Source organism: Mytilus californianus, unplaced genomic scaffold, assembly GCF_021869535.1.
Source record: "Mytilus californianus isolate M0D057914Y unplaced genomic scaffold, xbMytCali1.0.p SCAF_1, whole genome shotgun sequence".
NCBI classification, from domain to species: domain Eukaryota; kingdom Metazoa; phylum Mollusca; class Bivalvia; order Mytilida; family Mytilidae; genus Mytilus; species Mytilus californianus.
Genome location: NW_026262581.1, coordinates 85,982,444 through 86,270,801, shown reverse-complemented (window position 1 = coordinate 86,270,801; position 288,358 = coordinate 85,982,444). Strand labels below are relative to the sequence as shown.

The 288,358-nt window shown below is 31.6% G+C and overlaps 8 protein-coding genes and 1 pseudogene across 13 annotated transcripts in view; 6 read left to right on the top strand and 3 right to left on the bottom strand.

Moving 5' to 3' along the window:
- Nucleotides 1-12,360, top strand: part of LOC127738249 (uncharacterized) — a 14,633-nt gene extending 2,273 nt beyond the window's left edge. Inside the window, exons 3-15 of the mRNA XM_052249435.1 lie at nucleotides 561-647; nucleotides 1,311-1,345; nucleotides 2,098-2,188; nucleotides 2,559-2,639; nucleotides 3,031-3,118; nucleotides 3,894-3,928; nucleotides 4,164-4,251; nucleotides 4,640-4,983; nucleotides 5,273-5,449; nucleotides 6,888-6,989; nucleotides 7,647-9,326; nucleotides 9,789-10,367; nucleotides 12,337-12,360. Coding sequence (XP_052105395.1) covers nucleotides 561-647; nucleotides 1,311-1,345; nucleotides 2,098-2,188; nucleotides 2,559-2,639; nucleotides 3,031-3,118; nucleotides 3,894-3,928; nucleotides 4,164-4,251; nucleotides 4,640-4,983; nucleotides 5,273-5,449; nucleotides 6,888-6,989; nucleotides 7,647-9,326; nucleotides 9,789-10,367; nucleotides 12,337-12,360 — 3,411 coding nt within the window. The remainder of the gene's footprint in view (nucleotides 1-560; nucleotides 648-1,310; nucleotides 1,346-2,097; nucleotides 2,189-2,558; nucleotides 2,640-3,030; nucleotides 3,119-3,893; nucleotides 3,929-4,163; nucleotides 4,252-4,639; nucleotides 4,984-5,272; nucleotides 5,450-6,887; nucleotides 6,990-7,646; nucleotides 9,327-9,788; nucleotides 10,368-12,336) is intronic.
- An 11,191-nt stretch (nucleotides 12,361-23,551) lies between these two features.
- LOC127738240 (uncharacterized) lies at nucleotides 23,552-37,078 on the bottom strand (annotated as a pseudogene).
- Nucleotides 37,079-53,168: 16,090 nt separating this feature from the next.
- On the bottom strand, nucleotides 53,169-98,642 carry LOC127725400 (guanine nucleotide exchange factor subunit RIC1-like). Its single transcript, XM_052232342.1, has 32 exons — nucleotides 98,440-98,642; nucleotides 87,843-87,950; nucleotides 87,500-87,588; nucleotides 85,213-85,320; nucleotides 84,426-84,568; nucleotides 84,078-84,211; nucleotides 82,459-82,550; nucleotides 81,564-81,652; nucleotides 79,728-79,872; nucleotides 78,725-78,773; nucleotides 78,250-78,396; nucleotides 76,907-77,074; nucleotides 76,209-76,319; nucleotides 75,420-75,509; nucleotides 74,861-75,026; nucleotides 69,663-69,770; nucleotides 68,583-68,713; nucleotides 68,160-68,288; nucleotides 67,851-67,947; nucleotides 66,460-66,584; nucleotides 65,899-65,945; nucleotides 65,342-65,466; nucleotides 62,410-62,552; nucleotides 61,376-61,462; nucleotides 60,377-60,461; nucleotides 59,739-59,994; nucleotides 58,750-58,923; nucleotides 58,125-58,243; nucleotides 57,550-57,726; nucleotides 55,500-55,671; nucleotides 54,986-55,174; nucleotides 53,169-54,279 (listed from the first exon to the last, which is right to left on the bottom strand). Exons 1-32 carry the CDS (start codon nucleotides 98,578-98,580, stop codon nucleotides 54,048-54,050), a joined length of 4,176 nt encoding a protein of 1,391 aa, XP_052088302.1. The 5' UTR covers nucleotides 98,581-98,642; the 3' UTR covers nucleotides 53,169-54,047.
- Nucleotides 98,643-98,950: 308 nt separating this feature from the next.
- Nucleotides 98,951-125,289, top strand: LOC127725573 (dynein light chain Tctex-type 5-B-like). Of its 5 annotated transcripts, none has more exons than XM_052232657.1 (5): nucleotides 98,951-99,058; nucleotides 115,330-115,443; nucleotides 117,173-117,217; nucleotides 121,467-121,680; nucleotides 122,659-125,289. In XM_052232657.1, the coding sequence occupies exons 2-5, from the start codon at nucleotides 115,346-115,348 to the stop codon at nucleotides 122,860-122,862; spliced, it is 561 nt and encodes a 186-aa protein (XP_052088617.1). In that variant the 5' UTR covers nucleotides 98,951-99,058; nucleotides 115,330-115,345; the 3' UTR covers nucleotides 122,863-125,289. The 5 variants fall into 5 exon arrangements, with proteins under 5 accessions (XP_052088617.1, XP_052088627.1, XP_052088599.1 ...); XM_052232667.1 differs by lacking the exon at nucleotides 117,173-117,217 and adding an exon at nucleotides 116,658-116,672; XM_052232639.1 differs by lacking the exon at nucleotides 117,173-117,217 and adding an exon at nucleotides 116,075-116,134.
- Nucleotides 125,290-132,139: 6,850 nt separating this feature from the next.
- On the bottom strand, nucleotides 132,140-158,274 carry LOC127725483 (sorting nexin-30-like). The gene is made up of 11 exons (XM_052232496.1): nucleotides 158,140-158,274; nucleotides 155,816-156,007; nucleotides 152,792-152,902; nucleotides 151,391-151,552; nucleotides 150,834-151,029; nucleotides 148,757-148,887; nucleotides 148,205-148,273; nucleotides 144,926-145,012; nucleotides 140,195-140,299; nucleotides 137,291-137,443; nucleotides 132,140-136,591 (listed from the first exon to the last, which is right to left on the bottom strand). The coding sequence occupies exons 1-11, from the start codon at nucleotides 158,263-158,265 to the stop codon at nucleotides 136,490-136,492; spliced, it is 1,434 nt and encodes a 477-aa protein (XP_052088456.1). The 5' UTR covers nucleotides 158,266-158,274; the 3' UTR covers nucleotides 132,140-136,489.
- Nucleotides 158,275-158,395: 121 nt separating this feature from the next.
- LOC127725598 (SOSS complex subunit C homolog) lies at nucleotides 158,396-164,388 on the top strand. Of its 2 annotated transcripts, none has more exons than XM_052232695.1 (5): nucleotides 158,396-158,489; nucleotides 160,693-160,789; nucleotides 162,452-162,497; nucleotides 163,162-163,218; nucleotides 163,988-164,388. In XM_052232695.1, the coding sequence occupies exons 1-5, from the start codon at nucleotides 158,474-158,476 to the stop codon at nucleotides 164,081-164,083; spliced, it is 312 nt and encodes a 103-aa protein (XP_052088655.1). In that variant the 5' UTR covers nucleotides 158,396-158,473; the 3' UTR covers nucleotides 164,084-164,388. The 2 variants fall into 2 exon arrangements, with proteins under 2 accessions (XP_052088655.1, XP_052088648.1); XM_052232688.1 differs by lacking the exon at nucleotides 158,396-158,489 and adding an exon at nucleotides 158,498-158,617.
- A 5,574-nt stretch (nucleotides 164,389-169,962) lies between these two features.
- Nucleotides 169,963-178,522, top strand: LOC127725614 (putative amine oxidase [copper-containing]). The gene is made up of 4 exons (XM_052232707.1): nucleotides 169,963-170,260; nucleotides 174,278-174,371; nucleotides 174,717-176,836; nucleotides 177,920-178,522. Exons 1-3 carry the CDS (start codon nucleotides 170,213-170,215, stop codon nucleotides 176,261-176,263), a joined length of 1,689 nt encoding a protein of 562 aa, XP_052088667.1. The 5' UTR covers nucleotides 169,963-170,212; the 3' UTR covers nucleotides 176,264-176,836; nucleotides 177,920-178,522.
- Nucleotides 178,523-210,909: 32,387 nt separating this feature from the next.
- On the top strand, nucleotides 210,910-253,978 carry LOC127725413 (putative ferric-chelate reductase 1 homolog). The gene is made up of 16 exons (XM_052232351.1): nucleotides 210,910-211,060; nucleotides 234,323-234,517; nucleotides 236,831-236,964; nucleotides 237,788-237,885; nucleotides 238,214-238,427; nucleotides 239,596-239,799; nucleotides 240,264-240,359; nucleotides 243,463-243,634; nucleotides 244,879-244,992; nucleotides 245,457-245,572; nucleotides 246,285-246,371; nucleotides 247,544-247,624; nucleotides 248,806-248,905; nucleotides 249,462-249,611; nucleotides 249,937-250,037; nucleotides 250,679-253,978. The coding sequence occupies exons 2-16, from the start codon at nucleotides 234,328-234,330 to the stop codon at nucleotides 250,769-250,771; spliced, it is 1,950 nt and encodes a 649-aa protein (XP_052088311.1). The 5' UTR covers nucleotides 210,910-211,060; nucleotides 234,323-234,327; the 3' UTR covers nucleotides 250,772-253,978.
- Nucleotides 253,979-270,094: 16,116 nt separating this feature from the next.
- Nucleotides 270,095-288,358, top strand: part of LOC127738233 (putative ferric-chelate reductase 1) — a 19,263-nt gene continuing 999 nt past the window's right edge. Inside the window, exons 1-6 of the mRNA XM_052249412.1 lie at nucleotides 270,095-270,223; nucleotides 273,748-273,817; nucleotides 277,970-278,083; nucleotides 279,041-279,156; nucleotides 283,281-283,367; nucleotides 287,742-287,822. Coding sequence (XP_052105372.1) covers nucleotides 270,095-270,223; nucleotides 273,748-273,817; nucleotides 277,970-278,083; nucleotides 279,041-279,156; nucleotides 283,281-283,367; nucleotides 287,742-287,822 — 597 coding nt within the window. The remainder of the gene's footprint in view (nucleotides 270,224-273,747; nucleotides 273,818-277,969; nucleotides 278,084-279,040; nucleotides 279,157-283,280; nucleotides 283,368-287,741; nucleotides 287,823-288,358) is intronic.

The window sequence follows — 288,358 nt, the reverse complement described above, 5'->3', positions numbered from 1 at the left end:
ACGGACATGTTTCAAAAACGTACTCGCTATTATCCTAATAATTTCTGATAATATCAATAAAATGTCATTCAAACTAGTTTTACAGTTGTATCAAACTTGTATTCTGTCACTTCAAGTTTGTTATAATTGCATTCATTTTATCACAGAATGGTACAGAATGCATACAGTATTAAAAAAATGGCGCCAATTGTATTCCCAAATTCAAAAACATTATAAAACACTTCACATCAAATAAATCACACTTATTTTGGTCATTTTATATGACAAAATATATCTACTTTATGATAAAACTTGTATTTATTTACGATTAGAATTATGTGATTACTTTATTGAGCAGTTCCGATAAATTTTCAGTCAGACGCCACCAAAATCCATAAATCATGCGAAGTCTTGAGGAGTCCGAGATTTTATCAATTTTATACTGGAAAGCCTATCCGATTCATTTCCCGTTAGATATACTGTTCCCAGGTTTATGTAACTGCTGATTTTATATGATATGTACATGTATTAACATTTGTCTTTGATTGATGTTGAGAATTACATTTGAATGTTTATTACAGGATGCTGAACATCAGAATTCCTCAAGAACCCCTTCTAAGAGGAAGAGATTGTCTTCAGCTGGGGCAAGAAGATCAAATAATAAAAGAGTAAGTGAAAAATTAAAATTTGTACTATTTAAAATAGAAAATATCATTTTATAATACAAAACAAAGATAATATCATAAAATCATAGATTCTCTATAAGTTCATAAGCAGCTATGATAGACCCTAATTTAAAGTTATAGGATAAATTGCTAATAGATAAAAAAAAAAATATAGGGCTGCTAACATGCATTTTATTGACATTTCATGGGAAAATATACCTGTCATATTTTATATATATTTTGAATTAATAAAGATGGGATGTTAACAAAGTTCGGTGCTATATTTTTTAAAAGACTTATAAATTTATAGTATATAAATAAGTTAAAAAAACATAACTGATTAAAGGTTTGTGTCCTTGTTTTTAAGATGTAAGCCATTTAAAATTTGGTGGGAATTTATTCTCTCTAGATTTTCCATACATTTAACATTAGCACCTTTTTCTTTTAAAAACTATGTAAAATAAAAATAAAAGGCTTTTTAAACTATATGTTATAAATTAGGAAAAGAATAGACGGAGTTAGCATTCTAACTTTTTGATGGAACTACATGTGAATAAAACCAGAGGATTACCAATATCTGTCAAAAACAAAGACTAGCAAACATCCTTAAATGATTTGAACAAAAATTATATAACTTTATTTGTTTTCATTACCTTCTTAATTTAGTCTCACAGAAAACCAAGAGGAACTTATAAAACAGGGTTTGTCATCGTTGCATTATTGTGTTACCTTTTAATGTGTTTTTGTTATTGTAATTACTTGAATGAAGAAGTTTTTTGATTTACAACTCCATTGATGTCTTACTAACATGAATGCATGATGTTGAACAAAACTTTGAAAGTTAATCGTTATAAGTTGAAGTATTCTAATTAATTTTAAATGACCACTAAATACCATGGCATGCCTATAAAAAGTTGATATTTTTTTTCTTTTTGTAATTACTTGAATGAAGTATTTTTTGTGGTTTAAAACTTCATTGATATCTTACTAGCATGAATGCATGATGTTGAAGAAAACTTTGGAAATTTATCGTTATAAGTTTAATTATTCTAATTTTATTTTAAATGCACACTAAATACCATGGCATGCTTTTTAAAAGTTGATATTCAAGTGTTTTAAATGCTTGCATGTTAAAAAAAATTGCAACAAAACTTCATGAGGCAACAACAATTTTAGTGTTTCTAATTTTAAATACTATCAAGGAGCTTTTACTTTAAAGGATAGGTTATCTAGAAGTCTGAAAACAAGTACACATATGATGTATATATAAATACTATAGCACATTTGAATTTATATTGTATTGCAGAAGATTCATTTGTACATGCTTAAAAAAAGGTTGAAAACAATGAAATATGAATAACAAAATCCTTTAATCCAAGATTGTACCACAACTTAAATCTCTTCATAGTTTTAAACTGTTATATTTTTCTAATTCTACTTCCACTTCTTATAGATACAGTTTAAAGAGGAATGAAATAGTCCTAGATGTTACTGAGGATCTGGCTGTTATCTTGTCATCCTCAGTCATTCATAGTTTCTATCAGGTATTGTTTTGTTTACTTAAAGACTTATGCTGATATTGAAATGCAGAAAATTAAAATATCATTTATCTTAACATTTAATTTTTTAATCCCTACAAATTATATAGAAAGATTAATGAGACATAATTTTTGAATTCAAAGGCAAAAACATTTAAAGAATACAATAAGTCGCAAGTACAATGTTTCTTGAATACATTTGTTACTCTATCCTTAATACTTTCTTGTGCTTGATTTTGTTAAGTTACTATTTCTATAAAGCTTAAATTATTCAATTACCCTGTAATATCATAGGAAATGTACTGAATTATTGGACTTGAATATTCATTTTATTGCAAAAAGGAAGATATTTGAATAATTATTGCATTTATTTTAGACTGACACGAAAAAGCAATCTGTGGAATCCTTACAAGTGAAGCAATCAAAGAAAACAGCTGTGACTAAGAAAGAAAAAAAAGTAATCTTGTTACAGTTTCTATTCAGTTCAAATATTTACACCAAATAATAACATAAGTTAATTAGAATTTTTTTTAAATAATCTATGTAAACGTTTTGAATTCGGTGTATTTCTATCTTGCGTCTATATTAATTTTTTAATAGATTGAACAGAAAAGGCAGATACAATAGTTTTTGTACTGACATGATTATTTTCTGCTTTTAAACATTATTTTACTGTCAGTATTTTGTTTTTTGTGGGTGTTTGATTTTTTTTACCAGACATCCAGAGGAAGGTGGTATTTAATCTTGTTTACCTACAGATATTGAAATTTGCAAATCATACCAGATTGATAGATGTATGATATATCAAAAGTTGTTCATTTAAAGTTCAATATGCAATATTGTTTCAGAGCACTTATAATTGTCCTGTTTGTCCAGTAATATGCTCAAGAGAAGATTTTCTGATAGACCATGTTATTTGCTGTCATGCTAAAAAAGGTTTGGTATTAAAACTTCTTATAATTTAAGTATTGTGCTTTTCAGTTATGATATTTTTGGTATATAGAATGATTTTTGAAATCACACAATAGGCATTTTTACATTATAGTGGTCAATATTAGGATTAATATAGGATTGAATGAGACTTCTCAGGACCAGTATGAGCAGTATTAAAGTGCCTTCCCTGGGTATAATGTATTATAATAGGAACAGGAATGAGTATATATTAATTAAGCACATTTAAAAATGTATTTAGTCCTCACAGAAATCCGTTTGTATGTTTTCAAATATGCAGATTACTTCAGTCCGTTTATTTTACTATATTATAAATATTCAGTTATCACACATTCATATGATATAACAGGAACTATAAAAACAATTGTTACAAGGCAAGCAACACCTCACAGAAAAAAGACACCTCACAATTTTAGACAATGAACTGAACATACATGGACTAGATACCCTTACAGTTTGTTTTTATTACTGTTTTTTTATATTGAGATAAAAAAATAATTTACTAAACTGAAAATTCTGTATTTCAAGAATGAATATTATTTAATCTCAAAAATATGGATTAACTTTGGTGATCCAAAAGAGTAAACAATTTCTCGTAGGCACTTTCTAAGTTATTTAAGATATTACTGGTGTTAAATATATTTAAATTTCCTATGCTTGCACACCTCTAGAAAATGAATGATATGTACAGTCGAATAGGATTGCTGAATGCAAATAGATATGTATATGTTAAAACTTATGGTGTCTTTTTTTTTTCCAGGCAAAACTCACTTAGTCAAAGATCTTTCTCTTCAGGTTTGTAATGTTTGGAATTCATTATTTCTGGTGATAATCATTTGAAAATGTGGTGAATTAGTTTTTGTAATTATTTTGTGCGGTATAAAAGAAATGTTTGAATTATTGGTTGTTTCTATATACACAAGGAAAAAAGAGAAGAAATGCATGTACCAATCTGACAATTTATTACTTATAGATACCCTTTTACAAATTTATTTAGGTTTTTGAAAAAAAAACTTTTTTATTTTGCTAGGTACCAATAACTGAGGAACCTGTAGAGGAGCTTAGGAGTTCCTATGACGAGAATGATAAACACATAGCATATGGTAGTGTATACATAGGTAAGAGTGTTTTAGGAATTTTAATGTATTGGATGACATAATCTTTTCCACTATATTTAATATTGCAATAGACTTATTACAAATGAAATAGTATGGGCTTCACTCAAAAAGATGCGTCTTTTTTCCCCTTGTGCATTTTGTGTATCTTACCTTTCAAATTAGGGTGCTATTTTATTTTTTCCTTGTCTACAGTTACATTTTAAAGCTAGATTGCAACATTTATGCTCTATTATTAATATATTATTTGTGTGCTATGTCCCTATTTAAGCTTAATTTTCGAAATCACACCACTTCCAGTCATATATTGATTATAAAATTCTGAAGCCAGCAAATCAGCTAGGTCTAGGTCAATTGAACAAACTTCTAAGCAAGTCCTTTATTGTTACAGAGGGTTATGAAGTGGATTGTATTATTCCATCACAAACAGAGTTTGCAGAGAGTGATGAAGTGGAGTGTAGTATTCCAACAACAATAGAGTTTGCAGAGAGTGATGAACTGGAGTGTAGTATTTCAACAATAGAATTTGCAGAGAGTGATGAAGTGGAGTGTAGTATTCCAACAACAATAGATTTTGCAGAGAGTGAGGAAGTGGAGTCTAGTAGTCCCACAAGAATAGAGTTTGCACTAACAACAGTGAAGGTTTTGGCAAGCAGATGTTGGAAGAACTTCAAAAGGTTTATCCTGCATCTCTGTGGGGATGTTGAAGAAAATCCAGGACCTACAATGGTAGATGTAAAATATATTTATATTACATGATTTTTTAACCAATATGTCCACTTATGACAATTTAATTAAAAACCCTATTTGACTTTAAAATGTACAGGATAATAACAATGAAGAATACAACAACTTCCTAAAAAAAATCAGACAGCGTATGCCCAATACATTTATGTTTTTTTATGATATAACAGATATATGAAATACATGTTGTATAGGTTCATATAATTTTTATGAAGTGATTTTCAGGTATATAAACTTCTATAACTATTTGTTTATTATATATGCTTTTATTTTCTTTCAGCTGAAGTGCAAGTGGGAGCAGTGTACAGAGGACAAGTTCGCTGATATTCGTCTATTAGCCCAGCACGTGATTTCGCACATTCATCCTGGAATTCTTTGCCAATGGGAAGAATGTGTATATTGTTGTCCAAATGAACAATACAAACTGGAAATTCATGTGCTACAACATATATACTTGGTACAGATTTTAATTGAAATTATATATAAAAATAAAAAAGATGTGGTATGATTGCCAATGAGACAACTCTCCACCAGAGACCAAATGATGTGGAAGTTAACAACTATAGGTCACCATACGGCCTTCAACAATGATCAAAACCCATACCGCAGATGAAGCTATGAATGAAAGGCTTGAAGTGAAAAGTATATAACAATTCAACAAGAGAACTAACAGCCTTATATATGTACAAACAATAAATGAAAAACAAATATGATATACAGCAACAAACGACTAACACTGAATTGCAGGCTCCTGACTTGGGACATGCACAAATACATACAGAATATGGCGACGTTAACCAGTTGTTGGCATGACACGGGTTATGTTCTTCTCATATATGTTATGATGGTATGATACTAAACCCCTAACGGGAAGGATTGTGCCTGATATTCATATGATGAAGACATAATCTTTCAATCAGTTTAATTGAAGTCTGGAGCTGGCATGTCAGTTAACTGCTAGTAGTCTGTTGTTATTTATGTATTATTGTCATTTTGTTTATTTTCTTTGGTTACATCTTCTGACATCAGACTCGGACTTCTCTTGAACTGAATTTTAATGTGCGTATTGTTATGCGTTTACTTTTCTACATTGGCTAGAGGTATAGGGGGAGGGTTGAGATCTCATAAACATGTTTAACCCCGCCGCATTTTTGCGCCTGTCCCAAGTCAGGAGCCTCTAGCCTTTGTTAGTCTTGTATTATTTTTAATTTTAGTTTCTTGTGTACAATTTGGAGTTTAGTATGGCGTTCATTATCACTGAACTAGTATATATATTTGTTTAGGGGCCGGCTGAAGGACGCCTCCGGGTGCGGGAATTTCTCGCTGCATTGAAGACCTGTTGGTGACCTTCTGCTGTTGTCTGTTCTATGGTCGGGTTGTTGTCTCTTTGACACATTCCCCATTTCCATTCTCAATTTTATCGACGTTAAACATGTTTGCTGGAGACAAACCCCACCCAACCCCCTCCACTTTAACCTGGTGGTATAACAGTACAACATCAGAACAAGATATAAGTAACAGTTGAAAAGGACTTAACTCATCTGATTGATACAAAGCGCCAAAAAACTGACAAAAACACAAAAGACACAAAGTATAGATTTGAGAGTACTCAGAGTTACTGAAAACTAGATCAAAGCCAAAAATAACTAATAAAAAACATGTATCTAAGACTATGTGCAATTACTAGTTTCACAAGTTATTTAGGGAAAAGAAAAATAGATTAAAGAACATCATAATTTCACCCAAAAGAAAAAAAAAAAGTATCTTTGTATTGCATGAGGCTAATTGTTATGTCTCAATCAATGGAGATCATATCATATATATTACCATGTAAATTGTACCAATTTTCTTTAAATAATGCGGAGACATTGATTTTAAAGCATTTTTATTTGTAGGAACAGTTTACTTTTCAGTCAATTGAAGAATGGGGAAGAGCACTTCCTTCAGGACAGTTTTCAGAGAATTGTACTGATCTTCACTTGTGTCCTCCTAATTTGGTGAGGTTATGTCCATTTCAGCCTAATATAAAAATAAAAAAAAACACTTTTGTACAATCATTCAACATTGCATATTCCATATCAATTTTTATTTATTAGTATTTGAAATATGTAGTATGATTGACAATGAAACAACTATCAAACAGAGTTGAAAGAATGTAGATTTTAGCGACTAAAAGTCACTACAATCTTCAACAATGAGCAATACCTATACCATATAGTTAGCTTTAAAAGGGCACAACATGAAAAATGTGAAATTAAAAAACAGTCTGATATATTTTTAAAAAAAATAACGAAAAACAGATATGTCTTGTTTACAGAATATAAAAATAAGAAGATGCAGTATGATTGCCAATGAGACAACTCTCCACAAGAGACAGATTGCCATAGAAAATTTAAAACTATAGGTCACCCTACAGCTTTCAGCAATTATGTTCATTATTTCAGCAAATATTATATTTAATTTATCATTGGTATGCCTAAATGTTCATTAATGACCTTCACAATAGAAAATAAATCTGCCATCAAGAACCTACATGTATTAATTCAATATCAGAAATTTGCATTATAAGATGTCTCAAATACTAAAAACAAATACGATATGTTATAATGCACACACATATATGTAATATATATTTATACTTATTTTTGTTGCAGAAAATTAAGTTAGGCCTCCCATTGTTAGATGAAGAATTTAGTATGCCATCTCAGTACCCGTATACTGTTAAAGATCATCAGCTTTATGTACTACAATTACAGACAGAGAATCCCGAAAATTATGAAAGATTAGTATCTGCCTTTCAACAAAAGGTTGAAACCATGAGTGATACTACAGCTAGTCAATCTGGAACTGAACCCTCAACTTCTACTAGTGGTAATACCACAGAGCTGACAATCCAGGGAATTGATCAATTGGCTGTCTTGAACTCTAACATGACACGCTCAAGTCAACAGGTTATTGTCACAAACCGTCCTGAGCTGACAGGTACCAATCAGAGTACAGTAAAATTTACACTCAGAGATGAAACAGAAATAGTAACAAGGAAGTATATCTCAAGCAATTCTAAGAAGAGAAAATACGTAGCCTCCAGCATTCAAAACCTTAATGATAGAAACATGACCGAAAATGATCTAATAACAAACTTAAATATGTGTAGACAGGCTATTTTGGTGGAACATAATATAATCAGCAAAATGCAAGATATGAAATTTCTTGATCCAAATAATTGTCTATTTTTATTTGAGGAAGCTGCTATTAATATGTCAACTTATCCAGACTGCTCTGAAGGAGTTTTCATTTTTTCAATCTTTGATATTGAGATTGAAAATCACAATGCACCTGTACATTATATACGATACATAGAATCAGGATATTACAAACATTTCATGGAGGAGACTTTTCTGGATGTAATATGTCAAACGTTAGGAATTCTGCAAGATAATGTATTCTTATGCAACATCCTAACTGGTGGAGATCAGCAGAAAATGCTCATCGAAAAGAAAAACAAGGACTCAAGAAAATCTAGAACACGCCCTGACAAAATTTATGCCAACAATTTAAAGAGCTTAAAATCTAGAAGACAACAATTGTGTGAAAAAGTTAAAGACTTTTGTGACATTGAACTAGCTGCTTGTTTTGTGCACACTGCTAGACATGGTTATAAAGTTAAGATAGATTCAGATGCCAGTGATGGTCTTTACTTTTCATCTAACAATGAACTATTCCACACAGAAATCATACAAAACAAGATACTTCATTACCCAGAAGTGAAAAATGCAGAAGTTAGTGACAAATGCTCAGATGACTTTATGAAGCCTCTCCCTGCTAGTAATGTTAATAACCTATGTTACAAAAGTTGCATGATTAACTTTCTATCAAATGATCACAACAGATTCCTTGGAAAAGATAATTTGCGCTATCATTACAGATTTTCAACAAGTCCAAAGGCCACCTCTTTGAGAAATCGGGTATTGTACTTGTACAAAAATCATCAGCTGAATGAACTTCAAACCATTTACTCATCTTTCCAACAAGAAGACCAGAATCAAGAAAACATAAATAACCAAAATATGAATGATCCCACTGGAGAACCTCAAACAAAAAGAACCAGGACATTTATTCATCGGAAGAAAATTCTGACAAAAGAAATGGCTTTGCAGACTATTTCAGGACAAAATGTGGAAAATATGTTCAAAAAAGTAAATTTATATGATAACTACAAGAAAAATCTTTTACAGAATCGAAGTTTTATTATCCAGGTTTACGATGAAGAGAAAGTTATTGCAATTATGAATGATTATGATGATGAAAGTGGGGAATTTAGAAGCTCTGATTATGTAAAAACATCAAGGGATCTTTTCGAGAACGGTTATTTTTACACTTGCAACTGTCGTATCTATCGTACCTTGTTGGAATCCCTGGATAACAATATGGAACAGTTTGATGCTCTGGATGAAAATGGTATTAAATGCATGCATTGTCGTTTTTTGCATCAAGAGGTATCACCAAATTTGGAAAGGAATGAGCAAGCAACGGTAACAAACATTCAAGTAGTCATACAAGATGCTCTGTTATACAAGGATAGGAAAATTATTGAATTGCCAACTACAAGACCAGGAACCAAAAAATTTTCAATTTTGATAGATGATGACATTTCATTAGTTCATTTGACATTCAATTCACGTCTTCAGCGCTATATAGTTTCCTGCTTGAATGGATTATGTAAAAGTAAAAAAGGTTGCAAGAAAAATGTTGACTGTCTTAATACTGATCAAAATTTATGTGTTCATTTGTCTGAGCTGAAGAATGCTCCTCATTTTTGGACAGAATTTAGCAAACCTGAAGCTGCAGTGAACACTGAAAATGATGAGAATATACAGCTTATTGACCAGGAAATTCAAGAAATTACTGGCAATGACATAGAAGAAGAAATTCCTACTATGAATTCCTGTGACTCTAATTTTGATGTGACTAGTGGACTTTGGTCATTTCCATGCATAAGTAGTCATAAACCACGAAAACAACAAGATCCCAATCTAGTTCAGAATATACAACATCGTTATATATTGGGCGCTCTTAACTTAAACAATGTTGAAAATGGATGCATTAAAGGTCCACATCTTATTCCAGATATTCCAACTTCAGTTTGTCCATGTGGCGCAGGATGGACAAGTAATCAGCAGCTAAATGGTGTAACTACATTTTCCAGAGTACTCACTATCTATACAAAAATAGCACCAGTACAGTGTCAGGTATATAGCAGAAGCTGTGCTAATGAAGAATCACCATGTAAAAAAGCCTGGGATGAAGGAGATAAAGAATGTTTACATGTAGTTACCCGAGATACTGCAGCTGGAGATGAAATTGGTTGGGCATTTGTAAACCAGGTTTTGTCCACTAAAATAACCTTTTCAGCATTCTGTGATTTAAAAACTAAAGACTACAAAGAATGCAATCCTAATTTCAGGTCATTTATGGATTCATCTGTATTCATAAAGTGGTGGTTTAGTTGGGCATCTAATATGAAGATTGACTTTAGGAAACCTTGTCCTATCTGCAAATTTAGACCTAAACAACTTGCTTGTGATGGAACGAAAGTTGGTATTGGATTCAGACATGCTTCTTTTGATGAAATAAGTAAACCAGATAATCCTGACAATATACTTCCTACATTACATCGTAGAATGGCAAGATGCTTCCTTTTCGACAGAGTTGGAGATAAAGAACAACTTAATACTGCCAGACACCATTTGAACTACTTAGCGAAGTTAAACCTTGATAAAGTTCCACCTCAGGAAATATTATCTGATGAAGAAACTCAGCAGAGAAACAACATACTACTAGAAATATTGGACAACTCAGTAAGGCCTTCTTTCGAACGCTTTCTTAATAACATGCCAGATGTGGAAAAGATATCTTATGCCTTCATATTGCATATGCTTTGCACTACTGCACCAGTTATCAGTTTAATTCCCTATTCGTACTTAAATAATCTGACTGAGTTATTAGACCACATTAGTGGCCTTAATATAAATGCTGCTGGAAATGGCTTTTACAACAGAAAAATGTATGAAATGAGAGAGTATGCTCCAGAATTAAGAGATTTGATTGCTTCATCCATGCTTAGTCATGCCAATCCTCAAGGAAATAATTTTGTTCCTGATGATGTCATTACATTTATTCGATATTTGATCAAATGTGTTGCAGATATGGAGATCACTCAACCGGATCCTGCAAATCCACAACCAGGAACATATAACCCAGCTAAGTATGGAAGAGCTTACTACTTTTCAGAAACTGGTGAAAAATTGCGCCCCGTTAGAAAATTTACCATTGACGGTGAGAAGAGAAAAAACCCAGCATATGATGACCCACCTCTTCCCCATGACAACTGTGAGAAATATTTTTCCAAAACCCAAATTTCAGCAAGAGGTACATCAACATTGTTTTTATGGTTTTGTCCAAGTCATGGTCACTGTTATGGTTTTCATATGACCAATGCAGAAGGCAGAAAAGATCCATCAGCCTCCCTTTACTCACATCTGGAGCATCCACCCACGGATATCTTCTATGATTTTGCTTGTAATCTACAGGAGTATTGCCTGAACAGAGAAAGTGGCTATTACCGATGTGTTCGTTTCTTCCATGATATTTTCCATGGGTATTCTCATAAATGCTCATGTGCCTATAGATCTTCAAGACTCCAAGGATTTGACACAATAAACTCTGAAATATGTGAACAATTCAACAGCTTTATCCAGTGTATTAAGTCCTCAGCACGCCAAATGACCCAGGAACATTTTTGTTTTTATCTGCAGTTTTTTTTACATGAATGGAATGAGAGAAAAAGGGAAAAATATCAGAAACGAATTGCAGTGGCAGTTGCTGGAGGTCCATAACTACCAACAATACCCATAATTATTCTTCAAAATGTAATACCAAATAATTTTTCTTGCACATGGATATTTTACTTAAATGCAATATAATTCTCGTCATTTACCAATATCATGAATATACATGTAGCATATATATTTATATATATATAGATATCTCAAAAAAAAATTCTGAATGATGTAAAAATTTATATTAATTGCCTTTTGCCTCTTATAATGGTATAATTAATGTGTTTTTTAACAGGTAAACCTTGTCACAAACAATACCTCATTGAGCAGATTTTTCATAATTCAGTTGTACCGGTAATTAGTTGAATGTCCATTAGTGTTTTAATTGTTCATCAAGTACATTTTTTTAGTAAATACAGCACATGATTACAAAATTTTGGTCAGCATTTAATTTTTGTTTGTTTGTTAAATGTCCTTTAGTATCATAGTATCATATATTTTTGAGGTTGAATGTCCATTTGTATCATAATGTTATATATTGTATTGGTAAAATTTTCCTTTGTTTGTTAAATGTCCCTTAGTATCATAATGTCATATATTTTTGTTGTTCTTTAAGTACATTCTTTGGTAAATGCAATGGTAATATAGTGTTAAATATTTTTTGGTTAAATGTCCCTTTGTTTGTTAAATATCCCTTAGTATCATAATGTAATATATTTTTGTAATTCACTTAGTAAGTTAGTGGTTGTTTTTGGTCAGCATTTCAAAGATTTGGGTTTTTTTTATTTAAATGTCCCTCCGTATTAAAATGGTTAAATTTCTCTTTGTTTGTTAAAAGTCCCTTAAAATCATAGTGTCATATATTTTTTGGTTAAATCTCCCTTAGTATTATAAAGTAATATATTTTTTGGTTAAATTTCTCTTTGTTTGTTAAAAGTCCCTTAATATCATAGTGTCATATATTTTATGGGTAAATCTCCCTTAGTATTATAAAGTAATATATTTTTTGGTTAAATCTCTCTTTGTTTGTTAAAAGTCCCTTAATATCATAGTGTCATATTTTTTTTGGTTAAATGTCCCTTAGTATTATAAAGTAATATATTTTTTGGTTAAATCTCTCTTTGTTTGTTAAATCTCCCTTAATATCATAGTATCATATATTTTTTGGTTAAATGTCCCTTAGTATTATAAAGTAATATATTTTTTGGTTAAATCTCTCTTTGTTTGTTAAATCTCCCTTAATATCATAGTATCATATATTTTTTGGTTAAATCTCCCTTAGTATCATAAAGTAATATATTTTTTGGTTAAATCTCCCTTAGTATTATAAAGTAATATATTTTTTGGTTAAATCTCTCTTTGTTTGTTAAAAGTCCATTAATATCATAGTGTCTTTTTTTGCTTAAATCTCCCTTAGTATAAAGTAATATATTTTTTGGTTAAATCTCCCTTAGTATTATAAAGTAATATATTTTTTGGTTAAATCTCCCTTAGTATTATAAAGTAATATATTTTTTGGTTAAATCTCCCTTAGTATTATAAAGTAAAATATTTTTTGGTTAAATCTCTCTTTGTTTGTAAAAAGTCCATTAATATCATAGTGTCTTTTTTTTTGGTTAAATCTCCCTTAGTATCATAAAGTAATACATTTTTTGGTTAAATCTCTCTTAGTTTGTTAAATCTCCCTTAATATCATAGTATCATATATTTTTTGGTTAAATCTCCCTTAGTATTATGAAGTAATATATTTTTTGGTTAAATCTCTCTTTGTTGGTTAAACATCCCTTATTATCATAGTGCCATATATTTTTTGGTTAAACTCCCTTAGTATTATTTTTTTGGTTAAATCTCCCTTAGTATTATAAAGTAATATATTTTTGGGTTAAATCTCCCTTAATATCATAGTATCATATATATGTTTTGGTTAAATCTCCCTTAGTATTATAAAGTAATATATCTTTGGGTTAAATCCTTCTTTGTTTGTTAAAAGTCCCTTAATATCATAGTATCATATATTTTTTGGTTAAATCTCCCTTAGTATCATAAAGTAATATATTTTTTGGTTAAATCTCTCTTTGTTTGTTAAAAGTCCCTTAATATCATAGTGTCATATTTTTTTTGGTTAAATGTCCCTTAGTATTATAAAGTAATATATTTTTTGGTTAAATCTCTCTTTGTTTGTTAAATCTCCCTTAATATCATAGTATCATATATTTTTTGGTTAAATGTCCCTTAGTATTATAAAGTAATATATTTTTTGGTTAAATCTCTCTTTGTTTGTTAAATCTCCCTTAATATCATAGTATCATATATTTTTTGGTTAAATCTCCCTTAGTATCATAAAGAAATATATTTTTTGGTTAAATCTCTCTTTGTTTGTTAAATCTACCTTAATATCATAGTATCATATATTTTTTGGTTAATCTCCCTAAGTATTTAATATATATATATATATATATATATATATATATATATATTGGTTAAATCTCCCTTAGTATTATAAAGTAATATATTTTTTGGTTAAATCTCCCTTATTATGTTTATGTACCACTTATATTTTTTATTGAAATACATGTTACAATTTACAGGTTATTGAATAAATAACTAAAACCCCTTAGAATATTATGAGTGGCTGCTGTTATATTTGATCAGTATACACCATATGTTTTTATGGGTTTTGGTAGAATCTACAAGCTGCATCTAATTTTAGGATGGTTCAACTGTCCAAGTAAGTTTAGAGAAAGGTATTCTAACCAATAAATTGGTTGATGTTACATGTATGACAATTCTTAACGCTGGTCGTGATAAACCAGTATGAAATATGAAATATTCAAATACATTCTTGAATATTTCCAGAAATAATGAGGGAAAATATTAGTTGTTTTTAAACAGAACCCTTACATGTACTGTTACTGGAGTAGGGTCATAATGTTTCAATTCAAAGTCTATCTAAAGTGGATTGTCAGTAAACCTGCTACACAAACAAGCTTCATCTTTTCAAATCAAATGCAATAACAGTATATATATATATATCAGTCTAGGTGGCAGAGTGGTCTAGAGTGATGGACACACCTAGATACAGTCTGTAAGTATTGTCTGTGGTACTTAGATACAGTCTGTAAGTATTGTCTGGTTCTTACGTACAGTCTGTATTCGATGGGTATATACCCTATATAACGTTCATACACCAATGAGACAGAGTTATTCGATGGGTATAAACCCTATATAACATTTATACACCAATGAGACAGAGTTATTCAATTGGTATAAACCCTATATAACATTCATACACCAATTAGACAGAGTTATTCGGTGGGTATAAACCGTATATAACATTCATACACCAATGAGACAGAGTTATTCGATGGGTATATACCCTATATAACGTTCATACACTAGTGAGACAGAGTTATTCGATGGTTATAAACCCTATATAACGTTCATACACCAATTAGACAGAGTCATTCAATTGGTATAAACCGTATATAACGTTCATACACCAATGAGACAGAGTTATTCGATGGTTATAAACCCTATATAACGTTCATACACTAGTGAGACAGAGTTATTCGATGGCTATATACCCTATATAACGTTCATACACCAATGAGACAGAGTTATTCGATGGGTATATACCCTATATAACGTTCATACACCAATGAGACAGAGTTATTCGATGGGTATAAACCCTATATAACGTTCATACACCAATGAGACAGAGTTATTCGATGGTTATATACCCTATATAACGTTCATACACCAATGAGACAGAGTTATTCGATGGGTATAAACCCTATATAACGTTCATACACCAATGAGACAGAGTTATTCGATTGGTATAAACCCTATATAACATTCATACACCAATTAGACAGAGTTATTCGGTGGGTATAAACCGTATATAACGTTCATACACCAATGAGACAGAGTTATTCGATGGGTATATACCCTATATAACGTTCATACACCAATGAGACCGAGTCATTCGATGGTTATAAACCTTATATAACGTTCATACACCAATGAGACAGAGTTATTCGATGGGTATATACCCTATATAACGTTCATACACCAATGAGACAGAGTTATTCAATGGGTATAAACCCTATATAACATTCATACACCAATGAGACAGAGTTATTCGATGGTTATAAACCCTATATAACGTTCATACACTAGTGAGACAGAGTTATTCGATGGTTATAAACCCTATATAACATTCATACACTAGTGAGACAGAGTGATTCGATGGTTATAAACCTTATATAACGTTCATACACCAATGAGACAGAGTTATTCGATGGGTATATACCCTATATAACGTTCATACACCAATGAGACAGAGTTATTCAATGGGTATAAACCCTATATAACATTCATACACCAATGAGACAGAGTTATTCAATGGGTATAAACCCTATATAACATTCATACACTAGTGAGACAGAGTTATTCGATGGTTATAAACCCTATATAACATTCATACACTAGTGAGACAGAGTGATTCGATGGTTATAAACCTTATATAACGTTCATACACCAATGAGACAGAGTTATTCGATGGGTATATACCCTATATAACGTTCATACACCAATGAGACAGAGTTATTCGATGGTTATAAACCCTATATAACGTTCATACACCAATGAGACAGAGTTATTCGATGGGTATATACCCTATATAACGTTCATACACCAATGAGACAGAGTTATTCGATTGGTTTAAACCCTATATAACATTTATACACCAATGAGACAGAGTCATTCAATGGGTATAAACCATATATAACATTCATACACCAATGAGACAGAGTTATTCGATGGGTATATACCCTATATAACGTTCATACACTAGTGAGACAGAGTTATTCGATGGTTATAAACCCTATATAACGTTCATACACTAGTGAGACAGAGTGATTCGATGGCTATATACCCTATATAACGTTCATACACCAATGAAACAGAGTTATTCGATGGGTATAAACCCTATATAACGTTCATACACCAATGAGACAGAGTTATTCGATGGGTATATACCCTATATAACGTTCATACACCAATGAGACAGAGTTATTCGATTGGTATAAACCCTATATAACATTTATACACCAATGAGACAGAGTCATTCAATGGGTATAAACCATATATAACATTCATACACCAATGAGACAGAGTTATTCGATTGGTATAAACCCTATATAACATTTATACACCAATGAGACAGAGTCATTCAATGGGTATAAACCATATATAACATTCATACACCAATGAGACAGAGTTATTCGATGGGTATAAACCCTATATAACATTCATACACCAATGAGACAGAGTTATTCGATGGGTATAAACCCTATATAACGTTCATACACCAATGAGACAGAGTTATTCGATGGTTATAAACCCTATATAACGTTCATACACTAGTGAGACAGAGTGATTCGATGGTTATAAACCTTATATAACGTTCATACACCAATGAGACAGAGTTATTCGATGGGTATATACCCTATATAACGTTCATACACCAATGAGACAGAGTTATTCAATGGGTATAAACCCTATATAACATTCATACACCAATGAGACAGAGTTATTCGATGGTTATAAACCCTATATAACGTTCATACACTAGTGAGACAGAGTTATTCGATGGTTATAAACCCTATATAACGTTCATGCACTAGTGAGACAGAGTTATTCGATGGGTATATACCCTATATAACGTTCATACACCAATGAGACAGAGTTATTCGATGGGTATAAACCCTATATAACATTTATACACCAATGAGACAGGGTTATTCGATGGGTATATACCCTATATAACGTTCATACACCAATGAGACAGAGTTATTCGATGGGTATAAACCCTATATAACGTTCATACACCAATGAGACAGAGTTATTCGATGGTTATAAACCATATTTAACATTTATACACCAATGAGACAGAGTCATTCAATGGGTATAAACCCTCTATAACATTCATACACCAATGAGACAGAGTTATTCGATGGGTATAAACCCTATATAACATTCATACACAAATGAGACAGGGTTATTCGATGGGTATATACCCTATATAACGTTCATACACCAATGAGACCGAGTCATTCGATGGTTATAAACCTTATATAACGTTCATACACCAATGAGACAGAGTTATTCGATGGGTATATACCCTATATAACGTTCATACACCAATGAGACAGAGTTATTCGATGGTTATAAACCATATTTAACATTTATACACCAATGAGACAGAGTCATTCAATGGGTATAAACCCTCTATAACATTCATACACCAATGAGACAGAGTTATTCGATGGGTATAAACCCTATATAACATTCATACACAAATGAGACAGGGTTATTCGATGGGTATATACCCTATATAACGTTCATACACCAATGAGACAGAGTTATTCGATGGGTATAAACCCTATATAACGTTCATACACCAATGAGACAGAGTTATTCGATGGTTATAAACCATATATAACATTTATACACCAATAAGACAGAGTCATTCAATGGGTATGAAACCCTCTATAACATTCATACACCAATGAGACAGAGTTATTCGATGGGTATAAACCCTATATAACGTTCATACACCAATGAGACAGAGTTATTCGATGGTTATAAACCATATATAACGTTCATACACTAGTGAGACAGAGTGATTCGATGGCTATATACCCTATATAACGTTCATACACCAATGAAACAGAGTTATTCGATGGGTATAAACCCTATATAACGTTCATACACCAATGAGACAGAGTTATTCGATGGGTATATACCCTATATAACGTTCATACACCAATGAGACAGAGTTATTCGATTGGTATAAACCCTATATAACATTTATACACCAATGAGACAGAGTCATTCAATGGGTATAAACCATATATAACATTCATACACCAATGAGACAGAGTTATTCGATTGGTATAAACCCTATATAACATTTATACACCAATGAGACAGAGTCATTCAATGGGTATAAACCATATATAACATTCATACACCAATGAGACAGAGTTATTCGATGGGTATAAACCCTATATAACATTCATACACCAATGAGACAGAGTTATTCGATGGGTATAAACCCTATATAACGTTCATACACCAATGAGACAGAGTTATTCGATGGTTATAAACCCTATATAACGTTCATACACTAGTGAGACAGAGTGATTCGATGGTTATAAACCTTATATAACGTTCATACACCAATGAGACAGAGTTATTCGATGGGTATATACCCTATATAACGTTCATACACCAATGAGACAGAGTTATTCAATGGGTATAAACCCTATATAACATTCATACACCAATGAGACAGAGTTATTCGATGGTTATAAACCCTATATAACGTTCATACACTAGTGAGACAGAGTTATTCGATGGTTATAAACCCTATATAACGTTCATGCACTAGTGAGACAGAGTTATTCGATGGGTATATACCCTATATAACGTTCATACACCAATGAGACAGAGTTATTCGATGGGTATAAACCCTATATAACATTTATACACCAATGAGACAGGGTTATTCGATGGGTATATACCCTATATAACGTTCATACACCAATGAGACAGAGTTATTCGATGGGTATAAACCCTATATAACGTTCATACACCAATGAGACAGAGTTATTCGATGGTTATAAACCATATTTAACATTTATACACCAATGAGACAGAGTCATTCAATGGGTATAAACCCTCTATAACATTCATACACCAATGAGACAGAGTTATTCGATGGGTATAAACCCTATATAACATTCATACACAAATGAGACAGGGTTATTCGATGGGTATATACCCTATATAACGTTCATACACCAATGAGACAGAGTTATTCGATGGGTATAAACCCTATATAACGTTCATACACCAATGAGACAGAGTTATTCGATGGTTATAAACCATATATAACATTTATACACCAATGAGACAGAGTCATTCAATGGGTATGAAACCCTCTATAACATTCATACACCAATGAGACAGAGTTATTCGATGGGTATAAACCCTATATAACGTTCATACACCAATGAGACAGAGTTATTCGATGGTTATAAACCATATATAACATTTATACACCAATGAGACAGAGTCATTCAATGGGTATAAACCCTCTATAACATTCATACACCAATGAGACAGAGTTATTTAATTGGTATAAACCCTATATAACATTCATACACCAATGAGATGGAGTTATTCAATTGGTATAAACCCTATATAACATTCATACACCAATGAGACAGAGTTATTCGATGGGTATATACCCTATATAACGTTCATACACCAATGAGACAGAGTTATTCGATGGGTATATACCCTATATAACATTCATACACCAATGAGATGGATTTATTCAATTGGTATAAACCCTATATAACATTCATACACCAATGAGATGGAGTTATTCAATGGGTATAAACCCTATATAACGTTCATACACCAATGAGACAGAGTTATTCGATGGTTATAAACCCTATATAACGTTCATACACTAGTGAGACAGAGTGATTCGATGGTTATAAACCTTATATAACGTTCATACACCAATGAGACAGAGTTATTCGATGGGTATATACCCTATATAACGTTCATACACCAATGAGACAGAGTTATTCAATGGGTATAAACCCTATATAACATTCATACACCAATGAGACAGAGTTATTCGATGGTTATAAACCCTATATAACGTTCATACACTAGTGAGACAGAGTTATTCGATGGTTATAAACCCTATATAACGTTCATGCACTAGTGAGACAGAGTTATTCGATGGGTATATACCCTATATAACGTTCATACACCAATGAGACAGAGTTATTCGATGGGTATAAACCCTATATAACATTTATACACCAATGAGACAGGGTTATTCGATGGGTATATACCCTATATAACGTTCATACACCAATGAGACAGAGTTATTCGATGGGTATAAACCCTATATAACGTTCATACACCAATGAGACAGAGTTATTCGATGGTTATAAACCATATATAACATTTATACACCAATGAGACAGAGTCAGTCAATGGGTATAAACCCTCTATAACATTCATACACCAATGAGACAGAGTTATTCGATGGGTATAAACCCTATATAACATTCATACACCAATGAGACAGGGTTATTCGATGGGTATATACCCTATATAACGTTCATACACCAATGAGACAGAGTTATTCGATGGGTATAAACCCTATATAACGTTCATACACCAATGAGACAGAGTTATTCGATGGTTATAAACCATATATAACATTTATACACCAATGAGACAGAGTCATTCAATGGGTATAAACCCTCTATAACATTCATACACCAATGAGACAGAGTTATTCGATGGGTATAAACCCTATATAACGTTCATACACCAATGAGACAGAGTTATTCGATGGTTATAAACCATATATAACATTTATACACCAATGAGACAGAGTCATTCAATGGGTATAAACCCTCTATAACATTCATACACCAATGAGACAGAGTTATTTAATTGGTATAAACCCTATATAACATTCATACACCAATGAGATGGAGTTATTCAATTGGTATAAACCCTATATAACATTCATACACCAATGAGACAGAGTTATTCGATGGGTATATACCCTATATAACGTTCATACACCAATGAGACAGAGTTATTCGATGGGTATATACCCTATATAACGTTCATACACCAATGAGACAGAGTTATTCGATGGGTATAAACCCTATATAACATTCATACACCAATGAGATGGAGTTATTCAATTGGTATAAACCATATATAACATTCATACACCAATGAGATGGAGTTATTCAATTGGTATAAACCCTATATAACATTCATACACCAATGAGACGGAGTTATTCGATGGGTATAAACCCTATATAACATTCATACACCAATGAGACGGAGTTATTCGATGGGTATATACCCTATATAACGTTCATACACCAATGAGATGGAGTTATTCAATTGGTATAAACCCTATATAACATTCATACACCAATGAGACGGAGTTATTCGATGGGTATAAACCCTATATAACATTCATACACCAATGAGACGGAGTTATTCGATGGGTATAAACCCTATATAACATTCATACACCAATGAGACGGAGTTATTCGATGGGTATATACCCTATATAACATTCATACACCAATGAGACGGAGTTATTCGATGGGTATATATTGTTCAATGTGGTATTATGCTAATCTGTAGTTGACGTTTTGCACCTGGTACAATATAGTTTCATTTGATACCATGTCATACATATAGAATATTGGCATTTTTGTTTCATGCCCCACTTACGGGCATTATGTTTTTCGGTCGTTCGTCCTTTCATTTTTTTGTACCGCTTCAGGTTAAAGTTTTTGGTCAAGGTAATTTTTGATGAAGTTGAATAATAGTAGGTTTGACACCTGTCAAGTGAAGCCATATAATTATACTGAGTTCTTTGCTTTACAGATAAATATTAACTTCATCATTGACACAAAAACTTTATTATGTTGACATCGATGGGTATAAAAACAAGAGGCTCTCAAGAGCCTGAATCGCTCACCTGTATTTCAGACGAGAAGATTTTTAAATGTTAGCAAACTTGATGAACAAATTGTGTAAAATTGTCTTTAAAGGGCAATAACTCCTGAAGGGGTCAATTGACAATTATGGTCATATTCACTTTTTTGTAGATCTTACTTTGCTGAACATTATTGCTGCTTACAGTTTATATATATCTATAATAATATTCAAAATAATAACAAAAAACTGCAAAATTTTGTTAAAACAACCGATTCGGTGGCAGCAACCCAACAATGGGTTGTTCGATTCGTCTGAAAATTTCAGAGCTGATAGATCTTGACCAATTGAACAATTTTACCCCATGTCAGATTTGCTCTAAAAGCTTTAGTTTTTGAGATATAAGCCAAAAACTGCATTTGACCCCTATGTTCTATTTTTAGCCATGGCAGCCATGTTTGTCGATGGATCAAAACTTCGGATACAATTTATAAACTAGATACCCTAAGGAACATTTAGTTAAAGTTTGAAGGTATTTGGCCCAGTAGTTTCAGAGGAGAAGATTTTTTAAATAGTCTACGACAGACGACGGACGCCAAGTGATGGCATAAGCTCACATGGGGCCCTTCGGGCCACGGTGAGCTAAAAAGGGACTGACAATTTTTTTGGGGCTAAAATTTTGAAAAAAAAAGAAGATTTGATTTACATCTGCTTAACTGTAGTTTTTTTTTGGTTGAGAATATAAAGTAAAAAGAAATGGTCGTTTGGTTGTATGAATGAAGTTGCATGCATTTCATTGATAAATTGGTGCGATGAACGCTTAAGACATGAATTTGATGCACTGATTCATGAAGTCATTGGCTTTTATTTTCAAGTATGGAGTCCTGTCCATGTTCTTAAGAATATTATGACATGCAGTATTTTAATTTTGGTAAATACATGTATATTTACCACCATTTTTGGAATATTTGGAGCGATCTGCCAGTTTGTAATTAAAAACAGCATATCATTGATAAACTTTTGATTAAATCAAAGTTCTGAAAGAACAGATGAAAAAGATATCTGTAAATGATGTTGCCCTTTTCATAACTTATTATGTAAAGTTATCTTCTTTACATTTGGATACATTTGCAGCACAAATAATAAACAAATAAATTTTAAAAATATTTATTCATAATTATAAAAAAAAAAAAGTTAATACATGCCCAACAGATGAACTAACAGTCCTAAACTTAAAATTCAATATTTTACAAAGAAATATAATTAATTAAATATAATTAATCAGGTTTGATGGAAAAAAATTGATTAAAACATTTCCAACAAATTTTCTTATGTTATTGTAGTTGCTGGATTCCTATTAGGAATAACAGTAATAGGATCTAAGCTTCTGATGTTTATTAATAGTAATATTATAAATAAAACAAATTTGAATAGCAATATAACATATGTAAATAACTAGTTATTTCATAAAACATTGGTGTGTACTTGTATGATATATCACTGATTGTATAATATATGGTCAATATAAATGAGATACCACTGTCAATTTCAACTATTTCAACGATTGTAGACATTGAACAATACATATTACTTAGTTAATAACAGGTAAAACATATTTTCTGTATTATTCATGGTAAAATAGTAATTAGACAAATGATTTTTACAATTAAAAAATAGACATAAACTTTAATCTATACACACACATATGACTCCTACCTTGTAAATTTAAACTGAATATGAATGAATGAATGAATGAGTTTATTTGCAAAAAACATTTACATGCTATGGCAATCAAAACATATATTACACAATGATAAACAGCAGAAAACAACACAAATGATACAATGTTAAGTAATAATTTGACATCTCATTTTCCATGCTGCATTTAGATAATTACATAATTTTATAGTCAAGAGTTTTAACAATTATATTTTTAACTATAATGGAAATCAAAGCATCGTTGATGTTGTGATCCAGCCATTATATTTATAGCTAGTCTGATATTCTTTCTGACCATACTTTTTTCAATATTTTCTTCTCTTTTCATTTTCAATCTTACTGTAAAATTTCTATGTTATTTTCCAAAGGAAAAAAAAATATTAATGCAAATATTGATATATATATTGATATTTCAATTTTAGACTCTGTCAGATTTTTTTTGACAAGAATGGAAAGGGAAATCGTCAAATAATATATTTTTTTATATGCCATTTATAATAACTGGCTTTATAATTTCCAGAAAGAGGCCTTAGAAATGCACTTTCTCAACAACAAAAATTAAAAAAAATAACTATTTTTTTATATTAATTGGTGTTCATTCTTCATTAAGAAAAAATACATTTCCTGTATTCGAATTTAAATGTACAAATACCTAATGCTGAGATATTTCCAATTACTGTTAAATAGCAATATAATGGGATATAAATGTAGAACAAACAAATAAATTTTACTGCAGAAAATGCTCAAGTAAGAGTTATGCAATTTTGTATATTATTTCAACCAAATTTCTGATAATTGCAACTAATTAATTTGAACTTGATTATTGACTTATGTCAGATGATAATGACACTCTGATTTTACAAGTGAAATAAAATTAGCTTGCATTTTTGATACATATTTTTTGAATTTTTTGTCTTTTCTTTGAAAAAAACCCACATCTGATTAATCATTCAGCTAGCTAGCATAAACTAACAGAATATTTTATTGTAGATTAAAATAAATAAATACATTTTTAGGTTTACTATTGAGAATGTGTGTATTCAGTTGGGTGTGTAATAAATTGTGTCTATTTAATTATGTAACAGGTCATGACACATTAACTGTGGTGAATTAAGGCTGGGGTCGTTTCCATTTAATACTTACACCTTTGATTGTAATTATTTAAAATTCATGACAGTTGATAATCATACTGACTCTTACTTGCCTTTGGAAAGAATTGGAGTAATACCATTTCAAAAAAAGTGTGGGAATTAACTGATATATATTAATACAGATGTTGACCTACATTTCATTGAACAACAACTTACACAAGCATAAGATACTAACATAATACTTTTAAAATTCTTATCAACTGATTCAATTGATGTACAAATACTTTTTCAAATTAATTCATAACTAGTAAATCATTATAAATTTTGATTTACAAAGGAACTATATGCAAGTGTATATCTAAAATAAAAGGGTTGTTCGACCAATCTTTTCCTGATTTAAGGACAGTTCATGATTAAAATGGTGCAGAAAATTTCTGCAAGTCATAAAAACACATAATTAGTTTAATATCATGTCCTCAACTTAGTAGTCTTCACCATCTACAAAAACAGAGTGATCGCATAGATCCAGCATGGCTGAATCAAAAATGAGTCATATATATGTTATCAATTATTGGGTTCCCAAAAAGGTTTTGTGTGAAAAATTTGAGTGACATTTTCAGGTAAGGATAAATATTTTCTAAATAAAAAAGTAGATATTAGAGATTAAAAATCATAAAACAAATTTAAACATATGGATCGTCACTTTAGATATAGGTTTTTCATCAATATGTTTTGCTACAAATATCTACAGATAAAAAAGTTTAAAAAAAAAAAAAAATGAAAATGAAAATGGAAGTAACAATGATATACAGTGGTTAGCATGATTTATGTCTCAGAAGAACCAGTTCATCCACAAGCCTGTTTACTTCTTCTTTTTCACATAGAACTTGTATCAAACCTAAAAAAAAATAACAAGAATAATATGCTAAATAAAATACGTCTAAAATTAAGCCAAAAGAAAATAATCTCAACACAATCATTTGATTTAAAATAAAATGCTCCGCTGGGGCGCAGCTTGATACCACCGCAGAGGTTGAACCCTGAACAGTTGGGGCAAGTATGGACACAACATTCAAGCTTGATACAGCACTGAATTTGGATTGTAATTAAATATTTGACACAGCATAGGTTTCTCACACAGAATGAAAGTGGTCTAAGAACTTAAAAAATTTTAATTTACCTATTCAAACCATATCATTATTATTTGCTTTTATATATAAATCAGAAATAACCAATTTAAAATGGAAAATTTTAAAGAAAAAAAAGGAAAAAAAAATCTGACGACGACGATGACGACGCCAACGTCATACCAATATACGACCACAAAAATTTTTTTGCAGTCGTATAAAAATAAGAATTTCCAATTTTAACCTAACAAATCAATTATACTTTGATTTTCCCAAAGTAACAATTCTAAATATTCCTTTAAGTCTGACTTAAAATTGAAATAATAAATGAATGTTCTAGTTTTGTATATATCAACTCATTTTGTATCTACATATAAACAAGCAAGCCTCATTTACTCAAAAGATTATTTTGTTCAAGATTTTACAATTGAATAAGAGATGAATATAATTAAAGCATACTTTTCATATGTAAAACAAATGTGATTTACCTCAGGCATATATAAATCCGGTATAAGGTGGAGCTTTTCTACTCCAACATTTGTGATCAAACTGGTATTCAGTGTCAACCTGAAGAAAATGAAAAATACAACAATCAGATTTTGTAGCTACCTCCAAATTAATTTTTTTCTCATTTTTCAGAAACATTTGAATACAATTATTATAAAAATGATTTCTTAAAACTTTTTATTGCTGAGGTAAAAACATTGTTATCAAATGGCATGACTTTGAAGATAAAAGTAACTACAACTTTTTTTTATACCATTTGATATATACTGCAATAACATTAATTACTGAAACTTACAAACTCGTCTGTAAATGGACCAAACCGACCACTTCTCAAAGCCCATTTGAGTTTTCCATTTGCTTCCCTGGAAAACTCTTTTCTCAGGCTGTGCATTTGTGCCACTTTGTCGACTATCATCTGAAAGTATCAGTTTGAAAATATCACATTTCAACATGTATTCCTCTTTGATTTAGAAGTTTACATGTCAACAGAATGTTCTAATATTGAAATTTCATCTAAAATCAGTACTCTGTGGACCTTAAAAATGCCTTTTTAAGGTGGCACATAACACAACAGGGAGATAACTCTGTAAAAATCAGCTGAACGTTTAAATCACGTTTTATTGTAAGGAAATATTAAGCTTTTGAATGATCAAAATTAGTGTATGTCAAACTGCTATAGATCCAATGAATTTTTCTGATAAACTGTGTGGTTCAGGTTTTTTGAAATTTTTATATTTTTGTCAAAGGCTCAAAGTAAATTTTTTGTCCAAATTTTATGAAAATTAAACGAGCCAAATTAATTTTAGTCAAGGGGTTTGGTACCACATTTATCTAATATTTCATCACCTGTAGAACTGTAGCACAGAAAGTATGGCATACTGTTTAAAAAAAAAAATCATATTTTGACTATTTACTAGATACAAAAGACAAAATACATAATATTTGCATAACTTGTCTTTCTTCTCATTTTAGTTTTCATTTGTAGTGGTCTGAGTCAGCATCATTCAATAAATGGTCATGTTTGTTCTTTCATAATATACACTTACATTGAAATCCATATCCAGGTCTTTAACCTGCAAAGTTGTGTAGTATTCAATGCTGAAATATAAAAAAAAAAATAAGTATGCAATGTAGAATAGCTAACACAATACAAAATACTTTTCCAATAGCATAAAACTTATCTCTAAATGGTGTACATAAAAATAAAACCAACTTACATTCAACAAAAAATATAGAAAAAACTTTTAGAAACATTTTTGTACAATTTCCGTAAAAATGAAAATACTAAGTATTGAAAACACAGAATTTTATATTTGGGTAAATTAGACCGGATAAAGGAAGAGTTTTTTTTATGAGAACTAGGTACTTTTTTTACCTTTTCAGTTTTAACTCTCCATTTTGCAGGCAATCACATTCACATGGGAAATCATCCTGCAAGCTAAAGGCTGCTGCAGTGACACCCATGCATGTGTCATGAACCCACTGTCCACAAAGGGTACATTCCACCCAGCCTGGGGTTATATCCTTGTGGTGGCTGACCATAAAACAGCACAACCCAAGGCCAAGGAACACACAATCCTCAATACTGCTTCCATAAGGTCCCAATGAGCAAACAGCTGGAACCACATGGTTGATAGATGCAAAACTGTATGAAGAAAATAATAAAAAAATTATCATACAAGTATAACTAAATTCAAAAGTAAAAAAAATATGCATTTAGGTGTCTATAAATATATTTCAATTTACTCCAAAATGCTTTTTGATGTAGTATGTAATTAGGTTGAATTCAAGTCATATAAATTTTAAAAAATTCTTCAGAAAATTTGCTGAACTCCCTAGAACATAATATATTTTTTAGTCACTCCTAAGGAACATGAAAATCACACTTTACAGCAACCTTAATGAAATTGAAAGCCTTAGTTTTGACATTAGAGATACATAGCCATTTCACACACTATATATTTATTGGTAAATGATGTGAGTGATCATGGAAATAACTTTACAAATGTAATACACAGACATTGTTAACATGATATATTTTGAGTGAATATCTTTGGAATGAGCATGATAAATATACAAAATATATGTACATTGTTGGGAAATATCAAATTTATTTGTATGAGCTTTAGAAACAGGATTAAAAGAGAGGCTCTCAGAGCTTTTCTCCGGTTTCGTACCGATTACAAATAAATTTGATATTTTCTGACAATGTACATATATTGTTTTTATCCTGCAATTTACACCGACACTTGAAACTTTAGTTGTTAAAATCCAAATCCAAATCTATTTTTTTCTAAGAAATCGCAGACTGCGAAGAGGACCCCAAAATGAACTGTTACGCCAAAAGAAATATCCCCATTACAGCTTGCTCAACATGGAAGTGGGGTAACTGTAGACTTTATTTGTACATGTACAAATAAAGCAAAAATTTATTTGTGTACCTGTTATTTGTACAATAGTTAACTGATTGCAGGATAAAGTGAGGCATACAACTTTGATATCTTACGCATTTCTTGGATTGGCAGGCACCCAAACCAAGTGTGAAAATGATGGTCTAGCTGGGGGTGTCAGCGGTGGCAGGATCAGTTGCAGGTACTGCTGGTATTTTTTTGCAGTGCTGTTGTATTGGACGTGACATCAAATGGGACAATAGATGTAGATGGAAAACAGCTGAAAGAAAAATAACAAAGCTATAGATAATATACATAGGTAGCAAAATTAAAAACAGAATACTTGGTCTACTATTACATACATTGATCATCAAAAAAAGTCACACAGTAATGATATACAGAACAGAACAATAACTATTGGTGCTAAATAAATATGTGCATTTTTCATTCATTATTTTGTACATCAATCAGGCTGTTAGTTTTCTTGTTTGAATGGTTTTAGATTTGTCATTTTGGAGCCTTTTATGGCCGATTATGCAATATGAGCTTTGCTCATTGTTGAAGATTGTGCGGTGACCTGTAGTTGTTAATTTCTGTGTCATTTGGTTTCTTGTGGGGAGTTGTCTCATTGGAAATCATACCACATTTCCTCATTTTTGTATTAATATATTTTTTAAACATTTAAATGATAAAAATTATTTTAAGAAACATTATACTTACTTCCTTCCCTGTATGGATGTTGAATAGTCGAGACCAGCTCTTTTCGGCATCCATACTCTACCTCCTCTGCTGTTGAGGCTGCATTTACCTGCAGCAGGGTAGATTTAACCCACAGATAGTTTTCTCTTTAAATTCTTCTATAATTAAAATAACTGTTTCCTATAGGCAATTCTGTCAGTGCTCAAATTTAAAAAAATAAAAGTAACATTGCCAAGCACAATCATAGATAACCCCTTAATGGTAACCTGTGATTTACATAATTTTGTTAATATATGTCCTTTTTGTCTACATTTGTATACTTATGTGCTACTCTTTTATCATACTACATTATTTTGATATTGATTGTAACACCAGATTGTGATCATATAAATGGTTTGTGAATTGCAAATATAAAATCTTTTCAAACAAGCATTCTGAGAGTATTGCATGGCAATACATGTACATAGTCCCCTACCGGTTAAAAATTAATTGTACTGGAACAAAATGCTAACTTGATCTATAACTGGTCATGGTGTAAACTATACAACAAATATCGTCAATATCTTCAAGCATGACGAAAAAAAGTGTGGAAAACTGATAATTTAAGTGATTTTTCTAAGTCCAAGGACCATAACTCTGCAAAAAATCATCAAACAGAAACGAAATTCAAACTTGGTCTGTAACTTGTCATGATAAAACAACGTACCAATTATCAAATCATAATCTTCAAGAACGACGAAAAAAAGTGCAGAAAACTGAATATTTGAGGGAATTTTTTAAGTCCAAGGACTATAACTCTGCACAAAATTATCAGACCGGAACAAAATTCGAACTTAATCTGTTACTTGTTATGATAAAACAACATACCAAATATCAAATCAATATCTTCAAGCATGAAGAAAAAAAGTGTGGAAAACTGATTTGCCGGACTGACAGAAGGACAGACAAACAGACAGACGGACGGAGTGCAAACCTAAAGTCCCCTTCGACTTCGTCGATAGGGGACTAATAAACAGGTTGAATTTTATACTTGCTTTATAATGATTTAACATATAGAACTGTTTAGCAAAAAGGATTTCCAGTAGGGAACCTCATTAGGTTGGATTTAGAGCAACAAACAATTCTATATTCTATCTGTAATAGAATGGTATAAAATGATGAAAAAACAAATAAATGAATATATTGTATTCTTACATATTTTGAAAATGGTACTATATCGTCCACCATTTTCAGCACTGAAGCCAGCTTCAGTACCACAGCCATATCTTCATTTCCATAGAGGATAATGGACACTGCATTATAAATGCAATTTCCATTTGCTGTGGACTGGTAAGCTGTACGTTCCCCTATGGAAAGTGGTATAAAGTCTTTACACCTGAAAAAAAGGACATCTCTAATATTACCTGATTTTCAAAGAATATTAACTATAAACAAAGCAAGATAAACAAGGATTTATTTCTAATCTTGATGTAGGATTTAATTAAGGCTATATTGAAAAATCATTTTAAAACCAGCACTTACATGTAGGTTATCAACTCAAATTCTATGCCCACTAGATGAAACTTGATTAATAACTTACTTTTTGTTGGTATCTATTAAGGTGTTGGGCCTCCAAGTATTTGACAGGGTGTCTGGAAAAACAGGAATGTAATCCCAAATAACTTCTGCCAAACCCCACAAATCAAACCACAACGTAATCAAACACCTCACTTTTAAACATTTTTCTTCTAATGTAATCTAAATAAATATAAATGAAAACAATTGTTAAATGAAGGAAACAAATTAAAAAAAAACCAACTGTTTGTTACTATATATGTGATCAATAAGTTTTAGCAATTAAAAACATTTCAGACATTTCAAAATAAAAACCAAGGAATTTTCTAAGCACAGCAAGAAACAAGGAAATGTTTTACAGTTATACACAAATGACTTTTTCAAATAGGTGAAGTGCTTGTAAGATCTCAGAATATACATGATACCATTTTTCAAGTGTGTCTCTTATAAACATGCATCATTTATTATATTTGTCATTTATTTTGTCATCCTGAACATGCATGAAATATTCAACACTGGATGTTTAGCAACCAATTTTCAATCAATCAATCATTTTTTTGTGTTAATGGTATATACCCAACATTTATGTTTCAACTGACCAATTTACAGCTTTCTTTGTACATTGTATTTAGTTAAAGTATAAGGCCATAACAGTGGCCTCTATGTGTAATGGTTTAAAAATAAACTTCAATTTGTGCATTATAAAAAATTTAAGTTATATTTTACCTCTTCCATGAAAATTGAGTGTATTCTTTCTCTTTTCACCTATAAAATACACTTCAATCTTTAAATGTTTTCAGTGCATATACTTTTATATAAAAAAAACACCACACATTTAGTAATATTAACAAAAACATAATAAAAAATAAAGAAAAATTTTCCTGCTACTTAATATCTCCTGTTGCTGAAAAAGTTAAAGACTTCCTTAAAAATAATGTGACTGTTCATATTGATTTTCCTACTTTACCATGTTGTTTACCGAGCCTGGAAAATTTAGGTATGCTCTGGGTGAAGTTATCAATCGTTAAATAAAAAACTTATTCTAAAAGGACAACAATTTAACACTGTAATTAGATTTTTAAATATTGTTTATATTGGAATAAATATTGACTATTCCATCAGTAAATTAAAATCACACTAAATATATACGCACATCTGTTGATGCCTGTATCGTGTTATTTCACAAGGTCATGTTTTTCTCTAAATGTTAATGACTGTTAATGATGTATTTACACTAAATCCAGTGTAATTCATTGGTTGTCGTTTGTTATCATAATTGTATATTGTTTTGTACACGAATCAGGCTGTTAGTTTTCAAATTTAATTTGTTTAACATTTGTTATTTCAGGGCCTTTTATGGCTTGATAAGCGGCATGGGTTTTGCTCATTGTTGAAGGCTGAACAGTAAACTATAGTTGTTAACTTCTATGGCATTTGGTCTCTCGAAAGTTGTCTCATTGGCAATCATACAACATATTTAATTTTTTTTTAATATATACAATGAATGACTTTAATTATATATGAAAAATTAAAAGTTCCTAAACATAAACAGACATAAAAAACACCTGTATCGAATGATCTTCATATCTAACGTGTGTTTCCCCCTCCGGCTCTTGCCCTTTCTCCTGTCCTGTCTCTTGAACTATTACTCCTCCTTGTTCTTCATCGGTCTCCTGCACTACCTTGTCCCCTTCCCCTGTTTCCTGAGGCTCTATTTGATCATGGTGGCCAGTTTCTATACATTCTTCTTCTGTACCATTTATATACTAAAAGATATTCAAAAGCAAGTTGCATTACAACTGATTGAGGAGACTACAAAAGTTGATGGATGGTGTAAAAGATAAGTAAAATAATGATTGTTAATTTTAACACTGTTCCATCAAAAGATTATGCCCATGGAATACACCAATTTTAAAATAGTTAAGTGTGTTGCTGAAAGAACAATTAAACCCAAAGAGCCTGTATCTTAAAAGAAATATGTAAATAACATAAATATAAGCAAAAGGCATTACAAAGGATTAACTGCCCAAGGGAAAAGAAATGGGTCAACATGCTGATGTTTTCTAAGCCAAAGGCTTTCAATATTACAATACACAAGACCAATAATCACTGTACATTAATAACAAAACAATGTTATACAAAATGGCATATAATACAATAATTCAACACTGTAGGGATATATATATTCAGTAATCTGATGACAAGTCCATCAAAGTTTTGATGTATGACATGTCATTTACTCTTGCGTCATAGCCCCCTTTATCAAGGTTAAATAGAAACTTACTATATCCTATCAGTAAGTTATAATGGTAAACCATTAAGAATGTGCTATTATAAATGTTTTCAACTTACAAGGATATAACAATGGAAACCATACGTTATTAATATTAAAGAAAGGAAAATACATAAAAATATATTGTGTCATACTAGATAGAGAAGTCAGTGGTCCAGGTCATGATGCCAACATCCAAATCATAGACCTGAGTTTCCAGCACAGAAGAGGATGGTATTGAAACAATATTATTATCATCTGGAGCCTGATCTGGAGTGTTGTCTGCCTCTGAAAAACAAACACTTTATCAGTATCATAAAATTATGGTTTAACAGCTTTAAGTTACAATATGCCCCTTTTCCCTCCCACTAAAAAGATTTATAAATACAGGTAAATATTTATATGTGTGATTATAAATACAGATATAACATAAGAGTTTTACTACAATAATTTCAGTAATTTTACACATTACTAATTGAGGTAAAAATACTTATCGTCCATGCAGAAAATCTAAATAAAACAATTGTATACTTAAATCTTCCATATTAAAACATTACATTATGAAACATAAGAAATATATATAAATAAAGAAAAATTACTTCCCTTTGTCAATCGTAGACTGGTTCTATGCTGGACAAAATAGGCTTTTGACCACTCAGCATAAGTTGAAAGTGATATATCAGCGTTTTAACAAATTTTTATTGAAAAATAACTTCAGTTATCAAAAGTATTTAGCTTAAAAAAATTATTAAATGATTTGAAACACTTAAAGGTTACACACATAACGCATAGATACATTTGCTCTTTCCACTAGATCTCCATTGTCATTAAAAATTAATGTCCCTCCTAAGGGAGACAACCAAAAAAGTTCTCTAATTACAGGAATTGGCAAACAGACTAGTGGTCCATGGTCTTCTGTTTCATTGTGGTATAAGAGTCTATGATGTGTTACTTACAGATATATAGGTCCATGGTCTCATGTGTAATATGCATATAAGACCATGGCATGTTTATGAGTCTAATTGGTCCATGGTCTTATGTTTCATTGTGGTATAAGAGTCCATGATGTGTTAATAATTTATGCATAGGTCAATGGTCTCATGCTTAATATGTATTAAAGAGACCATGGCATGTTACTTACAGTCTAGTTGGTCCAGGGTCTTCTGTTTCATTGTGATCCAGGATGTGTTAATAGATATATAAATTATAAGTCCATGGTCTCATGTGTAAAATGCATAAAAAGAGACCATGGAATGTAACTGACAGTCTTATTGGCCCACACTCTACTGTTTCTTTGTGGTATAAGATTCCATGATATGCTTATAACAGATATATAGGTCCATGGTCTCATGTGTAATGTGTATAAAATAGACCATGGCATGTTAATGACTGTCTAATTGGTCCATTGTGGTATATGAGTCCATAATGTGTTACTAACAAATATATAGGTCCATGGTCTCATGTGTGATATGTATAAAAGAGAAAATGATATGCTTATAACAGATATACAGGTCCATGGTCTCATGCGAAATATGTATAAAAGAGGCCACAGCATGTTAAGTTCTAATTGGTCCATGGTCTTATGTTTCATTGTGGTATAAGAGTCCATGATGTGTTAATAACATTTGTATAGGTCCATGGTCTAATGTGTAATATGTATAAAAGAGACCATGGTATGTTACTGACAGTCTAATTGGTTCATTGTCTTCTGTTTTATTGTGGTTTAAGAGTCCATGATGTGTTGATAACAGATATATAGGTCAATGGTCTCATGTGTAATATGTATAAAAGAGACCAGGGTATGTTACTGACAGTCTTATTGGTCTTTGGTCTTCTGTTTCATTGTGGTATAAGAGTCCATGTGTTAATAACATATGTATAGGTCCATGGTCTCATGTGTAGTGTGTATAAAAGAGACCATGGCATGTTACGGTCTAATTGGTTCATGGTCTTATGTTTCTTTGTGTGTTGAAAACAGATACATAGGTCAATGGTCTCATTTGTAATGTGTATAAAAGAGACCTTGGCATGATACAATCTAATTGGTCCATGGTTTTATGTGTTATTGTGGTATAAATGTCCATGATGTGTTAATAACATATGTATAGGTCCATGGTCTCATGCGTAATATGCGTAAATGAGACCATGACATGTTACTGACAAGTCTAATTGGTCCATGGTCTTCTGTTGCATAGCTTTATAAGAGTCCATGATGTGTTAATAACAGATATATATGTCCATGGTCCATGGTCTCATGTGTAATATGCATAAATGAGACCATGACATGTTACTGACAGTCTATGGTCCATGTTTTTATGTTTCTTTGTGGTTTAAAAGTCCATGATGTGTTATTAACGTATATATATGTCCATGGTCTCATGTGTAATATGTATAAAAGAGACCATGGCATGCTACAAACAGTTTAATAGTTCTATGGTCCTATGTTTCGTTGTGGTAAAAAAGTCCTTCATGTGTTTCTAACAGAAATATAGATCCATGGTCTCATGTGTAATTTGCATAATAGCGGAAATGGCAGAGTCACTCAACAATATCTAGTCTGATTAACCATTTTACAGTCTTAATAAAAAAAAAAGTGCAAGTACGCCCTCTACGCCCCCCCTTCTGGATCCGCCACTGACCAGTGCTGATTATTCCCTCTCAAGGTTATAAACTGTTTTTTTTTAAATTTGAAAAATGTTATCATCATGATTATTCACAATCCTAACCACAGCCCAGTAAAATTTTCCTCAAAAAAGCCATCATTAATTTATAGCAGACAAATTTTCTGTGTTTATTCATTCTGGATCTTACAAACATTTTTAGTTGTTGTAATTAATCATCTCAGAGTTCTCGAAACCTTTTTTTTCCTGGTGGTCATTGGGACCACCAAGACTAAAAATCTGGTGGTCCTGTAATTTTACTTGAATTTATCAAACACCTATTAGTTAAATGAAAGTCATTGCTCAATATATATAAACTCCATCCTAGTTTCTATGTTATATATTTGGTTGTTTTCAATGAAATTTTGAACTTTGCATTGTTCACTAATTTTTATACTTTGTCAGTTTGATAACATGTTTGATTTCATTTTTGTGTTAGTCTCATGCATTATACTACCTGTAGAATACCTGTAGAGTCGTTTAAGGGCTCAAGTGTAAGGAATTTCAATAAAAATTTGTAATAAAAATAATTTATCACTAAAACTGGTACATAACATCTTCCCAATGATGATCAAGTTGTATTTTAAAGTTATCAACGGTCTTTGCAGACACAACATTTTGGGTAAACTGTTCCAATTGTTTATAATTCATTAGGAAAAATGTCTTTTACGAAATGATGAATTACATCGAGACTTAATAAGTTTAACAGGTTGGGTGGACTCAAGTAAGGAAAAGTGGGGTATTCCCTGTTTTCATGTTACACCCCAGTTTTCTGGTGTTAAAAAAAAACCCAGTATACAGGGACTTCTTTTTTCCTATTTTATGGTATGAAATCTACAAAAGTGCACCTTTTACATCTGATAACAATGTTTTATGTTAGCAGGTGTTTTTATTAGTTCAAAAATCAAACTAATTTCAAGTCTATTTGGTACTCAACTCACAACAAAACAACTCCTTTGTTCACCAATTCATACCTTGATCATCAATAATTCAATTATGAGATGACAAAAAGATAGGTTAATCAATTGGGCATTTAAATTCAATGAATAGAAACTTTCAATAGAAGTGAACATAATTCAGTAATGGTCAGTTACACCTGGAGCATGCATCTTGGTCAGTTGATTCCTAAACAAAAGATTTGTATGTTTTTGAGTTCTAGAAAAAGAAAGGCCTCACTTATTCATGCTTTGTTGTTCATGAAATACTCTAAGTATTTACAAATACTACTGATTCATGCCATAAATTGAAATAGAAATTGGAAGTCCCTGTAAACTGGGATGTTCCCTGAAAACAGTGAATACCCCACTTTTCCTGACTTGTTCCCAACCTGTGTCCACTACAATCATTTACAGTGAAAAGTGCATTAAAATTAAGAAATAAAAGAAGTCTGATGTTTATTCCTCAGCTGAAATTTTTGTAATATAGAAAAAAATGTTCAGTCTCTGTCTGTTCAAATACAAAGTCCTCTGGTTTAGCACCCCCTCTGAACGAAATGAGCCATATGGATGCCATGATGACTTTTATGTCTGGTTATTTTTCAAAAGTATTACCGTAATTTTAAGCTAGAGGCTACAAAAGTTAAATTACAGTAGTATCCAGTTCAAAAACTATCTGGATACCAAAGAAACCGACGACTGGTTCTTTTTCAAAAGTAGTACCGTAATTTTGACCTATACAGTTAAAAGTTTGTTTACATTAGCAACCAGTTCAAAAGCTATCTGAATACCGAAAAGATGTGAAAACAAAAGTGAACAACCACCAAAATATTGTCGGTCATCAGGACTGCCACTACACATGCAATTTTCGGTCCTGGCTGATTTTTGGCAGTCAGGACCGACTATTTTCGAGAACACTGTCATCTTACAAGTTACATAGAAGATATATATAACTGCCCTCCATTAGTTATGCTTACTTAACTCAGTTTGTATAGCAGTGGCTTACTATGCCAGGGGTTTTAGGTTCAAATCAAGGCTGAATCAGTAATTTACTTTATCAGACAAATCATGCTTTCCGGTTACAATCGGTGTCTAACTAAAAAATTCGTAAGGGTTCCGCGGAACTCAGTGTCTCGCCTACTTTTGCTGTTAATCGCAGGCTCAACAAAAATGAGAAAAAAAAATAATAACAATATTACTTTCGATACAATCTTTTGATTGTAAGAAGCTTCTGTCCCAATTTGGTAAAAATCCAGGATAGTTTATGAATCTAATAAATGTTTTAAATCTTTAACTGCAGACTGTATGTAATGTTAACTGGAAGAAAAACTAAGTCCATTTATAAGTAAAATACTGATAAACAGGTACAAAATTTTTTTAAATTTCCTTCAAGATACTAGCTTTTGATCATAAACAAGCTTCTAACCAAGTTTGGTACAAATCCAGGATAGTTTAAGAAAGTTATCAAAATTTTAAAAACTTTAACCACAGAGTGAATGTAATGTTAACTGGCAGAAAAACTAAGTCCATTTATAAGTTAAATACGGAAAAAATGGAATTTTGTTTTTTACAAATTTACTTCTGGATACTATCATATGATCATAAACAAGCTTCTGTCCAAGTTTGGTAGAAATCCAGGATAGTTTAAGAAAGTTATTAAAATTTTATAAACTTTAACCACAGAGTGAATGTAATGTTTCCTGGCAGAAAAACTAAGTCCATTTATAAGTAAAATACGGAAAAACAGGATTTTTTTTTTTACAAAATTTAATTCTGGATACTATCTTATGATCATAAACAAGCTTCTGTCCAAGTTTGGTAGAAATCCAGGATAGTTTAAGAAAGTTATTAAAATTTCAAAAACTTTAACCACAGAGTGAATATTTGTGGACGCCGCCGCCAACGGAATGTAGGATCGCTATGTCTCGCTTTTTCGACAAAAGTCGAAGGCTCGACAAAAACCAAGGGTGTTTAAAAGTAAAACCTACAGCCAGAGTAAGTGTTGTTGATATTGCCCGTATGTCATTAGGTATGTTGACGCGGGGGAGTGTAGCCGTGCTTCCCCTTCGGTACCTCGAATGACCAAATAACACTGTTATTATCCGAATAACACTTGAAATTTTAATATTAGCACATATTGATGACTTTTAAACATTGATTATTAAATGATATTATATTATAAGTGTATTTTATAACTTAAAAATGATTTACAGAAAGCAGGTAAGTTCATAAAGATCATTATAAATATAGTGTGTACATCCAACATGGCGACCAAGGAAATCACAATGGGAAGAATAAAAGAATGATTGCATAGGATCCCTCAACGTGTTCATTTTAGACCACAAAAGTGGAGCCCTCACGCCACTTCATGGCATTACCCCTTCCCCTTAGTCTCACCTTGTCAATACTTAACCATGTGCTTGTGGATTACTCGTTTAGCTGAGTTGGTAGAGCAGCGACTTTCTTCTGTGCAATGGGTCACAGGTTCAAATCACGATTGGTTCAGTAATTCATTTTGAAAAGCAAATAATGATCCCTGGGTTACGTATTATTACTATTAATCATAGTGAAGTTAATCATATTAAGTTAAAAGTCATGTACAGCTGTGGGAGCGGTACAGCCTCTTTGAAAGGCAAATCCTATTTATTGTCGCGCGATCTTTTTATGCCTTATCCTAGTCTTTTCTTATATTTCTTCAATTCATTTATGTCATCTGGTCATTGTTAGGGGTATCTGTAGCCGTAGATAACTTCAGTAGGCGACGGTATAAAACTATGCAAATAACTTTTGTAAGGGCTTTTTAGAGAAATCCAATTAAAAAAAACATCACTGTAAGTTTCCTCTGCCACTAAAATACCTAATTGTTCTCCTTCTTCTGACTTGGCACCGCTTAAAAACACAGGGGTTTCGAGATGCAGGACCGTCGCCATCTTAATTACAGCTTCACCATAATGCATAAGTATCTGCATCTCCGATTGGCTCCCTGAAAGTGACGTATTAGATATCTTTATTTGGCATTTGCAGGATATTTCCCAACTATCTAGTGATGCGTACCTCTATTTGATTTAGTGTTTTTAAAGACAAAAAGGTTTTTTTCAACCATATTACTAGTATCCTAAATACATTCATATATCGTTATTATACTAACGACTGCTATCTTATTTGTTGTCAGGGTGAAATTTTGTAAGTTCAATAAAAAAAAAACGACCATTCATCTTTTGTTGGCGCTGTTTTTTTTAAATATAAACAGTGGAGATGTTGTATGATTACAAATAAAATAACTATCCACCAGGGTCAAATAAAGTGTATGTAAGCAATTATATACTATCGTTTGGCCTTCAACAACGAACAATCGTACCTTACAGTCGGCTATAAAAAGCCCCGACATGAAAATTGTGGAAGGATTCAACAAGAAAACTAACGGCCTAACTCATAACAAAACAATTAACGAAAAATAACAAATATGATAGAGATGAACCAACGACAACCACCAAACTACAGGCTCGTGGCTTCGGACAGACACATAAGAAATGTGCTGGGTTAAATAGATATAGGAAGATGTGGTATGAGTGCCAATGAGACAACTCTCCATCCAAGTCACAATTTATAAAAGTTAACCATTATAGGTCAAGGTACGGTCTTCAACATTGTTTATTGTTTATTTTTTAAATTTCTGAAATGAATAATTTGTTAAAAGAAAAGTGAAGAAAATACTTTGTTTTCATTGAAAATTAGGAGAAATAAATCATGAATTGTGTTTCGAATTAATTTTCTTGTTTCTTATTGAAAATAAGATTGTATTTTTTTTAGTTTAAGTAAATTCAATCAACCTTTTTATTTACAGGGAAAAAATAATAAAAGACTGTTGCTAAGGCTGTTTGGCCTAAACTTAAATGAGTAGATGGAGGGGTAGTGAAAATGAGTGTATTCGTCCGAATTTTCATTGTTACAGTAGTACATTTTCATGATTACTATGTATAATATTTCTCAGTAAATTTTAATGTGATATTGTGCCAATTAAAATTATATAAGTAATACAAGTAAGACTTGCATTTGCCTTAAAAGATATAGCAGTACGTGATTATTTGTTTTCAAACACACCTTCTCTGTTTTGAATCTTATAAAGGTATGGATCTCGGCCTATCTGTTTGGTTGAATATACATGTGAATTCATAGAGTTTCAAAATCAACAGTAAGCCCTATTTGTGTGTGTGTGTGTGAATAATCTAATCTTTAGATAGATGCTAAAATTAAAATCATTTTTCTTAATACGAAGAAAAAATGCAACTTACGCACGCCTGAATGTAAAAAGGTGTACCCGACTTATTCGTCCACGATAAGAATTTACCGATTTCGGTATTTTAACAAAACTGTTTACGAGGGCAAATAAATAAATGAACGCTATCAAATCAACATTTAAATTTACGTGGATTTTTCCAAAAGAATTTATGAGTATGCACTTTCAGGATTCAAAAATATTTCAACCTGTCCTTATTAGATGTTATTTCATTATAATTCTTTAAACTTACAAGTCGAAGAGGCTAGCTTTTGTGAATTGTATTAATAAGTATATAATATTAAGATGACAACCAAAAAAAAACTTCATACAAGGTCATCTTTATTCTCAAGCAGAAAGTTTATATAAATAGTTTATGCCGTAGCCACAGCTAGATTTGTATCCCGCCTTGTATCGGATTCTTCTTTCATTCTTTCCAAAAGTGATTACTCTAAGGTTAATATTTTTTTAAAGGAGTAGGCCCAATAAGACCCCTTTTTGGCCATAAAATATAGCAGTTAAAATGTAAATTTTTAGCTATTTATTGGAAAGAAGAATACTTCTGTTACATAAATATGGGCTGTTTTTGACAATACAATGCACATGTATCGGCTACTAGCATCATTAAGTCATGGTAAATTACCGAAATCTTCGAAATTTTAGCATTTTGGTTAATTTTTAGACGGTTTCCGTCTGAAATGGAAGTGGCCGCATTTGTGTTCATTCTTAATATTTAAATGTAAGTTATATTTGATGATAATACATAACATATATAAAGGTTGAGAATGAACACGGATGCGGCCACTTTCATTTTTGACAAAAACCATCTGAAAAGTGACATATTCTGGCACATTTAATAGATTTTTCATATTCAAGCTTGAATTTGAGCGTCTTTAATGACTAAATCAGTTCAAATCTTTCACATTAACTAGTTGAATCGATTGAAGTAGACACTTAAGTGTTTAAAAAGTGTCCAATATCTTTCATCAGATGAACCTGAATTTTGAGGCCAAAATCGGCCCTAACCGGACCTACTCCGTTAAACAGTGTTAGCCACCGAGCTTGTTCATTTCTTACTATATAGAGATGAAGTTTTTTTTTTTTAGAAAAGTAATGTTCTTTATTCTAAAATATTGGTTGTATCTGCCTTTTACGAATAAGACAATAACATTAATTGAAAAAGGAGACGTGGAATGGTTTTCCCTCAGAGGACTTTCAAACAAAGTCCAAATGAAATAGATTTGACCAACTATTGGTTACTATACACTTCACAATGAACAAAACCCATACCGTATCAAAATTGTCTGATTTATGACAAAATCATAAACAAATATGTCAGGCAGCAACTTACGACAGCCGCTATATTACATGTTCCGGACCAGGGACAGGCACGTATATATTGAGGCGGGCTTAAACATGTTTGTGAGCACTCAAACCTTCCTTAACATGGTGCCGTGGTGTAGCAATACAACATTTTTTTTTGCAGAGAATGATAATTCATTTATATTTCATTTTATCTGAAAGTTGAAAGAGAATTCATTCACTTAATGGTTCTAAATATTCAATGCGGAAAAATTCTCCTGCCATTACCTCCTTCCTTCCCTCCACCCACAACCCATCCCCGAAATGTTCATCACTTATATGCAAATGCTGACTAATGTTGTATGCTTAAAACATTTGGTTGAGGCAATCTAAAGTTTGAGAACAGAAACGACAGCTTTAGCTTTTTTTCATTTATAAAAGGGCATAACTCAAGAACGGTAACAGTGACGCTACCCAATTTATAACCTGATCTGTGTTTTGTGGTGATAAGCATTTCGTGTAAGTTTTAAAACATTTGGTTAAGGCATACTAAAGTTAGAGAACGGAAACCAATTATTGGGACTTTCTGGACGGATGGGAGAGACGGGTCGGACGGACATGGGTAACATTTAACTCTACGTCAGGGCAGAACAACAGGTCAGTAAAACAGTGACATGCCTTTCCGAAAGTTACAACATTTGCCAGCTTTTGTATATGCCGTATTCATATTGTATACATCAGGTATGTAAAAGATGTAATAGGACTGTGTTCAAGCCTTATATTGTGTATACATCTTAAATGGTGTCAAGCGAATTGTATTTTTATCAAATGCATAATTAGATATTTGAACCTAATACTTTATTTTCTTTAAAAAGACGGCAAATAAATATTTTGAAATTAGCAAGTTGCCATACAGTTGAAAACAAGTTGCCATACAGTAAATTTGTCAACATGAGCAAGTTGCCGTACCCTAGACTTTATTTTTTATGGTCTATATTCATTAAAAACGTTCATTTTGACAACAAATTTCAGTAAATATGATGCCACACTATAATAATCTAAAAAAGTGTCTGGAAAAATAATGAAAAATAGTCGAATATCTTGCCAATGGGGCGACAGAGGACGATCGACCTCGAAATTTTCAGGTACTAAGTGGCAAGTTCTTGAGTATAACACAAAATCTTGTCTTAATATTGTACTTATCGGCCTAATAATTTAAAGAATTTTATATCAGAAAATCATTTCTTAAGCGGTACCCTCGTAAAATCAGTAGAAATGCTTTAAATTGAATGAGTTCTTACCTTGTTTACTTTTTTTTTCCATTTCTCTCCGCTTCGTTAGTACCCAATTTCCGGTGGCGATGATACACAGTGGGACCACCCACAACAAATAATGACAATAGCTCTTGATGGCTCGTTGGGCCATGTTTGATAAAATGAGAATTAGAAAAGTTATACCAAACTACATATGTCTTGTCACAAAAAGACGATTATGCTAAGAATAAATAATTTTCTGATATATGCAAACTTTTTATTTCATACAAGTTCTGTGTCAGATTCTGACAATTTAAAAGAGAGGATTTGGTTATCAAACCACCCCTGTTTAAGTGTTTCTTCCAAATCAAGATCCCTTTCATATGTTATCTTTATCAATTCATCAGAAGTGTCCAGTTGCAGAATTTATTTATATATATTTGGAGTTTATATTCAGATATGACTTTTTCTATTGAATCTATTCAGAACATATCAAGAATCTGTGTAAGATATTGTTAGTAAATTTGAAGAAAATTTTTTTAAGAATAAAAAAATACATTAATTTAGATCTACATGTACATAACACAAATCTTGTTGGAATGTTTTCACTGTTGAAAAGTTCACGTATATACTCTTCAAAATTCAAGAGTCTATCCTAAATTGAGGTAAATTATATGGCCTTCCAAATACAGTTTCGATTCCTAACATCACTAAAGAGACATTAATTGTCGCAATCCAGATATGGTGTACAAATTTTTGCACCTCATGTTTGCGGTATACCATCTTTTCCGCAAGTTTATTGTTTTCTGTTTGGTATTGAATTAATAATAATTAATTGATCCATTTTGTTACATCTTGTGATCCGTTTATTTGGCAATCGCCAGTGGCAGTCAGCAGGGGTTAAGAACATCCATTGTTCGACCTGTTAGTCAAATGCGTGTTGTTTAAATATACTTTTTCACTTTTTTGGTCTTTTGGAAAATGTTCTTTGTGCTGTATTTAGACCCCTCTACCAAGAAATTTGTTTTGCATGCACACATATAAAAATTGCGGTTTTTATCCAACAAAATCATAGGTTTGAACGTTATTTTCAATTTAGACTTATTTATATATATATATATATATATAAATATATAAAAGTTTCATTATATTCTAGCCTGTTGTCATTTTTATGATTTTATTCTAAATGATATAGCTCTTACATATATTTGGATAAAAGTAATTGAAATGTAATTAATTACTTTGGCATGTAATTGACCCCAGGTCTGATTGTTACATAGTTTAAGTGTCTGTGTGTTTGCAACTGTAGGCAGTAGAGTGATTTCAAAAATTCAGAGAGGAACCCTGTGTCTCATCAGCAATTGCTGCTGTCAGAGTAAAGGAGTAATGTTACCTGCCAAAAATTAAGTTTATTTATCAGTAAAATATGCAAAAATGTTTTAAAATATAATTTTTCTTTAAATGCTATTTTTTTTCATAATGAAGAATCTTCTTTCCAAGTTTCATAACATTCCATAAGGTTTAACTAAGTTATTGAAGACTTGAAAATTTAATCCCAGACAGTATCAAATTGTTCACTGCAGAAGTCCATCTATCAGTAAAATACAGAAAAATCAAAAAAATATTTTCAACATTTGCCTCAAATATTTTCTCCTACTCATAAAAACGCTTTTGCCAAAGTTTCATTAAATTCTAAGAGGGTTTGACAATTTTATTGATGTCTGAAAAACTTGAACCCTACACTGTATTTAAATGTGAAATGCAAAAAAAAACAAACAAAAAAAATAAAAAGTTAAAACCCATTCCTTTAATTCATAAAATACAAGAAAATTTTGCTCTGGATACTTAATGTCTTTTAATTATAAAAAGCTACTGTTCAAGTTCATAAACTCCATGAAGGTTTAACAAAGTTATTGGTGTAATTTTAACCACAGACTAAACCTTAATGTTGCAGCACACACACTTTAAGATGGTTTGTCTGTCTTTCACAACAAATTGCTGCAGACTCAACATAAATAAAATTTAAAAAGACCTATACATATAGTATAAACTTTTGTATATTATTGAAATTTATGTTGACCTGTAGATGTCTTTTCATTTGTTCATGTCTTTAGACTGCCATCTGATTGACATAAACCCTGCATCTCTTTTAATTCATATTGTTTGTTTCCGTGTGTTGTTGGATTGTTGTCTCATTTAATTCAATTTTTTTTATTTCAAGCGCTAATGTGTTAGGCTGTATGTACAGATACTAGTGTCTTCAATCCATTTTTTATTAATATTTCATAAGCATAAGACAAACACCTGCAAATTTCATTTTAATGAAATCTGAATAATTTTGATATGTACAATTATTTTACAGAAACACATACATGACCTATCAATAAACACATTACTCTGAAAGAAGTATGAACTTTTCATTGAATATGCAATGTAATGAAATTATTAATTTCCATACGACTGATATTAAAAGCTATAATAGGGCATGCTTATAAAATTTTGAACTCAGTAGCTTAAAATGTTGTAAACAGTGGCGGATCCAGAACTTTTTATAAGGGGTGGGGGCCCACTGACTGACCTAAGGGGGCCCGCTCCAGTCATGCTTCAGTGATTCTCAATATAATCAACCTAATTTTTCCCATAAAAGGGGGGCCCAGGCCCTCCAGGGCCCCTTGGATCCACCTATGGTAAATCTGAGGTAAAATCCTGGCTTTAAATACATTTTTGTGTTTTATATGAATATATTTTAAAGGTTTTTGAGCATCAATCATTCCCCATATATTTCTGGATATTATTTCATGGTAATAACCACTATCTTGGTTGACAGGTGGGGATTAAATGTCCAAAATTTTGTGGTAAATTGTTCTACAGAAACAGAAAAAGTTTTTTTTGTGGTGTTTTTGTGTTTTTGTGACAAGATAGTCATCTAACCACCAAACATAACATGGTATCATTTCAAATAAAATGCTCCGCATGGCGCAGCTTGATACGACCGCAGAGGTCGAACCCTGAACAGTTGTGGCAAGTATGGACACAACATTCAAGCTTGAAACAGCTTTACATTTGGATTGTGCTTAAATATTTGACACAGCATAGGTTTCTGACACAGAATGAATGTGGTCTAAGAACTTAAAAATTTTAAATTGGACATTCACCTTTTATGGTCCAATATCCAAAATCTAAATACATGGTTAGATTCAGCATATCAAAGAACCCCAAGAATTCAATTTTTGATGAAATCAAACAAAGTTTAATTTTGGACCCCGATTTGGACCAACTTGAAAACTGGGCCCATAATCAAAAATCTAAATACATGTTTAGATTCAGCATATCAAAGAACCCGAAGAATTCAATTTTTGTTAAAATCAAACTCAGTTTAATTTTGGACCCTTTGGACCTTAATGTAGACCAATTTGAAAACAGAACCAAAAATTAAGAATCTAAATACACGGTTAGATTGGGAATATCAAAGAACCCCAATAATTCAATTTTTGATGAAATCAAACAAAGTTTAATTTTGGACCCTTTGGACCTCAATGTGGACCAATTTAAAAACGGGGCCCAAAATCTAAAAACTAAATACAAGGTTAGATTCAGCATATTAAAGAACCCCAAGAATTCAAGAATAAAACCCCATTGAAATTGGTCAAGAAATAAGCAATTTATACGAAGTATCTTCTTTTGCACAATACAGTGCAATTAAATATTTCTTGCTATTGCGCAATACTGTACAATTGACAATTTCTTGCTATTGCGCAATATTGTGCTATTGGATATTTCTTACTATTGCGCAATACTGTGCAATTGAAGATTTCTTGCTATTGCGCAATAGTGTGCATTTGAAGATTTCTTGCTATTGCACAATAATTATTATACTTATTATATAATAATTTACACATCCTGTTTGGTGTGTATCTCCTACCATATCATTATTATTTGCTTTCAAATATAAATCAGAAATAACCAACTTAAAATGGAAAATTTTAAGATAAAAAAAAGGGAAAAAAAAAAAAAAAAACCAAAATTTTTTGAACCCCCTTATGATTCATCACCCCCAAACTCAATCCCAGCCTTCCCTTTGTGGTATGGTACCTTGCAGTACAATTTCAGAGAGATCCATACACTTGAACACAAGTTATTGTCTGGAAACTAGAAAAATGTGTTTTTTGGCCCCTTTTTGGCCCCAAATTCCTAAACGTTTAGGGCAATTACCCCCAAATTCAAACCCAGCTTTCCCTTTGTGATATGGAACCTTGTAGTACAATTTCAGAAAGATCCATACACTTACACACAAGTTATTGTCCTGAAACTAGAAAAATGCTTGTTTTTGGCCCCTTTTTGGCCCCTAATTCCTAAAATATTGAGGCAATTACCCCCATCATCAATCCCAGCCTTCCCTTTGTGGTATGGTACCTTGCAGTACAATTTCAGAGAGATCCATACACTTGAACACAAGTTATTGTCTGGAAACTAGAAAAATGCTTATTTTTGGCCCCTTTTTGGCCCCCAATTCCTAAACGTTTCGGCAATTACCCCCAAACTCAATTCCAGCTTTCCCTTTGTGATATGGAACCTTGTAGTACAATTTCAGAAAGATCCATACACTTACACACAAGTTATTGTCATGAACCTAGAAAAATGCTTGTCTTTTGGCCCTTTTTTGGCCCCTTATTCCTACAATTTTGAGGCAATTACCCCCAAAATCAATCCCAGCATTCCCTTTGTGATATGGAACCTTGTGGTACAATGTCAGAGAGATCCATACACTAACACACAAGTTATGTCTGGAAGTTACAAAAATGCTTACTTTTGGCCCCTTTTTCCTTTACTGTTGGTACCATAACCCCCAAAATCAATCCCAACCTTCCTTTTGTGGTATTGAACCTTGTGGAAAAATTTCATAGAGATCCATTCACTTAAACTAAAGTTAGAGTGCGAAAACCAATGTGTCTTCGGACGACGACGACGCCGCCAACGTCATACCAATATATGACCACAAAATTTTTTTTGCGGTCGTATAAAAAGTATGGTATTCAAACATGAATATAAGTCTTTAATCATTTTAGAGTAAAAATTAGAAAATTTACCAAATAGAATTAAGAATTGCTCACAGGGACAATGTTTTTTTCTCAAATGACAGAAGCAAAAAAAATATTTTGTTCATAAAAGGCCTATCAAACATTATTCCATATCAGTATGGAAAATAAATCTTTGAAGAGTGCCTCTTGATCATCCTTCTCATGATGTGTAAAATAATCTGGTCTTGCAGCTTTAATATAACATTATCTACATAGTTTTGTGTGTGCTTATTTTTTTTGTTCTGTATGCAGTTAGAGTAAAGTATGGATAAAAGGGATGTGAGGAACAATTCAATGAGACGACAACCCCACAACAATTGACATATAGTATAGACACCTGTCTACTGTTTAATACTTTAAGTTGAAGTCTTGTGGTGATTGGTATCATTGGGTTGCTGCCTCAATGATGTCTACCTATACATATTTTATTCCTTATAAGAGTAATTGGCCAACTTGCTTATTTCATGCAAGTTGATTTCAGAGTTCTCACTTGTACATTGAGACTGGGCATGGTTTCCGAGCATATGCTTTATATTTCACCGAAAGATTGCCTGAGATATCAGGACATGTGTGAAGCATTATGAATAACCAAAATGCTTAATGGAGATATAATCTGGACATTACTTTTAATTTAAAAACTAATGTAAATAAAAACAATCTTTATAGTGAATCAGTTTCAAAAATAGAAAAACAAATCTATTAAAAATATTATAATTTAATGCAATGTTAATGCAGATTTTATGATGTTTACTTAGCTTAGACTGACAAAGTATGGGATGATTATTAAAAGGTTCCAAAAGGTTAATATTGATTTAAGTTATAAATGTAAAACTAGTATGCCCTAGTCCTCAGAGAAAAATGTTTTAATACAACTCACATAGTACATCATTACCCTGAAAATATTCAACATTAGTGTCAATTATTGGATGAATCATGCACTGGTACCTTGTAAAATTTCATCCATACACAGAACTGCTTATAAAGAAACAAATGGGAGGGAAAAATATCACCCTATCTACAAAAAAAACCAAAAGGAACAAATTTGCTAAATCATGGTAAACGTGAGGCTCAAACTGAAGGAGAAGTTTAGATTGTACAGGTTGTTCTAACATTAGCAAATAAACTTACAGCATAAACCTTTTTTGTGTTTATTTACAAATGCATTTTGTATGCACTTTTGAAAATTAAGTTCTCCCAACAATAGAAATTTCTAGAATTTGACATCATTAATATTCATACTAGGTACATAGATGTTGAGTCATCAAATTTCACTTATGCATCCAAATACTTTAGTATATCCTGTTTATCAATTAACAAATTCAGGGTTTTTCCAATACATAACGTTAGAAGTGTTGTCTCCCTTTACATTGATCCAGTTTTCTAAATATCATACTCTGGATTCATTATTATTCGTTGGATACCAATTTCCATGCATTTCGTAGGTACAAGTGTAACACGAATTAAAATGTTCAACGAATTGCTAATTTTTTATAGGGTTGTATGCAGATTTGGGCAAAACCACGAAATCAAAAATTAAACGAAAATGCAGGTTTTCCTCAGTCCATGAAAATAAATAAATCCACAGTAGATTGGTGGAAACATTAAATTCCATGGTATCTATAAATGTCTTTGATAAACACTAACGATGGTTGTTTGAATCATGAGACAATTTCATAAACTGGTAAATTCATTTAAACTGAAACTGAAAAAAAAAAATGACTTGGCTATATTCATCAATATTTATTTAAAGATACTAGTTGTATTTCATACCAGCACTTGCCCAGGTTACTTTCTAGTTCTAATATATATAATTCTGCCTCAATTGTAAGAAGTTTTTATAAATGCTGTATGCATAAAAAAAAGAAGAAGAAAGGACAAAGTCTATTAAAGTCTTTGGTATGATGCAGGAAAGAATCAAACCAACAAAGCTCCTGCACTTAAGCAAGAAGACTACCAGAAAGAACTTAGGTTGTATACATAGGCTCCAAGTGGTGATAATTCATTGATATACAATTAATGATTTCTAGGATGTGAACGAACACAGAACTTAATCATTGTATTGGATTATTCAGACAAGGGTAAATCTGTAGACACAGACAGTAGTGGTAAGTTTAAAACTGGATAAAAAGCTGAAAAATAAAATTTATTCATACTTCATTAGAAAACTGAGATTTTGACCTTTCCATTAAAATTTGTGCAAACTAAATTTTGCACCTTTTTTGGTCCTTCTCTTTCAAAACTTGGGAGATTTCAACAATTCTCACTCCTTGTTTTGTAATACTGAAACTATGTTAATATCATTTAATGAGAAAGAGCCAGATAAAATATACTATAAGGTAAGGCTATGAACCTTTGTTAGATGCCAATTCCATCATTTCAGATTGCAAATGATAGTCATAAAATTTTGGAGAACACTTAGCATACTCACACTCAGAAATCAATCAATCAACATACTTGATTTGATGTTTTGAGCACAAATTTTGTACTTTGACTACTGACTAAAGTTTGATGACTGAAAATCCAGAAGATTTATGAATTTGGAAAATGTTGATGCAAAAAAGTGATTTATTTGTGGACTTTCCATTAAAATTTACGAAGTCTATATGATTCTTATGGTATTATTTTACTTGACAAATACTGAAAGCTTTTCTATTCAAATTATTTCTATTTTATTTTAGTGAAATAGAAGGTACTATAAATTTGTCTTTTTCTGTAACAAGAAACAGTGACCTTTTTTCTATTTATTTTCTGTAACAAGAAACAGTGACCTTTTTTCTATTTATTTTCTGTAACAAGAAACAGTGACCTTTTTTCTATTTATTTTCTGAAAGCGTTTTATTTTATCATTTAGTTTTCTTTCTAGCCGATATAAAAGTGTGTTTTATTCATGTTAATCCTAACAAAACATAACATTTTGCACATCCTGTAGCTTGAAAACAAGCTCAGTGGTTTATAGTTTATTATAATTCTATTGAGAACAGCACAGTATAAACTACATTTTGGCAAAGTGTATATACAAATTCTTTATCTTTTTGTTGATTCTCCCTCCCAACATTAAGGTGAAAGAAATGAGTAAATGAATAGATAAATAAATAATAATACAAACATAATGCCTTCTAAATAACACCAGATAAATAGATAATTTGTATGGTGGACAGTGTTCTACTAATATAATGCATGCTTGTAAAGTAGCAGCAACTAAAAGTAATAATTCATTCTACTCTCGAAGCATAAAATGTAGGCCATGGCGATCCAAATGATACTAAACTTTCTTTTAATGAAAACCTTCAATAACTATATTTTTGGCTGAATACAGCTTCTGATATTTACTTCTATGTCCTTTTGGTTAAAGCCTTGGCTCATATCTTAGTAACAAGATCTCAAATTGAGGCTATTTCTTTTAAAATCAACAATTACTGTCATAAATGTTGTAACTTCGAATTCAAAATAGTAGATTGTACATAGTGCAAGTTGTTTATTTTAAAAACTGGAAGCTGAATACAATGCCATGTATCTTATGGATTTTGTTTCCCTAAAAATATGCAAGACTTACTATTACTGGTCCATTACCTGAATTATTATAATGAGCAATTTAAGTGTCATTTTCATTGGATTCCGTTAAATATCAATATCAAGATGGGAAAATTCTAAGCTTGAAAATCCGAGAATTAAAAGGGAAAAATATCTCAAATAATTTGATTTATCATAATTCTTTAGTACAAGTACCTTTTGGTCTAGTTATAACAGTTATGTAATAGCTGAACATATTTATAATACATAAAATTGTGACCTTTAGCAAGTGTTAAAACTCATATTTGGCACATGTAAACAATACATTACCTTTTTTAAAAGGTTTCATTTTAAATATAATTTTACACATTTTAAAATGACAATAAACTAATAAAATATGTTTACTTTTATTATTTATACAGAATCCACTGAAAGCCTTAAAATTGTGTGAAAGTTCCAAGTTAACTAAGCACATAATGAATACATTTCTCCATGTAAATGGTTGAAGATTGTATGAACACAACATGTATTTTGAGTTATAACACTTCCTCATATAAATCAATAATCATATTCACTTTTGACACATTTAGATGAAGTTTTTCTTATAAAACAAAAAATAATTAAACTGATTTATTTACAACCTTTTGTCTACAGGAATAATTACCCTGCACATAATAAAAGCTAATTTTCAAACTTCCCCATTTAAATTAACATTCCTCCTTTCGAGCGCCACTGATGAGTCTTATGTACACAAACACATCTCTAACGTACCAAATTATAAATGTAGTATCTTTAATGGGTTTTTAAAATAGAAACTATACAAATAGTCAATTCTACACGATATCATCTTCGTAAAAATTATTATTGAACTAAAAATTGCTATAAAACACAGTTTGATTCAATGTAAGTGTTTTCACATTCTCAAAAGAACTTTTAATTTGAACTCTTATTCATATAGGTCTATTTGTTAACACTTCATCTCCTCACATACACCTATCAGAGGCACAGAATTGTCCATATTACAGTTTTCAATGCTTGATAATTTATCTTCCATAATAAGACTACTTCAACAACAAATTTAATCCTATGTATGTAACTTAAAGATAAATGTAGATTTAGAAACAAAACAAAAGGCCTAATTTTAATATAAATGTATTAACTTGGAACTTTCTCACTCAATATCACATTTGACTTATCGTCATGGAAGAATACACTTATTCTGGTCCATAAACCACATAACATAAACAATATACATTTAAAACAATAACAAATAACTATGATACGGCACATTCACTAGGTTTCTCTTCCTTTGTTTTCTCCACATCTTTTTCTGGTGAATCTTTGTCTAAAGTCCGTATATCTTGTGGTACAGGTGACAACTGTTCCTCACTAATGGGTGAAGGATCAATTGGCTCAAGATGTAATGTCGGTGGAGTTTGTTCTACTAGTTTTGATAACACTTGAATTTGTCCTCTAATGGCATGAAAAAATGGCTTGTATCCAACACTGAAAAATGGAAATATCTCAATTGGGAAAAGATTCATTTAGCAATCATCTACAATCTTAAGTAAAATATTACGCTTAATACAATATAAACTACTTTCTTGATAATTTGATAAAATTTATAAAATAAGTAGAAATGTAAGATAATTTGTTTTGTTCTGAAGAGTGACAATGGATGGCAGTTAAATGTCCAGTGGCAAATTTAATGTATATTCAAGCTGAGAACATCTTAATGCAGTAAGAATGTGAACCTTGCTGAGTACTAGGCGGACACGCTGAACCAGATTTTTTAACATGCTACTTCTCAAGGTAACAGTCAGCAGGAATGTCACCCTTCTGGACACATTATCCTCACACCAAGCTGACCAGCCTTTGCTGTTACTCCTTAATTCCGAGTGCTTAGTAGAGAAGCAGAAAAATATCAATTTTAAAGTGTTTGGTTTGACAGAGCGGGGGTTCAAACCCACAACCTCCCATACTCAAGGAGAGCATACTAACATGATATCACTGAAGCTCTGCTAGGAATGTAGGAATACAACAGAAAAGTTTGACATTCAAATAAGGATTAATTTATATCGATATTTATTTTAGTTAGAAGGAATAACCAGTTTGATCATATAACACTTATGCCTTCTGAATGTTAAGTGTTAAGTCCAGACATTCTATAAAATTGTACAAAATGTTTTCCAATACTAATGTGATCCCTTACCATTCTGTGTCTGACCACAACTCTAGATATGAAAGTCCCTCTCTCATTCTTCCTACTATCTCTAAAGGCGTGTCTGTCATACTGGCAGTATTTACTGTCCTAACAACAGCTAAAGCATCTCGTATCACAATAGATACTAACAGACCCCATTCTAAACAACCTGCTTCTAACATGATCTGTAGCAAATATCTGAAAAGTAAACAATACCATACATGGAATTAATCCTAGACAATATCTTTATAACGAAGGATAAAAAAATGTTTAGAAATACTACATTCCTGTTTATATTGTATGCATTTTAAACTCTGCCACTCAAACATAAAAAAATAGGCTTTTGTTTTTTTGCAATGTTGGGTTGCTGTTAATTCATATAACTGAGGTATTCACATTCCATTTCTTTTATCTGCATTTGTAAAGAAACTAAAATTGTTTGTTTTTTAAATGGCATCATTATTCTTGAAAGGTTTCAGTGCTCTATTGCCTTCAAACTTATGAAGCTGCTATATTGTCTTACCTGAGTTCCAGCTCAGACTGATGTGGTCCCTTGTTAGCTATTTCTTGTGATAAAAGTTCTAACTCAGGAGAAAGAGATTCTGATTGTGAGCTGTTTTCTATCATGTAGTCAAATTCTCCTAACAATGAACTGTTATCTGATATTTCCATTGTGGCTAAACTACTTTCTTCAGCTGAAACAATTTCACAATTAATTCAAAAATACTGATTAAAGTGATTTAATGTAGACATAAAAGTCAAAATACACAAGATGTTTTCTGAGTCCAAGTATATACATGTAATTTGATAATTTTGATGAAAAAATGACATCATGAGCTAAAACAATCTTGAAAAATATTATTATGTGTAAAATTAGATATATGTATTATAATTTTTCTGTAAAAACAAAACTGTAATAAGAGTGTGAATATTCATGGATTATCAGAGCCATTATAAACCCTTTATGAACCTTTTCCTTTATATGTTCATGTAAAATAAGGTGCTGGTAGTAAGCTGCTGTTTTACTACTGATAAGAATTTATAGCTTTTTTTCAGAGAGCATGCTACTGAAGTAAAATGTTCAATTCCAACTTCTAAGTTTATGCAAAATTTCTGAACAAAATTATCAAAGAAGATATACATTAAAATACCACCATACCATCTGCAGCACAAAGGCCATTTAAAATATTTAAATGGAATCTTCAGCATATGAATATAGGGTATCAATTTAAAGATTATTATCAAAATTTCAAGATTTCTCTTGTGCATGTTTTTAACACAAAGAAGTATACCACTATATGAACAATGATAAACCATTATTGTTCGCTGGGCTTCAATCAGTGGTTGTCGTTTGTTGATGTGGTTCATAAGTGTTTCTCGTTTCTCATTTTTTATATAGATTAGACCGTTGGTTTTCCTGTTTGAATGGTTTTACACTAGTCACTTTTGGGGCCCTTTATGGCTTGCTGTTCAGTGTGAGCCAAGGCTCCATGTTGAAGGCCGTACTTTGACCTATAACGGTTTACTTTTACAAATTGTGACTTGGATGGAGAGTTGTCTCATTGGCACTCATACCACATCTTCTTATATCTAAGTAATACAACTAAAACACTTACTTCTAGACACCTGTGGCTTTAGGAATATATCATCAGTGAGTGATTGTATAACACTATATGTACAAGTAATAAGACTCAAACACTTACTTTTAGACACCTGTGGCTTAAGGAATATATCATCAGTGAGTGATTGTATACCATTGTATGTACAAGTAATAAGACTTAAACACTTACTTCTAGACACCTGTGGCTTAAGGAATATATCATCAGTGAGTGATTGTATACCATTATATGTACAAGTAATAAGACTTAAACACTTACTTCTAGACACCTGTGGCTTAAGTAATATATCATCAGTGAGTGATTGTATACCATTATATGTACAAGTAATAAGACTTAAACACTTACTTCTAGACACCTGTGGCTTAAGGAATATATCATCAGTGAGTGATTGTATACCATTATCTGTACAAGTAATAAGACTTAAACACTTACTTCTAGACACCTGTGGCTTAAGGAATATATCATCAGTGAGTGATTGTATACCATTATATGTACAAGTAATAAGACTTAAACACTTACTTCTAGACACCTGTGGCTTAAGGAATATATCATCAGTGAGTGATTGTATACCCTTATCTGTACAAGTAATAAGACTTAAACACTTACTTCTAGACACCTGTGGCTTAAGGAATATATCATCAGTGAGTGATTGTATACCCTTATCTGTACAAGTAATAAGACTTAAACACTTACTTCTAGACACCTGTGGCTTAAGGAATATATCATCAGTGAGTGATTGTATACCATTATCTGTACAAGTAATAAGACTTAAACACTTACTTCTAGACACCTGTGGCTTAAGGAATATATCATCAGTGAGTGATTGTATACCATTATATGTACAAGTAATAAAAATTAAACACTTACTTCTAGGCACCTGTGGCTTAAGGAATATATCATCAGTGAGTGATTGTATACCATTATATGTACAAGTAATAAAACTTAAACACTTACTTCTAGACACCTGTGGCTTAAGGAATATATCATCAGTGAGTGATTGTGACATGTTAGGATCACTCATTTGAGATTTTAACCTGCCAGGATGTGAACTTTGTTCATTTTCCATCGTCTTTGTGGAGTCTACTATATCATCATCTAAAAGTGACAAAGATCCTAAACTAGATGTCGAAACTGAAAAGTAAATTAAAGTACATTTCATTTTTTATTAAATCACAACCATATTGATAAAGTAAAAGCATTCTTTCAGAATACTGTTATTCATATTAGTAGAGGATATAAGACAAGTATGATACAAAATGTATCTGGGCATTATAACAATATAAAGCACAGTCTTAATCAAAACTATTTGACATATTGGTTCATATGAACTAACATCCTATTTCATTTTTTCATGATCAAGGTAAGTAATTTTACTTAGTAAATGTGTATATCAAAATTACAAATCAAAGTAAAAGATCAAATTTCAATTTATTTGATACCAAAATTAATGTTTTCCATATATATTTCAAATATATATAAAACAGCAGACAATATTTGATGAATACATGTACACATGAAATTAAGCTTACAATTCTTAAATTTCATTTGTTGAAACTGAGCATATGATAAGACAGGTAATGGCCACTGGAACTGATGATGTAGGTCTCGTAATGCTGTGACAAAGTCTTCAACTTTTCCACCTTTTAATCTGAAATGGAAATTGAATGCCTTTTAGAGCATGGTAATGGAAAATTATAGATTGGTGTGAAACTTGATGGTTAAAGTCATTACTGCCCGAACATCATTACAACCATTACCCAACATGTGTTTTTCTTGTTCAAACTTTATCTTTAGCTGGCACTGTTTAAATAATTGTTACATATTGAAATCAATGTATGTAGAATTTTTAATTTTTGTTTTTCTGTATATACATCATGACATGACTTGTATCCCAAAATACTATACTTAAGACCTTTTTTTTCTATACATTATTCTGTTAATCAATTCATAAAGTGTAATTTTTTCTACAAAATTTGCAAATTTGGACACATATTTATTAATTTTGAGCACATGCAAGTACCAAAAAAATATTCAATAGATTCAATAGCTAATTTACATGGCTGTAATCCTTATTAGAAATATATAAACATTATGGACAACAACACAGTTTATATTCACAATAAGACACTTTGCACTAACCCATTACTAAGTTACCTTTCCTGTTTTAGCCACGTAACAAAATGAAAGCCCTCCACATTACCAGCAAAGAATCCTAAATCCCTTAATCGATTTTCTTCTAGAAGTTTTCTAGCATGTCGACATAATAAAGTATCAATAAACATCTGATCTGATGGTTGTTCCTCTTTGTTTTTTGATGACTGTCGTATACTGTAAAAAGAAAAACATGAAACAAGTGATTACATATCCCATAATGACTTCTACAGTAAACCAAGCCTTATTTTTGTACTTCCAGGAAATAAATTTCACATAAATATTGTAGAACAGAAATAGATTTCTACATTCATCATAACTACTTTCTGATTCAGTTTTTAATGATTTCATTTCTGATTATATACCAGAAGCTTAACCTAATTTCAAAATGTTATTTTCTTATTCTTCTTACGAGTTTTTCCATTTCAAGATATCTTGGAAAGATGATGATAGTCCTGTAACTGCCTCTGCTTTATGGACATTTCAATACTGGAGATTTACTTCTGGAATTGTATTATTAAAATAAAAAATGGATAATACAACACTCAAGTAACTAGTGAAGACCTACAAACAATATTCAGTGGCAGCACAAGCATTTTTCTCAAGTACAAATCAAAGTCATTTTTTGGCACGCTAAAGCTTATCATGTGGTAACACAACGTTGGTATTCCAGCCTAAAAAAGAGACTCTAGAAAATTCCTGATGGTGTAAGAGGCCGAAATATACCAGCATATTTGTAATGTTGACGCAATCTGTAATTATGATATCTTATTCTTATGACTCTTTCTTTTAAAATTCTAAATTCTATTAGGGTTATGCTAATGAAATGAATGTTAGAGTTAGGGACTCGGATGTTTCATTTTTTGGACATGGACTGTGGGTCATTTAAGGTTATATATCCATTGGATGTTTGCCAAATTACTCAACATTAGTATGCTGTTGTTCCTATCCTCCCCCATCCATTTTAATGGAATAGTCCAATAATTAATTACCTTCTAAACAATGGATTATCTGACTTGGTATGTTTCAGTTTTTCTTTGCCTTTAGGAACATTCTGTACTTCAGATCCTGTCACGCTAGAACTTCGAACTCTATTCAAATTACTGACATTACTAACACTACTAAAGCTAAAGCCATCTGTATCAGGAGGTGTGATTGGTGGGCTAGAGTAACTTGAGGGGTAAGAGGAGCCACTGTTTACACGACTTAAAGAACTAGATAGCTGGTAGGACTCAACTTCAGCTGGATCTGAAATACACATAAATAATAAACTTAATCATATAAAGATACACAAATTTTCTTTTTATGGAATCTAAGCCTTACGCTGACTATTACAAGATTAAATCAATTAAATTGTATATGAAGTATTCATTTAGTATTTTTACATACATTTAAAAGATTCATTTCACATTTAATTTTATCAAACAACCTTTTTTTAATTTATTTATCAAACTGAAAATGTAAAACATAAGTGCGTTTTAATAGGACAATCGTCATTATCAAAGTTTTCAACTCTCATTTAATTGAAATAGTACTAGAATAGTACTTTTAAAAGTGTACAAACAAGTAATAGAATTTTAATTTAAGTGCACTAGAATGGTATACAAATACAACAAATGTTCTACCTTACCTATAGCTTTAAGGAATCTGATAATATCTCTGGCCAGCTCCCATTTACCATTTTCTAATGAAGAATCCAGTAATAGTGTGGCATGCTGAAAAGTTAAAGCATTATGAAATATTTGTACAAATTATGAATCAAATATAGAGGTATATCAACAATATAATGGACTGAGTCATATCAAAATAACATTTACAGGAGGAATATTTTCTTATAATAACCTATAGTGTGTTTTCTCTATAATGTTTAACAATACACCTCTCAACTGCTGTGGTACATTTATATAAAGTGCCAACTTGACAACTGATTTTGGAATAAATATAAGAGTACACATGCACACCCGTCTGTTCAATCAGATATACAGACAGTCAATCACTGCAATTGGATAACAAGAATAGTTTCTATCAACCTGAACTTTTTCTCATATAGATCAATCTAGAGTATATGAGGCTGCTAACTTTTGGGGAGAAAAATATACTTATAATCTGAGATTTATGGTACATTTATATCTATTTACATTCAAATGTGATAAATGTTACAATCTAAATGCTCAATACAGCTATAATTTTAATAAAACTTTCGATGGAAGTTTATTTTACATTTAACCATTAATTGATAGGACTGAACAGACTTATGTTGATCGTAAGAGTCAGAAAGGCATAGCAGATTTTAAATGCTTTTCTTTGGGTGTATTATATCAATATGGAAAATTCTTCCTTTCTCATTCCAAAACAGAAATTCTAAACTAATTGTTTCTAACGCACAGGGCCTAAATCTTGGTCAATTCTTAGGACTGTGGTCACTTTCCCTTTAAATTACTTAAAATGCAAATGTATTTATGTCTGCATTTCCAAGTTATTGCACTGATGATTTTCTAATGTTGTAGGACTAAAATATCATTTAGTAGGAAATACCATTCTTAAAATCTGCATTTTAGTTTCAGTGAAAAAGAATTTGTGTATTCTGTACAAAATTGAGGAATGTGTGAAGTATTTTCAGTGAACTAACCTGTTTACTTATAATTGGTCTTTCTAAGTTTTGTAATATTATAAGATAAGAAGCTGCAGTCTCTAACTGGTTATCTACTAAGCATACCTGTAATTATAAAATATTTCAAATATACATATATGGTAAACATGAAAATTTTATAATGATAGACATTTGGTTAAATTAACAGACATAACAAAACAGAATGTAAAGGACTGGTCAGAATTGAAGTGATGAACGACAAAATGCCAAATTTTAGTATACTGGGTCATTATGATTGGACAAGGTGATATAAGGATAAGTTTGTACATTACTTCAAAGCAGTATAAAAGCAGGCCATTTTCATATTCAATTCAGTAAGTCTATAAACAGTCAAACATAATTATAGTGAACTATAAACTGTTACCAAAGGCAGGACCTAAACTTCAAACCTGGGTAATATCTATATCTGTAGCCAACAACTTAACTAACTTAAGTATCTGATCTGTATCATATTGTATATAAGCGTTATACTGACTGATTCAAATAACATTTGTTTATTGTAACCTCTAATCTTATGCCTCTTTAGACTTTTGCAATTCTGGGTGAAAAGTCTGTTTTTATTTTACAGTTAAATATGATTAAGATCAGATCACATTTTGACAAAACAACACAACATATTTTTGAATTTATTCTCTGTTAGGTTGGAGTTGAACAGCTTTCTATGTTGTCGGTCAAATCTAATCAGAAAAATCATCTATTATTTACCTGTAACTGGTTGAAGTATTATCCCCTAACTTAATAGTTCACAGGGTTATCTCCCCTAACTTGATAATTCACAGGGTTATCTCCCCTAACTTGATAGTTCAGAGGGTTATGATACTATTTTGAAAACCAACACCAAGATGATAACAGCCAATTTCGTCTTCAAAATAATTCTTAAATTGTATTTCTACCAGACAACAGATGTGATTAACAAAAGTACACACATAAGCCCTTTGGTCAAGTGAGATTTACGTATGTGTTTTTGTGAAAATAAAAAATGATGTTAAAGAATATCTTAAAAGTCCACTTACTTCAAACAGATCTTTTGGATTACCAACTGTGGAGAAAAGATAAGGCCATAATGCAACTTCTGTTTTCCTTGCACAATGTACAACTGTTTGTAGATATTCTGGGAACTCTTGTATAAATGCTACAACACGTGGCAGTAATGGATCTGTAAAATAAGAAAAGAGCTGTTTAAATGTTCATCTGTCCTTCTATATGAAACAGATAAACTTAAGGCTTGGCAAGGCTACTTCAATAAAATATTTATGCAAATACACCATATCTGATCACAAAAATGATGTCTAGGACTTGCTGGATGTATACATATATTATCTTTGAATATTGTTTTTATTGACTTAATATTGATTTTGTTATCTGTAAATTAAAAGCAAACTAAATATTATTGTTATATACATATGCACTTTCATGGATCTACAATCTGTCAACTCCTGTATCTTGGCATTGCACAAGGTCACGTTTTTCTCTGACTGTTTATGACGTCTTTACACTAAATCCATTGGATGTTGGATGTGTACTGATTGATAATTTAGTCTTAAATGTATGATTTTTTATATTAGTTGTTATTGGCTTTGAACTAGCTGTCAGTAACTGCCAGTACTCTCAGATCTGTACTTAGTGTCTTTTTGTTGTGGGGATGTATAAGTACCCGGTCACATCCACATGTTTCTTTTACATGTATTTCTATTTATATCCATCTGATGAGTTAAGCCTTTTTCAACTGATTTTTATAGTTCGTTCTTATGTTGTACTGTTACACCACTGTCCCAGGTTAGGGGGAGGGTTGGGACCCCGCTAACATGTTTAACCCTGCCACATTCTGTATGTATGTACCTGTCCCAAGTCAGGAGCCTGTAATTCAGTGGTTGTCATTTGTTGCTGTGTTACATATTTGTTTTTCGTTCATTTTTTTGTACATTAATTAGGCCTTTTAAAGCTGACTTTGCGGTATGGGCTTTGCTCAATGTTGAATGACGTACGGTGACCCATCCGATGGCGATAAGCAGGTTATCTGTAATCACAACTTATAACACCTGTTGTAAATGTTAATTAGCTGAGGGTCATAAACTTGTCAGAAACAATAAGACAGGTAGAATTATAGTATTTTCATGCGAAAATTTATTTATTCTTTCCAAATTTAAGTGACGAAATTGATTTGGAATACTTTCGTCATTTTGAAAACCGTTTCGTAAATGACGAAAATGATGAGCGCTAGCAAAATCACTGTGCGGCTATAGCTGTTAATTTCTGTGTCATTTGGTCTCTTGTGGAGAGTTGTCTCATTGGCAATCATACCACATCTTCTTTTTTATATATAATTTAAAATACTCTTCTAAAAATAAACATTTAATCATCAATTTTTGTAAAATTATTCATCTTCTATTTATCATAAATTCAAATTGAATTTGAAAAAAAAAATGTGTGTCTTATTAACCCCCTCTGTTCAATGTATTCACAACGTGTTTAGACTAGGTGTGATTTAGAGCTTGATACATAGTTTAGACTAGATGTGATTTAGAGCTTGATATATAGTTTAGACTAGTTTAGACACTTGTCAATTGTTTTAGACCACCTCTAGATTTATTTTTCTTTGTATTTTCCATTTTTTATCTTTATAATTTAATAATAATTTATTGTTTTCTAAAAATCAAATGTTTTCCAAATGTTGATAAAATATGAATAATAGCTCCATAAATATTGGTTAAGTTTCTTCTGTATAATGTTATCATAGGTTTTATAAATAGTATATTATTATTAAAGTTTTAGACAAGAATGGTTGAAACTCATTTACAAAAAAATAATTGACAGGTATCTGATGAGTTAAACTTCACTCATTTTTGTTAAGCCTGTGAAATTTATTTCGCAAAAGCAAGACATAGCGATCCTATATTCCGTCAGCGAAGGCTACGGCGTCAACATTTAGGTTCAGTCTGTTGTTAAATTTTTTATGGACATCAATAATTTTGTCAAACCTACATGGAATTAGATGAAATTTGGACAGAAGCTTGTTTATGATCAAACTACAATATCCAGAGCCAAATTTTGAAAATATTTATTTTCATTTTTCCCTATTTTACTGATAGATGGACTTTTATTTTATAGTTAACATTCATATTCAGTCTTAGGTTAAATTTTTTCAGTTATCAATAACTTTGTCAAACCTTCTTGGAATTTTATGAAATTTGGACAGAAGCTTGTTTATGACCAAAATACAGTATCCAGAGCCAAATTTTGAAAATATTTATTTTCATTTTTCCCTATTTTACTGATAAATGGACTTTTTTTTTATAGTTAACATTCATATTCAGTCTTAGGTTAAAGTTTTTCAGTTTTCAATAACTTTGTCAAACCTTCTTGGAATTTTATGAAATTTGGACAGAAGCTTGTTTATGACCAAAATACAGTATCCAGAGCCAAATTTTGAAAATATTTATTTTCATTTTTCCGTATTTTATTGATTTATGGACTTAAGTTTTTTTTACATTTAACAAATAGATACAGTCTGGGGTTAAAGTTTTTTACATATCAAAAACTTTGTCAAACCTTCATAGAATTTTATGAAACTTTTTTATAATTAAGAGATAATGTCTGAAGCACACTTTTGAAAATACATTTTCATTTTGAGTATTTTTCTGATAGATGAACTTTTATTACAGTTAACATTTACTGACAGTTTGGGATTAAATTTTTTTGACATGATAAGTTTGTTAACCTTCATGGATTGTTATGAAACTTGGACAGAAGCTAATCTTCAAGACCAAGAAATAGCATCTAAAGAGAAAGTTTGAATCTTTTTTAACATTCTGTATTTTACTGATAAATGGACTCATTTTTTAAATAAACATTACACTTTTACACTGACAGCAGCAATTGTAGGCGAGACACAGGGTTCAATGGAACCCCTTACAAATTTTTGTATATAATACTATATGTACTTACCAGGAATTGGTTCTTTGGATGTAGCCTCGGCCTCTAACACTTCATGTAACAATAGCTCTAACACGTGAGGGAAATAAGGAAGCTCTGTGCAACATCTGGCAATGTCCAATGCATTTACACCAAGACTGAAATAGAAAGGAAATCTTTACAATGAAAGAACAACAATTTGATTATCAACTTTAACCTAAGAACTAGTAATTCTATAAACATGTAAAGCTTTTTGCAATGAAACACTTAGACATATCAACATATTTCTGAAGAAAAAATGCAATTCTATCTACTTCATTTAGACTTTCCATCCATGCTTTTTCCCACCAATGACCACCAAAGGATTTTCGAAAGCATATGTTGGAAACCTAATGATGTTAAGTTGCCTTATGACTTTTTCACTTTCTCTCATATTCCAAACTGTAAAGTGATAACAGAAAGCCTCCAGCAAGTGGATGTTAAGGTATAAATAAAGATACATGTGGTACGCACCATACTGTCCTTTTTCTCAATTAAGATGACAGAATTTGTAACAATAATTTTGAAAACTAAAAACCTCTAAAACTTACTTTCTTCTTAACAACTGTCTTAAGATGTGGTGTAAATAAATCTGACTCTGAAACACAAATATATCACAGTTAATTTAAAGATTTTGTTTTTAAATATATTATATTTATTATAATTTAGAAAGTGGGGGCTGATCTCAAGTCACATCAAATAATTGACATTAATAACTCTTAAAAAAAAAATTAAAAAAATGGAATTCTTGAATCCGACATCAAAATAATGCTAGGTTTTAATTTAAATTCTTTTACTAAGATACTCCATCCAAAACATCAATAGTGAAAATTATTTGAAAGGACTCCCATTCCTAATTATCAGTAAATTGAAAGAAAATAGCAACATACCTGATCTTTTAATGAGTGCAATATTTTTCCAACAGATCAACATCAGAATGATGGGACAAAGGTATATAATATCATGTACAGCATTTACGGGTATGAAAATTTGGGCAAGAATGTAAACACAGTTATTTCAAAGCTATCAATGCTACTGTCTGTGATTCATGTATACTAAGAAACTAAGACATAAAGGCTTGGGGTAGATTATGGTAATATCTGAATACTTACAGTTCGTTCAATTGTGGAGAAAGGTAAATTATGCATAGCATGTCCTGGTTCTCCAGGTGACTTGTAATTGTATGTCACAGCATCAGTGGCAGCACCAAGTATCACAGCATCTTCAAATAACACAGCTAAAAAAACATGAATACTAGAATTAATTACTAGAGTTAAAAAACACAAATTGTATACTTTACATCAAATAATACTGTGGGTAAAGAAAGTCATTACAACAATATATATATATTGAGAGGTTTTTATTAATGTGAATAATAAGATTGGGTGAGTATCGCAATAATAAGAACTCGCATTCTGATATCTGCAAGCAGATTTTTCTGCATTCGCAATAGTTAATCTCGCATTTTTGTCCATTCCTCAAAAATTGTAATAATAAATGCCTACACTAATTTCTGAATTTACAGTACTTAAAAGTTGAAACTTTTCTTCACTTGTAATAAGATTGATTGGTGTTTGCTTTATGCTGCCTCAGCACAAAAAGGCTATATTGTTTCGACTCTGGTCATATCTTTTATCTTATCCTCACTTTAAAATATTTCTATATCAACAGTACAGACATTTGATTGATTGATTGTTGTTTTTTTAACCTCCAGTGCCAAGTATTTCTTGCATATCTAATTCAGAAAATGGGTTGAATTTTAGATTTTGACAAGAGACTTATATGCATAAAGATGTCTTAAGATGACTTCAGTGTTGGTCTTTCCGAGAATCTTATCATAATCATATTACATGGAAGAAAAAAGACATGTCTTAATAAAGTTTCAGACATGCTACCACATAAACATGATCAAAGATGCATTCATTTTTTTAAAGTTTTGCTGGTCTATAAAGAAATAAGTTCTCAAATCTATATATAGTAGGCTTAGTTTATGATAAAACTATAAACGAAAAACAAATAGGACAGACAGCACCCAACAACAATCACTCAATAACAGGCTCCAGACTTGGGAAAGGCACATACAGAATGTGGCAGGGAAGTCACTTGTTTTGTACAAGATTATATACATTCTATTAGGTACCATGGATTTATTTATTTTCGTGGGTACCAATTTTGGTGGGCAGACAAAGACTTGCATTTATCATGGATATTTGCATTCATAATTTTGCATAATGTCTGCATTCATTCCCATAGAAAATTAGTAATTCATTATACATTTAAATTTGAGGTTCCCCTGTACCCATGAAATCCACTAAAAATTGGTATACAATGAATAATAATCCACAATATCGACACATCTTAAGACAGATGTTAAGAAGAACACACAGTAAGACTTACCTAGGGGGTGTATATCTACTCTGAATGGTAACATAATTCTCTTAGACATGAAGTTATGTGTTTTTGATTCATTTCTTGGGTAAACAGAACATAGAGTAAGACTTACCTAGGGGGTGTATATCTACTCTGAATGGTAGCATAATTCTCTTAGACATGAAGTTATGTGTTTTTGATTCATCTCTTGGGTATAATGGCAACCAAACCTACAATAAAAAAACAGAAAAATAAAACAAAATAAGTACAGTATGCTGACAGACAAAACAATGTAATGTAAAGTGTGACTTCCTTTTTTTTTATTTAGTTACATCAAGACAAAACTATTGCAAGCAAATTCTTATTCCTTTTTTGTTTTAAAATTTAGGAATAGAGTTTTGGGAATTCACAACTTATTTTGATGATCTTTTTATCTACTAACCTTCATTCCTTGTGCACCACAACCTAGCCATAAAGCTTCCATTAACTGAGCCTTTCCTACATTGACTCTAGATGATGTCCACATGTTTTCAACATTTGTGGCAACCATTGCTGGTGGGCAAAATGGCAACTGTTTAAAATAAATAAATCATCCTGATGACAATAAAATTTCTAGTTTTATTTCATTTATTTTTCCATTTATCAAAAACAAGAAGTAAACTTAATTATGAACACTTATCATTGTTAAACCATGGGTCCAATGAATATGTTCATCTTACAAACCTTATTAGTACTTGAACAATCAAAGGATTGAAAAAAAATCTGACACATGATCAGATACTTTTTGAAACGTACAAAATTCAAACAAAATGAGACTGCTAACAATGAAATTAACGATTTTACTATAACAACTGTGTTAACTTACTGGTTTATTTTTTGGTTGGTTGTTTTCTTTGATTTGAGGACCAGTATTATCACGTGGAAACATTAACAATTTACCAGCAACATTTAACAATAAACTTTCAGCTTCTTTGGCAATATGCTGATTCTTAGCACCTGCAAGAGAAAATCTGTTATGATGTACTGCTTCTTATAACACAAAAATCCATTGACTTTAAAGCACTTCATTCATTTTTATAACTGATGTTGGGTGTGATAATGACAAAATTTGCTTTTAAATTGACTGGTGCAACAAGTACTAATTCATCAGGGAAATAAAGTTACAAACTTTCAAATTTAATATGAATATAATTTTGATCATGATTGTTTTTTTTCTTTTTTCGACTTTCCTGTTATCTTCCATCTATAATATCGATCAAAAAGAAAAAGAAAAACCAGTTTCTTCAACATTAAGACTTTTGTTCATCCTTATAAAATGTTTCTCCAATAGATAAACATTCTAACATTGTAATTATCTTTGTATTAAGCTTGATGGAATATTACTTGGTCTTTATATGGTCAGTGACTGTGAGGATGAAGATTTGTCTGGTAAAGAGACAAAGATTTTATAACTATAATCTTATTTTTGTCAAAACATCATTACTCTTTTCTCTCTTCCTTTCTAATAGAAACAACAATTCTAACCTATGGAAATAGACAATATTCAGTAACAAGATTTACCATACTGTTTTGAGGGAAGAAAGTGCCAATCCTGTCACACAGACAGGATGTGGTACATAATTGTTAACAAGATTTACCATACTGTTTTGAGGGAAGAAAGCGCCAATCCTGTGACACAGACAGGATGTGGTACATAATTGTTAACAAGATTTACCATACTGTTTTGAGGGAAGAAAGCGCCAATCCTGTCACACAGACAGGATGTGGTACATAATTGTTAACAAGATTTACCATACTGTTTTGAGGGAAGAAAGCACCAATCCTGTCACACAGACAGGATGTGGTACATAATTGTTAACAAGATTTACCATACTGTTTTGAGGGAGGAAAGCGCCAATCCTGTGACACAGACAGGATGTGGTACATAATTGTTAACAAGACTTACCATACTCTGTTTTGAGGGAAGAAAGTGCCAATCCTGTGACACAGACAGGATGTGGTACATAATTGTTCAGTGAGACTTCCTGTCGTTTGTTGATATCTAATGCCGGATCTACAATTAAAACAAATAACAAAGCATTTTTCTTAACCATTTAAAATTTTAACTATGATTTATCTCTAGATGATCATTTCCAGTTCAGGACAACTTACAAGGATGCAGACAGATCTCGAGTAGAGTATTACTTGTTCCTGATTCTTTAAAGGACAGCAAGTTAGACAGTGTATTGTAATTAATTCATCAGAGAATTCCTCTTCTTAAATGAACAGTTTATCATTTAACTACAGAAAATGTGGCAAATTGTGAAGTCATGAAAAATATAATAAAATCAAAAATATTGACCTACTGACCCATTTCTTTACTTACCAATACACACACACATATCATTTCTAAAATCATTAATGATCAAATCATCAGATAAGCAGATTCCCTGTAACCACAAACTGTAATTGTTGTGAATCTTAAAATTATTGTAGATTCATTCAAATTTTGTTTTACTTTATATATTCATTATAAGAAATTGATCTGAGATAATTTCATTTCAAAATAATCACTTCAATAGTGAAAAGTGCTGACGAAAAACACTGACGCTAATTAATAACATTCTGTTTCTGTTCCGAGAAGTTTGGATAAATAAAAAAACCCATCATTATCAGGTCAGGAAAAAAATTCTAAAAAGGATGAGAGATATGAAGACTTTTAATATAAAGACATACTGTGGATTCATTATTATTCCTTGGATACCAATTTTTGTGGATTTCATGGTTATATGTTAACCACGAAATTAAATGTTCAACGAATGGCAAATTTACTATAGGCTTGTATGCAGACATTGTCAATAAAATGCTCCGCAGGGCGCAGCTTGATACGACCGCAGAGGTCGAACCCTGAACAGTTGGGGCAAGTATGGACACAACATTCAAGCTTGATACAGCTTTGCATTTGGATTGTGATTAAATATTTGACACAGCATAGGTTTCTGACACAGAATGAATGTGGTCTAAGAACTTAAAAATTTTAAATTGGACATTCACCTATTATTGTTCAATATCCTAAATCTAAATACATGGTTAGATTCAGCATATCAAAGAACCCCAAGAATTCAATTTTTGATGAAATCAAACAAAGTTTAATTTTGGACCCTTTTGACCTCAATGTGGACAAAGTTGATAACGGGGCCCAAAAATCAAAAATCTAACTACATGGTTAGATTCAGCATATCAAAGAACCGCATATATTCAATTTTGTTGAAATCAAACAAAGTTTAATTTTGGACCCCGATTTGGACCAACTTGAAAACTGGGCCCATAATCAAAAATCTAAATACATGTTTAGATTCAGCATATCAAAGAACCTGAAGAATTCAATTTTTGTTAAAATCAAACTCAGTTTAATTTTGGACCCTTTGGACCTTAATGTAGACCAATTTGAAAACAGAACCAAAAATTAAGAATCTAAATACACGGTTAGATTGGGCATATCAAAGAACCCCAATAATTCAATTTTTGATGAAATCAAACAAAGTTTAATTTTGGACCCTTTGGACCTCAATGTGGACCAATTTAAAAACGGGGCCCAAAATCCAAAAACTAAATACACGGTTAGATACAGCATATTAAAGAACCCCAAGAATTCAAGAATAAAACCCCATTGAAATTGGTCAAGAAATAAGCAATTTATACGAAGACTCTTCTTTTGCACAATACTGTGCAATTAAATATTTCTTGCTATTGCGCAATATTGTACAATTGACAATTTCTTGCTATTGCGTAATATTGTGCTATTGGATATTTCTTGCTATTGCGCATTACTGTGCAATTGAAGATTTCTTGCTATTGCGCAATACTGTGCAATTGAAGATTTCTTGCTATTGTGCAATACTGTGCAATTGAAAATTTCTTGCTATTGCACAATACTTATTATATAATAATTTACACATCCTGTTTGGTGTGTATCTCCTACCATATCATTATTATTTGCTTTTAAATATAAATCAGAAATAACCAACTTAAAATGGAAAATTTTAAAAGAATAAAAAAAGGAAAAAAAAGAAAAAAAAAAAAAAAAAAAAATCCCTCCCCCAAATTTTTTGAACCCCCTTATGATTCATCACCCCCAAACTCAATCCCAGCCTTCCCTTTGTGGTATGGTACCTTGCAGTACAATTTCAGAGAGATCCATACACTTGAACACAAGTTATTGTCTGGAAACTAAGAAATGCTTATTTTTGGCCCCTTTTTGGCCCCCAATTCCTAAACGTTTCGGCAATTACCCCCAAACTCAATTCCAGCTTTCCCTTTGTGATATGGAACCTTGTAGTACAATTTCAGAAAGATCCATACACTTACACACAAGTTATTGTCATGAAACTAGAAAAATGCTTGTTTTTTGCCCCTTTTTTGGCCCCTAATTCCTTTACTGTTGGTACCAAAATCAATCCCAACCTTCCTTTTGTGGTTTTGAACCTTGTGGTAAAATTTCATAGAGATCCATTCACTTAATCGAAAGTTATAGTGCGAAAACCAATATGTCTTCGGACGACGCTGGACGACGCCGACAACAAAGACGACGACGACGCCAACGTCATACCAATATACGACCACAAAAATTTTTTGGCGGTCGTATAAAAACCACGAAATTAAATATCCACGAACATGTAAGTTTTCCTTAATTCACGAAAATTGGTACCCACGAAAATAAATGAATCCACAGTAAGTATTTTGTTCCAGACATCGTTCTTTTACTTTGCATAGTAATTCAAACAACTTTATAAGTCAATAAAATGCTCCGCAGGGCGCAGCTTGATACGACCGCAGAGGTCGAACCCTGAACAGTTGGGGCAAGTATGGACACAACATTCAAGCTTGATACAGCACTGAATTTGGATTGTAATTAAATATTTGACACAGCATAGGTTTCTGACACAGAATGAAAGTGGTCTAAGAACTTAAAAATTTTCAATTTACCTATTCATACATGTGATGGACTGTGAAACTCAGATCAGGAGATTGGGAAATTTTGGTCAGGAGATTAGGACTCAGATCAGGAGGTTTTTAATCGACATTAATTTTGTTGTAAATGTAACCGTGTGCTGTAAAAATGGTCTTTTAAAGTGTGTTTTCTTCAACTTTCCATCCAATTTATTATGTTTATAGTACCCTTGTACTTATAAAGTTTCTCCATCTTTATATTCTACATGTTCAATCTAACATTGTATTTTTCCAGTATGTTCTTTAAATTTTTTACTTCATATTCTATAAAACAATCATTGCAACCAGAACATTTGTTTAGCTATCTGCAAATAGTTTTTATTTTTTTTTTTCTCTTGCAAATAGTTTTTATTTGCAAACTCAGAAAATCATTTTATCTGTAAATTTAGGGTCATAGTTATTATATAAATTTCAATTTAAGCCTTGAAAGGAAGTCTAGAATCCTCAAATAATTTTCAAATTATTATTTTTTTATTTGTCCTAAGACATTTAAAATCATTTAATAACCATCCTTGTATGATTATTTGTTCAATTTATATTTTATTTATATTCTTTTAAAAATTTTCATTATTAAAAGGAAAGTAACTTAAAACAGGATAAATCAAGGGAAGTAACCCAATAAATACACAGTTTTTGTTACACAACGGCAGTTAGCCTGAGGTAAAAATCGTTGATTACCTGTATGTTTGACACCCAAGCTGACAAGTGAAGCCATATAATTATGCATGTTAATTGATTTACAGGTAAAATATAACTTCAGGTAATGTCAGTTACACCAGATGCCTGAGATGATATGTTGGGCAGAAATTTTTCATTCATGAAAAATTTCATACACGGGATTTTTTCCTCTTCAACGGGAGGTCGGGAGGAGACCCCTGAAAACGGGATTATTGTACTCCCGTCGGGAGGTTCACATGTATGCCTATTCAAACCATATCATTATTATTTGCTTTTATATATAAATCAGAAATAACCAATTTAAAATGGAAAATGTTAAAGAAAAAAAAGGAAAAAAAAATCCCCCCCCCCCCAATTTTTTGAACCCCCTTATGATTCATCACCCCCAAACTCAATCCCAGCTTTCCCTTTGTGGTATGGTACCTTGCAGTACAATTTCAGAGAGATTCATACACTTGAACACAAGTTATTGTCTGGAAACTAGAAAAATGCTTGTTTTTTGGCCCCTTTTTGGCCCCAAATTCCTAAACGTTTAGGGCAATTACCCCCAAACTCAATTCCAGCTTTCCCTTTGTGATATGGAACCTTGCAGTACAATTTCATAAAGATCCATACACTTACACACAAGTTATTGTCCTGAAACTAGAAAAATGCATGTTTTTTTTGCCCTTTTATGGCCCCTAATTACTAAAATTTTGAGGGAAAACCCCCAAAATCAATCCCAGCCTTCCCTTTGTGATATGGAACCTTGTAGTACAATTTCATAAAGATCCATACACTTACAAACAAGTTATTGTCATGAAACTAGAAAAATGCTTGTTTTTTGCCCCTTTTTGGCCCCTAATTCCTAAAATTTGGAGGAAATTACCCCAAAAATCAATCCCAGTATTCCTTTTGTGATATGGAACCTTGTAGTACAATTTCATAAAGATCCATACACTTACAAACAAGATATTGTCATGGTCGTATAAAAATGCTTGTTTTTTGCCCCTTTTTGGCCCCCAATTCCTAAAATTTGGAGGCAATTACCCCCAAAATCAATCCCAGCATTCCCTTTGTGATATGGAACCTTGTGGTACAATGTCAGAGAGATCCATACACTCACACACAAGTTATGTCTGGAAGTTACAAAAATGCTTATTTTTGGCCCCTTTTGGCCCCTAATTCCTTAACTGTTAGTACCATAACCCCCAAAATCAATCCCCACCTTCCTTTTGTGGTATTGAACCTTATGGTAAAATTTCATTGAGATCCATTTACTTAAACTAAAGTTAGAGTGCGAAAACTAATGTGTATTCGGACGACGACGCCGGACGACAACGACGACGACGACGACGACGACGACGACGACGACGACGACGACGACGCCAACGTCATACCAATATACGACCACAAAAATTTTTTTGCGGTCGTATAAAAATTGTCACAAGCAACAGCAAGAAATTACTATAAATAAAACAACTACACTATACTTACTAGATTGAGTATTCTTTCTCTCCAAATTAAATAACATTATATGAGAGTCTATGCAAAAAACAATGAGTATATCCCTGAATATATTTAGTAATAAAATCTGTGACGGCACTTTCACTGACATGGAAAATGTATTATCTAATTTACAACTTCGTGGATAGCACCTTATCTGCAAAATGAAAAAAAAACAATAATTCAATAATTCTTAAACTAACTAAAAACTGTTGGTTGTTTGATCATTTTTTTTATTTGCTGGAATAAAATTATTAATTTAAAAAGTAATTCTGTATGGTAAGGAAACTTGTGTATAATATGTTGTATAATATGTTGAACTCTTTTGTTTTATTGTGCTGTTGAGGTTCTCTGTTATTGATGTTTTGCCCAAATTCATAAATATGGATACAAATATTAAGCATTCAGAAAAGATAAAAGTTTTTTCATAGGACTAAATGACATAATAAAATTCCTTTTATAATTATTGAGGGATTCTTGAAAATAAAAAAAAACAATTACAACTTTCATTGAAATTTTGTGTGTCAACAACCAATATTTGATAACATACTTCATCTCTTTGTCCCACAATGTTGTAACAGGCAACACATATAAAATCTTTCCACCATGACATTCCTCCAGATACTACTAAATCTCTTTCCTGATAATAAAGAGACAATAACCCTAGTTTAATAATGCAACAAGTAATTCTGATATCAAGGTTAATAAACTGTGAACAGAATAGATTGAAGGTCAGAAGGCAACAGTTCCTTAATTAGAACATCATTTCAAATATTGTGATAACAAAAAAATAAATTCTAAGTTAAGAAATGGTGTAAAATAAATGGAGAATGCGTCTATGGGCCACAGATGCCCCCGATTGTAAATATGCATGAGTCAACTTCCACATACAGGTGCAGGATTCATGTAGTTAAGACTGATTTGTGATTATAAGCATTGTGTATAAGTTTCATAACATTTGGTTGAGGCAAACTAAAGTTAGAGCATGGAAACGACAGATTTAGCCATTTTTCCTGTTATAAAGGGGCATAACTCAAGAACGGTAAAAGTGACGCAACCCAACTTGATCTGTGTTTTGTGGTAATAAGCATTGTGTATTAGTTTTACAATATTTGGTTGAGGCAAACTAAAGTTAGAGAATGGAAACCAATTTTGGGGAAAAACACGATGGACAGACGGGACGGACGGACAAGCGGCAGGGGCATAAAAATGACTAGACATTTGATTTATTACAAGAACTGTATGGTGTTTGCAATCAAATTCCAATGTGTTAATGTGCACAATCATGGTGCCCTAATGATGAACATGTAAAACATAACTTCCACTGGCATGCACATACCTGTGTTTCATTACCAAATAACTTCCATTTCCTATTAGAACAAGTATAATGTGCCAGCCCAGTCTTCCCTGCTACGGCCACACACTGACCAGTTTTATCTACAGCTGCATACTAAAATATCAAAGAAAAAAATGAAACTTCTTGCACTTCAAAGAAGTTGTCTACTTACATTTCACATATTGTGGCACAACATCAATACAAATTGACACATTCCTTTTTTCCATTCTCAATTTTAAAGAAATTTAAAAGTTCATCTATGTATAGCAACAGTAATCAAAGTAGACGAGGAGCCATTAATCATTATTTGCAAGTAACTATGAAATGATAAATTATGCCAAATTTGATTGTTATAAGCTGCACTAGCTGCAAATAAAGTGATCAGGATTCGTGTTTAACAACTACGTTCTATTTACAGTTATATGTATTTGCCCCAGTTGTTTCCCAGATCCAGATTTTCAAAAAGTTAATGCATAGAAGTCATGTAATGTAAATAGCTCACTAGCATTCTGGGCCAGGTGAAATAACCTAGCTGTGTTAGTACTCGACTAAGCCACAAACATGAATAAATTCACTCAGCTTGTTCTAACATAACATAGAACTTGAGTTTATTGTTAAAACCTGAATACCATATACTTTTATACAAAATTTTGATATATAAGTGCATTATCTTAACATCTAACGCATAAACAACAACCTACCCTAATAGGCCAATTTGAGGCAAGATAGCTGTGTGATATAGGAATCATCTGCCAGAGTTTGTTGCCAACTGACACATGAGATTCTAAATGACTAGGCTTCTGAGAGCTATCTCCCATATTTAAATAAATCTTATCTTCTCCTTGTAAAAACACATGTTCATGGTTTGCCTGCAAATACACAAAACTTAATGATTTAAATACAAATTTTAAAAACATAAACAAAAGATGTACCAAAGAGTAGTTTAAACACCTATGACATGGCTTTATGTTGTAAAAGATTCACCATATTATATGTTAAAAATAGATATGGTAAGTAAAGATAATATTTTTTCTTTACATCCTATATTCATTCAAAACAACTTGTGACATATCACTTCAGGAAGGGATTTTGATGAAAACTATTTAGTATGCAGCAACATTTAAGTTTAGAAATTTAGGAATAGTGTATATAATCATTCAAAAAGATGCACCAAAACTGCAACATTATACTTATAATTGTTTTGAGCACCAAGGGTCCAGAAATATTTCACATGACGTCAGTTATTTCAAAGGTCTGGTATCAAGTGTAGACAAGAGTTCTAACTATCTATTATTTTAAGTAAAAACTGTATCATTGTTTAAATCAAACTTGCATTTCGAATTTGGTGTTATTATATTGACCAATAATAGTGCATTCCTAAATAAAAACACCTCTGCTCTAAGAGAATTTTTTTTATAGTAGTTGTCCACGTCAGTTTATGCATGATTACTATTTTTTAAACATAGTGTTATCCTAAGATTTTTGCAAATACAATAAAAAAATACTTTTGTATTTTCAATGTTTATCTATAACTATAGCCAGTCCCTGCAATCATATATTATGTCCAGAAATTATATATCCTTTAGGTATATGTTCAGAAATTATATACCCTTAGGTATCTAAAATTTAAATCATGCCTCAATAAAAAGATGAAGTATAAAGATGCATCATAAATTAGTTTGTAAACATGATTACTTCGGGATTTTTGGTGGTGACAACATCTACATTTACGTTAATATCACAAGAGCCCACAAAATAAGAAAATTCATTATATGAAACGTTATCTTCTATCTAAGTGGATAAATATTTATGAATTGACAAATTAAAGAAACAAAACATTATTTTTTACTTTTAATTTTTTTTATTACAGAAGTTTTCATGAAAACCTAGTTTTCCAGTAATTGCAACATTGCATTAGTACTATTTTCTCAATATCGAGTCTACCTAAAAATTGGGATGACAATGAAAATGTATCTCTTAGTTTGGCCATACTACATGATCTGTAGATACTTGCTTTTTTCAAGCCTCATTAATTATAACTTACTGAACAAGGATTGACAGTGAGAGCACTTTTGACAAAATGAAGCTGCATGGCATGTGAACACTGTGTATTATCATTGTAATCAGTTTGATGAGCCTCTTTCTGGTCACCACAAACCATCCATAACTGATAACCTTCTAGACCCCACTCCTGTAAAGTGGACAATATTCATTTACTTTATTTAAAAAAACAATTGAGTAAATTATATCATAATACAGAAAAATTCAAATAGATTTAGTTTAACTAGGAAATACTGCCAAGATCCTAAGTATTTCTTCAAGGACAAACTGACCTTTCAATTCTAAAGGCAAGTTAGCTATTTTCTAGGCTGTTGTACTAACCAAGATGGCCACATCAAATTGTGATTTGGGCCTTTTATCATATTTTCATGTCATCATAACTACATTTTAAAATTTGAAATTGAAGACAAATATTATAAATGTCAGTCAACATGAATTGTATATGACTTAAAACTTACCATAGCTTTGACTGGAGGTGGAAATAAATGCACACTGTCAAAGGGAAAACTGTAAAGGAAACACATACTTATATCATACAAATCACAAAAGATGTCACTTGTCATTCAAAAATAATATTTACTTACAGTATCTCTTTAACAGATAACAGATATTCAAATATTCCCTCTTTTCCTACACCAAAATAGAAAAATGTGCTCTTTACAAAGAAGTTAATTTTGGAAACCTTGATAATGAAACAGAAATTGTCAACATTAAAACATTAATGGGGGATAAACTGTGGGGCAACATTTGAAGGTTAATTATTAGTTGTCAGCACAAACTGACAACGTCACAGCTATTATTACAATAACAATCATAAATTTGGGACAAGTGTAGTTTGACTCTGAGTTCTATGAATCTTCAATTCTTTTTTAATGAAAATTTTACATGAGTGGTAATTGATTTTGTGTCCTATCTTTGTCTTATTGTTTTAAAAAGTTAAACAGAACTCTGACAAATTTTACAATAATTTTTATCTATTATTCCAAAAGTTGCCCATAAGGTTTCTGTAATAAATATGTATAGTGCAAGCCATCCTATACGGAGGGAAGTATATTTAATGATCAGAACAGCCATTGAATTGTCACCAACAGATAATTTTTTTTTTTTTTTTTGGTGTTTTAACACCACTTTTAAGCACCGCTTTTGGGCTATTTCATGGCAGCCAACAGATAACTCATTGTAATACAAATAAAAGATCACTATAGATGAACTACTTAAACACATGACCATCAGGTCAATTTATTTTGAAGAGTTATAGAACTCAAACAGGCCATAGGAAAATTTATGAAGTTCTTGCTAAAATAATACAAATTGCTAAGAATGTTTTTCTACAATGCCCTTTGCATGCATGCAGTTTGCTTAACCAAAAACCTTCAAAGGATTGAGTGTAGTTTAAACTCTTCAATAAAAGTTGAAGAAAATATGTTCAAAGTCTATTTCAAATTATGTCAGAACACATACCTATATTCACCAGCTAAAGAACACACTAATAATGAACCAAATACACTCCATAAGGAATAACCACCATTTTTCCAACATAAAGCTAAAGCAGTGCCATCTGGTGTCCATTTCATGCAATGAACAGAACCAGCTGTTTGAGCTGCATCTACAATATAAATCAACAAAATAAAAGTACATCTTAAGTTAAATTATATTAAAATTTTGTAATTGGACAATGTTTTAATCATAAATAGCTAACAAAAAGTTCCCTTGTGAAATATTTTTTCTAAAGCCACATTGGTTTTTTTTTACAGTTTACAACAAAGAATCAAGGAGCATGTGCCAAATAAGTGAGATGATAGAGTGAAATTTATATTTATTTTTTTTATATTTTCAACGCATTTGTTAATATAACTTTTTCATATCAGCTGTTAAATGATTTTAGTGTATCAAAATTTTTCTGTCAGACAGAACATCTTCCTTCAATGTTTTTACCCTTTCTTTCAATATGGATTTTCCCTCGCACTTGCACTATGCAGTTGTCTAATTTCTAACAAGAGGTGTCATGGTTAAAGTCACTGCATACAGAAAAGCTGTCAGCGAATTAGAGTACAGGAAAACAATAATTCAACAGCAGTTTTCTAAAGATTTGGTTAAAATAAAATGATTTTCTTTTAACAGAAAGTATATGTACACGTTTTATATTAAGACTAAACCATCCAAGTATACAAAAAATATTCAACTTTTTTGTTAAATTTGAAGGATCATATGAATTTAACCATAGTAAATCTCTCTTTGAATGTATTTTCAGAAATTTTGATATTTCAGGAAGACATTTAGTCTGTCTTGAAGTTAAAGAGAGAAATGAGAAATAAAGCCAACTTCAATATTGATTAAAATATGTTTTTCTTCAATTCAGAATTTTCATAAATTGTTCTATAATATATTATTCTGATTGACTGAATAAATTCAAGAGAAAAAGCGGCATGTAAGATGTAAACAACACAACTATATTTGATGGCAACAGTTTCAATGGCCATATAAGTTAGATCTAATAAGCATTAAAAACTACAATAATTCAAACTATAAAACCCTTTCAATTATTACAGTAATAGTAGCATTTTACAAATAATCTGCAGCAAACAGCTGTGGTACATTATAAATCAGTTATTGTGTAAACAATTTGCAAAGTTGAAAGAAAAGAAAATTTTGACATCTGCTTGGTAATCAATAATAGGTAATTGTTTAAAAAACATATGTCACAAAATATATATTGACATCAAAGTCTAAGCTTTAAAAATGTCAATTCTGTACAGCATCAAATCCTTAAAAAAAAAAATTTGCTAATTGATTGAAAAATCTAAGATTGATGATAATAAATTTTTTTTAATACCTAATGAATACTATGTACTACTATATTTTTAGTTGAGTATATGTATATAATTGTCTGACAATAGTTTACCCTCGACCTCATTTATCACAAACACAACTCACGACTTACCAGGATAGTCTTTACTTGACACAGCTAAATTATATGACACTTCTAATGTACCCTTGACCTCATTTATCACATACACAACTCAAACTTACCAGGGTAGTCTTTACTTGACACAGCTAAATTGTATGACACTTCTAATGTACCCTTGACCTCATTTATCACATACACAATTCAGACTTACCAGGATAGTCTTTACTTGACACAGCTAAATTGTATGACACTTCTAATGTACCCTCGACCTCATTTATCACATACACAATTCAGACATACCAGGATAGTCTTTACTTGACACAGCTAAATTGTATGACACTTCTAATGTACCCTCAACCTCATTTATCACATACACAATTCAGACTTACCAGGATAGTCTTTACTTGACACAGCTAAATTATATGACACTTCTAATGTACCCTCGACCTCATTTATCACATACACAACTCCTGCACCACTGGAAATAATAATTTCATAAATAAAATATCAAAATACAGCAAAGAATAGACCCTGAAATTTATTTTTTCAAAATCTGCTTAAATTGCAATATGTTTTTAATCATTTTTGATTCTGTAAATTCATATCTATTTCCAATGTTTTAGATGACAAATATATTTCTGAATGATAAATGTGATAAAATAATGATGCTATCAATTTCATGTTATTATTCAGCAATTATACAAAATGTTGTGTAAAAGAACTTTTACACAAAACAATAAATTACTGCTTTACTTAATGTACAAATTTTATTTTTGTTGTTGATTTATTACAGTATACAGGTACAGGCATGCAAGATGTCAAATCACATCATTTCTCAAAACAAAGCATGGAACTAACTCTTGTTGTAGTATGAAACTTGGTCAGGAGTTGCATCTTTTTAGTATCTATAGCCAACTACAATTTCACCTTATATTCTATTCATATTTTGGTTCCAATTTATCACTTGCTGTAATCCAATATTTCTGTTTTTGTAATAACAAATCATATTTGCAAGTAAAAATATGAAAGGTCAATATCATGATGATTTAACAGGAATTAATCAGCAATTTGTGATAAGTCTCCTCAAAAGTCACAAAAACTGATATCAAAGGAAATAGCTCCATAGTATTTGTAGACAAAATATACAGATTTACAGGCTCAGTGTTGTTCACTTTTTCACCTATTGCAATTAAATGCCATAAGCTTTTACTCTGTAACTTAATCTATTGTAACCTTACAATGTATATAATCAAATGTCATAAGTCTGTATCTAGTACATATTACCTTTTACAACCAAATGCCATAAGTCTGTATCTATGGTTAACAGCCAGACATACTGCATCTTTAAGATCCTTTACCCATACACCTTGAGCAACCTATCAAAATATAATTCATACATATTTAGCATTCATATATATATCTAAGAAAATTCAAAACTAAAATACAACAAGCATTCTGTGAGTATTGCATGGCAATGCATAGTCCCCTACCGGTTACAAATTCATTGTCACGGAATGAAATTCTAACTTCATCTATAACTTGTCATGGTGTAAACTACATAAAAATATCAAGTCAAAATCTTCAAGCATGACGAAAAAAACTGTTGAAAACTGATTATTTAAGTGAATTTTCTATGTCCAAAGACCATAACTCTGCACAAAATTATCAGACTGGAACAAAATTCCAACTTGATCTGTAACTTGTCATGATAAAACTATATACTAATTATCAAATCAATATCTTCAAGAATGACAAACAAACCTACCACTAAATTCTTCAAACAATTTACCAAAGAAAAGGAAAAAAATCCAAAATATCATTTTGTCTTTTAAATCTTTTAAAAAATGAGTTATTTCCCTTTGAACAGAACTCTACTAATTAATAAGTATTTCATAAAAAATTTAATTCTAGGGAAAGGGCTTTAACTGAACAAAGAGAAAAGCTAAAATCGTGAAAATTTAACTTGACCTGTAACTTGTCATGATAAATCAATAAACCAAATATCAAATCAATATCTTCAAGCACGAAGAAAAAAAGTCTGGAAAACTGATTTGCTGGACTGACAGATGGACAGACAGACAGACGGACAGAGTGCAAACCTAAAGTCCCCTTCGACTTCGTCGGTAGGGGACTAATTATGACAGAAATAAAATTTCAACTATACATTGCTAGACAAACTAAAGGTAATATCAGTGAACTTACAAGATGAACCCAAAACACAAAGCTTTGCTCAAAATAATAGCTATGTGTACATTTTTATATTTATGTAAATATTCCTTTAAATCTATCTAACAACTGAGAAGAAAGTGCATTTACAAGAACAATATCATATGATGAATGAAATATCTGTAGCTTCAAAATTTACCCTCAAAGATGTTGGACCATTATTAATTTGCTTTATGAAAAGCTTTAAATGGTTGAAGTTGATTGAAATTTTCCAGACAAGATGGTTTCTTCATACATCCAAAAAATTTGTGTGGGGATTTACAGTAAGCTAAATGAGAAGTGGCATGTCTATGTCATGCAAAGTATATCCCAATTATTATTGTACACTGACATTCCTTGCTCATTTGTTAAAAAAAAAATTAAAAATATTGTAAAACAGGAAGTGACTGCCTGACAGATCTATAAATCCCTTACACAGTACAATGCAATGTTATAAAGTTAAGGATCAATATTAAATCATTCCTCATAGAGAAGCTAATTAATATGTAATGAAAGTAAAGGAGAAAAAATTGAACATAAATACAGAAGGACGGGCAGACAAACACAATATATCCTCCACTCTGTTAGGGTGTAATATATGTGGAATAAATTTACCTGGAGACTCCTGTGATGCTTGAAAATAAAACTACCTAATCATGAAAATTAAAAAAAAAAAAAAAAATAAGATAAAAACTTACACCATTGTCTGCTTTGGTAGAAGGTGGTATTACAAACATGGCCCTTCCGGAGGAAAGAACCATTACATAGCCTCCAATGATAGGGCTATATTCCATATGTACAACATAACCATCGGATTCTGTAAGTTTGGCAGCTAAAAAAAATATGTCAAAGCTATAATAACATAAAATGAAATTGTATTTTTGTTCTATTACTTATCACATAAAATTCATAATGTTAATGTAATATGTTACTATTTTAAAATGTTTTGGAAACGATCCATTAAATATCTTTGTCTTTGATAAAAAAATTGAATGTCATGCCAAGTATATTCCTGAAAATAGTTTTTGCAGTTACTACCATCTCACCTTTTGTGTTTTGGAAATCCATAGAGACAGGAAAATCTCTGATGAACAATGAATTCTTTTCACTCTTAGTTCCATTCCATTTGATTCTATTTAAATGCCCATCTGATGTAGCAATGACTAGATCTTCTCGAACACACAAACAACTAGAAAATATGTTACTGAACTTGTAAAATACTATAAAAAAATACAATTAGGTCATGGTCATTCAAAATTTTGTATGGTTACCTCCTTTGTCCAGAAAACATAAACATGGTCATACCTTTTTACAATTGAGATTAGTTCCATCTTTCCTATGGTTACCTCCTTTGTACAGAAATCATAAACATGGTCATACCTTTTTACAATTGAGATTAGTTCCATCTTTCCTAATTTGCAGCATAGATAAATGTAAAGCATTTTTTTCTAGGTAACTTTCAACAAATTTTCCAATACAAAAACACATTTTAGCAATTGTATGCATTCACTCTAAAACTTAAGGATATCATTGTTATCTATGAATCTTTGTAGTACAGTAATCAGTTCATATTTTTGTCTTTTGGGTGTGAGTGTCATCATAACTTTGGTTGAGGAAACATTGAACCATTTTCCTATTAGTACTATTATTGACATCAGTAATTTCAGGAAGCAGATTAACATTGTTTTTTCTCATGTTGGTTTTAAAATGATAGCCTCTAAATTCAATCCTTGACATAATTCTGAACAAGAAGTCAAATTTGTTAAAATACAGGTGCATTAGGCAAACTGAGCTAAAGAAACAACATATGCTTATATGTTACAGTACCCTTACCAAGTAATACTGGCCTCTAAATTGAGCTGAGCACATGGTCCAATCTTTATTGCTGGAACACTGTCACTATCAGGTATTCCATTTAAATCTTTCTTTGTATTATAAAGTCTAAAAATGCAAAACATCTCAATGATCTGTTTATCTACATAAAATTCACTTTTAAGTCTTATCTGAGAAAATTACTTAGGTTCAGTATTATTCTATAGCATATATTTACAATAATAGGAATACTCGCACTTAAAATCATGAAATGGTGTTTTCTGTCATTGTCTTTTAAAGTTAAGTGTGATTAAAGCTTTAGATTTTCTGAAAGAGGTGTGTACATGTATGGTGGTTTTAATATCAAATAAATATTAAATCTGATAATTTGACTTTATTTTTACCAAATCCAACAATTATAAATAATTTAGAAGACAAAATCATAAAAATACATTACTATTTTGATTAAATCAAATACAAAATAAAACTTAGACTTTCCATTGCTTTCCTTTCATCAACATGATCAATGGCTGAAGTTTATATTTACTGATATTTTTTTAGCATAAATATACTTTAATTACAGTCAAAAGCAAGTAAGACAAAAACAAGAAGCTCAATCATGTCTAAAGATCTTATTTAAACAAACAGATTTATTTTCTTTCTTTCTCATGCATTCATGTTCTGTATAAATAATGCTTCACAAGAAAAGAAAACCAAGTATAAACTACAGCATTTTTTCGTATAGTAAACAAGTCATAATCTTCTTATTATGAAATCAATTAGACGACATGATTTGCAAAATAATACATGTAATGATCCTTTGAAACAAACAGGTGTCTATTGATTTTGCCACCGGTGACTGATGTACCTATACCTGATCAAAACAGCATTAACTACAATGACTCTAGCAAAGCAACAACATCTTCATTACACAGTACGTGTAAATTCTTATATCAGTGCACCAAATTTTACCTGATTCTAATTTTGTTTTTCCTCAGTCTAAAATTAAGAATTGAAATTAGGATACAGATGAAAAATTTTCTCCAACAATATAATGATATAATTTTCATTCTCTAACGATAAAAATGATGATCAGTAAATAAATCTTTTCAACATAGGATTACAGAAATTATTGATTGAACTGTTACCTATTTTAAGCTGGATAGTTTATGTAGACATATATATGACATTGAAGTACATGATTTCTAAAACACAAACTTCCTGAAAAACTTAGATGTGATTAAACTTAAGCTCAGTCAATTAACCATAAATGTAAACTTTTGTGACCAAATTTTAATAGCAGCCACATCCTCTAAAGATGCACACCATTAATTTTTAATGCAAAACAAGACAAGTTAAAGTTAGTGAATAAATAGACAGAGTGTACTGCAACAGCACTATTCTGCACTATAGATACTAACAAATAAAATTGAAAGTCAAGTGATACTCATAACACAATAGGAATTTTACTGGCAATGAACTAGGCATAATTGTTTCATTTATAGCTATGACAATTCAGTTCCAATGAAATGTTGGGAATCTGTATACTTACTTTCCCTCCTGCTGTACGTATAGACAGTGATGATTTGGTACAGATATATCTAAATCTACTTACTTTCCCTCCTGCTGTACATATAGACAGTGATAATTTGGTACATATATATCTAAATCTACTTACTTTCCCTCCTGCTGTACATAAAGACAGTGATGATTTGGTACAGATATATCTAAATCTACTTACTTTCTCTCCTGCTGTATGTATAGACAGTGATGATTTGGTACAGATATATCTAAATCTACTTACTTTCACTCCTGCTGTACGTATAGACAGTGATGATTTGGTACAGATATATCTAAATCTACTTACTTTCACTCCTGCTGTACGTATAGACAGTGATGATTTGGTACAGATATATCTAAATTTACTTACTTTCACTCCTGCTGTACATATAGAAAGTGATGATTTGGTACAGATATATCTAAATCTACTTACTTTCCCTCCTGCTGTACCTAAAGACAGTGATGATTTGGTACAGATATATCTAAATCTACTTACTTTCTCTCCTGCTGTACGTATAGACAGTGATGATTTGGTACAGATATATCTAAATCTACTTACTTTCCCTCCTGCTGTACGTATAGACAGTGATGATTTGGTACAGATATATCTAAATCTACTTACTTTCTCTCCTGCTGTACGTAAAGACAGTGATGATTTGGTACAGATATATCTAAATCTACTTACTTTCTCTCCTGCTGTACGTAAAGACAGTGATGATTTGGTACAGATATATCTAAATCTACTTACTTTCCCTCCTGCTGTACATATAGACAGTGATGATTTGGTACAGATATATCTAAATCTACTTTGAAGAATATCACATGGTGTTTACTTGTCTGCAAAGAGAGAGCAAAAATACATGTCTATGAGGCATAATGCATCATACATCCCAAAATAAATATTTGTGCTAAAAACCTAATGAGCATTTGACACAAAGACAATCAAAAACCTTAATCTATGAAACAGGCATCAATTTAAGGCTTGTTCCTAGGATAGAAAAAATTGTTAATCTATTATACTGCCATTTTTTTTAAACAAAAGAAAACTTTAATTTAGATTAACTTTATTCAAATACTACATTCCTGCTTACCATGACAGCTATCATAGACGAGTCAGGTTTCCATTCTGCTAATGTGTATGCCCCAAATTTGTCTAAATCTCTCTGTGACTGTGTGTAATTTACTATCTGAACTGGTGGCTGAAATGTAAAATACATCTGTATGTAACATTAGAAAATGTTCTATTATAATGTTGTGGTTAATTTGTTACTTGATGTCCAGTCAGCAACATAACAACAATGTCCTGCCAAAATATTCTGATGAAACAAAAATGTTCCAACAAAATTCACTTATTTCTGCAAGGTTTCCGTTTTAAACCATTTCTGTGACACCAAATAGTTAGCTTAATATGTTCAATTAATGTGGTATAATTGCCAATGAGACAACTATTTGAGTTGAAATGCAGCAGATTATAAAAGCTACCATAGGGGTCTGACATGACAAAACGCTATACAAGTAAAACAAAAAAATCAACAGCCTCATTTATGATAAAACAATAAAGAAAAACAAATATGACAGACAGCAAGCAATAACAACCAATGTAATCACCTTCAACAATGAGGAATTAATTTAGATTTTATCAATTTTATCTTGTATCATTGGGGTTGAAGTATTCTTTAATCGTGACTGTTTGACATGTTGCTAAAATCTCTCGGCTATCAAATGAGTGAGATTAAATTTAGATAATTTTATGAAAATGCTCAATGTTGGCCTGTGAAGATTTCATTTTATATTTTAAAATAAAAGAATAATTTGTCTGAGGACACCAATGCCCCCGCTCAAGCTTTGCAATTTTCCAAGTAAAAAAGGGGTATAACTCTGGAATGGTAAATGACTCACTGCCCAAATTTGAACTCTGTTTTGGCATTGTGGTTCTTAGCATTGTGTAAACAAGGGATCCTAAATTTTCGATGAGACAAACTAAAGCAAGAGGATGGAAACGAAAAAAATTACCAATTTTCTAAGTTATAAAGGGCATAACTCTAGAACAGCAAGTGACTCAATGCACTGTGTATGAGTTTCATAAAATTAGGATGAAGAAAACTTAAGTTCTTTTCTTTTATCAAAAATGTATGGTCAATCTCACACACAATTACAGTTACTTTTGTTTACATGGTTACTTCAAACAGTAGAAAACAAGTCAATCTAATTTCCAGGTTAGCTAATAATTCAAGCAAATACAAGTTACAGTCTAGGTATTTTGAACATTTTCTGTGAGTACAATATAAGACTTGACTTCATTAAAAGCATGAACAAAGATTGTTTAGTAATCAATTCCTAAGAATTAGTCTTGAAATTTAGTTGAACCAGGACATCATTTTAGTTTTATATACATATTTCAAGTAAGTAATAATAAACATAAAAAACAATGTAGTTGTACCAGTATGATCATTTCCAAAAGTAATATCTACTTCTCACTTTCAACCTCAAATTGTGGTTTTAAATTTTTTACATTTATATATTTCAAAAGTACAGGTTTTTATCCATTTTCAACATAAAAACAAATGTTTTGTATAATGAAGTATGACAAATGTAACTCCATCTGTCAAAAACCTATGTAAAGACATCAATCATCTACAAAGGGTTAAATGTGGCAATAAATACTGCTCAACATATAGCTATATAGTATGTTTATATGAAATGAACATAAGGCTATACTAAAATAAGACAGAGACAATATCAAAATAAACATATTCCAATCAAAACTTATCCATGTAAACCAGAATTAGTACCCCAAAAAGGTCAACAGATCTGATCCTGACAATAATTTAATCATATAGTAATTTGATTTCTTCTCTAATACAATTGTGAACATAACAACTTACATATTTTTGTTCCAATTTGTTCTGATTGCATTATTTATATTTATACATTCACCAGCAATAACCCTACTTGAGGAGCAGGCATGGTCATTGGTCTTATATTAGAGAAAAACCATTGTATATTTGTAGGACTCAAATCTATGGCGGGTTCCAAATATATGGCAGATTCCTAATCTATGGCAAATGTGACATTACAAACGTCAAACAAATCAAATCTATGGCAGATTTTTGTTTTCTCCAAATCTATGGCAGATCTTTAAATTGTGTAATTTTCGGGGGAAAAAAGTAACATAAAATGTCACAATTGAATAACGCCATATTAAATCGTCGCCGACGCTAACGATGGTGGAACCTATAGATTAGAGCACCATTCCAGATGAAGGTATTTCCCTCGACGACAATTTGCAGATGGTTTAAAAGAAGATTTGACCTATTCTCCGGATGAAGGACAAAATATGCTGTACATGCCGAAGCATGGATGAATAAGGGTACCGCTGTTTTCAGTACCGGATATTTTAGAACAGGAGTTATAGTAAATATTTTACTGTCTACAGCTGGCAAAGTTTATAAAGTGAAAGATGAAATTACCGGATTCCAATTTGATTTAAATCGTCATTAAATAAAAAAGATGTATTTACGATGAAAACAAATTTATGTGAAAATTCAAACTGTTCATTTGTATTTATTTCTTTAATATAAAAAACTGCCTTCTTGTTTGTTAAGAGATTTACTAGTTGGTTTAATGAATGGGTTAAACAGGTACCATTCACAGATTAGAAAATGTTTATTTCAATCTTGAAGTCTGTACTAAGGTATATGAATTCATCATTTACGAAATTTGTTGGTTGCCATCACGATTTGGTTGACCATTATGGAATGTTTATAGACATGCTCCCGTACATTTCCACTTGTTTAAGACAAGTCATTGGTCATATGTACTGCATTGTTTTCCATTTGCACCAAATTTGCCATAGATTTGGAAACAACAAAAATCCCCCATATATTAGGAAATTACAAAACTTGCCATAGATTAGGATTATAAAAAATCTGCCATAGATTTGGGATGACATGACGTCACATTTGCCATAGATTAGGAATCTGCCATAGATTCGGAACCCGCCAGAGATTTGAGTCCTACATATTTAAGAAAAGAACACATTTAATATGTATATAACTCAAATAGCCAGCATCCCAACAAAACATAAACAAGGGTGCACACACTGAAATGTCTCGCCTAATGTACTGATCGTGATTGAACTTTTGTTGAAAGTCTTAAACAAAAAGATTTTACCACAAGTATATCATGAAATAAATATCGACCAATGAACCATGAAAATGAGATCAAGGTCAGATGACCTCTGTCAAATAGACATATACACCTTGCAGTCATTCCATATACAAAAAAAAGTTAATCTATTGCTCGTAAAATCTGAGAAACGGAATGGACCTTAACATTGACAATTGAACCACAAATATAAGGTCAAGGTCAGATGAACCCTGCCAGACAGACCTGACCACATAACAATCATTCCCTACACCAAATATGCTTACAGCATCTGTGAAATGGACTAAAACACACAAAAAAATAACATTGATCAATGAACCATAAAAAAGAGGATAAGGTCAGAGGAACCCTGCCAGACAGACTTGACCACCTTGCAATCATTCCATATACCAAATATAGTTCACATATTGCTTATAGTATCTGTGAAATGGACTAAAACACTAAAACTTAACTGTGACCAATGAACCATGAAATTGAGGTCAAGATCAGATGAACCCTGCCAGACAGACCTGACCACTTTACAATCATTCCATACACCAAATGAGGTCAAGAACAATAGACATATGATAGACAGAAACTTTGTAACATAAGACATCTGTATACAAGGTTTGAAGTATCTATGTCTTCTACCATATGAAATATAAAGCTTTATGCAAATAGTTTATGACATTGCTGATGTTAGCATCCCTACTCCTCCCATTCTGTGACTGTCATCGCAGACAAGACAATAATCAAAATAAACATCACCAGGTTAATAGTTATAAACACCTTACAAGTACATGTATCTGTCTCATTTGTTATGCTCTAAATCATCTAAAGTCTAAACAGGTTGTGAATAAATTTAAAAGAGACTACATGTACCTAAGATCAGTTATCACCACTAAAATCTGTTAGATTAAAGGTTTTTTCTGGTATGATAATTGTACAGAAACAAAATATTCATCTGCTGCAAGTAGACAAAAACTTCCCTGAAAACAGAATCGATCTTATCTGTATCATTTAACACGTAAAATCCAAACAAAATACTAGAGAATTACCCAGTATGCTCTACTTAAATATGGTAAGAAGCTACTAACAGGACTTACATATAAATGCACGAGTGCACACGCTGAAATGTCTCGCCTTCTTTACTAACCATTGATTTTACGTTAATAGTCCTAAATATAAAGCTTTACTACAAGTAACACATAAACTTAACATGATCCAAGAAAATGAGGTCAAGGTAAGATAAACCAAAAGAGAAATACATGTACACCTTACAATCATTCAATAAACCAAACATAGTTGACCTATTGCTTATAGTTTCTAAGAAACAGTCTTAACCAAGAAAACTTAACATTGAGCAATGAACCATGAAAATGAGGTCAAGGTCAGATGAACCATGCCAGATAGACATGTACACCTTACAATCAATTTATGCATTAAATTTAGTTGACCTATTGCTTATAGTACATGTAGTATCTACGAAACAAACTTAACCATGAAAACTTAACATTAACCAATGAACCATGAAAATGAGGTCAAGGTCAGATGATACCTGTCAGACAGACATATACACCTTATAATCCTTCCATACAACAAATATAGTTGATCTATTGCATATAGTATTAGAGAAAAAAAGACCAAAACTCAAAAACTTAACACTGAGAAATGAACCGTGAAAATGAGGTCAAGGTAAAATAAAACCTGCGAGACTGACATGTACATCATAAAATATTTCCATACACCAAATATATTGATCTATTGCATATAGTATTAGAAAAAAAGACCAAAACTCAAAAACTTAACTTTGACCACTGAACCATGAAAATGAGGTCACGGTCAGATGACACCTACATGTTGGACATGTACACCTTACAATCATTCCATACCAAATATCACTATCTCTATGTCAAGCTTTAGGCATGACAAAATTGCAGGTACCAACTAACTGTAATTAATTTTAGTTTAATGTAATAAGCTTTTGTTTTCTTTTTTGAATTGTTTCACATTTTATTATCCAGGGGCCTTTTGTAGTTTAGGGAAATATAAAGTGTAGGTTTTGATTCTGATCCTGAGGTATTTGAAAAACCACACCCAATCATTCACAGATGTTACACCAGTGCATAACCTTAAAGGCATATCATGAAAGATTTCTGAGGAATAGACATACACAAAAGTTGACTAAACTCATTCGAATGTGAAATTAACTTCATAGTAAATGATACTGTTGGTGAAATACAACATGGGTTTCTGAAAAACTGACTTGAACAAAGAACTTTATCACAGGAGAAGGTATGATAAGGTCACTTTTTTTGGTCTGACACTTGAACTCCAATATCACAAAGTATTATAAATAAACTAAATAACATCCTTCAAACATTCATAAGACATTAGTCTATCAGACATCAGTATCTATTTATTTTTCAATTTTGTCTTACATATTTGCATTTGGGCTTATAACTAAATCTTAAATGATGTGCAAAACTGAAAAAAATGCCAAATAGCCCCCTTCTGAGATTTTCTCATTAATTTTTAGATATTAGCGCCTTATTATAAACTAAAATAAAATGCTTCACTGAGCTCAGCTGGATACGACCGCAGAGGTCCAGCCCTGAACAGTTGGGACGAAAAAGGACACAATATTTGTGCTTGATACAGGTCTGAATTTGGATTGTAATTAAATATTTGACACATAATAGGTTTCTGACACTGAATAACTGTAGTCAAAGAACCCCCCCTTTTTTTTTGCTTTTGTGAAATACACTATGCTGCTGCATATTGACCCTCCCCCCCCCCCCCCCCCCCCCCCCCCCCCCCCCCAAAAAAAAAAAAATGTTTACCCCCTTTTTTTTTTAAATTGCCCCCCACAATTTCTTTTTTACCCCCCTCCCCCCCCCTTTAAAAAAAAAATTTCCCTCAAGATATGGTCATAATCTCAATTCAAATTTTTCCAATGGAGAATTATGGAGTTTGCAACCATAATTACCAATTTAAATACATCATAAAAGTCTTAAATAGATAATTTAAAAGCAGTGTAAGGGAGGTAATCCAACATTGTACAATTTTGTTTTTGGATTACCTCCCTTACACTGCTTTTAAATTGTCCATTAACCAGGAAACTCTTGTTTTTTCCCCTTTTTTGCCCCTAATTCCTAAACGGTTTGAGCCATAACCCCCCAAAGCCAATGCTAACCCTCCCTTTGTGGTATGGAAACTTGTGGTATAATTTCAGAGAGATCCATACACTAACACACAAGTTATGTCTGGAAGTTACAAAAATGCTTATTTTTGGCCCCTTTTTGGCCCCTAATTCCTTAACTGTTGGTACCATAACCCCCATTTTCAATCCCAACCATCCTTTTGTGGTATTGAACCTTATGGTAAAATTTCATAGAGATCCATTCACTTAAACTCAAGTTATTGTGCGAAAACCAATGTGTCTTAGGACGACGACGACGCCAACATCATACCAATATACGACCATAAAAAGTAAAGTAAGTATTTTGCTACAAGATGTATTTTACAAATTAAAGATGAAAATGTGTTAAAAATTTCTTTTTGGGAAAGACCTTGGCTTTATATATATTTAGATATTTAGTAAAATAAATTACATGTAAAATGAATACTTTGGGTCAAATATGTCAATATCGACATGTTTATGGTATCATAGTGACATAACAATTGAGAATTTGACCGTTTTGCACTAAAGTGTCCAGATTGTAGTAACCTGTTCATTTATCAAGAAAATTAAAGTAACTCTGAAAGGCTTGAATAAGTTTAATACTTTTTCATTTTAAGGAGCCAAATAATGGCTTTAGTTATACCCTACCCCACCCCACTGAGTGGTCAGACAAGGACAAAGGCAAAATATCCAAGAAAAAACAGCTAGATTGACAGTGTGTAGGGAAGAATGTTTTTCAAAAGGCAGGATGTTTAATCATTGAAAGTTTAAAGAATTTGCAAAATATGTATTCTTTTAGCATATTGAAGTGGTTTTAAAAAAGGTAAGAATTGAGAATAAACTACATGTATATTTGAACATAAATGTATATTACATCTGAAATCTTTAACCTATATTTCAATGTTTTTTGGTAAAATTAAAAGTCTGTAGCAATCAAGTATCCATAGAAGAAGAATTTATATATGCCCAGTAATAATAGGAAATCAGGACAAACCTCAGGACTTTATCTCAAGTAATCCCCTTAGACATTTAACCTCTACATACCATAGTATGAAGAGTATTTAATCATATTACATAACAGATCAACAACAAAAACATGAGAACAGACTTCTGATGTACAATGTATGTGAATAAAAGGAGATCTGGATTAAACATCAAGACAAGGGACTGCAACCAAACAATATCAAAACCATAAACGACACCTAGCGGCTAATGTACAGTGTTTAACTAAAACCAAGTTTATATAATCATTATATCTAAAGACAATAAAAATGAAATGGTTCCTGCTTTTGGACAGATATTTCAACATTTGGCAGGTTTAAACTACATGTATTTTTTTTTCAGTGTTAAATCTCCATCTGTGAAATATCAAAGGTACAAATGTACATTATTTAACAATTAAGAAAACATGAAAACGGACACAGCTTTTTAACATCTGTATTTATAGTTACTGAAAGCTAGCTCAAGGCCATATAAAATTATCAATAAATCAGGTTCCCCAGACTAAAATATCAACTAACACACATTCAATACACTAAAATTGAGAAAGGAAATTGGGAATGTGTCAAAGAGACAACAACCTGACCAAAGAGCAGAAAACAGCCGAAGGCTACCAATGGGTTTTCAACACAGCGAGAAAATCCCACACCCGGAGGCGGGCTTCTAGTTCAGTGTGAAGACATTATACAATGTAAATAGTCCATTTCTGTTAAGTATTTGATGATATGATTAGCTCACAAAAAAAAAAATGTGTTTTATTTTCTTATAATGTATTATATGCATGACTACTTTGAATGAACATGACCTATGATTCAAGCTGAATAGCTGCCACATGTACTTTTTGCACATTTTTCATCAAGTTTAAACCACAAGTCTGAAATGTTTTCAATTAAACGCGAAAAATTGGTCAAATATAAAAGAACACTGAGATGAGCTTGATGCTGAATTTGTTTCCTTGTCACTAAATTATTCTTCTTGACGCTTCTTGTTGGTAAAATTTTTCTTGTCTCTAATTAGTGACACCAGTCATTATCCCTTAAATTTAAAGTATCATATTACATCAATTCCTACATTATAAAAATTGATAAACAAAAACAATGTAAAATAAACTGTTGACACATAGATATGTCTTGCCTGTCTGCATAAAATTCAGAAAAGACAATCTCATGGACAGCAACATTGCTTATTCATTCAGTCGCAAGCCCATAATCACGAGGGCCAGAAAATGGTCTATAAACTGACATGTACAGACAGTAATGTAACTTTATAGAAAATATTGTTGTCTATTGTAAGTAGTTCCTATCAATCTAACTTAGGCAGAAAACTTAACATTGAAAATTGCTATTTAATTCAAAGTCACTGGACCATGTCCTAGGAGGCAGGGCCTCAAAATAATTGTCAAACTGATATGTACTGAAAGTAATGCAACTTTATACAAAATATCATTGATCTATCACAAGAAGATCCTATCAAACTAACTTAAGCAGAAAACTTAACATTGAAAATTGCTAATTAATTCAGTCACTGGACCATGTCCTAGGGGGCAGGGCCTCAAAATAGTCATCAAACTGATATGTACTGATAGTAATGCAACTTTATATTAAATATCAATGATCGTTTTCCACGAAAATCTCTTCACAGGGGAGACAAAAATAGTGAAGCAGAACAGAAAGCAGAGTCCAAAAAAATAGGCTGAGTTTGTTCTCTGTATTTTTATATATATGTTATGGAAGGCCAAGTTTGTTATAGAACAAGTTTATTTTAGGTTGAGTTATCCAGCGCTGCAGTACACCTAGCTGCAGAACTGGCCGCAAATTGTCAAAAAATATCATGAGCTACGGTTCCGGTATCAGGTCTGTTCGTGCCCAATACATGTTCGCACCCCACATGTTCGTCCCCTAGGTCCATTCGCACCCTACACGTTTGCACCCTTTTTTTTTTTATTCAAAAAACTGATAAATTTTTAAATGTTTTGTAGATGTTTATATCAAAATATTTTTATTTTCATAAATAAAAATTCTGGAATTTTTAAATGAAATATTGTTTTTAAATTGATTTGATGATTAAATATTAAATGTTAATTATGTATGATTACTGCTAATTGGTATTTATACACAGCTTAATTTGGTGTTTGTTATTGTTGAGTGTTTAAAAATCATGATTAATTTTTGCGGTCGTATAATAAAAATTGGGCGCCAACGTGTAGAGTGCGAACGGACTTTGGGTGCGAACGTGTAGGGTGCAAAAGTGAAAAGGGGGAAAACGTGCATAGGGGCAAACGTGATTGGTATCAGGTCCGTTCGCCCCCAATACACTTTCGCACCCTACACTTTCGCACCCCACACGTTCGCCCCCTAGGTCCGTTTGCGCCCAATACACGTTCGCACCCTACACGTTCGCACCCCACACGTTCGCCCCCTAGGTACGTTCGCACCCTTTTTTTTATTCAAAAACCTGATAAATTTTTAGATGGTTTGTAGATGTTTATATCAAAATATTTTTTCATAAATAAAAATTCGGAAATTTTTAAATGAAATATTGTTTTAAATTGATTTGATGATTAATTATTAAATGTTAATTATGTATGATTACTGCTAATTGGTATTTATACACAGCCTAATTTGGTGTTATTGTTGAGTGTTTAACAATCATGATTTTTGTCATGGTTGTTTTAACTTGTTTTGATGTAAACATGTAAATACTGCATGTATTTAGCTTGGTATGAGTAAAACTTTGAAACTTTGAAGATTTTAAATAAAAAACATGAAAGATAATTGTTTTAACAGCTTGCCTCCTTTGATCTCATGTGTGCCAGAATCTCACTTTATTCAGAAACAATGAAAAAAAATATTTATAGCAATACACTTTCGAAAACATGATTACGAATTATTCAAAACAAAAACAAAAACGTTGTCAGAATCCCAATTACTTTTGAAACAATAAAAAAGAAATATTTATAACAATACACTAACCAAAACATGATTAAAAATTATTCAACACAAAAATAAAATACTGGTCGTCAGAATGTCACTAATAAAAATTGGGCGCGAACGTGTAGGGTGCGAACAGACTTTGGGTGCGAAAGTGAAAGGGGGGCGAACGTGCATGGGGGCGAGCGTGATTGGGGGCGAACGGACCCGGATTCAACGTGATTGGGCGCAAACCCGGATTCTACGGTTCCACAGCTACAGTACACCCTACTTCAGTTTTCAGTACTTGGCTTCCAGTAATATGTACATGAATGTATCAATGCACCTTTAATATGTGATTCAACAAAAATCAAGTTTACACATTTTAGTTAAGAGTTTAAGAATTTTTTCACCTTCTCAGTTTTGTCACACATTTAAAAAAGCATTTACCTTACAGTACCAAATACTGATGGTGTCTTCACACAATATGGCAAACAACATTCTATCGCAGCTACTAATAATATACTGCAGCGGTGGGGAATCATGTTGTGTTTCTTTAAGATATTTTGGCCAGCCAACTGGAAAATACATATTGTGTTCTCAATATTTTGACATTTAAGTCATCAACGTCACTTTTTAGATGCCATCTTGATAATTCTCACTCGGAAAGTAAACAGAAAAGTGATTGGATTAAAAGGAAACCCTATGTCCAATGAAAATTTATTTTACTCTCATATTTCATAAATATACAAAGGTATTTCCCGAAAAATGTGATTCAGATGGCCATTTAAAATCGTTTCCGATCGAAAAAGAAAGAAAGTTTGCACTTTTAATTACCAAAGAAGGTAATATAAAAAGAAAATGAAGTTATATTTTAAATGAAAATTGTTAATCATTAAAAAAATTAATCGAATGATTTGACAAATCGAATCAAAACTGTTTCAACGGGCACCTGCTCGGAATCAATTAGTCGTTTTACCATAAAGTGCACAGAAAAAGCATCGTAGTCACCTGGCAACTATATTGGCACATGTTAGACGAATTTTCTTTTTAAATACAAATAATTGAGGTAAGAACATAATAAACAAGATATAACACTAAAACGCCTATTCCTCTATGTAATGATATAAATATGAACTGATAACTTCTAAGTTCTATTCACTATTGACTATTGTCGAGTATTTACAACACTGCAAAAGAGAGGCTATAAAAGATTCAAACTCATAAGTCGAAAACAAACTGATAATACCACTACAAAGAAAGAAGAAAAACGAAAAAAAACAATTACAGTTTACAAAACACAACATAGAAAACTAAATACTGAGCAACACGATCCCCACAACGGAATGAAAGGAAGCAAGTTAACTCTACCACTGTAAACTCGTACCAAAAAAGTTAACTCGTACCAACGTAAACTCGTACCACTGGGAAGTCGTACCAATCAGAACTCGTACCACTGCAAACTCGTACCATTAAAAATATATTCAAAAGTACGAATGTTTTATGATTTTTTTTTTGTAAACTTTTATACTAGATTTTAATGAAAACTTAGGCAAAAATACGAATGTTTTATGATTATTTTGTTTAAGCTTTATACCAAAATTTAAAATATCTTTGAATTTTATACCAGATTTTAATGAAAACTTAGACAAAAATCAACTTGTTTAATCATATTATTAAATTTTGATTGTTGTTATATAATTTAACAGCTTGGAATTAAATGTATAATGTTTATTATTAAATGAAATTCCTGATTATCAAAACATAAGCTGACACGAGTTGTCTAAAAGCCCACTTTCCTCATAAAATGGGGCATGTTTGTGAAGTTCCTCATAACCACAATGGAAGACGACAATTATATAAAAAAAAATATATAAAGTGCCACTTTCTGGTTAGACCCCGACAAGACGCAATAGAGTGTGATGTATGTTCTAAATGGCAACACAGAAAGTCCGGAAATATATGTAACTACAAATTGTTCATTGTAATTTCAAATTTTATACATTTTACAGACTTAAGAGGTATTGAGTGAAATTAAAGTATATATTCATCATTAAACACCATTTGAATGCATTTAAATAAGTTGGTACGAGTTTACAATGGTATGAATTTACCGTAATACGAGTTAGCAGTGGTACGAGTTTGCATTGGTACAAGTTTTTTTTTAGTGTACGAGTTGACATTGGTACGAGTTTACAATGGTACGAGATAACTATAATTCCCCACAACAAACCAGGTGTGATCTCAGGTGCTACAAAAGAGTTAGCAGATCCTGCTCCACATGTAACACCGTCATGTTACTCCTATAAAATATGTTGATAAGCTTTATCAAGTGATAAGGTATCACATAATAGTGGATTGGTAATCAACTCTTATCTGACCCTAAGACATCACCAAATTCGTAAACCATCAGTCGTGTAAATTATCTAACCTTGACTTGTCAACGTATATTTGTTCCGCCTGACAGAAGTTCCACTGGAAACTTTGTTATAAACTATGCCATAATATTTGTTCCTGTTGGAACAGGTATTCTATAACCTTTATTCCGTAAGGAACAAATACTGTAATAACCCCTGAGAACTCCTTTAAAATAAACTCAGGGTTATCTCATGTACCCAGGAAGGGTAAGCAGATCCTGCTCCTCATATGACATCTGTCGTGTTGCTCATTTTAGTACAAACCTGGTAAGTCTTATTTGGTAGGTCGCTATCGAGGAGACAAAGATGGGATTGCCATTACGACAATTGCAAATCGAACTTTTAAACGCTTAAATTAAACCAAAGCCCCCTCTCTCTGGTAATAGTTTTCTTCATAGTTTTATTAGTCCACCAGCTGTCACAATTTTTATATGCTTAATATATGTCAGTATTTATCTGTATAGTTGAATGGAGTATTGCTGGGGTCTGATAGTCATGATAGTGTGGATGCCGGGTAAGGTTCTTCTCGTCCTGTTTCTTGTTTGCACCTACATGTAGTAGTTTGTGCTTTGGATTGATCCACTCCGTTAAGTGTGCCAATTTGCCCACTTTTGTTATATAAATAAATTATAGCCTTTATTTTAAATTATAAATAGATAATAACGTTTTGTTAAACAGTTAGATTTTGCACTTGTATTTAACTGTTTAATAAAGCTTCAATATTGTTAAAAGTTCAGTCTTCCTATACTAATTTAGGTCATTGTATGTTTGAACATAAATGTGATGGTATGGTATAAATAGATATTTACAAATTAAAAATAAAAGCTCAAATCGTTGTTAAATCTAAATAATCATTCATAATTGTAGAATTATATTCTAAATGGGTAATTGAGTCAATTGACTTTTAGTTGGAATTTATGGAAGAGGTGTTGACAATGATAACTGTAATATCTTAGATTATTCCGGGAAAACACCATACAAACCTTCGGGATATTCATTATTACGTTACGTCGCTAAGGCGATACATCTTGTATTTTTGTTAGCCATTATCAAATTACTATCTGAACTATCAAGTCTTGCTCCGATCTTTCAATAACAATAATTAAAGATTGACAGCTTTACCCAATCACTTATTTACTGCCTTTGTCAGTTTGATGCCAGATTAATAGAAATTACCAGCATTCTGCACAATTACATTCAGTCATTTGTTAGGGTTACTGAATTTGACAGTTGTAGTTTGGTAATGTCTTTCTGTTAGACTAGATATTTTGGGACATTGTTTTCATTCAAAACTTTCACACACCAGTACATTTAGTTATGTATGATGGTAGGAGAATTTACATATAACCAATGGTTTATGAATTTGATAATGTCTTACTTTTAGACAGGAGACATCCACCTATATAATTCTTCTATGGTGCCATGCCTTATCAATGATTAGGACTTCTTCTTAGACTTGAACATGAGTTTCACCACATGTCTCACTAATGATCTGGAACAACTTATACCATAAGGATATCTGAGTCCACTAATATGTTAAACATGATTAAAGAGGAATTAAAAAACTAAATCTAGTGGTCGTGCAAAACATGAAGGAGACAAATCAGAAGCAATATATGCAACTGGTGTATATCAGGACAGGGTACACTTAAAACTAAGAATTTTGGGAATATGAAATTAATAAATCCCAGATTTGTAAGGGAAAGGGAAAAGATATTTACAGGGAAAATTAGAATTGACCAGGTGATGAATTTGAGGTGCTGTTGCCACATAGATTTTTTTACTTGTCAGTCTATCCTTCTATCCTTCAGTCATCTTGGTTTTGGATTTTCAAATACTCTATATCTGATTATATAAGTTTGCAACCTTATTTGATATATGATCACATATAATGAGAGGAAGATCCTTATTAGTCCCATACTAGCAAAGCCGAAGGGGACTTTCGGTTTGCACTACGTCCGTCTGTCCATTCGTCAGTATGGCAAATCAGTTTTCAGCACTTTTTTTGTCATGCTTGAAGATATTGATTTGATATTTGTTATAAATTTTAACCATGACAAGTTTAATACTACATGTACTATCAAGTTTGAATTTTGTTCAGTTTTGGATGATTTTTTTTTGCACAGTTATGGTCCTTGGACTTAGAAAATTCACACAAATAATCAGTTTTCAACACTTTTTTTTTTGGTTATGCTTAAAGATATTGATTTGATATTTGTTATATAGTTTAACTATGACAAGTTACAGATCAAGTTTAATTTTTTTTGGTTGGAATGATTTTTTTGCAGAGTTGTAGTCCTCTGACTTAGAAAATTCACTCAAATAATCAGTTTTCCACAGTTCAAATTTTGTTCCGTTCAGATGATTTTTTTTGCAGAGTTATGGTCCTTGGACTTTTTAATATAGAAAATTTTACAATTTTTTTTTTTTAATATATATATAGAAAACATAACAAATTACGGATTGAGTAAGCATTTTGTTCCAGTACAATTTTGGGGTTAATACATCTAGGGTCAAGATATAGTCTATAAAGAGGGGGTGATACTGGGATGCTCAGTTCCCAAATCCTGTTTTTTGTGGGATATTTTTTTTTCCCTTTCTACTTTTTTCCAATTTGTTTTTTCTGGGTCCCACTTTTTTACCCCCTACATTCTACATCCTCACTTTTTACCCCCTATTTCCAACATCCCAAAAGCCTGTCATCACCATCTCTAAAAATAGATCATAATTAGGGCAGGAAAGAAGTTTACAGATCATACAAATATAGCTATAAAACCTTACATGGGATTGGACCCAAACTTAAATATATGGTCAATATAATTAGTGTAAAGATTCCTATTCATTTTGAGATCACTGTGTCTTCTGTGAAGGTAAAAAAATACTTAAGATTTAGCATGTGTTTAGTAAAGTTAGTGCAATGTTGAAAGACTGCTTATGATGCTTTGGCATATCATGTGTGCATTGCATAGCTGTGTTATTTATTTCAAGAGTTGTAATGATAGTGAAGAATACTTCCTCTGGGGCAACATACACATGCCTTATGGTTTACTTTAACAGATCTTCATGATATTTTTTTACAATGCTTCATTCTATGAAGACAAATTCCATTTCGATTTTAACTATATTCAGATTTGTTGTTCCAGAATTATGGGACTATAATTTTTCTTAAGAACTTGACAATTTGGAGCATGTCTTATGGTAACTCAAGTTTTCTCTTTTGATCTTTACAGAATTTGTACACAGCAATTAGCTGCAGAAGGGCAAGATTCCTTTTAATTTTTATGATTTTTCCAATTGTCTTTCCACAGTTATGGGATATTAAATGTCATGGAATGTTAAAATTTTCATCTTTAAGAGCAATATCTCATGATATTACACAATATTACTTTATTAAATCTTTAAATGTATGTAATTTTTATACAATGTTTTTTTTTCATGTATACTGAAGACAAAACTCCCCTTTTAATTTTTAGGATTTTTCCAAAAGTTGATCCAGGAGCTATTAGACTTTATTTGTTAATAAATATACAGCTTTTGGTGCATATTGTGCAAAAGTCAAATTATTTTTATAACTTGTTTGATAAAATTTTATGATATTTACCCTTTTTTTTTTTTTTTTTTTATGAAGACAAGCTGTTTTTTAATTTTGATGATTTTAAGCATATTACGAATATTTGTTCTTGAATTTATTTGTGACTTTAATTGTTAGAAAATTGACAAATATCTTCTGATAACAATAGTTTACACTTGCATAATGTATCTTTACAAAAATGGAATTTTTACTCAACTTATTTACTTATCATATATTAGTTAAGAGAAATCTTTTAATTCTGAAGGTTTTTTTAAATTGTCAATCCAGAGTTCATAGGGTTTTATTAGTCAAAATAAAGACAGTTTCTTGTTTGTCTTTTGCAATGCCCAGTTATAATCACCTTATCCTATATCTATACAACTAAAATATCAAAGTCCAATTTGTTAGCCGGCATGACATAAAAACGATGAATCAAAGAATTTAACTTTATATATAACTAATATAGGACAATGGTGTTGTTTAAAAATTACACCATTCCAGGCTTTTATGTTTTCCACATAATTAATATTACCAATAATTAACAAGTTCCGGGTTGAATCCGATACCGATACCAATAGTATATGTCACATGTATTTTCCGGTTGTAGTCACCTGTTACCTTCTGTAAATCCCTCCTCTATCAGGAGAACCTGCAATTCTTCCAGTAGTTGTTTAATATCTATGTTGAATTATAGTACACCTCAATACCACTATTAATTTTCAATTGGTTAATAAGTAAAAAATTCAAATTTAGTTTATAGTAAGTTTATGGTAGTAATAAAACCAGGACTAGTCCAAACAGAAAGATTTTGAAAGCAGAAAAAACTGTGCACCTTACAATCAGCATGACTTTATCAGATGACAATACGAATAATAAAAATCCAGACTAAAAATAAGGCATAGGTAATAACATTCAGTCACGGACCTGCGATGTCGCGGGTGTGTTCTAGTAATTAAATAACAATCTTACAACCTGTAAATAATACTTTGTTATTCAATTTCCTAGTATTTTACAGGTATATATGTCTTTTTTTATTTGACTTTAATGGTTGAAAGAAAGGTATTAAGTTGGGGAGGGTGGTGTCGTCATGATGCAGCTGTTCATTGGAATATTAATAAAGAGTTACATTTGAGAAATTTAATGACAAGAGAATGTATTATCATATTAAAAAGATTTGAAAAAAAGAACTTGTATTTTGAAACAATCTGTGTGAAAACTGGCCATGCTTGTAGTATCTTTTTAAAAGTTAATTTATTAAATGTAAATGAGATTGGAGGCTTTCTGCCTTTATCCTATATAAAATTTCACCTCTCTGTTCAAACAGCATGATCAAAGATTTAGTGGCATGTTCATATAGAATGTACAAGTTTATATACATTTCATAACCATATATGGTCACAAAGAAACCATAGTTTATCTATTTACAAAAACTTGTCAATTTAACATGCCAAAATATAGATACACGACTTGATAAACAGATGATTTGACACTTGAATATTGATATATAAAAAAACCATTTAGTAGATAAAAACTGATGTTATGTCTGCTTAAGACTGAAGTTATTTCCTTGTGAGTGATAATACTACTTGTGCATTATATCACATGAATATTCAGTACATGTAGCTAGAAAATGATATATTTTTGCAAAATTAGCAACCTTAGTACATATCAGTTTGACGACTATTTCAAGGCCCTGCCCCCTAATCACATGTATCAGTACACATATATATATACATGTATATCAGTTGGCAACTTTTTCTGGCCCTGCCCCTAGGTCATGGTCCAGAATTAATTAGCAATTTTCAATGTTAAGTTTTCTGATGAGATCTACCTAATATTTATTGACATCAAAACTGTCAGACAACTTCTTATAGGAGTTATCACCTTAAAAAGACGAATTTGACCAATTTTTGTCTCGCCTGCGACAAAAGTCACGGAAAGCGAGACATAGGGATTGCTTTTCCATCGACGGCGACGGCTCCAGATACAGCGTCAACAATTGTTAAGTTTTCTGCTATAGTTAGTTTGATAGGAACTACTTGTGATAGAATCATTGATATTTACTATGAAGTTGCATTTCTATCAGTACATATCAGTTTGACGACTATTTGGAGGCCCTGCCCCCTAAGTCATGGTCCAGTGACTGAACTAATAAGCAATTTTCAATGTTAAGTTTTTGGCTTAAGTTAGTTTGATAGGAACTACTTGTGATATATATCAATGATATTTTGTAAAAAGTTGCATTTCTATCAGTAAATATCAGTTTGACGACTAGTTTGAGGCCCTACCCCCTAGGTTATAGTCCAGTGACTGAAATGATTAGCAACGTTGCTGTCCATCAGATTGTTTGTTTTTGAATTTTCTGCCGACAGCCGAGACATATCTTGGTGTCAACAGTTTATTTAGTCTGTACTTTTGATTTGTTTTGTTTTTTATTTTTTCTTCTGTTAATCATTTTATTATTTTCCATTTAACATTGTTGTTTAAATTGTTACAGTTGTTGTTCACTTTGATGTATTCATTTTATGCTTTATATTTGCATTCTAGAGTTATGCCCCTTTACAAATGGAAAACTGCTGAATTTTTCGTTTCCGTTCTCTAACTTAAGTTTGTCTCAATCAAATGTTATTGAACTTATACACAATGCTTATTACCCACAAAACTCAGATAATTTTTGAATTTTGGTGGAATCACTTTTACCGTTCTTAAGTTATGTCCCTCTATAACGTTATATGCAAGCGGGGCATCATCTGTGTCCCATGGAGACATTCGCCATTTATTTTCTTAGATAGTAATTTTAGGGAAAATATAACAATAATAGATGCAGGTCATGGAGAAACAATAAGAAATTTTGTAATTGTGGATTAGCTATATTTAGTAATCAGAACTTTAAAAAAAACTTTTGCATTTAATACAAAGTGCATGTGCTTGATCACTTGTATTGATATCATTTAAAAAAAGAACTTTATTAAATCTGCATTTTTTGGAAAATAGATTGTTGTCGATCAGAAAATAAGATCAAGTTAATTTAGTACACACTGAGACTGTCATTGTTATACCATTTTTATTAAAAATTAAATATTTACCTTGTCAGTTTTATCTACCTGTAAAATTGTTTGAAGTATTTCAGGTGTTTCTTAGTTCATATGTTTAAATTGTCAATTAAATCAGGTGATAAAAGTAAAAATATCTCCTTCAAAGCTGCAAGTATAAAGCTTTAGTGTTGTATGGAAAAATTTGTTTTTTGTTTGAGAACCCCTTGTGTTGTTTTTAAACTTTACTAAATTTAACCGGTATATACTCAATAATACAACTAACACAATACTTAATTCTGTCAATTTGCATTTGTCAAGTTGCAGTATCTTCACAATACTTGCTATTTGCTCAGGTAAAAATATTTTGATAAATGACTTTTTTTGAGAAAATTATTATCTTTAATGAGATTCCTTAAATTGTTTATTTCTTATTTTCTTGCTGCATAATTCAATGACATCAGGTCAAAATTTAGGATCTTTGCAATTACTATATGAGTCTACTATTTGGCTACAATAAATAATTTTTAAAATTATCTATCCCCTTGCCTGTATGTTTTTACTTCAATTTGATTTTTTAATTAAAGTTTTTAAACATTTCTGTATAATTCCTTTGAAAAAAGAATAAAAATAAAAAAAAAGGAAAATTGAAAGAAAGGAAAAAACTTTTATACCATAAAAAGGTGTTTATTTGATAAACAAAATTCTTATTTTTATTCTGAGAAAACATTTACATAGATTGCAAAACTATGCAGTATATTCCCAGTCTTTGGTAGCTGATTGTCTGAATGACCTTTTAATGATCTCAATTTGTAACAAGTGGTAAGGCTATTTGGTCATATAAAGTTATTTATAAAAATTGATGCTAGCCATAAAAGTATAATTACTAAGTTATTTACATACAAATTGTTTGAATATTTCTTGCAAAAAAACCTTTTGTTTATGTTACTCTGTAAAACATAGTTTTTGAATGACATAAAATATGTAATGAGAATTTTATAGTTTTCTTTCGATCGTAAAAATTCTTTCAAAAAGTTTTAATCTGAAGATTTAAAACCCACTTTCATCAAGTCATTAAGCGTTGAAAATCTAATACTCTAGGAAGCAAGTAGAAACATATTGATTGTAGTTGAAGGTTATACTTTCCACATCATTTGAATAAAGGATTAACTGCAATACATCTAGGAGGCAAGGCATTTTTCTTTAATCTTTGATATTAAATTTGACAGTAAGTATATATATTTAGAAACTAAAATAATGATGTAAACTTCTTACTGATTAATTATAATAATGAATGAAAAGATTCTACACAGACTTAAATTTGTATAAAACTCTTTTTGGTAAGGATCTTATTTTGTCCCTAGAATAAATTTGTATTGCAGATCAAGATGAAAAGCTTATTCCTATTACTTGCCATAATTTTTTTTTAAATGCTTCTAGTATATATTTTAAAATTTAATAGTAATTTAAAAGATGTTTAAAAAAATTGTATCTGTGTTGCATATGTTTTGCATTTAAGGCTATTTTTCAGATATTGCATTTTTGCATAAGTAATTGTGCCTAAATATTCAGTTTCGATTCAATATTTGCAACACAAATGCATCAACTTGAGAACAATAGTAAAACTATGGTATATCTGATTTCTGTGCTGTATTCATCACATTGTGTCTTCATGTTTTACTTTTCTAAGCCACAACAAATTAATTTTATCTGTTAGGAATTAATTTTTTAGAAGATGAATTTTTGTCGAACCTGGGACATAGAAAGAGACATAGCGATCCTAGATTCCTTCGTCGTCGGCATCAACATTTAGGTGCAGTCTGTGGTTAAATTTTTTTTTTAGACATCAATAACTTTGTCAAACCTTCATGGAATTTTATGAAATTTAGACAGAAGCTTGTTAATGACCAAAATACAGTATCAAAAACAGAATTTGAAAATATTTCTTTTCATTTTTTCATATTTTACTGATAAATGGACTTAGTTTTTTTACAGTTAACATTCAGATTCAGTTTTTTTTACAGTTATTATAACATTCAGATTCAGTCTGAGGTCAAAGTTTTTCAGTCATCAATAACTTTGTCAAACCTTGATGGAACTTTATGAAATTTGGACAGAAGTTTCTTTATGACCAAAATACAGTATCCATAGCAAATTTTGAATATATTTATTTTCTTTTTTCCGTATTTTACTGATAAATGAACGTAGTGTTTTTTTACCGTCAACAAGAAGATACAGTCTGGGGTTATGGTTTGTTACACATTAATTACTTTGTCAAAGCTTCATGGAATTTTATTAAACTTTGGCAGAAGCTTTTTATTCCCTCGCAACTGAAAGTTTGGGTGCATATTGTTTTACGCCTGTCCGTCCATCTGTCCCATTATGGGTATATAGCTATTCCAGATAACTCCTCCTACAGTTTGAATGCTAGGAAGTTTTCACTTTGCTGGCTGTTTGTACATATATTGAAGGTGTGCATGTGGTCAGGGTTTTGATTTTTGTCGAGCCTTCGACTTTTGTCGAAAAAGCGAGACATAGCGATCCTACATTCCGTCGGCGTCGTCGGCGGCGTCCACATATATTCACTCTGTGGTTAAAGTTTTTGAAATTTTAATAACTTTCTTAAACTATCCTGGATGTCTACCAAACTTGGACAAAAGCTTGTTTATGATCATAAGATAATATTCAAATGTAAATTTTGTAAAAAAAAAATTCTATTTTTTCCGTATTTTACTTATAAATGGACTTAGTTTTTTCTGCCAGGAAACATTACATTCACTCTGTGGTTAAAGTTTTTTTTCTGCCAGGAAACATTACATTCACTCTGTGGTTAAAGTTTTTGAAATTTTAATAACTTTCTTAAACTATCCTGGATTTCTACCAAACTTGGACAGAAGCTTGTTTATGATCATAAGATAGTATCCAGAAGTAAATTTTGTAAAAAAAAAATTCCATTTTTTCCGTATTTTACTTATAAATGGACTTAGTTTTTCTGCCAGTTAACATTACATTCACTCTGTGGTTAAAGTTTTTAAAATTTTAACAACTTTCTTAAACTATCCTGGATTTGTACCAAACTTGGACAGAAGCTTGTTTATGATTAAAAGCTAGTATCTTGAAGGAAATTTTGTTAAAACTTTGTTCCATTTTTTCCGTATTTTACTTATAAATGGACTTAGTTTTTCTTCCAGTTAACATTACATACAGTCTGCAGTTTAAGTTTTTATAACATTTATTAGATTCATAAACTATCCTGGATTTTTACCAAACTTGGACAGAAGCTACTTACAATCAAAAGATAGTATAGAGAGGAGCCTGTGATTAACAGCAAAAGTAGGCGAGACACTGGGTTCCGCGGAACCCTTACAAATTTTTATTGATATTTGCTCTTTTGGCAGATCTTTGAACTTTGTCATTTTTGGAGTATTTTCTTGCATAAGAGGTGCATAGCATTTTCGGATAACTCCTCCTACAGTTTGAATGCTAGGAAGTTTTCACTTTGCTGGCTGTTTGTACATATATTGAAGGTGTGCATGTGGTCAGGGTTTTGATTTTTATTGATATTTGCTCTTTTTGGAGATCTTTGAACTTTGTCATTTTTGGAGTATTTACTTGCATAAGAGGTGCATAGCATTTTCGGATAACTCCTCCTACAGTTTGAATGCTAGGAAGTATTCACTTTGCTGGCTGTTTGTACATATATTGAGATTGTGCATGTGGTTAGGGTTTTGATATTTATTAATATTTGCTCTAATGAGAGATAGTTGAACTTTGTCACTTTTTAGAGTATTTACTTGCATAAGAGGTGCATAGCGTTTCTGGATAACTCCTCCTACAGTTTGAATGCCAGGAAGTTTTCACTTTGCTGGTTGATTGTACATGTATTGAAGGTGTGCATGTGGTCAGGGTTTTGATTTGTATTACTTTTTAGAGTATTTACTTGCATAAGAGGTGCATAGCGTTTCGGGATAACTCCTTCACAGTGAACCATAGACCTATGTGCTCCCATGCTCAACTTTGTGTATTTTAAAATAACACTTTGCATCTGCGGGGGCATCATTTGTGTCTCCCAGACACAAAAATATCCCAAAGAAAGTCATACATTGACTTTTTTATAATACAGTTACTTCAGATTGGAGTGTGGGGGCATCACTTTGTCTACTTTATGATTAAGAGATAATGTCTGAAGCAAACTTTTGAAAATATATTTTTTTCATTTTCAGTATTTTTCTGATAGATGGACTTAGTTTTTTACAGTAAAACAATTATCAGAAAATCTGGGATTAAATTTTTTTGACATGATACATTTGTAATCCTTCATGGATTGTTATAAAACTTGGACAGAAGCTAATCTTCAAGACCATGAAATAGAATCTGAAGAAAAAGTTTGATTTTTTTTTTAAATCCTGTATTTTACTGATAAATGGACTCCGTTCTTAAGTCAACTTTCACTTTTACACTGACAGCAGAAGTCGCAGGCGAGACACAGGGTTCTGTGGACCCCTTACCAATTTTTATGCCCCCGCCGTAGCGGTGGGGGCATTAAGTTTTACCCTTGTCCGTCTGTACGTACGAACGTACGTACATACGTACGTACGTCCGTCCGTACGTCCCAAAATTGGTTTCCGTTCTCTAACTTGAGTTTGCCTCAACCAAATGTTATGAAACTTATACACAATGCTTATTACCACAAAACACAGATCAAGGTTGAATTTTGGTGGCGTCACTGTAACCGTTCTAGAGTTATGCGCCTTTATAAATGGAATAATTGCCAAATTTTTAGTTTCCATTCTCTAACTTAAGTTTGCCTCAACCAAATGTTATGAAACTTATACACAGTGCTTATTACCCCAAAACACAGATCAAGTTTGAATTTTGGTGGCGTCACTTTAACCGTTCTAGAGTTATGTCCCTTTATAAATGGAAAAATTGCAAAATTTTTAGTTTCCGTTCTCTAACTTAAGTTTGCCTCAACCAAATGTTATGAAACTTATACACAATGCTTATTACCACAAAACACAGATCAAGTTTGAATTTTGGTGGAGTCACTTTAACCGTTCTAGAGTTATACCCCTTTATAAATGGAAAAATTGCAAAATTTTTATTTTCTTGTAAATATCAAGTGATTTATATTAAAATTGGAGTTATCTTCCTTTGTCCATGATTATAGTTGAATCAACTACAATCAATGCTTTATACAATGCAATGTTTAATTTTGACTTCCACTGATAAAACACAGATCAAGTTGAATTTGGGTAGTGTCACTTTAACCATTATTGAGGTATGCCCTTTATAAATCGAAAGATTGCAAAATTTTTAGTTTCCATTCTGTTACTTTAGTTTGCCCCAACCAAACATTATGAAACCTATACACAATATTCATTACCACAAAACTAAGATCAAGTACAAATTTTTTGTTTCCGTTTTCTAACTTTAGTTTGCCTCAACCAAATGTTATGAAACTTATACACAGTGCTTATTACCACAAAACACAGATCAAGTTTGAATTTTGGTGGCGTCACTTTAACCGTTCTAGAGTTATGCCCCTTTATAAATGGAAAAATTGCAAAATTTTTAGTTTCTGTTCTCTTACTTAAGTTTGCCTCAACCAAATGTTATGAAACTTATACACAATGCTTATTACCACAAAACACAGATCAAGTTTGAATTTTGGTGGCGTCACTGTAACCGTTCTAGAGTTATGCCCCTTTATAAATGGAATAATTGGAAAATATTTAGTTTCCGTTCTCTAACTTAAGATTGCCTCAACCAAATGTTTTGAAACTTATACACAGTGCTTATTACCACAAAACACAGATCAAGTTTGAATTTTGGTGGCGTCACTTTAACCGTTCTAGAGTTATGCCCCTTTATAAATGGAAAAATTGCAAAATTTTTAGTTTCTGTTCTCTTACTTAAGTTTGCCTCAACCAAATGTTATGAAACTTATACACAATGCTTATTACCACAAAACACAGATCAAGTTTGAATTTTGGTGGCGTCACTGTAACCGTTCTAGAGTTATGCCCCTTTATAAATGGAATAATTGGAAAATATTTAGTTTCCGTTCTCTAACTTAAGATTGCCTCAACCAAATGTTTTGAAACTTATACACAGTGCTTATTACCACAAAACACAGATCAAGTTTGAATTTTGGTGGAGTCACTTTAACCGTTCTAGAGTTATACCCCTTTATAAATGGAAAAATTGCAAAATTTTTATTTTCTTGTAAATATCAAGTGATTTATATTAAAATTGGAGTTATCTTCCTTTGTCCATGATTATAGTTGAATCAACTACAATCAATGCTTTATACAATGCAATGTTTAATTTTGACTTCCACTGATAAAACACAGATCAAGTTGAATTTGGGTAGTGTCACTTTAACCATTATTGAGGTATGCCCTTTATAAATCGAAAGATTGCAAAATTTTTAGTTTCCATTCTGTTACTTTAGTTTGCCCCAACCAAACATTATGAAACCTATACACAATATTCATTACCACAAAACTAAGATCAAGTACAAATTTTTTGTTTCCGTTTTCTAACTTTAGTTTGCCTCAACCAAATGTTATGAAACTTATACACAGTGCTTATTACCACAAAACACAGATCAAGTTTGAATTTTGGTGGCGTCACTTTAACCGTTCTAGAGTTATGCCCCTTTATAAATGGAAAAATTGCAAAATTTTTAGTTTCCGTTCTCTTACTTAAGTTTGCCTCAACCAAATGTTATGAAACTTATACACAATGCTTATTACCACAAAACACAGATCAAGTTTGAATTTTGGTGGCGTCACTGTAACCGTTCTAGAGTTATGCCCCTTTATAAATGGAATAATTGGAAAATATTTAGTTTCCGTTCTCTAACTTAAGATTGCCTCAACCAAATGTTTTGAAACTTATACACAGTGCTTATTACCACAAAACACAGATCAAGTTTGAATTTTGGTGGAGTCACTTTAACCGTTCTAGAGTTATACCCCTTTATAAATGGAAAAATTGCAAAATTTTTATTTTCTTGTAAATATCAAGTGATTTATATTAAAATTGGAGTTATCTTCCTTTGTCCATGATTATAGTTGAATCAACTACAATCAATGCTTTATACAATGCAATGTTTAATTTTGACTTCCACTGATAAAACACAGATCAAGTTGAATTTGGGTAGTGTCACTTTAACCATTATTGAGGTATGCCCTTTATAAATCGAAAGATTGCAAAATTTTTAGTTTCCATTCTGTTACTTTAGTTTGCCCCAACCAAACATTATGAAACCTATACACAATATTCATTACCACAAAACTAAGATCAAGTACAAATTTTTTGTTTCCGTTTTCTAACTTTAGTTTGCCTCAACCAAATGTTATGAAACTTATACACAATGCTTATTACTACATAGTACAGATTAAGTACGAAATAAGGTGGCGACACTTTTACCATTCTTGAGTTATGTCCCTTTATAAACATAAAAATTGCTGAATTTTTTAGTTTGTTTCAACTTAATGTTATAAAACTTATACACAACTGTTCTAGAGTTATGCATGTTTACAAATAGAAAAATTGCTGAATTTTTAGTTTCTGTTCTCTACTTAAGTTAGCCTAAACCAAATGTTATGAGACTTACACACAATGCTTATTACCACAAAACTAAGATCAAGTTCAAATTTGGGTAGTGTCACTTTTACCGTTCTTCAGTTATGTCCCTTTATAACTATATGATATGCAAGCGGGGGCATCATCTGTGTCCACATGTGGACACTATCCACATTTATTTGACAATAAAATAGTTTGAAAATGCCTAAATTTAAAGTTTCAATGATTAGCTAGGGTTAAACATTATGATTAAGTTTAGGTATGTGATTGTTATTTGGAGTTATAACATAACTGTATATATGTGTTCAGTTTGTTAGAATGCTAAAATGTTGATGTTGGAATTACAACAATGAGACAGCAACCCAATGACAAAAATAACCTAAAGGTCATTTTCATTAGTGTAAGAATCAAAGTTTCCTTTAGTAGGTGATGAGACTTTCATCAGTAACTTATACTCCAATTTGCAGTAAGTCATGTAAGTGGAATGCACTTTGGGAATTTCCTGTTGTAGCAGTGATAGTCTGAAGTGTTTGGTTATATGTTAGGAATGATTTATGCTGTCAAATTAATTGAAATATGAAGTATGTCATAAACATATACTGAAAATTTAAAAAACATTGTATTAACCATTTTAACATTTTAGTTATGATAGCTTTCTAAATTATTAACATCATTTTAAAACATTAATTGTGCAAATAATTATCAGATTTTTATATTTTCACAGCCATAAAAAATACACAATGACGGATGCTCAATCAAAAGCAGCCAGGCTGCTGAGAAAACAGGGATCTGTGTCCTCACTGTCCAGTAGTGATGTATACAAAGTCCATAAAGTTGGGTAAGATTCTTTATTACTCAGTAATACTGTATAAATACTTTTTGTGATTTTACGTTATTTAGAAGGAGCTTTGAACATGTCATTAAAATATATATAGAATCTAATATATATGCCTACATAAAACTACCATTTACCAAAAGTCCTGTACTATATGAGAATAAAGAACGATATTATTAAGGTATAGATAATTATAGAGAGAAAAACACTTTTACATATATTTAAAGATATAGAGATTATATAGTCATAAAGTAGTATTATTGGTTTAAATACATCCATATTGAACTTTTTAAAATGGGCCAGAAAATAATGAAAGTGGGACTTAAGCCTTATTGCATTCATCATAACCTTTTCTAAAGCCTTAATGGTAATATTTGCAAAATTACACACATTTATTAATTTGCCTTTAAGAAGATGCAGTGCAGACATTTTAAGTTATAAGTTTACTTTTGCTAATTTGTGTAAAAATCTACAGATGACTATAACAATGACCACAAATATTCTGTTTGTTCCAGTGGAATTTGCGTCGAAAATAAATGTCTGTCTACATTTTAATTAGATTTTTGTTATTCTGTATATAAGATTACTTAACATTTAATCTTTGAATCAAAATTTTTAGTTTTGAACTTTGTAGTCCATACCCAGAACTTCTGCTTAGCAGAAGAAATAGTGAGCAGAAGGAGGATGAGGGGAGGTAGAAAGTTTTCAGTATTGTAATGACCACAAAAACTTTCAAACACATGTAGTGCTTCTCCTTAAAACACTGAAAGGTGATTCAAAAATTACAAAATGGGTGCACAAGTTTACAGTATTAATCTTTGAATAGTTGCTGGCAGTCTTAATGTATTCCTCAGCATCAGTAAAAAAAGAGCACAAAAAACATAAAAATAGCATTTTTTTTAGGAGACACTACATGTATCTTTTCTTTTCTAGATTTGGGTGTATTTATTTATTTTATAAATCAACCCTATAAAGTATGATTGAGTATACAGGCTTTTTCATCAGATTTTATTACTCAGTAAACTTGTTGTAGGTGTTCCTTGGAAAGATTTTTTGTTCTGTGTGAATCATTTAAAATATTCCAGGAACATTTACATATCACTTTATAGGGTTGAATATGTGTGAAATTTTTGTTACTTTCAAATTGAGCAGCATGTGGTCTTAGATATTCTTTTTTTATTTTATCTTCTTTCTAAAAAGGAAATGTTCTTTTCTAGTCGTCATTCACAGAGGTAACAATAAATCACAAAATATCAGACAAAATATATCCTGCATGCACATTAGTCTTACATTTTGTAAATACATGTAAAAACAAGGCTTAAGGGTTTACACATTGCACCACAATAGCTTTTGCATGTTTTTTCAAGCTTAGATTTTTCCTGTTTAAAATTTATATTTGAAATGAACAATATTTGACTTTATATCTGTAAATTATTCTAGCTGATAGTAAGTTGGATATGTTATACAGAAATGAACTAAGTAAGGTTTGTGGGCATCTTGTGTGAATTTTTGAATATTTTATCTGTTTTATCTGTTTTGAAGTATTGCTGAAATGATGCTTGGTAACACCAATGTGAATATGTTTGTATAAATGGTTTGATATGATTGTTAATATAACACTTACAATTTACAAAAGAACAATGTCTATGAAGTTTTAAGTTGATGTGAAAAAAACTTATGTTAATATCTCAGTAATAAAAAAAAGTTAACTATTTGAGGCTTTTGAACATAGAAGTGTGCAACGTCAAGAGTTGGCAGAAATGGTAGAAGGACAAAGGTAGGCTTTGCCAGTTTGGAATTTGAAGTAATTTTTGTTACATTTAAGTATTAGAATGATAGTTTTGTTGTGCTTATAATGTGATTTTTTATGAAGGCATTTATGAACTTTTTTAAAGTATTTATTGTATACAATAAGAATTTATTGCGAACCCAATGAAAGTTTTCCACAGTGCCATCTCTATCTTGACCAGGTATTTAAACTTTTGCAAGTTCACCTGTCCTATTGAATGAATACAATAGCTATTGTTCTCTGTGTAGTTTATTCTCTGGGACCTTTAAATTTCTTCTAAGAGAAATCTATCATTCATTGATTAAATTACTTGAGTAAAAAAAATTTCTTATATATAGACAAAAATACTGTTTTTATACTCATTAACTGCGTGTGATGATGTAGTTATTCAATATTAATAATATATTTTCATTCAGTTTAATATAAACATTGATTCAATCATAAAAAGTTGATTTCTGACAAAACTTTCAACATTGTTCCTTTTAAAAAAAAATTTGTTTGACATGAATAAGAACTTGAAAATAATGATGTTTCAAATTAAGATCTTCTAAAATGTATTCTATAACTAAACAAAAAAAAATCAAATTTCAATAGGAACATTGATAAAACTTTTGTTAGAAATCAACTTTTTATGATTGAATCAATGTTTATATTAAACTGAATGAAAATATATTATTAATATTGAATAAATACATCAGCACACGCAATTAATGAGTATAAAAAAAGTATTTTTGTCTATATATAAAATTTTTTTTTACACAGGTAATTTAATCAATGAATGATAGATTTCTCTTAGAAGAAATTTAAAGGTCCCAGTGAATAAACTACACAGAGAAAAATAGCTATTGTATTCATTCAATAGGACAGGTGAACTTGCAAAAGTTTAAATACCTGGTCAATATAGAGATGGCACTGTGGAAAACTTTCATTGGGTTCGCAATATATATACTAAGTACAAATGTTTTCTGTTTTGAAAGATTTCAATAAAACCATGGTCCAATTATAATAATTTCAGGTGTTAAAAAAAGTAATGACAATTTCAACTCACATGAGTCACATAAGTGCAACCATATTCCTCTACCTTTCACTTTAATATATACAAATTATCATTGTTAAACCCTATTGACATAAGGCATGGAATAGCAGTGATTTTAACTTAATTAAACCCATGCAGCATTATTATAGTTAAAAATACAGGTCTGGTCCCTGGTGCTGAACCCTTCTACATTACCAAAAAGTGTGGCCTAAATTGAGGAATTTTTATGCAAAGTATTTTAGAATATAATATAAGTACTACCTACAAGTGGGAAAAGTACCAGTCCACAGGAAACCTACAAGTGGGAAAAGTACCAGTCCACAGGAAATATCATGAAACCCCTAATATATATAAACCTCTTAAAACATGTATTACTAAAGTGTTTTAATTACCAGTACTTGTTTTATTTTAAAAGGAATTATATGGTATAGAAATACATAAGCCATTGTATTGAGACTTTTAAAAGATTTGTTTCTCTCAAAATAAGTGTATAGCAGGGGTTCAAATAAGTCATTTCAGAAAATTTAAAGTGAATTGCTTACGAGGCAAAAAGCACAGCTTAAATTTAGTCAAGTGTGTTCACAAAAAAAAGGATTATAAAATGATTTACTTCAATATGCAAATATTTCAGCTTTTTGCATTGAGTTTGGTTAGAAGTATGTTTGAAATAAAGTGATTTTGAGTAGTTTTGAAAAAAAACTTCTTTTAATTGCTCTTCATTGCAGCAAACCAGTAATTTTTTCGTGGATGAGGATTAATTTGTATATCAGATAATGATATTTGTATCAAATTTAGGCTCTCAGATATTTTTTCTGGAAATGGTTAAAGTTTTATAGATATTGTAAAGCACACATAAGCAGAACAAAACTGTCAGTCAAATGCAGAAAGCTAGTGTTTAAATCAAAAAAATGTAGCATACAGTTTTTTTTAAACTTTTATCTTTCACAAGATAATTATATTTATAGTGGCGATGTAGGGACAAAGAGGTCTAAAGAATTTTTAAAGTCAGGGTAAAACATGGTTTGGTGGCATGGATTGGTTACTAACTACATGTAGAGTAGTCTATTTAATTATATCATCAAATTATGATGATTCATTTTAGATTCTGATTCAAAACAACTTGCATGTTTAAAATTAAAAAGTTTGTTGCATGACCTTACACTAAAACTTTTAAATGATTTAAATAATGGAAAGTAAAATATAATGATACTTGTAATAAGAATCTAAAATATATGAAAATTTGATCTAAGTTTCATGCAAGTTAAAACCAAGGGTATTGTGATATTGGTGTGGGAACTTGATTTAGTAATATTCTATTGAATGGTGGGCTAGTCTGGTCTTTAAATACTTTACTATATTAATTTATGCTCTATATTTTTAGTAAAATTTTAAATAAATTTTCAGATGAACACATTTGGAAATTGGTCATATTACATTGAAACCATTCAAAATACTTCTTCATTTTCACTTATAATTGTGCAACAGAAATTTTGGAATTTTTAAGAAATATATTTTAATATTTTAATGCATAAATCTATTTTAAGCAGATATTATTTTATTAGCCTTTTGAGTGTATTTAAAAACAGTACTTAGATGTTACCATCACTGATACTATACATCACTAAAATAAAATCTTCCGCTCTGGATCCATTGGACCAATGTTAACAAAAGGACATGAAAGATCCTTAAGATGGTTAGGAAATTTCCCAAATCATAATTATTAGGGTTTTATTACAGTCCTACAATTAACTTATCAGCTTATAAACTATTGACGTACATAAAGTAAAAATTTATCTGTTAGTTTTTTAGTGAAACTTAAATGCCCATCTATAGCAAATGTTGCAAAAATGGCTTTAAAATGATTCAAGATTGTCTCATTATGATAATTGTATTAGAATTCCCAATTTCCTTGTTACCAATTGATCTGACTGATAACTGTTTTTACCATTCCCAGTTAGTTTTCAAGTTGTCTAAATTATTATCATGCCGATGAACTTTTGAAAATTATATAATGGTTCCTGGGTAAGTGATATAGTTCTGAAGTCATTGATAAATGTATCGGGTAAGTGATACAGGCAGTTGAGAATTTCTATTTAACAAAATATTTTCCAAACTGTATCAGGAATTGAATCTGTATAATGTTCTTTAAAAAAATATATTTTATTTACAGGTCAGCAGATGGATTAAAAAAAATGCAAAATTCAGTTTTGTATGTTGATTTTTTCCCAAAAGTATAATTGGTTTTGCTAGTGTAGATGAGAGTAGACATGTTTGGAGTTGAGATATTGCTAGACATATACCCTGTCTTCCCATCGTTTACCTTGATGATCCTGTCCTTGTCACTTATCTGGCATTAGCTTTGCTTTCATAATTAATTTTTCAAATGCTCAGTATACTTGCAAAAGATTGTCTATATTCATTTTTATCACTAGCTTTTTCAATATTTGACATGTTTTGAAACCAATATGACTTAGGTAGATGATGATCAGTCCATTAAATAACTCTTGATACAATTTTAATTTAAATGATTCATTTCAAGAAAATTGAATAAATCATAAATGGTCTATGCAGTACTATTGTTGTGTAAGTTGATTTCAAGAACAGATTATCTAGACCCTGGGTGATTTCTAGGCTGAAATATTGTTTTTGCACTTTGCCATCATTGAAACCTGTGTGGTACCGACTAGAAATCTATCTTAGGTGATTGTGTGTTGTTAGGCTTCTGCATAAATTGCCATAACCCAACTTATTTTCTTTATTTCATATATATTTGGCTTATAACCTTCATTCATCAGCATATATAATTTGATATCCAATTTTATTGACTTGATTTTAATTTTCATCATTTATTTTGCACAATTTTAATCTCTTTTTATTGAGTGTGCTCCACACATGATCAGTGAATTCATATTTAGATTTTGCAACAGCCAGTAGTTGATTAAAAGTGCAAGTCTGAATTTGAATCATTTACATAATTTTATGGTAAACCATGAGATCTTTCAATTTTAAGATTTGTTTGTTACACCATTCATTTAAAATTCTTCTAAAAAATCTGAAAGTTTCTTCATTTACAACAAACCATACATCTTGTCATATAATTTATGATCATCTACTAAATACCACTATATGAATTTCAGAAAGCAAACAAATAATTTATCAGTGTAAACACTTTTATCATTAACGATTGTGTGTATTTAACAGGTCGATGAGTACAGTTTCATTTATGGATGACCCAGGACATGATGACCATTACAGGCCAGCCATGAAATATGAAAACAGTTACCAAATGACGCCAGGCAGAAAATTTCCCTCTGGAAAAGTAAAAAATATCATTAAAGATGTTTTAGAAGGTTATCTTGCTGAGGAGAAATACGAACCAGAACTATGCAAACAAATGTCTAAGACAATATCTGAAGTGAGTCTAAAGTAATTAATCAATTTGTTCATGGGATCACTGCCAGACATACATTCAGTTAAGACAAAAAAAACACAAAAAAATAGTTTCACTTTGTTGATTACCACACATCTGTGTGCTTCAGTGCACAGATACAGCATTATCTACATCTGGCAAAGTTTGGTTGATGTGCTTCAATGCACAGATACAGCATTATCTACATCTGGCAAAGTTTGGTTGATGTGCTTCAATGCACAGATACAGCATTATCTACATCTGGCAAAGTTTGGTTGATGTGCTTCAATGCACAGAAACAGCATTATCTACATCTGGCAAAGTTTGGTTGATGTGCTTCAATGCACAGATACAGCATTATCTACATCTGGCAAAGTTTGGTTGATGTGCTTCAATGCACAGATACAACATTATCTACATCTGGCAAAGTTTGGTTGATGTGCTTCAATGCACAGATACAGCATTATCTACATCTGGCAAAGTTTGGTTGATGTGCTTCAATGCACAGATACAGCATTTCCTACATCTGGCAAAGTTTGGTTGATGTGCTTCAATACACAGTAACAGCATTTCCTACATCTGGCAAAGTTTGGTTGATGTGCTTCAATGTACAGATACAGCTTTATCTACATCTGGCAAAGTTTGGTTGATGTGGCTCAATGCACAGAAACAGCATTTTCTACATCTAGCAAAGTTTGATCTACTCAAACTATTGTTAGATGCTGTATTTAACTTGACATCAAGTGGGAGTTTTTGATCAGTGTTTAAAGGATAATAATACATTGATCCAGTGTGTTTGCATTTTAGTTAGGTACCCCAAATAGTAACCAGTAATGAAAATGTGTGAAAATATTGCATGGAATTAGTGTAATTTTGCATGTGAATATTCAATATATGTAAAAAAAAATCTGTTTTATCAGATGATTTACAATTATATATGTTGAAGTGAAACTAATGATTTTTTTTTCTTTTTTCATATTACAGGTAATCAAAGCTAGAGTTAAAGAATTGATGATTCCAAGATTTAAGATAATCTGTATTGTAGATATCGGACAATCCAACAATCAAGCCTTGTTAATGGGCAGCCGATGTTTGTGGGATTCTGCTAATGATACATACTCCTCAGCAGAATTCAGGAACAATTCCTTGTTTGCTATAGCCCAAGTCTATGGTGTATATTATGAATAGATATTATAGTGGTTATTTATAAGTATTGTTATCATCCTGTATGTTTCAACCAATGTCAGATATATCTTATGTTAGTTTAAAGGGATATCATGACAAAGAGAAAAATTGTTATTGGTTTTGAAATTTGTTGTTATTGTTTAGATATAAGTCGGAACCATATTCATAAGTCATTTGACTAAAGTTAAAATATAAAGGTACTTGCCTAAATAAGGTTTAATCAATTGGATTTTCTAGAACCTAAAACTCTGCTTGGTGTTTGAGTTAAAAAAAATGTGGCCTTATAGTTCCTTTGTTTTGCTTACATATTACAAGCTTTAGTTTTGAAAAAGATATCTGTGATTTTAACAACTTTAATCATTTAAGTTAAACAATGATAAGTTAGTTTGTTTGTCTAAGTATGTATGATAAGAGGGAAAAACATATTCAGAAATTATGAATAATCATAAAATTTCACAAATACATAATTTTTGTCTCAATGAATTCACTTTACATTTTTGTCGTGACAAAAATATTGTCTTAAGAATAATAATCATCTTGCATTTTTTCTTGTGTATAAAGTACACCATGTATTTATTGACTGTTTATTTCTAGAAGAGGATATTTGGATTATAATTGCTTTTCATGTTCAATGTAGAAAAAACTGAATTTATTAGTCTTAAGATAAATATTTGTTTAACAAACAGGATTTTTGAGTGTATGATGTCATTTTCTTCTGGTTAAAATTGCAAAGATGATTAAATTTATCAACAACATTCAGATCTAATATAAAGATGAATAAAATGTGTACAGAAATAATGCATATTTTCATTTTCAATGTAGATATTATAAAACACACTGCAATAATGCATGACAATCTTTATATCATATTCTGTATATTTTTGGCTTTTTTCACCTTGCACTAGTCTTGCATTTATACATAATTTGTACAATATATTGTTTTTATTATGTAGTTATTTTGTGGGATTCATTTTGAAGAGTTGTGCAATTTCCACATGTTTACAACTTTATATGTATCTGTCAGTCATATTTAATCATCTAGAATAGAATATGTTTTTATCACTGGTGAAAAAACAGAGCTATTGTTTTGTTATTTAATGCTTTTTCAACAATATTTGATTATGAAAAATAATAGTTGTAAACCAAAAATTATTTATTGAATTTAAATTCTAATATAGGATATTGTTTGCTACAGAAAGTGCTGTTTTTGAACTAAAGTTTCAGTTCCATTTGTAAAATTCAGATTTTATATAGTCAAAAAAAGATTAACATGAAAATTATTTCAAAGCACAAGAAGATGAAAATATTACTGAATTTGTAAGAAAACTTTTTTTTAAGTTTCTTACAAATGTATGTGTACTTAATCTTGAAAATACTTGAAAAAAATCTTGTGAAATTAGGACAAGTTAATACTTTTCAATTATACAATTTTTTATGTTGTTACAAAAGTTCACACAGTAATTTTTGTTAAAAAGTATGTAAACTGTCCAAATAACTGATATCTACTCATGCTTAGCTTGCATTGTTTTTATAAATTTATATTATTATTTTTGAATCCGTCCAGATTTTTTTGAAATGCCTTTACTGATATACTGCTGACTGTTATTTGCAATACTTTATTTTGATGTTATTTATTCCATATTATGTATTTGTCTATTATAGTTTAATATAACATTTATGACAACTATAAATTGTTCTATAGGTGCTAAAATCTTCTCTATTAAGGCCATAATAAACATATTTCTAGGTTCTCATCCCTATCCCCCAAAATATTATCCGCTGTATCATTTTTTTGTTTCTCATTTTAATTATCTCAACAAGAAAAAAAGTAACAAATAAAAACAAAATAATTGACCCAGTCCAATTAGAATAAATGGATGATTATGAAGGAATAATTTTATCATGGCCTTAGCAAGAAAGAAAACTGATCATGCTGCTGACTAAATTGTCAGACCAAAAGCTGCAACCAAATTTGCACTAGATTATTTTTCTTTAAAGTGACATCTTTCAGAGAAAACCATTCTGGGAAAATAAAAGTATAAAGTTAAGGACATTGTGAAAAATTGACTTAGAAGAAAGAAAATTGAATGCCCAATGGTATATATAAGATAAAGATTTTATTTTGTTTTAATATTTCCTTCAGATTACTTAAAATTTCCATATTAAGATTTCACATAGTAATTGTTTTTCCCAATACTTTTGGAATAATTACCAAATATTTTGAATATTTTGCCTGTAAAATGTGTTTTAATATTTGGGGTGTAAAGATTTTGTTTCAAATCAAGTGATATTCCTGGTAAATTTGATGCAGTATGGTAAGTTTCTTTATTTATCTTAATATTTTCATGATTTTATATTAAATTTTTCTTTCAATTGTCATCTATTTTAAATAAATACTTCTCTTTATTTAATAAAACACAGAAATTCTTACTTGTATTGTAATCATTTACCCTTATTCCTTCAAGAGTTTTCAGTTTTACTGAAATAGGAAAGTCGTCCATTAACTACTCCAATAATAGACCAAACTGGCTCAAGAAAGAAATTCAATGGAAAAAAGAATAACCAGTACCTTCAATAACAATTAAGGAATTTTGTCTTTAAAAAATCCCAGTTTTTATACGCCCGTCAAATTTTTGACGGGACGTATTATGGTATACAAATGTCCGGCATCCGTCTGTCTGTCTGTCTGTCCGGCGTAAACATGTCGCACCGTAACTTGAGAATGACTTATCCAAATTTCATGAAACTTAACATAGTTGTTTCTTATGATGGTCAAACGATCTGTATACTTTTTGGTGAAAATAAGATTAAAACATTTTGAGTTATGGGACTTAGTAACTAAAACAGGTGTGTGTTTTTTTTCACATGTCGCGCCGTATTTCAAAAACAATTTATGATTATTGCTTAAAACTTTACACACTTCTTAATTATATTAATCTTAAGATCTGTATACTTTTTGGTGATGATTCAAAATTTTATTTTAGAGATATGGAGTATTTTGTTAAAAAAGGGGGCGGGGTTTTTCACATGTCGCGCCGTATCTCAAAAACAGTTTATGATTATTGCTTAAACTTTACAAACTTCTTAGTTATATTAAGCTGAAGATCTGTATACTTTTTGGTGATGATTCAAAATTTAAATTTTGAGTTATTGAGTATTTTGTAAAAAAAGGGGGCGGGGTTTTTCACATGTCGCGCCGTATCTCAAAAGCAGTTTATGATTATTGCTTAAACTTTACAAACTTCTTAGTTATATTAAGCTGAAGATCTGTATACTTTTTGGTGATGATTCAAAATTTTATTTTTGAGTTATTGAGTATTTTGTAAAAAAAGGGGGAGGGGTTTTTCACATGTCGCGCCGTATCTCAAAAACGATTTATGATTATTGCTTAAAATTTTACACACTTCTTAGTTATATTAATCTAAAGATCTGTATACTTTTTGGTTTTGATTAAAAATTTTATTTTTGAGATATTGATTTTTTTTTTTAAAAGGGGGGGTTTTCACATGTCGCGCCGTATCTCAAAAACGATTTATGATTATTGCTTAAAATTTTACACACTTCTTAGTTATATTAATCTAAAGATCTGTATACTTTATGGTTTTGATTCAAAATTTTATTTGAGATATTGAGTTTTTTGTAAAAAAAAAAGGGGGGGTTTTCGCATGTCACGCCGTATGTCAGAAACTATTTATGCTTATTGCATAAAAATTCACACACAAGACGACGGGTGTATCATGCGCTTATGGCGCAGCTGTTTATTATATTTATAATAAAATAAGAAGATATGGTATTATTGCCAATGAAACAACTCTCTACCAGAGACCAATGCAGTTGGAATAATATTGTAACGAAATGTGGGTCCCCTGAAATGGAACTTGTTTCCCCTAAAATTTGACGTTGTTTAAATCTTACCGATAATTGACTTTTCTTATTATATATTTCTTGTATAACTATGTTTAAACATTGTTAACTCTAAAAATTTTTATTATTCTTGCCTATGTTTTTACATTCGGAACACCTGTGAATTGTTTATTTCAATTGACGTACAATGACGTCAGTTCTGGTTTTGTTATTTTAGGTATTTTCCAAAATGGTAAATGGTAAACCAAATCGGTAAATTGGTTAACCTAAGTATAAATACGGCGGAGAATACAGATAAGTCTTTAGCATAATTTTACCCTGGGCAAGTAACACACGCTAAGTCCAAGCCATTTTGATATACGTACAGATACCATGTACCAGACCAAGTAGTAACCAGACAGCCAACACTATTACAATGTCCGAGGAGACGACGTCCGTATAATGTGGGTTTGTTAATTCCTTTACAAGTTACATTTAGAGAATAACTTCTCGAGAGAAACTTTATCTTTTGGCATTGAACTTGATTTACCATTTGCCAATTATCAAACTACAATTAGTAAACTTTCTGGGTAAATTGTTCCGCTATCCATTTTTCTTTAATTCATGATATTCTAAGGTTAATAAAGTATTTACTTGTTATACTAGAATACTGTTAAGTTATTTAATATTTATATGTATTATTGAAATTTAATGCATCTTAAAGTTAAAACAAGTTGATTTTTATTTAACGAGTCTGTTATTCTTACAAACATTGAGAGTTACCATACAAAAACCTATACTCCAATCTACCCTTTTATATCCGAGTCATTACCTTACCAGAGGAACCATACCTTACCAGTGTGTATTCAGAATACCAGAGTACCAAATAGTACCACGCTACCAAAGAAGGGTCACCAGTTATAACTTTTATTTCTTATATACTCGTACATTCTAACAAAACACATTTTTATAGCAACGCACTAAGGGATAAACATTTATAGTGTAACCGGAGAGCATGATTCTACTTGCAGAATCGCATGTCTCCACCGGGACTTGAACCCGGGACCTCTGTGTTACAAGGCAGCACGTTAACCGACTGAGCTAAAGAAGTACTTCCTTAGGTCAACCGCTTACGGCTGACTAAGTATCTACTAAATTTCTAAGGGAAGCAATCCCGTCGCACTTCCCCCACCTCAAGAGTCATTATACTCTATAATGATGATATCTTCATCTTTTTTATATTTATGTTTTAACCTGGCTAGGTATTTCTTCTAACCGTGGGTTTTATTGTTGGGCGCCAATGTAACCGGAGAGCATGATTCTACTTGTTATAACTTTTATTTCTTCTATACTCGTACATTCTAACAAAACACATTTTTATAGCAACGCACTAAGGGATAAACATTTATAGTGTAACTGGAGAGCATGATTCTACTTGCAGAATCGCATGTCTCCACCAGGTAGAACCCGGGACCTCTGTGTTACAAGGCAGCACGTTAACCGACTGAGCTAAAGAAGTACTTCCTTAGCTCAACCGCTTACGGCTGACTAAGTATCTACTAAATTTCTAAGGGAAGCAATCCCGTCACAATAGTTTAACACTAAGGCCCGACCTCTCAGTTTTCCTTACAATGTATGTATGAACCCAATAATAAACTTGTCAACTACCGGTAAATACCCGGTATGTATATCTTTGAATATATCACCATTCATTTTAGGAAAAGCACAGTCATAGGAACAAAATCAAGTCTTTTCGAACCTCGTGGATAAAAAGATGCACTTTGCCTCATAATCTTATTAAGAAAAAATTCACACACCTAAATAAATGGGCATTTAAAAAGTCAGAATGCAAATATATATGTTCAAACTCTTTTAGGTCATTTTTAAGTAACAACAAACAAAAGAACTATGTCAATTGGACCTGTTTTGATACTATAACTGCCCTTGAATTTTTACTAGATAACATTTTTGTTGGCTATGGAGATTCCGTATATTGTCAAGTTATCGGAAATCCAATGGGGACTAACTGTGCACCACTTATTGCGGACCTGTTTCTATATTGTTATGAGTTACAGTTTATGACTAAAACCAGCAAAGACCCATCAAAACAACATCTGATACAAAAATTTAATAACACTTTTAGATATTTGGATGATATATTGGCTCTCAATAATGACGACTTCAGTATGTACACTAAACAGATTTATCCTGCTCAACTGACTTTAAATAAAGCTAATACTAACAATGAACACTGCCCTTTCCTGGATCTTGATATCTATATCTTTAACAGGAAGATTAATACCAAAATTTATGATAAAAGAGATGATTTTTCATTTCCTATTGTAAATTATCCATTTTTAGATGGTTACGTTCCCTTGTCACCATCTTATGGTGTTTATATATCTCAACTTGTTCGATTCGCTCGTGTATGTAACAACGTATTTGATTTTAACGAAAGAAATCTCTGTATTACTGAAAAATTATTACATCAGGGTTTTCGATATCACAAACTAGTCAAAACATTTACTAGATTTTATCATCGGTACAAGGACATCATTCGTAAATATAAATCAACATGCAGACATCTTATACGTTCAGGTATTTCACATCCAATCTTTTATGGTAATATTCTTTACAAAGCACAAAAAGTCAGCCTTCACCTCAAAAGCTAACCAAACCTTTAAACAGACTTATTCAGAGGGGATACAGTTACGATACTGTTGTCAGGTCATTGAAGATGGCATATTTTGGTATTAATATTGATTCACTCATAGGGTCTTTGCATCGGAAATAAATACATTTATTCTAAAACCAGTTGTTGGCATGATACAGGTTATGTTCTTCTCATATATTTTATGATGGTATGATACTAAACGGGAGGGATTGTGCTTGATATTCATATGATGAAGACATAATCTTTCAATCAGTTTAATTGAGGTCTGGAGCTAGTATGTCAGTAACTGCTAGTAGTCCTTTGTTAATTTATGTATCATTGTCATTTTGCTTAGTTTCTTTTGTTACCTATTCTGACATCGCACTCGGACTTCTTTTAAACTGAGTTTTACTGTGGGTATTGCTGTGTGTTTGTTTTTTTCTACATTGGCTAGAGGTTTAGGGGGAGGGTTGAGATCTCACTAAACATGATTAACCCCGCCGCATTTTTGTGCCTGTTCCAAGTTGGGAGCCTCAGGCCTTTGTTAGTCTTGTATGATTTTTAATTTTAGTTCATTTATATTTTATGGAGTTTAATATGATGTCCATTTTCACTGAAATAGTACACATTTTTGTTTAGCCAGCTGAAGCCCGCCTCCCGGTGCGGGATTTTCTGGCTGTGTTGAAGACCCATTGGTGGCCTTTGGCTGTTTTCTGCTCTTTGGTCAGGTTGTTGTCTCTTCGACATATTCCCCATTTCCATTCTTAATTTTATGAATTAAGGCTTCTTATGTGGATAACTTTTATCATAGATAAGTTGGGCCAGTATTAATTGATTTGTTCACATTGAAGTCATGCAAGCAACAAGAACTGTAAATTCAGAAATAATTTAGATATTTTTATTATAGCCAAATTGCAACAGGATTAGTTTCGAAATTGAAGTAATGCAAATAACTAATAATTTATTGTTTTTATGCTAAGTTCCAACTTGCACTCTCATATGATATTTTAACACACATGTTATCATTTATGTCCTGCATTTTAAGACCTGCTTATGATAGTTGAGGGGCATTATGTTTTCCAGTGTTAAAATTATAGTCTTAACCCTGATTATGGTTCACTACACATGGAAATGTGATGGGTTAAAGTTTAAATAAGGTCAATTACAGCTTTGTAATACTCAGGGTGCACAATTTTCTCGCTGTGTTTGAAGACCCATTGGTGGCCTTTGGCTGTTTTCTGCTCTTTGGTCGGGTTGTTGTCTCCGACACATTCCCCATTTCCATTCTCAATTTTATTTGGTTTAATATAAAGGTAAGGAGATGAGGTATGATTGCCAATGAGACATATGTCCATCAGAGTTCAAATAAGTGGATATAAGCAATTAAAGGTCGCCATACAGCCTTCAACAATGAGAAAACCCCATACTGTATATCCGGCTATGAATGGCCTGACATGAAAAAATGTGAAACAATTTAAACCAGAAACCTAATGGTTAAATTTATAACAAAACAAATAATGAAAATCAAATATGACAGACACCAACCAACACCTACCACTGAATTTCAGGCTCCTGACAGGTAAAGAATGTGGCGGGGATAAACATGGTTGTGAGCACTGAACCCTCCCCAACCTGGGACAGTGGTGTAACAGTGCAACAAAGGAATGTTAAGGTTGTTTGTGGTCACATCAATTTGAAATGTAGTACACATGTTCATTATTAAGTGAAATGTAGTACACATGTTCATTATTAAGTGAAATGTAGTACACATGTTCATTATTAAGTCAAATGTAGTACACATGTTCATTATTAAGTCAAATGTAGTACACATGTTCATTATTAAGTCAAATGTAGTACACATGTTCATTATTAAGTCAAATGTAGTACACATGTTCATTATTAAGTCAAATGTAGTACACATGTTCATTATAAAGTCATATGTAGTACACATGTTCATTATTAAGTCAAATGTAGTACACATGTTCATTATTAAGTCAAATGTAGTACACATGTTCATTATTAAGTGAAATGTAGTACACATGTTCATTATTAAGTGAAATGTTTAATTTTATGACAGTTACTGTAGTTCAGTGTTAGCAGGGCATGGTGTTCTATAAACAAATTTTTATTTCATTTTATGACAGTCACTGTAGTCAATTGTGAGCAGGATATGGTGTTTTATGGACACATATTCTTGTTTCATTTTATGACAGCCACTAAGTATAGTGTGAGCAGGTTAAACCTATTTCTCTTATGGTGAACACTCTCATTGTGTTAAATGAAAAATTCTGCAAATTGTTCATCTATTCTTTTGCACATACCTGTATGATGTCATATGTCCTGTTCTGGTATCAAACTTTAACATCAGACATTTTAAAACTTTTTGTATGCCTCAGAATGTAATAAAATTTGACAAAAAGAAGATTTTTAGGTGAAAAGTGTGAGTGTTTTGTGTATTATTGAAGAAATCACATATGTCTGTTGCCATGGACGAAATGTACTGCGTCTTAACCTTTGAAAGTCATCAATGAACTTACTTGATATCGTCTCATGATGCTGTACAAGCCAATCAAATTAACACAGTTTACGTATCACACTTCGTGCAGTGGGATATGAAAAATTTCTCTTCATACAAGAAATAAATAACAGGCCACAATCATAAGAGAAATGTACCTTTCCAGCACATCTTGTCGTATTGTCTGAATATCCAGTACTTTACATTGTTGAGTCAGAAATGATAACCCAAATCACAATGCTTTAACAATATAATTGAGACAAATCAAAACAAATTCTGACATTTTATTGAACAAATTTTTCCGAGTCAAACATCAGTGACAAGTGAACAGTAAGTTCTTGCTTTCTGACTACATGTACAGATAACATTCACATATTTTTTTCTGACAAACACACTAGAATATTTAAATTGGTAGTTAACTTAAAAGCTTTACACCAATTTTAAAAGAAAATTGAAAAAAAAGTTCATTATGTACTCCTTTACCTTTTTAGTGTATACATTACCAATCTATTCAGCAAAGCACTTTTTTAGGATATCCCTCATACATATTTGACAACTTTTACCAAGTTCTTTTAAATCTCTTCATAGAGTACATAGTTATTTTCATTCACAGAAATTCAAAATTCAGCTTCATAAGGGGAGATAACAGAGATAATTTGGAATGTACAGAAAATTTATCTATTTTGTTATGGTGCAATGAAAACATTTTGTTGACCCCATTTTTGTTTAAAATGTTTTATAAGAGTTATTTTCTCAATTTATTCCAAAATTCTATATTTTCATTTTAAGATTCGTTTTAACTAACATAATTATTCTTTTCCAATGTAATTCTTATGAAATATGTCTATTTGGCCCAACCTGTAGTTTAGAAACAAGCATGGTGAACTATACGTTTTATCATGTTTTTGAATAAGTATGAAGAATAATAAAAACATCTAAAATATTTCTGAATTTACAGTACTTATTACTTGCATAACTTCAATATGAAAGAATCAATTAATACTGGTCCAGGTATGAGAGTCCTGTAATGTTTTTGAAGGAATTATCTTTATAGAATTACATTACAACCTTTCTTTAACTAAACATTGGAATAATGTTACATGTATACGTATGAACCAAATAATAATCTTTTCAACTTAATATGTATATCTTAGAATATATCACCATTCATTTTGAGGAAAAGCACAGCCATAGGAACAAAATCAGGTCTTTATGGACCTCATGGATACAAAGATGCATACATTTGTATTAAATTTCTATTAACATTTTTTTCAACAGACCTACAACCTCATTAAACATTTAACATTAAAATGTAAAGCAGAAGTAAATAGATTGGTATTTGTGAGTTATCTCCCCTTTTTTGGGAATTATTTTTAAATACATTTTATAGTTTGTTTCTATGTGATGTAATAGTTAAGAATGCATACATGTTTGGTTAAATGTCAACATACTGAAAATATACCAAAGACATTGTTTGACTATTGTTTGACTATATTGGTATCTTGTGTTTGTGCTTGTTTTTGTCTTACATAAATGTAATAAATAAATTAAAACTAAACAAAGACAAAATGTAAACAGACAAAATAAATAAAATAAAAAGAAACCACTGGTCCCATGTACATACTAAACATATACATAAAAAGAAATTCAGTGTCAAACATTGCCTAAAACTTTTTAAATTATCATTCATAAACAGGAACTTTTTATCTTGTATAACATTCAATACATTCATTTATATACATATATAATTTTAATTGTAACACAATGAATTGCACTTTGCCCATATTATACATTTGAAATAATTGTCTAACCAATGAAATTTAAGAGCTTCTATCATAAGTTAACTTGTTAGTAAATCTGTTATTTATCAAGTGTACAATGAAAATGCAGGGTGCTTTTTTTTTTATATATATTGCTGATATTTAAACATTCTAAGTTATTACACAAAGGTAAGCAAAACACTATAAGAGTAGAAATTTAATACTCTAAACAATGTTATGTCAAATCAGCTATGATAGAATTTTCATCAAATTTGATTGACAAGGTGTCCTGTAAATTATTAAACCTACTTTTATTGATGGTTTTCCATATAATAATCAACTTCTGGTTCCAAAACTGGAGATGCTCAAATAATCCTAGTTAGCTTTTGGGGAATTAGGATGTTTTTAATTCAAATATTCTTATATAAAAATATTAAACTTCCAACTTGAGGACACTCTTAGTATATAAACATACAAAGAGATTTGTGCCTCCAGATTACATGTTTTGTTACTTTCCTTTGCAGGTCTTTATTTATTAAATGTGCAGAAAAAATAACTTTATCTCAAGACTTATCCCCCAATCCCCTTGAAGATTTAATGTCATTAAATTAATGAACAGGGCTTTTTAACAGGATTTATATTGAAACTTGATTAGGCTGTTTTTAAATGCATTAAAATGGGATTTTATCAATTATGTTTCCAAATAATGGACTTGCAATTGAAAATTTATGCTAGGGATGTAGGCAAAAAGCATTGTGTTCCAACATCACACCCTATTACTGGCTACAGCACTGCAGACACAGTAATACAGATCAAAATTACAGTATGTGATTATCAAAGCAAGACAAGAAACTGGTGTAAACAATAGCAAAAATACTTGTTTTGAATGGCAATCTGTACACAGATCCTGTTGTATCTGTTGTAGTGATAGCTGGTAATATGGTGTGAACATCTTAAAGAGGAAATATAATTGACATATTAAAACTAGCTAGATTCTTTTAAATGTGTCCTTTAAGTATCCATCAAATCATTTCCTTCATCTTCAACAGAAAGCTATTTTTAGTAATATTGATACATAAAGGAAAAAAAGCTTGACTTTACACAGTTAAAAGAGGAAAATATATTGATATCTTGAACTTATGAAACAGCTTTCCATCATTACACCTGGGAACTTTAAACAAAAATAACACAAAAATATGTGCATTTTTCACATTTGACTATAAAAGTATAAATATGTATGATATGTGAATACAGTTACAATATTTTCTAATCACAACACAACCTAGTAGCTTTGATATTATTCATACATGTACACACATATTTATAACATTTAGATATAGCAACACATATGACAATAACATATACATGAAAATGAATGTGATGTGCATGATATTTGAAAAGTCTTTAATATGAAAATGTCATGGTTTAGTTTTAACTGGTTTTATGACACATGATATAGAAAATTTCACTTTACATTTAATTTTCTATTCAATGGTCATAATTCTGAGATTTAATGTATCTCAATTACAATACAAAACCATGAAGTTCAGGAAACGATAGAGCAATTCACTTATTTTTTAGTAAAAAGTAAAGTATAAATAATAAATCTTATATTGTTATGAATCACAAAATAATAATCACTAACAAATAAATTATTCCTCTACAACCTTTAAGAAATAATCATACAATTTTGAGAACTTTTTTTGTCAATGTAAAATTGACAATATTGAAATTTGTCACATAATTTACAGCATTTACTTCCCACACTGCTGAATAGTCCAAAATTTACAGTAATAGATATAGTATACATGCATTCTAATTAATTCTAATAAAACACATAGAATTATGTCAATACAATATGATTAATCTTTTTTGAGTATTGTGTATCTAATCAAATGCTCTTAAATCCAAGATGACATAAACATAAATTTGTATTTTCTGCATCAAATAACCCATTTTTATACAGAAATTGACGCCCTAAACATTGACAAAATCAGACAGCTTGCATACAAAAGGAATGTTTGCAAATATCCAAGAAATGTACATGAATATATTCTTTTGTTTTTTAAATGCATTTTTACAATTAAAATAAACTTTATATCCCACAGAGTTATGCTAACAACATCTGAAGTGGAACTTTATAAATATTGCTGACTTTGTATCATAAATCATTGGTTAAGGTCTCTTGTAGAAAAGGATATCTTGAAAGTTTGGAACTGCAAGTGAAAATTTCTAATCAATAAATTATGCATCCAATTCAATTTTGTATGACACATACTATATTTGAGTTTAGTTCTGAACCTTCCAGGACTCTTTTTGAAAGATCATCCCTAGAAGCTTTATACATAAGGTGTTATATTGTCAGATAAAGATCATAACAAATGTTGACACAAATTTTGATATTGATTATGACCCTTGTAAGTTAATATTTTCACTCTTTACAATAGCAACCAAGTGTGATATTGAATTTCTAGAAATTTGTCTGGCCTTTTACTGGTAATTTAGATATAATTGCATTTATTTAATATTTAAAATGTGACTGGAAAGAATCCTATAATTGAAACTTTATTAATATAACATGTTCTTGAATAACTTTTAAAATAACTTTCATATTTTTGTTGAAATGCAACTTGTCCATAAATTCACCTCCGAATTTGCAGTAATTCAAAGTGTGTTTAGACATATATAAGGTGCATACCAAAACAACAAATGTGTCTGAATGAATAAATGCTATAAAAATGGTCACCTAGATAGGTTTCATTTGATTGTACTTTATATCAACAATGGTTTCTGAGTAATGTTTTATATCACAAGTCTTGAAATGAATGACATGTACAATGGCTTGACTAGATATCGTGACTAGGAATCTGACTGAGGTGGCTCTTCTGGAACTTCTGTAGTTATAAATTCTAAATCTTTTGCTTGTATTTTCCTGATTGCACCTTCCCATGATTTTAAACACTAAAATAACAAGTTAGAAATGATTAATTTTCTTTCTGAATTCATCCTTTCCAGTTACCAGTTTTTTTTATCTGTCTTGAGTTTCCAAGAGAACTCCGTTGTTTCATCTGTTGTTCAGTGATTGTTGTTAGTTCATGTCTGTCATATTTGTTTTTCGTAAATTGTTTTGTTATAAACTAGGTCGTTAGTTTTCCTGTTTGAATTGTTTCACATATTTTCATGTCTGGGCCTTTTATAGCTGACTATACTGTATGGGTTATTCTCATTTTTGAAGATGACCTATAATTGCTTATTTGAACTCTGGTGGATAGCTGCCTCATTGGCAATCATACCACACCTCCTTATTTTTATATAAGTAAATTCTAAGGAGTGAAATGGTAACTGAAACAAAATTAAACCTGCAAATCATGGCAGGCAGTAATTTTATGCTAGTTTTACTTTTCCATAAGGAACTTATAAGTTGTCATCCAGAATTATTATTTTTCAGACAGACAAGACAGATGAAAAAATAGTTACTATATACCTTGCCAATGCTTTTGTACTTTGTTTATATGAAGCCATTCTTTTTTAACTAAATTTTTTCTTAAGATTAAAAATGTATATGAACAACATTTGTTTATAATGTGCATGTGCAGCTATGCATTATTTGGTAAAAAACTTGACTTTATATAACACCACATGAGGATTATCTGCTTTTACCTTTTCATAATATTTTATTTGTCTATCAGCTTGAGACATAAACAATTCCTTGAGATCTTTCTGTTTATTTTTATGCCATCTTTCCATATCTGCCCTGAGATCAGTGTCAGCACATACTGTTTTATCATTTAATTCTTCCATTTGCTTCGTTAGCTGTACAAAAAAATATCACACATTTATTTATTTATGTACCTAGTACCCAAAGTGAAGCTATTATACATAAATCATATAACCTTATTACAAGGACACATTTAGCTGATGAAATATTTTACTCAGCTAAGGTCAACTGTTTTTCATACACTAAAAACATAACAACAATTCATATGAGTTGCTACTCCATTTCATCTCCTCAAAATCTCAGCTTTTATTTGAGATCTAAACCTTCCTTTGAAAAGCATATAGTACAGTGTTCTCCCCAAGCCAATATGACACTGCAGTCCCACAGCACCTTCCGAATATTTTTGGTGTTCCTGCAGCACTTATTATATGACCGCAAAACTTTTTTTGCGGTGGTATATTGGTATGACGTTTGCGTCGTCGTCCAAAGACACATTGGTTTTCGCACAATAACTTTAGTTTAAGTGAATGGATCTCTATGAAATTTTACCATAAGGTTCAATACCACAAAAGGAAGGTTGGGATTGATTTTGGGGGTTATAGTACCGACAGTTAAGGAATTAGGGGCCAAAAACTTCCAGACAATAACTTGTGTGTAAGTGTATGGATCTCTCTGACATTGCACCACAAGGTTCCATATCATAAAGGGAATGCTGGGATTGATTTTGGGGGTAATTGCCTCAAAATTTTAGGAATTAGGGGCAAAAAACAAGCATTTTTCTAGTTTCATGACAATAACTTGTGTGTAAGTGTATGGATCTTTCTAAAATTGTACTACAAGGTTCCATATCACAAAGGGAAATCTGGAATTGAGTTTGGGGGTAATTGCCCAAAATGTTTAGGAATAAGGGGCCAAAAAGGGGCCAAAAATAAGCATTTTTCTAGTTTCCAGACAATAACTTGTGTTCAAGTGTATGGATCTCTCTGAAATTGTACTGCAAGGTACCATACCACAAAGGGAAGGCTGGGATTGAGTTTGGGGGCGATGAATCATAAGGGGGTTCAAAAAATTTGGGGGGGGTTGGGTTTATTTTAAGACTTTTATGTATTTAAATTGGTAATTATGGTTGCAAACTCCATTGGGGGGGGGGGGGGGGGGGGGGGGGGTCAATAGGCAACAGCATAGTGTATTTCACAAAAGCAAAAAAAAAGGGGGGTAAATTTTTTTTTTTTGGGGGGGGGGGTCAATTTCGCAACAGCATGATGTATTGCACAAAAGCAAAAATTGAATATAAATTCAAATCATATAACCAATTCTAAGTTCTTTGACTACAGTTATTCGGTGTCAGAAACCTATTATGTGTCAAATATTTAATTACAATCCAAATTCAGACCGGTATCAAGCGCAAATATTGTGTCCATTTTTGCCCCAACTGTTCAGGGTTGGACCTCTGCGGTCGTATCCAGCTGAGCTCAGCTAAGCATTTTATATTACAAAATATAATCTTGAAGCGTGTTAATTTTTATATTTAAATATGAACTGTTGTTAGCTTTTGTCAAGTTCAAAATTGCCGCTGAGAAGAAAATCAATATTACACCAAATTACACATTGTTGATCGAAGTCTATCCTTCACCTGTATTTCGCATATCAGATGGTGTAATTGCATAGATTATCATCAAATAGAACAATATTTTTCTTGGATACTTTTTTCATTGTTTCAGGATTAGAATTAAGGGAAAGATTGAAATACAAATATGAAACGTTTTTACGATGGTTTTCCTGATTAATTGACGAATTAAATATCAAATTTCTCATTGGCCAATAATATAAATCTATTTTGATACGACCAATGAACATGATGAAAACATGTGGAAACTTTGCAATACACAACTACAAATATTTATAAATGGAATTCGTTTTACTTTAAAAAAAAAGTTAAGTAAACTACAATTTATGATAAATTCATAATGTGAATCAATAGTTTGGGTAAGAATGTGAAATTTTGTTCTTAGCAAAATAAAATTCGTTTTTAATTGTCATGTAAAAATAAATCAGTTATGTTTGTATTGGTCCTTGCACCAGAAAACTATGACAATCAAAAACTTGATGTCGCTGGTTGGGTCCAGGTACCCAGAATCATATGTATACTGTCACTAGTAAATAATTATGTTGAACTTTACTTTGAATTTGTCAGGTTTCTGACTGCCAAAACAAAAGATTGTCACAAATACACATGGAAGCAATTTCGAAACATCAAACTACAGAAATTGGTCAGTTGTTCATTCTTTTGTTTTAAAAAGTTGTATTCCAAGAGTTACAAACTGCTTAATAATACAATATCTTTAGAAGAAGCAGATGCACCAGACGTGGACATACAATGTATATAAAGCTGTTCAGCACTGGAAGGCTCAAATGAACAGCAAAATCTTCTCTTGAAATTACTACATTTGGACTCTTAAATTGAATTTTAACTCTATAAATGGACTCTGATATCAACATGATCAATATGTTCTATAATGTGTGTAAATTGATTATATTTCATTTATGATAATTTATAAATAGTGTACATAAATAAACACCTAACCTGTCATAAAGCATTTAAATTCATATAGTATTTCTGAATTTTGAGGGATTGTTTCGCTTCACAATAGTTTACTCCAGAAAAAGGGTTACGCACTACAAATTTTTGGGGAGAACACTATGTATTCTTCATTTCTTCATCATATATCATCATATTAGCTGAGATAATTTTATGCTGATACAGGTAAAGCAAACTGAAAAATATAGAATAATAAAATGAGTTCATGGAGCTGTTCTACTACCCGGTATTAAAAATAAATGTCTACCTCCTCTATATTATGTTCTAACTTGTCTTGTTTCTGTTGTTTTACATCTTCAGGATCTTTACCAAGGAATGCACCAATTGAATAAGTCTGATCTGAGATCTTTAACTGCAATGAAAAAAAAACACAATAAAACAAAGATCATCAAACATATGTTTATTTCATGATATGATGCATGCAGCATTTATTATGCTAATAATATATGCAGTGTTGAATATGCTAGTAATATATGCAGTGTAGAATATGCTAGTAATATATGCAGTGTTTAATATGCTAGTAATATATGCAGTGTTGAATATGCTAGTAATATATGCAGTGTTGAATATGCTAGTAATATATGCAGTGTTTAATATGCTAGTAATATATGCAGTGTTGAATATGCTAGTAATATATGCAGTGTTGAATATGCTAGTAATATACTGTGGATTCATTTATTTTCGTGGGTATCAATTTTCGTGGATAGAGAAAAAAAGATGTTTCATGGTATACGTAAATTTGTGGATCACTGATTACAAAAAAAAATAAAATGCTCCGCTGGGCGCAGCTTGATACGGCCGCAGAGGTCGAACCCTGAACAGTTGGGGCAAGTATGGACTCAACATTCAAGCTTGATACATCTCTGAATTTGGATTGTGATTAAATATTTGACACAGTATAGGTTTCTGACTCAGAATGAATGTGGTCTAAGAACCTAAATTTTTCTAATTTACCTATTATGGTCCAACATCTAAAATCTAAATACATGGTTAGATTCAGCATATCAAAGAATCCAAAGAATTCAATTTTTGATGAAATCAAACAAAAAAGTTTAATTTTGGACCCTTTTGACCTCAATGTGGACCAATTTGATAACGGGGCCCAAAAATCAAAATATATGGTTAGATTCAGCATATCAAAGAACCCTATATATTCAATTTTTGTTGAAATCAAACAAAGTTTAATTTTGGACCCCAACTTGGACCAACTTGAAAACTGGGCCAGAAATCAAAAATCTGAAATACATGTTTAGATTCAGCATATCAAAGAACTCCAAGAATTCAATTTTTGTTAAAATCAAACTAAGTTTAATTTTGGACCCTTTGGACCTTAATGTAGACCAATTTCAAAACTGGACCCAAAATTAAAAATCTAAATACACGGTTAGATTTGGCATATCAAAGAACCCCAATAATTCAATTTTTGATGAAATAAAACAAAGTTTAATTTTGGACCCTTTTGACCTCAATATGAACCAATTTGATAGCAGGGCCCACAAATAAAAAATCTAAATACATGGTTAGATTCAGCATATCAAAGAACCCTATATATTCAATTTTTGTTAAAATCAAACTAAGTTTAATTTTGGACCCTTTGGACCTTAATGTAGACCAATTTGAAAACTTGACCGAAAATTAAAAATCTAAATACACGGTCAGATTTGGCATAACAAATAAATATGTGGTCAAAGATTTTACAAATCTAATGCGCCATACTGTGCAATTAAAGATTACTTCTTGAAATTTTTCAATATTTGAAATTTGAAAAAAAAATAATATTTGAAGAATAATTCTTTTTAATTTCTAAAATCTGAAATGAGAAAAAATTGACCCCCACAATTTCTTTTTACCCCCCCCCCCCCCCCCCCCCCCCCCCTTTTTCCCCCAAAAAATTCTTTCCCTCAAGATATGGTCATAATCTCAATTCAAATTTCCAATGGAATTTGCAACCATAATTACCCATTTAAATTTACCATAGTGCTAACTTAATCTATTTTATAATAGAATTTAAAATATGGTGTCAAATCTTTTATATGGATTTTTTTGTAAAAAAAAAAAGATGCAACATTTGCAGATATTTTTACTGGTCTTCCTTTATAAATATGCATTTCTTTAAACATAATTTAAAAGCAGTGTAAGGGAAGTAATCTAAACGTTGTATGTGGATTACCTCCCTTACACTGTTTTAAATTGTCTTCCTGTTGTGGTATTGAACCTTATGGTAAAATTTCATAGAGATCCATTCACTTAAACTAAAGTTAGAGTGCGAAAACAAATGTGTCTTCGGATGACGACGACGATGACAACAACGACGACGCAGCCAACGTCATACCATATACGATCGCAAAATTTTTTTGCGGTCGTATAAAAAATCAGATACGTAATTCGTTGATTTCTTTTTTATTTAGATCATATAACCTCCTTGGTTTGATTAATAATAAAACAAACAAAAAAGAAGGAATTCATTGAAAAAGGTTTGAATTGTCAAAATCCTCGCTTGGTCATTCTAGGTTAAAGTGTTCATTGAAAACTTATATTACAATAATGGACAGAGACAACTAATTATTTGTTTTTTTTTTACAATTTATAAATTCTTGTCGGAATTTTATAGGGCATTCAAACTCTATGATTGAAAGCTCATTTCCATAATCACGATATAATAAACAGTCATATAAGTAAAGGGTGTGAAAATAAATGTTCCTGTCATAATCAATATTACCTACGGGCAATATCCCCGTACTTAATCCTATTGATTTTTAATCACAGGTAAACCACACTATGACACGGTAATTAACAACTAGCAGTTATTTTCCATGAACAGTTTTAATCAATTTTAAAAAGTAAATTATCAATGATATTTGATATATTTATTATTGATTTAATCAAAATACTTGTATCTTCTTTCAATAAAAACATGTGTTATGTTACAATGTTTATCGCTAATCAACACTATACTAGAACTGCATAACATAACTGGAAATAAACATCCGACTCCATACACATTTCTCTGGATTATTCTTCATTGAATTCTTAAATTCGTGGTTCGCTGTGACCCACGAAAATTGGTATACCACGAATAAAAATGAATATATGCAGTGTTGAATATGCTAGTAATATATGCAGTGTTTAATATGCTAGTAATATATGCAGTGTTGAATATGCTAGTAATATATGCAGTGTTTAATATGCTAGTAATAGATGCAGTGTTGAATATGCTAGTAATATAGACAGTGTTTGATTTTTTTGATTTTTGGTATTTTAACGCCACTTTTAAGCACCGCTTTTAGGCTATTTCGTGGCGGCCAGTTTTTATTGGTGGAGGAAGCCGGAGTACCCGGAGAAAACCACCTATACAGTGTTTGAAACACTAGTAATATTCCAACTCATTTATCATGTCTACTGAAATTATGCACATCATAGTATTTTCTATGATATCCTACTACATAAGAACTGGGTCTATCGAAAGATAAAAACATTATTTGCCACTATCATGAGCTTTAACATTATATGCAAGATTTTTTCAACTTGTTTATTTTCTAAGCAGACTTTGTAAAGTACTTTATATTACCAGTAGATGGATAATTCAAATGGAAATTTGAATTTTTTGTATATGCAATGAAAATAATAAAGGAAGCAATAGAAAAAAACATTGATTGTGTATGTCTGAATCACCCTTCTACAGGATGTCAAATGTCACCTGTGCTGCAAATGTAGAAAATTTATTGTTGATTATTGCAGTATGAATTATGAATTAAAGACACAATGATAGGAATTGAAGTTTCCATGCAGCACCAATACACCATAACATTTACATAAGGCATAGCAGGTCTTAAAAGCGGTTCAGAAGATAAAGATGCATTCTGTATCTGTGCCAAGTTCTAAGTTAACACTTCACATTTACTAATAATTCCTTGTTTCAAGGTTCATTCTTCAAGACTTATGGAAACCTCTTCTTCCAATCTGTTATTAAACTCCTACACCACATAAAGCAAAAGTCTGTCCCATAATAAAAAGATTAAAGCCTCTAACCTCAAATCAGTGGTAAGCATATCATGTCCTTGGGTCAACCCTTTGTGAGGAAACACGATTTAAACCAAAATAGTTTTGAGGGGAGACAATTCATACCTTTTTTGAAGACATCAGTAGCAGGAAATTTTGTAGAAACACATAAATGACAACCGAGTAAGGTAGGTTACATTCCATATTTTGTTTTTATACATTTTGTTTTGAAGTACATTTAACAAACAAAAATAATCACAAATCAACAGAAATCAACAGAAATTATTCTGTCAATTACATATTTCCTGAACATATATAATAATTAGGAAATGTGGTATGATTGCCAATGAGACAACTATCCACCATTTTTAATGAAGTTGATTTATGCCATTAGAGGCAACTGTAAGGCCTTCAACAATGAGGAAAACCAATAGTCGGCTATAAAAGACCCTGACATGAAAATATGAAACAATTCAATCGAGAAAACTAACAGCCTAATTTAAAACCAAACAATTTACGAAAAACAAATATGACAGACATTAACCAACAACAACCACTGCACTATAGTTTTTTGTTAAATATCTCGAAACTAAAACAACTGCTGTCTTTCTTGTACATATGTCAACAAAAACTAAATTCATAATTTGTTGTTATTTTCTCTCAATTGTCTCCCTTTGAACAATAATAGTTAATTTTTTTTTTTTTTTTTTTTTTTTCAATGGTGTAATTGTCCATTGTTTTGAATGGAAGTGTTACCTGTGAGCTTGTAGTTCAACTCATTTACATATTATTGGGGATGCTTCGTACTTTTCTTCATTTGCAAGGTTACATCATAAAATACCAGTATTCATAGCATATGAAATGATTAGCAAGAGTGTGCTTGAAAGAAGTTCATACTGTAGATTCCACATCCATGTGAAAAATTTTCAAGAGCTACAATCATTATAACAACTGATTTAGCACTCAAGATTTCATATACCTGTTCCCTTTCATCTTTTTTTCTATTGAGCTCATCAACAGTAGCATCAAATTCCATTTGTATAGCATCACGTCTTCGTAAAACAGCCTGAAAGAAAGCTAGAAATTGTTAAATCTGGTTATTATATAAGTCAACTTCTTTTCATTTTTTCATGATTTTTTTGTTAAACATTCAATAATTGTGGGATGGATAAAACTGTTTGTCATGGTCACTAAGTGGTTGGGCATTAAAGAAGCCTGTCATAACTGGACTAAAGGGAAATAAAATTAACAATGTTTTGTCAAACTTTTATTTCTTTCTTTATTTTTGTTTAGGTTAAACATATTCTGTTTGCTAAAACATAGCAAAAAGGAGTAGACAAAACTTAATCAATCTTTACTGTATATAACAATAGATTGTATAATGTAGAGTGAGCAAATAATAAACTACAATCTTAACACACTCCTGTCACAAAAAAGCTTTTGTTAAAATGAACTTTCCTGGCATCACAGTTATTCATACTATTTGACTTATGTGTTTGAGCCTGGTGATATTATTCATGGTATGTTACGAATGAACTTTCCTGGTGTAACAGTTATTCATACTATTTGACTTATGTGTTTGAGCCTGGTGATGTTATTCATGGTATGTTACGAATGAACTTTCCTGGCATTACAGTTATTCATACTATTTGACTTTTGTGTTTGAGCCTGGTGATGTTATTCATGGTATGTTACGAATGAACTTTCCTGGCGTAACAGTAATTCATACTATTTGACTTATGTGTGTTTGAGCCTGGTGATGTAATTCATGGTATGTTACGAATGAACTTCCCTGGCATAACAGTTATTCATACTATTTGACTTTTGTGTGTTTGAGCCTGGTGATGTTATTCATGGTATGTTACGAATGAACTTTCCTGGCATAACAGTAATTCATACTATTTGACTTATGTGTGTTTGAGCCTGGTGATGTTATTCATGGTATGTTACGAATGAACTTTCCTGGCATTACAGTTATTCATACTATTTGACTTATGTGTTTGAGCCTGGTGATGTTATTCATGGTATGTTACGAATGAACTTTCCTGGTGTAACAGTTATTCATACTATTTGACTTATGTGTTTGAGCCTGGTGATGTTATTCATGGTATGTTACGAATGAACTTTCCTGGCGTAACAGTAATTCATACTATTTGACTTATGTGTGTTTGAGCTGGTGATATTATTCATGGTATGTTACGAATGAACTTTCCTGGTGTAACAGTAATTCATACTATTTGACTTATGTGTGTTTGAGCCTGGTGATGTTATTCATGGTATGTTACGAATGAACTTTCCTGGTGTAACAGTTATTCATACTATTTGACTTATGTGTGTTTGAGCCTGGTGATATTATTCATGGTATGTTACGAATGAACTTCCCTGGCATTACAGTTATTCATACTATTTGACTTATGTGTGTTTGAGCCTGGTGATGTAATTCATGGTATGTTAGGAATGAACTTCCCTGGCATAACAGTTATTCATACTATTTGACTTTTGTGTGTTTGAGCCTGGTGATGTTATTCATGGTATGTTACGAATGAACTTTCCTGGCATAACAGTAATTCATACTATTTGACTTATGTGTGTTTGAGCCTGGTGATGTTATTCATGGTATGTTACAAATGAACTTTCCTGGCATTACAGTTATTCATACTATTTGACTTATGTGTGTTTGAGCTGGTGATATTATTCATGGTATGTTACGAATGAACTTTCCTGGTGTAACAGTTATTCATACTATTTGACTTATGTGTGTTTGAGCTGGTGATGTTATTCATGGTATGTTACGAATGAACTTTCCTGGTGTAACAGTAATTCATACTATTTGACTTATGTGTGTTTGAGCCTGGTGATGTTATTCATGGTATGTTACGAATGAACTTTCCTGGCGTAACAGTAATTCATACTATTTGACTTATGTGTGTTTGAGCTGGTGATATTATTCATGGTATGTTACGAATGAACTTTCCTGGCGTAACAGTAATTCATACTATTTGACTTATGTGTGTTTGAGCTGGTGATATTATTCATGGTATGTTACGAATGAACTTTCCTGGTGTAACAGTTATTCATACTATTTGACTTATGTGTTTGAGCCTGGTGATGTTATTCATGGTATGTTACGAATGAACTTTCCTGGTGTAACAGTTATTCATACTATTTGACTTTTGTGTGTTTGAGCCTGGTAATGTTATTCATGGTATGTTACGAATGAACTTTCCTGGCATAACAGTAATTCATACTATTTGACTTTTGTGTGTTTGAGCCTGGTGATGTTATTCATGGTATGTTACGAATGAACTTTCCTGGTGTAACAGTTATTCATACTATTTGACTTTTGTGTGTTTGAGCCTGGTGATGTTATTCATGGTATGTTACAAATGAACTTTCCTGGCATTACAGTTATTCATACTATTTGACTTATGTGTGTTTGAGCCTGGTGATATTATTCATGGTATGTTACGAATGAACTTCCCTGGCATTACAGTTATTCATACTATTTGACTTATGTGTGTTTGAGCCTGGTGATGTAATTCATGGTATGTTACGAATGAACTTTCCTGGTGTAACAGTTATTCATACTATTTGACTTTTGTGTGTTTGAGCCTGGTGATGTTATTCATGGTATGTTACAAATGAACTTTCCTGGCATTACAGTTATTCATACTATTTGACTTATGTGTGTTTGAGCCTGGTGATGTAATTCATGGTATGTTACGAATGAACTTCCCTGGCATAACAGTTATTCATACTATTTGACTTTTGCAGTCTAACTTGTTAAGTGGCAATGTAGACATGCTAGAAATGACCAATAAATATTATATGTAGAAGTTGAGCATGTATAATACATAATTTTTACTCCAAAATTCAAATTGCAAGGCAGGAGTGTGGATTATATATAACAAAAGAAAAGTCTACTTCACAATGATTTTGTCTATGTTCTGCCATGTTTGTTCTTGACAAAGTTGATTTAATAAAAACATGGACTATACACGACCTTTCACAGTACTCTGCATTTTTTAAAGGATCATCATGGTCTTGCTGTTAAGTGGGAGGGACCTCTTTAACTCATTATCTAAAACTTTCAAGCTATTGTACCTATTAAGAAGAACTGTTTTAGAAGTTGTACTATAGTACATGATTATTCTCTTTGTAATTTATGGGATAGATGTGTCTTATAGATGTATCCTCTTCAATAGGTTATCATTCTTTTCTGTTTCAATATAAATTACCATGCTAATAAGATAAATACCTTTATTGCATCTGTAAATAATATATATTCTTTTAATGGTTGGGCAAAATCATCATCATTTGCATCAATCTGAAACGTATGATATTGGCACAGGTTAAGATCAAAATGTTATATTTAATGACTGAATTTGTATGTAAAACATGTATGCTGATTTACACTATTTGTGGAAAAGTCCTTGGTTTCAGGGTTCATTTTATTTGTTATTTAATAGTGTATCAATAGAAATTGTGCATTGCGTTATGTTTTATAGAAATACAGGAAATAAGGCCCATAATTGGTATTATTATCCAATATCCGTGATATTAAATTTGCGCTAACATGACAAAAGTTAAAGTAGTTCAGAAAATAAAAGCATTTTCACATTTGATGAGCTACCATGGCAACAAAACATGACGAAATTAGTATGCTCTGTCAAATTTCTTTAAATTGCTTGTTTTGGATCACTTTTATAGTGATGCAGCAAGAGAACAAAAAATTTACATCTTCAAGTTAATCATTTATGAAAAGTGAAAAATAATTAAAAAGCTAAAAATAAATACAACTGATGCATACCACTTCCCTCATATACTGACAACATTTATCTACTGCTTCTGACATGGCAAGCAAGGAGGGTACCAGTTCTTCTTCAGAATTAGACCAAAGTGTGTATATTGGTCCCCATTCACTTAGTTCTATTAAATGCTCTGAAAAAACAATCAAATATAGAAAAAAAAAAATTTCAGTTACAGTGTTCCAGCTAGGATTTCAAAAGGGCAGGGTGCCAATCCTGAAAAGGACATTTAACGTGTGAAATGATAACATGAAAAGGATATATTTTCATAAAGTATTCATCAAACATTGTCTTTATTCATTGAAACACTAGTTATATATATACAAGTACAACATGAATACAAATTACGTTACTGAATGATTGTTTCAGATAGAACTCTTATCTTTCTACTTTTTATGCTGAAAAACTTATCAAGCACCTCTTGTCACACAAGGGTGGAGGAAATAGGTCAACAAGTAACAGATGATGTGTAGCGTTGGATTGCATTATTCCATGTACACAAATTGTCCCTAATTTGTTGCTAATTTTGTGCTTCAAGTTGTTGCCATATATAATTATATCTAATTTGAACGTTTGCAGGACTACAGCTTTTATTTATTTAATTTGGATATAGATATTCAATTTAAGGTACCTTCAAGCATTTGCATTTATCATGTTTATAGAATAGTTTGCATACAATTTTTTATTTTCTACTTAAAGAGACTTTGTCATCCGTGGTTCACCTTGTTCAACCATGTGAGAAAATGTAAATAAATGCAATCAACTGTTGGGCATAGTGATTGGAATAAGACAAGAAACACAAACTCATATTGTTAGATAGATTTTTATTTAATGAGCTTTTATCGACAGGTAAACCTATTTTTACCTGTTCAGTATATTACAATGCACGCACAGTGTAGACAAGGAATTTATGACATAATGGTGGATCATAACAAAATGAACAAAATAAAATAAAATCGATCTTCAAAAAAGAAGGGCGCAATGATAAAGGCAAAGGACGCCCTGGAAACTGTAAAAAGGACACAGGGGCCATAATAAAAATGGCAGGTGCTGCGCACTCTGAAAACAGCCTAGTTGGAACATGGAGTTAATTATTAAATGTTCTTTACTAAGTAAGTAATTTATAATATGAAACAAAAAAGATACCTTACTACTGAATTCTTTCTTTTGCAATTTTGTAGACCTTGTATTGCTGATAATTTTTGCTGTTTACAGTTTCAAACTTACTGTTATAGTTTTTCGAGATAACTGGCAAAGGACATTTAACTCCAATTAGGGGTAAATTGATAATTTTGGCTATGATGACTTATTTGTAAATCTTATTTTGCTGAACATTTATGCTATTTACAATTTCTCTCTATTAACATTTCTGCAAAATATGCCAATGATAAAAATGGGTAAAAAAATCTTCCTTTCTAGGACTTCTGTAAGGGGTGCATTGTGGAGTTCAGCAAATGTTGACTTGTTTGTAGATCTTATTTTGCTTAACATTTTTACTACTTTAAGATTCTCTCTATCAACTATACTTTCAGCAAAAATGCAAAAATAAAAGGGCAAAAATCATCATACTAAGACAATAACTCCCATTATGTGTCAATTGACCATTTCAGCCATGTTGACATAATAGTAGATCTTATTGTTCTTATCATTTTCACTATTTAAAGTTTCTCTCTATCTATATCAGTTTTCAGAATAATAACCAAACAATGCAAACTTTGCTCAAAATTGACATTTCAAGGGCAACACTTTTTGTAACTTTAAAATGGGTTGTCAGATTTTTCTGAAAATTTTCATTGGAGATAGACCTTGACCTGATACCCTAGTCAGTTTTGCTTTAACTGCTTTAGGTTTGAGATATGAACCAAAAACTGTAATTTACCCCTATGTTCTATTTTTATCAACAGTGGCCATGTTTTTTGATAATTCAAATCCGCAGATAAAGTTTTAAACTAGCTTTCCTAAGGAACATTTAGGTAAAGTTTAATAACATTTGGCCTGGTAGTTTCAGAGAAGATGATTTTTGAAAAATTTTATGTAGACAGACAGGCATGGACAGGTGAACTAAAAAGTATATTTTACCGGCTTGTTCTTTGGAAACCCTCTGACATATTCTGTCCATAACACCAATCTTTTCTGACAAGGCATGTATATAGTCATACATGATAACAAATTCTGGAGGTCTGTTCTTATTCATGTATGAAGCACTTATGTTATGTAATGAATCTGTTACTCTACCTAATAAACCAGTCCCTTGCTTCTTATAAGCTTGAAATTCCTGAAACAGAATACAGAGGGCTTGTAAATTGCTATATACTATTTACATTAAAATCAAGCAATAGTTATTTTATTTAGGTGACAAAGTTAAATATCTGTCCACTCTTTTCCAAGTTTCTGAAGTTATTCTATAAATGTAAACTGGTCATAAGAAACTTGATCTGCTGGTTAATCAGGAATCTCTTAAAAATTGAGAATAGCACGCTGGTAACACAAAAATACTGTTATGAACAGTCATACTATTTTCATCAGCATAATGATTTTTATAATTCATAATTTTTTACTTTAATTTGTTAATGATGTGTTTTTATCTCATTCTAATTGGGAAATATTATATATAAGATGAGTTATCATACACATACCCATGCTTTTGCTGTAAGAAATACTTGAAAACTCTTATCAAAGGACAAAACAGGATGGTCGGCTATGCGTTTAAGAAATTTCTGTAATGCTGCTTGTCTTACTCTCAGGAATTCTGGGCTGAAACGGTCCAATCTTCTCAAACTATGCTTCTCAGGGAGTGGCTGCAATATTCAAATCAATAATGTACACCAATTTAAACCATAATCCTAGTGGCTGCAATATTTAAATCAATAATCATGATAATGTACACCAATTTTAACCGTAATCATTGTGACTGCAATATTCAAATCAATAATGAACACAAATTTAAACCATTATCTGTGTGGCTGCAATATGTAAAGCAATGATTGTACACCAATTTAAACCATACTGTGGATTCATTTATTTTCGTGGGTACCAATTTTCGTGGATTGAGGAAAACTTGCATTTTCGTGGATATTTAATTTCGTTGTTTTGGCAAAGTTTGCATACATTCCTTTAGAAAATTTGTAATTTGTTGAATATTTAAATTCGTGGTTCCCCTGTACACACGAAATCCACGAAAATTGGTATCCAAACGAATATTAATGAATCCACAGTATGCATAATTCCTGTGGCTGTATTATTCAAATCAATCATGTACACCAATTTAACCATAATCCTTTTTATTTAAAAAAACATTTTGTGCCATAAAAGTAAAAACTATCTAATTTTGTATCAAATTGTTTATATTTATGGATCATCATTGCATGATATTCAATGCTAAAACAACACAGATACGAGGTCATCTGTGTAAGAAAGATTGTCTGAAAAATAAAGTTCTCATTTGCATTACAGTAACTATCATATACCAATAATATATGGGGAATGTGTCCATGGGACACAGATGATGCCCCAGCTTGCATATTACGTTATAAAGAGATATAACTCAAGAAATAAAAAAAGTGACGCTACAAATTTGTACTTGATCTGTGTTTAGTGGTAATAAGCATTGAGTATAAGTAACATTTGGTTGAGGCAAACTAAAGTTAGAGAACGGAAACGAAAAATTCAGCAATTTTTCCATTTGTAAAGGTGCATAACTCTAGAAAGTTAAAAGTAACACCACCAAAATTCAAACTCAATCTGTGTTTTGTGGTAGTAAGCATTGTGTATAAGTTTAATAACATTTGGTTGAGGCAAACTAAAGTTTGAGAACGGAAACCAATTTTGGGACGTACGTACAGACGAACAAGGGTAAAACTTAATGCCCCTCTGCTACGGCGGGGGCATAAAAAGCATGATTTTAAATTCTATTTCTAGCATGTAGTTATAAAGTTCACTGTTTTTGGTTTTTTTTAAGTCTTGTTTTGGTAGATAATTTTCAAGGTAGTGAACAATAAACATCAGATATTGCCTTTAGTAAATTGACATAAACTTACAGGAACCAAATGTGTCGGGTATGTTTCCTCCAATCTCTGTCTGAGCCATAAAAAGTCATTATATCGTCTTCTTACTGAATATTCACTGTCATCATATTCACTTCGAGTAGTCTGTAAAACAAACATAAACATGATATATAAACCAATTTACTTTATACAGATTTTAAGAGATTGATAAAGCATCACATTTTTGGAACTCATAAATTATCTAAAATCCTGAATCCCTCATGAAATTGCTAAGTAAATTAAAGCAATAGAAACATCTCAGTTTCACTAATTTCATATCCCATTTAGGAATTGAATATGCCTACATGCTGATAACAGACCCTGTTTGAGTTTCCCCTGAAATACTTCAAAATACTCAAATATTTTCATAATTTATATAAATAAGAAGATGTGGTATGAGTGCCAAAGAGACAATTCTCCATCCAAGTCACAATGCATAAAAAGTAAACAATTATAGGTAAAAGTACGGCCTTCACTGAACACAGAGCCTTGGCTCACAACGAACAGCAAGCTATAAAGGGCCCCAAAATGACTAGTGTAAAACAATTCAAACAGGAAAACCAACGGTCTAATCTATATAAATCAAAGCCTTAAAGGCTGTTAAAGCAATTGCTGCCTAGTTAATGTTTTTGTGACTTTTATTTTTATCCACTTGTAAATGAATTAAACCTGACAGGAGTCTTTTCTAGTGAGAAGTAAGGATGTTTTAACTTTATATCAATAAAAGACTTATCCAGCAGAAAGTCATTTTTACAATGTTTTACATTTCCCAGGGGGACGACACGTTTACCCAGCTAACTGTGGAGGCAAATATATGTGTGGAAACATATAACTCCAGAAGAAATCATAATAGATTATCCCCTTGTAGAGTGTTTATTTCTGGGAAAAAATTTACATGACAATCCATGCACCTGGCTTCATTATCTTTATTGCTTTAATTTTAATTTTAATTATATCATAATTGGTTTAAATTTAACCATTCAGTTGATGAATTCAACTTTCGCGACCCAAATGTTCTACCCAACTATTGTTTTTTTGTAATAAGAATCATTCATTCATACATACCAATAAAAGATTTTGAAGATGGGACAGAGTTCTGAAATTTTCATGAAATGCACATTAACTGTCGATTAACCTGGGAACTGGCTTACGCTTTACCCCTTTCATCACTAAGGCCAGAGTTTTTTTAATTTGTTGGTTTACGGATTTTCACACGAAATAGTCCGGTTGGTCGGTCAGAAAAAAAAAAATCTTACAAAACATCTATAAATATGTAAAAAATAAATATATATTTCAGCTTACTAACAATATTTTTGGTATGCTCCTTTGTCATCATTTCTTAAATCTTAGTCCCAAACATAATTGCTCAGCTGTTTTAAACATACAATATATGCCATCATCATATAATTTCGAAAAAGGGGGGTATCACGGACAAACATGAAATTAAATCTGCATTTCTCGAACAAGAAAAAACAGCTCCACGTTGCTTTTCAGGAAACATGGTGAATAATAAACTTCAAGCACGAAAACGTGTGAAATAAAATTGCAAACACATCGACTTTACCAGATCCGTGTCAAAAACTAAGTAGACGCATCCACTGGAAAGACGAGGATATCAGTTTCATCATTTGTCATGCATTCACGTTTTTTATATCCAAATGGACGAACTTTTTTTCAATCTATGAAACATGAAAATTCCAAATTGTTTGTGAATATCTCTTACTCTTAACTTGGCGACTTTCACATTTGGACGGGTTCATTTCATCTATAAGATGATAAATCTTACGGAATTATAAAAAAAAAAGGAAAACGAACTTATTGTTATGTGTTTCAAACAACATTTTAAGGTCAGTTATGATTGTCTATTTTTAGATACGTAAACATAGGGAATTACAGGTGATCATTAGGGTCATTATGACATTTGACACTGTCATTATATCATTTGTTTACAGAGTGGAGTCTATCAGTATCAACAGTAATTAAAGAAACCCTTAATAAATAACAGGGCCCATAATTTCAAGGATGTATTAAAAACATGGTAAGTGTAATCAGAACGCATAAACTGTGCTACTATTAATTTAAAACAAATAATGCAAGATGAGATTACATTACTATAACGTGCGTATTGATTTTACGATAATTTTATGAATGAACAAGAGCGAGCAACTTGATCTCTTTCAAAAAGAAACATGAATCAAACAACATAAAACCGTATAAGAGATAATTCAGTAAAATTTTCAATATTAAATCAACAACTGACATGATTCAATAATTTGTTGAAACCCCTTAAGAACGAAATCGCAGGTATAGAAATGCACTTTTTTCACTCTGACTTCTATGTTCTTTGATAGTCAAACAGTTGTCTCCTTAAATACAAAAATACATCGGCAAGAACATATGTTGAAACTTCTCAAACCCACTAATGTTTTTCAACTGTTTCAATTAATGTATTTCATTAGAAAACATACATAGTTTTAGAATGACAGACCAGGAATCTGCTCAAAACATTTTGGCTTGATCTGGGTCACAAAGATGGCTATTACATTTGAAACCTTTAAACAACTATTTTAGCACAGATCATTCATTAATGTCTGATGTAAGAAAAAAATGTGCAACACAGATAAGATGCACTTGCACATTTATATCTTCATTTTCAACAATTTAAAATGTGGACCTGATAGAAAACTCTGAAGGGACTACAAAATTAAAATTTCTTTTGTTCTGTAAATTTGTAGGATTCAGAAAAAGAAAAAAAAAGGTATAATGAATTATTTCCCGATGAAATAAGAAACTTTGAGTAATATTAGGTCATTTTTTTTTAATTTTCACTGGGTTACATGTACATGTATATTAAATATAACACTATTTATTATAACAAAAACTCAAACTAAAAACACATAAATGATACATTTTAGTAAAAAAAATTATGATATATAAAAGTAGATTTATTTTACCCTTAAACTATATATTTTCATAGTCTTCAAAAGCAAATTTATATAAAATGAATTCTACACATACTTTAGTATTAACTCTAAATGTAACATAGGATTCCATAGTACCAGTATGCTTTTCTGGGTCGTCAACATGCACAAATAGGTCATGTGTGTCATCCTCTGCATCTTCAAAATGACTTAAATTGGCTATAAGACTAGAACTTCTGGAAACACTGATGTCAGACTTTCCTGATGCATCCAAACTTAAACTCTCCATCTGGAAAAGAAAAAAAAGACAGATTGTATTTAGGCCTGAAATCTGGCAAATGGCTAAATGTAAACAAATATTCATTTAAAAACCAAATAATTTGTGAAATATGCCACCATTTTCTTCAAATTTTATCAAATACAATGTATATAATGAAGGACCCAATATAAACACAACATGTCAAGCTGCCTTACTGAGTTCTGCCCTTTTTTATACAAAAAATAAGACAGCAATCCTTTGGAATGTTATTTTCGTACAACTGGAGAGAAATTTAAGTTGCAGATTATATTTTGCATTTTGATGTGTGTTAAACATCTTTCTCAAAACTTGTTTGCCAAAGAAGACCAAAAGATCCTATACCCCAGTTACACTTGGCAGTTAAGATCTTAATATACCGTAAAGGCACTTATCTATTACTTAATACCATGTGTAATGTCTGGATGTTTTAAAGTTTTTTTGTTTTTGTTTCACTGGGTTGCTGTCTAATTTGAAATGGACATGGCATAATAATTGGTTTTTTTAAACCCAAAAACAAACTAACACGGATAGGCAACAGAACCATTGGAAACCTTCCGTAAGTAAAATGACACTTTTCAAAAAAATTTCTGAACCACAAAATGGATTTAACTTTTATATATCTAGGTCCAGCCATGATTAATACTTTTCCAGGTGCACAGGTTTGTCTGTACTAAAAGAGATTCTCTTCAACACAGCCATATTTATCTATTCCTTATTATAAACATTAAGTAAAAAGACTCAGCTAATTTATTTTCATTTCAGATTATTAGATTATAGTTCACAATTTGGTCATGTTGGTGGGTTGTGCTTAACCTGTATAAGTTAGGTAATGCGCCGGCAAAATACAAAATATGATATTTCTACCTGGGCTGCCAAAACTGTTAATTTGCTATTTTGCCAGCTCTATTGAAATTTTGATATTTTCTTTAAATTTACATACTACAAATGTATTACCAGTCAGGGATATAACTCTATAGGGTTATTACAGAAAAATAACATACATTTGTTATTGTGGACTAAAAAATCAAAGAACTGTGATTACATATGTATGTTACATGTTTCAAAGGGACAATATACATCACTAGTTTAGTTAAAATGCATACAAGTTCTATTGATATTACTATTGTCTTTATGTATACTTAACTATAGAAAGATATAACAGTTCATAGTTTGCCAATTTTGCATAGTACACCTATATGTTATTACAGAAAAAATATGCCTGTAATAACTAAAGGGTGTTATCACAGCTTCTCTATATCACTTCAAAACATTTTCTCAGACATACATCATGCTTAATTACAATGTATTTTAATTTATTGTAAGAAATAATGACCAGAGCATGTAATGAGGTTCTGCGCAAGCTTCCCAGTAATTCCCAACTGTCTCATATAATAGGTTACATTCCTTTAATAAATAAGCTATGTTATTACAGCTAATTTTATCCCTTAAAAGCCTCGTCTCATTGATTTACCATGGTTAATCAAAAATGTATTAATTTAATTAGAAAATTAATTATCAAGGCTATGCATTTAGTTTCTGCGCAAAGTCTCAAAGAGTTCCCTAGAGCCCATTATAAATTAAGATATTTTTTATTTATTTTACAAATAACAAACATATGTTATTGCAGATTTAGAAAATTTAAGGAATAAAGAGTAGACAACTCATGAAAGTATCTGTAATAACACACGCAAGTTATTTTCTGTAATAACCCTATAGAGTTATATCTCTGACTGATTACAAAACTCAGCAAATTGGTGTTCTCAAAATGTCCTTGGGCAATCAATAAAAACCATGCAGTTCCTTGCTCCAAATAAAAACTTCAACAAAGAACTAGTGTATGGACAGTTTAAACTTTGCTGTGTTCATGGTGGAAAAGAACACAAAACATCATAAACAGGGCAACTTAATTGCAAAGGTTTAATTTTCAAAAGAAACACAAAGACAGATGATTGGCAACTAAAATTTGTCCATGCCATACATAAATTCTAATATAATTTCAATTGTGGTATGATTTAATAACACATAAAGCTAGAGTAAACATCTTTAGTTTGTAAATATCCGCCCATCATTTATTAACATAAATTATAATTGAGGAAAATGGCAAAGTCTGAGAAGTAACAAACATCAGCATCGTCTGTGACATCTAGACCACTGATCAAAGGGTCTTTGAAAGCTCTTTTTTCCTCTGATTTCGTAGGAGAGTCGTTTTCTTCATCTTTAGAGCCTGAACTGTAGCCTGTATCTGCCATATTTTTCTGATATTCCTTACGATATTATAAATATGCTATAAATTGGGAAAATGTTAAGTTATCTCTGATTCGACTATAGTGAGATAACAGCCAATCATTTCCGCTTTAACAGGAGCGAAAAATATTTTTCAACGGTGTAAGCGGTGATTTATTTTTTTGTACATCACATCAATAAGGGCCCAAAAGGCAGTGCTATCAGATCCTTACAATGTCTATGGGACAAGGTGACCGTAATAAAGAAATATCTTAGGACTTCAATCATTAGCGACGGGAAAAGTTGAAAAAGCGAGGGGAAGGGTTGCAAACTATAGATAGCTTCTACAACTGCTTTGAATGAAACAGTCAGTCAGGGGTACTACTTGTACAAGTTATATTTATTTACTTGAAGAAGTTAATAATATGAGGCAGGCGTTACCTGTGAAAGGGGACGAAGTCTGTATGAATTATTTTTTTTTTAATTCAAACATATTTTAACTTCAAAATCTGTTAAAAAAGAAACGGAAATACCCTTACGTTTCCAATTTCGGTTCTGTTGTTCGGGATTTTAGTTGTGACGTTATTTAATTTATGTTATGACGTCATATTCAATGTAAACAAAGGAACGCGATCAGGTAACGTTTTTTTCATATCAAGCCATTCAAGGAATTATTAAAAATGGAATTGGTATTGCGTTCCTTCCTATATTTTACTAGACTGATAAATATATATTTTACTCAAAGACTCATGCAAACGAGACCAGAAAAAGGAAGTAGATTTCTGCGCAAATGCGGGAAAATAAAAAAGTCTGAAAATAAAAATTTTTAAAAAAAGTTAACGATTTTGAGTTCATTAGTAGAATGAAAATTTCAGGAAATTTCCCCGATTTTTTTTTTTTTTTTTTTTTTTTTATTGATTTTTCTACCGTTATAGGGGACTTCGTCCCTTATTAATATACTTTTGTAAGTAAGATACTTATACAAGTGTATTTTATTTACTTGTATAGGTAAGTTATTTTAATGGCTTAGTTATGTCCCTTAGACCTGGGACTATTATACTAACTGTTAGTATAATAGTCCCAGCTTAGACATTCAGATTTTTTTACTTACACAAGTAAAAAAGTCATACTATCTTCTTTTCTTGAATTTCTCAGGACTTCTTTGCTCTAATAGAATTTTTAATTGTTTGTCCTTTGCAGATGTCTTTACTAACCATTGACGTGCAATTTCATGGTCAATGAGAATCTCATTTGTCTGTTATCTTCAAAACACTGCACATTTACAAGCCTCCAAGGGGCAATATTTGATGGCCTTGCGCAATTACTGAAGATCTTTGTGCAAATAGTTTCTCTGTTGAATTAATGAGATGAAACATTGAACTCTAATAAAAAATTATGAGCTAACCAAAGAAAAATTGTTTAAGGCATGTTTTTATATCTCAAAACTTGAGAATTTTAGGGATTGTAAACAAAATTTACTTATATAAGTACAAGTAAATTTTTTGAGAAAATTAAGGGGAGATTATTCAAACTTTATAAGAAAATATGAATATAAAATATTTACTTATATAAGTATATCATTATTTACTTCTTCAAGTAAATAAAATAACTTGTACAAGTGGTACCCCTGACTGACAGTTGTAAAGAAATGATGTAATGTATAAATTATATATATGCAAGGATAACATGCTTTTGTTGTCAAGTCAGATTAGCTGGTTTAGTGTTTTGATGGTGCTTTGATTTTGTTTTGAATATTATTGAAGTGAGATCTAATATAATATGTACTCAAATCTAAAAAGAATAACTATCATTCCAATATTACAGTTGATTTCTCTCATTTTTTGGTTGAAACAAAGGGGTAAGACTAAATTGGATTCTGTTGGAAAATCATATCATCAGTTAATAAATATATTTTAATGTTCTTTGTAAGACATGCAAGATGAGAAGCTGGCTCTGTTTGCCTTAACACTAAATTGCATAGGTTTCTGTTTGCAGTAATTCATTTATCTGTCCATCAACTGCATCCAGATGAGGTTGATTATCAATACAGTGCACTAAAGGCAGTTCAATTAAGAATGAATCCTATTGTTAGCATAAATTAAAATAGGATGGTAAGGATTTATTACTCTGCCATGTAATACCCATTGGATAAACATGTAAAGGGAGCTGTTTAAGAGTGATTTATCTACAATCACTCGAATTCAAGGTTAACTACATGTACTAAGTATTTGTGTAATGTTTTAATTTGAAATATTGTCATTTGGCATTTCAAATTATGAAAATAAAATATTTGAAATCAAATCAGCTTGGTGGATTTGTTTTCTATACTCTCTCAACAAAAACCTTCCTATTGTCACTTGCAGCTGATATTCTACAGAACTTGTACGGAAAAAAAACAAGTAATTGGTACCTTAACATTACACGTATATATAAAATGTAATCAAATTTTCCAGAACAAAAGAACAGAAAAATTCTTGAACAGTTAGAAGAACAGAAGAAAAGATTAAGAATGGGAGGACATCCAGGTCCAGCAAATCCTATGGCCATCAGGTTAGGCATGTTATAGTGAAACTAATCCTATGGCCATCAGGTTAGGCATGTTATAGTGAAACTAATCCTATAGCCATCAGGTTAGGCATGTTATAGTGAAAATAATCCTATGGCCATCAGGTTAGGCATGTTATAGTGAAACTAAATTATGAAAATGTCAGCTATTAACATGTTATATGTAGAACATTCAGACTAAATATAAATAATATCTTTGCATATAAAATAGAATCTTTTGTGGACTTGTTGAGGCATGCTCATCATGAGTTAGGAAGGCAATGAGTTACGTCAACAGCTAGTATTTTCAATTTGGTATTTTCTGTTGTTCCCCATGTGTGCATCATTTAGGATTAAGAACAGCCAGGTTGGCTTTGAAACATGTATCTGGGTAGAATGATATATGAATAAAAAGGAATGTTGGTATGTCTTACTGTTGACTGCTACCTTTTTGACTAGAAGGTTAAGATATGTCGCAGTCTAGTAGGAAATGTGGTTCATATTTATACATTATATTATTCTTATCCTGAATAAGGATGAAAGATTATCCACTGGTTGTTTTAAAAAAAATCATCCATCAAAATATACAATGTTTGAAACAACCTATTTAGAATAGAATATTCAACATTATGACAAAGAAACATGTATCAGCAATAAACAATTAAGTCAGAAATTATTTATTGTGAGGTTTTTAGTAATGCGAATAATGCCAACGGATTAGTATCACAATAATAAGAGCTTGCAAGCTAGAATTGAAATCGCTATAATAAATCGAGCAGTTTTGTCCATTCTTCAAAAATTGCAATAATAAAGGCACACAATAATTTCTGAATTTACAGTTATGAAATTGAATTTTTAATATTCTTTATTTCAGCATTATTATTTTAATCATCATTTTAGATTTTTTAATATTCCTTGTATTATGGATACACTGCAAGAAGAACATAAATGAGTTAATAGAACAGTTTAGTGTTGAGTCTATAGATTCCTGTTTTATTAATCGGAAAGTAAATTGGAGTAAAAATAAAACAACTAATAATATGACACTTTTCACAAAAGATCTTACAACAACTTATTTCACCAAAGGTTTATTATTATAATTTAGTTTAATTTTGTGTAGTAAGATGACTTGCCACTGGTCATAGCTGTACCATTACTATATAAAGGACTTCATAAGTAATTACATCTACATAGTTTGTACATTTATTTAATATACTGTAAACCAACTCATTTTTGCAAGTAGAAAAATAACACAAATATAAATCATAGAAAATATGTAAAACTTGGATCTTCCCTTATTTAAATACATCAAGTAAATTTGGAATCGCAAAATAATTTTGCAGCAAAGTGGGCTAGAAAGGGCTAAACAAGAAATAAAGTATTTGCAAAAACAAGTTGGTTTACAGTATATGATTGATTTATTTTATATTTGGTGTACCTTGTAAAGTTACTGATTGGTCATAACTAGTAAATTGGATCAAGGACTTATGACTTGGGACAACATCTACAGGTTGTTAGAATTTGTGTTAGTAGTTGTGAACTTGTGACTTCTTTTAAAAACTAAAGCTAAGACTTATAGTGCTTGACTTTTTTTTTTTTTAATTAACACGTATTAAGCCTTACATTGAACAAATTGATATCTTATTTATGAAAACATTGACTTTTTAGTACTCCTCCTGCAGTTCAGCAGCCAGCCTTACCAGCCAATCCTTCTGTGAGTAAAACCAATTTCACTGTCTATATCACTCAGAAAGTGCTATCCATTTTTTTTTCATTTTATCAAAGATAGGATAAAATATCCTTTCTAAATGTCCCTTTATTCGAAACAAATGGTTGAAGCCTGTATATTTTTTCTTAAATTGATAACATAGTATTCTGTAAAAAAGCCAAAAGCCAAAAAAGAAAATAAATACCCTTTTCTGCCACAATAATAAGAAAGAAAAACCCTACCTCTGTCAAAGCTTGAATCTTGAGTATGTTAATTGCTTTAAGTTTATCTGTTTGCACCAAAAAAAACAATGTAGATAGTTCTTCAGTACTGTATATAGAGGTAAAAGCTTGTATCAATATTTAAAACATTTTGCTTGAATTATTCTTGTTAACAAAACATTTAAGGGAAGCAATCTTTCTCTTTTGAAGATTAAATACGTAATTTAGAATAAAAATGGATATAGGGGAAAAATTAAGGTACACCGGGCATCAGACAACCTCAGATAACATGTAATAAAAATAGCAGAGCAAAATAACTATTTTTATTATAAAAAAGAAAAATGGAATGATTCCCAATAAAACAACTATCCATAATGACAAAAGGACAATAATGCAAACATAATGCTGTTTTAGTAAGATATATAATATTTTACATTGTTTATTCTCAGTCAACACTTGTAATGGAGACTCACAACATGACACCAGCTCAAAGAGCAGCATTACAGGTACAATTTCTTAAATGACTTCATATGAGTAGTATTGATAACATTAAAAGATGTCTGGTAAATGTACAAGGAAACAATGAACTATAAATACGTTCTGTATGTACTGGTCTGATTACTGGTATGCCTGAATGACACCTTTATTTACCACAGAGTTATTTTATTTTATAATGATCATAATAGAATGAAGATAGGCCTAAGAACATCACCAAGACCTACTTTTTATGCCCCCGCGACAAAATGTTGGGGCCTATAAATTTACCCCTGTCCGTCCGTTCGTTCGTCCGTCTGTACCGTGTCAGGTTAAAGTTTTTGGTCAAGGTATTTTTTGATGAAGTTGAAGTCCAATCAACTTGAAACTTAGTACACATGTTCCATATGATATGATTTTTCTAATTTAATGCCAAATTAGAGATTTGACCCCAATTTCACGGTCCACTGAACATAGAAAATGATAGTGTGAGTGGGGCATCCGTGTACTATGGACACATTCTTGTTATTGAATATTTTCATATCAGGTCAGTTTTTCAGGTATTTATTAAATGCACAACTTTACTTTAGTTGTTATTCCATTTAATTATGTTAGACCTGATATCTTAAGCCTGCTATGTGATTTAACCTTTTGATACATGAAATTTGACCTTGATCTCATAGTCTTTCCACATATTATTCAGTTTGAATTTTATTTGAATTTGTTTAAATAAATTATGCAGATGAGTTCATTTGACATCTAATCATGTGATAAATTTATACTTTGTGTTTTTTTTTTCAGCATGCCAATGCAAATTCTTTTGGATATTTCATCACACAAGATTCGTCTTTTGGAAATCTGATTTTACCAGTGATACCACGGTTCAAAGATGTATGAATATGATTTTGTTGGTTTCTCTCAATTTAAGACCTAAAAACATCAAAAGATTGTTGGAATTTTGCAATGGTAATAAGATCATTGTGCTTGTGTTAAAAGCAGATTCAGTCAAATACAAATGTATGAACAAATAATGAAGTTGAATGACAACACAGAAGAGAAGGCAAAATTATTTGTTTTCCCTTTGAATAAAATTTTGCATGATATGAAACTGTTTGTAAACTATTGTTATGCATATTTACATAGGGATTACTGTTACATGTATAATTGATTTGCATGTTTATTAAGATGTATGAAATATTAAATATTGAGTTTTTTATTGTCTCGCCTGCAACAAAAGTCGCAGTATGTGAGACATAGGGATTACTATCCGGCAGCAGGGACAGCAGCGATGTAAACCATTTGTATAAAGCTTTATATTTCAGAAGGTAGAAGACCTGGATGCTTCATACCTTGTATGCAGATAGCTTATGTTAAGAAGTTTTCTTCTGTCATATTTTTATTGTCCTTGACCTCATTTTCATGGTTCAGCGACTGTGTGAAAAAAGATTACATTTTTTTGTCATGTGAATTTCTGACTTATTATGAGCAATATGATAACTATATTTGGTATATGGATTTCTTGCAACTCTACATGTCTGTCAGACAGAGTTCACCTCATTATATGGATCAGTGATCAAGGCTAATTTTACGTGATTAGGTCCATTTCTCAGATACTATAAGCAGTAGGTCAACTATGTTTGGTGTATGGAATGATTGTAAGGTGTACATGTCTGTCAGGCAGGTATAATTGGACCTTGACCTCATTTTCATGGTTCATTGGTCAATGTTTAGTTTTTGTGTTTTGGTCTGTTTTTCAAATACTATAAGCAGTTTGTCAACTATGTTTGGTGTATGGAATGATTGTAAGGTATACATGTCTGTCTGGCAGGTATAATTGGACTGTGACTTCATTTTCATGGTTCATTGGTCAATATTTAGTTTTTGTGTTTTGGTCTGTTTTTAAAATACTATAAGCAGTATGTCAACTATATTTGGTGTATGGAATGATTGTAAAGTGTACATGTCTGTCTGGTAGGTATAATTTGACCTTGACCTCATTTTCATAGTTCATTAGTCAATGTTAAGTTTTTGTGTTTTGGTCCTTTTTTCAATTACCATAAGCAATAGGTCAACTTTATTTTGTGTATAGAATAATTGTAAGGTGTACATGTCTGTCTGGCAGGATTTATCTTACCTTGGCCTCATTGTCATGGCTCTTTAAAAATTTTAAGTTTATGTGATATTGGTAGTAAAATCTTCATCTTTAAGACTTTCAACATAACATCATTGGTCAGTAAAACAGGCAAGACATTTCAGTGCATGCACTCTTGTTCACTCTTTCAGTCACTTGTAAGTAAACATCCAACAAAAATAGCTGCACTTTAATAAGAGCCTGTGGAAAAAATATAGAAAAAGCTTCATGAAATCTTGTTTGCCAAATGAAATTAGATATGTCATTAATGTTTTTTGTTAGACATTTAATATATACTACTAGTAGACTATCAGTCTCTGAGGGTAACATCTGCCCCTCTAGCCAGTGCTTTGGTACTGGTATGATTTGAATGATACTTTTTGTGTGTAGGTTTCTAGAAATATAACTGTACTATAATTAAGGTTGAAACTTTCTCAAAGAAAGATAACATTAGATTGTTTTGTTTGTTTTGTTTAGGCCGTTAGGGTTCTTGTGATCCCAAACTTTTTTGGGGGGCTTTCCAATCTTTTGGTTACCAGAACTGATGAAAGTTATTTCATAAACACTATTCCTGAAAATAAAAAGATTCCTCTAAACATAAAACCATAGATTTGAACTGATATAAGCTGACCAAATATACTAGTATGGCTCTTACAAAAGTAAATAAAAACATACTGATACATTGAAATTCAGCCTTTTTTCATTCAAATGTATGAGCTTTTAATATAAATGTTAACTATGATAATATTTTGGTGGCTTTAACTTCTGTTTTCCTTGGCCAGGTCAAACCAGACTAAAAATGGTATTTGCTGCTTCTCCATTAAGAATACGGCATTAGGGAGTAAGAGCAAAGACTGGATGGCTCGGAGTCAGAATACTGTGTTCAGGTAGGGAGATATGTCTTCCAGAGGACTATTACCTTGTGAAATAGCACTTGGACTTTAAACAGCCAACCATTATCATCCTCATCATGTTGTGTAATTGCCTTTTATACAAAATAACACACCTCAAAGAAGGCCTCATTTAATGGCAACAAGATAGATATCCTACATCAAGAGTCTGTTCTCAGCAACTGATTGACTAACACATCAAGAGTCTGTTCGAAGCAACGATTGACTAACATGTCAAGAGTCTGTTCTCAGTGACTGATTGACTTACACATCAAGAGTGTTCGAAGCAACTGATTGACTAACACATCAAGAGTCTGTTCTCAGCAACTGATTGACTAACATCTCAAGAGATTGTTCGAAGCAACTGATTGACTAACATGTCAAGAGTCTGTTCTCAGCAACTGATGGACTAACACCTCAAAAATCTGTTCTCAGTGACTGATTGACTCTCACATCAAAGAGTCTGTTCTCGGTGACTAATTGACAAACACATCAAGAGTCTGTTCTCAGCGACTGATTGACTTACATATCAAGAGTCTGTTCTCAGCAACTGATTGACTAAAACATTAAGATTATGATCATTAAGACTCTTGATGTGTAAGTCAATCAGTTGCTGAGAACAGACTCTTGAGGTTTTAGTCAATCAGTTGCTTAGAACAGACTCTTGATGTGTAAGTCAATCAGTCACTGAGAACATACTCTTGATGTGTTCGTCAATCATTCACTGAGAACATACTCTTGATGTGTTCGTCAATCAGTCATTGAGAACAGACTCTTGATGTGTTAGTCAATCAGTTGCTTAGAACAGACTCTTGATGTGTAATTCAATCAGTTGCTTAGAACAGACTCTTGCTTAGAACAGACTCTTGATGTGTAATTCAATCAGTTGCTTAGAACAGACTCTTGATATGTAAGTCAATCAGTCGTTGGGAACAGACTCTTGATATGTAAGTCAATCAGTCACTGAGAACACACTCTTGATGTGTTAGTTAATCAGTCACTGAGAACATACTCTTGATGTGTTATTCAATCAGTCGTTGAGAACAGACTCTTGATATGTAAGTCAATCAGTCACTGAGAACACACTCTTGATGTGTTAGTTAATCAGTCACTGAGAACATACTCTTGATGTGTTATTCAATCAGTCGTTGAGAACAGACTCTTGATACGTAAGTCAATCAGTCACTGAGAACACACTCTTGATGTGTTAGTTAATCAGTCACTGAGAACAGACTCTTGATGTGTAATTCAATCAGTCATTGAGAACAGACTCTTGATATGTAAGTCAATCAGTCACTGAGAACACACTCTTGATGTGTTAGTCAATCAGTTGCTTAGAACAGACTCTTGATGTGTAATTCAATCAGTCGTTGAGAACAGACTCTTGATATGTAAGTCAATCAGTCACTGAGAACGCACTCTTGATGTGTTAGTTAATCAGTCACCGAGAACAGACTCTTGATGTGTTATTCAATCAGTCGTTGAGAACAGACTCTTGATACGTAAGTCAATCAGTCACTGAGAACACACTCTTGATGTGTTAGTTAATCAGGGGGGGTTCCGGGGGTTCCCTTTTTTGACGATCAATTCATTTGAATGAGGACATATAGTTGGAACCCCCCCCCCCCCCTTTATCCTGGGTTGGGAACCCCCTTTTAAAAATGGCTGGATCCGCCCCTGGTTAATCAGTCACTGAGAACACTCTTGATGTGGAAGTCAATCAGCTGCTGACAACAGACTCTTGACATGTTTGTCAATTAGTCACAGTGAACAGACTTTTGTTGCGTTAGTCATTCAGTCACTGAGAACAGTCGCTTGACATGTTAGTCAATCAGTTGCTGAGAACAGACTCTTGATGAGTTAGTCAATCATTCGTTTAGAACAGACTCTTGATGTGTTTGTCAATTAGTCACTGAGAACAGACTCTTGATGTGCTAGTCAATCAGTTGCTTAGAACAGACTTTTGGGGTGTAATTCAATCAGTCGTTGAGAAATGACTCTTGATATGTAAGTCAATCAGTCTCTGAGAACAGACTCTTGATGTGTTAGTCAATCAGTCACCGAGAACATACTCTTGATGCGTAAGTCAATCAGTTGCTGACAATAGACCCTTGATATGTTTGTCAATTAGTCACCTTGAACAGACTTTAGGTCGGTTGATGAATACTGGATTTTGAATGCTTTTGTATTAATGCGGGATTTTCTTTCCACAATGTTCCTCCATGTAATAGTAATGAAATTTTTAGGTTTGATTGGCGTCTTCATTTGTTTAAGATTATGTGGTTGGAAGGCGGCATCGCTGGTACCGGGACCTTAACCACTCTATAGAAAAATCTTAACCTCTGTTTCATTTTCAGAGGTTGACAAGTACACAGGTACAAGACGAGATTTTTTTAACTTATTTATATATACTGAATACACTAACGTTAGTGTATTCAGTATTATTACTGAAACAAATCTCAACTTGTACCTGTGGGCAAACTTACAGAATTATTATAATCATTTGTTTTCTTGTTTACAATAACAGGTCACAGTATAATATGAAAGGAAACACACATTGCATATATATTCCCGAGATTTCATTAAACAGATTATTATACATAAGATTATTTGCAAAGTTTAATATGGATTTTGCACAAAAAAATCACTTATTTTCAACCTCCTGAAAATCTGCATAATATATCCAAAATGAATCCATAAAAGGAGAGAAAAAATATATGTATACATTGTGCAAAAGCTCTCAAGATAAAAACTGTGGGAGAGTTTTTTTTTGGCACAAAATTATACCCCCTTTCCACGGTCGCCAGCACGTCCATCCGCCCAACGCCAGACTTCCATCGTATTATATGATAAGACAGTTTTTCACGGTATGACCCTCCAAAACTTCTAACTTTGAGGAAAAAGCCCTTTAAGTTAAAGAATCCTATTGATTTTGAAAATGTAAAAAAACACCAATTATATTTAGCTTTTTAAAATTTATAAGGGTGGGAAGGGGATTTTTTTCTCTCATCCCCTACTCTTTTATCTCGGCTTCCCTTCTCTTCTTTCTTCTGGATCCATTTTCTTTCTGCAATCCCCTTCTCCATGTTGATGTTCCAAATGGAAACAAATATTTTGGGAGCTCTTAACCTTTATTCCATGAGTTATGGAAGATTTGTTACATAAGGAATATTCATAATGAAATTGTCTATAATACTGTTTCTTAAGGGACATTTGTTTTTTATGAACAAATATACGTTGACATCCGTACCTTTCAGTTATGACATAAGATTCAAATGATATTCAGTACATTTTGTAATATAAATCTTAAAATCACATTTTAAAAAAAACAGTCTTATTTTTCAACCTCTGCATCGAGTAGATACCATTTCGAAATATAATACATCTATTTCGAAAAACGTCTTCTAGATTTAAAAGGTAAAAATACAGTATCCGACACGAGAGAAGAACAGCAGTGACTCCATTTTGTATTGGATTTGCCATTGGACATAAAACAGCCATCTATCCATCCTCACAATGACCGCCGTGGATAGTAAATTACCAATTAATTGATAGTAAGTAGTAAACACATGTTGTTTTTAGTAGATAATACATTTGTCCAACACGAAAATGATTGAAATTAGAAAAAAAAACGGATTTTGGAAAAGGAGAGGGAAAAATTATTACTTAGTCTAATTAACAATTTCAACCATTATTAGACTTCTTTTCCACCTGTTAATAAAACAACGTATATTATTACAGATTTTGCAGCTGAATTGTATATTTAATTGCTTTCACGGTCCGATACCAGATACTTGACCACCGTTACTTATTCTTTCACGATCATTTTTCTCGATATACCGAATAACAGCCGTTTATTCGTCACACATGAAAAAAATTCCAAAGTTACAATTCTTTTCGTAAATATCAGCTGAATTTTAAATGGAAAATCTTCTTTACGAGCTATTTGAGATATGTAAATATACTGTTTAGTTATAAATAGAAATAAAAGGGTGAATATAGTTGATGGAAGGAGAGCCTTCCGGTGAGGAAATAACAACACCAGTGACTGCTGTAAGTTAATCTTGCATGTCTCATATATATATTTTTTTTTAAATGACTCCTTGCATGTATATAGCCATGAATTGAAGCTCGTAAGTCCATCTGCTCCTACGACTGTGAGATACTGCCATCATTTAGCGTTCGAAGTACACGGAATTGAAGCTCGTAAGTCCATCTATTTGCTCCTACGACTGTGAGATACTGCCATCATTTAGCGTTCAAAGTACATTTTAAACTTTTGAAATTTCCTTTATGAATGGTACCATCCCAATTATTTCATTTGCAAACAATTTGAACTTTCCTCTGATGCAGTCTCTTAATTGTGACAAATTGTGACCTTGCGGTAAGGTTGCAGCAAACTTGCGGCAATCTTTTTAGTTCGCCAGAAGACCTGAAAATTGTTCACCAGTGTGCGCCGCTAGCAGCAACCTTTCGGCAAACAAATGTAAAAGTTTGCCGCAAACTCTTAACTTTCTTAAAATTGAAGGAATTTTGTAAACAAACTTTAAAGCAGTCCTAAAGTTTGCTGGAACTTTGCCGCAAACTTTATAGCATACTGAGCATGCTCCCTGCACTAAAATCAGACTTCCTGCTTCTTTAAATTTGAAATAGGAGGGAAGTTTTAATGTTGGTGTTTTCATGTATAAAGTAAATGGATGTTATATATGATAGATGTCTGAGTTATATATGATTCAATTAGTTCCTGGAACAGGCCATGCATCATTGATCATCTCTTTGTAAGTCATTTTAGACATTTTTTGCATGTTAATTTGTTATTATTGGTACAAAATGTATGGCAAAGAACCCCCATTTTGAAAATAACAATTTTGTTACACCCTTACTGCTCTTAGAGAAATATCATAACAGTTGTAAACTAATTAAACTATGTGGATAATGATGTTTTGCAGGAATGGTCTTTTTATGTTCAAATAATTTGTAATTCTTTATTGTTAAATCACATTTGATTAATATTTTAGATATAATTTTATGCTTAATACAGTATAAATGTATAATGCCTTAATCCCAGTTTCTTTATAAATTTGGCCTTATGAAAACAGATCTGTTCTTGATTTTTTTAATACATATGAATCTGTTAAGAAATTAATCAGCTCATTCTGAATTCTGCACTGAGTAAATTAATAGATATACATGTACCTATATTGTTTTTTTTTTTTTTTAAAGAAATTTTGATCAGAAGGTGAGCAGGTAAATAACAATTATTGGTCATAATAATTAATACAATCTAAATTTTGATCCATATGTGCATGTTTTGAATGAGACGTACAGTTTTGAAAAAGAATTAACAGAAAGGTAGTCATAGGGCATCATTATCATTTGATTTGCCAGAAGTTCACCGCAAACTATATAAGGCTTTTAAAGTTTGCCGGAAGTTCACCACAAAAATTGCCAGAGGTTCGCCACAAACTATATAAGGCTATCAAAGTTCGCCAGAGGTTCACCACAAATAGTCGCCAGAAGTTCACCACAAACTATATAAGGCTATCAAACTTTGCGGCAAGTCTGCCGCAACCTTCATTTGCATGGTAAAAAGTCGCGGTGAAGTTGCCGCAAACTATTTGCAGCAACCTTACCGCAGTGTTTGCGGCAGATCTGCCGCAACAGTTCGCCAGAAGGCTGATTTTTCATTAAGGGGGTAAAATTCCCGCCTTTAATTCTCACCATTTTGAAAGTTTTTTTATGTGAATATTAGCAGCTTATTAGTAAAACAGTGTCTTAATTGTTGCCTGCAGATGTCTATTTTTGGAATATCGTCAATGTTAATGGTCGCTCTTGTATCTTCCACATTTCCAATTACCGATATTGTTTTCACAATGATGATTTTTTTCAAAAATTTTGATATAATTTCACCCAATAGAAGTACACCACACCTTGACAGTCAGGATTCTACTTCGTCAAAATTATCTCCCCATTACGCCAGTTCATTTTTACAATCGTAAAAATGGAAGCCATTTTAGGGATGACGCGCTTCCAATTTAGCTCTTGAAAACCGATAAATTTATCCACATAGCACCATTACGATCCTTATATGCCAGGTGTATTTTAAAAGACAAATGTATCTACTAGCTAATGAGCATCAGTTAATGTACTTGTCTGCATTCAGTCAACTTAAAACTATTGTCGGATCGGTTGTCAGGTGGAATTTTTGGAAATTCATAAACATTTAAAAAAATTCTAATTAAATATTTCGTGGAAGGGCAGACTAAAAATTTTCAGTGGTTGAAGACTATAAACCCTCATTATCACACACAAAAAATGAAGTTTTTTCGAAGATATGCATTTTTAAGATCCAACTTAAAAGTCAGTCGTCAAGTACTTTTAGTAAAAATTTGCTATTCAAACACACCTATTCTGTTTTTGTGATTCATTAGAAAGGTATTTCACTTGACCCATATATTTAATTTTTCAGTACTGTGAACTTTCGATGTTATAAAGTCAACCTGTAGCCTTGATATATAAAATTAATAGAATCTGAAGCGAGATGATGTATCAAATACTCTTGCTTTATACGTTTTCAAGACAAAATATTTAACTCAAACACGCCCTAACATAAAAAAGTGCACTCGATTTGATCTTTTCGATGCAATTGTTACCCATTTTTTGAATTTTTTCTTGAGTTACATAATGGAAGGGCAGAAACGAAAATTAAGGAACAAATAGATTGATATGTTCTCCGTCCGTGGTAAAAAAAAAATAAAAAATCGGAGGTTATGCATTTTTTAGATCCAACTGAATAGACAACCATGTCGTCGACTTGGTATCTAATTGTTCTGCTTAATTATGTAATAGATAAATTGAAAACTTATGCAAATTGTGTTTTTATGAAAAAATACATCGTAATTTAGCCGAAAACTGTCATTTTATTTGTTTCTATTAACTTTTAAAAATTTTGTTACTATAGTAAACATTACAGTAAGCATTTATCGCCTTCTCTAACAAAGAGCTTCGATTCTTTTGTTCTCTTTCAACTGGGTTTCCGCCTGTTGAAATATTCATTGAGAATAAAATCGTCGATTTTTTTTAACTTGCTCAAATAAAATAGAAATAATTCCTACCTACGGACCTACCTATTGTTTGGTCAAATGATTCAAAATGTTTAATGTACGCAGGTAAAACAGCTCGTTCCCATCATTCATATCATAAAAGTCAACTACTATTAACATCAAATAATTGAATGTGAGTACAGTTGCCATTTCTAAATTATCAAAAACATGTAAGCCTCACATCCCTGGATAGTAATTTCATTTTATTCTGTGTAATTCTAAATTATCATATACCAGTAACTCTTACATCCCTGGATAGCAATTTTATTTTAATTTAAAAAAAATTCCCCTCAAAACAGAGAAATAAACGAGTATCCAAGGACAGAATTTATCATTTTTATGTTAGAATTGATAATAGTTTGCTGGTGAGGCATGATAAATTTCCTTTCTATTTTAAAAAAGATCTGAATTGGTTTCCCAGAATATATAGTCCGAATATCTGCAGGTAGTTTTGAAACATCTAACTATATTTATAAATTTGGTCATAACCTTTAAAAAAGTTTTTTTATTAGTTAAAAGGACCGAAATGTGTATAGTGGAACATTTAGTGGCTGAAGATAGAAGTAGGAACCTTATGGTACACCATGACTCCTGCGTTGTAAGGTGCAGGTTTAGAAGTAGTAAACTTATGGTACACCATGACTCCTGCGTTGTAAGGTGCAGGTTTAGAAGTAGGAACCTTATGGTACACCATGACTCCTGCGTTGTAAGGTGCAGGTTTAGAAGTAGGAACCTTATGGTACACCATGACTCCTGCGTTGTAAGGTGCAGGTTTAGAAGTAGTAAACTTATGGTACACCATGACTCCTGCGTTGTAAGGTGCAGGTTAAGAAGTAGGAACCTTATGGTACACCATGACTCCTGCGTTGTAAGGTGCAGGTTTAGAAGTAGGAACCTTATGGTACACGATGACTCCTGCGTTGTAAGGTGCAGGTTTAGAAGTATAAATTATATGATTTTATTTTAGATTGTAAACTTAACCTACAAAAAGAATTTCCTCTCTGGAAGGTTTTCAACGGTCAATATGGAAATGACAAAATCATATGATATCTACGTGAAAGGTGATGTATTCAATTTTATTGACATATTTTCTTATCCTTAAATCCGTATATCAAAAAATAAAGATAAATTTTTATAAAAAAAAAATCTTGCACAAAAAAATGTAGAAATTAAAAAAAAATCTTATACGGTATTGAAAACAGAACTAAAAATAATTTTACTTATAATTTTCATCCGACAAGAAATAGCAAAATGAAAAAAAAACCCGATTATGTTAGTTATTATTGGCTATAAGCACTTAAACAGGAATAAAAGAAGGAAATTAAAAACATTTGACGCTTTTAGATACTGAACACTTTCTTATAATTAAAAATTCTTTAATGTAGTATTCATTATATGTTTTGTAGAACCAAGTAATACCAACATATCCGGACAGAGATGGCGGATAATAGCTTTTATACTCGGATTGTTGTCTAGTGGGTTAGCAATAGCACTCATCGTTGTCGTTATAAAAAACGACAAAAATAACAAGGTAGAAAAAAATAACAATCCAGAAAAAAATGACAAGCTAGAAATTGGAACATGTGCAACCACTAGTGAAAAATACGGAAAAATAAACCTTGAACTATCAGATACTCCTTCTGTATTCGTTCATCTTACAAGAGCTGAAATTGAAGGACTTGCAGCGTTTTTATATAATCAACAAGAATTGAATCTCGTAGACTTTCAAGACGTTGACACAGACAAAAAATTTATTTTTTTAAGTGATTTATATTTACCCGAGAAACAAGATGTCTTAAATTACCTTGATAAGAATGGAACGAAACCACCTAGAGAAGCTCATGTTATCATATTCAGAGGAAATGAACAACCACCTTATGTTCAGGAAATCATAGTTGGTCCACTACCAACGCCAATATACTACAAATCCGTGCCATTTAGGCCTCAGAAAATCCAGTTCATATACCGCCCACCATTTATCGGAAATGAATATCAAAACGTCTTGAATTTCTTGAAAGAAAACATTGATCCTTTCCTTGGTTCTATGTTTATTGATATTTTTGGCGCACGACTTACAAATTGTAATGATTCTTGTCTTAATTTTGGTTATGTTTCTCCTATACTCTCTGGCGAAAACAATAGAAAAATGTGGGCGACATTAAGTCAGATGTCAGAGTATTCGCTACACCGGCCATTAGATTTTTCTGTTCTTGTCGATATAGATATTAAGGTATTTACTGTTGAAAAGATTTGGTTCAATAGTTCACTGTTTAATAATGTAACTGAAGTGTTAACATTTTATAACCAAAACAAAGAAACCATTCCAAAAACTTCTTTCCCAGTATATAGCTCTGAAGATTTTACTACGTTGAATCAGCGAGGCATTCCTCCAATGGACCCCCCCCCCCCCCCCCCCCCGCTTAGAAACCCAAAGCAGTTTTCCCCTGATGGTAAGCGATACAATATTCAAGGACGTCATGTTGAATACATGTTTTGGAAATTTGATTTTCGAATGTCTACAATAAATGGACCGCAGTTGCATGATATCCGATTTAAGAACGAACGCATTGCTTATGAACTTAGTATACAGGAAATTTCTGTATTTTATTCTGGTTTTAAACCAAATGATATTTTAGCACAGATTCTGGATAGCATTACACTCATAGGCTTGCAATCAAAAGTCCTATTTCCGGGTGTCGATTGTCCTGAAGATGTCACCCTTATTGGCTCTAGTTTCCATGTAGGAGGTGTAAGTGCATATGAATTAACGACCTCGTTTTGTCTGTTTGAATTGAATACAGGTGTGCCATATAGGAGGCATCATTCTTACTCATTTGATAACGGAAGATTTTACGAAGGAATGGAGAGTGTAGTTCTTGTCTTAAGGACCATTCCTACAATCAGCAATTATGACTATATAATAGATTTCATTTTCTATCCTAATGGAGCGTAAGAAGTCAAGGTGACGAGCACTGGTTATGTAAGAGCGTTATTCTATACAAAAGATGATGAAAAATATACATTCAAGTTACATGATAATTTTGGAGCACCAATTCATCAGCATTTATTTCATGTAAAAGCCGATCTGGATATTAAGGGTACATCAAACAGATTTGCAACATTAGATATAGATACAGAACAGATTGTAAATAAGTTCTCACATGTTCCTAATGAAAAACTAATTCAACTCAAGTTTAATACTTCTGTCAAAGAAACGGAAAAGGACGCAGCTTGCCGTTTTAATTTCGATACCCCAAAGTACCTAGTTATGTACAACGAACAAATCAAGGATAAATATGGAAATGTTAAAAGTTATAGAATTTTAAATAAAGGCATGACTTATCAGTTATTACCGGTAGGATCTGGAAATGAACCAATAGCTAGTTGGGCACGTTACCAAATGGCAGTCACCAAATATAACGAGTCTGAACGAACAAGTTCTTCTGTTTATGGAACTTTAGATATTAAAGAACCAGTAGTAGATTTCCAGAAATACCTTGACAACAATGATTCTATTTTAGATGAAGTAAGTCTTTATATATACTGTGTTTACATATTAGTACACGTATATTTCAATGGATTTATCGACGACATATATATATCAAAAAGTAAGAAAAAATACTACACAGAACACAAAAAATTGAACAACAAAAACTTCTCAAAACTGGGGGCTTCCGAGAGTCTTTAAACATACTAGGTAGAATAATGAGATTGTGTCCAGAAAACAAAAAGAGAGAAAGGAAAAGATATAAGCTTCATTTGCATAAAACTTGATATAATTTGTAGCTTGAACATACCATTTAGTGCGTTTATTGAAAAATATTTGTTTCCTTTCTTTACTTAGGGATGTATTCTTCTGATGTTTCAGTTTCGTTGAAATCTCGTTCGGGAATTATTTCCAAAACATGTTATACAAGTGGAAAATAGCAATGAATTTAAAAAATATTATAATCAAACTTAACTCTGTGAAAAAATTGTCTACTTACAATGAGTAGTTTTTGAGGAATAACATTTTCAAATTTTATAACCGGTCAATGCCATCATACAAAATGTTGAGAAAATGGGTGAGGAGTACAAAGAAATGATTTTACCAAAATATGTAAATCCCATATCAATTTTTTTCTTTTCAATCATTTATAACAAAGAGGTTGAAATAATATGCTTTTTGTTTAAAAAAAAAAAAAAGAGAAAAATTACAAATTTACAAAATTGACAGTATGGTCAATTTGACACGAAAAAGCAACAAAATTTTATTAAACATTCTAATATTAACACCAACCTATAGTTTAAATTTATTCAGATTGGTCCACTTCATCTTTAGTGAAAGTATAAAAAAAGTTTAATTGTGAAACTGATTTTTTTCATGATAATAGCCAAAAAATGGGTAAAAATTGATGATAGATGGGAAAATCATTAAAAATGGGTACTTTCAAAGGGCTGTAGTAAATAAAGTACACCACCATATGATTTTTTCTTCATCAATTACTTTCTTACAGTCATATGAACCCAAAAATCAGGTTAAGAAAAAAACTTTATTTCTTGAAATTTTTGCCCCCTCAGAGGTGTACATCTTTCAATGTTGGTATTCACAGTTTCTGTTTTTCTTCAGGATTTAGTGGCCTGGATTACTATGGGGCAATATCACATTCCACACACAGAAGATCTTCCTGTCACAACATCTCCCGGTATGGATGTCAGTTGTTTATTCTTGCCTTATAATTATTTCGCTGAAGATGCAGCTATCTCCTCTAAAAATGCTGTACGCGTTGAGCCGATACAAAGGTCAAGAAGAGGATCAGCTGTAACAGTCGAGCGGTATGGCGTGAAACGGGGGTCCAATTGTCTTCCAGCTGATCATAACTATGACGAACTAATAAAGCAATATCCTACGTGGATCATCGATAATTGAATGATGAGAACAAAAATGACACTGTTATGTACCATTTTCTATGTTTATAGAACTTCTTATATTTGCTGTTATTGGTTTTTAAGAAAATGAATTAGTTTGGAAACTTGTAACAAAACTCATCAATGTTTGACACCTCGCCGCAAGGACATTTCTGATAATAGGATCGGAGGAAACTTTCATATGAATAATTATAATGAAAACACAGAAAACATTTCATGTAAAGATAACATTTTACTGTAAATTTAGCAAACGACGAACACATTAAGTCGTAGAAGCTTTGCGAATAAATCTTAGAGCTTTAAACTCAATTTATTTTATACTAGATGTAAATGTCACAGAAACACACCAGAACTTCTGTATAGAAACAAGGTCCTAAGCTAGATCGACATAAGACAAAATGTAACAGCAAAATTGAATGATATGCAAGAAGCACTTTTTGATGCACTCAAGCAAATTCAAACAAATGATGCCTGTTATATACATGTGTAGTAAATAAATCGAGAAGACCTTATATGCCAAGTAAATTTCTCACAATCGAGATCCCAGTACTAATAATTATGTGATAACAGTTTAAAAAAACACAAGTCATTGATACCAGGCCTTACAGTCATAACTATTTAAGTACAATTATCGTACTCAGTCATTGATACCAGGCCTTACAGTCATAACTATTTTAGTACAATTATCGTACTCAGTAATTGATACCTGGCCTTACAGTCATAACTATTTTAGTACAATTATTGTACTCAGTCATTGATACCAGGCCTTACAGTCATAACTATTTTAGTATAATTATCGTACTCAGTCATTGATACCTGGCCTTACAGTCATAACTATTTTAGTACAATTATTGTACTGTCATTGATACCAGGCCTTACAGTCATAGCTATTTTAGTACAATTATCGTACTCAGTCATTGATACCTGGCCTTACAGTCATAACTATTTTAGTACAATTATTGTACTCAGTCATTGATACCTGGCCTTACAGTCATAACTATTTTAGTACAATTATCGTACTCAGTCATTGAAATCTAATTAAAATATAATTTCGTTATACTACATACGAATGTAGTATAACGAAATCCGAGTTCTATATTTTAATTAGATTGCAGTCATTGATACCGGGCCTTACAGTCATAACTATTTTAGTACAATTATTGTACTCAGTCATTGATACCAGGCCTTACAGTCATAACTATTTTAGTACAATTATCGTACTCAGTCATTGATACCTGGCCTTACAGTCATAACTATTTTAGTACAATTATTGTACTCAGTCATTGATACCAGGCCTTACAGTCATAACTATTTTAGTACAATTATTGTACTCAGACTCAGAAATCAACCAATCAAAATACTGGATTTGGTATTTCGAGCAAACATTTTGTACTCCCGAGTACTGAGTAAAGTTTTATGGCTGAAAGGCCTCACTTATGATTTAGTTTTCTGGACAATTTGATGCAACAGCAGTTTATCGATGTTATACTTTATAAAGATTATAAAAACTTCATACTTTATACTTATTTAGCCAATATACGTGTAATTTGACAATATTTGGGATTTTTATGAAATTTTGTATTCATTTATAATTTGTTGAACTGCATCTGCATATCGAAAAAGTTTACACAATTTCGGTAGTACTTAAAACACAATCTAATTAAAATATAGATTTGACTTCATTATCCTCTTTTGAGATCGTATGATGAGTAAGCGAGTTACAATATATCTGAATTTTAATCAGATTGCTTTTAAAGGATATCTGTGAAGCAGGGTCGACACATCTATATGACTTTTCTTGCATTGTCAGTCTCCATGTAGTTTTTTTCCCTTTCTCTAATCTGCAACAGCCCTATTACTACATATACTCGACAGAAACGAATAATGGTGATGGGAATTGTTTCCTCGATTCCGACTTTGCATCATGATTTATGTCTATCATTGTTTTTAAATACAGCTATCTATATGAGAACATTAAGTAAAATTAGTATGATGTTTAATTCGACGATTCCTGTTGATATACTATTGCCAGTGAGACTTTTGACTACCTTGTCTTTTATCAACAATATTCATGATATCAATATTCAGATGTTTTAGCCATGTTCTTTTCTACCACGATATTATCATGTAGATCAAGGGGTATGCTGTCTATAACTTGTACGTTGGTCATGGTTGTTTTTCACGGTTTCAGTAGTTGGAATTTTATAAAATGAATATTGTTTAAGTGTTTTTCAAAAAACTGGTAAATCAAACTTTTGCATTTCTTAGGTCTGCGGTAAAGATGTTTTGTGTTCTTTTACAAAAAAAACACTCCTGTTTGTTCTATATATTGATTACCACACGTTAAGTTCATGTTACAAGATATATTAGGCTTCAATTCGAGTTATTTAATTTCATTATAATAATAAACGAGCCTTCGGTGAGTTTTTTATTACTATTTCAGTTAAATAATGAGGTTAGGTATCAAGCGTTATTCATTTCTCACGAGTTGTTAAACCTATTTTTTTTATGGTCAACTCTCAAAATTCAGCGAATCGTTGATATAGTCTTTTGAACATATCAGTATTACGCCACATGTCCTATTCCGGCGACAAATTTTAATATCAGACATTTTAAAACATTTTGTACCCTTCAGAACGTAATGAAATTTGACAAAAAGAACATTTTCAGGTGAAAAGTGTGATTGTTTTGTATATCATTAAAGAAATCACATATGTCCGTTGCTATGAACGAAATGTACATAGTCTTAACCTTTGAAAGTCATCAATGACCTAACGAATAGCCAATGGACATGTCGTAATGTCGTCTCATGATGTTGGATAAAACAATCAAATTAAAATATTTTTCGTATAAAACAATCAAATTAAAATATTTTTCGTTTCACTTTTTACATACGAGAAATAACTCTTCATGCAAGAAATAGATAACTACGGAAGCCGGTTAGTGTCAGGGTAGAGTTTTATTTTTAAGTCGTTATAACGACTTAGCTAACTTGTTATAACAACTTAGCTAAGTTCTTATAACGACTTAGCATATCTATCTCGTTACAACAACTTAGCTAACTTGTTTTGACGAGTTAGCTAAGTCGTTTTAACGAGTTAGCTAAGTTGTTTACACGAGTTAGCTAAGTTGCTTAGACGAGTTTGATAAGTCGTTAAAACAAGGTAGCTAAGTCGTTATAACGACTTAAAGATAAAACTCTACCCTGACACTAACCGGCTTCCGTAGATAACAGGCGACAACCATAGGAGAAAATCTAATTATAACAGTAGGTCCAAAGGCAACCAATTTCAAAAAGTCATTATTTCTGTCCATCCTCGTCATCTATTTTTTATTTGAAGTCCAAAATTCTCACCTGTTGTATAATTTAACCCAATTAACCAAATTAATTAAGTGTGCACTTTGTTCTTACGAATATGAATAGAATATTGAATTTCAAGTAAATAACAACCAACCAATCAATGAGAATTATTTTGTGAAAGAAAGCTCTGTCTCACATGGTGTAGTGGTGTAGTAAGAAAGGTAACTCAATTTTGAAATAACCAGAAACGAACATCGCTCGCACATACATTCACCAGGGATAAACAAAACATACCTTCCTCTTCAAGTGTTTCTTCCTTTTTTCCAAAATCTGGCAGAACGGATCCACTTTCGCGTGGAGTGGTCTTATTTTGAATGCTAATCAACAAAACCGATACCGTAAAGTAAGCTATAAAAGGCCCCTACATAATAATATGTGAAAAAAATCAAATTAGGCCGTTTGTTTTCTCGTTTGAAATTTTTCACATTTTTATGTCGGGGCCTTTTATAGCTGACCATACGGGTTTTCTCATAGTGTTGAAGGGTGTACGGTGACTTATTATTGTTTATATCTACGTCATTTGAATTCTAGTGGATAGTTGTCGCATAGGCACTCATACATCATACCGTTATTTTTATATTGTCCATAGTGGTCGAAGTTGAATCGTCTCACTTCTCTGGTACTTAAGTTTGTTTGTACATACAAGTCATATATATATATGATACAAATATATGTATGGCCACTTTACCTCCGTATTTCCTCGACTCTTGCATTTATTATTTAATTTTTGTTTATAAAGTCTAAATGTTAAATATATGTTCAAATGTGATCAAGAAGATCCTATCTCCGTTACTTTATAACTAAATTTAATGGTGGTATTCCAGTTTGTTACGACAAATTCTTGTATTCTTAAAACGTTCTTTTTCATCTTCTATTCATACAACGTTCTGTATGAATATAGTGTTTGACGATTTTTTTAATTTTCCAACACAACTATATAATCAGTATCAAAAATTCTCTTGGTGCATAATAACAAAATTATTGATACTAAACATCATTCCAGATTTCATAATGTAAAAAAAAAAATGATTAAATTCCCCGAAATATAGTACAACACCCAAATAGTATAAGAGTATTTTTCTTGAATACTTGCCCCAAAAAAGAAATGCTTAGAATACTTGAATACATCAAAGGTGTGTTGGAAGATTTCATTATAAGAACTTTTAAGGCGAGGTGTATGCAAGAAAAACCACAGGCTCTTTAGAGCCTCTATTGCTCACTTAGGTCTATGTGTATCTTCAACAATGGACACTCTTCAACATTGTAGACTAGAATAGAATTCATGACAAAAATCTCTTTTTGTTGATCTTGTCTTGCTGATCATTTTTGCTTATCTAAGTTTCTATCTATTTATTACAGCTTTTTTTCAGATATTAGGCAAATACGCCCCAAAAAAAAAAATGATTAAAATTGCCATTTAAGGGCAATAACTCCAATAAGATGTCGTTAGACAATTTCGACCATTTGACTTATTTTTAGATCCTGTTTTGGTGGTCATTTTTGCTAATTAAAGTTTCTCTCTATCTATAACATTTTTCAAGATGGTAGACAAAAATATAAAAAATTGGTATCGTCATTAAAGGGCAATAACTCTAATAAGGTGTCGTCAGACAATTTCGACCATTTGACTTATTTGTAGATCCTTTTTTGCTGATCATTTTTGCTAATTAAAGTTTCTCTCTATCTATTATATTTTTCAGAATAGTAGACAAAAATGTAAAAAATTGGTATCGTCATTCAAGAGCAATAATTCCTATAAGAGGACGTCTGACAGTTTTGACCTAAATGAACAATAGTTATATTTCATCATTCTGAACATTTCTGCTCTGTCATATTTTCTCTATTTGTAGCGGTTTTCAAGATAATAACCTAAACTTGCATTTTACCCCTATGTGTTCTATTTTTAGCGCTGTCGGTCATGTTGGTTGTCAGGCGGGGTCATCGGACACATTTTTAAAACTAAATACCATAATGATCATTGTGGCCAAGTTTGGTTAAATTTGGTTAGGTAGTTTCAGAGGAGAAGATTTTTGTAAAAGTGAATGAAGACGACGACGGACGACGGACGCCAAGTGGTGAGAAAAACTCACTTGGCCCTTTGGACCAGGTGACCTAAAAAAGAATGTGGTTGCAGATTTGTGTTTGTATCAAATATCAACTTGCCACTTCTTTTCCACCTACTGATGTTGCTTCCCTGTTGTAAGTATTCAAAATTATAAACAAAGTACATACACTTGATTTGTATAAGAAACTACATAGCCCATATTTCCCCTCATGAATGATCTGTAATATTACAGAAAGTTAGATTTTTTTACGAGATCAGATAAATGAAACAGTTATACAGTACAATGTTTATTCCGTCTGTCCAGTCATCTTCACTTTCCAGTATGTCCAAATTGTTGTCATGATCAGCTTGACATAAATATGCATACCCAGATTGGTGATTGGAGTAAAAGCATCACAGTTTTATCACATTGCACGCATTTTTCTTTTTTTTAAATAAGTAGTCATTTTTCGCTAACGATGCGGTCACTGAATTTTCATTGTTAAATTAAGGGAGATAACTCGCGAAACTAACTACACACGTTTTTACTCCCCAATTCCGCTAGAGGCGTGAACTCACGTATTCTTCGCCTTTTAAATGACTTTAAGATATAAATCTTTTTGTGTGTGTGCATTTTTTCATTTTTTTTTGTCATGCACTTTCTGGTTTTATTTGATTTTCTTCACTTTATCAGTTGCTCTTCCAAGATATACAGATAACAGAGAAAAGATTGAGTCTTCAAGAAGTCTCATGTTTAAGTGCATAGTCTTCCTTATTTAATAATAATTTATCAATTTTTTTTGCTACATATTTTTCTGTATGAGTGCCAATATCTTCCTACAGTATTTGGTTAGATCATCGATGGTTTGAGTGACTCAAGTTTATAATTTTTGTGGGCAATGTTTTGTGGACTATCGTTGTTTTTTCTTCCTCGTTTGACCAAAAGGGAGTAGCAAAAAGCACATTTAATATTAGCAAAAATGATTATCCCACATAGGTCATAATCGTGTGGGTTATTTCCAATTGGAAAAAAAATATTAAGCATATTATTTCTTTTTTCGTGTATATGATAATTAAACAAACAGCTCCTAGAGTTTGAATTTTGTCCGTTGCGTTTTTAATTTGATCCCGAAAATGAAGCTTGCTTAAATATAACCTATTATTAAAAAGGAAATATTAAAAGAAGATGTAAATGTTAGCGTTAAATGTTTCCCTTGGTCCAGAATTAGGTTATATGTAAGCAAATTAAAAGGCGATCTAACTATATTAACAGAAAATAAAAACCATGTAAATTTTATTTTTTTCCAAATGAGATGGAGTTATAATTTAAAAAAAGGAATTACAGTCTGTTATATAATGTGACTAGAAAATTAAGATATTTTGACAATAACGCATGAACAACTTGAAATAAGTCTTATAGGTATAAAACATCTCATACATTGATAAAATCTTCATCATGAGTTCCATATCTGAATTTTGTACTCTTTAAGGATTAGAAATTTACATGAATTATATCCCTTTTTATGGACACCCAGCCATCTAACATCAGAATAAGGATAGGAAAGACACGGGGATGCAATAAAATGTTAGCATATTTATTCAAAGCAAATTAATCTTCTTTATTATCAAAATATTTAAAAAAGTAATAAGACTTTTAAAATATTGAATAAATAAGAATCATTTTCCGTATTTGCGAATCATATACGCTGTCCAATTTGAATTGAACATATTTTTTCATACCGGATAATTTTTCTTCAACACGAAATAATTATTTTTCCACGAGATTTTCCATAATAAGGTTATTAAAACAAATCCTTCTTTTAATGATAAGGGTTTTGTGTGAAATATACAAATAAGGAGATGTGGTATGATTCCCCATAAAAACCATCCACCAGAGTCAAAATGATATTATAGTTATTTAAAATCTTATATACTACAACATAGTTTGACATCTAATCTGTATCTTAATCTCATACATGTTTCTGAAATAAGTTTATATCTCCGACGAAAAGAAATGTTATATATATATATATATATATAAACAACTATTTCCAAAAGATCAAAAAAAGTGAAAAAGTCTATTTTAACAAAACGCATTTGACTAACAGGTCGAACAACTGATGTTCTTAAACCCTGCTGACTGCTGATCCGGTCATCCTATTCCGACTCTTTAAAATTCAAGAGTCTATCCTAAATTGAGGTAAATTATATGGCCTTCCAAATACCGTTTCGATCCCTAACATCACTGAAGAGACATTAATTGTCGAAATCCGGATATGGTGTACAAATTTTTGCACCTAATGTTTGTGGTATACCATCTTTTCCACAAGTTTATTGTTTTCTGTTTGGTATTAAATTAATATTAAGATTCATTTCGTTAGATCTGGTGATCAATTTATTTGGCAATCGCCTATGGCAGTCAGCAGGGTTTAAGAACATCAGTTGTTCGACCTGTTAGTCAAATGCGTTTTGTTAAAATAGACTTTTTCACTTTTTTTGGTCTTTTGGAAATTGTTGTTTGTGCTGTATTTAGACCCCTCTACCAAGAAATTTGTTTTACATGCACACGTATAAAAATTGCGGTTTTTATCCAACGCAATCATAGGTTTGAACGTTGTTTTCAATTTAGACTTTTATAAAAACAACTATATTCTGTCAAAAAGTTTTAAAACATAAATGTTGTCTCATTATGGTGTTACGAAACAATGTTGGTAAAACATTATTTTGTAATTTCAGATAAGAAATGATCGATTCTATGTTATATAAATAGCAAGAGTTGTACAAACTAACATTGATTTTGTTTTATGAAGTACAACATAACTTAATGGGTATTGCCATACACAGTTATTAACTCTTGATTGTCCTACACCGTGTTCATAATATTTAAATTTGGACATTGCACAAGGACACTGAACAAGGACATGCTTTATGATTTTTTTTTACCCTTAATCCGTTGTATGTGTACCGATTAATATTATACACCTATTGACTTGCTATTACACTCATAACCAGTCAGTAAACTAGTGTTTTATTATACCGAACAAAACAACATTCTAAAAAGACTACATACACCACTTGGAAAAAAAACAAATAGTCACATAAACATGCACAATGTGAATTATCATGTTTTTTGGTATTTGTCAATATTTTATTTACTGTAATCAAGACCAGGAATCCTTGGGTAAAAATTCCCGTGCATATAATAAACGCTAGCTATCACATATTACCGTACACTAAAGCAATCCAGATTATGAAGACGACGACACCCCCATACTATACATTTGTTATGTTTTAGTTCTTAAAATATGTCACGTAGATTTTCTTTTTCTTTTGTAATTGCTTCTGGAAAGTAATATACCAATTTGAAATAACGACGACAGACACCAAGGATTTGTATAGTGAGATATCACTATACAAATCCTTGCAGACACATACAGATTATATCGTTCACGATATTTCAGAGTTTAACGTTGCCAAGCGCGCACAAATCCAAGCAGAATAGTCAATGACGTCATTGTCCAATGAAAAATTAGTATGGAAAAGTACGGGAAATATGTTTATAAAACTATTGACCGGGGTAATAGTCTTTGAAACTATTGACTGGCAAATAGTCTATGGAATGAAATAGCACATATATTTTATTCTTTTTTATATAGAAAAACACATACTGAGGTATATATAATTAAGTTTATTTATTATAGTTGTAGTGAGATTTTAATAAACTTTCAATAATTAAGAGTAGTCTTGGATCAGTGCTTGTGTCTTTCGTCTTTTTGTTAGTTGTTTTAGCGTCGTGTCGAACTCATGAGTCAAATCCTTTCAATTTCAAAGTGTGTTCTTGTGTATTTGTCCTAGCGGGGGTCGAAGAAGGTATAGTGTTTAGAAAGACGTTTAACTCTGACACATTTTTTATGGCATTAATGTATCTGTTAAGGCGAAAGCCTAGCTGTAATTCAGGGGTTATTGTTGATCGTTGGATGAAATATTTGCTATGAGTTTATTGTTTCAGCATAAATCAGGATGCTGGTTTACTCGATTAAAGTGGTAAACATTTTGTCATACCAGCCGTGGGTGTTTGTTATTTTAATACAGAAACTCGTTACGGATGACTTTAACTAGTCCTTTTCTAATGCATTTCATGGTATGATGATATAATGATTTTTGTTTGCCTAACCTACATTGTCAATTATTTCATTAATAACGAGAACAGATAAATAATAAATTTAATATGGAGGTTCTAATCTTCAAAGTAAATCGACTGAGGTGAATGGCGGTAGAGGGTGAGGTATGATAACAGTCATTATTTAGCCCGTGAAACTGCAAAAAATGTAAAATTCTTCAAGTTTTTTCAATATTCTGTAAATTTTATTGATAAATAATTAGGATGCAACAACTGGACACTTTAGCGTAGAAATATCAACTGTGTTGTCATCATGATGTAATTTACGAATTGAACCTGAAATGAACATTTAATCACAGTTTTCGAAAAATTAGACTTGAACCAACATCTTTTTGTATGGCATCTTGAAGAAAATTTCTTTTAGGACTAGCATTGGCTCTTGACTAAATATGAATGACAAGATCTGAAGCGAATCTATTTTGAAAGGTTTCCTCCCTGTTTTGTATTACAGAAAGAGGTTTGATACCTTAAAGAAAAAAGTAAGACGAAATTCAAACATATCAATAGTGATATCTGACAAACTTATGTCTAATGAACATTAAAACATAAAAAAAAATGTGGTAAGATTGCCAACAGATTGAGACAACTATTCATCATAGACAAAAGGAAGAGAATAAAAACAATTATAGGGCACCGTTCGGACTTTAAAAATAAGCCAAACCAACATTGTACCGTAAGCTATACATAAAAGCCCCATGAGAAGAAGAAATGTGAAACAATTCAAAAGAGAAAACCAACGTCCTGATTTATTCTAAAACAATAACGAAAAACCGTTATGACAGACAGCAAAGAACGACAACCACCGAGTCACAGTCTCCTGGTGGATGTTGCTTTTATGGATTTATAATACTGTTCGATGTGAAGGGGGAACCAAAAGTTGCATTATCATTCCTTCTCCTTTATGCTACGGCGAGAAAAGGAGGTTTGTTAAATAACGACAGATATTCTTGCAACAGATCACCTCCGCAGCGCTCAAATAGTTATTGCAAGGGCACTTTTTATTTGCAAAGAGTGCTGTATTCTTCCTACAGGAGTAATCAGATTTAATATAACCATTCTACCGGCCGTGGCTACTTATTTATATATCCTGCACGGCCAAACAAACGCCCCTCTACGAGAGGGCTTATTCGTTTGATGGGCGAGGTAAAGGTGACCATCCTCAATATCAAAGTCATTCTTTAAGGTTCGTCATATAGTTCAATGCTAATTAAAATATATGGTAAAATGTTTGAATTGAAAATTTTACATTTGAAAGCCTTGTCAGGGTACTTTTCCTCTTACATTTCCTCTGATTCAAAATCATAGTAAAATGATGTGTTGTATTCACAAAGTAAACTTGATAATAAGAGTTTGGTAGTTTTGTATAAGTTTTTTGTTTTGACGCTCCTTAATGACTTATGTATTTGATTGTCTAAAACATTTAGTCTCTAGCTAAGGTGAGATTCCAGTAATCTAAATCAAGTGTCATTCGCATTGTAATTGGTTTCAAACTAAATAATTTTTCATGGCGACTACATAACTCACTCGAATACCATATTGATCGCATTAATTTCAAATGAAATATCATAAAAGACCCTAAAGGGCCACATGTTTGTAAAATGTTTTGAAATATTACACTTTTGATTGATTTTCGGAATAAATTCGATTAATCAAATTGCTATTAAATAAGCAACTGTTAAAAATTCACGACATCTGACAAACTAATGTCCAATGAACATCGGATATAGAAATGAGTAGATGTGATATGATTGCTAATGAGACAACTAACCACCAGTCCAAAGGACGTGGATGTAAACAATCATAGGTCATCGCCTGTCCTTTATTTATAAGCAAAACCCACACCGTATAGGAAGTTATAAAACGTCATGGCATGAAAAAATGCGAAACAGTTCTAAAGAGAAAATCAGCTGTTTGATTTATTGGACTGTGTTATAGGGTTCATAATAAAGCTGTCTTAATTGAAGCTCAAATATTTACCTTAAATCTATTATATACTTTTTTATTCGAAACTTCCGTCTTCAAAATGAATTATCTATTTCAAAGTAAACATTATGTATGATGTAAAATTTTAAACTGTTATTTATCAATGTTTATGTCTTCAACTAGAACAATACTATTTTTTGCACATTTGTTCTTACAAAATATTATTAAGAAAATCGATCTTCAAGTCATATCTAGAATTACGAACGCAGTTCAGCTAGAAAGTAGTCAACTGGAAAACAAATCTAACGTTACCATTCGACATTATTTTATAACGTTTTAGATAACTAAAACTTAATCCATTAAACAAAGTTCAAAGATCATTAATCATCTAATAAAAATAACAATATAGAGGTTAAAATTGACGAGAAATCAAAATTGTTTGAAAGAACTGTAATATAAAAAAAACTGTACCACATATTACACTTTTTACAAACTTGAATCATTTATCGGAAATCACGTAGAAAATACGGAGGAACAAGAATCTTGGAATTTCGGGATTAGATACAGTTTTTCTTCTTATAGAATATATTATCACGTGACTACTATATACGAAAGATAGTTTTCCATTCAATAAAAATACAAAACAAATACAGTAGTGCTTTAAATATGTATTCCTTTTCCTCATTAGAGTATAATCTTACCGACATTTCTAGCGATTTAATTTTTACAGGTTACCTTTCTTAAATAAAACTTAAAACATTTGTCAACAACTTCACATGCACATTTCCATTAATTCAAAATTTTCCTCGTTGCAACATATTGCTGTTGAAGACAATATTACAAATTTTAATTGTTTTTGAAGAAGAAAAAATACATCGAAGGACATCTCTAGACAAAATTAATTGATTTGAAGTAATACTCTTGCAGTACCTATATATGGAGTATACATCTCGGAGTTCATGCAATATTCAATAGCGTGTTTTCCATCATGATTAGAAGGAACTTCATATTAAATTTATTATTTATCTGTCTCGTTATTAATGAAATACTTGACAAAGTAGGTTAGGCAAACAAAAATCATTATATCATCATATCATGAAATGCATTAGAAAAGGACTAGTTAAAGTCATCCGTAACGAGTTTCTGTATTAAAATAACAAACACCCACGGCTGGTATGACAAAATGTTTACCACTTAAATCGAGTAAACCAGCATCCTGATTTATGCTGAAACAATAAACTCATAGCAAATATTCTCGGTCTCCTTGGAGACGGTCTTAAGAGTTGAACGATGCACAGTCTGCGGGCTGAATGCTTCTTAATATCTGATTGGAAGATAATTACTGACTTTAATAATAGTGAAGTTTGTTGATTGGTTGGGACAATCATAACCTAGTCAATGTCTGTTAATCCCGTAGAGTGTCGGATTTGAACTCTTTATTTTAGCAATTAGATTTTGCCTGTTTACCAATCATACATACATATCGGTACACAGGTAATACTTATCTATAAATAGCCGAAACTCCTCAAATTTTGTAAACGCGCACGTGATTATTTCACATTCAATCCAGTCGCACTGCCAAGTTATACGTACATTTTATACACGAAAACATAGGATAACATCGCGCAATCTTTTTTCGTTGATTATAGATATGTATTCTTAGTAAGATAATCAAAAGGCAGGAAAAACATTGCAAACGGAGATATCCAAATCATTTGCCGGTATTTTCAACTAATATTAGTTTACATGATGGAATCTTTATCTCAGGGGGCGGCGGCACTTCGACCTTTTATGGTAGGGATGATTAGCTGAGACATCCAATACCCCACCCTTTTCATATATTTTGAATAACAAAAGAACATACCATAGCTATCATATTTTTTTACAATAATTATACCTACATATAGCTATCATTAATTTTGTCACGCTATTTCATGTGGAGATAAATAGAGTTGACAAATGTCTTAAGCATTAACGACAGTAATTTTAATTGCATCTGTAAACAAGAGTGGACACACAGAAATGTCTCGCCTGTCGTGTATTTCTAATTGAAGTTATGTTGAAAGTAAATGCTATCAGACATACATTATAAATTTTAAGCTGTAAATAATGTGATAATGTCGCTGCTGCTGATGCCTATATGAACACTAAAGCTGTTGCCAGGCCTGCTGAAGACAACTATCATAGTGTCTTCATACTACTAAATTAGGTTATTATCCGCTATATGAAGATATGAGGGATAACTGTGGTTAAGATTGAAATAACTTAGTGATATACCATTGATATTGATTATTGTGATTAAAGATGGTAGTGAAGAATGAAAAAAAACTAACATTGACCTATGAACCATGAAAATAAGGTCAAGGTCATATGAACCCTGCCAGACAGACAGATACGCCTTACAATCATTTCATACACCAAATATAGTTGACTATTGCTTATATTTTCTAAGAAACAAAGTTCAGCATTAAAACTTAACATTGACCAATGAGCCATGTAAAAGGGGATAAGGTCATATGATACCTGGCGGACAGACATAAACACCTTATAAACATTCCATACACCAAATATAGTTGACCTATTGCTTACAGTTGAACAAAAATAGACCAAAACACCAATTTTAACACTGAGCAATGAACCATGAAAATCAGGTCAAGGTCAGTTAAAACCTGCGAGACAGCCATGTACATCCTAAAATATTTCCATACACTAAATAGTTCACCTATTGCATATAGTATAAGAAAAACAGACCAAAACACAAAAACTTAACTTTAACCAATGAACCATGAAAATGAGGGCAAGGTCAGATGACACCTGCCAGTTGTACATGTACACCTTACACACATTCTATACACCAAACATAATAGACCTGTTGCATAGAGAACAAGAAAAACAGACCAAAACACAAAAACTTAACTATAACCACTGAACCATGAAAATGAGGTCAAGGTCAGATGACACCTGCCAGTTAGACATGTACACCTAACAATCATTCCATACACCAAATATAGTAGACCTATTGCTTATAGTATCTGAGATATGGACTTGACCACCAAAACTTAACCTTGTTCACTGATCCATGAAATGAGGTCGAAGTCAAGTGAAAACTGTCTGACGGGCATGAGACCTTGCAAGGTACGCAAATACCAAATATAGTTACCCTATTAATCATTAAAAGAGAGAAATTAAGAATACTAAAAATCTTAACTTTTTTTTCAAGTATAGTCACTGAACCATGAAAATGAGGTCAAGGTCGATGGACATATGACAGACGGAAACTTCATAACATAAGGCATCTATATACAAAGTATGAAGGATCCAGGTATTCTACCTTCTAAAATATTAAGCTTTTAAGAAGTTAGCTAACGCCGCCGCTGTTGCCGCCGCCGCCGCCGGATCACTTCCTATTTCGAGTTTTCTGCGACAAAAGTCGCAGGCTCGACAAAACATATCGACATCTGATTAGTTTCAGATTCACAATCATCAACCTTCTTATATATTTCACCTACACTCTACAAGCGGCTCATCTCTTCCACTCATTATAATAAGTGCCCCCCTCCACATACCCCATCCGCTGTCCTAGCTCTCCCTAGCTCTTCTATCAAGATAGCAGACGTTGAAGAACAGAAGACAAAAAAGAAAACTCTAAAGGGGAACATAAGAAGAAGAAAAAAAAACTACTCTCAGACGAGTAAAGCAATTATACATGTATGCTAGCATATTTTAAGCAATGTTTATTATTTATGCATGATTTAAAAGGAGATGTGAAGTATACATAATGTATTTAGAAAGTAACCCAATTAAACAACAATAACAAACAAAAAACCAATATACTTCTAAAGTTCAACATACGGTCTTTTACAATGGATATATCATTACAATATTTTAAGTTTTTTATCCTCCCATGTCTAGCTATAATATATAGCATAGTTGTGAATACATGTAAAAAAATATCTTAATAGCAAAAAAAATCGTAATGGGTTCCACGGAACCCTGTTTCTCGCTGCGATTGCTGCTATCAGTGCAAAAGTGTAATGTTGACTTAAAAAGTGAGTCCATTTATCAGTATAAAAAAAAAAAAGAAAAAAAAAGAAAACTTTATAGACATACATATACTATGATCATAATAAAAAAAAACATTTATATATCAACATACGAACAGTCTCCCACAAAAGGTTATGTCAATCCAGTATGCCAAGCTTTGAAGGGCAAGTACGATAAGGGTCTTATTCGTCACCCAAGACATATGAAGACATATACAAGTAAAACAAAAATAAACAGTATCAAACTGCATGCTTAATAAAGTTTTTTGGTAAAATTTGTTGATTCTATTATGTTGATGGCCTCATAGTGAATCTAAAATAGCTTTGCAGAACTTATCACCTTCTTAATAGCAAATGACATTATAGTAATATGATAATTTGAAAAAAAATGGCGAAACTACTATCTTTTGAATTTCAAGCGCTTGCAATAGGTCTTGTATAACAAATTACCCTTTTGAGTATTTTTTTTTTCAAAAGAGAAACATTTAATTGTAAGGATACTCATTTTTCAAATATAGAAAAACAGGCGTTGGGCAGTCCACATTGCAGTCCAACTACAATGAATAGACAAGATATAAAAAAAGACCATACATAGTATGTAAAGCTTTTCATTTTAAGGATAATTTTTGAAAAGATGTGAGATACCGTTTGAAATAAATCATTTGTGTTCTTATATGTTTAAATTTTACTACGCTTCATTCCTTGCAATTTTCGATGCCTATTATGAATGAGAAACATTCAGGTGGAAGCGGTCATACTTTTCTAAGACAAAGAAATAAGCAAACAACCAAAGAAAAAGTAAACGAATAATATATCTGTTTGAAAAATAAAATAATCGATAAAAAGGTACAAACGCAGATGAATAAGACATTACCCCTCCGTTTCCTGTGTGAATAGATTCCCCCAAGAAAGATATTGGTGAATCTAAAAAATTGTGTAATCCTTTTATAAGTTTTGTAATCCACTACAATTTATTTACAAGGCTTTTCTGAATGAATTAAACTACATAGCAAAAACATTTTCCACTTTCATCAGCTAAAGACGGCTAGCTTTTTAGAAAAGCTATTACTTGTTCATTCAACGATCAACAATAACCCCTGAATTACAGCTAGGCTTTCGCCTTTACAGGTACATTAATGCCATAAAGAATGTGTTCATGCAATATTCAATAGCATGTGTTTTTCATCATGATTAGAAGCAACTAAAATTAACCAGGGGTGTTCTTAATTGTAAAGTTGAAAGTTTTACGGACTCAATAATGATTTGGTAGACCGTTATGGAATATAAATGTCACAGAAGACCACGAATATATGTTCCTCTTGTCGCATCCCCGATCCCAGCCTCTTTTCTTGGATTGGAACACAACACATGCGACTTATAACAGAAATTACTTTGAATGAACAACACGATTGATGCCACTAGTGGAGTAGGAACTGCTGACACAACACATGCGACTTATAACAGAAATTACTTTGAATGAACAACACGATTGATACCACTAGTGGAGTAGGAACTGCTGACACAACACATGCAACTTATAGCAGAAATTACTTTGAATGAACAACACGATTGATACCACTAGTGGAGTAGGAACTGCTGACACAACACATGCGACTTATAACAGAAATTACTTTGAATGAACAACACGATTGATACCACTAGTGGAGTAGGAACTGCTGACACAACACATGCGACTTATAACAGAAATTACTTTGAATGAACAACACGATTGATGCCACTAGTGGAGTATCTTTTTTGGAGTAGGTTTTTTACTCATATTTAATTTTGCTAAAAAAAAATCTGTAAAAGGACTATTTTAGGTCATAAAAATTACATGGTACGTTTCCGACGATATACATTTGTAGTAACAACACAACTGATATTTCTGCCCATAGTGTCGACACTGTATTATCGAACAATTTGAACAAAATTGGATTAACATCATTCTAAAAGAATTTAGACTTTTTTACTATTTCCAGGGTGAAATAGTTACTCTTTTTATAGGTCATCCTTTGCCTATATACTTAGTAGTAAAAACAAGTAAATTGTATGTGTAATACTATCAAATGCAATCGTGTTGTATCAATTTCTGTGATGATATTTGTATCTTTCACGGTTTGCAAAGGTTTTATCAAACCCCTTATATGTATGACTTCAGGTCATCGATATCAGTCACGGTTCAGTGAAAAGACTTCATCTAAGCCCTCATCTGTATCGTGTCACGACTCACGTGAAAAAACGCTTTTTTGCATCTACTTGAGGTATCCAATAAAGTGCATATCATGCAGCACACAACGTGGTTGGGGTAAATCCATTTTTACGTTCGCACAAGCATTGTGTTCAAAGTATATAAATAAAGGTTTTGAAATGAGATTAAAAAGTACCAATTTTACTGCACTATAGATGTGCTTTCGACAAATTAATATATCTCTTCAATGATGCTCCATGCCAAAATATTTAAAAGCCTAAAATGAGTGCAAATGTTGAAGAGCCGATATAAACGTGGCCGAATAGCACCTAAATTGTAACAAAACTCGGACAAGAATCAGAGCTACATGTATGCATAAGAAATGGGAATCGTACAAAGTGTTGTACATTTTTTATACGGTTTTCGATATAACATGAATGTTTGTTTGTTTTTCATATTGTAAATGTTCGTTATCAGTACGACTTCAAAATTGATGTTGAGCGTAGTATGGAAACATAGAAACAAATATTTTACAAATTACGTTTGTGTATACGTATTATATGTAATAATGTTACAGGTTTAACCGAGGTAAAGATATATAGTCATCCACTAGTCCGGCAGTAAAATCTTTTCGTTAGGCCTTGCTAGATTTATTATATACGCTGCCACGTCCGGTCAGATTGAAGACGTAAAATATGTTGCATCGTTTAGAGTTAGTTCCTCACTCTAAGAAACTCTTACCCTTCATCAAGTACCTTGTAAAACTGACCTTTTGTTTGGATTAAAGAGAGGCGGAAGATACCAACGAAATAGTCGTGAGTCGAACCGACAATGTCATGGCAAAAAACGAAAAGCGAACTGACAATGCCATGGCAAAAAACGAAAAACGAACGAAAAAACGAACAAAAGACAAACAAAATAGAAAACTTAAAGACTGAGCATTACGAACTCCCCATAAAAAAAAAATATACACCTATTGACTGGTTATGAGGGTAAAAGCAAGTTTGTTGTCCCTGAGATACCAACTATTGATCGAGGCGAAGCCGAGGGCAATAGTTAGCATCAAAGGGACAACAAACTTGCTATCACACTCATAACCAGTCAGTAAGTGTTTTATTATACCGAACAAAACAACATTCTAAAAAGACTACATACACCACTTGGAAAAAACAAGTAGTCACATAAACATGCACAAAGATGAACTATCAGGTTGTTTTTTTTTTGCCCGTGTGGTATTTGTCAATATTTTATTTACTGTAATCAAGACCAGGAATCATTGTGTAAAAATTCCCGTGCATATAATAAACGCTAGCTAAAATATATTACCGTACACCAAAGCAATCCCAGATTATGAAGACGACGACAGACACATTCCATACATTTGTTATGTTTTAGTTTTTATATGTCACGTATATTTTCTTTTTCTTTTTTAATTGTTTCTGGTAAGTAATATATTAATTTGAAATTACAACGACAGACACATACAGATTATACCGTTTACGATATTTCAGAGTTTAACGTTGCCAAGCGCGCACAAATACAAGCAGAATAGTCAATGATGTCATTGTTGACCAATGAAAAATTAGTATGAAAAAGTACGGGAAATGTGTTTATAAAGCTATTGACCTAGGTAATAGTCTTTGAAACTATTGACTGGCAATAGTCTGTGGAATGAAAAAGCACAAACATTTCATTCTTTTTTATATAGAAAAAACATACTGAGGTATAATAATTTGAGTTATTCCCGTCCCGAATATACATGAAATATTTGTCACTAGACGTTAAGCAGTGATTGATATTTGTTTGTATTCTTTTTTTATTTTTTTCAAATTGTTTGTACATCAAACTGCCAATTTAAGTTGTTCTGATCTTGTCCTGTGACTTAATTTGCACCAAATATCTATTTTAAATATTGTCATTTGAAAACATCCAATATTATTGTTAAATTTCAGTAACTGTTTTACATTAAAATGTGGACATGCAATACTCACTTGTATACATTTGTCCACAAATCATTGAAATCTGTAGAATTATTCTGAACAACAAGAGATTGAATGGGCGTAGAATTAAGTATCTTGGGCTCTCATCTTATCAATCTGAAGGGTCGATGTATTGTGCTTGAGGACCTCCCTATGTGGAAGGAAACTTGTTATTTAGTTTTTTTTTCGATACAGAGGTCACATACCAACACCTCAGAGAGTTGTTGCAAGGATTTTTTAACGTACAGGATGTGGGCCCTCTCTTTTCGCGAGGCATCGGATGTGACTTCCCCACTCCGACCGGACGTGGCTTTAGATTCATACATCCCGCCCAAACGGACGCCAAACTTTACGAGGGTTTTACTGCTGAGCGGGTTGAAAATTTAAGAAAACGTTTATTTGAGGAATTATAGTTTCGACATCATTTATTTTAGAAACATTTTTTACATTGCATCTCAGAAATAGATATTGACATTCTCTAACATTAATTAACTTCTTTGAGAATATGGGATTCAGAAAAAATAGGGGAAATTAGAAAATACTATACTTCTGACTCAACCCTTTTTTCATTGCGAAAGTTGCGATTAAATGCTACGATTTTCTATCCGTATTGGCGACAGTGCTGAAAATGAAAGGCATTCTTTTCACTTGACTTGATTTTAACCCTATTTTTGCAGGCGCTTAAGAAAGGACTATAAAACTAAATGCTTGACTTCGATTGAAAATAAGGGGTCTCGGTGGCAGAGTGATTTTAGTTGTTCCTCTACAGCGATCCAGCACTGAAGTTGTGAGTTCGAACCCCGCATGTGGCAGGTGCGTTAGACTCCGATCTTGAATGACTACGATTGCCGTTTCTGCTGAAGAACAGAGTTTCAGGACACTCTGGCTTCCTCCACCAATAAAAACTGGCAACCATGCACGATATAGACAAGAGTGCTGAAAATGGCGTTTAACACCAACAATCTATCAATCAATCAATCAATTTAAAATATAATATGAATAAAATCAATTCTCAAGTTTAAAATAATTATTCATACTGACTTTCATATAGATATATATATATATATAAACGCCTAAAAAGTGTACAAAACAACACCAATATTAAAAAAGGAAACATTAAATGTAATTATCTATAGATATTTCGGATAAAAAATATCCTTCATCAGTATGATTATGATGTTAAATGAATCATATCAATCTATTCTGATTTAACTATAACAATCTTTAAATTTATACAATTAAAACCAAACAACAATTGTACAATTCTAAAATTTCAAAAATGACGTAGGTTAGGTATTTACAACAGAGACTGCATAGATATGCTTCTAACAGAAATAGTAATATGAACTGGTACGAAAGTTGAGTTATTACAACAAAGACTGCGTAGAACGAAGGTAGAGTAATTACAACAGATGCTGCGTATTTACACATCCCAAATAAATAGCAGTTTCATATTTTTTTTTAATTTTGACAAAGGTTTAGTAATTACATTGTGGCTGTGTATTTATACATCACAAATGAATAGTACCCTGCGATTTAAACTGGCATAATTCTAGAATTTCAGAGTTGACAAAGGTAAAGGAATAACAACAGAGACTGCGTAGTAATATGTAATATAACCCAAATGAAAAGCACTGCGCGAATTAGAACTACACCTTTTCATTGATCCCATTGGTACCAAAGTTTTTAATTTTTTTAACACAAGTGAGTCTATTCTCCCTAGACCAAGCAGTGTTGTGTTCTATGATTGTAATGGTCAGCCGATTGAGATCTGCCTTAGTGTGACCAGGGGATCTCAAATATCGACTGAGAGGAAGGTCTGGCTTGCATTCATAGTCGCTACGATAGCCAGTATTACGTTTGGGAAATGGCTGTTCTGACTCGCCAACATGCTGTTTACAACATTTACATTGTAGATTGTAGAAGATACACAGCATTTGTAGTCTTGCCATTAACATTGCAAAATATGGTGTATTCCGTACCAGTGGAGTGACTGTTAAAAGTCTAGGTATTCAGTATTTGCTTGCAAGTCAGACATCGTTTGTTTCCGCATCCCTTGCAAGAGCGCACAGACGGAGAGCCTGATATAGAGGATAAATCAGCTCTCACCAGCAAGTCTTTAAACCTTTTGAGCCTACGGAAAGCCAGTATAGAGGTGGCTCGGGAAACATCTTGGATAGTTTAGGATGTTTTTCGATTTCTTTCCAATTTCGCGGATAAGGTGTGATAACTTGTCAAATTTGGGACGGTAAGTCAGCACAAACGGCACTCTTTTGTTGTCCTTTTTGTCTTTATATTGTAAATGGGATGAACTTTTATAATATAAAGACAAAAAGGTCAACAAAAGAGTGCCGTTTGTGCTGACTTACCATCCCAAATTTGACAAGTTATCAACATTTACAATATATATATATATAAAATAATCATGTATGAATTAAATGAATTCAATAACCATTATTTAGATTAAGATTGCCCACTGATAAAGGAAATTATTTATAAGCTTAGGTTCAAACTCCCTCAGTCAACATTGGACTTAGTTGGATTTGGCTGTTCTTTTCGTATCCTTTTTTTGTGATTAAGCTCCTTGGGTTTTCAATTAGTAATACAACCTTGGCTTTCAGATTTTCGGGTTTGAGCAGGAAACCCTAGAACAACGCGTCGGACGCTCCTTACTTATAATGGGATATTTTTATAGATTTGGATTCCTATAAGGTACTTGAGCTTTACCTAAATTATTTCATATCCTCGGAACCAAGGTGACATGAGTATACAAATATGATGTTCTGCAGTTCTCCCATCAGGCAGTAAAAACCAAATTTAAGATCACCGTCAGATTGGCTTTTTGGGATGTACAAATATGCAGTCACGTCCGGTCGAAATTGGGACGTTACATTAGATGCCTGGTGTAAGGTGTAATGATAGTTTATACGTTACTATTGACGTATTATTCAAACTCATAAGGCAAAAAAAAAAAAACGACCGAAAGACAACCAACAGTACAAAAAAAAAAACACAACATAGAAAAATAAACACTGAGCAACAGAAACCCATAAAAAAAACCAGGGGTCATCCCAGGTGCTTTGGAAGAGTTAAGCAGATCCTGTTCCTCATGTGGCATCTGTCGTGTTGCTTATGTTAGTTCAAACCCAGTCTATAAATCGGTAGGTCATACTCGAGGAAAAGGGGACGGGATTGTGGTTACGACAATTGGAACATATCCGTGAAACAGATATTCCATAACGGTCAACCAACTCGTGATGGCGTCCGTAAAATTTTCGAATTGATGATTTCAACTTCACCATTAGGAACTCTTGGTTTAATAAACTGGACCCTTGTTACGTTCCCTTATCGCTATATATACCTTCGGTGCGGAGATTTAGATGGAATGGCGGACCAGTTCATTTGGTTTAATAGCTTCCTTATAAGCAATAACCCTCTATCAAGGAAAATCATGATAAGAAATGCAAGCTCTGGAATATCGTATCAACTGGGAGATATGTACTCCATATGCAGGGGCTGCTGGAATTTTTCTACACAGAAAGAAGTATATTGATTAATTTATCCACACTTTTTTTCATTCTGTAATAAACAAAAGTTATTCGTCGTTTAAAGTAAGGAATTAAATATCAATACTTCAAGGCGCAAATAGTTTTTAAATATCATCACAAAACATTCTCATTTATACGTTCCGTGTTTTGAATAAGAATAATTTAGATGTTTCCCATATGGTAGGTAATTCGTAATTTACGCATGTAAACTGTTTATGGTTTGCCGCTTACGGTAAACAAAAAAATATATATAAGTAATTGCATTGCAATTAAATTTACTAACTTTTTTTCTAACTATTTTATTTGGTTTCTTTGTAAATGTATGATACCTTTGTGGCATTTGAGTTTAATTTGAAATAAAGCACCACAGTCAAATTGTGTGTTGTGATAACTTATGAAGGGTAACAGGAGATAATATATTATATGGTGACGAGACAGGAAGCCAGCAACATAATAGAATAAGAAAAGGTAGATTAACATGTCGTACGGTCTAAATCTATGACAATCTAATAATTGTACGTCTCCGTCGTAGATAGGCAGTAAATACACCTCATATAAAGACTAAAGAACATCGAATTCCTTAAAGAAAAAAGCAATAAGTAGTTAACAAAGACAACCACTGGCCAGAGACATATATACTCATGTGCATATATATGTCTCTGCACTGGCGATGCTCCTGACTTAGCCTGGAATATAAACATGTTGGGTTAACTTTTTTTTTGACAAACTCATCAGAGATACCGGGCTTATTTAACAGACAAACAAAAAAATTTTCAAAATGTCAAACCTTATCCCTTTTCTATATACGTGGAATTCTGAAAGGTATATTGTATGTGCAGTAAAATTGTCGGCATTCCTATGGGAACGAACGGTGCGCATCTCCTTGTCGACCTCTTCTTATTTTCATATGAGTCGGAGTTCCTTCAGCCACTTGTCAAAAACAAGAAGATCAAAGAAGTCAGATCATTCAATTTTACATTCAGATATATTGATGATGTTCCCATTAATAATCCAAACTTTTCTGATTGGATTCCATTAATATATCCTCCAGAACTAGAAAATAAAGAACCAACAGAAACGGCTTCCTCCGCCTCATTTATAGACTTATACCACGAATTTGACATAAGCGGTCATCTCAGTATCAGAATCTATGAAAGACGAGACGAATTATAAAATTTCCCCTACCTTAGCAGCAATATACCAACTTCACCTGCATATGGGATATACATTTCCCATCTCATTCGATATTCAAGAGCTGTCAAAAGACGTCTCGTCCTTTTTAAAAAAAAAAAGTTTATCGGAAGATAACAAGACCTTGTTGATAAATATTCCGTATCAACTTCACAAATAATACATGATGGTCTTGAAGTATAGATTCTAAGTACTGACGTTTTTTATCATCTTAATTACGTGTTATAGTGTTCTTTTTATTTGTCTTTGTATATTTTTAACCTTTACTGTTTAGTCCATTTTTGGTAATATACTTTTGGTGTGGCTCGGTATTTATATATTCGGCCATTGTGTTATTGCGCTATGGTATTTTTTGTATTTGTCTATAGAGTTTCTATATGCCAATTTGTTTTTCTTTGTTGAAATAGTTGTTTGTTTTTATAGTGATTAGGATTAAAATACAATGTTGACTGCTGTACCCCAATTTTTGACTGTTTTACCTATTATGTTTGTTTGTTTGTTTGTTTGTTTTGCTCACACATTGTTGTCAATATAATGGAATTCTATGCGACTGTCATACAAGTGAGAGGTTTAGCTAGCTATTAGACCAGGTTTAATCCACCATTGTCTACATAAAGAAATGCCTGTACCAAGTCAGGAATATGACAGTTGTTTTCCATTCGTTTGATGTGTTTGAGCTTTTGATTTTACCATATTATAAAAGGCTTTCCGTTTTGAAATTCCCTTAGAGTTCTGTATTTTTGTAATTTTGCTTTTTACAGAGGATGACCTTGAGGTCACTCCGATGTATTGCTATCGCCTAAATTTCCATTATGCAAATTAGTTTTGGGATTTCAACCGATCGATAAAAATTATAGATCCGCGGTCATTACAAGGGAAAAAAGTGCATTTTTATACCTGCGATTCCGTTCTCCGTTCGTACGATGTTTCATCAAAAAATGGAATCATTTCAGTTGTTGATTTAGTACTGAAAATTTGACTGAATTATCTCCTTATTAAATACGGTTTTATATGTTTAATAGGTGTTTAAGAAAGAGGTCAGGTGCTCATGTTCATTCATAAAATTATCGTTCATTCATGAATTTATCGTAAAATCAAAATCACTACACAGGTCACACAGGTTGTATACGTAGTGTCAAAAGATTACCTGTATAGTATCTAAAAATAGACAAACTTAACTGACTCCCCTTACTGTAGTGTGTGATAACATTTTGTGAGGGAATTCGATGTTTGCTATACCACTGTTCATTTCAACGCACTTTATGACGATACCACTTTATCAATATGAATGAAATTTTTTGCAGTGTTTTAAGAAATAATTTTACTTTAAAATCGCGTATCATTTGTGAACTATTAAATGTTTTACAAGGACGAATTTTCTGTATAAAGTCAATAATTGTGTGAACTTTTGAAGCCCAAACTTTTTATAGCCTTAAATACGCTAATGAAAGATCCAAAAACTATACCCATACAGAACGACATGTTTTTGAAATTGTAGCAAAACTTTTGGTTGACAAATTTTAATTCGTTATTGCATAAATATTAACTTGAAATTTCTGTCATTTTCTCCCTACCCAGTTTACCTCTATTACTCATTATGATGTGGACTTGACATTGTTATTGAATCTTATGCAATTTGATTTGATTAATTTATTATTAGATTACCTTCAAACTGTTCATGCTTTTTCGTACGAGTATATTGATTAAATCAGAGCGTGCATGAATGTGTACAGAAAATTAAATGACCTGCAAACTGGACACTGGACCAGTCCATATTACGTTTTATCATGAATAGATTTTTTTTTTATTTTCCCAAATTACAGAGCCCATAAAGGGCATAAAATCAGATACAATTGATTTACATAATTGGTAACAACAACAATAATAGCGGCATATAAATAGATATTTAGTATATACAGCATTGGTCAGAATCAGATGAACGAAACTTAAGGTATGAAAGGTAACAATTGCCACTTTTTATCTTTTCACATAATTTTCCACATACACATTAGATAAATTATTTTTGATAGCCTATTGCGGAGAAAAAAGAGAAAGTTTACTGTATTAACGTTCTATTCCATTAAATACGCCATTTTTCGAAGATAAATGCAGAAAAACATTTATGAACGGCTACGCCAGGTAAAATTGTTGTTTATCCTAAAAAAAAATACAATTTTCAGTTTCATTAGAATATTATAATAATAATAAATCCCAAATTTATGTAGTCATTAGATAAAGTCCTTATATGTCCGATCTGCCTATTTTTGGACATCAAAAGACAATACAATCGTTTTAAGGTCAATTTCGTCTACCTCACGCAATCTTGTTAGGCACTATAATGAAATGGACCTGAAATTTATTTCACATGTTTCCTGAAAATTGATAAATATCAAAGCAACATAGAGCTGTTTGTTCTAGTTCGTATAATGACAATTTAATGTCATGTTTGTTTGTGATGACCCCCCTTTTCGGGATTGCATGAGAATTATAGTTATCTCGTATTGCATGAGGATGACACATGTCAACTGAGCAATTATGTTTGGGACTTAGTTTTAAGGAATGATGTCAAAGTAACATTATGAAAATATTTTTAGTAAGCTGAAATATATATTTATTTTTTACAAGTTTATGTCTTGTAAGATATTTTATTTCTGTCCCGTTTTTCAACATTTGCGTCTGGAAAGTTGAAATGTTTTAACTGAATGGTTAATTTAAATTAATTATGAAAATGGTTAAAATTAAATCAATAAAGGAAATTATTGCCCAGTTACAAACACTACCAGGGGATAATCCATAATGATTTTTTTTTCAGTTATATGTTTCAGCACATGTATAATTAACCCCAACTTTAGCCTGGTAAACTTGTTGTCTCCTTGTAAAATATAAAACATATTTAAAATGATTTCCTGCTAAAGTCTTATATTGATATAAAGTTAAAACCGTCTTGCTTCTCACTAGTCAACACTCCTGTCCTGTCAGGTTTAATTCTTATATATATGGATGAAAAATAAAGTGTCCACAAAACATTAACATGGCAGCAATTGCTTTTACAGCCTTTAAGACTTTGATTTTTTTTTACAGAAGAGTGTCCACCATGCACTTGCATTACACTATAATAATAGTAGAATAGTATGATATACATATAGATGAAAATTATATATACATGCAACCGTAATATTAATATAATATATAACAACAAACCAGTGTATTCTCTGGAACTATTATAATTATATTAGTATAATAGTCTAAGGTATACTGATTTGTATCACTACAATATAATAGTTATTACGGTGAGGTTGAATTTCCGGTCATTTATTCATCATCCAAGCACGAACTTGTATAAAAAAAAAATCTCTGTAAATTAACCTCAGTTTCAGGTATAGAGATGTGACCTGTTTCTGTGACATGTGCTTTTGACCATCCACAAGAACCTGCGGTCATCCGATGTTCAGTACTTCAGTACTTTGATTAAATTTAATTTCTACCATAAATTTCAATTCAGACAAGAAATCTAAGCGAAAAATTTTAATCGCGTAATAGCAAATCGGTATTAATCAAATATACAAGATAAAGGATTGATTCTCGATTGCTTAACAACGAGAGCGATTATTTCATGGATATTCAGGAGGAACAAAAATAATGAATAAGTTTAATAGGGTTTCAAAATTAGTTCAAAACTGATATCAAAAGTGTGGAAAATTTGGACCGCCAAATGAAAATATCGCATTTAGGTAAGAATTAGAAGTTTTGACTTGGAATAGGTTCACCATGGAACCATTAAGGATATTTGAGAGAGCTAGCGCAGGGCATCAAAACGTCCAACGTTCCAATTCCGACCAAAAACAGTCATGTAAATCTACTTATTTCTTATGCAGCATAAATACTGCAATATGATTGGTTAATTATCCCGGTGTAAATAACACCCCACCCTTGTTCACCCCGGGATAGAATTTTGCCAAAATAAAGAAAAAAAAAAATAAAATGTAAAAAAGAAAAAAATGAATAAATTTGAGGACAAAAATTTGTAAAAAAAATTAAAAATTTTTTTTATTTTTTTTCCCGAAAATTCGAAAGAACACCAAAAAATTCTGAATTTCCCAAAAATAAAGAAAAAAGTATTTAACAATGCGCAGCAACATCGACGTTAAAAAAATGTTACACTGGAAATTTTTCATTAGCATTTTTCAATTTTACATCCCGGTTTAAAAATGGGTAAAGGAATTGTTCATAAGAAATAAATTCGTTATCTTGGTGTAAACAGGGGTGTAAGAATTCTACACCGTTGTTGAAAATTCATACACCCTGTCGGCTGCTCCTCATGGTGTATGAATTTTCAACAAGGGTGTAAAATTCTGTACATCCCTGATTACACCAAGATAACTACACACAGAGTCGGATTTTTAACGTGCATTCCTGCAACAGCCGTTATCACCAGTGATGCAATCTCTAAATAAGGATAAGGCAGCAATAAAACTTGCTCAATTTTGCATAAAATAAAAGGTGACTCTTGTTTATGTTTACTTGTTTAATTAACATTGGTTTCACCAATGGAGGGTATCATTACATTTTGATGAAACGAAGCATTCTGAGGTTGTTCGAATGCAATGCAATGTCTCTTACCAGTCCTAAACATTGGATGAGGTTAGACTTATATTGGACATGCATTCGATTGAGACTTTATGACTTCTGAACCTCAGGATCAATAGGGGATATATAAATAGTAAAATACATTCGTAGGAACTTTCCCTCTCAGAAGTAAGATACTTGCTGAAGGGTCAATTAATTTGTCTATCTGAATGCATACATATGGCCGGTATGGGGATTGATACGGCCAGAAATCACCTTGAAAATTGAAATCTGTATGTGCCTGTCCAAAGTCAGGAGCCTGTAATTCAGTGGTTGTCGTTTGTTGCTGTATATCATATTTGTTTTTCTTCTTTATGTTGTACATAAATCATGCCGTAATTTTCTAGTTTGGATTGTTTTACATTTGTCATTTCGGGGCCTTTTATAGCTGACTATGCGGTATGGGTTTTACCCATTGTTGAAGGCCGTACGGTGACCTATAGTTGTTAATTTCTGTTTTATTTGGTCTCTTGTGGAGAGTTGTCTCATTAGCAATCATACCACATCTTCTTATTTTTATATTAAAAGATAGAAATTTCCAAATTTGATAGTATTACATTGGTTACTCACCAAAGTGTGTTTTCTACTATAGAATAAAAAAACCAAATATTTGTGTCAATAAAAAATACAGAAACTGTCATTCAATCTGAGATAAAGTTGTGTTCAATTATATGTTCAAACTATAAGCTTACTAGAGAACAAAGTTAGCATGAAGGGGAAATAAAATTTGTAAAAAAGATGAAATTGAACACGAATAACATTTTGTACTGTTTTATCCATTATTGTCTGATTGTCTGATATTATGGTGTTAAAGTAGCCCTAACAATAAAAAGTCCTTTTAACACTAATGACTATAATATTTGGAAAAAAGTTACTACATAAACAAAGAATGCTAAATACTTTAGAGAGGTAGAATTATGAATTATTTTGACATGTGATATGATTGCCAATGAGACATTTATCTACCCGAGACCAAAGGACGATGATGTAAACAACAATAGGACACCAGAATATCATAGTAAGCTATAAAAAGCAGTGGAACAAAATGTGTAACAATAAAAAGAGAAAAATAACGGACTGATTTATGCTATCAACAAACGAAAACAAATAAGGCATACAGCAACCAACGACAACAACTGAATCACAGGCTCCTGACTATTGTTATCTATTATAGCATTATTGTATTGGTAATTGCTTTGTTGTATTGATATTTTTATCGTTTATTCTTTCGTGTGTTACATTTTTGATCTTCAGACCGATAAAACAAGAGTAATGTTTTAGATATCAACAACTAGTTTAACCCTGTCGAAAATGCCCGTGAATGCCCCTAATTATGCCAGAAACGTCGTCAGTGGTTGACTTTTGTCATCTCTTTAAAATGCTTTTTTGTCGTTGTTGAGAACATTCTCTTTATTGACCACAAAGTCACAGAAACCAATATAAAATGTGTCAAACATAGATTCAAAGTTGACTAAGAAAAACAATTTCAGCATTTGGGTATAGTTCTAAAATCAAAAACTCTGATATATTTGCACACCAATTATATATGTGTAAAAAAACTTCTACAAAATAAAAATTGTTACCCTAAAATACGTAGGAGACGCTGAATGGAGAAACATTATACCCCTTTGGAGGATGGAAACAATATGCCCGATTTTTTGTCGCGATATGTTGTTAGGTGTTTTCAAGATCTACTACAACAGTAATTTCCCTTCGGACTGACTCGGTGGTCTCGTGATAACGTGCTCTCCTCGATTCCGGGAGGTTGTGGGTTCTAGCCCCGGATGGGTCAACCCAAAGACTTGAAAAACAGGTATTTGCTGCTTCTCTCGATATTAAGGGATATAAGGGGCAAAGACTGGTCGGCTCGGAGTCAGAATAATGTGTCCGGGTAAGTGACATGACAAAAACGTTAGAATTCATGCTTAGCGGGTCGTTCTAGTACAAAGCATGGCTCATATTTATATCGCATTAAAATGTTATCGTCCTGAATATGCATTTACTTTGCCACCGGACGATAAACAGATATTCATTATCATCATCATCATTTCCCCTCAGAGGCGAATTTTAGAATTAATTTATCCATATAAATCTTTATAATACATTTACTTTACAACAAATTGAAAATATTAGCTTTTTCTGCACCGATCTTTCTTATAACTTGTAATTTATCAATAAAATATGTTAAATTAAATTTACTTTGAACTTGCAAATTTCATTCCGAAAACTATATTGTTCGTGTCTTTAATTTTACACCGAACAAAACACATCGCACCTAGGATACCCTAGAATAAAACAGAAATATTCCACTTGCTGGCCTATCAATGTTAACCTCACAGCTGATAATGAAGTACTAATGCCTATTTAATGCGAACTATTTCATACTTTATATAGATGATTAGTTACCTATAATTGTAACATTTGACAGTTGATCACCTTTATTGCCCTAGGAGAAAGTAATTTGCTGAAAAACGTCACATGAGTCTATTGCGTTACACACCCAACATGACGAAAGCTTTTTATATCACTACTGACAGCAAAAATATGTTCAACAGACCGCATAATTCAAACATGTAGCTCATTTTCAAATGTCATTATGGCTTACTATTAGGTAAATTACGAAGCCTTTTGGACATTTTATTATTCCCCCAACTATAATTAAGAGGAAGAACTTACATCCATTATTGGTTAGAAGACTGTAACATATATAACTAACTGTGTGGTAAAGAAGTTTGCAGTAAAAGGTATACAATAGAGGAAATGACCGCGGTTTAACATTATTAGGCAGTATTTGGTACATCGCTCCCAGTTATATTCGAATAGTAGCCAATTAAAATCTATCCAAGTTTGAATAAGTATGTAAAGATCTTCTTTAAAATAAAAATCTCGTCTGCATTTTAGTTGAGATCAGAAGGTTTTGTCGTAATTTTATTTCTAAGATGCAAAGCAAATCTCAAATCATACATGACTAACAGTTTAAATTTATCTGGTAAACTGAATTTTATTCAAAAACGTGTCTTAGTAATATAAATGCCGAACATTACTGTAACAATATATATAAGATAAGTACATTTGTATTCGTAGCTAGTTAATAATGAATAAACATGAAGAATTTATCCATCAAATACGTCATCAATAAATTGTAAATATAAAAATAAGAAGATGTGGTTTGATTGACAATATTAAGACAACTTTCCAGCAGAGTCCATAGACGTGAATGTAAGCAACTATCGGTATGTTTTAATGGCTAACTTCTATGACATTATCATGGAGTAGAAAGACAATTCTAGGTCTTAGATCAGCTCACAAGAAAAGAAAAAAATCCTGGAATAGTATCTTTCTACCTCGTCAGATGTTAGATTCTATGATAAGAACCATTCGGTGTCTTCCTATTTTATATATAAACTATTTATACAAGGTGACGACGATTGTTTTTCCCTCAAACATCTTAAAAGTAATTCTTTTAACATATTGTCGCTTGAAAAGTTAAATTTTAAGGAAACGTTATATTATTGGCTGTTCTTGTCTGATTAGTTCAATAATATTATTGTTTATGTCATATATGTGTTCATCCCTAGGATGTCATTGATGATTCTACTGCTCCGGGCTGTGGTATGATTTATTTGTCGGTTTGTACGACTACCTCCTTGTTATACAGAGCAGGTCTGAGGAATATTTAACTCTTATGGAATATATATTAATATAGTGTGGACATAAATTAATTTTGTGAAGATTTTTTATTTCACCTGTCTAATACAGGTAAGATGTTAATCTAGATGTTGCTTATGTTTCTTGTTGTTATATATTGATGTTTTTATTCTTTTAAAATGGGACATATTGCATTTTAACTTCTATTTGTGTGGAATATGAACTCTAAATAGTTTACATTTATAAATTACCAGGATTAGATACAAAGAAGGACTTATTTTGGATATGGTACGAATATCTCAAGCATCCATCCATATTTATTGTTTCAGATCAAGCGATTATATATACAAATCAGTCACATCACGAAAACAATATTGAAGGATCCTTGCATGTGAGTGCGTTTTTAAAGTCCTCGTTTGGCAAAATTGCCCTTTTAACTGTATAGAAAATATATCAAAATGTACCCTATCGGATGTTTCTAGCTTTTTAAAGGATTTTTCGTCATCATACCTTTTTGACCACTACATTTCGAGCCCCATTTTTAACACGAACGTATATAATTTTGTTGTTTTTCACATGTATTTAGTATATTTTAAAGAATATGTTCAAATGGGCCTATCCTTCATCTTAACGAGATTTGAAGATATGTTTAACAAACTTAACAATAAACCTTTTCAATGATGAGATTATCCATACCTTTACCATTTTTATTTTAAGTAGAAAACTCTACTTTCGTTGTCGTATAGTGTTCATGTCTTGTTTTAGACCACAAGATGTATAGTGGCCTGTCACCATATACATGATATATATGTAGATTATATTTATTTATGTTTTAGTTATTACTTTTACTTTGAAAAGAAAAAAAGTTTTTACCAAACATGACAGATTCCACTTTTTTCTACTTTACACTGAACTTTTATAAATCTTTGAACTTGTAACTTAAAACATAGCTATTAAAGAGGTTTTCGTTTAAAAACTAAATCGGTTTGTGCTGAAATATATTTTGTTCGACTAAAAACTAAACAGAAAAATAAATTCAATCTAGCTATAAATACAGCGAACGTTTTATGACATTTGCTAGGATTGTTTGACGTAGACTCTAGCAAAAAGGGTGGGTATTAGAATGAAATCCTTTTGCGGACAGTTCATTTTTATGTTGTTATAATAGTTTTCAATACGCAAGCATTGATTTTATAGTAAAACACTTAAGATTTGATGCAATTTTTCTTATGAGATCAGATTACGTTTCAACTTTGAACTTGTATCTGGTATAACCAATTTCAATATTAGTTATGAGCTCGAAAGTGTACTTAATATGCAAATATACAAGTCGTATAGCACATCAATTTTATCCACAAACTTAATCTTAACCATATTATTTCTACAGTAACAGTTAAACAGTAAACTATTTTGTGTCCTTATATAAAGTTAAAGCTTAAATACAATTTTCGTGTGTCATCATTGTATAAGAATGTGTGACAAACTGTCATGTTCTTGACCACAAGATGTATTATGAATGATTATACAGACCGTTAATATGCAGACAAAATATGTTGGTTAATCAAATCGGTTATATCTCAATGTCTTATGTAAAAATAAATCTTGTATTTCTAAAATACCATAAGCACTGTAAGTGTTGAATCACCACATACTAAAATACCAGTCTCACTTCCTTATCTTTCAACACACTGTGGCGAAAAAGTAATAATTAATGCACTAACTAGAAAATATCACCAACACAGAAAATCTATAATTTATTAACAAATATAAGACAACATTAGTTGACTGATGTCCACAACTCATAAACTCAAGCTTCTTGGTTTGAAGAAATTACAAATGGTTCAAACAAAAAGAAAAGAAAAAAATAATAGAAAGAAAAAAACAAAACTGCTAATATGTCTTAAATATTCGAATAAATAACAATAATTTGTAGCCTACTTTTTGTTAGGAACTGAACATGCCATTGTTTTGCTATGCCTATGGAAACCTCTTAAAGCATTAAGACATAAGTAAATAATGGAAAGTTAACAATGACAGCACAGATTTGTCCGTGTTTTGCGGGAAACTCCCCAAAATGGTATATGCTAAAATTGGAATGTTTTAAGGTGGGTAACCACCAGAACCACAATCACATCAGAAGACAAATATGGAGATACACGACTTTATTTCGTGTTATGTAATTATGTTAAGTTTTATTTCAATCCCATGTTTATTGTAGGAGAGTTTGCATTGATAAGCTTTTGTAACAAAAATATTTACGGACGACGAACAGATTGACACACACAGACAAAACAAAGATATATAGTGTCATGAGGGCCAAAAGTTTCACTTCAATATATTCAATGGTTAAAAGATAATTGGTACTTGATATACGTATTTTGTTGTTGTGTGAGAAATTGGGAATAACAGATCATAATTTATTATGTAAGATAGAGACACAAGACGACGGACAGTATGTCGACCATTCTACATATAGAATAAAACAACCGTATTGCTCAAATCATGGAATAAATGTTACATCAACGTTTTTTCAGTAAATAAACTTTAAAATATATTTTACTATCGGCCGTGTACATTAGTATAGAGCTCTGTGTTCAACAAAGTCTTGAAATTACAATATAATGCTCGTTACTGCCAAAGAGATTGTAATTACTTTTGTCGTTCCTGATCTTTGCCCTTTATAGTGCCATTAGACGAGTAGCAAACAAATATTTTTGTACTCAAAAATTTAATGTGTCCTTACTCAGTAAAAACTATAATCAATTACAGCCTAATTCGGCCAAAATTTTTATCAAATTTAAACGGAATATTCAGGGTGTATAATTTACTTAATTCATAATAAGATACATTATTTCTTATGAAGCAAGAATCTTGCAATCTGATTGGTTAATTACCCGGGTGTAAATAATACACCCCAGTTCACCCCGGGATACAATGTTGCCAAAATAAAAATGTCAAAACTAAAAAATTAAAAATTACCAAAAAATTACAAAAAAAATAGATTTTGGCAAACTAAAAAAAAAAATTTGTCAAAATAATTGGTTTTTTTTAACCAAATTTATAGAAATTTAAAAAAAAAAACAAATTCCAAAAAATTAAATCTTAAAAAAAGGTAATATTTGACAGCTCACAGCAACATCTGTGTTGAAGAAATGTGTATAGTGGAAGTTCTTCATAAGAATTTTTCTAATTCTATCACCCGGTATATAGAAATAAGCAAAAGAACGCTTTATTAGAAATAAATTCGTTATCTTGGTGTATGAATTTTAAACACCGTTGTAAAATTCTGTACACCCCTGATTACACCAAGATAACTAATAATATCTGCAATCGGTTCTAGACTTACATTTGAAATATGCCATACAAATTCTAGCAATGTGAATTTTTATGCTTTCGGAGATATGCCTAGATCGCAAGTTTTATTTTACACTGAAGCATAATGTTAATTCAAATAATCTTCACATATAAATGTTTATCATTGAAGCATGACGGAGTTCTTATTGACATGATTTCAAAAAAAATCTACACAAACAATTGTTAGTGGCAACACACATAACCACATTTAAGTAATTTCACTTTTGTTTTCGAAGTCATTTTAGATTGACTTTGATTAAGTTGATCATACAGAATGCTTTTTGACATTGTTCTTATCGACTCGAAGAAAAAAGTAAAGCCGGTGACATTTACAAATATAACACCAAATGTTGAAGTGTGCATTGATTGATTGTGTCTTGCTTAAAGTCCAGTTGCAAATATTTCATGCATATTTAGATCGAGAACCAATAATTTATTATACAATAGGTAGGTTCTGTAATGCAGGTCGATCGGGTCGGGAAGAAGGATGGGAAATTTGGACTGCCATTGGAAAATGAGGTCATGAAGAATAGGCGAAAACCTTGCCTTGCACCTACAAAACCGTCAGAGAGTTGTTGCAAGAGGTTTTTTAATTACAGAGCATGGCGATCACCCTATTTAAATTTCCCATTTCGATAGGACTTGGTTGCATATTTATGCATTCCGCACAGCCAAAGAGAACACCCAATTTACGCCAGTGTTTTGCTGCTGGACGAGAGAAGTGTAGAGATGGCCATATTTCTATACCCCAGTAAACCCTTGGGGTAGAAATTCAAATTGATGTTGATGATTAATTTACAAAAATGGATTTCCAGTTTCCTCTTTCAAGTTCTGTTTATGATAGCCTTGGATTGGGACAACTCCGTTTCCAGTCTATCACAAAAACTAGTTTCGTTTCACAGAAATGACTGCAAGAATTTGAAACTGAATGCTAGAATAAAATTAAGATTTCTTCTATTATTGTATATTCGAATACAATAATTAATATGTTGATAATTTGCGTAATAACTTTATGATAGGAACAATTCTTGATTGCCTTTCTTAACATAATTGAGTCATAAAATGTTGATTTCCTTCTTAAATTTTGCCCTAACATGCACATAGTACTACCACGCCTTCTGTAATGTGGTTCATTTCTTCACCATGCTTTCTTATCTGTCTACATAACAAGAATGTAATTGATTGTTTAACATGACAAAATGTAGATATATAAAAGCAAAATGTGATTATCAGTGCTATATCGTGGATAACATATCATAAAATAACATGTTAAATGATCAGCAATGACCTATGACCTTAGCCATGAAACATTTTATTGACATGATCAGTATGTATATAACGAATTCTGTTTGATTTTGCCCAATAAATATGTAGTATTCGATAAAAGAAATTGGGATCGTGTTACTTGTTATGTTTTTGTATATTTTTCAGTCATGAGTCTTTTTTTTTGTCCACGGTCTTTATGTCTTTGAATAACGGTTTCTGAAAGCAACCTTGAAATTTTCAAAGCTTCTTTTTCTCTGACTCAAAAATAGTGCGGGAAAAAAGATAGAACGCAACAAACTTTTTTGAACATTGTACTGACATTTCCTGACGACATTACACATATTACAAACGCATTCATACACTTCCTTTAATTATAGTCAAACACGACTTTTTACACCCATTACATAAAAATGGTGTAAATCTAAATCTTTCTCCAGTCCTTTTTATTGAAATGATTATATTAGTATATTTTATCGAATTATTTACACTGCTAAAATTTAGTGTTGTTCCTCTAAAAAAATATGTTATGTCAGAAACAGGCCACCTACGGGCACTCCAAGAGTTGTTGCAAATTTTGTTTTAACGTGCAGAGAGACTCTCTCTTTAAACGAGACATCGTATTTAATGTCTCCATGTTGACAGGGCGTGGGTGCATATCTATACATCCCGCACAGTCAAACAGACGCTCCTCTTTAGCAGGAGATGTGGACTGCAATCCCATATAATAATTATAAAAACACCTTAATTTGTTAATTGTCAGTAATAATGTATTAAACAGAATACAAACGGATCTCGAAGGGTGAAATTTGCACAATACACAACGGTCATACACAACTGAATACGCTTTTATATCTATCTACCTAGTACATGTATGCATATTTGTGCTGTCAAAGAACTCCAGATTAGTATACTCCAGAGGTGGGGGCTATCTGGCAATCACTTTGTTCGTCCGTTCGTGCAACAAATATTTTTATCACAGGTTTCTCATAAAAATAACTAAACAGAATAATTCATCAGCTTGAAAGTGGTGAATTGTAAGTACTGTTCGGATCTGTCTGATACCAATTTCATGTTTACCGATAATTTGAATTTTTCGCTATGTCAGATTTATAACTCAAAGTTTTCGTCACGCATGCTGAACAGACTGACTTCATGTTTGGTGAGCACCTCAGCAGTGTCGAGTTGTAATGTGTTTAGGCTTTTCGGGTCTGTTAGACGCCTGATTTCTATTTTTAAACTACGAGTGGGGGCTTTGCACGACAACACGTACATTCTTCTTCTACTGTATTAAGAATTTGGCATTTAAAGTTCATACACAATGTATTTGCAAATAAACGCGAAGAAAGATTGCATGTAGGAGCATGTATGCTAATGCAAGAGCCACCTGTACAATTTAAACTATAGTCTTTTGAATCACGCGTTTTAATGAAATTTCGGTAATTCGTTCGTTAAAGTGTTTTTGATTTTCGACGGAATAGAAGTAATCAAATAGGAAGCGTTTTTCCTGATTGTTCACTGTGTAAGTCGATATTAAATTGATACTATACAATTATCAATCAGTCTGGCTTAGAATTATATTCAGTTTTAACTACAACAGATAGTTGTTTTGTCATATTAGAAATGAGCAACACATTTTTTTTACTGAAAAAGTTATGAACATTACCGTACAATAAGCATATCGTTGTCAAATTCACATTAATCACATTATACATCAAAATACATGTCAGACAAATGGAGGGTACTATTAAGGGAATATCTACTGTTGTCCTTTCGTTTCATGTTTTTGTCTTTTTGGTATAGCAGCAAATTCATTATGATTATTAAACAATGTATGCTTGCCAAAACTTCATTATAATAAATCATAGTCTCACTTTGTTTTTATGAAAATAAACACTTCTTTCGATGAAAATAAACACTTCTTTCGATTAAAATAAACACTTCTTTCGATGAAAATATACACGTCTTTCGATGAAAATATACACTTCTTTCAGTTTACCAAATATAGGTTGTATCAAACATATACCATACTAAATCCAGCAAAGATGTTGACTGTTCTGAATATGTCTGTTCTATAAGTGTTTTAAATATGCCAGTAATGTTGACTGTCCTGTATATGTCTGTTATATTGTTGGTTTTGAATATGTTGATTGTCCAGAACATGTCTGTTATATTGTTGGTTTTGAATATGTCGGAAATTGGACTGTCCTGCCTGCAATATTGCTGGTTTTGAATATGTCAGTAATGTTGACTATCCTGTCTGCAATATTGCTTGTTTTGAATATGTCGGTAATGTTGACTATCCTGTTTGCAATATTGGTGGTTTTGAATATGTCGGTAATGTTGACTGTCCTGTTTGCAATATTGGTGGTTTTGAATATGTCGGTAATGTTGACTATCCTGTCTGCAATACTACTGGTTTTGAATATGTCGGTAATGTTGACTGTCCTGTCTGCAATACTGCTGGTTTTGAATATGTCGGTAATGTGGACTATCCTGTCTGCAATACTGCTGGTTTTGAATATGTCGGTAATGTTGACTATCCTGTCTGCAATACTGCTGGTTTTGAATATGTCGGTAATGTTGACTATCCTGTCTGCAATACTGCTGGTTTTGAATATGTCGGTAATGTTGACTATCCTGTCTGCAATATTGCTGGTTTTGAATATGTCGGTAATGTTGACTGTGTGTCCTGTTTGCAATACTGTTAGTTTTGAATATGTCGGTAATGTGGACTGTCCTGTCTGCAATACTGTTGGTTTTGAATATGTCGGTAATGTTGACTATCCTGTCTGCAATACTGTTGGTTTTGAATATGTCGGTAATGTTGACTGTCCTGTCTGCAATACTGCTGGTTTTGAATATGTCGGTAATGTTAACAGTCCTGTCTGCAATACTGTTAGTTTTGAATATGTCGGTAATGTTGACTATCCTGTCTGCAATACTGTTGGTTTTGAATATGTCGGTAATGTTGACTGTCCTGTCTGCAATACTGCTGGTTTTGAATATGTCGGTAATGTTAACAGTCCTGTCTGCAATACTGTTAGTTTTGAATATGTCGGTAATGTTGACTATCCTATTTGGAATACTGTTGGTTTTGAATATGTCGGTAATGTTGACTGTCCTGTCTGAAATACTGTTGGTTTTGAATATGTCGATAATGTTGACTGTTCTGTCTGCAATACTGTTGGTTTTGAATATGTCGGTAATTTTGACTGTTCTGTGTATGTCTGTAATACTGTTGATTTTGCATATGTCAGTAATATCGACTCTCCTGACTTTGTCTGTTGTATTTATGTTTTTAAATGTGTTGGTATTGTTGACTATTTCAATATGCATGCCCGTTGTATGTATTGTTTTTGGATATGTCGGTAATGTTGAATTTCCTGATTTTGTCTGTAATATTTGCATTTTTGCATATGTCTGTAATATTGAAGTTAGGGAAGTGAAAACGGTTCAACCTATGCCAACATTTTAAAAGTTAGATATAACTATGTATAAAAACGGGCATAAGTTAGATGTTACATTTACAAACAGATTAAGTGTTCTCTTATTACAAATTATTTTGTCATATGTAGCAGTGCAAATAGATGTTATTTTGTTTGTGTAGGTAACATGTTTTTTATTTAAAACATAAAAAACAGCGAAAAGAGGATTTTCTTTTTTTATCAATAGGAACAATCTTCATCTCATATGAAATATTAGCAATGTATTTTAAGAATAATATGATATTTGTTGAAAGTATTTAATGAAAATGTCAGGTAGATGTTTAAAGTAACATTGCAAACATTAAAAAACTGATAATGACCTTTACACATTTCAATCTGATATAGGTATAGAAAGCGAATACAGAAAATACGTGTTTGGGCAAAATTTTGTAACAAAGTGCAAACCTTAATGTCCTTCACTTGTATAGACTTTGCCGATTTGATACTCCCTAGTCTCAACAATATAAAGCTTTTTATCAATTGCTTGAAATTACTTGTGTAATATTTCCCCCTCTAATTAGTTTTTAAAGTTGGATAAGAAATAAAGAATAATAAATGCAACTGGATGACCTACCTTACAATACATGCCTATTGTACCAACTGTTATTTTGTTCTCATCCTGAATATTCACGGAACATTTGCTACTGGACATTAGGCTTTTTACAATCGATCGAACATATCCAAACACCAGGGCTTGACGGTCCAAAAACTGTTCATCGTAGGGTACATTTGGCCTATATCATTATTAATTTAGATTTTTCTCAGATTTTTTTCCTCAAAAACCAAGATTATGGTATAAGTGTACCAAATTTTTTATTACATCGAATTTCACAAATGTACATTTCCATGACCAGTCAGAAGATTAAGCTTATATGTATAAATTAATACGCTATGATACCTCTGCAACTTGAGGCAAACGATCAAATGGACATACAAGATACCTTCATAATCCACCACATCACATACACACAAATTTTGATAAAACAAATTAAATTTTATAAATATATGTGCATGTTCCCTTTGTTAGTGTTTCTAGGGAGGGGTGCAATTGTACGATATTGATAAGTTAGAATCAAAGTACTGAAGTACTGAACATCGGATGACCGCAAGTTCTTGTGGATGGTCAAAAGCACTTGTCACAGAAAAAAATCACATCTCTATACCTGAAACTGAGATTAATGTACAGAGATATTTTTTTTCTATGACAATTTCGTGCGTGGATGATGAATAAATGACAGGAAATTCAACCTCACCGTAATAACTATTATCAGTGGCGGATTCAGAGGGGGCGTAGAGGGCGTACGCCCCCCCCCCCCTTTGCTTGCTTTTTTTTTTTTTTTTTTTTTTGTAAAATGATTAATCAGACTAGACTTCGCGAACTTTGCCATTTCCCGTGTATTTAATTTTTATGCGACAATTCTTTACTTATAAAGATATTTTTCGCTCGTATTTACTGTAATATATTATTGATTATGTCAAAGTCATGTGATTCGCTACGGTGGAGTTGACCAGTACGTCGAAAAAAAACGTCACTCAGTCATTTTGAAATTCAAATTACAGTAACACATTGCTTAGGCTGAGGATGACAAGCATGACGCCTTCAAAGCGACAAAGTATTGAGCACGCCCCAGCCCATTAATAACATTGCTGAATAGTGATCCCCAGTCAGTAAGCTCTAGATATAAATTTAAAGTCTAAGGTACGGACCATTTGATTTGAGGGGGCAGTCTGAGATATTTTAGAGAAAAAATTCTGACCCTGATTTTTGCCTTAAACAAAAATTCTGGCCGTATCTGGATTGAAAACAATAATCTTGTCCACTTTTTTGCTATTAGAAAAAAGTATTTTCAACAAAATTATTTAGCATTAAATGAACATGATGAATAAAAAACGGGCGTAATTATTTTTTGGGGGGTTGCATGTGAATCCCATATCTGAAACATTTCAACCAAACATTTGGATAAAAATTGCTTGTTTGTCTTTCTTTGTGTCGGTCGTATTGTAAATTTCATTGAATAGCCGTATATCTTGTTTACAACAAGAAATCTGTGAGGTTATGCTAACTAACCATACAACAAACGAGAATTTTCCATGTCCATTTTTTACTGACAAATCCCACATCAAATATATTAATTAGTACATAGCTTTGGATCCATCCAATCATTTTATAATAGACAATTAATGGAGAGAATACGGCACCAAAAATGTCCAACCCCTACACTTTAACTTTAAAATGCATTTTACACTTATTTTATGTTTTTTAGCCAAAAAAAGGTCTTAAAAAACTTTAATACTACGCCCCCCCCTTTCCAAAATCCTGGATCCGCCCCTGATTATATTGTAGTGATACAAATCAGTATACACTGGTTTGTTGTTATATATTATATTAACATAACAGTTACATGTATATATAATTTTCATCCAGTTGTATATCATTCTATTCTACTATTCTAATAATAGTGCAGTGCAAGTGCATGGTGGACACTCTTCTGTAAAAATTAGATTTTTCTAAAAGATTGGATATGAGTAGGCATTCATATTGTCCCGCAAAAAAGCAATCTTCCATGCAGAGTTATCGATCCTTGCCGGGATTGTCGCAAAACGTTGCTGAGATATTCTTCCGCATGCTTCAACACAATTTTTCGGTACGTGTGCATAGATATTATCAATGATTTTTTACTTATGTATATATATATCTAACGACAAAACATTTTCATATTATTAATTTATCTTTTAAACAAAAAATATTTTTATCAGTATTCATTGAAGAGATGTATTTATAACAAACGATAAGGAATGTTATTTTGCACTCGTTAATATCCGCGTATTTATCATGTTTATAGATCGGTTAAAACCCAAAACGAATGTTACGCAATGGAAATCTAGGCGATAGCAATACACCGGAATGCCCTCACGGTCATCGCGATGTAAAAATGACAATAATTATCTTTGATAGTAAATAAGAAAGGAAAACGTTTTGACTTGTGAAATAATTAAATGATTTTTTTTTACATATTTGCACAGCTGCTTCTATAAAAGTTAAAAACTGTGTTCATCTAAATTTTGTTGTAATTAAAATTTTCTACACCAAGATTTCCAAAACAATGACTTTTAAATTAGTTTTTTGTTTGTTTCGTTGGTTGATTGTTTTTGTTTAATGCAACAGATCTTTAAAGTATTTAATGATTTATTTCATATTTTTTTCTTCTAAATCTATAGTAATTTTTAACTGGTGTATTTTGTTTGCAGGCATATATCTATATTATATATATACAAGTCTAAATTGAAATATTTATATTATCTATATATATATAGGTGTGAGTTCGAATCCCGCTGAGGGACGGACAAAAATTTGTCAGCAGAAAAATCTAATTCTAACACTGTTGGGTGTAATTTTCAGACTTATATATATATATATATATATATATATATTTTAAAATGTTGGCAAAGGTTGAAGAAGCATAAAAAGTCATAGGGATTAAATACGGTTTGCTAATTTTAATTTGTATGAAAAAAAGAGACGTTCAGTATATTTCAACGATGCAGCAACCCAGCAGTACGATAACACCAAATACACAATGTATAATTAAACATATGAGTTAAACAATAGACAAGTAGCTTATTGTTGAAGACAACATATATTGTGTATACTTATAAAACAAATGTTTTTGTATTTTTGACGGTTATTGTTTCCAAGGCAAACTTAATGCACTAATGTATTTTTTACATCACAAAGGGACTATATATATATATATGTATGTTCCTGTAGATTTGACGAACATATATCTACTTAGGTAGTGGCTATACACTCACCATTTTTGAAAACTCACAACGACAGAGTGCATATTTTTCAGACTTTTTTTTATATGTGCAAGTTATAGTACAAAACTTTATTAACATTATTCCAGTTCAATGTTCCAAATTTCAATTATCTGTCTGTTCGATTAAAATGCCATAAAAAGAATCAAAAACATATCTTATTCTGGTTACTGAACCTGTATTGAACGCGTTTGGGAGAAAAGACAATTAAAGAAAATGCATTTTCTTAGGAATTGTCAACAATTGGAATATCGATTCCAAAAGTTGATTATAAATTACAAAAACAAACAAAATTTTGTCAGGATATTTTGAGATCATATTTTATACTAAAATCAACTTGCGACTTCTATTTAAACATAATGTAATAGATATCTTGTAATCCTTGATAAACCTCTTCATTAAGTACATGTCGTTAAATACAGGTACAAAGACATCATGCCGATAGTGGTATAAACTGTCAGTCAGACATGTAAGTTATATCATAACATTCAGTCAAGGTTACGAGAAATGTATCATGTCCTTTTTGAAAATGATCAATTTATGACACTGAAATAAAAATGGCCTCCTAGTCAATGAAACTATACCAAAATGACATTGATTTAATGTAAGTTACCATATAACCCAATCAGAAGAGAAGAATTGAAAACCATTATGAGAACAATGAGAAAACACAAGTCCTGACATTTTGTCAGAATTAACTTAATATATTCTGACAAAATGGCTGAATTAAAAGATGTGAGAGAAAAAAATAAATGGTGTAACATTATGTGTAATGGAATTATCTTTGGTAAGAAATATCTAGTAGCCTCAGATGATCTGATTCTGTGTAATATAAGCGTTATACTTACTAATAATGTTTTTGTTTTTAATAAATCAAAACATAACTTAATATGTAATGCCATACAATTATAACACTTATTGGCCTTTACCACGTCTGCCTCACTTGCAATAGTGTTAAAACATTTGACTTTTCCACAACTTACAAAAGTATTCCCCTTACCAAACTTAAAGACAAATTGAAAGAGTTGTTCCTGCTTTTTTCATAAATAAGAATGGCCAACTTCCCAGGTTGCCGACTTGTTCCTTTATTCATATGAGGTTGACTTCATACAGGAGTTTCTTAAGTAGAAAGAAAAGAAGTTAGCACTTGTCCTAAGTCAGAAACCGGATGTTCAGTGGTTGTCGTTTGTTGATGTGGTTCATAAGTGTTTCTTTTTTCTCCTTTTTTATATAGATTACACCGTTGGTTTTCCTGTTTGAATGGTTTTACACTAGTCATTTTTGGGGCCCTTTATAGATTGCTGTGCGGTGTGAGCAAATGTTCCGTGTTGAAGGCCGCACTTTGACCTATAATGGTTTACTTTTACAAAATGTGACTTGGATGGAGAGTTGTCTCATTGGCACTCATACCACATCTTCTTATATCTATTATCCTTTAACTTAACTTTCCGCTATATAGATGATGTTCTCTCTCTAAATAATTCAAAGTTTGGTGACTATGTGAGTATGTTGAAGTATCTATCCCATCGAACTTGAGATAAAGAATACTAAAATACAGTTAAGTCTGCATCATATCGTGACTTACATTCAGAAATGGACAATGAGTTTCGGTTAAAAACAAAACTTTATGACGAAAGAGATGATTTCAGCTTCCCAATTGTGAACTTTCCGTTTCAAGTAGCAAACATCCAACAGCGCCTACATACGGAGTAATTTCTCCCAGTTGATACGATATCCCAGAGCTTGTATTTCCTATGATAATTTTCGTGATAGATGTTTGCTGATCACAAGGAAACTATTAAACCAAGTGTTCCAAGTGGTGAGGTTTAAATCATTCATTCGTAAATTTTATGGACGCCATCACGAGTTGGTTGATCGTTATGGAATATCTGTTTCACAGATGACGATGGATATGTTCCAATTGTCGTAACCACAATCCCGTCCTCTTTTCCCCGAATGTGACCTACCGAATTAGACTTATCACCGGCTGTGTACTTACACGAGCAACACGATGGGTGCCACATGTGGAGCAGGACCTGCTTATCCTTCCGGAGCACATTATATCCCTCCGATTTATGGTGGTTTTCATATTGCTCAGTCTTTAGTTTTCTATGTTGTGTTTTGTGTACTGTTGTTTGTCTTTGTCTTTTGCTTTTTTTGTCACGGCGTTGTCAGCTTATGAGTTTGAATGTCCATTTGGTATCTTTCGTCCCTCTTTCACAACTATCTACCAGAATATGAAACCAAATGACGTAGATCAAAGCAACTATAGGTCACCGTACGGCCGGCAATAAGCGCTTCATTTCGTAAAAATTTTGAGTTAATGCCTTTTTTAATTTCATTTCTGGAGAATAAATTTCTTCTCTAGAAAAATATAGGATAGGTCTCAGTTACCAACGAAGTCTGACATATACGCTGTCTGTAACATTGTACAGTTTACAAAACACGAAGTCTGACATAAAAGCTGTCTGTAACATTGTACAGTTTACAAAACACGAAGTCTGACATACAAGCTGTTTGTAACATTGTACAGTTTACAAAACACGAAGTCTGACATAAAAGCTGTCTGTAACATTGTACATTTAACAAAACACGAAGTCTGACATAAAAGCTGTCTGTAGCATTGTACAGTTTACAAAACACGAAGTCTGACATAAAAGCTATCTGTATACATTATACATTTAACAAAACACGAAGATTGACATAAAAGCTGTCTGTAACATTAAATTGTACAGTTTACAAAACACGAAGTCTGACATAAAAGCTGTCTGTATACATTGTACATTTAACAAAACACGAAGTCTGACATAAAAGCTATCTGTAACATTGTACAGTTTACAAAACACGAAGTCTGACATAAACGCTATCTGTAACATTATATATTTAACAAAACACGAAGTCTGACATATACGCTGTCTTTAACAAAACAAAGATGCGTCTTATTTCTTTTCTAACGCCATTGCTAATATGTTATATAATCCAACTTTTAATATTTTCACACTGTTAAATTAGAATGAAATAAAACTAAATGTCTTTTTCAATCAATCATAATGATTAATTACGGATCATTTCTTTTATGAATAAGTATAAATCCGTTATCTTTCAAACGTTTGCAAGTTTTATATAAGTTCAAATCCACATACTTCTTTAATTTATAACTGTAAAGGTAAAGGTAAATCAAGAAAAAATACAATGAATAGGTAGATTTTATTCCTACTTGCATCACATTTAACCATGGCAAGTACACATTGTTCAGCGACCCTTTTCACAAAAAAATCTTTAGAGTAAAAATATTCGTTAGTCATGAACACTTCAGTTTAACTTATGATTACGTTTTTTTTTTAAAGTAATAGAAGAATTTACTTTATATTAGTTCTGACAAATTTCTCCATAACAATGTGTTTTAATGCTTTTCGTTTAATATTATTTTGATTTCATATTCTCTCTTTCACACTTGTCATAAACAATTAGTAATTCATTGACTGAATTATAATTTTTTGTTACCCTTAAACTAGAAAGATGTAGGAAAAGTATGTAGATTATCCTGGTGTTGTACTACATTTTGATTTGTATTGTACGGTTGTTAAGGTACTCGTTTTCAAAACATGCATATAAAGTGAAATCTGTCTTAACAAACCCTGCTTAATCTGTAAACTTGTAATAATCGAAATCTGTATTGGCACAGGTTTTAATTTTTGTTTAGCATGTCTGTCTTTTATCCTGAACAATCTTTTAGATGGACATAAACTCTATCGAAATTGATAGAAACTGTGAACAGAAAATTTGATAAAAGCAAATTTACATCTAAAAAATTTTCACTTGCTGTAAATATTTTGATGACCCTGCTTAAACTAGAAACTTGTAATAACCGAACTCTGTATTGGCACATGTAATGGATGTTCATATAATTAACCTGTGTAAGATGAACACCTGTCTTATTGGAACAAAATCATCAGTCTCAAAGGTTTTGTTTGTGTCCTGTTTCAATGTCTTTTTTCGGCACTTATTTCAAATGAAACGTTATTAAATGTCAATATGACTAAACTCATCAATTAACTGCTTTATAGTAGTTATTGTCTCTGGTAAAGATATAACGATATACCTTCTCTTTACCATATGTATATAGGTATTTTCATTTACAGAGACCTGCGCCTTGCATATACCATGTATAATAAAATTAAACAGTATGACGCTGAGTTCAATATATAGCATACACAATATAGTTTGCTTACTATTTTCATTATTTAATGTGGATTTTTCGGGTATAATTTGGAAAAGTCAATGCTTACGTTTGAACTTTACCATGTGTGCAGTTGGTTAGTGCATATATGACTTAAAACCAACAATATGTTACGATCAAAGCACCACAATTTACTTACTACACCCCCCCCCCCCCTTTTCCCGAACACCCCAATTTTTGAAAATGATTTTTAAATTCACATGCAAACAATTTCATGTGTATCTTCAATCTAGAATATACTATTCCTGTAATTTCAAATCGAAATGAGACTATGACTTTGAGATCATTTCTGGTTAGTGGAGGTTGATAGTTATCCAACATAAAGGCTGTAACCGTTTTCATCAATCAGCTAGCATTACAAATGTGTTTAATTTCATTATATAATATTTTTAATGATTTTTTTTATCAAACGGATTGTTTTTGTTTTATTCTATAATACAAATTTCATTCGTACACAAGTTGAATTATAATTTAAACTTTTTAATAATGACATTTTGGTAAACATATCTGGATGTTATCATAAATATGTTGTTTTGGGAATATTCAAACATGACTTATTGTCATATTTATATAGTTTCCGTGTGGATATAGGGAGATATTGACAGTAAAAATTTACTACTCCCAATTCATTGATTTTAATCAGTCATTATCAATCATTACTTATTTGATCAATTGAATTGAATTGAATTTTAATCATTACGCACGTTTCTCTAATTTTGAATTCTGGGTTCTGACCAATCTTATAAATTTTGATACACCACACATTGATTATATTAGTCGCATGTTATTTTCCGTCATATCTATTCGGAACATTGCACTTTGCATTTTCCGTTAAATCATTAGAGAAACAGAGAAACAGATTCTCCCAATTTACCCCTGAGATTAAAATTTTCAAATTTTAACTATCTAGAGTGGACAAATATTGTAATCAACGGGCTTGTATGGTAAAATCTGTATTTAACTTAACTGAATAACCAGACTTTTCGGCTTTGGAAGTAAGCATAATTTGCATTCAGGGATTCCTTACGAACAAGGCTTGGTTAAGTTTTGGTATGGTAAATTGCGATGCAATTCAGATGGTACGAGATATTCATTCTCGATCCTTAATATGGATATTAATAGATTTTCAATCTTTCAAAATATGTAAATTTTATTTCTTGATTGATAATATATGATGATATAAACTAGCCACTGTCATAAAGAAATTTCATCTGCATTCCTATTTTGAGTAACAGCATTAATCAGAAATATATCTAATCTCATCAACATCTATATAAAATCATTTTCTAAATTGATTTTATTATTATGAATGTATTTCAGACTAACATCGGTGAAACCCGAATGATAAAAAAATTGTAATTTCAAATTTGGGATTTGAAAAGGAGTTTTTAATTTTTGTTTCCCATTTGAATTTCAATTATTAACGTCATATGAAACGACTTTCTATTAATTTTGATGTTTCGAAATTATTGAATCCATGCATGCATATATACTAAATTAACTCCTGTATGCACGTATTTGTCTATTACGAATTTATAACGTATTATCATATGAAATAATATTCCATTCGATGATTGTTGGAATCAAGTTAATTAACTTTCGAGTTTGTTGCCAAAGTTTACAGGAAGAGACAATGATAGGCAATCAACACAGAGCACGTGACAAATAAGTTAGTTGATAGAGTCATGATATTTTTTTTTATATTTTCCTTGCGTTCCCATTTGTTAATTAAACCTTACTATTTACCTCCCAGTGCACGTTTGTTTACATTCTTTCGTCACGTTTTTCCACTCGCACTTGCACTGTGCGGAGGCCGAAGTTTTAACGAGAGGTCCCGTAGTTAAGGTAACTGCATATTTGTAAATATCGGTTAACTAGTTTACGGGAATACAATAATTTAATAGCAGTTTTTCGTCACGGTTTTCCCCTCGCACTTGCACTGTGCGAAGGCCGAAGTTCTTATACGAGAGGTCCCGTAGTTAAGGTAACTGCATATGGGTAAATATCGGTTAACTAGTTTACGGGAATGCAATAATTTAATAGCAGTTAATTTAATTGATGATTGAGAGATTCTGTATAAAACTATCTACTTCGCGTTGATTGGATTGCATATATGACGTTTCGTTGAAAAACTAACTTCTCCTTTGAAGCATAAGGGAATCACATCATCGTCTCCTTGCTTCCACTTACTTCAAATGCAGCATAATGTGGATTCATTTACGAAAGCTTCTTAACCAAATTCATTTCGTTTCAATCAGATGAAATCAGATCCAACATATGCGATTCTTTATTCAAAAGATAAATTTTTCCAAGCGTGGAAGCATGCGAGTCCATTTCCAATATTTAAGTTCACAATATCAATTTTCCGATTATGGTTTAGCAGACTTTTATTTCTATTTCCTTATCTGATCGGAATGTTTTTGTCGTCCCTTTTTATTTATAACTTGACCACCCGCCTTTCTCTACATATTTTTCTTTTTATTCTTAAGTGTTCATTGAAGCCTCTCAAAAGTTGTTCTTAAAAATCCTTTCTTCTTTAACTAAACTGTTAGGAATTGCAATATAAAACAAGCGTTCAACAGCAGATAACAGCGACAATAACCATAAGTTTTTCTCGTTTCTCGTTTTTTATATAGATTAGACCGTTGGTTTTCCTGTTTGAATTGTTTTACACTAGTCTTTTGGGGCCCTTTATAGCTTGCTGCTCGGTGTGAGCCAAGGCTCCGTGTTGAAGGCCGTACTTTGACCTATAATTGTTTACTTTTCACACATTGTGACTTGGATGGATAGTTGTCTCATTAGCACTCATACCACATCTTCTTATTTATAAGAACTGAATAATAATAATACATATGAACGATTAAGCGCCTGTAAAAAATGTTCTGATCGGACTTAAATAAGTGCCGTTAGATCTAGTTGGACGCTAAACAGGTGATTGTACAATACTGACGAATCCACGTAGTAGGACGTGAAATGTGCATGAGCAAAATTAATCTTAGAATTGGGGTCTTCCAACTGCACCAACATGTTCACGGACTATTTTTGTCTTTCAGGGGGTACTTATCGTTGAATATAATGCTGTGTTTAAGAAAAAACAGTGCACTTGTAGATTGATTACAGAAGTATGTGACGAATTTACTGGAGCAATATTTTTATTGACAACTTCAAGCAACCAACAATTAAAATAACACTTTATACATTTGATGAACAGCTTGCTCGATTTAAAGTGTTTATTTCCATTAGAATGTCATTGATGTGCTGAGTATCCAATCATTTTGTTACTAACAGGTTAATGAGATCACCACGTGAATTTATAATAATGAATTAAATCAATAACGATTATTATATTTACGTAAATGATTAAATGTGCATATATTATTTGCAAAACAGGTGTTCAGCTTTTAAATCATTTAGAAATATTAACAATGAATTGACACAATTAAAAGATGTTAAATAATTTTTAAACAGTGTACTTCCTTTGATACCTAGGATAGAAAAGCCTAATTGTTCCGAACAGTTCAATATTTTATAAACAACAAATTAACAGAAAAGTGAACATATCAATGAAAGTTCATACCAACACAAAACTACTGACTACTGGGCTGGTGATACCCTCGGGAACGAAACGTCCAACAGTAGTGGCATAGACCCATTGATAAAAACTCAAAAAAGATATTATAGAATTTCTTTTGAGGCTAGAAACATTTCTCACACAAAACTATGAATCATTTAAGTGTGTTCTAGCTAACTTGTTGGTACTCCGTTGTTACAGCTCCTTACCTTTGTTTCAAGTGTCGGTGTCTAGCCTTCTACCATCAGAAGAATTAATCTTTTGAATGCGAAATCTAGGGGGTATTATGTTAATCGATTTGTAATTTGTAGTTTGTGCAGTTGTTTGCCTGTTCCGTATTGGGTCAAAGACTTGGTTTACCACAAAGTATACCATCAAGATGTGGTCACATGAATACACATTTTTATTATAATGTGAACTTGTAAAACAGAACTTTTCCTTTCCTTTTTGTGTTTTTCTGCTATGCATGCACTGATTTTGAGTCATGGATAGATACCCCACATTCTTTCTTTTCCATTAAATTAAGGTTCATTGAACATTGAAATGTGACAGTGCCAGCGGGGCATGATTTCATATGGAGAATATTATCTTTTAATTTAAAAGATATTTAACATAAATTGAGAAAGTAGTCATTAGGAATTCCAGTTTCTTATCTCTCATGCATTGATCTTGGAACTTCATAGAAATGTGTTGTGGTGCTTATCGGTTATTTTCGCTGTTATCTACTGTTGAACGCTTGTTTTAGATTGCAACTCCTAAGTATCTTGGCTATTTACATCATAGAAGAGACAGTGACTTTTAAGATACTGATTTGTTGCATCAAATTCGTGCTACAAACGGTTCTTATTACCACGAAAACCACCAAACAACCTTAGTCACCTTAGATAAAAAAATAAAAACGCCTGAGCCTACAATTATTTACCATTGTCTAGACTTTCCGTACACTTTCAAAACGGTGAATATTAACAATGAAATATCACATTTATTTAGAAAGATTTGCAATAATTTTAATATCTTAATGAAACATAAGACAACTAAGCGTAATAAAAAATCCACATCAAAGACTGACTGACAAGGTCATGACTGAAAGAAAAACAAACAAAAACGCAGGTACTAAATAGTTTCTATTGTTATAGCATACAATGAATGATGTTGTCAGGGATATTTTATGACATGGAATATTTGTAATAAAATCAATTGTCGCTTCAGGAATAAGTGATTTTGTTATTTTCGCATTTTCTAAATTTGTGTGATTTTTTTCTTTCCAAGTTTAGGCCTTCAACATTCAATTAATTAATGGAATAGAACAGGAAAGAATCCAATTCGACTGGGTTTAACAAAAAACTATTTCCATTTTTGAAAAGATATAACAGTTCGTAAATTTACTGAAGTGTTATTTACTACGTTAACTGTTTAGGTGTTCGTGTTCCCCCCCAAAAAATTTAAAAAAGTATCCAGTTAAATTACACAAATAGAAAAGGGTGAAAGGATACCAAAGGGGAAATCAAAGGTAAGAGTCGAAATAAAAGATGACAAAAACATGGCAAGAAGAAAACGAAAAAAGACTAACAATAGTCCACAAAAACACAACACAGAAAACTTAAGATTGGGCGACACGAATCCCATAAAACGGGGGACATATTCTTGTGCAACGGAATGGTTGGTAGTTCCTGCTCTTCTAGGGGACTTATAGATATTCTATCGAAATTTTTAAAAAAATGGTCTGGGAGAGTATTCAATATTAAGTTAAATTCATAAACACGGGGTCTTTTATAACCGACTCGGTGGTCTCGTGGTAGCGTGTTCGCCTCGAGTGCGGGAGGTCGAGGGTTGGAACCCCGGCCGGGTCAAACGAAAGACCTAAAAGAATTGGTATTTGCTGCTTCTTCGCTAAGCACGCGACATTAAGGAGGAAGAGCAAAGACTGGTCGGCTCGGAGTCAGACTTTTTAAATCTTTATGTTATTACCTATATATCTACCCTCAAGTTTACAAACTTGGTTTTTCGATATAGTTTGGAAGAGTTTGTGTATATTGTACGCCCTGTAATGTATCGGATAACTTAGACACACGACAATCTATAAGAATAAAGAAAAAAAACATCACTTGTATATCATTATTTTTGATATAAAAAATGACTTCAACATCTATGATATATATAAACTGTTAATACACATTGCATGTCGGTTCATAGCCTGAAAATGGGCATCAAATAATGATCAGGTAATACAATACACTATTTTTCCACCTTTTGCAAAAAACCTTCACAAAAAATTAACTAATATAATAATTAACAAACAGGTGTAACCATACGATGTGACAATTAGGTGTATAATAATTGAGCAATGAAGTAAGGGGATTTATTATTCCTTGTCATAAAAACCTAGCTAAAAATCCTATCACTTTTCCTTAATTAAACAATAAATACATAGCTTAAACAAAATTTCCCTTAATCACTCTAATTTGTCTTACCATAAACCATCTGTGTGACGCATTCCTAAGAATCAGATGATGGGTGAATCATAGCAAAAAAAAAAAAAAAAACAGAAAGAAAAAAACTACTAATATAATAATTAACGGTCAAATTTTTTGCCACACAAGAGATGGCTTTCTATGGTTTAGTAATTTGATGGAATTTTGATGTGCAAGAATCTATCATGTCAAAATGCTTGATTTCACAGTTGTTTGTAGTCATGTTAACAAGTAGCATGAAGATAACTATTTCCGCGTTGTCTTCTTTCAGCCAAGACAAGTCAGAAAGTGTTTTTGGTGGATAGATGTCTTCATGTGGACCAGTATTTTTAGCCACCATGTTGATCGGTCTAAGATACATTCAAATGAAATTAACATTTTATCGCCCTGAATATATATGTAGTGGTTGCCACTGGACCTTAATTACTTATATCAATTAATTATTCAATCAAATATTTGTTTTCGTGCATTTTTTGCATTGTTTCTTCGTGCAGAAATCATATGCAGGAGTATGTATTTGGTATATGAAAATTTAACAAAATTTTAAAATGATACTTCTATACAAAACTTGAACCTTTATTTTGATCCATCTTTGTTAGATTCGAGTTTTCTACTTTTTCTTGTTATCCTAACGACTCTATATATTCATACATCCCTGGCTTTTAAATGTTTGGGTTTGAGCGTTTCTGATGAAGGTAAATCCAGAAAGCGTTTCTGATGAAGGTAAATCCAGAAAGCGCTTCTGATGAAGGTAAATCCAGAAAGCGCTTCTGATGAAGGTAAATCCAGAAAGCGTTTCTGATGAAGGTAAATCCAGAAAGCGCTTCTGATGAAGGTAAATCCAGAAAGCACTTCTGATCAGTCTGATGCAAGAAATGCATATAGTGCATGTTATTGTAAACCGAACTTCATTAACATGCACAAACCCTTCTTCCTATACTTTTAGTTGTTTCTCTTACAAATCTGTTGATACAAACACTACATTGGATTAAAGTTAGTTCACAATGAACACAACCTTATAAAGATATACATTAAGTAGTTAATGGTACAATTGATGTCATTAAATAATCACATTATATCCAGCTTCCTATAATAAGTATTAAAATCCTTGTACGACAATTGTAATTGCTACTTATTTTTTATTAATCATCATCACTTTTTTTACAGAAATAATGCAACCAGTTCTGTTTGTGATAACAGCTTTTGTTATCCAAAGGATACAAGGATATGGAACAGGTGCCCCGCAATCTAAATGTGGAGATATGTTTCCGTTACACAGTAGAATACAACCAGAAAATGGCTTACCGCCATACACACTGACAGCTAGTTCTTACACTTACAAACAAGGCGATACAATAACAGGTAAGTCGGTGATCAGGATAAAGCATATCAAGGATTTATTTTTTCTGTATCATACAAAATGATTTAAGATCAGAAAGCACTTGAAAATAATGTTAATTGTTGTAATGATTTAAAAGAACAAAAATTTCTTCAATTATAAATACTCTGAATAATAATAATAATAATAATGATGATAATAATAATAATAATAATAATAATAATAATAATAATAATAATAATAATAGAACAGGGAAATTAAAATAATTGTAAATCTTGCTCATTGTTTATGTGTCTATAAGTAAATGTCTTCGCTGAATTATAAATTGCTAATATAGGTCTGCGTATGAAAGTATTTATAAAACAAGTAATAGCTTTTCTAAAAAAGCTAGCCGTCTCTTAGCTGATGACAGTGGCTTTGTAGATTAATTCATTCAGAATAGCCTTGCATATAAATCAGCAAATTTTACCAAACACGTTAAGAAGCAGTATACCGTTCAATGTTGGGTGTCAAATAAGGTCCTTATCGTACTAATCCTTCAAAGCTTAACATACTGGATTGACATAATCTTTTGTGAGAGACCGTTCTTTTAAAATGCCAACAGTTTTTCGTATTTGAAATTTATAATTTACTTTTATTTCTCTTTCTCTCATATAGCACATATATATAGTATATAATGGTCAATAAACCTCAAAACAACTATTCTTTATTAACCAAATGTTTTACAACATATAGGTACATATATAATTAATTTATATACTAAATATAGATTACAAAAATATACGATCATGACAAAACAGACAGAAGTATTAAATACACATAAAAATAAATACCTATAAAGACAACTAGAAGTTTGTTCTTGACCCTCCTCATTGTTTTGAAGTAATATTCATTGTTTGCTATTAGGATATTTTTTTTACATGTATTCACAACTATTTTATATATCATAGCTAGACTTGGGAGGATTAAAAAATTAAAATATTGTACTGACATGTCCATTGTAGAAGACCGTATGTTGAAATTTAGAAGTAAATTGTTTTGTTTGTTGTTTAATTGGGTTGCTGTCTAAACTAATTACGTATACTTCATATCTCCTTTAAAATCATTCATAGAAATTAAGCATTGCTGAAATATGATAGCATACATGTTCAATTGCTTTCATCGTCTGAGAGTAGTTTTATATTCTTCTTATATATATATATATTTCCCTTTCGATTTTTTTAGTCTTCTGTCCTTCATCGTCTGCTATTTTGATAGGGAGAGCTAGAAAACGTTCAACCCAGCCCAAACCCTACCCTAAAGACCGGGGGGGGGGGGGGGGGTCACTTATCACAATTTTCATTTGTAGTCAGTGAGAGGTAGGGATCAGCCACTAGAATAGGCCTATTTCAAGCTTCATGATATTTGATGAGGTCGAGAAATTTAGGTGATATTTAAGCTAAGTCAAGGTTGAAGATTAAATCTGAAACTAATCAGATGTCGATACTTTTTTTCAAATGCAATTAAAATCACTGTCGTAAATGCTTTATATATTTGTCAAGCAATGTATCCCCTATGATGAAATAGCGTAACCATGCATCATAGCTATGTGTAGACATACTAATTGTAAAAAAATATTTGATCGCTAGGGTATTTTCCTTTTACCAGACTGAGACATGTTTGTGCTTTTACCATAAAAAGGTCGCACTCCCCTTTCCGAGATAAAAATTCCCGTTTAAATTAATATCTAATCGAACATATCTCCCTTTTAGTCATGTTTGATTATTGCTTTTTGGTTTTTTTACTAAGTATAAATATTTATAATCTAGGCTAAGAAAAAAGCACGATGTTTTCATAAGTATGCTTTCGTGAACAAGATGTACGTAACAGTGAGCGACTGGATAGAACGCTGTGTTTACAATATTTCAAGAGTTTCTGCTATTTATAGATAAGTGTTACCTGTGTACCGATTTGCATGATTGGTAACCAGGCAAAATCTAATTGCTAAAATAGAGAGTTCAATTCCGACACTTTACGGGATCAAAAGACATTTACTAGGTTTCGAATTGTCACAACCAATCAACACAAGTTAGCTATGATAGAGCTGGGAACAGTTTTAAAGTTCCTGGATAGAGTCAGCAATATCTTCCAATCAGATAGTAAGAAGCATTCAGCCCGCAGACTGTCCATCGTTCAACTCTTAATAACGTCTCCTCGGAGACGTTAATCATAAAAGTAAGAATGAATAAATAAAATAAAAAAAAAAAAAAAAAAAAAACCAAGACAATATCGATAATTCGCTAACCTTCGAACTCTATGGAGTTGCATAGTATTTTATGATTCTATTTATATTCCAGTAACACTTGCATCACCGACTGGAGCGTCGTTTGCAGGTTACATCCTAGGAGCTAAAGACCAAACAACTTTAAACAGTAATCTTGGTAGATTTACAAATACAGCGACAGGCAGAACATTAAGTTGTGGCACATCGGTACTTTTCAGTTTTGTGATTTATATACTAATATAAGATGGTATTATACGAAGATGTTGTTAATAAATCGTGTTGACAAATATTTCGGCTTAACAAATAGCCTTCTTCGGTGTCAATTATTTTAACAATACTGATAATATGTATAAAAATAGCTCAATTGTTTTAACAATACTGATAATATGTATAAAAATAGCTCAATTGAGCTATTTTTATACATATTATCAGTATTGTTAAAATAATTGACACCGAAGAAGGCTATTTGTTAAGCCGAAATATTTGTCAACACGATTTATTAACAACATCTTCGTATAATACCATCTTATATTAGTATCGTTGTGCAAATCTCTAGACTTATATAATTTTTTCCTTATCTGCACAGTATCGTCTATTCTAGACGATCCGGTACATAGTAAATTTGCTGGTTGATCCTTTTTATAGACTTCTATATATATATATATATATATATATATATATATATATATATACTATATGATGAATAAAATAACCTTAACCACTTCTAGAATGATTCATTTGGTTGAAAAATTTATCCAAGTTAATTAATATTTTGTTATCTGATTTAGGTGAACTAGTTATTTGAGTACAAAGAGTTTGGCAAATACAGCATTAAAAAAGCTAAATATTTTCATGAGGTTAAATTTCAGTTAAATGGCAATGATTTTTTTGTCTTCTAGTTTGAAGTCGCAAACATTTTGTCAGTGATTGGTAATTTTCTACTAAAACCTCTGTATACTAACATTGTTATTGAAGGGACATGTGGTATATCACTGATATATAAGAAATCATACACTGTTTTATTTGTTAGGGTGCTGGTGCTGTTACTCATCAAAATAGCCAGCCGGAGTATCAACTACAGTTTCAATGGCAGCCAACAGCTGACACTACTGGTAATGTAGTTTTTATGTAAGTAATGTATTTATAGGTCACACCATATAATTCATTCCATTCTTTTATATTTTGCGATGGAGAGTAAATTACATACAGATTGAGTATAAATGATTTGGGTATAAGTTACAACACTATTTTTTAAAATGTTATTTGGAGAAATAAAATATTGATGTTTTTCCAGACAAATATTGTTTGTTATGTTTAAAATGATAACATGAAAAATAAGTTATACTTTGTTCGGAGTACTTCTCTAGTCTGGAAAGAATTGAAATGCGAGTGATATCCTTAACTATTTTATTCAATCAATAAATTAAGCTGAATATTCATATGTGTTTAATTTTAGAGCAACGGTTGTGGAATCTTATTCAACGTTTTGGCTGAACATTGTTACTTCTACAATTTATCCAGAGGTACAAACTACGCAGGCATCTGTGGTACAAACACCTAAGGTACCAGAAACGACAACACAACCGGTAACAGAATCCTTTCAACCGACTACTATCACTACTAGTACTACTAGAACTACTACCATTATGCAAACTACTAAAACTAGTATAGTATGTACTACTAATTTATTTTCCTTTTTTCTTCTTTTTTTAACATTATCACTCTAATATTATAATAAATATTTTTCATTGGTGATTGATATATTTTAAACTCATTTCGGCAATGGTTCTATATTTATTTGATTACATAAGATATAAATTGCATTCTGGCGTTCTGGTTGTTCTGAATATTTAGGAATTTCCGTAGTTGTTTATTAAATATGAAGTTGTTAAAGTTGAATGAATATTTTGTAGCTATTATTGCCGTTTAACTATAAGCTTGCCAATAAATAAGAGATGTCTGCTACCAATTTAGAAAATTCCAATTTCAATTAAATTCGAATTTGGTTTGGTAAATTTTCAAGAACTATTCTTTATATAAATTCTTCAGGTAGTGATTTTTGGCGGACTACTTTTCGATATACCATGTTCATCGGACGATTTTGAACGAATAAGCACACAACATGTCAGCTTGAATTCACGTTACACAAACAAAACAAGGATGCGTTTGATACAATCGGCGGTTGTTGAAGAAACGGAAATAAAATATTTCAAAGATTGTTTCTCAGTTTTCAAGAGTATATTGCTTTGTAATTTTATAAACTGGAACAGTATTCTTACACAATACCACTTTATATACATGTGTAAACAAAAGCAATTCACCCACAAACTTTACTTAAAAACGTTCTTACGTTTTTTCGTTTGTGAGTGAATTTGTCCCGTTTACACACTGGGTTTATATGTAAAGTTTGTGAGTGATTTTGCCCTGTTTACACACTGTGTTTGTATGTAAAGTTTGTGAGTGATTTTGCCCTGTTTACACACTGTGTTTGTATGTAAAGTTTGTGAGTGATTTTGTCCTGTTTACACACTGTGTTTGTATGTAAAGTTTGTGAGTGATTTTGTCCTGTTTACACATCGAACTTTTATGTAAAATGTTTGAGTGATTGCTCCAGTTACACATCAATATCCAGAAATGATTAATCCTATAATAAATTATCAATCTTAAAATAACAGAAACCAACCCGAAACAACAATAAAAACGAATGCAAAGCACACACTCACTTCATCAGCACATTTCCAATTCAGAATGATTAGGGAATTTCCCTCTGATAATGAATCTTTTCACATTTTTTTCTTGGAATATTTATAAGTTTCCTCATGTTGACTATCTTTTCAGTTACCGGGAGATACTAGTTCTCTGAAATCCGATTCTGAGTGTGGAGCTACGAAAGGATGTTTTATAGATTGTACTGGTAACTCATGTAACTATATTGTAACCTGGAGAGATAATGGTGATGCAGTGGACTTTGAACTGTCAACAAAACTGCAAGACACAAACAATAAATGGATTGCCATTGCCTTTTCGAGTGACATTAAGATGGTATATTTTTTTATTATCTTTGTTGCAATTATCGCAATTTAAAGTCATAATTTGCTACCTCATAAAAAACCAATGAAACAAGTGCTAAATACTAATATATTTGTTGATTTGATTGATTGATAGTCGTTGATCTCCGCTTTATCGCATGTCGGGGAAAGAATAAATATTTGAAAACGAAAATTGAACAAAAATACTTTTTATGCCAATATATAAAAAAAGACGTGGTATAATTACCAATGAGACAGCTCTTCGCCAGACACCAAATGACTTAGAAGTTAACATATGTCACCGTACGGCCTTAACAATCAGCAAAACCCATACCGCATAGTCGTCAGCTATAAAAGGTAATTTGTTTTAAAAAATAAAACAGAGAATCTTATTAGTTTACATTTGATTGTTATTTAACATGTCATTAAAGACACTTCACATGATAATGATTATTATTTTCTTTTTAATTTTTTCAGGGTGGAGATGAAGTAGTGGCCTGTTTTAATGTTGGTGGTAGCACAGATGTACAACGGAGCTATAATGACGGCAAAATTAATACTCAAGTTACAAATGTAATTATCTAACAACCTAACATTTCAGATGTAATCGATTATCATTACATCTGATATGTTGGTGACTTCGGTAGATAAAGGCCATTCCTTTCATTATAGCAGCTGATTTATGAATATTACGGATGTTTGAAGCCTCAAAAACTTTATTCTGGGTACCTCTTTTAATAATAGGAAAGTACATTTGTTCAGTTCGAATATGTATACGAAATGATAAATATATTCTGATGTTATAAATAGGACTGTATTTTTTTTGGATTTTTTTTTTATAATTGTTAGGATAACAGAACTATATTCACATACCTAACATGTTATGATAAACTGTCAGATGGGGGAATCTTTGGTGTTTTTTTGTAGAACTGTGTCAAATTTTTGTATTGTCAAAGAGAGCTGTCACAATTGATTGAGTATTAAGGTGAACTCGTTATAACTGTTAAGAAAAACTATGCCTTTTGTCATTTCCTTCTCCAAAAATTTCAAAAAAACTTTCATATAGACTTTATTTGCACGATTTGGTCTGACTTGTGTGTCCGTTGTGATAACCCCTTTGCCAATTGACCATCCTCGGCTCTATCAGTTTCTGAAACTTTTTCTTGCTCTTCGGTCCTTGACTGTTAGTAAATTTAGAAAAAAAACAGCAGTTTATGTTCATAACACTTTGTTTCAATGTCTTATAACTTGTTGTTCAAGTTTTTAGCTAAATCTATTACTGTAGTAAGTTTAGCAATGCTTCCTTGCAATGCTTGATATGCATCATGCTCATTCTATTGAAACTGTATACCTGGCGTATTTTGTATCTGTTTACAAGTTTTGTTTCAATTTATAGATTTTAAATGTTATCCATTTTTTCTTCGATCTAGTTTTGTCTATTTCATTCCAACATTCGATATTTTATGAAGATCTCTTAGGGAAGTTCTAATAATCTTTTGGGATACAGAAGACAGAGAAATATTGTGACAAAAATAAAAAAGAGCTCAATTAAAACATATTTTTATGAAAGAACTGCTGGTGGTCCAAAATCAACAACATTTTATTCCACTATTAAACCATTTTTATCAAATAAAAGCATTAGATCAAACAATAACATAATTTTATATGAAAATGATAAAATTCTCAGTGATCCTAAAGAGGTATCAGAAATTTTCAATAAATTTTTCATAAATGTAGCTAAAGATATAGGAGATAAAAACATAAAAATAGACAGAAATCACCCAAGTATAATCAAAATTGAAGAAAATAAAACTGATTATAATGAGTTGAATTTTAAACCTGTAACAGAAGAGTTTGTGAGTAACCGCACGATTTACTTTTACTTAAATTGGAAGCATACGGTCTATCTAAAAATTCTCTAAAATTATCAAAAAGTTATTTAGAAAACAGAAAACAACGCATTAAAATTGGAAGTTCTTACAGTGAATGGGATCGTATGTTTAAAGGTGTACCACAAGGGTCAATTCTTGGTCCAGTTCTTTTCAATGTCTTCATAAATGACATATTTCATTTTGTACAAAAAAGCACCATTTATAATTATGCTGATGATAACACTGTATCATATAGTGATCATGATTAAGATAAAGTTGTTGAAAGTTTAGAAACTGATAGTTTAAATCTAATAAACTGGTTTTCTATAAATTTAATGAAGGCTAATCCTGACAAATTCCAGGCTATAGCCATTGGAAAAAAAACAAATAAACATAATTTGATATTTAATTTAAATGGAAACAAAATTTTTTGTGAAGAAAATGTTAAACTTCTTGGAATAACTATAGATTCGGACTTAAACTTTAACAATCATATATCTGAAATATGTAAAAAGGCATCAAGACAATTAAATATTCTAAAACGTATGGGTAAATATTTAAACATGCTAGGTAGGTTAACAGCATACTACTCATTCATTCTTTCGAATTTTAACTATTGTCCAGTAATTTGGCACTACTGTAGCGAAAAAAATTCTTTTAAAATGGAAAAAATTCAAGAAAGAGCTCTAAGATTCATTTATGAAGATTATGATAGTCCATACGAAAAACTGCTAGAAAAATCTAAATTACCATCTTTAAAAATAAGAAGAATAAAAACAATTGCAATAGAAACATTTAAAATAATTCACAAAAAAAGTCCGAGCTACCTTCATGATTTGATTGATATAAAAATTAACAAGTATGATTTAAGATCACAGGAAACAGCAGTACTCCCAAGGGTCCGAACTACTAAGTATGGCTTAAAATCGTTTCGCTATAATGCTGCACAAATCTGGAATGAGCTGCCGAACCATTGTCGAACGGAAACATCTTTTGACCAATTAAAAAAATTGGTACAAACATGGGATCCAAGTAACAGCTCATGCCAGTGCAGTGCATGCATATAGTGTTATACCTGTGTTTATTCTCTTTTGACTATTTGACTTGTGCAATCTTATTATTAACTTGCGCTATGTTTTAAGTGTACTATGCTTTTAACTTATATATGTCATTTATGGTATCTTACCATGCATTATATGTTTAAAATTGTATTGTTTTCATGACTTTTGTATGTGTGTATTGTATTTTGTTATTAAGTCGATTTGAAAAGCTCACTAGAGCTTGTGTTTATGTAGTTTATGGAATATCGACTCTAAATAAAACTTTGAATCTTGAATCTTGAAATGGAAAGAAGTTTCCATTTAAAGAGAGAAATCATATCGGAAATATAGGCTTTACCCAGACACACAAACAATACAATATTATATAACTTCGTTCCGTGGTGTATAATTACATGTCCTCTTTGCGCAAGATAAACTGAAGGCCGTTTTAAGTTTCTTTCATAAAGAAAACAAGATCTAAAGTAAATAATTGTATTCATTTATAAATTTAGACAAATTCTAACTTGAATTGAACATTAACATAACTTTTTAAACCATGTTAAAGTTTAATAAAATATTTAAATTGGTTTTGTTCACATGTCTAATCACATTAACAAAATTATAAAATTTGTATCATGAAATTTGCAGAACAAGAAATACATAACTTGCTACATGCCCTTTTAAGGGTTGGCAAATTTAGGGGTGATGTTGAGGGATACATTAATTTTACATACAGTATATATGCATTCAAAATTAATCTTATAGCCGTCAGCTGGACTGTCAAATACAGTGGTTACAGTTCAAGATGGAATGTTCAAATGTAGTTTTCGAAAGAACAAGCGACTATCAAGACGTAAAAGACAAACCACCAGTTCATTGTTTGTGGACTTAGATAACGACTATAACTTAATGTTTGGCACAGGACCGGCTTATCCAGGTATGTTGTTTATGGACTTAGATAACGACTATACCTTAATGTTTGGCACAGGACCGGCTTATCCATTCAAGTATGTTGTTTGTGGACTTAGATAACGACTATAACTTAATGTTTAGCACATGACCGGCTTATCCAGGTATGCATGTGATACTTGTCTGAAGCAATGATTGGTCGATACATTCCTCTGTTATCAATATATAAATTATCCGATGAAGTTACTCAAAGAAAAATTCAAAAAGAACAAAATGAAGGTAAAAGCAAATCAAAACGACACACACAGTGCTATATATTGTCTTGTTAAAGAGAAAATGTTTTTTTAAAATAATATGGATAATGCATACTCTATCGATATAATAAAAAGAGGGGTTCCGTATAAGTCTTTATAACGGATAATTTCATAACAACGGTTATTATATCTCGTGTTAAGATGCTAGGTTTTATTGGTTAATGCGATGGTGCCAATCTACTCTAACACATAGCTCAGGGTGTAACAATGTTTTCAGTGTAAGGGAGCTACCATTTAATTTCTATGGAGAAAAGGGGGGCTAGGATGAAAAAATTGTGTCCTGCATTTTTTTTAGGTGTAATCTCTGTCCTCTATTCACTTTTTTTCACTCCGTTCGGTCCTGCCTTTTTTTGTTGTTGCAAAGTTGTTCATCCTGCCTTTTTTTTCAAATTTCATCCTAGCCCCCCCCAAAAAAAAAAAATCAAATGGTAGCTCCCTGACCTTCTACTGCAGTGCAATCAATAATTGAAAATAGTCAATAATTCAATTTTAAATCAATCATTTCAAAGGACAATTATTAAAATGAAAATGATGTTCATTTTAAACAAATGATTCAAAGGTCAATTACTCCAGCTCAATGATTGGTTAATGAAGGTTACTCCAGAAACCTGTGTCGTGATTACGGACATAAGGGGCGGATCCTTGATTTTTGATAGAGGGGGCGTAATTGGTGAACACGGAATAAATAACGCCGAGCGTAGCAATGCAAATAAAAAAATGGATTAAAGGCTAAAAAATCATATAAATCGTGTGAAACATCATTATATATATGTTTTTTTTAAAATATTTTTGGCGATCAAAAAAGGGGGGCGTGCTATTTACGCATTATCCTGGACTATCTGATGTGTCGTTTTGTATTTTCTGACGAAATGTGACTATGTTAGTTGTTCGAGGAAGTGTTTAAACATTGTCCATGTAATATTCTACTGTTATATATTATAGAACATGTATTTTTCAGGAAACAAGATAGGCATGCATTCAATAAATCCAGTTGTAACTCCTGGAAAAGTAGATTTCCAGTCATTTACCGTTATAGGCGATACAGCTAAATATCCATTAGTAAAGATTCATGGTAATTCAAATCATCAATCAGAATTTAACCAAAAAACACCACACCTCATCAGACTTAGTATTCTCATAAAAAATTCACGTGACATTTTGACAAATCACTTGTTTTTTTAATGATTGCTTTTCTATCTTAATTTGTTATACTCTGGTAATCAAGAATGATTTAAATGGTTTTATCAAAGTACATTGCAATTTCAAAGGCTGAAAACTATTTAATATCATTTTATGAGTTCATAATGTAAATGTAGGAGTTTAAAAAACAAAATTGCTGTTTTTAGAGATTTTGACATGACAGAATTAAATTGATCTTTGTATGAAGACTATTATAGCATTTTGGTCAGTTTTATTGGTTAATCTCTTATAACTTATTTGTGAAAAGTATAGCGTAGATTAATTCATCTCTCATTAATTCATTTGAAGTAATGCGCAATTATAAATAATAAATAATAAAATTGACATTTTTTGCAGCATGTTTGATGATTATTTCTTGGATATTTTGTACTGGAGTAGCCATTATAGCTGCGAGGTATTACAAACCTGTATGGTCTAAATCGTCATTGTTTAACCAGAAAATATGGTTTCAGGTGTGTACATTATAGCTTATCTAATAAATAGTGTCATTTCTGATAACCATATCAATCATGTTACATATCAAATGTATATCAAGGAAATACCTTGAGAGTTAGTGGAAGTTAACGGTGTCTACACATACTACACTTTAATAATCAATATCTTAAATTTTAAATTTCGATAAAAGATGATTAAAGTTTTCAAAGTTGTGTAACTTATTTGTTTTGTTTTGTCCTCTTCATGAGGATTTTTTACGATCCGAGCTAGAAAGCGAGAAAAATATTTCAGAAATCTTTTGAGAATCAAGAAAATAAGATTTTAAGTGATATTTGAATTGTAGACATATGTTTAAAATAAATTGTTATATTATAGAAAAAAACCAAAAGCATTATATAATGATGTGTAGTTTGCTTTTCTAATACGAAGTATAAACGACACATGTAAGATCATAACTGTCTCTTTTTATGACTGGTGTTCTGTCCTTTTTCGACTTTTTATTCTTATTACCTACTTAATTTTCACTAATTACAAACTTCTTTAAAGAATAAGTTGAAAAATTAAAAAAACGTGACTTTTGTTTTCTGTAATAAAAAAATATAAGAAGCTGTTAAAAAAAAGTAAAAACCTCTTAAAGCATTCAAGCACCTTTCTAAGACCTTTTTTTTTGTTGACTGGGTAGTTTGTCATTTCTTATCAATATATCATAGACTTTTTTTCTGTTTTCAGATTCACAGAACATTAATGGTTACAGCAATGACACTGACAATTGTGGCATTTATTATCATTTTTGTCGAAGTTGGAGGTTATAGTCAGGTATTTTTAAAATTTTAATGCAAGCAATGAACAAAATGCTCATACATTCGTAAAATTGTTCTCTGAGTTTTCTAAATCCTTTTACTGGTTTAGACTTTAGTGTATTATATCATGATATCTAATATGTCTTTCATGTGCTCCGTCTATCGATACACCCGTCACATCTCTCCGTCTGTCGATACATCCGTCACATCTCTTCGTCTGTCGATATACCCGTCACATCTATCCGTCTGTCGATACACCCATCACATATTGGAGTTTCTGTAGTTCTCAAATCAGTATTTGTCTTTCTTTACTGTGCAGTAACCGAAAGATATTTTGATGAACGGCGCAGTCAATATTTTGTATTGGGGGGAGGGGGTTAACAGATGAATATAAGGGTAATTATTTTCATGTTTCGAATCAAACGCTTTATTTGAAAAGTCCAGACGCGCGTTACATCTACACAAGACTTAACAAAGACACTGGAACCAAAAACATTTGGATGACCAATTCAATAACAAAGTTGTAGAGCATTGGAAACCAAAAATTCAAAACAATAGTGCCAAATCTGGCTTAGATCCTGTGTGCCATAGAGTTAAAAAAACCTTAGTACTTCGAATTATTTGTTCACATTTTATAAATAGAAAAAGGCCGTATCAATAATACTTCATGCCTGCACAGGAGTGCTTACTATACGACTGGTAATAAACTCGGGGACAAAACGTCCAGCAGCACTGGCTTCGGCCAAGTTGTTGGTAAAAATATATCAAAGATACCAGGGTAATGAACTCGGGGACAAAACGTCCAGCAGAACTGACTTCGGCCAAGTTGTTGGTAAAAACATATCAAAGATACCAGGTTTATAATTTACTATGACAGTAGCACGTTACAGCTACACAATAATACCTTTCTGTTAAGACTATTATTTTTTACACTTGATGTCTAAGACGGTCTTTGATTTACACTAAAACTTACTTTTTGTACTAGAGTATAATATTGCAAGTTGCATTCTTATCCAGCGAAAACTTTGATCATCGGATGGATTTTTTAGTGTTATATGTCAGCATTATTTTGTATATCAATTGTAAATCTCTGTGTATTGATTTTTCTCGATGTAACAAATACGTTCTCTAATATGAATTATATACCAATGTTTTTGCATTTTATAATACCATTGATCTTTATTTAAGGTATCTGCAAGTCCAGGAAAGGAGTATCTCCCATCACATCCAGTTTTAGGAATTATTGTAACCATACTATGCATATTAAATGTAGGTAAAACAACTAATTATATGTGAAGACATGGTTACATAGACATACGTTAGTTGAAACGAGAATGAACATGAAAATTTCATCACATAACTTTTTTGTATATGTTCCCCTGCTTTTGTAAAAATAATATCGTGTTTTGTCCGAAAAATTTAGATTTTCGCGTGTACCCGATTGAAGGTAATTGCAAGAACACATGTCGTACATACTTAAACGTGAATCACCCGTTTGTCTTACCTTTTGTTTGTTAGTCCATTACATCTTTATAGCGGATTGAAAGTTTCGCCGTTTGTTGCAGCTCATCACTTATCTGGATCTGGGTAACAATTATTTCCCCCATTAGTTAAATTCAAATTTAATCATAAATCAATGGCAGATTTTTTATTCCCTATTCTTGACTGGCAAATTTCAATTTCTTTCTTATACTTGTAGCCCCCTTCATTATTTACTGGATAATTCTCGAAGGGTCAAGGGTTAAGAGAGCAATACTGTTTCGAGTTTTATTCACTTCCTCGTTAAAGCGAAATTTAAATTTCGACCATTTACTCAGACAATCATCCACAATATTCATTCAGAATCACACAATATTTAATAGAAATTAAAAGTTCAATGAATATCATTTGAATATACTACAATGATTGGAAGTTTGTTACCCTAACCCGAAATGAAAAAATAAGTTCGAAGCAAAAACTATTCTCTGTGCATGAACATATTCTTTACTTATTTGCAAATAGTCTGATACATTGAAGAATAGCTTAAGAATTGTTGTTACTCTGCTTATCGTTTTGTATTGTGACCCAATTCCGTAATGAAAGTAGACATGCTTGTAAGTTCGTGAGCTAGCAGGTTTTCACGCATGTGCAATAGAACCTGCAACAATATGCAGGCAAAATCCTATTGTATTTATGAATTTGAACATATGAAAATAAATTTGCGATCTAATGACAGAAAAAAAAAACAATTAGGAAAAACTGAGAGTGATACTTACCTGTTTTTGTATTCTTTCAACATGCATGACGTGGGTACTGGACTGGTATTCTGTATTCTTGTCACTTTTAATTTGGCTTTTTTGTACTTTCCTGTGGAATTCGGATAATAGTTTTTATTAACGTAGATAGTTTGGTATCGTCTACCCGTTTGGTACATATCGTTTACTCATAACACATAATGTTTTTATTTTCAGCCAATAATGTCATTTTTTCGTCCGGGACCAAATGATAAGACACGTCCAATTTTCAACTGGGCTCACTGGGGAGTCGGAATGTTAGCCCAGATTTTAGCTAGTAAGTTAAATAGATTAGTTAATGACAAGAAAAAAACAATATGAAAAAGATATATAGTTGACGTCGTATGAACTTTTCTTAATAATTTTGATTCTGAAATAAGTACAGTTTTTTTTCAGGCAAATTTTTCTAGAATGTTTGATTATTCATCGAAGTTAAGTATACATTTGAAGAATGTTTGCAGATTTTTCAAATGGCGAAAAATAAGCCAATTGACAGCAACATTCTCGATGGAAGGTACTTCTGACAATTTCGTTTGATTTAGGTAATATCTCTCCAGATTATGTAGATTCCCCTAGTTTTCTGTAGAAATGAGTCGTATACCACTCTTCTTTCGAGCATTCAAAAATATGCCTCCTAAAGAATATCATTTTCTTGTGTGATAATCATTTATATCGCTTTTCTAGTAATAAATGATAAGTTTTGAACAAAAAATTGTCTTTCGAATCTTAGGTCCAGTTTTTATAATATAACTTAAAAATTTGATAATAGAGAAGAAGAGGAGAAGGAAATGTAATCGTTCAACTTAATTGTAATTGAAATATCTTTTTTACAGTTATAACAATAATTTTTGGAGTAGACTTACAAAAGTCTACAGCACCAAAGTATACAGTATGGGTTGTTGTTGGTTTTGTTATCTACTATGTCATTATGGAGATTACTCAGAAAGTAGTGGACAGATTAGCAGAAAGAAAGACAGGCGAAGGTAATCAGTGGCCTTGGTTGCTATCAAAATATTATAAATGTGGGAACTTGTTTTTTTGAATTTAAAAGTTACATATGTTTTCCTTTTTCTAAAATTGCAGTCTAATGTTGGCTTTCAACAAACTATTAAACTGCAGACAAAAACATAAAATATACCAATCGTTATTTTCTTGATTTTACTTATTAGAACAATATTTGACAAAGTTGTGTCAGGATTTTTTCCAAAGGATAAATAAGGCCATACAACATTTGTTAACTGGCGTTAGTTGAAAAACCTTCTGTGATAAGATTTTATAGTCTAAGAAAATGTAAACTATCTTTTACAGCACAAATCGATACAGTTGAAATGAAACAAAATGGTTCGCAAAATGGGTCCTTTAATGCTAATCAGCCACCAGCTTATAGTGAGGACAATAAAAATAAAAAGGTAGCTATTTAGTAGAAATACTTAACACAAAAGTGTACCAAATTTAGGGTCTCTATTTCTTCATGTATAAATTAAGGCGATAGTAGTTTACCGAAGTTCAAATTTCATAAATCGTTTAGGAAGAGACAAATCAATGTAACAAACAAATACTGAGGGGATGTAACAAACAAATACTGAGGGAATGTAGACACCAAATTCAGGACCTTAAAACATGTATCTCTTTTTTTGATTTAAGGCGTATTCTTTACGTTTTCCTATTGAGAATTTATTACAAGAGAATGTTTAGATGTGACTGTACTTCAAATTATTCTATAAATGGCGGTTTATTCTTTAAAAAAGATCAGTTGTTTAGCAATAAAAAAACAACAACAAAAATTTCAGTAATATTATCTAGCTGTGTATTCCGAACATGTGGACATACATTCTTACGTAATAAATTAAAGTAATAAAAAAAACATACGGGGTATATGTGTCAATGAGATATCAATCAAACGGTAGAATGCCGGGTTGAAAAACATGTACATGTCAAGATGCAACAGACACTTAAGTGTCTACACAATAGAACTGCGTGTTTAATTATAGAAAAAATAACTGTCTCACAATCCGTTGAACAATTAAATAGTTATTGTTTTATTTTGTAGGATACCTTGCTGAAGAAATCATTACTAGCTTTACATGGTATTTGTACATTGGCTTTCACATTTACACTGCTTTTACTGGTATCCATGTATTAAAAGCATTGGGAGAATATGAAACAAATATAACCACACTGTGTATCATCGATATAAGAAACAGCACCGAATGTAGGAGTTGGTCCATTATCATTTTTCCTTTCTCGTAATAATGAGAGAAAATTCTCATGGACATGACATGTTGTGACCTTGAAGCACTGTGACCTTTAAGCACAGACAATACACACATTTTCACCAAATAATGAAATAATGCAATTCATATTAGTATTGTAGCGACTTGTGTTGTGTAAATTGAAAATAACACTTTATTATGAATTCATACAAAAGTAGAAATCTTTCGTTTTGGTTTTATTCTCAATTCCGTCAGAACAACACTGTAATAACATTTGTTTTACTCATTTTATCTTTTGTCAGAAATTTGTTTAGAATCTAAAAAAAATCATATAAGAACATTTTTACTAGATTGATAATAACTTTAACTGCTATACCCTCCTCCCCCCAATTAAAAAAATAAGGATATAACTACATACATCAATATATTCTCCAGTTTTAGTTATGTGCAATTACGACATTTAAGCAATTCACTGGAAGCGTCTAGTTTTGAAACTTTAGAAACTGATGAAAGTCAAGTCTAATCAAATAAGATACATATGCAAATAAGTGCTGGAAGGAATTGGTACATTTGGATTCTAGAATACTGTCTCGTTTTTTGTTTGTGTTTTGTTTTATGTGTGTGTTTTATTGTGAATATTGTTATTGAGGTCGATAAGATCGACTAACAAGATCGGTCTTTTTCTGAAATAGATGTCCCAATAAGACAGTTAAAGAGTACATTAAAACACTTTTGTATAAAATTTAATGCTTTACGTATTATATATACTTTTCTAATGTTATGTTTGGTTGTATGTATGTCTCTACATTGAAAAAGCTTTACATACGATAAGTAAATGATTTAAGGCTGAACAAGAAACATATTTTTTTATACCAATCTGCTTTTGTGTGATGCCTATCGCCCACTATGTTTTATAAACGAGTTTAAACAGGAGTGTCACAATTGAAGAAGGAACTTCTGACCTTTCCTGAGCACTTTAGTTAACACCAGCCTTTTAATGGGGTTAGTGTAACTAAATCTTTAGTTATAAGTTTTGTGGTTCATTGTGTGTCTTTTCGTAGTTTACTTTTTGTCATGGCGTTGTCTATTTTCTTCGGCTTATAGATTTTTATTGCATCTTTAGTATCTTCTCCCAATTTTTATAGCTTTAAAGTGAAAAACAAAGAAATTGAGTAATGCACGAACTTGTTTAAAATCCGTTCTAGTTAAATTGCATCAGTATGTATCAAATGAGATTGATAAAAGGGTATGCCATGGAAAACCAAATAAATGCCTGTCTATATTACATTTTTCATTGCAGTTTTCTTTATATATTCTTAAAAACAATCTTTGTTAACAAAAAATCAATCGAATACATTAATAACTTAATGTAGTTAACAGGACAATCGTAAAAAATGAATAATGGAAAAAATGCTAGTGTGCGACAAATAATTGGGCAAAGTATATGTATTTTTTAAACCTGGTTTGATTTTGCCACTTGATAAAAGACTTTCCGTCTTGAAGTTTTTTTGTTATTTTACTTTTTGTTAAGTACGCGATGAGATGTACACATGCACGAATACTGCTATTTGGCTTAGAATCAAGAATATTTTTTTTCTGTAGACTTTACATCTCTATTATATTTTACTTGAATATTAGTACATTGATAAACACTGTAAAAGAAAATTCTAATTTTGGTTTATATTCATTATTTCAATCCTGATTGTGGCTTTTCTTCCAGTCAGATATCTTAAGTAACATTTCCATAGCTAGCAGGGATATTGCTGTTTCATTAAATCGCTGGTTTAGCCGATGATATAACAAGTTTGTACATTGTATCATTTGTAAACAGATGAGCAGGAAAGTTGATGTATGTTTCGCATATGATATAAATGTGTTTTCCCTATCATATTCCTACCAATGCTTTGTTAATAGGGTTACTGGCATTAAAAGAAATCTGATCAAGTAATATGCGAGAAACATACAAATGACTACCTTCCTAGCAATACCAACAACTAAATCAAAATGTAGTATTATGCCAGGATTTTATTGTTATTTTTTGTTTTAACATTAAATAGTTAATTTTGTATTATAGTAGTGCATTATTGAATTACAATCTGAGTTAAAAGTTGTATCATGTATGTATGTTTTCACGGTTCATGTAGGTATGTATGTATGTGTGTGTGTATGTATGTATGTATAGTATGATATGGTATGCATGTATGTATGAATAATGTAGAACGTTTTAATCAAAATTTGTAAATAGCGTTGAAATGATAGGTTAAAAAATGACTAAAATTGTAATTTGTATAGTGATAGTTCGGTTCTTTGAGATAAGAATTTACTGACAGAAACTCTTGTTTAATTTTGAAGCTATGTTCGGATATATGACAATTACATGTATATCAATTTAGATATCATTTCAAGTATTCTTAAATTTACTAAATGCATTTAGATATTTCTCATATAAAGCGTCCGTTATTGGATTACTATAACTATAAAGGCCTTTTTCGCAATTGTTTCTTTTTGATGAAACAACTTCACTATTGTTGATAAGAGTCATGTCGAAATCTAAAGAAGAAATCGGATAACGTTTGATCCGGTCAAGTAGATGTTTCAGAAAATGTTTGACTGGAAAATTACCTTTAGAGGTAAACTGTTAATTCTGTTTTTATCTTTGATTTTTTTTAAAGGATATTGTTCAAAATGAAAAGTTGTTTTACCGCAATCAGTATATTACTCATTCTTTCATCATTCATGGGTGCACAGCAGTTCTTTCAGCCTTTAACACGTTTCTTAGAGTAAAAAATAAAGGGTAAGATGCATACTACCGTTTGATTGTTTGTAAATGTCGATTTCATATCAGTTGAGTCAAGATGCATTGTTACTGCCATTGCAACCAATAACCAAGAAATGTAAAACATTGTGCATTGAATTCTCTGTCGTAAGACAGACTGGTGATACAGATATGAAATTTACTGCATTGTTATTGTAAAACAGGGGAAAATGTTGAAATACACTGTAAATTTATATTTTCATTCGCCGTAATTGTTGATCGTGATATACATATGCTAGAAACAATTGTCTTTGTATTGCGTCTTTACTGTAGATTACCAACGAAATGCAGATTAAAAACTAATCTCTATAGATCTACAAAACTTGCTATATTTTTCTTATGCCAAACATAAAGGTTAGGGGAGGGTTGAACAGTCAGAAATATGTTTAACCCCAACGATACACATTTTATGTGTGCCTGTCCTCAGTCTGTAATTCTAGATCGTTTATTTGGGTTTACTTATATCATTTTTTATGGGGGGGGGGGGGGGCTATCTCGTTGACAATATTTGTTTCTCATTCTAATAAAGTTAATCTACAAAAAAACTTTTGAAAAGGCATTGCTGAGTTGACATTAGTCAAAAAGTCTCGTCCAACGTTGTGAAAACATTTAAAATCGTGCATATTTAAGACGAGGATAAAGATTTATATCAAACAAGTAGATATTTTAAGGTAGTTTTGTCCGGAAAGTAGGGCAGATGTTTTGGACTGTCACTGGAAAAAACCTTTCTGGGAAGCAGAATAGCAGATGGGTGACCTGTTGACTGCTAAAAGAATTATTCGCAATGATTCTTGAGAGCAAAGACAGCTGGGCACTCGCTAAACTAGTTGTGTTTGATTAACATCCACAGTCCAACAGCTCTCAATCCATTCAACTCAAGAAATGTTTTTGCAGTTTCAAAAGGAATTCGTAAAAATTATTTCTTGACAACGACATTCCGCCATTGCAAGCATCTTGACCGAGAAAATATAATGAAATGATTGATAATGTATCTGAAACCGCTTCTGTTTTTACAATAACCTTCAGTTCTAACTGATAATGATGGTGATGTAGATCTCCTTAGATCTGAGGAATAGCAGAAACGATCTACATTAAAATATTAGAACAACATTGTAACTACTTCATAAATTCTCTCAAATAATTCTTGATGGGATCGTTTGAAAAAGAAATTATTTTCCAATTAGTCTTACTCTTTTATTCATTTAAAAGACAAGGAATGATGTAAAGCAACAGAACAATCTTGCAAGTAAAAAGAGGCATCTCAAAACAGAAATGAAAGAATAACAGTCAACACTCTTACGACTAGTAATGTTATGTACAATGTACAGTATAACAGTTGCTTTCTATAGGACTAAATTAGCACTAACAGAATCAAATTACCTTATTGACCAAAATTTGTCATACGATTTCAATGTTAGTTGGATTGTAAAACTATGCCAATGTTTGCTGAAAAAAAAATTCCGGTGTGAGTTTTTTTTGGATGTCAGGAACGTTTATTGGTATAGAAGAGTACAATTTTCTTTCAGATTCCATTATTCGCATCGCATCGACTAATGGAATTAGGGTTCCAAAGGTACAGATAAGTTTACTTATTGACTCGTATCTAGATATTGGCAATAAGGGTCAGTTGAGAACTAAACTTGACAAAAAGAAGATGATTTCAATTTTCAAATTGTGAATTTTCCGTTTCGCTGTAGCAAAGTTTCAACAGCTTATACACATATCTCCCGTTTGATACAATAGTCCAGGGCTTATAATTCCTGTCATGATTTCTATGATAGAGTGTTAAATTGTTAATTACACGAAAATTTTAAACCAATGGCACCAAATTGTAAAGTTTATATCATCCCCTCGAATGTTTTACGACAGCAATCTAGATTTGTTACACGTTATAGAAAATATGTGTCAGATATGACCACAAATCGGTCCCTCTTGTCGTATTCACAATAACTCGCCTTTTTCTCGATGATATGACACATTGTATAGTTTATCTTGACATGAGCACCACGATGGGTGTCACAAATGGAACAGGAAATGCTTATCCTTTCAGAGCACATAAGTTCACACCGTTAGTGTTCGTAATGCTCAATCTTTAGTTTGCTGTGAAGTGTTATGTGAACTTGTCCCAAGTCAGGAGTCTGTAATTCAGTGTTTGTCGTTTGTTGCTGTATATCATATCTGTTATTCGTTTATTGTTTTGTTCATAAATGAGGCCGTTTGTTCTCACGTTTAAAATGTTTTACATTTGTCACGTCGGGGCCTTGTATAGCTGATTGTGCGGTATTGGTTTTGCTAATTGTTGGCGGCCGTACGGCGACCTATATTTGTTAACTTCTATGTCATTTGGTCTCTAATGAAGAGTTGTATCATTGGCAATCATACCACATATTCTTATTTTAATATTGTTGGTCTTTTCAACTTTTTCATTTTAGTCACGTTGTTGTCTGTTTTTCTTACATCTATAGTTTTTGCTTGTCCATTCGTTATCTTCTTCTCCTGGTTACGCAAAAGAATTACATTTTGATCGACACATACAAAAATAAAAGATGCAATGTAATATAAGTGGACACGGCAACAATTAGGTTTAACATCTGTACTAAACTTCAAAAACAAAGATCATATAAACTGGCATTTTCTGTAAATATCTCTCAAACGACTGTTACAAATATCCCGAGAGTTGACATACTACCTAACAATTATTCCATTAACGTCCAAAGTAAGACCAGACTTTGTGTGAAAATTTAAAAATTAAAACAGAAAAAAAAATTTTACAATGTCTGTTACTACTTTTTTTTAGCATTTTAAACCAAGTTAGTCAAATAGGTCATATTTTTTATGTTATTGACAAAGTTTTGAAACAAAAGCAGTGGTTTAATCTTGTTTTAATTGAGCTTTGACAGGCATAGAATTTAAAACACTAGACACTAATACTACCCTAGACTAATCAGAAATGAAAAAAAGACCAGGTTAACACTCTTACGACTACTTATGTTATCTAAAGTACAACGGTTGCTTTCTATAAGACTAAATTAGCGGTAACAGAATCAAATACCTTTTTGACCAAATTTGTCGTACGATTTCAATGTTAGTTGGATTGTAAAACTCCTCAACTAAGCCCTCGATCAGCATATCAAACCTTTCACAAATGATACTCGTAACACATCAGACGACATCATAGTACATTCACATTTACAGCTGTTGTAATGCAAATGTCTCAATCTATGGAAGAAGCGAATCGATAAAAACGTTTCTTATATGAAATAGCGATATTGTCTAATATGAACGAGTTGCATTGTGGGAAATCTCAGACGATTTTTTACATTTGTATGAAGAAATGAAGATTTCTGGGTTAGTAATGACTATTCTTCTTAAAAATGTTGATTAAATGAAACATAAATGCACGATTTATCAATTGTAGATGTACACATTCAATTAATATCATTTAGCAAAATTAGTGGAATTCAATTTCGATGAATTCAATTGTTTTCTTAACCAAAAATCACCTATAATTCATTGATACTGCTATATTTTATAATATGAATGCGATATTTTTCTAATATAACAGCGATGAGTTTTTAATATGAAAAAATTATGAATGCAAGATTTTTCTTATATAACTGCGATAGTTTTCTCATATAAAATAAATACGATAATAAGTCACAATGTAAGTCAAGAAAACCGGAAACATAATTCACAATTATTGTTCATGACAGGTTTAATATTATAGGCAAAATATCACTAAAATTTCGTTTCCTGTAACAAAATTAACGCTTAAATGTACTAATCATCGGTGCTTTGCTTTTGCGCCAATTTGAATTTCATTTGCGCCAAAATAAAACATTTCATTTGCGCCAATAATACAGGTAAATACAGGTAATTGTATAAAAAATAGTTTTATTCAAAAAAGACTTTTAATAGTTACGTTAAAACACAATTTTTGATTGCATAATAAAACATATTCCTCCAAAATCAGTCATTAGTAACCATAATGAAAGCACTATACACTGATACGTTCTTGATAAGAGACTTTCTTAATAATGTTAAAACACAGTTCTGTTATGAATTAACGAGATCATAGAAACTAAAAGAAAGCACTATACACTGGAGTAAAACCAAAAGTTTGTTCTGACACAAGACTCGTAGGCAACAGCTCGGATGTACTCATGTACACTGGATATATGTGTGGTTATAAAAAATTACAGACTTATTTCCTCTATATACAAATAAGGAGATGTGTTAAGATTGTCAACGAGACAACTATCCACCAAAGTTTTAATGAAGTGGATGAAAGCCATCATAGACAACCGTACGGCTTTCAAAAAACCATTCCGTATAGTCGGCTATAAACGGCCCAAACACCCAACATGAAAAATATGAAACTATCAAATTCTGAGAAAACTAACGGCCTGTTTGTCTAAGAATTGACAATGTCCATCTTAACACCTCAAACCTCAAAAATGTGAACACTATATAATTCTAAACCTAAGTGACTCTCAGTTTTATATTAAAAATAAGTATAAACTTACAAAGTTACCCAGGGGGAAAACTTTCAACAAAAAAAAACCTATTCACGATGTTGTAAGGAATATTTTAGACTTTTCCGTCATATGTTACCTGTAAAATGGCACAAATGAAATATAATCTTGTGGCGCAAATGAAAGATTGGATTTTGTAAAAATTGGTGCAAATGCAATGCGCCCCTTATCATGTCGAAAAATTTTGTTTTACCCTATCGATAGTTGACAGTGTTAACAACCTGCTAAGTCCATTATTTTCGATCATATGGTTATACCGAGTAATTCTATTTTCAGTGGTGATGCTATGACGGAATAAAAATGTGGCTACTGTGAATATTCCACCGACCTATTTGATTCTATCAAAGATCATGCTGTAAATATCCACAAAGACAAGGAAATAATATTTTTAAAAGAAAAAAACATTCAGACAAACAATTCAATCCAATACGGTTCCCAATTACACCTGGAAATGAATATTCAAATGGAAAAATAATTATTCCAAACAAAGAAAAATGCACAATTACTGTTGTCCCGAACTTTGAAGATACCATCTGTCATCCTAATAAAAAACTTAAAACAAGTAATGAAAATCCAATTGAGCAGCCGCCTCAGACTATAAATAAAACAACTTTAGATACCACGAATGAAAAATATTGTCAAACAGAAGATGTATATATTATTAACATTGAAAACTTGTAGACAAGGAAAACAGTTCTTATTGGATATCAGAGACTTTTTCCCGTTGGAAAGATGCTAACAAAAACATTTTGACCTTTAGCAGTGACATTAAAACTGCTTATTAACATACAATGTTACTTATAGTGACATTATAAAAATACTGCAATCATATTTTAAAAGTATCGCATCCATATTAGAATGTATAGCATTTGTTTATTTATGTACATAAGAAAAACACAGCACCTCAAATTTTACACGGACATAAACTTTTGCTTTTAACTTACTATTGAATATATATTTAGACTTAATTGTTGTTTGTATTTAAACAATATGTTTTAAAGTTGGTATTTTCTTAACAAAACATATTTTTCATTGCCGAAAACACCTTTTCCGCATGGAGTGTCTGCATATTTACAATTTCATATTAGACAATATCGCTATTTCATATAAGAAACGTTTTTATCGATTCTCTTCTTCCATAGACTGTGTCTGTTGACATTCATTTCCCCGGTGTACTGGATAATTTCGGAATGGTTTATATATAAGGATATATATATAAGGTAATGCTAATAATAGGAGGTTTTTGGTTGTTTATAGTTGTCAAACTATTTATTCAACGTACTAGAGGGCGCGTCAATATCCTTGCACTAGGCATTGGATTTAACTGTCTAACTCTGTTTAGATATAGCTGCGTATTAATACATCCCACACAGCCCAACGACCACCACTCTTTAACATGTTTTTATCGCAGTATGGTGACCATATGTTATATCATGTTACTAGTTATTTTTCGAGTATTCAAACTGCCCTTTATAAATATTTCGGTCAATGTAAATAACACATGGAACATAGAAAAACTTGCCATAAAAACTATAAAAAGGAAAAGCACTTAACCTTTGACAAAACATCATTTTGTTTGAAAAAAGAGGGGCGAAAGATACTAAAGGGACTTCAAACTCATAAGTCGAAAACAAACTGACAACACCATGGAAATCTTCCTTATCGCTTCTTTATTTACTAGAAAATACCCGCGAAATATACTTTGGTTCATTGGTGACATATAGAGTGAAAACTGACTGGGATTTTTTACAAAAAATATCCTGACCCTGATCTGGTAAAAAAAAAAATCTGTCTAGCACTTCTAGCAGTTATGCCAATCCCCCAAAAAATTTTGGAAATAAATTTTGTGTACTGAACACATAGGGAAAACATTGAATGATAAAAAATCCAGGTGCGCATGACAATCTTGATTTTCCGAAAATCTAATCACAATTTTTTTTTGCACCTCCCTCCGATCGGCAAATTATCTCGTTTACACCTTTTTAAACTGAAATCTTAAATCATTCGTTGCTAATTTACCAATCTTGATCACATGTTTTTTTGTTGATGAAATATCTTGTTTGCACCATTCTATTAGAACCCTGGTTTAATTTTGGCATTTTTACCCAAAAGGATTTCGCACCACGCTCCTCTCGGTGGAACAATATTTTTTGCGCCCCCCCCCCCCCCCTAAAATCCTGGATCCGCACCTGATTTCAAGTGTTTCCGTGCTCAGAACCACCCCTATATATGAGTGGGCTGAACATTTTATGCATTAATATGAATGGGGAGGGGGGGGGGGGGGGGGGCACTTTACAGCCGCACTTCTGTACCCATTTTTAACCGAAAACCGAAGTGATCCCTCTTCCCTTTTCATGTTGAATTGCTGCGGTTCTCCGGAAGGAAAAGCTCTTGACGTGTAAAAATCAGTTGTTAAATTGCGCCAAGGGAATGTGTATCACAAAGTGTTTCAGCGTAAGGTCAATCCGCATCTGATTTCAGGTGTTTTCGTGCACAGAACCACCCCCATATACGAGTGGGCTGAAAATTTTATGCATTAATATATGAATGGGGGGTCACATTCCAGCCGCACTTCTGTACCAATTTTTAACCGAAAACCGAAGTATTCCCCCACCCTTTAGGGTATACTTTTTGCTGAGCAGACCATAATACTTGCAGACAAAGCGGAAATGATGACGGCACGTAAATCTTTGCTAAATTAAAACAAAAATATTTCGCAATATGTTCCGCAGAACAATATTTTTTGCACCCCCCCCCCCCCTCCCCCCCCCCCCCTCAATATTTACCGTATCTGCTACGAAATAAAATTTAATTTTGCCGGGCAGACGTGCAATGACGGAAATGATGACAGCACGTAAATTTCAGAGCCGAATGTCGTGAAGGACGGTCGATCCGAACTGGCTTTTTTCCGATTTTAACCCCCAAATACCCCCCAAAATATCTTGAAATGAACACATAATAAACTACGCTGGTCATTACCCCTTTGTGGTATAAAACAATATTCGTGGATTTTATGTGAAAGAAGAAAACGCGACACCCAATTTCAACTCTATTCATTTAGTAATATAGATGCTTTGTTTCTCAGTATTGATTTAATGAATGAAATAGGCCGGTTGACAGAATGTATTATAGACTTGTAATCAATAGGTATATGGTACAACCAAAGACAATTAGAAAAGATGCTATCATTTATGGAAATTTATGACCTGAGGTATATATAAATCATACTTCTACAATGACCTTAAGTTTAAATTGTGATAAATCTTTTGATATATCCTAAAATTTTGAACTTTTGAAATATTTGTTTTAAAGTTTTACAGCAGTCATTTCCTATCGAATTACAATGTGAATATATTGTTGAATTGAATTTAGAATTATACATTAATTTATTGCATTTTATAAGATATATGATGCATATTAAAGTGAACAAACATTTCCGATGAGAATGTTCCTCTTGAACTACGGTCCAGTAAAAAAATCTGTCTTGTAAGCGGTGTATGACTTTTACAAATAATATCATGATGTGAAATTTGACTGTTGTGTTACGCGCTTTAAAAGTTGTTCTTTAACTGGTTTTGTAATTGTTGTTGAAATTGTAAATTTTGGCGATCCATATTTTACTCGTTAATACAAATTTCACATATGTTCCTGTTCCCTGCTAACTCTTCTGGAACACCTGAGATCATCCCTAGTTATAGTTGGGTTCGTGACTCAGCCTAGAATTCCGCGTAGCGATTTAAAGACTGGTGTTTCCATTATTGCCTATATTTTTTACCATGTTCTTGTTTTGTTTATTCTTCATGATTGTTTAGTGTTCTGTTAGTATCGTCTGTGCATTTTAGTGAACTAGCACACTAAAACCAATCTGAATTAGCGTGTCAATGTGATAAAAAGCAGGTTTATGTTATATTTAACAAGTTCTCGTTCTGATATGCGCGTGATATTTTCCGCTGGACATTAATCATCATCATCATCATCATCATCATCATCATCATCATCATCATCATCATCATCATCATCATCATCATCATCATCATCATCATCATCATCAACAACAACATTAGTCAAACTAAAATTAATTAAATCGTCTTATAGTCTAAAGTTCTGAATACATTTAATAGTAATAGAGTATGGTCGAGGATCTAACTTTTTTGATTCGAGCGTCACTGATGAGTCTTTTGTTTTCGAAACGCGGCTCTGGGGTACAAAATTGTAATCCTGGTATCTGTGATGAGTTTACTAGTATTTAAAATCAACACCTATTTTTTTTTTCAAATTGCCCCTTCCAAATGAAATGAAATGAAATTAAGATAAGACAAAGACAACCACTGACAAAGTTCCTCGATTGAAACAGACATATTGTTTTGGCTTTTAACTAGCTGTCAGTAACTGCGAGTACTCTCAAATCGTACTTTCTTGTTTATTTGACCTGTTGATACTAATTGTAATGCTTTTTTGTTATTTAATGTTAGTGAGGGTTATATCTGGTCTATATACCAGCTTTGATAAGTGTTTGGTATTACTATAAATTTTCACTTCGTACTATGAACATCAAAATTATTTATTTTGTAAAAATATTTCCTTTCTCTATTGGAACTGTACACGTATACCTAACAACAAAATATTTTCATTTACCTGTGTTTAAAGTAATTGCAAATGGCTGATATTTTTGTTCGAGCATATTGTTTTTCTTAAATTGTTTAACATTTCATACCGATATAACATGTTACTTTAATTATTCTTCCCTTAGTTTATTTATTTTGTACTATTTACATTGTATCATAGGTCAAATTTATTTGTTCAGTGTATGTTCACTGGTGTTAATATGTCCTTTGATTGAGTTAAGCTATTTCAGTTGATATTTTATAGTGTGTCTTTCTATGTTGTGATGTTACACTATTGTTTCAGAAAAAGGGTGAAGGATTGGTACCATTAAAACGTTTAAACCCGCTGCATTTGTTTGCACCTGTCCTAAGTCAGGAATCTGATGTTCAGTAGTTGTCGTTTGTTGATGTGGTTCATAAGTGTTTTTCGTTTCTCGTTTTTTATATAGATTAGACCGTTGGTATTCCCGTTTGAATGGTTTTACACTAGTAATTTTTGGGGCCCTTTTAAAGCTTACTGTTCGGTGTGAGCCAAGGCTCCGTGTTGAATACCGTACTTTGACCTATAATGGTTTACTTTTATAAATTTTGACTTGGATGGAATGTTGTCTCATTGGCACTCATACCACATCTTCTTATATCTATATATGTATACGTTTTAGGGGAGAGGGCGAACTGAGTTTTTTTTTAAATCTCAACCCTCCCCCGTTAAATCCATATTATCGGTGCTGAAACATGTTTACTCTGTATTTATGCTAGATGCACATGGCAAACTTTCACCTAATATTGAGGTACTTACAACTGATTTATATCTGTATCAACAAAGCAAACACTAATAAATGATGTATCAGTATATTTAAACATACGACCCTGCTGTTATAAATACTTTCCAGACGATAATCAGCATTGTCACTCTTATTTCCTATCAGTTTAACAAACTATACGTTTTCTAAAAACCACTTTGTATCTTTAAACGCTTATATAAAAAAGACATGACGCATTTAAGCATGTTCTTACTCATATCTTTTGTTTTCCGAAGGATAGAAGGATATTCTATTGGTGCTCCAGATTTCAGCTGTGGAAATATGCGACCGTCACATGGTCCACCACCAAAAGCTACGTTACCACCATATAACCTGACAGCTAGTAACAACACCTATAAACCAGGAGATTTCATAAATAGTAAGTATTCTAAGTTTCGTACTCCTGAAGATGAATCCGGGTTGTTCTGTCATAACTCTTTGTAAACGTTTCAGTGGGTTTGAGTGTTCCTCTCGAAAGGCGTTTCGAACGCACCGACATTATAAGACAATTAGTGTTATTTTCATCATCTTGATGCAGTTTGTTATCATTTGATGATTTAATTTTTTTTATACATGGTTTAAGTTAATGCTTATAATAATAATTAGTTATTTCAGTATATTTGTTTTATGCGTCTTTGTTTTGGAACACAAACTTTAATTGCCATTGATGCTTTCGATTTTGTAATAAAAATTAATTCTTGTACACGTTTTTTTAAATCCAAATCAGTCTTGCATACACATTTATATGTGCAGTTTAAAACAGAATAGCTCTTACTTTATAACTTAGATGATGATTCTACCTTTAGAACTTGATGGTTATACTGTTGACTTTTCATGAACAATAGCATTTGATTTCTTCAACCTTTTTAACCATATTGTAATCCGCTAAATCATTTTGTAATTTGTAAATTTAAATTTTCTAAAACTAACCAAAGATTTTTGAAAATCATTGTAAATATGATTTGTTGATTGACAACATGTTTGTACTGGCTGATAGAAAGATTATATGGGTACCCTCTGTGCTCCTAATGACCCGGACGTTATTCCCCGTTGATGAATTCAGAAATTATTAAGAAAAAAAAAGGTTCCAATTCTCTGAGCCAAAGTTGACCTAATGTTAATTTGGCTATTCTGTTTGTGTCCCTTTTGTTTATATAGCTCCTAAAGTTACTATGTTTAGGCTTGAGCATTCTCGTTGAAGGTAAATCACGAAAAACGCATTGGACGCAGGAAATCGTTAAAGTATGTTTTCATTTATTGGAATTTATTAAGGGGTTTAAAAGAAAAATCACAAACGAAACAAGCTACCACGAGTTTTGAATTCTGCGTTCCGTTGCATATATGATGAGCTTTCTTTGAGATATCAAGTTGCTGGCCATCTAGACTATTTTTCAATATAGATTTGAAACAAACTGTACCAAAGCCTGTTTCTTACCATGACCTACACATGAAAAATTAAGCTCTCTATTTTTACTCGAGCAACCATGATATACGTTTATAACATTACAGATTGGGTTGTATCCTTTAAATAGCTATACTGACGGACTCTAAAAACGCAACACACATTTTGATGATATTTTTTTACTAAATCAAGATTTATTCTCATATAACTACTATTCATGCTTACCATACTTCTTTCTGTTAAGAAAAATCCAATACCTGACTTACATGAGGTTATTGAACATACCGGATTACTGAAGTCGCACGAATTTCTTAAAAGCGAAATTTGAAACCCATAAATGATTTTTGAAAGTTTTTTTTTCTTCGTCGTAAAACAATTCTTTCAATCAATACCCACACTTAAATCAGTAAAAAAATGTTGCATTTCAATATTGCTTATACTGAACAATAAAAGTCTGAATCAGACCGTATAAATTTTGTAAGAAGGAATACGTGAACGTGCTGTTGCAAGACAATTTCATGTCAGAAACTCCTCTAAATGTCCTTACACCAATGGTACAGGCACACGGGATTTGTTAATGACCACCGATATGAATCAATATGAAGTGACAACGCCTCGTCAATAAAATTCCATTACGCAACGTCATTTGCGTGACAAGAATAAGAATAAGAATAAGAATATTTTATTTTATTAGACTTCACGTTAAAATGCCAGATTTTGATTGGCTAATACGAGGGAGACAATTTACTCTATCCCATGGCTTAGCGGGAGACAATTTTTTGAATGTCACCCTCTCGTGCAGACCAATCAAAAATCGATAATTTAAAGGACAATAAATTGAATTTACATCAAATAATTAAAGCCAATACTCAAGTTCTACATTTTGGCTCAGAACTTTTTTTATAGACTGTCAAAATAAAAAAAAAAAAAAACATCTTGCTTCACTTCTGTAGATTTTTCTAATATCTGTAAGGTTATAATGTACGTGACGTCATAGTAAAATACTTTAAATTTAAAATTCAATAGTAAAATGATAGGACATTCAGTATAATAAATTAAATAACACATAGCTGAGAGGGTGATAGAGCAGATTGGTACCCCTCGCAAAAACAATGTCAACCTTGGCTTCGCCTCAGTTGACAATGTTTTCTCGGGGTAACAATCTGCTCTATCACCCTCTCAGCTATGTGTTATTTATATAGAATCCATATACATATATATATAGTATTAATTATACAGTAATTTTTAAGATATATTACATTAAAAATAAATGATTAAATAACTATACTTCATACCAGATGGTGTTTGAGACATGATTAAGACAGCAACGTCAACTGCTGATCAAGTCGTCTAATGCCATGGCAGACAGTTTCACGCCATAACTGTTTCCCATATTCTGAAATGCCAAAAAGTCGACTGCAGAAAAAAAAATTAAAGCCCTAAAGTTTAAACCGCAAAATTGCCAAAAACACACTGTAATAGATGAGACGAAATCAAAAGGTACAAAACAGAACTCAAAACATGCCCAATAGAACTGGTTGACATTTCTTTCAATCCTTCAGGTGTTGGTTACAGACAATCTTTGCCTTCGACGGTGACACATCCATTGATAAGGGGAAAATCAGGGTTTGCTCACCCGCAAGAAATTTTTCAAAACTTTTACTGCGTAAGATTTTGAGTCTGGTACGGATTTTTTTTCGAACTCACCACAACTCACGCCATTTTTGTTTATTCCTTAATTGTATCATCAGAAACACATACAATTCTAATACAGGACCCAGTTTTTTGGTTATGCATATGAAATGTGCATGCACCTTTAGATCTAGCATCTACGTCTATCTGCTTTCTTTTCAATACTTGATGTATATACATGTACTTTTAAAATGATTCATTGGTCCAATTTATGGTATCAACAAGCCCTGTTCATATTGGCAGGCGATGTAAGAAACAGAGTAATGATATTTGCTTGCAGGCTTTTTCTTAAAGCCTCATTATTTTGAAATCCATGTTCTCAATTTTGTAAATACTTTTGACAGTTGCTCCCTTCTTTTACAGAGTTAAAATTTTCGGATGCTCATATCCCAACACCCTTTTAAAAATTGTGTTGTAATTTTAAGGCCATCTTCTGCCAAACTTGAACATCCGGTAGTAAATAGGATATAAATATCAAATAAAATTTTAATGCTTAAGAAGTGACATTTACATTTCAAATTTAACTCAACTACTCCACTACTCTATACTACTCCTGTCTCTAAAGTCAATCAACCAGTTTCTTATCTACTAGTATATCTTCAAAAGATTTCATATTTTACAACGTACTGAGACATTTTTTTTATATGTACAATAAAATTCAGCTTGAGTATCATACTTTTTGTTAGAATATACTTATCTTTTTCTACTTCCAGTTGCTCTTCAGTCATTTGGAACATCATTTAAAGGATATATAATAGCAGCTAAGGACAATGCAACCAGAAGTTTAAATCTGGGACGTTTTACGGATGCTGCTACAGGCAAAACCATAAATTGTGGTTCTTCGGTAGATATACTACTTAAAGAAAGTTTTGCAACACTTTCCTTCAGATTAATGGGGGTCAAATTGTAAGCGCTTATATCTTTGTAGATAATGATCAAAATTATTTGAAATTAACAGCATTTCTATTTTAAGGGACGTTAAAGTGATTAAAGAAGAAAAAACGGAAAAAAAATATGAACTGTTTGTTTCTGTTCAGAAGTTTCCATGGTGCTATCAGATTTATTAATTCGACAATTTTGTGGGTTCAATGCATTTTCAATTAGACCATGTGCAAAAAAAAATTAAATTGTGATAGTTTGCGAACAGTGTAGCTGTCTGAAATATGACCAACATAACTGTAGTACTTTTGAATACGCATATGATTGAAAATTAAGAAAACACAAATTTGAAAGATAAATCGAGATTTTGTTTTACTCAATTTTCAGTAAGAAGTTATGTTCCCAATTTTTGTTTAGTAGTAAATAATAGAATTGTACCTAATAAATTTGTATCGTAGTTTATCGATTTTAAAATGAAAAAACTACAGAACTTTAAGTATACAAGAAGAAAGAAAAATGTTAAATACTATTTATCAATGATTATAAAAAAAACATGTATACTAATTGTCAATACAAACGCAACACACCATATTGCAAGTTCATTTAAGTATCTTTTTTAAAAGAAATTACAAACAAGTTCTTTTAATGCATTCCTTTTACACTTGGATACACATACACGTTGTCAATCCGGTCTCAAATTTTCAGTTCCGAAGTTTGTCATAAAATTTAGTCTTATAGTATTTAAAAGCAACACGCACAATGATCACATTTTCTGGACCAAATGGAAATGATAATTTTTAAACTGAATTAGTCTTTTTTTTTATAATTATTGCTATGAAATATATTGTTGTTACTCCACTTCCAAAGAAGACCTGTTTGTTAGAATCTTTTCAAATTAAAAGGAAAATACGTAAGTTTTGCTTTTTTTAAGACTCAGTATATATTCATATTGTCTCATAGGGTGCTGGGGCAGTCACTCACCAAAATAATCAGCTAAAGTCCACTCTACAGTTCAAGTGGGAACCGACGGCTGATACAACTGAACCTATTGTTTTTATGTGAGTAAAAACTAAACGTTAGTAATTAATATATATGTTTAGGATTTGGAATTATTATTTTTGCGTCATGTCAGCTGACTTTCCGGGGAAGAGGCACAGAACAGCCTGTTTTCCTCGCATGAAATGTTTATAATCACTAATTTCGCCTCATTTACTTTGATACGGAATCACCCCTGAGTCCTTTTATTAAAACTGGATTTGGTTTATTATTTCTTCATGTTGACTTAAATCATGTTGACTGGGTCAAAGGCTTTCCAGAAACAACTCTAATCTATATTAGAAAGGTGATCATATGGATAGTATAATATACGATTTTCTTGTACTTGTTTCACACAGAGTCAATATAGAATATAGAAGGGTCATAGAAACATAGCTGACCTTCATTACTAAAAGTACTAGTTCAAAATTTACGTATTGTCAAAAATCTAATTCAAAATATTATTCAAATATATGTTTGCTGCCAAACAATAGGAATTTTGGTGTATTTGTTTAATTTAATATTTAAGGACATTCAGAACCAAAACTATTTGTTATCATTGAAAGACAATATTAATGTGCAGTTTTAATACTAGTATATGTCTTCCGAATTGAAATGTTCTTTCTTATCATTTTAAGATAAAAATCGTAAAAGCAGGCATTATCTATCAAAATTAAAGTTTTGTGTAAACTTTTAAGTATTTATTATTTGATATTAAATTTTAAGAAATATAACAAAATTGTTGTCAAAAACTTTGAACATATATAAAAGAAATTGTGATTCAATCAGTTTTTGTAAACGTTCAAATGCAGTGGAAAGGAACCAATTCATGAACCAATATCACGGCGCACACTTAAAAAAACAAAGCAAAAGAACACTTTAACTGCTGTTACTCATCTCGAGAAAACAGTGAGGCCTTTTACAGGAAACAAAAGATATCACCTGCCTGTACATTCAAGACGGCCCATTACATCAGTTTTAAAAATGAAAACATACACTTTATAAATTTCATGCGTCCGACGCGCTTTTCTGGTTTTAATTCAACAGGAACGCTCAAAGCCGAACATTTGAAAGCCAGGGTGGAATGTATAAGAACCGAGACAGTTAAGGCCTATATGACCAAAATGGACCTAAACATAATAGCCAAATACATCTAAGGTCAACGTTGCCTGTTTGCTTAACCCCTGCTTGTGAAATGAATTTTATGCTACGTTAGCTCTTTTTTCTGTCAAAAGATCACTAAAAAAAATACCCAACAAATAAATGAAAATCTAAAAATTGTTTCAACTTGCATCTAATTCCTCCAGCAAAAGAATAGGATATTTCATTTCATATTTTGTCCTTAAGGAAGTTGCATTGAAATTATGTGTATTGACAAGATAGGAATAAATCAACAGTAACAGATCATATTTTCAAAGTAAAACTGAATCATATGATTTTTTATAATTTTTTAGAGCAACAGTTGTGGAAGTCGAGATATCCTTCTGGATGGATATTACCACAGAAGTAGTTACTCCTGAAATACCAGTATCACCTTCTCCAACAACAAATGTATCAACAACAATAGGAACAACAACACAGGTAACTATATATTATAACATAGGAACAACAACACAGGTAACTATATATCATAACATAACAACAATAACACAAGTAACTTTATATTATAACATAACAACAACAACACATGTAACTATATATCATAACATAGGAACAACAACACATGTAACTATATATTATAACATAACAACACATGTAACTATATATCATAACATAACAACAACAACACAGGTAACTATATATCATAACAAAGCAACAACAACACATGTAACTATATATTATAACATAACAACAACAACACAGGTAACTTTATATTATAACATAACAACAACAACACATGTAACTATATATCATAACATAGGAACAACAACACATGTAACTATATATTATAACATAACAACACATGTAACTATATATCATAACATAACAACAACAACACAGGTAACTATATATCATAACATAGCAACAACAACACATGTAACTATATATTATAACATAACAACAACAACACAGGTAACTTTATATTATAACATAACAACAACAACACATGTAACTATATATCATAACATAGGAACAACAACACATGTAACTATATATTATAACATAACAACACATGTAACTATATATCATAACATAACAACAACAACACAGGTAACTATATATCATACCATAGCAACAACAACACATGTAACTATATATTATAACATAACAACACATGTAACTATATATCATAACATAACAACAACAACACATGTAACTATATATCATAACATAGGAACAACAACACATGTAACTATATATTATAACATAACAACACATGTAACTATATATCATAACATAACAACAACAACACATGTAACTATATATCATATCATAGCAACAACAACACATGTAACTATATATTATAACATAACAACAACAACACAGGTAACTTTATATTATAACATAACAACAACAACACATGCAACTATATATCATAACATAGGAACAACAACACATGTAACTATATATTATAACATAACAACACATGTAACTATATAGTATAACATAACAACACAGGTAACTATATATTATAACATAACAACAAAACAAGAATGGACATCCCCACTTTTGTATTTCCAAAATGCTATTTAAATGGTGTCCCCTAAAGGATATCAATATGTAATATTCGGTAAAGAACAACATGTGTAAATGTAAGATCTGCCAGAGTGAATATTTAACCAAAGCTTCTCATATAATCGTATTTAGACAGAGTTGTCTCATTGGCACTCATACCACATCTTCCTATTTCAATATATTTAACTTCTCCACCTTTTTAACAAGTTTCCTTCATTTAAAACATTAAGATAAACTGGAAGAATTAATCCAATTTTGTCACAATAACAAATAATGGACAACCTAATTACACACGTCTTGTTTTGACGAAGCACATATCCTACTCTGTGTTATCTAAATGTTTTCTGAAAATAAAGAAAAAAGATTGAAAGTTGAAAGAATGCAAAAAATAATGTATCAACTATTATTGCCTTCAGTGGTCCTTTCACATGTTTTATTTTTTATCTGTATACATAGGATACGAAGTTTTGATCTTATGGCATGCTGAAAACATTTATTCATTTATGTATCTCTTTATTTATTGATTGATTATTGTATTGTTATGATGTTACTGTCAATATTTGATATTATTGATGATGAATTATTTTGCATTGTTTTGATTAATTTGGCTACTAGTTCTGGATATGTGTCACCGGGGAAACTGGGTGACTTTTAGGGTTGTGTAACAAGAGCCTGACTGAATGGCCTCTTGTTACTGAAACACAAATAAAAGATCAGTTAATAAAACATTTAGGCTTTTGTCGTCAGATAGTAACATCAAATATATAAGAAACACCAGCTTCTATAAAAGCTGCTCAAAATAGATTAGGTAGAATATAAGGAAATGGTAGTTAATATGCAAGCTTTCCCAAGTAGTTTCGGTATAATTTTTGTTTGCCCAATGAATGTGTTTTTAGTATATTTGATAACTTTCAGCGGTATAATTTTTGTTTGCCCAATGAATGTGTTTTTAGTATATTTGATAACTTTCAGGTAGGATTGTATGAATGGCTAAATTATTGAAAGTATCCCTTTTACAAATTCGTAGGGGCACTCATTTGTTACCATATAATTTTTTAACATTTATGTAATTTTATCTCTGATTGTATACAAAATTTCACTCATCTCCGAGAATGTCTTGGGTTATAATCTGACAAATTCAATCCACCACAAATTCAAAATCCACATTATTCAGCTTCCTCAGAGCCCTATGAAACCTTTGTTTCATCCTCTTTTATTTGTAACTATAGTTCCAATTGGATTGGTGTATTTTCAAGCTAATTTCACTTATGATTTATGTTTCACTCACACTTGGATACAACTGGCTCTAATCTACAATATGTACCCAGGAGTTTACTTACAATAGGATAGAACAGGACTTTGAGTTATGTTGATATGAGCACTAAATGCTTACATATCGTGAGTCAAATGGAAAGTTCTGAAAGAGATCAAGAGTAATTAATGTATTATAAAATATTACTAAGACCTCATTATATGTAACTATAAAGTTTTTGACCATTGACACATATTTCAGTATAAGTTGAAACTGAGGGCAGAGAACAGTTTTAAATGTCAGGTCAAAAGGTTTTGTTGGATGTTTACTTGGCTGGTACATACTTTTCATTATGACATAACATACATTACACTGAACAGAAATAGATAAGCATAAATAACAGACAATTAAATAAGAGTACAATATCACAATCATCAATATTGGCAGTAGTAGTTTACCGATGTTCATGCATCATAAGTCGATTAAGAAGACATGTCAAGGTAACAAATAAAAACTGAGGGAATCGCATCAACTCCAAAAGAAGAGAGACTGGTTGCGTTGACAGCGTAATCGTCTCCTATTATGCATGCATCACCGGCCATGCGAATACACACTCAGTCCAAATGTCACAATCGGAAAACTACAGATTAGACTACCATATTGGTATCTAAAGATTTAAGCCTGCGAAAACATGTCGCAAGTGAATTGAGACACATATATTTCATATCGGTCAACCAATTCGTGATGGTGACCGAAAAACAAAACTAATGTAGTGTCGATCTCAATCGTTCTTTCTAAAACATTGTTAAAGCAGTTTTTGTGTAAGGATCATACCTCAGCTTATCACGGCCTTGTAGCATGAACATGCACGAGCGTAACGTATCAATGGAGACATTTTTCCAAATAATTTTCGTGTTTGTTCTCATGTTGTTCTATTACATCACTGTTCCAGGTTACGGTTGGGGTTGAGTTCTCAAAAACACGTTTAACCAAAACACATTCTTAAAGTGCTTGTTCAAAATCAGGAGCTTGTCATTCAGTGGTTGTCATAAGTTGCTGTCTGTCATTTTATTGGTTAATGTTTTAGCATAAATCAGACCGATGGTTTATAACATCAAACAACTAAATGACAAATGCTTATTTACAAAAAAGTCTTCGGTAGAGTAAAAGATAAACAAAGTATATTTATTAAAGGTATTTGGTTATTTTCAAGGTACCAAGTGGTTCCCTTCCAACTGATTCTGAGTGTGGAGCTACGAAAGGATGTTTTATAGATTGTACTGGTAACTCTTGTAACTATATTGTAACCTGGAGAGATAATGGGGATGCAGTGGATTTTGAACTGTCAACAAAACTACAAGACACAAACAATAAATGGATTGCCATTGGCTTCTCGAGCGACCTAAAAATGGTATGACTCACAATTCGGCCGAAATTAGTCTAGGTTTGACTATCAATTGAGTTGCTTATAAAGTTTGTACTTTGATTAAACTTCACAAATGCAATTGCTTGATTATCAGTTTTCTTCTTTCCTTGAAAGTAAGCATCTTCTTTGCTTAAAAGAAACCATATACACAATGCATATGATCAGCCATAGAAAAATCATATTCAATACTTATTATCATATTAGTCATCCTCATTCATGGTTCTGTTTCATTTCTCACGTTTTCAGATTATCTGTAGAGTGCGAGACCCATATTCGCCGCATAATTCGTCCATTTCCACTTACATCCGACCTACATTCGAATATTTGGAACTTTTTATGAAGGTTTCAGAAATTTAACTATATGAAAAAAATGTTTGATAAAGAAATTATCTTCAAAACATTGGTTATTGTTCTAAAAACGAACGCAAACTCAAGAGGAAATCAAGATGTTCGTGTACCATGGGGGACACATTTTCGCCGCAATGTATGATATGACCATCCTCATTATCCTGGTATATTATAAAAACGAATGTTTGCAATTACATGAATTAGCTTGAGAGATCATTCCTATACGATTTTTCTCACAAATATATACTTTAAGACTGCGCATGATTGCCATATAAATCTTACATAATTGCCAAAATCATTTAAAAACACCTGCGTATTTCTCAATATGTGCGAATAACCTTGGAAATGGGGTAAAGAGGAATATCAACAGTTGTAACATTACAAACAGCCTTTACCATCTTTTTAGGCAAGTATTGGGTAAAGGCACACAAATTTTACAGAAAAAATAGCAAAACGGCGAAAATGTGTCCAAGGCGAATATGCGCCACCCACTCTAGTAGACTATTATGGTAAGCGACAGAAAATGGACAGCTTTTGATGTTAATACAAAATTGTTTTTTTTTTGTTTTAAACAAAAATTTAAATAAAACAAAATAATAGCCGCTGAGCGTGCTGAACAAATATTTGGAAAAAACAACAACACAGGGTGCGCTGTTTCTATACAAAGACCATAAATATGTCACAAGTATTTTATCCGAACAGTTTATGTCTTCTCAATATACTACCTTCCATTAAGCACTTGCATTAACATATACTTTTTTTCAAGTGCGCGTCGAAACAAAAAGAATTAATATAGCACAGTGAAATAATAAAAAGAAATTCGATCTGTATAATCCCTATTCATTATTCATTTACTCATGCAAATATTATTGATTGATTGTTGTTTGCTTTACGTCCAGTTGCAAATATGTCTTGCATGTTCAGGACGAGATCAAAATAACAAAAAATTCAGTTGGCAGGTCCTGCAATAGAGGGACGACCGGGATGATGAGCGAGAAATTTGAAATGTTACTGGAAAGTGAGGATCTATTGGATAGGGCCAGAAATTTAGCATCGCAACAGGCACCAAAGAGGGTGTTGCAAGGATTCTTACGATACAGAGAGGGTGACACCCTCTATACACGAGGCATCGGGTTTAACGTCACCGTTCTGACCGGACGTGGATACGAATTTATACATCCCGCACAGTCAAACGGACGCCCCACTTTGGCCCTTAAGGGTTTAACTGCCGATCGGAAGGAAACCAAAGTGACCTATTTCTATACCCCAGTCACCCTGGGGGTACTCATGAAAATAATCAGCTCTGTATCTACAGAAAGGACGGGAAAAGACAGGACGGACAAGGATAAAACCAATGGTATAAGCATTATCAAATTACTGACAAAGGTATACAAATAATTAAAGTAAGTGAAGATATTTTCCTGAAAGATAATAATAACAATCTTCTTTCTTCAGGGTGATGATGAAGTCGTTACCTGCATAAGTTTTGGAAATAATACAAATGTCCTGAGGAGCTATAACGATGGCAAAGGGAATGTTCCAGTCGCTAATGTAACTATCTTATATTTTAAATACTTTTAAAGTTATGAAATAAAATTTGCATCCGTTATTGTTTTTTTGGCATTGAACATTTGTCTTCTAATGTTTAATATTGAATATAAATACTGTTTAACACATTTTTTCTTAGGAAGAAAATCTTATCGTATAAGTCTTTTGTATATGAACAATATTTCCAAATTCATAATGATGAATTATTTTGTAGCCTATGGCGGGATTATCGAATCATATAGTTACGATTCAAGATGGAATTTTCAGATGTAGTTTTAGAAAGAACAAAAGACTAACAAGACAAAAAAGGCAAACTTCTAGGTCTTTGTTTGTGGACTTAGACAACGACTTTAATGTTATGTTTGGCACGGGACCAGCTTCTTCAGGTACTGATTAAAATTATTTTGAATGTTTTTTTTAACTAAATGTGATGATAAAATTGTTCGATCGACTACCCTAGTACATCAGATTGAGAGAAAAATAGAATTTCAGGTTCCTATACTTTACCAGGTATAACCTATAGTATAGTATAACCTGGTAAAGTATGGGAACCTGATATTCTATGTATAGTTTAACCTGGTAAAGTATGGGAACCTGATATTCTATGTATAATAGTATAACCTGGTAAAGTATGGGAACCTGATACATAGAATATCAGGTTCCCATACTTTACCAGGTTATACTATACATAGAATATAACCTATTCAATTTGCACCTGGCTATCATTTGCATGAAAATAACTGCAAATTAATCTTTTGTATTATTCCCTCCCGCAACTCTTCTTTGAAACATAGATAAAACATGCATTTATACAATCAAATTGCATGAAGATCACAGAAATCCTTTATAGAAAAAATTCTATGAATTCAGATGAAAGTCCTTTAACTGACACTAAGTGCCAATCTGTATTGAGAAAATATAATCCTCTCTTGCTTATTTCACTTGTTGTACGTCGTACGACTAATAGTGGGTCGGAAGCTACCAATGGGTTAATAGCAGTCAAACCCATTAGGTCGAAAACGAACTGACAATACCATGTCAAAAATAGGAAGTGGTAGCTAGTCTTGTGGATTCGACGAGAACATTGAGGAGTGGATTGTGACAAGTGGAACATTTACGTAGCCACAAGCAACACAGACAACGGTCAACAAAATCAGGATGGCGTCGGTAAAACATTAGCAGAGAAGTCTCTTACCATTAACCATATGCATAAATGTGTTCTGTGTGATTTTAAGAGGTTTCAGACAGGGAGATAATTGAAAAAGTTTTGACGATGAAAGGAAATATAACGGACACATAAGTCGAGAAAAGAGATTACACTGGCTCTTAGATGATTTGATCTTTTAAACAGGCTCGATGCATTGGAAAATAAACAAACTTGAATTCATTCTATGAAACAATCAACAGTTAAGGATGCGAAATACGATGTGTATTGAAAGCTTTCAATAATCTCATCAAGTATGAATTAGGATGACATATATGATTCAAATTTTACCAAAGAAAAACTAGTCTATCCAACACCATTTTGTATGATCTATGATGCACGGTAGGGCAGAATATTTCGAAATGACCCCTTCAACTGTGCCTAATTTTAAAATATTTAACTGTTCTGGTTTTATATATTTTTTAGTATAGGATTGAATGATAACAAGGATACTTATGTTTCGAAATGATTGTTAATCGCTATATTGTTTCTATAAATACAAACAAATATGTGGCCTGGGCCTGGTCCTGGGCCTCAAAGAAGGTTATAAGTTGACCATATATACTTTGGAAACCGTTAGTTTCCAGTTTGCTGTCTTATTGGGCTTCTCTTACGAAGAATTCAAATAGTAAATATGTATTTCTTTGAAAAAACAAAGCAAACTTTATATGCAAGGCATTAGTGAAATTTAATGTTTAATCTTCAGGGTTTTTTTTTCCAAATATATAGTTATTTCATAATACTTTCTAGGAAAAACAAATTTTTCCAACTGCGATTACTCGAAGTTGAATGATAGTATATACCGATTCCATTCACAAACCTGACAATATTTCAATTATATCCATTACCATAAACACTTTATTGCAAGATCTATGTTTGCTTTTATTTCAGATTTGATTTCATTTTCAGGTAGTCGTGTATCCATACATACTGAGAACCCAGTTGTTACGCCTGGAAAGGTGGATTTTCAGTCATTTGCCGTTATAGGCGACACTGCTAAACACCCATTAGTTAAAGTTCACGGTAATGCAAGAGCTATATCATATTAACCATGTGTTAACAGTTTCTCTATATCAATGTATCAATGTGCATTTTAATTTATAGCTATAGTATGATTTGATAAAAGAGAGAGCGAAAAATAGATAAGCGCAATTTCCACATGACAATATTGTAAAGTTGATAACTTTTTTTTTTCTTTTTTTTTTTTTTAATACATGTAATTTATTTTTTTTTCATCATGGATTGACAGGCATTTACATATATTATCTATAGTGGCACATAATAAAGCAAGCAAGAAAAATAGGCATAATCAAGCAAATAAGAGTAAACAAAAATAGTAATAATAATACGATATAATATAACAGAATACAATATATATATGGACAAAGTATAACATTTTCATCAAATAATATAGTGATAATGGAAATTACATTTCAAGCACATTTATACATAATAATTCACTATTAAATTAATTAATGACTTTATCCCAGGGGTTCCAGTACATGTTATAATCTTTCGCACTCATATTTTTTGAGGAAATATGCTTTTCTAAAATTAAGTTTTCTTTGATATAGTTTTTTAAAGTTGATAACTTATTGATAATGACTCAGCTGTTCAAAGTGGTGACCGTTTACACGTTTGGTCAGGATGATAAACAATACATGGGGAAAAAACAGAGCGTTGAGAACACTTTCTTTCATTTTTTTCCTATTTTTCCCTTTTTGGGGTATAAATAAAGTTAAAGATGCAAGACCTTTATGATAGATGACCTTTTGATATTGCTTTATGATTATACTACTTTATTTTTAAAGTTAAGTTTCGGTTATGAATCTATGTTTTGTTTTACATATATTAAAGTTTGTATTCAGAGTGGAAGGTATCAGCGTACTAAACAAGAAAACATAAATTTAAAGTTTATAGTCCTAAAAGGCGTGTTTTAAAATGTTATTCAACATACAACTCTTATACTGATTTTTCCAGCATGTCTGATGATCATTGCTTGGATATTTTGTACTGGAGTTGCCATTATAGCCGCGAGGTATTACAAACCTGTATGGCCTAAATCGTCATTGTTTAACCAGAAAATATGGTTTCAGGTTTGTATATTATATTTTTCCAAAAAAAATCCCTTACAAAAACTAAATCGATTATTATATTACATATTTACATATTCAGAATCTTAAGTTTTTTGTGTATTGTATAGTGGGCTATTGCACAAGATCATGTTTTTCTCTGATTGTTAATGACGTCTTTACACTAAATCCATCGGATGTTGGATATGTACTGATTGATAGATTAGTCTTAGATGGCTTATTATTTTGATTAGTTGTTGTTGGCTTTGAACTAGCTTTCAGTAACTGCGAGTTCTCTCAGATCTGTACATTTTGTCTATAGTGTCTATCGATATGATGAGTTAAGCCCTTTTCCATGAAAATTGGTACCCACGGAAACAAATGAATCCAAAGTAATTTGATTCATTTTTAACCATAAATTTTAAAAGGATAGGAAAACTTTCTCGCCTGTATTTCTTTCAGTCACATACCGCACGATGCAGTAAAAATCGGAACGTTGTTGCAACTTTATTGGAATTTGAATATTAGAGTCTAAATAATATACTTTGATTTTAAAAAAACATTTCACATATTTACGTAAAATCAAAGCATGACTAAGTGCCATACATTGCTGTCGAATGCAATTTTGACATAATTTCGAAGATTTTACATGTTTTTTTTTATATTTTTATATAGAAGGACATTCTCAGCAAAATTAATTAATTTGCATCTGAAAGTTAATTAATTGCTTTACTTCCGATATAATATTAGTTCTGATTAAGAGTGTTATTCTTAATCATTTTCTTTTATAGATAATAAAATTTTACGAAAACCTAGTACCTTTCCCTAGCTGCCTTTATGCATTTATAATTGGTTAATATATAATAAAATGTTAAAAAAAACGGCAATTTGTTTTAATAAATCGTCCACGCGGGGAGGGGAGGGGCACTTCGACCTTTTCGTGATAGGGATAAGCAGCTGAAACACGACCTTATCAAATATCATGAAGTTGGAAAAAATACCTTTTCATCCCTATCACACATAACATAGTAAGTGTCCCCCCGTCCCCATAGATCTTACAGTACACGCATGAAGCTTTGAGCAGTGAGTTTTAGAAAAGATCAAAATATGTTTACAAAAATTACCCGTTTGAAATTCAGAGGAGTATCTAATTATACTCTTTTTAGAAAAAAAGCTGACTTTTGTTTCTTGTGTATTATTGGGTTACTGTTTCCTGACGTATTTTTATTTATATCGATAGTAAGTTATGTTGAAGATAGATATCAGTATATTCATGTGAAACCCATTTAGATCTAAAAATGTTAATTTTTACAGAGGATGACCTTCAGGTCATTCCGATGTATTGCTATCGCCTAAATTTCCATTATGCAAATTAGTTTTGGGATTTCAACCGATCTATAAAAATTATAGATCCGCGGTCATTACAAGGGAAAAAAGTGCATTTTTATACCTGCGATTCCGTTTTCCGTTCGTACGATGTTTCATCAAAAAATGGAATCATTTCAGTTGTTGATTTAGTACTGAAAATTTGACTGAATTATCTCCTTTTAAATACGGTTTTATATGTTTAATTGGTGTTTAAAAAAGAGGTCAGATGCTCATGTTCATTCTTAAAATTATCGTTCATTCATTCATGAATTTATCGTAAAATCAAAATCAATACACAAGTCACACAGGTTGTATACGTAATGTCAAATGATTACCTGTAATCTAAAAATAAACAAACTTAACTGACTCCCCTTACTATAGTGTGTGATAACATTTTGTGAGGAAATTCGATGTTTGCTATACCACTGTTCATTTCAACGCACTTTATGACGATACCACTTTATCAATATGAATGAAATTTTTTGCAGTGTTTTAAGAAATAATTTTACTTTAAAATCGCGTATCATTTGTGAACTATTAAATGTTTTACAAGGACGAATTTTCTGTATAAAGTCAATAATTGTGTGAACTTTTGAAGCCCAAACTTTTTATAGCATTAAATACGCTAATGAAAGATCCGAAAACTATACCCATACAGAACGACATGTTTTTGAAATTGTAGCAAAACTTTTGGTTGACAAATTTTAATTCGTTATTGCATAAATATTAACTTGAAATATCTGTCATTTTCTCCCTACCAAGTTTACCCCTATTACTCATTATGATGTGGACTGGACATTGTTATTGAATCTTATGCAATTTGATTGGATTAAGTTATTATTAGATTACCTTCAAACTGTTCATGCTTTTTCGTACGAGTATATCGATTAAATCAGAGCGTGCATGAATGTGTACAGTAAATTAAATGACCTGCAAACTGGACACTGGACCAGTCCATATTACGTTTTATCAATGAATAGATTTTTTTTTGTATTTTCCAAATTACAGGGCCCATAAAGGGCATAAAATCAGATACAATTGATTTACATAATTGGTAACAACAACAATAATAGCGGCATATGAATGAAACTTAAGGTATGAAAGGTAACAATTGCCACTTTTTATCTTTTCACATAATTTTCCACATACACATTAGATAAATTATTTTTGATAGCCTATTGCGGAGAAAAAAGAGAAAGTTTACTGTATTAACGTTCTATTCCATTAAATACGCCATTTTTCGCAGAAAAACATTTTATGCACGGCTACGCCAGGTAAAATTGTTGTTTATCCTAACAAAAAAATACAATTTTCAGTTTCATTAGAATATTATAATAATAATAAATCCCAAATTTATGTAGTCATTAGATCAAGTCCTTATATGTCCGATCTGCCTATTTTTGGATATCAAAAGACAATACGATCGTTTTAAGGTCAATTTCGTCTACCTCACACAATCTTGTTAGGCACTATAATGAAATGGACCTGAAATTTATTTCACATGTTTCCTGAAAATTGATAAATATCAAAGCAACATAGAGCTGTTTGTTCTAGTTCGTATAATGACAATTTAATGTCATGTTTGTTTGTGATGACCCCCCTTTTCGGGATTGCATCAGAATTATAGTTATCTCGTATCGCATAAGGATGACACATATCAACTGAGCAATTATGTTTGGGACTTAGTTTTAAGAAATGATGTCAAAGTAACATTATAAAAATATTTTTAGTAAGCTGAAATATATTTTTGTTTTTTACATGTTTATGTCTTGTAAGATATTTTATTTCTTGCCCGTTTTTCAACATTTGCGTCTGGAAAGTTGAAATGTTTTAACTGAATGGTTAATTTAAATTAATTATTAAAATTGTTAAAATTAAATCAATAAAGGAAATTATTGCCCAGTTACAAACATTACCAGGGGACAATCCATATTGATTTTTTTTTTAGTTATATGTTTCAGCACATGTATAATTAACCCCAACTTTAGCCTGGTAAACTTGTTGTCTCCTTGTGAAATATAAAACATATTTAAAATGATTTCCTGCTAAAGTCTTTTATTGATATAAAGTTAAAACCGTCTTGCTTCTCACTAGTCAACACTCCTGTCCTGTCAGGTTTAATTCTTATATATATGGATAAAAAATAAAAGTCCACAAAGCATTAACATGGCAGCAATTGCTTTTACAGCCTTTAAGGCTTTGATTTTTTTTACAGAAGAGTGTCCACCATGCACTTGCTCTGCACTATAATAATAGTAGAATAGAATGATATACAAATAGATGAAAATTATATATACATGCAACCGTAATATTAATATAATATATAACAACAAACCAGTGTATTCTCTTGAACTATTATTATATTAGTATAATAGTCTAAGGTATACTGATTTGTATCACTACAATATAATAGTTATTACGGTGAGGTTGAATTTCCTGTCATTTATTCATCATCCAAGCAGGAACTTGTATCAGAAAAAAAAATCTCTGTAAATTAACCTCAGTTTCAGGTATAGAGATGTGATCTGTTTCTGTGACATGTGCTTTTGACCATACACAAGAACCTGCGGTCATCCGATGTTCAGTACTTCAGTACTTTGATTATTGTATCACATTCAAATCCACAATATATTTCATAATTAATTTTAGTTTTCTACCTATAAAATAATTGCCTTCAAAATATTCGGTAACGAGAATTTTTTTTCAAATTAACAAAACTGCAAGTCTTGGACACACATACAAATGCATTCTAATTGTTATATTGTTTCGTTCTATTTCAGATTCATAGGACATTAATGGTTACAGCTATGACACTGACGGTTATAGCCTTTATAACTATTTTTGTTGCAGTTGACGGTTACAGTGAGGTATTTGTTTTATCACCATTTTAATAATGATTAGTTTTAATCAATATTCATTATTTAGTATAGTTTCTAGCGACGGAGGACATTTTAGCGCATTGATTAGACATTTAAGCGAGAGAAAAACATTGAACGTTTTAGCGCTAAAGTACAACCCATTTTACGCAAGATTTTTACCAATTTTAGCAAAAAATGAAATTATTTATGCCCATTTGATGCTCATGCCATATTTGTCACAGGGTTTCGTGTATATCTATGTTCAGCCTATGTGTTTATTCTGGTTTGCATAACAGCAAAATTCACATTTTTCAATCAAATTAATTTGATACAGTTATTTCAATCACCCTTTGGCTTTGTATGTTTCCATTGAAAGTCTAAGCTAAACAAAGATATCAAAAGTCAATACAATATCAAATTGCATACAAGTAATCATAACACCATTCATGCTTGATGACTTTCTCCAGTTTGTTAAGTTAAGTTAAGGTTAATGGTTGCTCAACATCCATTTTAGACAATACATAGACACAAAAATCAAAGGTATATCAGATCATTTACACCATTTTATATTGCAAACAATGTCGAAGGATTTTGTTCCTGGTAAGAAGATCTTTAAACGAAAATAACTCTTTGTAAATTTCGTTTATCCGAAGTGCTTTTCTGGATTTACCATTCATAAGGAACGTCCATACCAAACATTCGCAGGCAAACGATGTTTAAATACCCAAATACGTGATATCATTCAATAAATCCCATATTTTACTTTACTTCCAAATCGTAAAACATCGCATTGTCTGATCGGGAACACCGGAGAATCAAACATTTCTCGTTAGGTTCCAATTGGCCTATCTGACTCTGAAACTGTTAGCGTACAAGAAAGTCGACAACTGACATAGATGACAAATTATTCCTTTGGGAAATTTGAGTACACATGTGTTGTAGACGAGTGACATTTTTCAAAAAGACGCTTAGTTAACGACTTTAATGCACCCACATCGGCTATATTATATATCATTCGAAAGCTTATTATCTGTACGTTCTATTTTGCCGTCAATCATTCTTACGGTGCATTTTTTGTAAAAATCAAGGCCAAAGGTCAAGAATGGACATTCCAAAATATCACAAGAATTAAACAAAATGCTCTTTGCTGGTTCGTTTATGATATTTTTTTTTCTAAAATTCATATGGACATAATAGAACAGAATACCATAATTCCAAATTAAATGCACATTAAACTATTAATTGCGCAATATTTGCAGAAAAATGCAATTCTTAAAAAATACTTCAAAAATGATAAATTTAAAATATTCAAAGCAAAATATTTCTTCAATATTTGTATGTCAAATTTAAACGAATTTATCGTTTATAGGTGAAAGGATTTTTTTTTTGTCATTTTAAACTGAAATCAGTATCATATTGGTCAGGAATCAGCCTTCTAAGGAAGCTTTTGCAGTTGCCCTAAAAATAGGAATCATTTTGCTTTTCGTTGTTTACATAACACATCGATTGTCGTCAAAATCAGAACAAAATATTCCATATTTTAAAAAAATGAAAGTGCTTACGGAGTATAAGGTATATACAGTAAAAAGATGTTTTTTTTTCTATTTCCAAAGTGGAAAACATATTAGTTGTTTTATCAATAATGACAGAAAATTGATAGCGTGGAAGATTGATTACCCTTCCTGAGCAACTTCATTCACCACCGGTTTAATGTAGTGTTCGTACATTTAGGTGTAGTGTTTTGATGACTGTTGTTTGTTTGTCCGACTTTTATCACTTTATTCATGGTGTTATATGTTTGTTTATCGGAAATGTAGGAATCATCTTGTCCATACACTCATTTGTGTTTGTTCTTTCAATTCATATGTACATCCATTAGTATAAAAAAAAAACTTGTAATGATCAATATTCCTCCGACGTCAATTTGAGTGAAGACCGAAGGTTTGAAGTGCACATATGGAGATTGTACATGAAGGGATTTGATTCATGATAAACACATTCAAATAGACTTAATAGCAAGCAATTAGAATTCCCCATAACAAGCCTGCTTTTAAGTTATCTCATTTTAAAGCTTGTTTTTCTCACATTTAAACATACCATTTTGTATGGGTTTTATATCAACTAATATCAGAAATTTACTGCAGTTATGAGATCTTCGCACCATTAGAAAACCAAACGAACAGATTATAGCTTGCAAAGCATTGGAATGTAAAAAATAGAAAAGATTTTACTTATTCATGTTATTGTTTGGATAAAGTTTTATGGGTTTTCTTTATAATGTAGTTTTGAAAAAAGACAATACTTCAAACCAATTAAATTTGGCAACCAATTTATTTACCTGACTTTTGTGATAGAAAAATACCGCTAATAGAATTAACCTAGTTCTTCTCTAGTAAGAAAATAAAGTATGAAAATCGCCAAGTAATCGCTGCCAGGTCAACAACAGAGGGCTTAACGCAGCAATATGAAAAGTGCTAAGGTTGCCTACTTTTACAAAACGTTCTTGGTGATGATTGGTTAAATTGTTGGTGTGACACCTACACAGTAATTTATTTCGTTAAAGCTTTTTATTCTAAATGTAAATTTTTTTTCTGTTTAGAAAGTCTGATTATAACTTTATAACTATAATTGTTGCGAATTGCTGGAATGTTCAAAAAAAAAAAAGATATAGACTGTAAGTTGATGTAAATAAACTACTCATAAATCCTCAGGATTACAATGTTTTACACCAGACGCACGTTTCGTCTACGAAGACTCACTTGTGACGGTCGAATCAAAAACTGTAAAAAGGCCAAATAAAGCACGAAGTTGAGGAGCATTGAGTGCCACACTTTCCGAAAGGTTTCGTCAAATACAGCTAAGGTTATCTATTCTTGAAGTAGAAAATCTGTAGTATTTCGAAAAATGCATTGTATTGCGTTCGCGCAAAATCTCCCACTCAGTTGTCATAGCTGAGGGGGAGATTTTCCTCTTTGAAAGTTTCAGAGGATGGCAGGTATGGACTACTGAGCTGGTGATACCCTCATGGAGGAACCTCCACCAGCAGTGGAATCGACCTAATGGTCGTAAAAAAACTCATCATAGATACCAGACTGAAATTGTGTACGCCAGACGCGCGTTTTGGCTTCAAAAGACGCAATAGTGACGCTCGAATAAAAAAAGTTAAACGGCCAAAGAAGTAGGAAGTTGAAGAGTATTAAGGACCCAAAATTTCGAAAAGTAACTGCAACATGTAAATTTTATACAAGAAAATTACATATTTGGACAAGGTTTCCTACCTCGGACTGGCACACAGAACATTTTCAGTGTCTAGAATACAATATTTTCCCCTTCATTTGTCAATGCACGATGCTGTTGAAGCAACCAAGAAAAACAAATTCTAATTTTGTTAGTAGAGAAATATTTGAAATTCAACTTTTCATTAATCAACCTACTTACTATTTAATTATCTATTTATGTATTTATTTTTTGAGGGCTAGCTTAATATTTATACATAAAGTACTTTATTTCTTTTAATGATAATCACAAAATTACAAACAAACCAAAAAAAGAAAGAAGAGTTTTTAACAGGCTGGCAGTTAAACTACATATTGAAATATCAATTTAAGCTCCCTAAATCCCCTTCAAAAGCACGAATCCCGGGTGTTATTTTTGGCAAACATTTTTGCATATTTTCTAAATGTCTTTCTTCAATCTAATATTGACTATATACAATTTTTTTAAAGTACAACGTTAACAGCTTAAAAGCTATCTATTTGCAGATGGCGGTATTTTGGGCAACTGTGTTGTTTGTTATAATTGGCTGTGTAATTAGCATGAAATATGATTGCAGTAATTTGATGATGTAAAAAACGTCCTTAGCACTAAATGAAATATGTTATTTAGCTTTATGGTGATTAACAATTGAATCACTGACAAATATTTTGTTTTTCACTCATTATTTATCATTTTAACTGGAATTTCTGGAAAACATATTAAAAATACGTCATTGATATCTTATAGTGCGTTTGACAATTGTATAACAGTCGCTGTTCTAAAAGTTTTTTTCATATTTCCACACATGATTTTAGTATTTAGTAGACAGAATTTGCAAAAATGCTGACGTCTAGTGAAATAAGAAATTGTCCGTTCTTGACCTTTCATCGTGAAAAAAAGGAATTGCACCGTACGAATATTTAACGACCGGACAAAAAAGAACTCACAGATGATATGCTTTCGAATGGTATATAATTTAGCCGCATGTTTGAAATTTTATGGTTAATGTCACTCGACTATTGAAGGGACGAAAGCGAACTTTATACGTGTTTTTTTTTTAATAATTTGTAGGTCTCTGCACGTCTGCAAGACATAAACAAATGTCGTAATATAGTTTGATCTTTGCAGGTGTATGCAAGACCAGGAAAAGAATATCTCCCAGCACATCCAGTATTAGGAATTATAGTTACCATATTGTGCATTTTGAATGTAGGTACAATATAAAGTTTTCTTCTTTATAAAAAGCTTGTTCCGCTTTATTTAACCTTGTAATGGCTGAAAGTCAATTGTTAATTGTTATTTATTAACGAAACCTGGTGGTAAACTCTGAGCATCTGTATTACAAAATACAGTGTATATAGAAACAGTCAACTAAATCATGATCACGACTGTAAAACTTTCGCAGAAATGACTCAAAATTTAACATTAAGAACCATTGGTTCAATAGATTCCTCATTAGAAGCAAACTTCCATCATGAAATTTATGATAGAAAATACAATACCCTACATAGCGTATCAAATAGGAGATATATATGAGGAATGTTACTGCATACATTAGGCAAGTTCACAAGGCTAAAATAAAATCAGCTCTTTTGTCGTGAAGTTAATGTCAAGTATGTAGTTGGAGGAAAATGCTAGCTTTTGATTATTCTTCAATAGAAATCCACCCCTGCAAGAGATTTGCCTCGTACCAATAAAGGAACAAATTAGTGATAAAGCATTGCCAATCCTAAAGTTCAATTATT

Excerpts from the sequence above, each read along its gene's own strand:
- LOC127725400 (XM_052232342.1), bottom strand. The coding sequence starts at position 98,580 with ATGTATTTTCCAGTTGGCTGGCCAAAATATCTTAAAGAAACACAACAT. Across the intron at positions 68,714-69,662 it reads TTCCCTCAAAACAGAGTATG|GTGCTAAGAATCAGCATATT; the intron begins GTAAGTCTTGTT and ends TTTCTCTTGCAG. Across the intron at positions 66,585-67,850 it reads AGTAGATATACACCCCCTAG|CTGTGTTATTTGAAGATGCT; the intron begins GTAAGTCTTACT and ends ATGTTTTTTTAG.
- LOC127725573 (XM_052232639.1), top strand. The coding sequence starts at position 115,346 with ATGACGGATGCTCAATCAAAAGCAGCCAGGCTGCTGAGAAAACAGGGA. Across the intron at positions 116,135-121,466 it reads CAGAAGGAGGATGAGGGGAG|GTCGATGAGTACAGTTTCAT; the intron begins GTAGAAAGTTTT and ends TGTATTTAACAG. Across the intron at positions 121,681-122,658 it reads TGTCTAAGACAATATCTGAA|GTAATCAAAGCTAGAGTTAA; the intron begins GTGAGTCTAAAG and ends TTCATATTACAG.
- LOC127725483 (XM_052232496.1), bottom strand. The coding sequence starts at position 158,265 with ATGGCAGATACAGGCTACAGTTCAGGCTCTAAAGATGAAGAAAACGAC. Across the intron at positions 156,008-158,139 it reads ATGTCACAGACGATGCTGAT|ATGGAGAGTTTAAGTTTGGA; the intron begins GTTTGTTACTTC and ends TTTCTTTTCCAG. Across the intron at positions 137,444-140,194 it reads TAGAACATAATATAGAGGAG|CTAACGAAGCAAATGGAAGA; the intron begins GTAGACATTTAT and ends TTTTTTGTACAG.
- LOC127725598 (XM_052232688.1), top strand. Across the intron at positions 160,790-162,451 it reads GCAAATCCTATGGCCATCAG|TACTCCTCCTGCAGTTCAGC; the intron begins GTTAGGCATGTT and ends TTGACTTTTTAG. Across the intron at positions 162,498-163,161 it reads CCTTACCAGCCAATCCTTCT|TCAACACTTGTAATGGAGAC; the intron begins GTGAGTAAAACC and ends GTTTATTCTCAG.
- LOC127725614 (XM_052232707.1), top strand. The coding sequence starts at position 170,213 with ATGGAAGGAGAGCCTTCCGGTGAGGAAATAACAACACCAGTGACTGCT. Across the intron at positions 170,261-174,277 it reads TAACAACACCAGTGACTGCT|ATTGTAAACTTAACCTACAA; the intron begins GTAAGTTAATCT and ends ATTTTATTTTAG. Across the intron at positions 174,372-174,716 it reads ATATGATATCTACGTGAAAG|AACCAAGTAATACCAACATA; the intron begins GTGATGTATTCA and ends TATGTTTTGTAG.
- LOC127725413 (XM_052232351.1), top strand. The coding sequence starts at position 234,328 with ATGCAACCAGTTCTGTTTGTGATAACAGCTTTTGTTATCCAAAGGATA. Across the intron at positions 238,428-239,595 it reads AAACTACTAAAACTAGTATA|TTACCGGGAGATACTAGTTC; the intron begins GTATGTACTACT and ends CTATCTTTTCAG. Across the intron at positions 247,625-248,805 it reads CCATACTATGCATATTAAAT|CCAATAATGTCATTTTTTCG; the intron begins GTAGGTAAAACA and ends TTTTATTTTCAG.